A 265,561-nucleotide genomic window follows, 5' to 3' on the forward strand; every position below is an offset into this window, starting at 1 on the left:
GTTGTTTCAAAGATTCTGCCTCCAACATTGAACCTCACCTTGTCTTTCTGAATTCCCATCATTGAATTTCAGAATCCCATATGGGGTTTCGGAGCTGGGAGGCCAAGGAAAGGAGAAATTTTTGCAGGTATCCGGTACACCAGCCAGCGCCAATAGGAATGAGATACGTGTAATAATTTATTTTTAGCCTTTTAACTATTTGTACTACTAAAATATTATATTTAAATAGTATAGCCGATCGGCTATACACTTTGAATATATTTGAATATTTAAACAGTTTAGCCGGTCGGCTCTACTGCTTAAATATTATATTTAAATAATATAGTCGCGCGGCGATACACTGAATATATTCGAATATTTTAACAGTATAGCCGCGCGGCTATATGCAGTGAATGTATTTGATTTTTTTTTAAGCAGAGCCGCACGGCTGTCCTTCTTAAATATTATATTTAAATAGTATAGCCGTTCGGCTATACAGCGTGAATGTATTTGGCTATACTCTATGTATATATTCGAATATTTTAAAGGTATAACCACCCGGCTGTACATCTAAAATATTATATTTAAAGAGTATAGCCGCACGGCATTACGCTTTAAATATGGACATACGTTTTTAAAGTGCAGCCAGCTTTCTTTTGTTTCAATTCGAATCGGGAGTTTCTAAGGAAATTCGAAGTCTTTGGGAACTGGTTTTCATGATTTTTATGTTAATCGAAAACCCATTGATGGGATTTTGAATTTGAAGTTATTGGATTGGTGCTAAGGGCCTCTCATGGGGAGGGTTTCATTTTATTTCGCATGAGCCAGGAAATTATTTCTCATGCATGGACTTACTAAACATGAAAAGGAAATAATTTTCCATGAACCAAACACAACCTAAATGGTTAAGCATAGTTACCACTGCATCTGAGTTTGTGTGTTCAAAACCCCTTCTTCCAATATCGCTGCCTAAGATTTAAACTCCCTAATATCACCGCCTAAGATTTCGTAATTGTTAATGGAGTCAAGTCATGTTTCCTAAGGAAGTGGAAGAATTACTTAGTGATTCTTTCACCCGGTCGCCGCCTAAGATCTAAGCCCAAAACCTCCTTGATAGATAAATAAGAAGTTCCATGTCAACATTTTGAATGCAGAACAAGAAAAATGCAATTCCACATATGCACAATTGTCTAGTGGTTGCAACAATTTATTTATTTATGGTTCAATTTCGTTTTGTCTCAGACTAAACTTTGTGTTTCTTCAAGTTTTCGTACAATTTCTTCCATGTATGGCCTTTCCCGTTCACTTGGAGCTGTACATTTAACAGCTATGGACAATACGTTTCGAAATTCAGAGGAAACATAAGCCCCATTTAAACGCGGATCCGCCATGCCACTTATACTTGCTCCTTTTAGTATTGCATCCCTTGCCTGTACAAATTGCAACACATCAATTAGGCTAGCTACATTATTTCATCACAGATAGACTATATTTGGGATTTAGAGCAAACCTCCTCAACCACAGATTTTGACTTCTTTCCTGTCAAAACTTGAAGCAGAACAACCCCGAAATCGAAAACGTCGTTTTTTATGGTTTGTAGCCCTTTTGTTTCATTAGGCTTGTAGTTTGATAAGTTGGAGTCTAATATCTTGGCTTCAAGTTTCTCATTCAGAAATATGTTTGATAACTGAGCCATCAGCCAAGCAATGCAAGTGCAAGGTCATTGGTTAGTAATAACCTCTCAAACTCAAAAGATTAGGACCATATCATTTGAATATTAAGTACTAAATCAAATTAAATTACCTTTAAATCTCCATGAACCGTTTTAGCCAAGGCATTGGCATGGAGAAAACATAAACCCCGAGCAATGCCAATCGATATCTGCATTCGATGTTCCCATGTCAAGATTAGTGTACTCCCATTACCTGCTAGATAAAGTGACTGCATAAATGCACATAAATGGCACAAGAGTAGAATCATCAAATTATCAAGACAAGAGGCAATCATTTGATTGTAGGTTAAACCTTACCAAGAAGCCAGCCTGCTAGGTTACCGTTTACACAATACTCATAAACAAGACAGTGCTCTCCTGTATCACAATATCCCAAAGTGGTCACCACATTAGGATGCCTTATCTTGGCTTTCCTTATTACCTCTTCGCCGAAATTTTGAACTTTAATGATCCCCTGATTAAGTCTCTTAATTGTTGTTGGCATTCCACTAGGCATTATCCCAACATAGAATTTCCCTGAAAGAATCTGTGAGTTTCAGCTGTAACCCAATTTTGAGTGATCTAAATTAAATCATATATATTGATCAGTCAGCATCATATGGTTCATAATTCATACCAAGTGTTGCCTCTCCAATCAAGTTTGAATCATCAAAATGGTTGGTAGCTTTCAACACTTCATCTTGTGAGAATAGGTAAAGACCAGAGCAGTTAAAGAAACTCCTGGATTCTTCCTCTACTGTCTTCTTGGAGACTAAAACGGCAACAACAAATATATATGAGTCTTTCTTCTTAATTTTCGATCTTTGGAAGAGGCTAATTAAAAGAATGCTCACCGGATAGGATTTCGATATCTTTTTTGCTTGCATATTGCAGTTGCTTCCTGGTTATCTTATAAAGAATCGGAGTTATAATCACCAGTGCTGCCGCCAGGATTACTATGGCAAGAAGCTTCTTGGAACCCAAGATATGAGCTTTTATGCATTTGTTATTAGTAGTTGTGTTAGAACTAAATGGGATGACATGCAACTATAGAAACAAAAAGAACAACATTGAAGGAAACCTCTTTTATGCTACCTTTGTTTTGATTCTGTGTAGGGCCTATAGGCCATGGAGACTCTGCAGAAACACAAGAATAAAATTAACAATCTGTGAAACAAACATAATTAATGATTCACTTACCAGGATTTGGATCATATCTTACTTATTTCATTCCACAAACAAGAAAAAGTTCCGTGAACCAAGTTTGGGGATTGAGCATCTGAGCTAGCAAGACTAACAAGTAGAGCTTCAGCGCACCTGTTACCTGATCTATTTCTTTCTTTTAGAGCTTGCAATGACTGCCTATAAGAAACAACACAATCGAAACATGCTTCATCGCTATGATTACTGCTAGATAAGGCTTTACAATTAGACCGTAAAGAGTTGTACGTGTCAACCCCAAGAAGACCAATGACTGAATCAACATTGTTTGAGCACAAGTTTGGTGTTGGCAAAGAGATAAAATCTTGGAGATCACAGTTGTTAAGATTGGTCCTGTGGTGAAGCTTTTCGAATATGTTGGTGCAATTCTGAGCTTCAGCAAACTCAAGGAATATGGATCCAGATTGACTAGCTTTTATAGTCATTGTTTGGTATAGAGATTGAAGGGCAGAGCTGCAACATGACTGCATTACTAAAGGTGTGAAAGAACCTTCTGCTAGGTCAAAGCACTGGCTTTGGGCTTCATAAGGGAATCTGGTAAAATCCAATGTGCAAGTACCTGCTGAAAAAACAGAAAAGAGGAAAAAAAACTAAGTGATGTTAAGAAATTGTATATATCCCATGTATCTATGTTGTTCTTGGTATTGGTTTTGCATATGCTTACTTGAACTAATCATGTGGGGCTTGCAAAGAAGTATGAAGAAGAATAGGAAAATAAAGGGAGTGGCCATTGTGTTGTGATGTGAGCACTGCTTTGAGGTTTCTGGGCTGAACTTTTTTTGTACCACAAAAACTTGAGGGAAAATGATATTTAGAATCCTCGAGGAATTAATGTGATAAATATGACCCGTTGAATTGATGTTTGAAGTATATTGATTATATATCCTTTGAGGTGTAGACAAGTACTTTGACTCAGTCTAAGAATAAGAACCTTTGAGAATATCATTTTGTTTCTTGGAAGATGGTGTCCTTAGCCGGCTGGATGGGAGTAAGTTTGTAAGTGTGGCTGTGTGTGAGCTCATAAATTCTTCTTCGAAAGGGTTGAAAGGCTTCAGTCCAAACAAAAAGAAAAGAAAAGAGAATTGAAAATTTGAAAAGGTTTCTTAACCATTGACCAATCATGCAAAGAGAAAGATATAATCGATTTGTTACTTTCTTGTCAATATGTAATATGTCATCTGATTTTGTTCTTTGTTCTTGTATTAATTTGAAACAGTCAAACTCTAAGTAAAATATGAAATAAATCTCAATTATAATATGACTAAATAAACTAGTAACAATCCAAAATACCATCATAATCTTAATTATGTCCCATGTCGCCATCCAAAATACCATACGACGACAAGAAACCACTAGCAGGGCTTTTGAATCCGTTAAAGGCTTCCTTTCATGACATACATTGTCAACTAAGCCCAAGCTCTGATGTACATAAATAAGAAGGCCTAACATGTAAGTCCATTATCAACAAGTCTAAGAATGATTATTCTGAAATCATATCATTTAGAAGAAAAAGGTAATTAATTTCCTCGTAAAGGCAATGCTCCGAGTCATAGGACATATGAAAGTCGTTTACCATGTTTTCTCCTAGGCCCTAGGGACCTATAGAAGTAAGTTGGATTCGTTCAAAGTGTGGATGGATCCAATCCAATTATGAAAGTTGTGTGGTCTCACTATAACAACAATTATTCATTCATATCCACAAAATTGCGTGTAGGGTTTGACAAACTTAACATTAGTCCGAGTTTACTCCACTTTCTATATAGATTCTGGTGCCTCGTTCGGTGAATTGACTTGGAATGATTATGATGGATTTGGAAACATTTGATTGGGCTGGCTAGATTGGAGTCCAATCTTATTCATTTATGAACCAAATAACATACTAAAATCAACATTGTTTTAATAAATCAATATTTTATTTTATTATTAACAATAATCAGATGCAAAATTCCAACTTTTTGCCTCAGTGCCTTTTTTCTTTTTCTTTTTTCAAATATCTTTCTTCCTCTTTTTTCATTATATTTTTTTTCTAATCGAAATTTCTCTTTATCATATCAAATGCATTTTTTTTTGGCGAGGAAAAAGGGGTAAACCCCAACAACAGACAAACCAAGCAGCCCCAGTACCCACAAGACGAGCTCTACTAATACCAAGTAGATCATCCAACGTAGGCTGGATTTATATCCTAACCAGAAATTTAAGTCCTAGCCAGTGTTTAATATAATTAAGCCCACCAAACAATAGACCGAACTCATGTCCATTTTAATTGAAAAAGTTCCATCCAATCCAGCCCACCAAATAGAGCCTCTACGTTTTCACTTAAACTATCATTATTCCTAAGAAAACTCAACTCCAAAATCGAATGTAATTTAAAATAATTTTGTTTTTAAGTGTTAGGGTAAACTCATATCAATGATGGATTTAAATATATAACTGTTTCTGTATAGGAAAATTGACCTCTCATTTATTTATGTAACTTTTTTCTTCGTAGTTTTGTTTTGCGCTTACAACTTGACGAGAAGACGAGTAAAAACAACAAGCGGCTATGGTGAGTTGAGAAAATCTATCCACACGAGTGAGGCGGTCAGTGACAAAGTCTAAAAAATTCCAACACAGAAATAGAAATACAACACAAGGCAAGCGAGCGGCACGAGTAGTTGGCACTTCCTTTTTAAGACTATCCACCCCCCAAAAAGCCTATCTTTTTGACAATTCATTCAACAATCTCGAAGTTCAAAGCTTTTAAAGAGGTTCTGAAGTGGGGGTCCTTGCGAACTGGGATTTCTGCAATTTCTGCTCAAAAATGGCTTGCAGACTTGCAGATTCTAGGTTCCTCTCCATGGTAAGCGATGCCATTTGCTCTTCTATATCGTACCCAATTGCTTATTTTTTCTCATTTTGCTCTTCCTTTTTAAATTTTGAATGGTGGGTTGTGTTCTTAAATTCTTACTCTCTCTTCTTGGTCTGAGTTGCAGGGCCCCCATCAAAATCCAATTCGAAGCCAAAGAATTGGAACCCATTATTCTTCAGGTGTCATTTTTTAGACTGTCATCATTATTTGTGACATATTATCAATGTGAATGGCAACTTACAATGCTTATTGTGAGGTTCAGGAATCTGCTATTTGAAATGGGGCAGCCTTCCCCAAAAGGGCATCAAACGTCAACGGTTTTTACCTCGTAGAAATTGGACGACAGTTGCAAAAGCGGTTGCCATTCCAGTTGCACCATCTTCACCAGACAGTGCTGAGTATAGAAAACAATTATCTGAAAGTTATGGTTTCAAACAAATTGGAGAACCACTCCCAGATAATGTTACGCTGAAGCATGTCATTGATACCCTTCCGAAAAAGGTATTGTTTTTCATTCTCAGAGCCACACCGTCAATGCTACTTATTCTTATTGTTTGAATTCGTATCTGATGCATCTGTTTTTTATTGTTGACAATTCAGCTGGGGATCTGATTTTGAGTTAATAGTCTGTTCAATTGAGTAGATTTAGTAGGTTGAATTTCATCTGAGAAGCTTCATACTGCATTGTTGGAAATCTTTCTATTTTTCCTGGCTGGCATCATTGGAAGCTTCATTCTTTTACCTCTATTAAACATAAAAATAAAAATTCCTTTTTGAATAGTGCCTGGGGAAGATAAAATATAAGTGCTATGTAACTAATAATTCTGGCTTACAATACAGTTGAGAAATGTAAACAATCTCAAATGTAACTACTTTCTTTTTGTTTTTCTATTATAGGTATTTGAGATTGATGATGGGAAAGCATGGAAGTCAGTTCTAATATCTGCCACTTCCTATGCATTCGGGCTCTATATGATTTCAAAAGCCCCATGGTATCTACTTCCTCTGGCTTGGGCATGGACAGGGACTGCAGTTACTGGGGTTTGTTCAAAGCCCATCTCTTCATCTTATATTGGTTCTAGTAACTTACTTCGCTCTCCTTTTTTCATTTATTGTGGTATATATAAGCCAACTCATTCCTTTTTTTTCCTCCCCAATTGTGAAGTTTTTTGTTATAGGTCATGATTGTGCGCACAAATCATTCTCAAGAAACAAATTAGTAGAAGACATTGTTGGAACACTGGCCTTTTTGCCGTTGATATACCCATACGAACCATGGCGGTTTAAGCATGATCGACATCATGCAAAAACAAACATGTCTGTGTGGTTTCCCCGAAGCATATATTTATTTATTTTATGTTAATTAATTTATGTGTTTATTAATGGCTTCATTTTAGCACATCACATGTCTTGAAAAAGAATATATTCTATATTCAACTCATACTCTTCCCAATGGTGCAGCGTGATAACAAGGGCTGGAAAATATACAGAAACAATCATTCTAAAATTAAAGAGCGTTAGAATGAATGATCATGTTAGACTTTTAACTGAAAATAACGTTTGACTTGTGAATGAAAGCCATTAATATTACTGAATGTAGTCTTTGAAATATTTTTTTGTTGATTTTTCAATTATAGGCATACTACTTCCTTGGTTTAAGTATATTTCTAACTCATAACTTCTTGGCTTTTCCTTTTTACCTCATCATCTATATAGGTTGATTGAGGATACAGCTTGGCAGCCTATTGCTAAAGAAGAGTTTGATTCATCTCCTCTCTTTCGCCAGGCAATCATGTATGGATATGGCCCATTTCGGCCCTGGATGTCAATAGCTCATTGGTAGGTAACTATAAAAGAAGAATCACTCTCTGTTTTGTTTTGTGGCCGTTATATCAACAATGGTGATTTTTAGTCATGATTCTTAATGTGTGAATATCCAATAGACATAAATAAATATTACTTGGTATCCAAATAGGTTGCTAGTCCACTTCGATTTGAAGACGTTCAGACCAAGTGAAGTGAAAAGGGTGAAGATAAGTTTGGCTTGTGTTTTTGCGTTTATGGGGATTGGATGGCCATTGATTGTGTTCAAGACCGGGATCTTGGGATGGGTAAAGTTTTGGTTGATGCCATTTTTGGGCTATCACTTTTGGGTAATACTACTCCCTGGTCTCTATTTTGACTGCAGTACTTAACATGTATTGGTGAACATAGCCGACTTGCCTTTGGGAATTCTATAGTTGTAGAGCTTACTGTCAATTCTGTTTTTCAATTTTACATGAATCTGTAGATGAGTACATTCACGATGGTACACCATACGGCACCTCATATACCATTCAAATCTGCGGATGAGTGGAATGCTGCTCAGGCTCAACTTAATGGAACAGTTCATTGTGATTACCCTCAATGGTACTGTATCTTTGTGCTTTAGCTTTCTTCTATATTTTTTTTTCAGATGAAAGCAGTTATTGAAATCTGACCACTGTGCTGCTATTAAATTCACATATATGTAATATTTTAATGTTATTGACAAGTAATGATTAAGAATTGTTACTAGCATAAAATCATTCATATTGCCATAACTGCTTCACAAGAACCTAGCACTCTTTTCTTCTTCTTTGGGGTGTGTGTTTTTATACGTTGGAGGCATTATTTTCTCAACAGGATTGAGACCCTCTGCCATGATATCAATGTCCATATACCCCACCATATATCTCCCAGGATTCCGAGTTATAACCTACGAGCAGCTCACAAGTCGCTTCAAGAAAACTGGGGAAAGGTAGATATCTTCAGTATCTTCTACAATATTGTGATTAGTCTTGAGCTGCACATGTAAAATCAAAATATTCAAAAAAGACGTAAGAAAGAAAAAGGAGTTATTTTCGTTGTTTTTTTTCCATGTTATGAACAGTATCTGAACGAGGCTACATGGAATTGGCGTTTGATGAAGACGATACTGACAGTGTGCCACGTTTACGACAAGGAGCAGAATTACGTTGCCTTTGACCAACTTGCCCCTGGAGAGTCTCATCCAATCAAGTTCCTTAAAAAAGTGATGCCTGATTATGCTTGATCAACTTGTGTGCCTTGTGGTGGGGTCACAGCCATTTAGGTTCTTGTCTTTTACACACTTCTTTTTGGGTCAAGATAGGTATGCTATCCCATTTATTTTTACATGTTGATGTTGTTATTGCTTGTGTTTACACAACCTTTTTTCGAAGTTTTTGACTATAAATTGAGGGAATAATTGAGGGAAATTTCCTAGAAGTTCACAGTAAAAGATGGTTGATATTCATGCACCAGTAATCCTCTGGACTTTGAATCGTTCTTGGATGACCGAAACTTCCTTGAATTGTTCTCTATTCCCAACCAATGACCTTTTGCTACATACGTGATAACTTTTTCATATAATTAGTTAGAATAATAAAGTAGTGTTATGCCCGTGATATACAAGTTCATCTTTTACTATAACGTGTAGTTGCACTGAAATTGACGAGATGAGTCAGAACCCAGTGAACTCATGAATTAAACTAGATGGCGATAAGGGTAATGTTGGTTGGAATTAGTGTTGATCATTATTAAAAATGGCTGACAATGATTTCTCCTCGGAGGTGAGGTTAAACAATTTGTAAAAATTAAACAAAAACTGATCTGAAACTTAATCGAAGTCGTGTCAGTTACCTTATATCTTAATGAATTAGTTCAAAGACATTAAAATACAGCAACGAGGCACACACAACAAGAAAGTCAAATTGAATCAAGTAATCTATATCCCTACGCAGGGTTCTAGTAAAGTGGGATTTCTTCCTACTTCATGTTCGGGCATTTAGAACCAAACTCCAGAGCTGTTTAATTAGATTAATACTTGAAGGTTGAGCAGAAACAGAAGACGTCGTGTTCGATAAGCATCATAGAAGTATATGAATTGGAAAAGAAGAAAAAAACAACAGCAAACGAACTGGTCAAAGGTTCATAAAATGCAAAGGCTAAAAGGCAAGGTGAAGGGGGCCACAGTTGTTTGCTATTGTGGTTGTCACAGATTCAAAGTACTGATCATTTAGAAACGCAAAATGAAAACAAAGGCTGCACCAACCTAACCACTTTGTGCAAAGTTACTCATTCATAAATCTTGCAAAGAGTTGGCAGTTGGAACTGCTCACATGCCAAAGAGCATCTCTCTCCAAATCTGGAATCTTTGCCAAGGGTCTTAAGATGCATGGAAATTTGTGCAGGAGATCAACTTTGGCAAAGCAGAAAAAAAAAGTAAAAAAAAGCAAAAAAAAAGAAAGAATTCTCTGCGCAAAAGTGAAAATCAAAAGAGCCATTCCTTGTTGGCTGTTCAAAAATAAAAGATCGACAGAATTTGAACCACAGGACCAGTTCCCATGATTAATGGCTATGCAAAGGTACCAAATTTCTAGTTATAGTAGTTAAGCAATCGATTTCATTTTTATCTCTCCAGGCTTTATAGTAAGGCAAAGCAAACGGTTTCATTCTTCACAGTAGTGAGCCAACCCTGTGCAGTACAATCTTTAAAACTCTGTCTGAAGTATCTCTAAATTTCCTAAACCTAGATAGTATTGCTGCAACTCCATCTCCTAGGATCTAAAAAAGACAGGAAAACTATGTATCATGTATGTCAGAAATGAAAGAAAACACAATCTTAAAAAATAACCCAACCATAATCTGAAGAAGAATCATATAATTGGAGGAGGTGGAGTCTCCCATATATCAAACACATTTTCCTCGCTATGAAGAGCAAAAAGCCGATCTCCACCTATCGAAAAATCGCAGATTGAACCTCCATAACTTCGTCGAAGCCCGGACGTTAAAACCCAATCAGGACCACAGAACACTGAAATGGAATCATTCATGGATGAAAAGAGTTGCCCCTCATGCAATGCCAGTTTGGGGTAGCAAGGCTCATCAGGCATTTTTCCCTTCATCAGCCTGCTCCTTGAGCTCCATCTAACACTTCCACCAGAGCTCCTGAGATCAATAAAACCCAAATCTTCGTACTCATTTACCACACAAATGGAGTTACTCTCCTCCATTGCTATTGCATCTCTGACCCTCTTCTCATCCACAGTTATAGGAGCTCCAATATCAGACCAAGACCAGACCATTTTCTTCTCCCTCAAGTCCAACAAACTGATGTAACAGTTGTCTTTCCTAGGGAACAAGGTTGCAACTAACAGACAGTTACTCCCCTGCAACCATTGCAGCTTGTCAGCATCACCAAGTGACCAACCAGGTGGTTCATAGAAAAAATCAGTCTGCTTTCCTGTTATTTGGTCCCAAACACCAACGCCATACTCATTGCTCCTACCTTTGCAACTAGAGAATATCTTGTAATCTGACCCAAAACACAAAGCTCCAGCAGTAAAGCTCTTAACTTGATTCTCATGACTAACTTGAAATTTGTACCTGAGCTCCCCATTTGATGAGCTGAACAGCCCCATTCCTCCGTCTCCTCGGCCTAACCGCTCGCAAACGCTGATCACTATGTTCTCCGAATCAACCCAACCAACATCATTGACTCTCTGATAATCAAGATTGATTGGAGGATGCTCATCTAGCATCCAGTCGTAGACATGGACCATGCAACCATGAGCAACGCAGCAACCACCATCCGGGCCAGCACGAATTGCTGTGCCATCACCCGGAGCTTGGCCTGCTACTGTCCGCGAAAGCCACAACCTGTTGCCATCAAAGGGACCCCATTTGGCTGATCGAACGTGATCGAGAAGGCCATAATACAAGGCCTCTCTATAAAGAAGCTTTTCAGACATATTGGCTGGGATATGAAGCTCTTGGGTTCTTAGAAGATCAAGGAGGACCGCAAAGCAATCCGGGTTGCGATCAATGAAATATTCATTGGAATTATCGGATTGTAGATTCCAGTTCTCATCGAACATCGCTCCAAACATGGAATTACGGCCGGCATTGGCGAGAGTTGTGGCGGTTGTTTCAAAGATTCTGCCTCCAACATTGAACCTCACCCTGTCTTTCTGAATTCCCATGATTGAATTTCAGAATCCCAGATGGGGTTTTGGAGCTGGGAGGCCAAGGAAAGATATCAGTTTATGTCGTTGAAAGTTGAAGAAAATTATGGGATTGTTTGGATAATTTGAAATAAAATGAACAAAATTAAGGAACAATGATAATGAAGAAACAGAGTTCAGATTTCAGCGTTCAGAGAGAAAGAAAGTAAGCCAAACAAATTTGATAAATACCCGGTATTTGATCTGAGGGGTTTGAGATGGGATGCGTTCGTTGCAGGAGAGGAAACAGAACACCCTGAAGAACAGGGGAGTTTGATCAAGCTGATGGGAAATTTGATCAAACTCTGAGAAATGGAGATCTGGGTATTGAAGAATTCGAGGTTCAGAGGGTTGGGTTTTAGAATTTGTAGAATTAGGTGGAAGAGGAGTTGATGAATTGGAGCGGTTGGATTTCAAATATTGACTCTTTTCTTTTCCGGCTCTCTCCTCTGTCTTTCTTACTTTGCTTTGTCCATGTTTTTTTTCTCTCTCTCTCTCTCTCTCTGCCTTTCTTTGGTTTGCCTTTGGTCCGGACGCAGTTGAACTTTTCGTGAATTAAATACTCTATGGTGGGGTCAACTTTGGCTCTGGGCCATCCTTAGATCTCCACCGTTGGATGGTTATTTGAAATCCAATCATCATCAATGTTTTTTGGGCAAATGTTGGGGACATTTATGGTGGAAGAAATTTCCTTGCTGAATTAATAGTTTAAGGCTTTCGATTAAGTCAGCTCCAACCCAAAGAAACCGTGTCTTGTGGGCTGTGTTTTTAAATGTTCTCTTTGTTTTTTTGTAAATTTGAACAATTCCTCGTCCATTCAAAGGAAAATGACACAGAAATTGAGACTTTTATTTGATGAGAGAGTGGCTCCCTTCCTTTTCGACCTCTTCCAATCATGTAATTTATTGGTCCGTTCCCATCATATTTATAAATAAATTATGATGGAATTTATTTCCCTTTTCGATTATTTTTTTTTCTATGATGAATGATTGGATTTTTTAACCCCCTCTTAAATGGAAGAAATTAAGAGCAATTATTCTGCATCTGAAGTCGACCTGTGTCGAGACCCTCGGCTCCTAATTTAGTGGTGTTTTATAAGACCAGACATCAACCAAAACTGCAATTAGAGATTGCGGGTCATAGACGGCACATCATTACACTTTTGGTTTGTTTAAACTTTAAAGTAGTGAGATATATTCAACTGGGTGGGTAGCGTAGCAGTGCGTAATGAGCAGCTTGGGTGTTTCATGTTTTGCCATAGCCAACCTTCAAATCAAAGGGCAATCCACAAAGGTTTTTACTTTTTTTATTCTTTTGGGTTATATTGGGTAAGGGAGAGGATAATCTCCAAATGGTGGACCATGCAGCTAACTTCTACTCTACGTCTCCATATTATTACTCATAATATTTTATAAATAAATAAAAACAAATTTGCTATTAATAAATAATTTAGCACTATCTCTCAGGACAAGAAATAAAAAGATGAGAGCAGGTTGAAATTCAGTCATCATAAGAGAGTTTGAGTGGATTGTTAATGAGCTTGTCTTGGAGTTGGAGGAGACTTGTATGGAAGAAAACAAAACAAAATATCCAACTTTAAGTTGGGTCTTATTATCTTGTCTTGTGAGGACATTATTGGTTTACTTAGACTTAAAGAGACTTCTGATATTATTTGTTTTTCTCATCTTCTTTTGTATATTCCGCTTCCATCATCTTACTTTTTTTGGTGGCACAACACAAGTCATCTCACTTTTAGACGCTAGCTAGCTTTTAGTTCAAATGGGTCTTTCTGCTTGGGGTGAGTTGCGGGCGGGGAAGGGGTTGGTCATGTCGGGGGAGAAAAAAACATAGCGAGGATGGGAATAGGCTAGGGGTTTCTTTTTCTTTTTTTTTTAATGATTTAACAGAAAATTAGATTGAGTATTGAGAATTTAGACGGTAGTTGGGAAATTGGCTAAAAAGACAAGTTCATATTCTTAATTTTCTGAAGAAAAATATCATGGGGTAAATTGATAGTTACCTAAAGGTTCAAAGTGCAAATCAAAAGATTACCCAAAATTATTCCATTTAAGAAGGCAAACGAAAAAAAATAAAGAAGAATAAGAAGATCTTTTTCTTTGGTTTTGTGGAGTGAGGGTGATTTGATTATTTTAGTACTCTATTTTGTGACTCCAAATGGTGGATTGGAATGGTAGTGAAGCCCTAAGTTTGTGTTATCAAGTTTTAAATAGCATAAATAAATATGGGAGTTGATTTCCCGCTCTCCTTTTCTTTATTTACACTCCATTTTGCCTTTTAAAAATTTTATTATTATTTTTTGTTTTTTGTTTTTAAAATTTTCCTATTCTACCCTTACTCTACATTATTGTATTTTTACTTCACTTTTATATTATTTCTTTTTTTATATACATAATTTTCCAACTTGCATTCAATTTTCAATATTTTTTCCTTTAATCGAGTAATAAATAATTAACACTCTATATTTATCTAGGCAAAATTATATGGTTTGCCTACTGCAAAAACGTATGCCCCATGAATAAATCTTGCAACCATAGTTTTTTTTTTTAGGAAATAAATTTTAAGGCAAAAGACAATAAAACACATGGCCACTAATAAACATAAAACAAAGAAAGAGTAACTAGACTGAATACAATCCTCATATACTCAATACCAAAACTCAAATTAAAATCACAACTTCAACATCAGATACAAAAGAGGATTTAATTTAACCAAATTGTATCATTCCACTTAAACCATCACAATATGAGTTGTCAAAGTTGTACGACCTCTAGAGCCATTTCCATGGCTTCCAAGACCCCATGGTGGCTCCATCATTGCCCATTACCCAACACAGAAACTGACCCAAAGACAAAAACCAAAACATGATCATAAACTCTTAGGAAATTTCCCATTCATATATGACAACCGAAAGTTCCATTACTGCCTGGAAAAACGCCTATTAAGCATAATATCTTAGTAAGAAATTAAACGTACCATGCAAAATATATTGAGAATTAAAAGGATTACTCAACTCTGTCATTTCACTCAAATCACTGTTGCCCACCATATCTAAAATCCTATGTTGTTATTTTCTGTTAACTTTTCTTAATTTTATTTATCAAAACTTTAATGTAGGGTAAGGGTAGAATAAGATAGAGAAAGAACATAGAAAAAAATATTAAAAACAAAAAGGAGTGCAAATGAAGAAAAGGAGAGTGGGACAATCAACTCCCATAAATATATATATGATTATGAGTATCATAAAATCATAGGGGCATATACCCCCATAGCATACGTTTATTATCAGATACATGGTTGCATAATTCAAAGTTATGGGCTTATTATCCTTTCATTTATTTCTCTATTGTTCTTTACTAGCTCGTATGTGTTAATATGTTTTTATTTTGTATTTAACTCTTGTTTATATAGAATTATGGATTAAATACATTTTTGGTCATTGGATTTTATACAAAAAATCAATTTGGTTACTGAGAAATTTTTTTAGCCAAATTGGTAGCTGAGAATTTTTTTTTGCCAAATTAGTCACTGGTTTTTTCCAAAGTTTACAATTTATACAAATTTCATTATCTTTCATTAAGTGCAGTTTTTATTTTTAGTTTTTTTAGGAAGCATGTTCAATCTTGTTCCTCTATTATATTTTGGTGCAATCAAATTTCTATATTTTGGTGCTCTATATTGAAGCTTGAATTAATTAAGTGAAAACCGTATTGCGAGTTTAGATGACAAGGAGATTGTAATCAAGGTGATAAAGCACCAAAATATATTGATAAGTTGTTGATTTCATTTAATTTGGTTTAGCCTTTTGATTTTCCTTAGGAAGAAGATTGAAGGTGATTCCTAAAAAAATACAAATAAAAACTGCACTTAATGGAAGATAACAGAATGTCTATAAATTGTAAAATTTATGAAACATAGTGACCAATTTGGCTAAACTTTTTTCTCAATGATCAAATTGACAAAAAAAGTATTTAACCCTAGAACTATTGTTGAATTTGGACTTTTATCTATTATTTTACTTTTTAATTATCTATATTTTAATAAATTATTATTTTATGAATTTATATATATATTTTTATATCAATAATATTTGGGGAAGATTGAATCTAGCACCTCGAGTACAAGGATAATTGTTTTTGACTATGTTGTATTTATTAAGGTACGGGTATGTCGATATGATACGATACAATATGCTGATATAGCAAATCTCCAAAAACTAGAATATGAGTACGACATCGATACAGTGATTAAAATAATATATATATATATATATATATATAAATTGTAAATATATAAACATATATTACATATGTAAAATTAGCATTTTGCGTTTTTTTTTTCCTGGGTCCTTGTGCTACGCATCAGACATAAAATGGTATAAAATACTTTTTTTAAACATTGGCCACCTAACATGCAACTAAAACGGTGAGTATTGTAATCAGGTCACCTAACATCATCTTCTTCACTTAGCCGCCTCTTCTTCGCATAGCAATTGCAACTGAAGATTTGCAGTAGCTGCAAGCGTAAGTAGGTTATTTTCTTCTTCATTCTTCCTTCTTCTTCTTTTTTGGTTGCCGTCAAAATCACCTCAAAAATTTCAATATATTTTCACTTTTACCCTATGACGTATACAGTGCGTATAAATGGAGTATCGAAGCCTTTAGATACGTATTGATATTGTATCAATACGGTATCTGATACTCGCATATCCCAAAAAGTACCGTATCGGTGCAACAGAGGCTTTTTACCGCATAAATTACACCCATTTGTCTCTTTAAAATAAAGTATCTGTGCTTTTTACGCTTTTCATTTGTATGATAACTGATGACAAAGGGGGCCACTTCTTCTATTCGATTTCAATTTCTGTTCGTAAATAAAACATACCCCAAATTTACGCATAATTATTTAGATGGTTGCCTTTGGCTCGGTTTTTGAAGTGACTCTCTCAGAAAGAAAGAAAATTCAAAGGGGAGCTTACGCAACCAATATAGACTTTCGCCGAGAATGACTGCCTTCCCAATCACATTTTCACATTAATTCACAAAACCCAAATATTGCTTCCTATTTCTAATCTCCTCTATTGTCTTCTTCTCCAAAGTCCAAAGGCCATAGTTTCTCTTCACAACAAGCCCAGAACCTCCCTTTCTTTCTTTCTCTGAGCACCTGAGGTGATTTTCTCTACTGGGTCTTTTTTAATCTTCTGTCTTTTTATTTTCTGAATGATTTTTTCTGTTACCTTTTGATTTCTTGAAGTTGGGTTTGCCTGAATAAGTCTCTAATTTACATAGATGATGTTTTTTCTTTGTTAAACCTTTCTTAACTCTCCTGTTCACCTGTTTTATTTTGCTTTTGCATTTTGGTTAAAACTTTAATTATGTTAAAGTTGACACCTTTTTAGTAAACTGGTTAGATTTGGGTGTCTGAAATCAATTCCTAGATTTTCACCAAAAAAAAATCAATTCCTAGATATTTGGATGGAAATGTAACATAACCCCTAGTGCAAGTGGACGGAGAATTATACAGTGATACTGTACTGCCACTTGGCAGAAACAGCTGGTAGTAGGAAATAATTACAAAACGACACCTGGCGTAGCCAGCTCTTAAGGAGAGAAACTTTTGTTCACTTCACTCCCAACGTTAACTTACCGCCACGTGATCTCCTTGAACTTGTGAACTTTATTTGATTCTCCCAATTTCAATTTTTATTCGCCTTTCTGGTGTCTTTCTGCTTTGGAAGAACGAACGAACCCAACAATAGAGCGAAGCTAGCTTTCTCTCATCTTTTGGAGGATCAAATATTGTTGCTGGAATGTGGTTGGGTGTTTCCGTTTTCCACTAAGCCCTAGACACTACTTGGGTCCTCTGTGAGATCTCATCCTTAGTCTTCTTCAAATTTGAAAATCAAGGCTCCTTTCCATTTCGTAAGCTTTTCTCTTCAGTTTTCCTAGTGGAAGTCAACCCACAACCCACCTCTTTGTCGCTCCTGTGTGCTCTTCCTTTTTTAAAAATAATTTTTGGCTTCTTTTCTATTTTGCATTTTGGGTTTAATTCTTTTGTGGGTTTTCTTTTTGCAGGTTCCAATTTCTGGGGTATCGGTTTAGCACCTTGCTGCCTTTGTATTACTCTTTCTCTATTATTTATTTCTGGTAATTTTTTGGTTTAAGTTTCTTTAATTTTTAACGAATCTGAATCTTACTGCAATTTTTTGTTTTATCTTTCTGGCATGGATTGCTCCAATTTTGGGGTTTTTGGTTTTGTTTAAATTTTTTTAAAAAAATATGGATGTATGTTTTGAGTTCTGAGATGGAATGGGTTTGATTTAGGTTTGTTTCTTTTAGCATTCCCTGCAGGTTGCAAAATGATCTGGTATTATACTGTTACTATTGGGGTTTTATTTTTCTTGCATTTTCTTCTTGCAATTGATACATGTGGTTTTATTTTTTTCCTTTTCTTATAACTAATTGTTTTGGAAGCTTAGATTGTGGTATTTGCTCTGAACATGTAAGAACTTCTAACCTTGGACAACTGATAGTTTGAAACTTAATTATAATAAAAGGGCAAATCTCTCTTTACATGTATGCTAACTGTCCATATTACTCCTGATTGCTTAAGTGATCATAAGTTTCATTGGTCTTCTTATGTTCAAATATTCAATATTTCAGTATTATAATGATTCATTCGCATGTTCTTCCAATCTTCATGGACAAGTTGGCAAGCATGTGTTCAATGATGGGTTTTATTCAGGTGCTTGTATTGAGTTATTTCAGTTCAATTGGTTAGCAGGTTGTACTGAGGCTTTTTTGCATCTTCTTTGAAACAAAAAACCAAAGCTTGATTTGGAAAAGATGGGGTACATTGGGGCACATGGTGTGGCTGCTTTGCATAAATACAAGTATAGTGGTGTGGATCACTCGTACACTGCGAAATATGTATTGCAACCCTTTTGGAGTCGTTTCGTTAAAATATTTCCCCTTTGGATGCCGTAAGTTTCTTATTCTTTTATCTTTTATTAATTATGAGAGCTAGAGTAACTTTATTATCTTATTACATACTGTTCTCTTTGGGTTTAATTGGTTGGTAAGATCATTGTTTTATTAGTGTACATGTGCATGAGCATGTCTGTTTTTGAATTTTTGTGCTGAAGGTCTGTATGATTAGTTTGTGCTGGGTAAAATCTTGAATTAGGTTATTTGGTAGCCTACATCTGATACATTTATGTTAAGAAAACATCCAAATGGGTGGGATTTGTAGATTGCATGACTAGTTCTATATAGAACTACTTATTGTAAAGTTACAATGCCAAGACGCCAAGAACTTGTCTGTTTATCGCAAATGCAGCTATTAGCTAAGGAGATTGGTTAAGTATGCGCTTATTTGTTATTTTGAATTTACAAGAATGAAGAGTTTTAGTACTTTTCTTGAGATTTGTTTATATCTCGCTTTTATAACTTGCTTATGATTTAACAGTGCTGGTTTAGGGTTATTTTTCCTGCTGTTTACTAACTTTTTCTTTTTCTTTGGTCTATGTGCACGTTTGGGTTTCTGCGTTCTTTTTCAGGCCCAATATGGTATAATGACATTTACTCCCAACTATGTTTAATCATTTTGATACCGTTGCCTATTAATTGATGGTTTTGCTTTATTTTTGGCCAGATAACACTAACTGGATTCATATTCTTGCTCACATCTGCGCTGCTTGGATATGTGAGTGAATTTTTCTTATCATCTTTTTAGTTTTGTGTTTGTTAGTTTTCCTTTTTTTATTATTTTTAAAATGCTAATATTTTACTTTAACTTACACATTTATTTGTAATTTTTTTATGTATGTAAAAATATATCCAGTGGCTGTTTTGTGTATAATGCGTAAAGTAGAAATGTTGTTATTTAGTAAGCTCCCATTGAATTTGCTTTCTGATTTTTCCCCCAGATATATTCACCAAGATTAGATTCAGCTCCTCCTAGATGGGTTAATTTCGCTCATGGATTGCTACTTTTCTTATATCAGGTTGGCTTAAATACTATTTAAGCAGTGTTGCCTTTGATATATTTTTATTTCGTGGTGCCCCTCTTTACCGTTATGCATTCCTATTTTGTTTTCATTGGTATTTCCCATTTTCAATCACTTGCTTTTTTGACCTTTTCACAAATATCTTAGACCTTTGATGCTGTTGATGGGAAGCAAGCAAGACGGACAAATTCCTCAAGTCCACTGGGGGAACTTTTTGACCACGGTAATGCAACGTTATCATGTGTTTTTCTTCTATCCTATATGTAAAACAAGAGTTGATTATTGATGGATTATATTCTGGGCAATCTCAATGTATTGCAGGTTGTGATGCCCTTGCATGTGCGGTATGTGTCTTCATCTTTTCTGGTGATTTTGTAGCCCTGAAATTCAAATGATTTTTTCATGTTCCGTATGTGTTTATTTAGTTTGAAGGATTGGCTTTTGGGAGTACTGCAATGTGTGGAAGAACTACCTTCTGGTTTTGGGTGATTTCAGCTGTTCCTTTTTATTGTGCAACATGGGAGCAGTAAGTTGCCCAACCTAGTTTGATTTGTTATTAGTCATTATGTATGTCTGACCCTTGTAAGAGCAAGTCCACCCATGAAGGCTAAGGCAAGGCTAAGGCAAGGCAAGGGCTGCCACTATTCACGTGAATAGTGGCAGCCTTGCCTTAGTTGGTTCCACCCTTGGAAGGCTAGGGCAAGGGCAAGAAAAAGAAAAAGATTATGCAACAAAATATAAACAATTTAGAAAGTGAATAAAATTGTTATGTATTTATAGGGAAAACATCCATAATATTTTGGTTTTTTTTAAAAAAAAAATTTGAATTTTTTTAGATTTTTTTAAGAATTTTTTTGCTCGCTGACGTCAGCGCCTTCGGGCTTGAGCCCAGCCAAGATTTGCCTGTGGGCTTGCCCAGGCTGGTGGGTCCCATGCCTTGCCCGGGCTGGATCTCTCCCGCTGGACTCGTTTTTTGCTTGCTTGGGGGGCCTTTAGCCCTGTTTGGCTCTATGGCTGGACTTGCTCTAATACCCCCTCCCTCCCTCCTCCCTCCAAAAGAACAATCCATAATATGTACAAGGCTGTATATTTTGGACTCTGAAGTTGTAATGTTTCTGAAATTTTCCACTTTATAATTGGGGAGTGTTGATTCACAATGCTTGCATAGAGGGTTGTCCACTCTATGACCCTGCATAGAATACTTTATATGAAACTTGAATGTTTTGTTAGCAGCACTGATATATTACTTGATTGATCCAGTTACTTTACCAATACCCTGATCCTTCCTGCCTTTAATGGGCCCACAGAAGGTCTAATGCTGATATATTTCGCCCATTTTTTCACAGCTATTGTTGGTAAGCTCGTAATCTCCTCCTGCTATTCTTTGTATGTAGAGCTTGAAAGTTTATTTTTATACTGATACACTAATTTTTTTTTCTTTTGCTTGGGTTTTACTTTTTCTTTTCTCTAATTACATTTAAATTGATTTGAAATTGCTTAACTTTTTCAGGTTCTGAGTGGTGGGCTCAACCATTTGGAAAGTCTCTGCCTTTTCTTAGTTGGGTCCCATTTATTCATGGTAAGGCTATGCCTATTTTAGTTGAGCCTAAAAATTCTATTTGGCATTGAATCCATGTACAGAATCTACATTTTGCGAGACTTGATTGCGTGCTTTGATTTAAATACCCTTTTAAGAATACTTGGTAGTTGGCACACCTTCCATTACCTGGCTTATATTTTATATTGTTTTATTTATCCCAATGAGTTGCTATCGAGTTGGAAGTGTTGGTCGCTGCTGCTTCTTGTTCGCTTTATATGCAAGCTAATAGAATAAGCCTGCTAGACATTTTGCATATTTATTTCCAATACATCTTTATATATAGCTCAAAAGTCTCTTTAACATTTATGCATTCTTACTTCCTTGTTTTTATCAATTTCGGAACACTGCTCTTCCTTCCGCTGCTTCATGAGAAATTCCTACTTCCATTGCAATTGGTCTGAATTTAATTTCTTTCTGTTTTTGACTTCAGAAATTACAACATACAAAGCTGTGTTGTTTCTAATGGTAGCTTTTGCTGTTATCCCAACGCTCACGTTCAAGTATGTAATTCCTTGTTCCCTGAATTTTAAATTTGAGTAATCTCCCTTTATTTTGTGAGTGACTCAACATAGTTGGTCTCCTCCCCAAACAATTCACGTGATTTGGTGGACCTCATGTGTAAATAGTCAGTTGAATGGTAATGCTTTTATCTTTTGGATTTTTGTGTGCAGTGTGTGCAATGTTTATAAGGTTGTTCAGGCAAGGAAAGGAAGCATGCTATTGGCACTGGCAATGGTAATACTATTATCCTTTGGAGTTTTGCATGTTAATTCTCGATACTTAATCGGCCTAATGGGTGTTTCATATTGTTCCATCCCAGCTTTACCCTTTTGCTGTTCTTTTGGGAGGAGTTTTGGCATGGTATGTCTATATTCTTTGTGTCCACACTTAACTTTTTTCTTCTTTATGAAAGTAAAAAATCAAATTATTTATATGCAGGGGTTACTTGTCACCAGCTGACATTATGGGGAACTATCCACATTTAGTTGTAGTGGGAACTGGACTTGCTTTTGGGTACCTTGTGGTAGGATATCCGTGTTTCTTTATAACCAAATCTGTTAAAGTTTCTCAGTCGTCCATCTTGAATGTAATTGCTTGCTATTGGTTCTGTGAGTGTCCTAGATTTTGAACAATGTCATTTTAAGGGTCTGGTAGACAATCAAATTCTTCATTATACCATTGTTGAAGAAAGCTTTGTTTTGGCAGGGAAGAATGATTCTTGCGCACTTATGTGATGAGCCAAAGGGTTTGAAAACTGGAATGTGCATGGTATGTAACAATCCCAAAGCTATTGGAGTTTTACAGTCTGTTGAGGGTCTATTTTTTCGAAACATTTTAGTAGCAGCATGATACTTTTCTCCTGGGAAAGAAGGTTTCATTTACGAATTTTTAATTATGTGGTAGAATTGAATATTAAATTATTATCCAGTTATTATTATCAATAACTTTTGTATGAATTTTTTATTTATTAAAGACCAGATTAGATTACTAATTTCAATATTTATTATTTTGTACAGTCACTGTTGTATCTCCCATTTGCCATTGCAAATGCACTCACGGCTAGATTGAATGATGGGTATGTTATATTTGATATTACTTTTTGAGCTCTGAATATTATTCATCTGTTCTTGATAGTCCTGATGTTTCTCTTCTCTTGAACTTCCTGTGCACCTTTTGTTGCAGAGTTCCATTGGTCGACGAGAGCTTGGTTCTTCTTGGTTACTGTGCATTTACAGGTACTGTAATTTGTTCCTTTGGTGCACGTATTGGAAATACATGGCACAATTACCATTTTATCAAGACAGATTTTTAGTGCCTTTTTTGGCCTCCAGCTGCTTCCCGTTTCCAATTTATTCTTCTTTTGTTGAGAAACTTTTTAGTTTTTCGGAAAACATCGTAGGCAGTTGCAAATGCAGTCTTAATAGGGATTGAATATGTACTTAATAATCTCATTTCATGTTATAATGTCTTTTGGCTGATGTTTATCTTTCTCTGAACACAGCGACACTCTATCTTCACTTTGCAACTTCAGTTGTTCATGAAATCACGACAGCCTTGGGAATTTATTGCTTTAGGTGAGCATGTGGTATTACATTCAAAGCATATTAGCCACCAATTTTGCAGAATTTGGCATTTTGTTTGGCCTACTCGGTTCAAATAATTTTTAGACTAACTGTCTGAAATATAAATGAAGGTGGTATTATGTGTTCATTCTTTCACCCAGACGACAGTTTTCTTCCCTTCACGTACTTCTGTTCCATCTCATTGGCGAGTGCCAATTCATACTATGCTTGAGATCCTAACTTTCAGTTTCGTGTTGAATTACAGGATAACTAGGAAGGAAGCTTGAATTTTGCCGGTGTTTACTACTGGGTACCTTCTTTTTTACCCAGTGCATAATGCATCTTTTTGGTACTATGAGTAGAAGTATTCACTTTACATCCAATTTCTGAGTATTCAATTTATTTTTTCAGCCATGCTGGCAAGTTAAGAAAGATCGAGATTTTTCTTCAATATAAATTTTGTATAAGATGAGTTGTGTGAGTGATGAAGATCCAATTTAATTCATTCTCACCGTTGTGTTAGATTTTTTTTTTGTTGTTCCCACTTTGAGACGAGAGTAGAACTAGACCATTTAATGCATCATTTGAATTTTATAAAAATACAAGTGAGTTTGATTGAGCATTGCGTTGCTTGCGTTGTTTAGGGAAAAATCATGCCCTACAGAACCCAGTGATCCCTGCATATATTATACAATGAATTTTTTCCATCATTAAATTTTTAAAACTAGCTGGAGACAAGACAACCACTGCTTCAAACAGATTTAATGAATTCAAGGCACAAGGGAAAAAACACCACGATTGTGCACAGCAAATATTGAAAGACTCCATAAGTTAGGCTGACATGACTTTATAATATGAGATGAGAGATAGATAGGCGACATGTTAAAAAGGCTCCATAAGATACGTTAGCCTGACTTTTGGTTTCCCAGGTATCCCCGCGCGACTGCGGAGACTAAATCCCTCGAGGTACGGTCAAGCGTAAAGCGGGGACCTCTCCCAACAGAGTCTGCTCTATTCACAAGTGTCTGGGATCTGTTATGTTAGCCTGACTTTAAGATAGTAGACAAGAGATAAGCGATAAGAGAGATGCCAACTAGTTAAGGATCGGAATATGAATGGGAGGTATGCTAACACACGGTATCATAGCTACTCATGCTTTATTGGACAACATGCAACATGCTTGTATAATAACGGCTTTGAGTTTTTTCGGACAAAAAAAAAATTGCGTTTAGATTAAGGGATTCTCGGCTTATGCCAACGAGATCTAGTTTAGTGAAAAATGATAGTAACTTGCAATTGACATATTTCAATATTTTCTCATGTTGAGCTCACAATTATTTTAAAAGTATATTTAAATAATATGTTATTTGATATTTTAAGTACAGTTTAAATTATACAAAATATTAAAATTACCACATAAATCATCAAATCCAAATTTACATTGGGTAGATTTTAGATTTTATATCTCCGTATACTAAAGAAGAATAAAATCATGTAAATCCTTCCGTCAGTAATTTCGAGGATATAATCGCCTGCATCTCCCCCACCGTGGTCGGTGTAGGCCCACACTGAACCAAAAATCTTGGGGTGGTCTGTGTAGGGTTTAATACTGCCTCCATTGCCTCCATGTCTTCTCTCTTTCGCAGAAGCCTCAAAAAGCTATCTGCCTCTCCAAACCCACAAAAAATTGACGGATAAAAACCCTAATTCTTGAAAGAGAGAAACCAAAATACATCGAAGAAAACTCCTAGCTTTCCCCGCAAAATCCCAACTTTTTGGGCTTCCACAATGGCCGACGCTTTGATACAGAAAGCGGAGCTCCAAAGCCCATCGGATGGGTACTCGGATCTAATGCCCGAATCGGAAACTGGCTCATCTGTGCTTCAGAGGCGTATCGAGTTCCACCTAGCGAGGAAGCCCTTCAATGGCCTTAACAATGGCGGCGGCGACTTTCGGCTCGAGACACTGAACCCCGGAACCAGCAGCTCAGATTCCCGTAAACTCGTGACCTCAAATCAGGGTCAGTCGGGTTTGAGCGCGAAGAAAACGGATGGGTCCGAATTTTTGGAAAATGGGTTGGATCCGGAGCTCAGCTTTGGCATCACCTTTCGGAGAATTGTAAGCTAATGTTTTGCCTTTGAACGCTTTCTTCTCTCCCTCCACCCGAAAGTTTTGTATTCTTTATTTTTGGCTGGTCTTGAAGATTTTTTCTTTCTTTGCTTAGTTTAATTCAACGTTTCTCATTTTCAATTTGGCTTGTTCTATGTTTTTCCGAGTTTATCTTCACCGTGTTTCATTTTTTCAATGTGTCCCTTACTTTGTTTATTTTATTTTATTGTGATCATGTTTGGTTTTAGTCTTTTCATGGATTAGTTAGTAGGCGTGTTTAGTTTTCAAATGCATTAACCACTGCTGTGCGCTGCGTGTTTGCCTTTAGCATCATAGTTTTTATTAATTTTAAGTTGCTTGGATTTGATTTTGTTTCAAATGGAGTCATGTGCTTTTGAGTTCAATTGGACACACATACTCTTGTTTTTCTTTTCGATTTTTATCAATCATATTTGTGATTTTATGTGACTTCAGAGTTTTGTTGCTTGGCTTGATGTGTCCAATTAATTTGGCTGAATTGGCTTTTCCTTTAATTTTTCCCTAGTCAATCTTCTGTTATGTAATGCTTTTCTGGTATTTGCTCTCTGATTATTGTTCCCCAGTAGCTTGACAGTGAAAATGGTTTGGACAATTCTCAGGGTGCCGGTTTGATGAATATGGGGAATACTTGTTATCTCAATTCAGTGTTGCAGTGTCTGACATATACCGAGCCTTTAGCAGCATACCTGCAAAGTGGAAAGCATCGAAATTCTTGTGAGGACTCATCCCACAAACCTCCCCTGCCCCTTAGTGTGGATGTGCAGGCAACAAGTTAATATAAACAAAAAATTGGCATATAATATCAAGATCCATTTTTTTCCCCAGATTTTCAGCAGGTGCCCATGATGGTAGTTCCTCTAGCATCGCTAGCTTTTTTCAACATGTTTTGGCAACGCGAGTACGGTCTCCATCTGGGGCTGTTTGACGCAATCAGGGTTGATGAGCAACATTTAGATATTGAAAAACATTAAAGGGGTTTAAGAAATACAATTAGAAGTTCCCACTTTCAAGATTCAACTTATGTGGAAGTTTGTTTGACATACATTGAGGCATAGAAGTACATGGTTTTTTTGTTGTGTTTAGAGAATAATTTATGGATAAAATCACATGTCATTCTAAATGTTGTTTGGGTAATTTTCTGTTTACTAGTCTGCTTGTACCGCTTGGAAAGTGGGGTGAGCGTGTATGCATACATGTGCATGTATGAAGAATTTTGAACTTATGTGCATAGCTAATTTGATTGGTTTATTTTTCAAGGCCATATTGCTGGGTTTTGTGCTTTATGCGCCATCCAGAAGCACGTTAGTCTTGCGCTACAATCAACTGGGAGGAGTTTGGTACCAAAGGATCTTGTCATTAACTTACGGTGTATCCTTGAAATGTTTTATGGTGACATAAATGATTTCTTTATACTGTACAGTCAACTTTGTTCTTTTATAAGCAACAGCAAAACAATCTTATGGACCACCCAAATTATGTGTAGCAGTTCCATTAGTACAGATTCATAACTAGTTGCCTTTGTTATATTCATTTTCTCAATTTCTTTTTCTTGTATTTTTTTTTTGTAGTACTAGTAACCAGTAACAATTCTAATGGAGTTTGAAAAAAAAAAGGTTTTTTAATTTTTGCACGTGGTTCTGATTTGCATTTTGTTAAGTCTAATCAGTGGTCAGTTCTTGAGTGTTGTAGTTGGCTTGTTTTCTTGTGTTTCTATGCTTTGGATGTTGGAATCCCTGACAACATAATAAGGCATCTCTCGAAACTTCACTAAGTCTAGACAGGAGGATGCACATGAATACATGGTAAACTTGCTGGAATCCATGCATAAATGCTGTTTACCTTCTGGAGTGCCAAGCGAATCCTCTAGTGCCTATGAGAAGAGCTTGGTACACAAGATCTTTGGTGGTCGCCTTCGAAGTCAGGTAGATTTTTTGTTTTGTTCTGTTTCCTTTTTATCTTACTAAATTGTAAGTTATAATGGTAAACTTTCTGTGTTTGGAGATGCTTTACCGAATGAGTGTATGAATAGTCTAAATAGGCAAGGATTTGAAATATTTTTCTGATATTTTTTAATCCGGGTGTGTGTTATTTCTTCAGGTCAAATGTTTGCAATGCTCCTGTTGCTCCAACAAATTCGACCCATTCTTAGATTTGAGCCTTGAAATATTCAAGGCAGATTCCTTGCAAAAAGCACTTGGAAACTTTACTGCCGCAGAACAGTTAGATGGAGGGGAAAGGCAATATCAATGCCAACAGTGCAAGCAGAAAGTTCGGGCTCTCAAGCAGATGACTGTTCACAAGCCTCCTTATGTTCTTACCATCCATTTAAAGCGGTTTCGTGCACACGATCCTGGACGAAAAATTGACAGACATGTTAAATTTGGTCCTACCTTGGATTTGAGGCCCTTTGTTAGTGGTTCCTATGTAAGTATTCATTCTTTGTTAGTGGTTCCTATGCAAGCTTTAGTCCTAGATTTCTTCAATTCACAATTGAAGTAATCTAATTGAAATATGACTTGCGGCATTCGATTGTTCAAGTCTCTGATTCTGTTACTTATTATATTTCATATTTCATAATGTTGCCCAATACTGATTTTTAAACGGTATTTTATTTTGCATTTTCCTTGAAATGTAGTTCTGAGTGTAGTGCATGCAAAAAATGTAACAAGGGAATGAGGTTGAATGAGAAACATTGAGGTCGTAAGGCTAAACTGGGAGGCCACACAGCGGGAAAATTATAAGAAAAAAGTACAGTAGAAGCTGGCTTTCCCTTGAAATGTCTCCTAATGTCCTAATTAATTCAGCTTATACAGTACTTTTTTTTAATTTAGGACTCCTCTACGGTCCTTTTTTCACTATCTTTTTTCTGTAAAACAAAGTTTAAAATAGGAATTAAAATCTGGACCATTAGGTTTATGGCTGGCAGAACAAATTAGAGAAACCCACAATTCATTTGTAGCTGAATTGATTAGATTCCATGCTTGTACTTATTTCCACATCATGGTTTTGTATTCTAATCTGAGTCTATGTTCTATTTGGTAGGAGGGAGATTTGAAATATACTCTTTATGGGGTTTTAGTTCATTGCGGGGCTAGCACCTATTCTGGCCACTACTATTGTTATGTTCGCACATCAAGTGGCATGTGGTACTCCCTTGATGACAACCAGGTAAGTTAATAATTTAAGATCCCAGCGGCCTATATATAGTCTTCCTCATATTATCTCCTGATTGAGTATGGATAGCACTTTCAGATTTGGATGGATTGTCTTATCATAACCCGATAGTCGTTGTTGCGTAAGAGAAATTTAAGGATTTTAGACATGCCATGTTATATCAAACTTATTATCATCACTTGCCAATGAAAGTTCCCAAATCTTGTGTTTGGATGAGGTATTTGGAGGTAACAAAGAATTTTGAAATGGTGAGATTTGAAAAGATGAGATTGTGTCCCAAGAAATGTAAATTTACTTGTTTGGTCCTATCAAGTGTGAAGGGGTTCATTTGAGGAACTTTTACAACATGTTTGGCCAGTGAAGATCCAGGGTTTCAGGTTCTGAGCCTGGGCCTGACGTTCCGAGTGTGTGGTCTGGATTTTGGATCTGTAGTCCTGGTTCTCAGGTTTGGGTTCCCAGGCCCAGGGTCTTGGGTCTCAGATCACGGATCTCTCATCTCGGGCACCAGTTTTGGTAACCTGAGTCCTGAGTGTCCAGGTTTCTGGGCCCCAAGTTTGGATTTGGGTCTTAGGTCCCGAATCCAGTATGTCTGGAGTTCTGGGTCCTGGGTCTATGGTTCAGTGTTGGACTAAGTCCTCTTGTAATGGAATTTTGAAGTAATACATATTTAGGCGTACCTTAAAAGTGGGATTTTGGATTCTAAATTCTGATTTTCAAATCCCACACAAATTCCATTTCTATGGTTCCCGCACAAAGCACTTTTGTAAGATGGAATTGCAAATCCTACCTCCAAGTCACTCAGCCAAACACTCCCACTGAGTTTTATCTTTGAACGACCCCACTTGGATGGGCATGCATACTATGATACCCATAATACCAAATGAAGTTTTTAAACTTTTTATCAGTGGATTCCATATCAAATGAAGATATATAAAGGTTGCTTACAAGCTTGCTTTATGATGCAACAGGTATTCCAAGTTAGTGAGAGGATTGTTTTAGAGCAGAAGGCTTACATGTTGTTTTATGTTCGGGATAGAAGAAACATAATACCAAGGAAGCCTGTTGAAGTTGCTCGAAAAGAGAATTTCAATAGTGCTGGATTTAAAAATCGTTCCACTACCAACCAAGGTTCCAAAGAACTGGTTCAAAATGTTTCTGTTGAGGGAAGATCAAGTGGTTTAGCCTCTTCTGTTGTTGTGATACAAAAAGATGAATCAAATATTGTTCCACCTTTGGTGCCCCTTTTGAAGGAAGCATCAGTTAAAAGCCAGATTACGGCAGAAAATATGGTGCCTATGAAGGAATCTGTTTCAGAATCTATTCCAAAAGTGTCATTATCAAAGGACCCGCTGAAAGAACTTTCCCTTCCAAACCCAAAATTGGGAAAAGACATGCTACAATCATCTTCCTTTCCAAGCAGCAATGGTGGTGCTTCTGATCCTGAAAATGCCACTGCTGCAACAACTGATGCCAATAAAAATGATCTTAATAAGAGAGGAAGTTCAATTGAAAACAGTGGTGTTTCCACTGTCATAGCAACCAATGTCAAGGACCCTGAAAGCCTTGTGGCTGCTAAACCCGTTCCAGATGAGACCTCTCAGGATGTAAGTGGATGCTACATATCTTCCGTGCGCTTTAGTGTCTAGTTTCACCTCCTAAAGATTTTACTTTTGTTTTGTGCTTGGATTTTCTAAACTTGTTTTTGCATCCAGAATAATATTATTCCCTCTCTGGGAGATTCGCGTACGGGTTCATCTGGGGTTCGTAGTGGTAAGAAAATGGAGGGAATTCAGACTTTCAAATCTTCAGATCAACCAAGCTCGAAAATTAGTCAGGTATTCATTTGTGTTATTTGTGTATCCTTGCCTTTATGCTGGGTTGTGTTGTCATGATTTGACTCCCTTTCTATTCCAGATTGGAAGTCTTAACAATGAAGGTGCTGCTGGTCATTTCTTGGGTGAGAAGACAATTAGTTGTGGCCAAAAAGTGGTTGTTGATGAGTCAGTAAAATTGTCTGGCTCATCAATTGTGACAAATGGATTGTTACATGTGAAAGCTCCTGATTGCAAACGCCATAGAAAATTGAAAAAGAAGCAGATGAAGTCTAAGGTGGCATGCATGCATTTACGGGGAAGCCTACTCTCCAGAGCAGTCTTAAGTGTACAGAAGAAGAAGAAACACAAAAGGAGTAAGCACCCAACTTCAGATACCCAGACCCTTAGTAAGGAACACTTAATGGACAGTTCTCGCTTCTTATCTGATCTGGGGCCATCAACATCTGAGAAAACCCAATCAATTTCCTTGGTTTCTACCCTCTCTAAACGAAAGTCTAAGAGAAAGAGAACCAAATCTGGCTTGAAAAAGGATGCAGATGGAACTGCTGAAAATGGAGAGTGTAGGGAGGGTCATCATCAGAATGGTACAGTGCTTGCAAGTGATAAACGACTAGAAAATGGTTGTGGATCTAGCCCTTGCTCAATGGAAAACCAGCGGGAGACGGGGGGAACTGATAGCCCAAGCAATTGTAAAACAGACAAAATGCAAAATGGATGGACTGGTGCGCTGACCCGAGGTCTCCATGAGACAGTTGGTGAGTAGATTATCTAGCAACTCTTCCCTCCTGACCTTATATTTGGGCAGAGTGGATATTTTCTACATTAAGGCCATGGTTCTGATTGGCAAATTGAGCTTCACATTTGCCAGTTGGTCCGTTAGTCGTGAATGCTGGATAGAACTTGTAGTTTCCAAGTTCTTGGTTACTTTTCTTGTTTTTTGTTTTCCTTCTGTTTTATAAAATATGGAATTGAAGCCCATTGAAACTGACTATTGCTTACCTAACGTTATTATGGTTATAATTTGTTGATTGCAGTTGAACGTTGGGATGGAATAGAGTTGCCTCCTTCTCATGTTGTAGAATCAAGCCATGCAAAGAGTGTCAGCATCGGTTATATGCCAGATGATTGGTGAGTTTGGAATCCCTTTTTCTTTTCTTTGTGGGGTTATTTCCAAGGTACATTGGAAATGGCCTTGAATCTTGAGCTTTAGTTGAAAAGTAAATTGGAAATCATTAATTCTATTGCAGTAGAACAGGGGTTGGGTTAATAGTTTGCTAACCTTCATTATCTTCCCTACTGTGATTCTTTATTCCTTACCTGGATCATATAAACAGATAGGTTCAGCTTTACGAGTCTTGATTACCAATTACCGAAAATATTAATTTTTAAATAATACGTCAACAGGCTTGTAGAATTAGAAATGTTTGGCTGGCTCGCATTAGTTCAGTGAGTGCAACATGATCTTCTGTTTCGCATTAAAAAATAATGAACTTGTGATGATTTTTGAATTGTTTATTGAATCGAGCTTAGGACTGTGAAACTAATAACTATCAGTGATATCAGCATTACTTTCACTGGATAAATCACTACATATATAAAGTCTTCTGACGAGTTGTGGATTTCAATTTGATGCAGGGATGAAGAATATGATAGGGGAAAGAGAAAGAAGGTAAGGCAATCCAAGCTTCCCTCTGGAGGGCCAAATCCATTCCAAAGGATTGCAACCCAGAGATCACAGTTGAAGAAGGCAAGGATAGAGAGGTTTGATTCTGGAAATCACCCAGTCAGGATATGATTGAAGTAGACTACTTGTGCAGACAGATTCTTGGTCTGCCTGCTGTTTTGTTTTCTGTAGCAGTTGAGAGAAATTGTAAGCAAGAGCAGAGGGGGGGAGAGAGCGTTAGGATTATTTTATATGTTGTGTTTGGGTTATTTTTGTTGGAGAGGAAGAGAGCTCAGGGCAGGGGACTGTATCTTATTCCTGTGGGAGCATTTCTCATGGAAGGATAGTTGCTTCATTTGCTGAAGGCTCATGTGTTTCAGTCTTTCAGAGATACCAATAATCTTTTTTTTATTATTTTTTTTATAATGTTTTTGGTCTCCTACAATAGATAAGCAGGAGTACTTTTGGAATACTTATAAAAGAGTGTGTTGTGTTGGTACTGTTAGCGTATGAAATTTTGGTTATTAGTATGATAATAAAGCTTTGTCCACTTTTTTTCAGTGTTGAGCAAAACATTTCAATGTCTGATGATGCAGAAAAGATACTTAAATAAATTACATGGTTTTGACTTTTAACTTTATATTTACTTGGGAGTACATGAGGATGGATGAGGGTGCAACCTTCCTTGTCATGGACGTTTGTGAGCTGAGTTAATGAGTCCGTTTGATTTTGATTGATATTGTAGAATGGATATTTAAAAATGAAATAAAAATATTATCTGCCAAACGTAGATTTGATATAATTATTTTTTTTGGTGTGGTCAAAAGCATTAGATTTGATTGAACTTTGTCTAAGGAATGAGCTTGCAGCTGAAGGAAGGATGCATGATTATCTCCTTAAGCCCCCAATTAATACAAATCATTACGACTTGAAGCATCTTCCTCCACTTTCCATCTTGTCGGGTCTTGACAAAGGGAGACGCTTGCCAAGTTGCCCATGTGCAAACAAACACCATATCTCTATCAATCTATCTCTAGTATTTGTTTTAAATTTGGATTTTCTTTGTCCACTGCAACTTACAAGTTAGAACAAGGGTCGTCTATAATTGTCATGTGCCTTAAGTTTAATTATTTCTTTAATGCCTGCCAGGTGTCCAAATCAGGGGCATGACAAGATTATTAATCATGATGAACTTCCATGATGCAAGCACAAGTTCACAACCACAAAAGTGCATCATGGAAGGAGGTATGGAGAAACAGAGCCTGGATTTTTTCTCAATCATCAACTCCATTAGTCATTAGAGTAGCTTCAAATTCACATTATTATGCTCTCAACTTGCTTTGGACTGTGCTAATTACCTCTGTAGACTGTAGCTGTACAAATAAATAATTCCATTTTTGATTTATAATTATAATCTGTGATGGCTTCTCCTCAAATATACAAAAAAAAAAAAAAAACTGTGATGGCCCACCTAGACCCACCCACACCATGTACTAATGGTGAAATCACAGGTGGGTTAGTGGATAAATCATATTTCACTTGTCTAAGAAAATGGGTGGAACTTGCTTGGGAGAACCTTTTTCAACTGTTGAAGTCAACAAAACGCTACCCTCACCTTACCTGACCTCACACTAGCAATTCTAGGTTCTAGCTAATCCATTGAAAAACGCAGTCCCATTATCACTGTTGATTGAGAAAAATTGCCATCAACTGTATTGACAAAATGAGCAGCATGAACTCGTTTTGATTGTAATACTTCTCATCATTTAATCAACTGTAAACATCTTTAAGGGCCGGGCAGTACTAGAAATTCTTTCTTTTTTGGTAAATACTATGAGGTGTCCCCACACCCGAAGGGTGAGATTAATCTTCACTCGGGATTCGACTTGCTCCTGGCTACAAAGTGCTTCAAACGGATTTTGAACCCCTAACCGTTGAGGCACCAGATAGCTCGCCAACTAGAGGTGGCAGTTTGCCAACCGCACCACACCGTGTGAAATTATCTTTTACTAGAAAGAAAAAAAAAAGACAATCTCTTTTGATTTAAAAAATAACTAGAAATTCTTTTTAAAAAATTGTTATTTTGGGAGTGAGTCTGTCATTTTGCACCAAAATTTGAATCATAATCCTGTTTCGATATAAGTACTTTATCAAAACGGGAAAAGAATTAATACCCCCGGGGCTACATATGAATTAAAAGCTCCTTACTAAACCAGTCTCCTCCATCTGAACACTATATAAATTAATTGTATAATTAATTGGTAGGATTATATTTGATCTTTAAAAGACGGTGATTAGCATTTTGAATAACAAATTGCCAATTTCCAATTTGATTTCAATTCAATCGGAAGAAGAGAAAAAAAACCGACTTCCAATTATAGAAAAAGAATCAATTATCAACACACACTCAATGAAGAATCATTGAATTCCCCCACCAAGAAAAAGGTCACCAACCCAAATAGATATGTCCATTAAACCTTGCTCATTTATGAAGCCCAACCCCTGTCTACCCCGGTCTGGCCTCTTTGTTCTTTCCTTCCCAATATACCCCTCCTCTGTTAAATGCCTCTCTCACGGTCTTCTTGACACTCCCATTAGACAAAACCCCCCTCTGTTTTCATTTAGAATACATGACAGTTTTTTTATGTTTGTTTTTCAGAAAAAAAATATATGCAACAAAACTAGAGCTTCCCCTTCTCATATTCTACTTCTACACAGAGACAAAAGTGCTTCCTCTTTTGTGTTGTTTGTTTCTGTTGCTTTCATCGACCTGCAAAGCAAAGCCACACAAGATGAGCTCACATTCCATCTGAAAACACCAGAAATCCGTAGCTCTCGGGAACCCGTTTGTTATATGCATGTGCTGCTACACCTATTGATTATTTGCCGTCATTCAGTGTTGCGGTTTTCTTAGCAAGAAAAGGACCATAAACCAACCAATTCTGCATGTAACTTCTTGTTTTTGGAGAGTTTTAGCCTAACAATCATGTTTTCTTGAAACCCGAAACCAGATTTACACTGTGCGGTGGTGGTCGTGTGGGATTTAATGGAGCTGCAGAGGCCAAGCAAGTACTTCTGAGATGGACCCAAGACCATTTATGATACTACAATGCTGCTTTTGAAGCTCTGAGAGAGAGAGAGAGAGAGGGAGGGGGTTGTTTGAGGAGTTTAGTGCTGGTTTGGGTTAAACTTTGAAGCACCTTTTCCCCTGTTGTACTACTTTTTTTTTTCTTTTTCCAAATGGGTTTCGGTTTCTTTGTTTCCCTACTGGTGTTTTCACTTTTCTTGAAGCCTTTGGCTTGTCAACAACCCAATACAGATGGGTTCTTTGTCTCTCAGTTCGTGCAAAAGATGGGCTTGTCCTCTTCTCAGCTCTACAACTTCTCTGCTCCTGTTTGCTCATGGAAAGGAGTATTCTGTGATGCAAAAAAGGAATATGTTATTGGCTTAGATGTTTCTCGTTCGGAACTCTCTGGTTCTATCCCTGATACCACTATTGGAAAGCTCACCAAGCTCCAGACTTTGGCACTTAGCAACAACAAAATCACTGGTCTTCCTTCAGATTTGTGGAGTCTAGGCTCACTCAAGTACCTTAATCTCTCCCATAACCAGATTTCTGGGTCCTTGCCAAACAACATTGGCAACTTTGGTCTACTTGAAATCTTCGACCTTTCCAACAACAATTTCTCTGGTGAAATTCCTGCTGCTATAAGCTCCCTCGTCAGTCTGCGAGTTCTTAAACTCAGCCAAAACTGGTTTGAAAAGAGCATCCCATCAGGAATTGTGAGTTGCCAATCTTTGTTTTGGATTGATCTCTCATCGAATCGGTTAAATGGGTCTCTTCCAGATGGTTTTGTTGCTGCATTTCCTAAGCTCCAAATATTGAATCTTGCTGGAAATGAGATTTCTGGCAGGGACTCCGATTTCTCAGAGATGAAATCCATTACTTCTCTTAATATTTCCGGGAATATGTTTCAGGGTTCGGTAGTAGGTGTCTTTAACGAGCTGTTGGAGGTGGTTGACCTGAGCAGAAACCAGTTTCAAGGTCACATTTCTCAGGTACAATTCAATACTAGCTACAATTGGTCTCATTTGGTTTATTTAGACCTTTCTGAAAATCAGCTTGGCGGAGAAATTTTACATAATTGGAATCAAGCCCAGAATCTCAAACACCTTAACCTAGCAGACAATAGATTTTCAAGGCAGGAATTCCCAAGAAATATGGAAATGCTTTTGGGTTTGGAATACCTTAATTTGTCTAAAACTAGTCTTACGGGTCGCATTCCTGCTGAGGTTTCCAAATTGAGTAACTTGAATACACTTGATCTTTCTCAGAACCATCTTATAGACCACATTCCATTACTCAGTATAAGAAATCTCCAAGTTTTTGATGTTTCATTCAACAACTTGAGTGGAGAAATCCCTGCATCTCTCTTGGAGAAACTCCCTTGGATGGAGAGGTTCAACTTCTCTTACAATAATTTGACACTTTGTGCTTCTGAAATCTCCCCTGAAACCCTCCAAACATCTTTCTTTGGTTCATCAAACAGCTGCCCCATTGCAGCGAACCCGGTACTTTTAAGAAGACGAGCCACCAAGGACAAGCACAAGGGACTAAAGCTTGCTTTGGTTTTGACCTTCTCAATGGTATGCTTGCTTGCTGGTTTGCTATTTCTAGCATTTGGTTGCAGAAGGAAAACCAGAATGTGGGAAGTAAAACAACCCTCATACAAGGAAGAGCAAAATATATCAGGCCCCTTTTCATTCCAGACTGATTCAACTACATGGGTTGCGGATGTTAAGCAAGCAACTTTGGTCCATGTAGTAATTTTTGAGAAGCCATTGCTGAATTTCACATTCTCAGATCTCTTATCTGCAACTTCAAATTTTGACCGGGGAACCCTTTTGGCTGAAGGGAAATTTGGGCCTGTTTATAGAGGATTTCTTCCAGGTGGAATTCATGTAGCAGTGAAAGTTTTGGTCCATGGTTCTACATTGACAGACCAGGAAACTGCAAGAGAGTTTGAGTATCTTGGTCGAATCAAACACCCCAATCTTGTTCCATTGACTGGATATTGTTTAGCTGGGGACCAAAGGATTGCTATCTATGATTACATGGAGAATGGGAACCTTCAGAATTTGCTTTATGACTTGCCACTTGGGGTTCAGACAACAGAGGATTGGAGCACAGATACATGGGAAGAAGATGATAACAATGGCATTCAAAATGTTGGTTCTGAAGGGTTGTTAACAACTTGGAGATTCCGTCACAAAATTGCACTTGGCACTGCGAGAGCATTAGCATTTCTACACCATGGTTGCTCACCTCCAATTATTCATAGAGACGTTAAAGCTAGTAGTGTTTATCTGGATTATAACTTGGAGCCAAGATTATCTGATTTTGGACTGGCTAAGATTTTTGGCAATGGTTTAGATGAAGAGATCTCTCGAGGGTCACCGGGGTATCTGCCGCCTGAGTTTTCTCAGCCAGAATATGATACTCCAACACCAAAATCTGATGTATATTGCTTTGGAGTTGTTCTCTTTGAGCTGATTACTGGGAAAAAGCCAATTGGTGATGATTATCCTGAGGAGAAAGATGCAACTTTGGTGAGCTGGGTTAGAGGATTGGTTAAAAAGAACAGAGGAGCAAGCGCTATTGACCCAAAAATTCGTGATACAGGACCAGATGACCAAATGGAGGAGGCGCTCAAGATTGGATATCTGTGCACAGCTGACCTTCCCTTAAAGCGACCGAGCATGCATCAGATAGTCGGTCTTCTTAAAGATATGGAACAAACAGGTAACCAATGAAGAACAAATTAAGCTGAAAAAGGAAAATGTGGGAGTTTATTCTTTAGCTTTTCTTTCCTATTTGTTTTTGTTCTTGTTGGCTGTTATGGATTCTTTTTTTGCTTCCATGGGAAATTGTACAGTAGCCCTGGAAATTCAGTTTGGACTTTTGATGTCGGTTCTCTTTGTGTTGTCATTGTTTTGTGGCATTAAAGTTGGAATTTATCTATACAAAGGAGTTTGATTTGAGATGTAGTTTCTTTCTTAGAATCTCATTTACTTGGGTTCAATGAGAAGGCTGATCTAGTCTAAAAGCAAAACTAGTTCAATGTGTCAAATCTTCACTGGTACTGGTAGTTATATGATTTATGTTTCTCTCTGACCCGGACATGAATGCTATATGTGCTACTTACTTTGTAGATGCATTCTTTTCTTAGAGCATAAATTTGTGCAAATACGCATATGCATGCATAGTGGTGAGTCACAGAGGCTGAAGAGCTTTGGCATGACATTGATAAATGAAATGAAACCCATGTTCAGGAAAATTGGAGGCGTCCCCTCTCCCCTAGCTACTTCCTTCCATGCCAAAGTCCAACCTAGTGAATTTGTTACTGACAGCTGGCTAGCTGTTGTAAGTCTCTTTATTGTGTTGAGGCAAACTATTGATGAGTGGTATTCATTTCATATCAATGGTCCTTCCTGATGTAGAATGTGTATGGGGGTGGGGAGAGAGAGAGAGAGAGAGAGAGAGAGAGAGAGAGAGAGAGATTCCTGCATAATTGAAAATAACATGGGCCTAGATTGTTAATGTTGATTGCAATTTGCATGTTCACTATAATTTACAAAGGGGGTATGGACACTAGGAAGGAAGAAATGGAAGCAGCATGCCATGCATACCAACTTCACCGTTTAAAAGATATAGGCATACATGATATGATAACTTGCAAGCGCATGTTTCTTCTCAGAGTCAGAGTTTGATTAGTTGATGCGAGCCACGGTTTAATATTAATACTGATTAGGCTATATATGTTAATGAAGACGCATAACCTTTTCATAATAAATAACAATATATTGAAGAGCAGCATCATATCTAGCCGAATGGAAATTGGAATGGTCATAATCATACTTTTCAATATGGGTTATAATATATAATATAGTTGGTTTGGTTGTGAAGCATTTTCGAGTTTTTAAAGTTCAATCTGGCCAAGCGTAGAAAAACAATAGCCGAAAGAAAAAGTGAGCATATTGCGTACTTATGATGAGTATCAATGTGTGTGAGTGTGACCACCCAACCCAAATGTCAATGATTTCATGTTTTCATATATCTACTGCCTGCAGTATCTTTTGACATGCGCAAGAAAGAAGAAGACATTGTTGGTAGTGCACGTAGGTGTGTAGTGTAGATAACCTCCTCTTATTTGCATGCGAGCAAAAATTGAAGGCAAAAGTCTGTTGGGCTTTATGTTGTTGTCCTCACAGTCAGTCACTCCACATGGAGCATCAGTGTTATATTACCAGCAGCTTATTTAAGTACTGGTCCACAGAGAGAGAGAGAGAGAGAGAGAGAGAGAGAGAGAGCATTTTTGGATACATCACATTGATTATTGTCTTGTTTCTAAAACTAATTTCTTGGTTTTTTTGTTTTCAGCAAGCATATGCATATATGATTGCTTCAGCTTTTTGGTTTGGTGCCTGCCTGCCTGGTGGGTGAATCAATTTATGGGATGAACATGAAGCTGAGCTGAAGATTATCTCTATCTCTTCAGCTTTATGTCACTATTTTATTTTTCTGTTTATTTCACAATCTGTTTCACACATATATACCATGATTATTACAGCTTTATCATGTCTCAGCCAAATCTAATAATGTTTTGGTAATTTGTTAACCATAACTTTTACCCTTTGGATCATTTCCCTACTTTTACCTAGTGTGGGTATGGGGCAGCTCAAAGTATGATAGTTTTTCAGCCAACCACAAGAAGTGGAAGAATTCAGGATTCAGAATGATGGTGAAATTTTCCCTGTCCTCAAATTTGGGCTTGCTAGTTTCTTTAGCTCATGTTGTGTAGTGAAGTGAAATTATTTCTTCATTCAGTCGCAAGTTGTGGGTATGTAATGTCTGGGGCATATAAACAAAATTCTTCATCTAGTGTTGAATTTATAAGATGTAAGCAATAATATAAGCATTTTTGTATCCAAGAATTTGGCTTTGTTGCGGGAATAATTGGATGGGCCCATATAGCGTTTTGTATGCATCGGGCATCGGATTCTTTGGTTCGGTCCGGGTCCAATGCGGCATCTTTACAAGAGGCGAGGGGAGATGTGTGTTGTTCAAAGTGAGCTATGTGTAACAATTTTTTAAACATACCACGAATTTCTGGAATAATACAATTTAAAATCAGAAATAAATAAAAAAAGCTTTCTTTTCTCTATATTAAAAATGAGTCTTTAAAAATACTTATCGAAGTAAAATCAATGGTTTTTAGGCACATGATGATAATAAAAAATTGAAAATGATAGGGAAAAAAAAGAAGGGATGGATAATTCCCTTTCCTATTCTTTTTGGATAAGTATATAGAAGAGTGAATGAAGAGGGGCTAAACACTAACCATTGATCCAACGGTGGGGATTTAATCTCCTTAACTAGGGTTACGATATGACCTAGAAGGCTTTGAATATAGAGCCCGTCACACCCCTTGAACCAGAAGTCGTCCTCTTCGTTATTTTGGTAGTAAAGAAAAAGAAGAGGAACAGAGAAGCTTACTTAGCTCGACAGAGAGAGAGAAAGATGTCTGATGAGGAGCACCAGTTCGAATCCAAGGCCGATGCTGGGGCTTCCAAGACCTACCCTCAGCAGGCTGGTACCATTCGCAAGAATGGTTACATAGTCATCAAGGCCAGGCCTTGCAAGGTTTCTTCTATTCTCTCTCCTTTGTTTTTCGAATGATGCATGTTTTAGATTTTTTTTGGGTGAGGATTCATCTGGGTTTGTACGATTTCACCAGATCTCTACCGGGTTCCTTGATTTTAATTGAAATTTGCTGCTTTTACTGCTTTGTTTTTGGTGTTTACTTAACTTATTCGTGCTTGGAGGAAATTAATCTATCTTTGTTCGTTACAAGGTTGATATGTTTATTCTTGAGGATGATAACTACTTGGAGTTGTTAATGATGTTGTCAAAAGATTTGTCATGTGGGGTTGCTTACAGGATGAGAGTTTATTTGTTGGAAGTTATGTTTTAATATCTCCTTTTGTTGGTAATTACGGGGCTTTGCGGATGAGGTTTTGCTACTTAGCACACTGCATCCATATACAAATAGAACTGGGTATCACACTTTCCCTTACTCAATTCCTAGATGTTCTCATTAGGACTCGCTATGAAATCCATGACATTCCTGTGCCGGTGTAAACTTGGTTGTTACAGTGTGGGAATTAGGATCTAAATTTGTTCTGCTGTAAATCCACTCATTAACCATAAATTCCAATTTTCATCTTTCAAAACTTGATTAAACTGAAGTGTTATTGCTTCTCATCCTTATAAAATCAGTACAATGTGACTCAAGAAATTTCACAATACCGAGTTTCCATGACCTACCCAACTTATATTAACTGTACCCTGTAAATATGTATTTGTAAATACGTTTTCCCCCTTATGCCTAATTCATTTCGTTTTATAGATTAATTTCCTTATTTTGTTGTAGTTCTGCAGTCTCGAGTTAGTCATCCAATTTATTCGTTAATATCCTGTTTGCTCGCTTAACAGGTTGTTGAAGTCTCCACTTCAAAAACTGGCAAGCATGGTCATGCAAAGTGCCACTTTGTTGCAATTGATATTTTTAATGGAAAGAAACTTGAAGATATTGTTCCTTCATCCCACAACTGTGATGTAATGCTTTCTCTAAACTTGAATTTTGCTTCTCTGAGTTCTGTGTATGTGCTGTATTTCTTGGTTGCAAGTTAACTCATCTGTTCTTCTATATACTCATCGTTCAGGTTCCTCACGTCAACCGTACCGACTACCAGCTGATTGATATCTCTGAAGATGGTTTTGTAAGTCCTCTGACCAATTAGTACCAAAACATGGCATCATAAATTTTGATTGCTATGTGAATTTATGTCCATTTTGATGATAAGGATGATACCAAGGGAGACGAACTTGCGTTCATTTGCAATACGTGAGATGCATCTCTTGAGTTTTTGCAGCATGGATTTATGTTTTGTAGTTGAACAACATATTTTCCCCTGTTTGTGTTATGTTAAAAAATGTAATAAGTTTCTTGTAATATGCATTTACCTGTTTAATACGTACCGATAACAGATACACAATACACATATATGCAAAACTGGAAACTTGACTACCCAAAAGTTAAAACAGAAATTTCACCTGTGAGATGGACGGGCATGATGAGACAAATAGTTGCCTGCCTTCCATTTTATATAGACTAACTGGAGTTGGGTGTCTTGTAGGTGAGTCTTTTAACTGAAAATGGAAACACCAAGGATGATCTGAGGCTTCCCACCGATGAAAGTCTGCTTAGCCAGGTATGTCATTGAGAAAGTTTTCCTATAGTCAAAGTTGCTTTATTGTATCTGTTTTCTTTGTAGACTAAAATCTTTCTTTCATATTCTCCTTTACAGATTAAAGATGGGTTTGCTGATGGAAAGGATCTTGTGGTGACTGTCATGTCTGCAATGGGAGAGGAGCAGATCTGTGCCCTCAAGGATATTGGTCCTAAGAACTAAGTATGATGCTGTAGCAGTAGCTGTAGCTGATGGCAAGACTTTCTTCGTTTTTTATTTTTTCTTGTGGAACTGTTGCTAACAGGGAGGTTTATCAACCATATTTCTGTGCAATGAACTGTTATTTTAAATGGTATTTTAGCTTGCCAAGCTTGTAAAAGTGATGACGCAAATTTAAAGCTGCTGATCCCGTGCAAAGGGAGCTTGCTGCATATCTATTAAACTATTTTGGCGTTTTCCAGCAAAAGAAAAATATTTCTGTTTGATCTTTCAATTAATGCTCATTTTGTGATGTCGCATGTTTTGGGATCCTTACTGATGTTACTCATCATTCTTGTTAATGGCTTTACTTTTGTGTCACTTTGAATTAATACATGAATCTGTTGGTATTAGGTTTGATGGCGTTGCTGTGGTGTTTCTGGCCAGCATGTAATTTGCCCTCAAAAGGCCTTTTTGTGCGTTTAACCTAGATTCCATGTTCGTTTGCGATGATGTTGTCTGTGCTATATCCGCAAAAACCCTAAACGTTTACAAACACACTTGCACGCATGGGTGCACTTGGGAATTGCAGCTCTTTCCTTTTAAATAATAGAACAAATATTACATATATCTTGCTTATAATACATCTTGATATCTTGGGGAAGAAAAATGTCTGACAACGAAGAGCTCCAGTATAATAATAAGATATGATAAACGAAACATATAACCCCAAAAGATTGAAAACAAAGAGAAAGCAGACAAGAAAATATCACGAGGAATCTTTACTTGGAGAGGAACTGCCATAGATGTAGCAGCCAAAGCCCCAAAATGTGACGACCAGAGAGAGGATCTTCAAGCCGCTCATTGGGTCTTTTAACAAAATGACAGCTGCAATGCTTGTGAGGGGTACCCTTATTGCATTCAGGACACCCGCAAGAACAGTGGACGACAAAAAAAGCACAGCAACACTCCCTAATACCCCCAACTGGAAACTGATGGTGCTCCAAATGAGAACAAGGTAATAAGAAGATTTACCACCCTCGAAACTTCTGGCCTCATATTTCATTCCCTGAAAATCGTTGCTCACAATTACTCCAATCGTGGTAAATACAAACGCAAACAAAGAGACCATCACTTGCTGCTCCAACACAACATGGAAGGACCTTCTACCAACTAGCTTCACAAAAACTAGCTCCGAAAGAGCAAATATGAGTCCGTGGAGAGCAGACCCTAAAATATCCCATACAAAACCCCAAATGTATTGCTTATCAGTGACATTTCCATATCTGTCTGAATCTGAATCCAAAGCAATGATTGTCATAGCAGCAGTAATGACAACAACAGCGTTTACTATTGCGGCGTTTAGCTTGTTCTTCACAAGTAGATATCCAAACAATGCAGAAAATACTAGAGATGATGATGCGAGAAGAGAAGCAGTAGATGCTGGGAGGTAAGCATATGCATAAGCATACATGAGGTTGTCAGCAGCACTTAAGAGACCAAGCACAATATAAGAAAAAGTAAGTTTTAAAGTGAGGGGAGTAGGAGAGGTTTTGCAGACCAAGTATGTAGGGAACAAGATCAAAGCAGTCAGAGGCCACCCTGCAACTGCCACCCATGAAATGATCCACTTGCTAGTGCCACCATTGGCATAATAGACACGAGACAGAAGGCTTGATGCAGGGAACGCTATGAGCATTGCCGCACTGCTTAGAACAAGAAGAATCCAATGTGAGATTGGCTTTCTTTTGTATGCTTCCCTAGCCCTCGTCTCAAAGGCAGAAACCCGGCCCCATAACGAAACTGGGAGATTTGATGGTTCCTCCTCCATTCTTCCCCCTGACATGAATATATGATCATGAGAAAATATCAATATTAACAAGCCCATAAAATAGCAATCAATCTTATTCATCCTCTCCTTTTATCTCATTTCCTCAAAATTCAAATCTTACCCATTTAACTCCATTTAAACAGAATCCAACAGTTATTTTTCTCATCCTCTCGACGAAAAAAATTTAGATTTTTTTTCATTTTCTGAAGTTATCCACCACTCAATCAAGATAAATTCATTGAATTCTGGTTAAATGAGCTGAAAATGGATGATAATTGAGGGAAAGAAGGGAAAGGAGGGAAAGAAATCCAAACTAATTTTTTTTGGATCTTAGTACCCAGACTTAGATACCTGCCGTGCAAAATCATGGCTTCAAATTAACCACATTTTTCTTTTTCTTTTTCCCATGAAGAGGAAGAGTACTTGATGTGATAAATATAAGCAGTAAATGCACAATATTGAACCCACCATGAAACTATACTGATGTAGAACAAGAAGAGAATTAGAGTGGAGGGGAACATAGGATAGGAGAGGAGAGAAGAAGAACAAGACAGAGGCAAAATAGAAAAGAAGTAGGAACCAAACCAGAAGCAAACTACAGCTAACCAGCATCTCTACAGTAAAAGAAACCAAATACAATCCCTAAATCAAATCAAATCACTACACAAAACTTCAAAGGAAACTAACTAAAATCTACATGAATAAACCCAATTTCTAAGCTCATTTGGATGCATAAAATAACTGCAACTTCTCTTCTTCTATCCATCTCCTAATAGCTCTTTTAGTCTACTACAACTAGGGCAGTTTGCTGTATACAGAAGAAATCAGCTGAGGCCATAAAAGCTATTAAGCTTAAAGATTTGAACTTTGAAGAACAACATAACAAGCAAACAGAAAAAATGAAAAGTTAAAAAGAAAACAACTCAGTATCAGTACTGCTGCTGAAGAACAATGCATTGGACAAGCGAACCGAAAAAGTGAACAGTGCATACTTTTCAATTCCAATTTTCCATACAGAGACACAGATTATCCACCCAACACACACCAACAGGAATTTCGATTGTAATTTTCTCTCTCAAGCAACCAACCAAATAACTAATCAGCATCAAAATGAAAAGAAAAAGAAAAACAGAAATCAATAAAAAGAAGTGAAATTGAGTAAAGAAAAGGGTAACCTGACTCTAGCAGCGGCTGCATTAAATGAGGATGACAGCGAGAGCCTATAGGGTAGAGAATAGCTAGAGAGTATTTTGGAGGTGAAGACAAGACGTAAGCGAATGAAAGTGAAAAGGCTGCGTTTGCGTAAGCCGGAGCATGCAAGTACAAGTCACATAGTTTTTGTTTGGGGTTGGGTAGGTTGTGAATTCATTGATCTACTTGTATTAGTTGTAGTTGTTGCGAACGTGTTCTTTCTCAACTCCGACGGGGTTGGATTGGGTAGATTTGCGTGACTCTACTTTGCGGGATATCTGGATGGACTGGACTCTGTGTGAAGGAATGTTTATTTATTTATTTATTCAGGGCTCTGTATTCCCAAGTCTGGATGATGGTGATCAATTTTCAACCGTTTAAATATCTAAAAGGGCTCATTATAAATATGTATATATATAATATATCATTCTCGTCGTCCATGCGTATCGAAACTAAAACGTCGTTCGTAGAAACAAATACTACTAGATTAAAGACTAGTTAGCGACCTCAAGAAATGATTCTAAAAAAATAACTTTGTCTTCTGCTTTATATCTTGATTGGACAAAAAACGGCCACGTGCTCAGAGTCAGAGTTGTACCATCAGCGTTTGTGTTTCTGTTCTCGGTAGTCGTATAAAGAATCTCCCTTTAATGTTTTACAAAGAAAGCAGTTGAATTAGGAGCCTTCCAATCCATAACAAAAACGGCGAAGTGGTAAATGGCGTTCTGACTTACGAAAAGGAATTAATATTCTCAGTAAACTACGCTTTTTATTTTATTTTATAAGTAGATCATTGACCATTGACCATAGCCACAACTTAAATCCGAATACATTCTAATTTTGATATTCATGTTAATAAATAAAATATTGTCATAGCAATTGAGGTTAAAAATTAAAAGCAAAATTCGAGGTTGAACTCCTAAAGTGATGAGCCAATTAATAAAGGAAGAGAATGAGTACAATATCACTTTTTTAGGCTCAAATTACAGAAAATGGGTCACTATGTCCGAGTCCAAACGGCGGCCGAAAGGAAACCGTCAAGTCAACAAAACCAACGGTGATCCCCGCACCTGATGTAACGCAGATATTAACGGCTTCCGTTACACCGTCATAAAAACCACCTGAGTCAACGCCAGTCAAAGACACATATATCCCCCACAACATCTCTCACCCTCTCTCTCTCTCTCTCTCTTAATCTATAAACCGGTACACAGAATCCAAAACATTTTTCGGTTTCGGTCTCATTTTCGGGGTCGATTTTGGACACTATAAAAGTCACAGTACCAACAGTTGCGAAAAACTTTACTCTCTTAGAGTGACAATCGGCCATGGCTGAGCACGAGAGCTTCGATGCTCTCCAAGTAGAAAAGCTAAAGCCAAACGAACAAGAACAAGAAGAAGATGAAGAAGGCGATGAAGATGAAGACGAGGACGAAGAAGGAAAGCGACTCGGTGAAATTCAGCTGGGCGAGTTACAGAACTCTGCACCAGAGTCAAGAGAGACGCAATTAGAAACCCTAGCGGTGCCTTCTACGCTGGAATTATCAGAGAACGATCAGTGTGCAGGTAAGCTTTGTTCTTCGGAAACGGTGTGTTAGTTTTTGGAAGAAAAAAAATTGTTTTTTTGTTTTTATATTTTTATATAGCTTTAGTGCTTGGTGGGATTATAGTGAACGGGGTGATCTTGTGTGGTTGATCCCACAGGTTTTCAGGTTAACTCCACGTCACAGTCGATTGATGGAGCTCAATTACAGGTTAGAAGCTCATTCACATCCAATTTCTAAACTTTTGATCTTTGGCTAAATGAATTGTGAGCACTTTTATTTGCGTGATATTACTGATTCTTTTGTGAATTTCTGTTTGCTTGACTTTTGTTTTTTGGGCTGGGGTGAGGGGGTGAGGGGGGACATATAAATATATCACGAATTGGGAGAGAAGTCATGTGTGCAACGGTGCTGGTGGAAATGGTTTTGCATTCTTGCAGTTTTTTGTTCATGAATTTTCCTTGGAATTGAAATCTATGAGTGCCTTTTCATGGGGACAGAGCAAAAATGTTTGTTAAAGTTCTTGTTTGAGGGTTGAAATCATGAATCCGAAATCCTTGTGATTATAGCCTCGCAGTTTTTGTGAAGCCCTCTAGGTACTAAGTAGGGAGAGAGCCACAAGTGAAGAGGAGTGTCAGGTTGCAAAATAATTCTTAGCCTGTATCGCTTTTAGAGTAGTGATAACCAAAGTAAAATCTTTTCCTCTTTCCTTTTGAACTTATGTGTCAAAAAGGAAAAAAAATTAAAAAAACAAAGAGATATTATCTCACATACTGTTTGCTTTCTGGAGAGGTGGATTATATGTCAAAATGAAGAGAATGTTATAGTAATAGGAAAGAAAGTCATAGAAGAGACAATAAGATGAAGTATAAAATCTGCATTAATGAAAGCTAGTACTTAGCTATTAATCACTCAAAAGAGGCAACCTTGTCAGCTAAAGTGTCCATTTTGAAGGTTTCTGGTTCTTGGATCCAATAAAACGAGTCCAAAATGCAAAAAAATTCACTTTAATACAACACCCCAGTACCCTACATCATATGTGGGATGAGATCCTACGACAGGCAATTTTAAACTCAAACGCAACAATTCAAAAAGAGTATCATTTTTCAGAGGATTGGCTGGAAGTTAGAAAACTTGACCACTTAGTGATCAGATAATATCAGAAGACAAAATGATTGGATTTTATGACTGATGGAACAGGCCAATACATTTAACAATAAAAACTTTCAGTCTATATGTGTGAGGAACAGGCCAACTTAATTGACCTTACATCATATCATTTAGACCTCGTACAGTCTAACTTGAGGCATGGGTCTTCCTTACGACAAATTCTAGATGCACATTCATGCCAATCTAAATGGGTCTTGGATGCATCTTGTATCACGTAATTTGAATCATATGCAACTCCAGAATGTTATACCTCTCATTATCATAAGTCACATATCTGCTTCCTTGTGTTTCACTTGTATAATTATTTTCCTTGTTCTCTCTCAGGAGCAACTTGGGGTGAGCCACCGGGAAATTTTGGCAATTGTAACACACCAGGATGCTCAGATGCAGACACAAAGTCCGGTTCAGTTGGCTGTTTATCCAACTCCGTTGTCAGAACTATCACCAACTTCTGTTACACAATCCATTCAGACTCAGACACAAAGTCCGCTTCAGTTGACTGTTTATCCAACTCCGTTGTCAGAACTATCACCAACTTCTGTTACGCAATCCATTTCATCTGCTCCCAGCCCGATTCTGCTAGAACAAAAACTGCCATCAGAAAAGGTTAATACTTTATGTACACCAGAGGTGGACAAGCAAAATTCTTCTGACAATAAATTTATATCTTCTATTCCTCTTGTGAAGACATCTGCTTCTGATGGTTACAACTGGAGAAAATATGGTCAGAAGCAAGTGAAGAGCCCTCAAGGTTCTCGAAGTTATTATAGGTGCACATATTCTGAGTGTTATGCCAAGAAGATTGAATGCTGTGACCACTCGGGCTATGTAACAGAAATTGTTTACAAAAGCCAACATACTCATGAGCCCCCTCGAAAAAGTAACTGCACAAAGGAAAGTAAACTTGCATTATCTGCTGAGTGTGTAAGGAATAGTATTACAGAACATCCCTGCAGAACAGTTAATGATTCAGAGCTGTCCACATCCTCAAAAGAACGTATTCAAGAAACACCCTCAATTCCTGAAAGAAAGCGGCAAAGCCCAAATGACTCTGATGGTAATGGTGATGTTAAGATCAAGGAGGAGCATGGTGATGGTGATGAACCGGAACCCAAACGAAGGCAAGTTTACTCGTAGATTTTGTTTCCTTTTCTGTTGCTGTATTTTGTAACATACTTGTTCAAAGGAGTAGAAATTTACCTGGTTTTGGTATACTCTCTGCTTATTGATAACCAGAGTGAAGAAAAGCAACTTAGAGTATTCAACTTCTCTCCTAAAACCTGGCAAGAAACCTAAATTTGTTGTGCATGCGGCGGGGGATGTTGGAATATCAGGTGATGGATACAGATGGCGCAAATACGGACAGAAGATGGTGAAAGGAAATCCGCATCCCAGGTATGCCCATTTCCTTCATCTTTTTTCTTTGTAGCTTGATATATTGACCTAATTAATCAGCATCTGGGGTTCAGATTCAGTATTTTATGTTGTTGAAAGATGTTAGGCATATGTTCTCTTTACATAAACTTCATCTTGCCTTTGTGCAAGACCTATCTACTTTAAAACTTCATGGTGCGCTTAATTTTTGAAAGATGCAATTGGACGAACTGGAAATTTCAATGATGCAGAGGCTCAGTTATGAGTTTTCAAAAGAACAACTTAAATGTTCCAATTTGCTTTTGATTCTTAAGCAATGTTAACTGTTTCCATTTTCATTTATTTGCGCTTGCAAGATGCAAGCACAGCAGAAATGACATTGACCAAAGAATGCCTTTTACTCGTTTTGTATTTTGTCTGGTGGCATCTTTAATCAAATGAAGCTTTTGATATAATATCTGCCAGTTGTTTAGAGTATCAATTGACAAGAAATAGAAAGTGAATGGAATTTATGCAGAGTGTTAAGAGAGCGTTATTGTTTATTATTATTAATCATGACATATGAACCTCTCCCTTTGGTTGTAATTTGTCTCTATGTATCTGGGGATATGAATATTAAGCTATTTGTAGCTTTAAGTCAGTAAGTGTCTTTTCTCTACACAGTAATCTTGAGCTGCAGAATTGCCAGCTAAAAGGTTATCGACAGTTTCAAATGATGCAAATAATAGAGAATAATTGTTGGGTATGCTATGCATGCAGTTGCCTTTAGACTTAAAAGAGTTTGCATATTGCATAAATCTCCGTTGCTTATCATGTGAGCTGTTGAAACCCCACTTAGGAACTACTACATGTATTCCTTTCCTTATGTTTTGATAATTGTATTTAAATTTTTTAGGAACTACTACAGATGCACTTCTGCTGGGTGTCCAGTCCGGAAGCACATTGAAACAGCCATAGATAACACAAGTGCTGTGATTATAACATACAAGGGGATACATGACCATGACATGCCTGTTCCAAAGAAACGACATGGCCCTCCGAGTGCTCCTCTTGTTGCTGCCGCTGCTCCTGCTTCCATGAACAATTTGCATATCAAGAAGACCGATACACACCAAAACCAGATTTCTTCAACCCAGTGGTCAGTGGACACCGGGGGAGAATTGACTGGTGAGGCCTTGGACCTTGGAGGTGAGAAGGCAATGGAATCAGCTCGAACTCTTTTGAGCATTGGATTCGAAATCAAGCCTTGCTGAAAGTTCCTTAGCTGGCCCAAGTAGTGATAAAGACCATCATCGACGGGCCTTAGAAAAGCAAGCAGTGTATCTATATAAAATTTTATAAGTTATCACATTGGCAGGTTTGATTTTTTTATTTTGATTTTGTTGTGGGTCTCTTTCACCTTTCAGCTGTAGTCTTATAGTTCACAGTTGTGTAGATTTGGTATTTGTACACCCTTGCATATCTTGTGTTGAATAGGTTAATCGCAGTTAAACAGTATAGAAATGGGTGACATTTTTTTCCTCCTGATGTTTGCAGTTATTTCCTTAAGATCAAGTAGATCAAATAAAATTTAAATGGTCAATTTACTTCGGTTAGAAAACTTGAATAGATTAATTGAGAGAAGTTTCTCTTCTGGAAAAGTTGGAATTGTGCTGTTGCTAACAGTATACAAGTCTCCAAGACAATCCAACAGTCGTTTATCTCAATTAACCCACCTTGATAAGATTGGATAAAATAAAATGTTTGAGGCAGAAGGCAAAGGGTTTCCTAGATAATAGTCAGCAATTAAATTCGTACTTGAAAGAGTGGTGGCCCACATTTTTAGGTGAACTTGTTGAGGCAAGAGTGCAAACATGTCCATCAATCAATCAGCAGTTCCCCGTCGTCGGTCATATGGGGACAAAGACAAAGAGATATTGTGCTACACATCCTTCATTGTCAATTTGTCACCAAAATGACTCATCAGATGTAGTGTTGCAACTTGCAGCTGTCCAGTCCAGCACATTGCTTAAGGTATACCGTCTGGGATATCAACCAGCCCCACCCCACAATTGTCAGGCAAAAGCTGAACCTAGAATGAATCAGATAGAGAAGCATTGCACAGTATTTTTTCTTCTTTTTAATGCCCAAATCTGGTTCTAAAGAGATTCTAATTACTAATATCTTAACTGTACAAAAAATTGTATATTAGTTTTTCAAAAGCTCTCAAGACTAGGGAAGCCGCACCAACGGCACAATCACCAGTTTTCATTTTAATCCACTTCAGTAATCTACAAAGCGAGAATCCATAATGCTTCAGAATTCATTAATTACACACAAAACCCTCTTCACTACTACCCAATACAAGAGTAGCTCTGAATCAGTCAATGTGGCAAACTGATGATTGAAACCGGCTGACCAAGGCATTTTCTTTATAAGTCTGAGGAGAAACTCAATTCATCCATGGCAACAGATAAGTCCGATTCTATCCCATTTTCTGTTTTCTTTTCAGCCTCATCCTTGATTCCATACTCTTCCTTCCCTTCCGCTGCGTTTAGGCACTCCTGAAATCTGAAGCAACTAACGAGATGGTCATTTGTAATTCCAGCGACCTGCATGAAAGAATAAATAACAGTTGGCCCCACACTTCGAAATCCCCTTCTCACGAGGTCTTTGCTTATCACATCTGCTTTTGGAGTTTTTGCCGGAACCTGCCGAGGATACCGGAATCTGCTAACTATAGGCTTGTTATTCACAAAGCTCCAAATATACTTGTCAAATGATCCAAACTCTTCTATGACCTGGCATCAGCAAAACCTGCAAAAAGTTAGTGGCAACGATAATCATAGTAATTAAAAAATGTGCAATCATGGATACAGTAAAAGGGTTATTGGATAGTGGTTAATGGTTGGAACTTATCAAGTCAAATACGTGATTCAGGATTAAGTAATGAAGCAAGCTGGCATGTTGAAGAAAGGGAATAATTAGGTTGCAAAGAGCAATTCTTGAGGTAAGATAGAGGGTCAGGCTGCTGTATGGATGATAGAATTACAATTTGCCCTATATGTGTGATACAAATTACAGAGAGGTGAGGACCACCATTCAACTACTTTTTTCACCTAACCTACCTGATCAAATGATCACTAAGCACCCATTATATGCCATTTAATTGCTTGCACAAACAAAAGAAAACATGTGGTCCCCAGTTTATTTGTGTAAAATTGAGTGAATGAGGCTATTTTGTTTGTAGAAAGTGATGCATAAAATAATTCCACTAGTACAATTATACTAACAACATGCCACGTTAGTTTTGGCTAAAATTAGGTATCATTGAAAAAGTATATTATACTGGATGCTTACATGCATACGGTTTCTTAGTACTTCCCATATATGAGCTAGTAGTAATTTACTAAGTCTGCACATGTGTGCTTCTTCTGCTAGTCAATTTCATACCACTGGAGGAGGAAATGAACATTTACCTTGGTCATTTGACGTGCATTCTCAATGATAGCACGCAACTTTAGTTCAGACAATAGGGAACTTGCAGTGCTTCCGGGTGCTATTAGCTTCTTCTCATTCAACTTTGAGATGGCAACGGGATCAAAGTCTGCAAACACTTCCCTGCAAAAAGAAGCTTGTCAATTAATCACATAGAGTGGAAAGGCCATGCAACAGGGAAGGGGCCATCACTAAAATGCCCCAACCTCTTTATACAGAACATAGTTTAGGGTAAGTCGGTTACTATTTAAAAAAGAGAACCTGCACAGAAACAGTACCTAAAGATGTGCTTTTTGCTTAGAATGGCAGGCCATGAAAGTTCAGCCAAAGCACCAGATAAGACAAGAAGCTCAAACAGTTTCCTGTATGTGGTCAAGCAGATCAGGAAAATGACTGTGAAGTAGAGTTTTATAAAGTAATCTTCATTTCAATCAACATAGATGCAAATAGTGTTGCTATGACATACTTGTCATCGTGTACTGGAAGCCCCCATTCTTCATCATGAAAAGCAGCATAACATGGATCTGCTTACAACATATCAATCTCGATCAGAATATAAATCTATGAAAGAAGAATATCAAGCCATGTAGAAAACTATATTTGGTTCAACTATCCAAGATGTTTCTCTGGCTAAGATACATGTAGTTCTACTTCCACAAGACTTTGCATGGTTATAAGGCTAGCACCCATCAAGAGAAAGAAACCCCTCCACCCTCTCCCTAAATGGAAATGAAAATCTTTCAAATTGTTGCCTTCTGGAGTTATATATCTGTTTTCTATCATCCATGACCCAAACAAGTGTGCAATAAATTATTCATAACAAATTGACAATGAGACAAAATCAATATAATGGCGAAGGGCCGAGTGTAGAATTTCCTGCTTGGACATCAGAAGAACAGTACATTTATACTCATTTGTTAAATTATACAACAGCTTTGAGGAGAGTAAGTTTTAACCCAATTAAGCCTTAAACATGACTAGTTCCGTCAGCAGCGTACTTGAAATTGCCAGTTAAACCCTAACGAGAACCTTATTCTCCCTTAACTTGAAGCTCTTCACTCAAAGGTACAGAATTCTTTGATTTTGTTGGGGAAATATGAACTGCAATGCTAGTCATTTTGGTTTTGAACTGTCGTTAACTTCTGTCTTCATTGTCAAGTACAATATAGATTACGCGGGGCATGCGGTCTAAAAAATAATTTGCCTATACTCGGGTGAATTGTGAATTAAATCATGCCAGTCTACTGCTAGTCTGAAACGTGTCACAAGATAATCATATAACAATACCGGGAGGGGCATATATTCTACAAATCTTTATACTATTTATTACCAGCTAAGAATATATCATGAGAATAATTATAAGAAAGGCACATTACTAACTAGAAAGAAATAACCAATTGCTCCAGAAGCAAATATTTTCACCAGGATAAAAAAAAAAAAGAACGAACCAGTATTAGGCGTCACCCAAGCACACCTCTTCTTAGACTGCGAACCATCAGGGGGAGAATCCAATCCACCATCAGAAACAACACTTCTTGGCTTCGAAACATACTGCTTCCTCCTACTGCCGGCACTATTCGACCTAGTCAACCTACCAGTAGATGCTCTACTATGAAATGAATCCGTAGAGGCATCCGATGAACATGAAGCATTTAGTGAAAAATTTGAGTGCAATAACTGCTCGTGTCGACGAAGCACTGACGGAACACTGGGAGAATGCAGCTGAGGAGAGGTAGTTAGCATTGAAGATTGACGAGTTTTCTTCTCTTCAGCTGAGGCAACCTTCTCAGCCAATTTCTCAGCCTTTCTCAGTGGTTTTGAAACTGGTTTTCGTGCACTGAACGTCCCTGCCTTGTTCCCAGCAGGTCCAAGCACTGGCCTTGACTCTGAATCAGCCACATTGATAGACCTTACTCTTGGAGCTCCTGACATTAGTATCACTCCTTTGGCTTAACACCAAATTCTCCAAGGATCTCAGCCTTTTTCCCCACTCAGAATCAAAAGAAAAATAAAATACACACTTCGAATTCAACCAGAATATGGGTTTGCCCGAGCAGGTAATATGATCCAACAAACCCTCAAATCATCAAATACCCATCTAGAAAATTCACTAAAACCCAGATTCTTCTTTTACTTTCAAAAGCTCAGACAACCAGAAAGACCCCCAGAGACCCAAAAGCATATGGATTTGACACTTCCACTATGCACATTCATTGACCTTGCTCTTCAAGTTCCCAAAACAGATCTCAACTTTTCAACCACACGAGCCCCTCAAAGTTATACTCCTACCAACCCTTGGGTCCATTCACATTCAAAATTCACCAAGCCAATACTCAACCCCTTCGAAACACCACCTTGCAGAAACCACTAAAACCCCCATTTTTCCAATGCCCAGACTCCAACTTGCCCAAAACCCCTAAGAAAGTCAAGACCCACCCAGAATTCCACAGAAAATAAGTTAAAGAAAAATAGCGTAACCTTTAGGTACCAAAAAACTAGGGCTTTATATACACAGCTCGACTAATTCCCCAAAAAAGTTAAATGAGCTTTCAAAGAGCCTCGAAATCTAGAGATTCCCATTCTGCACTTTTGTGGAAAACAGAGCGACTGAAAATATCTAAAAGAGAGAAAAGCAGAGGTTTTTCAAACGAACTGTGTCGTTCGCTCACTACAGCACATGGGAAGAGTAAAGCTGACACAAAGGAAATGAACTCTTTGCAATTCCCATACTTTTTCCGAGAAAAATGAACCGAAGGAAAGTTTCCGAGAAAATGCGGGAAAGCGGGTTTTGTGAGGATTGAAGAGAAAATGGTTTCGATCTTAAGGAATTGAAATTTTTCTCCCTGAATTTGGACAGAGGGAGACAGAATGAGCAGAAGACAGAGAGAGAGAGTGAAAGGTTGTCCTGTTTTGTTTATCGTGGGGTGACCTAGAGAGCCGGTGTGAAGTTACATTTTTACCGGCTGTGGCCCGGTTATTTTTGATTGCCTGCCGCGCTGCACACCAAAGTAGAACATTTCAGCTCTAGTGATTTGAAGAAGAAGATTATGAAATTAAACCATTTCTTATATTAAATAAAACACTTGACATTCAAAACGTTGAGTTTTGAGCTGGATGAAAATGGATTGTTATTCTACCTAAAACTAATATTTATTAGAAGGAAGCAGTAAGCAAGCAAAGCAATCATTGAAGTTTTTTGGGTAAATATCACGAGGTGTCCCCACATCCAAAGGATAGGATTAATCTCCGTTCGGGGTTCGGCTTGACCCTGGCCACAAAGTACTTACACCGAGTTTCGAACTCCTGCCATTGAGGCACCTGGTGACTCGCCAGCTGGAGGTGGCAGTTTGCCAACCGCACCACACTTTGTGGTTACAATCATTGAGTTTTGAGCTGGATGAAAATGTATAAAGTCCATAACGCTATGACATATATGATAATGCTTTCACATAACATAACATTACTGGCTAGCTATAGCAAACTTATTACTATCCCCATTGCAACTAAGTTTTTATCCAAATTTGGGTACATTTTACACAACAGCCCGAGGCTTTTACTGTTTAACCTGATCACATCAATGGACGACTGCGACTCTTTTGGTAGCCTTTCATGTCTCATTTGGCATGCAAACGCACAAAGACAAAAAGGACCTTAATTACTGCACTCCCTTTGTCTCTCTGTCTTCCAAACGATCCCATCTCATATGCTAATATCAGGCACCTAGCTATGCCTCAGTTTAGTTACAAGCCTGCATTTCGTTGAGTCTCTTATATCATTTTGACGCCATAGATGGATTACCTTGTTCTGGAAGCATTGCTAGTTTAATACTTCGACCAAATATTTAAATTTTTTATAAAAAAGCAACTTGGTTAGCATTCGATTCAATCCACAAATATGGACTCGTTTAATAATGTCCACCAGACGGAGATCATCAGATCAGCTTCAGCTCCTGTGAAAGCTGTTTCGATTGACTAAACCTAAGGTGGTTACAACATAAATGTAGAAAACGAGAAACAACAGTGACATGGAAGCGCATTAGAACCAAATGTAGTCTTCAAGATTGAGATAGAAATCCCATGTGTGTCTCATCCAACATTCGCAAAAATAAAGCAAATAATCTCAGGATCTCAGTGTATTTATAATAAAGTGCCCTATGTTTTGAAATTTGACATTATCAAGAGCAACAACTAAACTGTCTTGACTTGAATCTTCTGGTGGCTTGTGAAGAACTGGAAAACCAACTGCTCACAGGATCCGGAAATGGCAACTGCAAGTACCCACATAAACCAGCAGTAAGTGGCATAAAATACTATGCACTGTTAAAAGATGGAAAAGAACAAAAGAGGTAGGTTGAGGATGTGTTATTTTGATTAGCACGGGAAGCTTTAGGCTGGGGTCAAAGGAAAACAGAATCTCGGACCATTTCTCACCAACCAAACTTGACAAACTATCTACCGTTTATATATTTTTTAAAGGTTTTCTATAATATAATTCTAGGTTGGATGTTAGACTCAGAAGAAAGATTAAGAGTAATTCAATGTAAGTTGACGAATAATGGCAATTTACTGCAAAAAGCTATCAAATATATATTCTGGGAAAAATCACGTTCTTCCTTTAAGCATATATCCATTGAATGATGGACATCACAGAAGTTTAAACTTATCCCTGGTATCTTATGACCCTCAAAGGCACGGTTGAGAAATTTTAACAAATGCCTAACAAAGGAATTATAACAATTAGTTAATTCATCAAAAAAGAAAAAGAAAAGAAATGAGTCATACCCCAGCAGACCCCTGCCTTGCCATGTTCTAGGTGTCACCGTTAAGTTGACTTGAGCACCTTGCCTTACAAGTATTACAGGTATCCCATGGCCCTGATTAGTTTGAGCCTCAGAAGCAAGTCTCTGCAGCAAATTATCACCAATTTCCACATTGCCGAATTTAACAATCTGATCTCCAAGCTGTAAACCATCTTCTCCTGCTGGCGATGCATCAGCTATCTCATCAACCAACGCAAAGGGTACTCTCACAATCACGTCCACATCCATGGCATTGGTAGAATCACTATGAACATTAGTTGAGGATGCAGATGCAACAACGTTGACAACTGATGCGCTTTGGTCATCTGACATCTCATCATTACCAGAAAAATTAGACAAAAATGCAGTTTTCACATATCTTGATACACAGTATAATCAATATTTAGCTACCAGCTCCAGCTTGTAATAATAAAATTTAAAGCTACACTTAAAAAATAAGAAATGTGTATGCATCACTGAACGCCAATGAATCCCAAACTTCTCACAATGCACAAGGACCCACACAGACACTCAATACATTTCAAATCCGACAACAGATAAAATCGTAGACAATTTTTCCTACCCGATTCTCCCAATAAATCTATAGGTATGATAATATGCATTGCAGGTTCCAACCACCTACCTGAATCTTTGAGGGATGATGATTTAGGAGCAAGCCTTGCTGAGTGCAGAACTTGTATATTTTCGTTCAGTTTCTCTGTAATCTCTTTGTGATCATTTCGCAATTCTGCAATTATAATAAAGACCACAAATAAAAATATGAATATGAATTGGACAACAACTAACAAATACCCACATCAGCACCATTAGAAGCAGTAAACAAAGCTCCACAATCAATACACAACTGAAACTGAGCAGGGGTATGCAAAGCTCCACAATCAACACTCAGTTTGTACCAATATTCGCAGTGAAAGAATGCATTATTTATTGCGAATAATTTAATAAATGCAACTCAAAGCAAATACACGAACAAAATATTCTAGTATACCAGCAAGACGACGCCTTTCCGCTCGCACAGTTGGGATGTCAATATCGTGACGGGGAAAACCCTACAGATTAGAAGAAGAAAAGGAAACACAAAAAACCCTAAATCCCCAATTTTCTTGATTAAAATAATGCCATATTAAAAAGGGAAAATAATAATATATAAAAAAGGTCGACCTCGGAGTCAAGGAGGTTGCCGGAGATTCCAGGGCCACCGGGTTGCGTAAGACGCTCGATGACGGCATTCATCTCCGCCTCTAGAGCACTCCTCTTCTCCATCAGACCCATCGTCTCCGCTTTCAGATTCGTCCCCACCATTATTCTTCTTTTTCTTTTCGTTTCTGTATTTTGGGTAATTTTACCAGCGCCTTCTTCTTTCTTCTTTTCTCACTAGTCACTACTGATACGAGACTGGAGGAGAGAGAAATCAGAAAGCAAAGCGATGCGGTTAAGGGTCGTTTTGGTAAAATCAAATTACGGTGCACGTGAAGCGCACGTGCATCATTCTGGACTACTACAAGATGAGGATTAGGCTGGAGGTTGGATAAACCCCATGGGCTTCAGGTAGGCCCATTGGGCTCGGTTACCTATCTGACCCAAATAATAAAATAAATAAATAAAGAAAATACCCTAAAAGTGAAAAAATTAAAATTAAAAACGCTGGCTCTGCTATTATTATCTAGACGCTGGCTCAATATAAATACGCAGGACTCGCACCACTGGAAAAATGGTGGCTATTGTTGTGTCCCTGGCGTCTACGCTTATTGCTGTTACTTCACCTTCATATTCTTCCTCGTTCTTGACGAAATTACGGTCTTCCCCAAGTCTGCGACTTTCTTTTGCAGTTACACCCCTGTGTTCTCGCAGAGGGAAGCTCATGGCTCACACTCTTGCTCGGGCCACTCTCGGCCTCACTTTCCCTTCTGGCCTTGACGCCCCAAAGGTCTATTTCTCTCGTCGCTTTTCTTCAAATTTCAGTGTATCTATGTTCTCCACTGGAAGATTGTCATTTTGATTGTTGTTTGGGGTTAGTTTATGAAAATTGATTTTTGGTATGTGAGTTCGTGACTACTTAGAGCTATTGATTGTTGTTCTTATTAGTTTTGATGAAATTTGATGGATTTGGTGGGCTTTTATATCTGTAAAGTTTCGATCTCTGTATATGCGGTGATTATATTTTTTGTTTACTTGATTGATTTTTGTTTTTGGATTTTGTTGTATGGATCAAGTAATTATTTGGCTGTTATGTTTTATAGATACATAATTCGTGTACAATTTGATTGATTATTATGGGTTAAATTGAGCAAGAACTTAAATTCTGTTGAACTGAAATATCACTTGTGTGTTTGTGTCAATTCCTGAAGATCTCTTTCGCTGCAAAAGACATCGATCTAACGGAATGGAAAGGAGACCTACTTGCAGTGGGCGTCACAGAGAAAGACTTGGCAAAAGATGAGAACTCCAAGTTTCAAAATTCAATCTTGAAGAATCTAGATTCCCGTTTGGGTGGTCTCTTGGCTGAAGCCTCTTCTGAGGAAGACTTCACAGGAAAGTCTGGCCAGTCAACAGTTGTAAGGCTTCCAGGTCTTGGGTCAAAGAGGATTGGCTTGTTTGGGCTTGGACAATCTGCTTCATCTACAGCAGCTTTCCGAGGTCTCGGGGAGGCTGCAGCAACTACAGCAAAGGCTACTCAAGCGAGTGACCTTGCTATTGTGCTTGCCTCTTCGGAGGAGCTTTCTGCAAAATCTAACACAGCTTCTGCAATAGCATCTGGTACTTTGATCCACTATTCTTTTATTCTTAATTGGTATTTAGTATTCTGATATGGTAATAGTTGTGCTAAACATGTTGAAATGGCTTTGACTTGTTGTAGGAACTTTGTTGGGGATTTATGAAGATAGTAGGTATAAATCAGAGTCAAAGAAATCAGCAATAAAATCTGTGGACATTCTTGGTCTTGGAACTGGACCTGAAGTAGAGAAGAAGCTCAAGTATGCTGAAGATGTTACTTCTGGAATAATTTTTGGGAAAGAACTAGTAAACTCACCCGCCAATGTTCTTACACCTGGTTTGTATGATCTAATTTCTTGCAGTTGTTATCCTTTAATGTCGCTGTTAGTTGTCAGGCACTTTCTGCATTTAGTTCATTAACCAACATAAAAAAATTCTGCATTCTCCTTAGTGTTGCCATTTTCCTGGCCTATACTTGCAGTTTCCCATTTTGTTTCATCAGTCCATGTTCATCGAGGTATTTCCTGTTGTTGACTGTAAGTGATGATTATTGTGTCTCAGGGAAACTTGCCGAAGAGGCCTCAAAGATTGCTTCCACGTACAGTGATGTTCTATCTGCAAAAATATTGAATGAAGAGCAATGCAAAGAACTGAAAATGGGTTCTTATTTAGCTGTTGCTGCAGCCTCAGCAAATCCTCCACATTTTATTCACTTGATTTACAAACCCCCGGGTGGACCTGCTAAGGTCAAATTAGGGTTGGTTGGTAAAGGGCTGACCTTTGACAGGTGATTGCAGATTATTTAGAATGAACTTCTTGTCTCTAGTTCTTTTCGCTCTTGCAAATATAGAACAGCTTTGCTTTAGATGCCTGTAAATTTTCGTGGTTACAATGTGTCTGTGGTAACGGGAGTAATGACTGAGTTTAATGGTTCATATCATGGTCGTATGATGTCTTGTAAGTATCCAAGAATAAAGTGTTAATCCAGTCTTTTGTACTCCTCTCACATTGCCTATACCATTTCTCTGAATGATTTATATTTCTCTCTTTCTTAATGCTATTGCTTCTCTCATTTCCATGTCACACTGATCGAAGTGAGTTGGTGTTTTTTTGAAATAAAAAATGACAATGCTCTTTTCTATATAGCAATGTGCTGACACTAGTCTTTTATGGTTATTGATTTTATCTTTTTATGTTATCAGTGGTGGCTACAACATCAAGACAGGGCCTGGCTGTTCAATTGAACTCATGAAATTTGATATGGGAGGTTCTGGAGCTGTATTAGGTGCAGCAAAAGCCATTGGTCAAATCAAACCTCCTGGTGTAGAGGTGAGCCATTGTGTTTTCCATGTTTTGTTGTGGAGAAAGATGCACGATTGACCCATTTGCGACTTTTTAATCCTCAGGCTTCAGTTTTTTAGTGATTGAATTGGTGATGTACACCAGGATGGATCAATAATAGATATTGTGTATGCAGGTTCATTTCATTGTTGCAGCTTGTGAGAACATGATAAGTGGAACAGGTATGAGGCCTGGAGACATTGTGACGGCATCAAATGGAAAGACAATTGAGGTATGGTTTTTGTGGTTGTTGGAAATGCACACCTTCTCAATGATGAGAGGTTAACTAACTAATTGGATCATAATTCTAAATGTGCTAAACATAGCATGAAGGAATATATTACACATTATCTTCAAGGTGAGTAAATATTTTTTCAATTGACGAGATGTCTAATAGGCTCATTGGATCTTAATTCTAAAAGTGCTCCATAACATTAAGGATCATACATATATAATTTTGTATACTAAGCTGTGCATCCATGTTCTTATAAACTAAAGTTCTATTTGCGTCAATTTCCGTCACAGGTCAATAACACTGATGCTGAAGGTAGACTTACTCTGGCCGATGCATTGGTATATGCTTGTAACCAAGGTGTTGAGAAGGTATTACTGTGGTGATGCATCTTGGCTATGCATTTTGTATCTGTAATGTAGGTGTTAATTGTATCTTGTGTTAATTGGATTTAAAATTGTGAAATTCTAGCCAAAGTTAATTTTTTTACACTTTCCTGATGTTTGATATTGGTGAGGTTCCTTAATGTGCTCATTTGGCTTTACATAGGAAAAAGAGTTTAGCTTTTCACTGATTTTTCTTGCTGCAAATTAGGTGAATAATCTAATTACTGACTAGGATTCACTATAGGGAAATGGTAGTTTTGTTATATTCCACATTTTTCATTTCATTCTGCCTTATATGTTGTATTTTGTATTTGCGGGCACGTTGAATTTTATGAAGAGCACATATGCACGCTGCTCTTTGTAATTAATTTATCATTAGAATTGTTTGATGCCTACATGCTGCTTAGATGTATAATACTGATTTCTGGTACTGCTAGTGCTAACACCATCATATTGTGCAGATTGTTGACCTGGCAACCTTAACTGGTGCCTGTGTAGTTGCTCTTGGACCCTCAATAGCAGGTATATGCATATTCTTTGAAGCAGTGTTATATTATTGAATGAATCAGGAAAATGTGATGATTTTTAGAGTGGGCTTCTAAGTGATGCTTATTGGAGTAAACTACACATTAAAATGAAGTTAAATTGATAAAATAAATAAGATTCACATTACTGGTTCTGCACATAACAAGGTTTAAGCATCGAAGATTATGTTTGCAATCTCTTGTATCATTGTCATGGGGGCCCTTTAATTTGTATTTAATATGTTAATACGCTTTGAAACTCTTCTACAACTTGACGGATTGCTAATTGTTTATGTGATGCTAAAACTTTTCCTTCTAGGTGTCTTTACACCTAGTGATGACCTGGCAAAAGAGGTATTTGCAGCTTCGGAGCTCAGTGGGGAGAAATTTTGGAGGTTGCCATTGGAGGAGAGTTATTGGGAGTCGATGAAATCGGGAATAGCTGATATGGTCAACACAGGTGGTCGTCCAGGTGGTTCAATAACTGCTGCTCTCTTCTTGAAACAGGTATATGATTTCATAATTTTATTGTCTCGGTTTGTGCCCGTTGTGTCACTTCCTTAGTTTGATCATGTTTGTGTTCTGTTGTGTCACTTCCTAATGATAACGTTTTCGACTATGCTTTTGCAGTTTGTTGATGAAAAGGTTGAGTGGATGCATATTGACATGGCTGGGCCTGTTTGGAATGACAAGAAGCCCACTGCTACAGGGTTTGGTGTTTCCACCCTGGTGGAGTGGGTTCTGAAGAACTCTGCTTAGGTGGAAGCCTGAAGCATCCATCGGGGGAAATATTACATCAGCATCACTAGCTGAGGGAACAGATGCATTTTGATGGGGTTCCTTGGTGCCACGACTTCCGTTCATGAATAAACTGTGCAGGAAAAGAAATATAAAGGTTATGGATCCAGGCATGATATTTTTCCAGTTTTACTGAGATGGGTTGCAACTCCTTGATATCTTTCTTGGAAGTGTCTATTTAATTTCACGGACTCTGTGTTTATTTATTTTCCTGTCCCTAGAACACCAAAAAAAGAAAAAGAAAAAAAAAAAAAAAAAAGCTTGGTGAGTAAAGATGTAGTTTATTTCCCGTCCCCTGGAATAAAAATGAAAAGAAGAGCTCTTGGTTACTTTTTGAAAGACAAGTTTTATTCCTGGGCCATGATATTTGGTATCGAAACAGATCTCAAGCTACTGCTAAAATAATGCATGGGGACGGAAGTGTTGTGGTGGATTCTCATCTTCCAAATGTCTCCCATCAACAACATATTGCTTTACAAAGTACAATGAAAATGAAATTATAGCGTTCTTATTTTTCTAAGCAAAGCCTAAAAAAGATGAGACTTAAAACTCTCGTCCTAATGTATGCAAGGTAAATTACTTGCTAAGTTGCCATTGAAATGAAACTTAGAAATTTTTGTTTTCCGAAACTTTATTAAAAGGAAAATTCCAGCGTTTATCAAACTTTGCTCAAATTCAAATCTGCCATAATTTTTTTTTTCCGAATATAATTATAAACCCATAAAAAAATTGGAAAAATAAATAATTACCATGACTTGCTACTGGTTTGCTAGTTACTGAGCTTTACACGTGGTAGCAGGCGTCGTGTTTTATGACATGGTTCCCAGCGGTCAAAACCCACTTTAAAACATTTGACAAAATCCTCACTCGGTTCGGACATAGTTGAGACTCTCTCTCTCTCTCTCTGCTTCTTCTTTTGCATTTTAATATTTGTGCTGCGTCATATCTTTCTCTGTTCGCAGAATCTGCTCCCTGAGCTTACAAGAATGGAATAGACCACCTAAACCTGCTAGCTTTCTTCTTTGTGGAAGTGGAAGTGGAACAATACTGTAGTGATCATGTAGGACACACAAGGGGCAGGCAGATATTTGCACCAGAAGGAACAAAATGAGTGTTTCTTTGACTGTGATGACCTTCAATCTTCATGAAGATCAGACGGAAGATAGTCCTTACTCATGGGAAAAGAGAAGGGATTTGTGTATAAGCGTCATTACTAGTTATTCTCCAATGATTCTATGTACCCAACAAGGTATCTTTGCCTCTGCTTTCATAGCTGCTGTTTGCGTATGGATCTTACTTTGTCGTTGTGATTTGCTTGGATTGGTCATCTGGGTCTCTTTTCATTTGTGTTTTGGAGGCGGGTTTTTGTTCTTTTAGGATTTAGCTTAGTTTCACAGTTGACACATGAGTTATCTTATCTGGGTTGAAGGCTTCTTAGTTTACTTGGTCATGTTCATTCTCGCAGGATGATTGAATTGGGGAATATAATTGGTGTCTTGGATTACATTTTTAATTGTTCAAAATGCCTGATTGTTATACTGTAATTTAGATGTTGATATAATATTTGGTATGTATCTTGCTTCTGAATTTTTTTTTGTATCGGTTTCTGTTTCAGGAGTTAAATCACAATTGGATTATCTTCACCAGTGTTTGCCAGGTAACTTGCTCTCCAATAAGTTAAATTTTCATTTCCTAGAGTTAGCATCGGTATTTTTTTTTCATATGGCTGTGGAACGGGGGGTTTAGCCCTGCGCTTTAATGCAGTGTTTTAAAATGACCAGATGACCGAACATTTTACTGCTGGCTTTCTTGAATGCATGCTTCAATTGATTGTTTCTTCTGGAGAGTGGTTCATAAGGCCTAAAGGTCATGTTTTTTTTTTGCTTAATTAGGAAAAAGATTGCAATTGAGTTGGTGAAGCTTCGCCTTATTTCACATATATATAATGATCTCTTTCTTGACAGTTTGACAAGAGAGCATTATTAATTATGTATTCTAATGCACACACATAACGGTGTCAGCCAGTTTGTTTACTTATAACTTAACCATGCATAAAATGAAAAATGCTCGTCATTGTTTCTTCTATATTGTGTTGTTCATGTTCTCACAAACAAGATTATTTCAGTGTTTCACACTGATCCATTTTCAAGAACGGTTTGCTGGCATCCATTTGTCATTATCCGATCTCTCCTCATCTTTATCCTAAGCCTGGATTTTCCACTTCTGATTGGACTATTGTATCTTATTCGATAGGTTATGATCAATTTGGAATATCAAGAAAAGGACCTGAAGACACTTCTGATGAACATTGCACCATCTTCTATGACAAGGAGAAGGTATAATTCCTTTTCTTGCGAGCTAGAATAACTTTCTACTGTTGTCATTTGTCAGAATAATTTGCAAAGTGGGACCTCTTTATGCCATTCCTTTATAAAATGAAGGTGGAGCTGCTTGAAGGTGGAACATTTTGGTTGTCTGAGTCACCTTCTGTGCCTGGAAGCATGTCATGGGGCTCCATAGTTCCATGTATTGCAACATGGGTGATATCCTTACCATATTACTTTCTCAAACTTTAATAATCTTCACTAACTGCTTTAACCTTTCTATGGAAGAATGCTATATCATTTGTTTTCTTGACATGATGTCCACACATTTCAACTGAAAGGAGTTGAGCCACCTGGGTTTTCATTCCAGATAGTAAATACAAACATGGATGAGTTCAGTCCTCGTGCCCGTAGGCGAAGTGCTTTGCTCACATGGCAGCACATCGCATCTTTACCACCTAGCCTGCCAGTTGTATATTGTGGAGGATTCAACACACAAAAGGAATCAACAGCTGGGCGATTCCTTTTGGGGAGATCAAGGTTCCATTAACATGAAAATATTCAACTGTTTTTATATGCACCAGCTGTTAATTCCATATTTATTACAAGTTGCCATTTAAAATAATGATAATAATAAGAGCCCATATGCATAGGAAACTGAAGAGTGTAAAGTAATAATATGAGCAACCATAAAAAATTAAAGGTTAGGGATTTTGGAAAACAGATATGACACTTTGATGCTTTTGTGAGCTGCCATAATTTTGAAAGGAGCATCCTTCATTTGCTACTCTAGTTAAAGTACTACTTCATCATGGCAGAAATCTTCGACACCTCATTCTATTGTCCTCTTTCTGATCCCCTCTTGCCGTTGCAAACCCGCTAGACCCGTTTTGTTTTTTACCACCGGCTTTTTGTTTGGTGGATAGGATTTTCATTAAGAATTGGTAGTACCGAATTCATCCTACTTAGATATATTGTGGGAAAAATTTATATGCTAGTCTCTTTCTGGTAGGAAACTCACCAGATAACTGGTGGCTTTTGTCTAAAATCTTTGTTCTTCTTTAGTAATTCTTTTCTCTTGGCTTGCCTGCAGAGAGCACGGTGCAGTTGGGGATATGAGGGATACATGGCCTAATGCCCGTGTGAGGAAAAATGTCTCTCTTATTCGCACTTTTCATGGATTTAAAGGTACCTACGCAACTACTACTCTCAATGCTGCTCATTGAGCATGACCTAACTCTATAGCACGTGACGCTATCAGGTGACAAACAAGGAGCTCTTGAATTCCTCAAGTTGATTTTCAGAGCCCTCTGCCTTTGTTGGGATCGCCAAACACAGGATCTGCACATAGATTGGATTCTTTTTAGAGGTAGATCTCTTATTCCTGTTCTGTGTGAAGTGGTGAATGATAACATTGATGGATATTATCCATCCTCCCACTATCCCATATTTGCTGAGTTTCTGCTTCCTCGTACTGTGAGAGTGCTTGACCCACCTGCTCGTGAAGAAATTTGATATGCATCTGTTTTGAACCACCACCTCCCTATTTGTCTGCTCTGAGCATCGAAGATCTTGTTCATAATTGATGGGATTTAAATAGTGTTATTCTGTGTACAATTTTTTCAACTTTTAATTGTTATACAGAGATCTTCAATTTCTTCTAAGGTGCATCAAAAGAGGTTGTGGATGCAATTTCATTTTCATTTTCAAGTGTATGACCTTACGTACTATTGCATTTACCCTCGAGTTTAATAGAATGGAATTTGATTTACTCCTAGTGGAGTCTTCTTTCTAGCCTTTGTAAATGCTCATTGAACATTTCTTTAGGAAATGCCCTTGTGCCGTACTATGAATTGTTTGGACAGTGAGAAAATTCCCCCTCTTCGTTTTCGTTTAATGAAAAAATCAAAGAGGTTTATTGCGGTGGGTCAAAATTAAGCAGGGTTAGTACCTGATATTTTACATTTCAAGCAAAGATTCTTGCTTTTGGCTTCATCAAATTACATTATCAAAAGTTAAAACACCATTGACAAAGCAATATGGAATTTTAGGTTTTCATACAGAAATTTATACGCTCTGTTTACAATAGAAGCAAAAATGAAAACTATAGAAGCTCCAAGGAGGTCAGAGTCTACTATTTAGGATTTATATTCGAAACATAGCGAATTATCAGTGAAATATGATAATAAAAATTAAACTTAAACAAAGTCCTTTTTGAACTGCCAATGATGTTAAAGAGTAGGGAATTAGACGCACAAGAAGTCAGTGCACAACGACTTGAGTTACAAGAACTCAAACCAATGATTTTTTTGCCAACACTCGAAGTGCATCGTTTTAATTCACAAGCAATATACAAAGAATAGAACTTCGACTAGGAGAGAGAGATAAGAATGTTGTTTATGAGAAAACTTGTAATCACCGTCAGTCCGTCAGTGAAGTCCAAGCCAATCTTCACCGCACATCAGAGCCACGCAAGAGATCCAACGGCGATAACGAGATTTCAAATGGTCAGCCTCGTCTTGTAAATCCCCCAATTCCCAACCCAACCATTTGGAGCGCTGTCTCGTTCTTCTCGTGTTTTATAAGCAACAGAGAACCAACCACTGGGTGATACATTGATACAATCACACCAACATACAGAGTCCCAGAGTTGGAGAGAGAGAGAGAGAGAGAGAAAGTGCAAGTGAATCTAGATCTTGTGCGAAGAAGCCATGGCGAGAGGACCTCTCGCTTTTCAGCTATGGATCTCTGTGTGTCTTTTGCTCTTCTTTCGTGCTCGCTGCTTCTATCTCCCTGGTGTTGCCCCTCAAGATTTTCAAAATGTCAGAATCTTTAACTCTCTGTATCTCTCTCTCTCTTTCTCTCTCTCTCTCTCTCTCTATATATATATAATGAACCTCTGTGTTTAATTAAATATATACCATGATGGTTTTTGGCGCTTGTTTCTTAGTTACACTCGGATCCGTGTGAAGTTTAACATTTGGGTGTTTACAATTTCGGGTCTTGTGGTGAAACTTTGTATAAATATGCGATTTTATGACGCTGTTCATTGAGATCTAAGTTCAATTTGCTGCTTTTCTGTATGTTTTTGGCTTGGAACGTTGTTAATCTCTGTTGGTTTCTTATATTGCGTGAACTTTAGATTGACATATATGTTTTCGATTACAGCAATGCCAATATATAGATGCACATTTATAAGTACAGTCCTAATTTGTCAAAAATTTATTTTTCTGATTCGTTTAGGAAGTCTAAGAGCTTGTCTTGTCGTCCAAATGATAAAGGATATGCAATATTTGAGGAAAAGAAAACGCTATGATGTGTTGAATAGCTTTGATAAACTGAAATATTTTATCAACTTTGCAATTGGGAAAGAAACGATAGGGTATGGATATTATTAAAGAACAAAAGCGTTTGAAAGGAATCATTCAATGGACTTCCTTTGTGTGATAGTAAGGAATTATGCTCACCTAGGATGACCACTGACTCTGGTGACCTGAAATTGTATGGATTATTTTAATCTACAATTGTATTCATGCTGTTCGGACCTTCATATGTGCAGGGAGATCCATTGAATCCGAAAGTGAACAAAGTAACCTCTACAAAAACTCAACTTCCTTATTCATACTATTCCCTCCCATACTGTCGTCCAGAGCATATAGTTGACAGTGCAGAGAATCTTGGGGAAGTTCTTCGTGGTGATCGTATTGAAAACTCTCCTTACGAGGTAAAGTAGCTTTTAAAGAGTATTACTGTTATGCTTGTGTTGTCCTTCACTTTGGTTATTGACCTGCTAAGAATTTTATTTTATTTCTTGTTGCAGTTCAAAATGAGAGAACCACAGATGTGCAATGTTGTATGTCATGTAACTCTTAATGAAAAATCTGCAAAGGAATTTAAGGAAAAGATAGATGATGAGTATCGGGTCAACATGTGAGGCACTAATTATGAAGATTATACATATGATGGTCCTCTGTGATGAAAAGTTGACTTCATTCTGATATTTTTTGTCAAATGACAGGATTCTGGATAATCTCCCTCTGGTTGTTCCTGTACCAAGGCCTGATCAGGAAAATTCCTTAGTGTATCAACATGGCTTTCATGTTGGTCTCAGAGGGCAATATGCTGGGGTAGCTGTTGGACCAATTAGCATTCTATATATGATCTTAATTCTTTTGGTGATGTTCTTATGGAAGAGTTCTGATTTTTCCTTTTTTTTCCTTAAAACATGTACAGAACAAGGATGAAAAGCATTTTATCAACAATCACTTAACATTTACAGTCAAGTATCATAAAGATCCAATGACAGAATCTGCCAGGATTGTGGGATTTGAGGTGAAACCATTCAGGTATGTATTTATGATTCTTTTCTATCATAGTCTAATTAGTTTTTTCTATTTTCTCTCTGCAATGCAAGTTCATACCTGTGTGATGTTAGTGAATATTGATGAATGCAGTGTTAAGCATGAATATGAAGGTGAGTGGAGTAAGAAGACACGATTAACAACTTGTGATCCCCATGCAAAGCGCACAGTTACCAGCTCTGAATCTCCTCAGGAGGTTGAAGATAAAAAGGAAATTATATTCACCTATGATGTTGAGTTCCAGGTTGGTGACCTTGCCCATCCCTAAGAAAAGACTTCTTTGTTTGCCTTTTTGAGTTGGGTTTCAGACATCGCCCCTCTTTGATATTTTTGCCTTTTATTTAACCTTGTAGGAGAGTGATGTGAAGTGGGCATCTCGGTGGGACACATATCTTCTGATGGCTGATGATCAAATCCACTGGTTCTCAATTGTTAATTCTTTGATGATTGTTCTTTTCCTATCGGGCATGGTGGCTATGATCATGTTGCGGACACTTTACCGGGATATTTCCAAGTACAACCAACTAGAGACCCAAGAAGAAGCCCAAGAGGAGACAGGATGGAAACTGGTTCATGGTGATGTATTCAGACCTCCATCAAACTCAGATCTACTGTGTGTGTATGTTGGGACAGGTGTGCAGTTCTTTGGGATGATTCTTGTCACCATGCTCTTTGCAGTCCTTGGATTTCTATCCCCCTCAAACCGAGGTGGGTTGATGACTGTCATGCTCCTCCTCTGGGTCTTTATGGGTCTCTTTGCTGGGTACTCTTCAGCCCGTCTCTATAAGATGTTTAAGGGAACAGAATGGAAGAAAATCACTCTCAAAACAGCTTTCATGTTTCCTGCAACTGTCTTTGCCATTTTCTTTGTCTTAAATGCTCTTATCTGGGGAGAGAAATCCTCTGGGGCAGTGCCATTTGGAACCATGTTTGCTCTGGTATTCTTGTGGTTTGGCATTTCAGTTCCACTTATATTCGTTGGTGCATATGTGGGATTTAGGAAGCCAGCAATTGAGGATCCTGTGAAAACCAACAAGATCCCTAGGCAGGTCCCGGAACAGGCATGGTACATGAATCCAGCCTTCTCTATCCTAATTGGAGGCATACTCCCATTTGGGGCCGTCTTTATTGAGCTCTTCTTCATCCTTACATCGATCTGGTTGCATCAATTCTATTACATATTTGGGTTCCTTTTCATCGTCTTCATTATACTCATCATCACTTGTGCTGAGATCACAATTGTGCTATGCTACTTCCAGCTATGCAGTGAAGACTACCTTTGGTGGTGGAGGTCATATTTGACCTCAGGCTCCTCCGCACTCTACCTTTTTCTCTACGCTGCCTTCTACTTCTTCACTAAGCTTGACATTAAGAAGCCAGTATCTGGAGCCTTATATTTCGGGTATATGCTGATTGCTTCTTATTCTTTCTTTGTGCTGACTGGTACTATTGGTTTCTATGCGTGCTTCTGGTTTACTAGGCTCATCTATTCATCAGTGAAGATCGACTGATTAGTAGTCCTACTATAAAGGAAACGGTTCATTTGTTCTGCACGAGTAAGCACGGAATTCACCTTGATGGTACTTGTAGAATGTCCTCGTGGAGCTACCAACTGGGTTCAATTTTGAATCTTGAGTCATAGAAATTCTTATTCTTAGCCTTTCTCTATACAGGTTCTTTGTCAGTTGTAGTTCTTTTTGTTTATTTGTTCTTATATCATGTCTTATTTCTGTTCCATACGATTAACACTTGAGAGAATTGTCAATCTTCCTGTCGTGAATGGCTCAATGCCTATTCTAGGAATGAAAATGGAAATTCCTGTTGTACCTAACACTGCTACTGCTTCATTTGTTATTCGTCTTGTCAAATATATCTTTGGAGATCTGAGGCCTACAGTGGCTAGTGGGTGCATGAAGGCTTTTCAGCCATTGATAGGGGCCCACGCTCATCAATGGTTGAGAATGCGCCACTGATGGCATTGGCACCATTCTCCTTAGAGATTTAGCTAATTTGTTTTGTGAAAAAAGAATAAAGTACAATTCCCTGACTAGTTTGGTTCGGTTCTTTAATATGAACATCGTAAACAACATACTGCAGAAAGAAAAAATTTGCAAGCAATTTCAGGCATTCTGTAGGGTTTTCAACGTATCTATGTCAAATGATAATAATAAGGTAACACATTTTTTTATAAAAAAAATCACTCAATGGAAAACAAGTGTGAAACATCACGTTTAACATTCTTCACGTTTCCAGCTGGAATTTGTGTATAATACATTGTTTCTGACCACCTAGAAAATAGAAACTAATCAGCTGAACGAGTCATGATATATTACAAATCAATCAGCACTTTCAGCACTAAAATCAGGTTCTGGAGGCTTTTGTAATTTGACCAATTCTCGAGCACTCTTTGCATTCCTATTTCGGTGAACACCACGAAGTGCATTGGCAGCAAACCTGGAAGCTAAAAACGTGGCACCAATACTATATGAACCTCCAGCATTGCTTCGTACACCTCCAAACGCTTCTGTTTCTCCTTCCTCTTCCTTCCGGCGAAGCTCCATGTTTTTCCTCTTGGAATAACGACGCCATGCTGCTTGAATAAAGCAAGCAGCCCATGTCCGCCACTGCTGCGAGTAGAAACGGAAGGTGTGCTGAACCTGCCTACTGTGAAGGCGCCTAAACTGACTGGCAACAAATTTCAACTCTTCAGCCACAAGGGCAAAAGCCTCAACCTCTGTCAAAGCCCTTACCGTCCTAGTAGATGATGGTAGGTTAGAACCAGATTTTGGATCCAGCGCCCAAGTTAGAAGCTCCTCCCCACAGAAATCACCTTCTTTCAGTAAACTGCGGTTAAAAAACCCACTCCTACCCCCATCTGTTGTTACACTCTCCAGGCGACCACGAATGATGAAAAGCATCTCGTCAACTGGATCTCCTTCCCGAACTATGTAAGTACTCTCTGTGAATAAACTTGGTTTCAGTCTCTCACAAATAGCATCAAGCAACCTCTCATCCATATTCTCAAACAGAGGAACCTGCAATAACCAGCAAAGTAAAAGGTCGATACGATAGAAGGGCAACTGAAATTAATTTACTAATAAGCAAAGCTAACTTCATCTAAAGGAGCAACCAACAAATATGCAAGCAATTACCACTAGAAATATACACAAATCATGAAAGAATTACTAATCATACCCTCCTCACTAACGCCAAACAGAGGTGCCGTTTAATATCTCTCCTAAGATCCTTTGGTAGACTCTGAACCAAACTCTGCTCGTCCACCCCACGAGTTTCCAACCACTTATATTGATCATATCGCCTAACACGTTCCCTTAGGTCTTGTGGGAGCAAGCGGTGATGCATCCACTGCTCTGAATCGCGTCTTTTGACCCTCATCTCCTCAAGTCGAATAGTAAGAGATTGAAGGTAGGTCTGTCACAATACCACAACAACCAGAATATTAGCACTATCAGATCATATTCTGCTTTTCATGCTGCATTATTTTTACAATGGTAAGATTTGAGCAACATGCATATATTTAGTAAAAATTGGAACCCAATTAAATCTAAAGATAAAAGAAAAGAATCACAAAAAAAATACACAACGGAAAGGTTCAATTTCCTATCTGTATCTTTGTCTCATTCTGACTCTTAAAGACTATGAAACCGAAGCAGCCAATATGACTTTAATATGAAACCGAACCAACCTCTTCAGATTTATTTCATCATTTAATCCAAAGAGCATCCAAAGCAAGAATAAGCCTGACCAAAATCAGGATTGCCACAATCTTATATCGTGTACCAAAATGAGTCACCACCAAAAGCTTCAAGAGTCTCCATCAGACAAAGGATTATACACAAAGGTGCTAAATGGATGTTATAAGCATAAACTGTTATTTGCAAGTTTACCTGCATGTTTCCTATCAGAAGTGCAAAGAGGATCAGTCCGAATATAGCTAGTGATATGGAAAATATAACCTCTCCAGGATAGGTACTGGTTGCAAGCCCCTGGCCAAGTGTACTGTACACAAAAGTCATAGAAAATGCTGTTAAAAGCTAAAACTTTCAAGCCCACAAGAGACAACGGATAGGAATAACTATAAGTGAAAATCATTGGAGATGCAAGAAGTTAGTTTGTGAAAGGAGTGTTAGAGTATGTTGGCATGCTATGCTAAACAAATAACCAAGAAGTAAAAAATATCTTTACACTGAGAAACTAAAGTTAACCAACAACAATTAATGTATTTTTTTATATTTTGTACTTCAAGTAAAACCACCACATAAAAGAAAATATCATTACCTTAAATTCTGTAGTCCCCACCATAAGCAGTAACAGTATTTGGGGAGGAACTTATTGGATGAAACAACACCAGATGATAAAGCTGATTTGTAGATTCCAAAATCGAAGTAGGTATTTGAGTCATCTGTTGAGCAATTTGACTTGATGTTTCCAGTAACATTGGACCAAATCCCAGGATCTAATATGTTTGGGTTCCCGCAGTACAAGAAATTTTTATTACATTGTTTTCCAATATCAGTACAAGCCTTCTGCCAGCATGTATCATTACGTTCTAAAGCTAATAAATACCAAAATGCCCCAACTATCTGCAAATATTCATCCAACAGATATTAATTGCCCAAAAGAAACGTATAACTCCCATGGTAATATATGAAGCTTAAAAGAAAAATTAAGTACTTGATAGAATTAGACATGACCATGAGTGAGAAGGAGGAGACATTTTTTACCAAGAAAACGTCCAGTATATTTGCAACTTATATGAGGATAATTATATATGTATTACAGACTGCATGTATCTACATAATGAAGAAACAGACAACTAGTTATAAAGGTAAAGATACAACTACATTTCAAAATTATTTTGCATGTGAAAAATATAAGGCCAAAAAGGTCTTAGGAAAAGTTTATGACAAATAACCTAACAGGGAGATTAGGAAAATTGAATAACATACAGCAAGTGAACAAGGCAAAAAACAATAAAGAGTAGATACCAAATAAGGTACTCACATGACTAGCAAGCATGTATAATAGCAAGTAACATGCAGCACCTGCCCAAGCAGTTTCAGCAAAGACGCCAGCTGTTCTTTTCAGTTCTGAAGTCAAAGGTAGGACTCGAACAAGTCTGGGAATATACTGAAGCAAAACTATGAAAAGCAAAGCCTGTTTTGTAGCAAGCACATCTGAACCTTTGGACCTCTGAAGAAACCTCCAAACTATAATCTGCACCAATTTACAGCCTTTTAGTTTTAAGCGCATAGGGCTAACACTTAGTTGATATTGGTTACATCCAGCTCAGTGTATCTTTTAGATATTCTACTACAAAATAAAAAATGCTAATTTAGAAACAAAAGGAAAGAAGCCAAAACTATAGGAAAGAGGTACAGTAATGCAGAATAATTTAAGGTAACACACTCTTACCTGTGGTAGGGGTAGCACAGCAAGAAAATCAATAATGAAATAACTCCGTAAGTATCGCTTGGCTATTCGTGCCGGATCAATCACCAGTTCACCTCGTCCAAAAACCCGAGATGATGGAGCAATGTAAGCTGTCCTAAACTGGAGAGCCATGTGAATAAGATAGAAAGCATCAACAATCATCCGCAATGTGGTCGCTATGATAGCCAACCTTCGATCTATACCAAGACAACTTGATGAATTATTGATGACTGGAAGATAGAAAAACAGAGGGTCCACAGACACTGCCAGAATACATGATATGACGAAAAGTCTATTCCACAACAGGAGAAATTTGTCCTGAGGATCAAATATCTTCTTGTCTGACCCTTTAAGATCTTCAGGGAACACTGCACGAGAAATCCCAAATCCAAGTGATCGACCGATCGACTTAAGTCCTTCAGACCCCTTTCTCATTCCTCTCTTAAAAGATGTATCCCTTGCAGGACCAGTTCGGCTTAGTCCCTCAATATTAAATCCACATCTTCTTGCCCCACTATCAGAAGGTGATGATAACCTAGAGTCCAAGTCATCGAGCCTGGAAAATAAATAAAAAGCGCCAATAAGCACGACATTCGATGCCGTTTTAGCAAATGACCCAAATCTAAATAAACAGGGCCAACAACCAGGAACTATAATATCTCAATCGATCAATACATGATGCAACATGAATCAAATATTAATATTTTGAAATAATTATAAAGAAAACAATCTAGAAGGTAAAACAGTTGCATAAACAATTTTCCAACCATAAATCACAACACATTTGCTAGTTAGGTAATTTGCTGTCTTTTTATTGGATATGGAAACATCAGAATCCTAAACTTTTAAGCAGGCATGATATCTCAACTAGTCATTCCAACATGTACAAATGTTGGTATGACTAGTTGACTAGTTGATCCAGATCTTCATATTGGGTAATGATGCCCCTTAAAAATTTGCAACCAAACAAAAGTTACATCTCATACCTGACAAACTTCTCTCTCTGCCCTCCCAAGTACTGTGACTTGTAACTGCAATCAAACATTTTACTCAATCAAACACATCAATGCCACCTGCATATAAAAAAGCATATCCAATTAAGTGCAAAGTAGTGGGCATCAAAGTCATCATATTCAGGTCTACGTGGCTGAGCTATCTCACATCTAACAAGATTGGCCTCATAAACACCAACCAACCACAAAGGAAGTACGAATCTAGAAATCCCTAAGTTCCAATGACAGTGCTTTACTCATAACTTAGAAATATAATAGCCTGATTTAAGTACACTAAATGTTTTTAACACTTTGATGTAACCAACGAAGGCTAATTTTACAGTGAACAAACTGGCATCTATTGCTATAACCTGAAATTATATAGCTCAGATCCCCAGGATAGTCAATAGTGCATACACAAAGCAGTCGAAACCATTGTGTTAGTGACCTGCTTTTGAGTTTTCATTTTTATTAACTTATTCACTAAGAACAACATCTAGCTAACCATTTCCGCAGTTCAGATACAAACTCTTCAATTTTCTCCACTCTTTTTTCTTTTTTTCTTTCCCATATTCTCTAATTGTACGGTATGATTTAGGCCTTTTTTGTCAACCATCGGATCTCCGAATAATGCTCATGTAAAGCCAATTCCTTTCATTTCTAGCATAATCCAAGACAACCATAAATTACCAGAACCGCTGTTTCCTGGCGTTGATCATCAATTTAAGAAACTCCTCAAAAAAAAAAAAAAAAAAAAAAAAAAAAGAAGAAGCAATGAACATGACTGAGTTCAAGGAAAAGCTGTGTGGTGGTAGATGAAGGGTAGAGTGGTTCAAACCACAAAAGCCCATAAATACATGCAATAAAATTACAGTAATTTCAATCTATGACAGATTTCCTGCAATTTACGGAAGAACCCATATTGTATAAATGCGTATCTGTGCAGAAATGATCAAGCACGCGGGATTGGAAAAGATAGATAAAAGAACTCACAGTAAAATCCGTAGGTCTTTAGATTCTTATTCCGTTCCTTGTGCCGACGGAGAGATTGTAGTTATACAACAGCTTGTCGAGAACAATCAAAGGAAAGGACGATGTCACGAGAGAGAATGAACGAATTCCGAAATAAATTGAGAAAGAAGAAAATAAGTCAATGGTTTCCGAAATGTTTACACAACACTGATGAGATGACAACAGAGTTCAACTTGCAAAAAGGCCTTTTTCTATTCCTTTGTTATCGCGTCTCTCTCACCACTATGTTATCTAGGATTATTGATTTTTTTGATAAGAGTTATTTACTCAAATGGTCATTAAACTTATACTTAAGTTACATTTTGGTCCCTCAATTAAATTATTCGTTCAAACAATCCACCAACTCTATATTAATTAGTGAATTGGACATACCATTACATTCTGTCAATGTTTCCGTTAAATATAAAGGCAAAACAGTCCAATTAAATAAAATACTAAATAAATTAAAAACTAAAAATCAAAAGAAAAAAAACCTCCCTCCCTCTCCCGCCTCATTGCCCGTAGCCCGAAAACCATCGCCCCATCTTCTCCTCCCTGCAACCCACCCTCTCTTCCCCTCCCTCATTGTCCCCACCTCCTCTCTCTTCCCCCTCTTCTCTCTTCAGACAAATGAAAATCCCTATAGGCGCATCCGTAGCCTCTCTCTATATTTAGGAAACTCAAAGCAGAGGGAAGAGAGAGGAAGAGAGGGACAAAGAGACAAAGAGGTTGGGAGAGAGATGTTCAGTGGGCCCCTTTTTTTTTGGGTTACTTTTTTTTGTTGTTGTTTTATTCTTTTATAGTTCTTACTTAATTTTTTATAAAAAAAATTTGTATTAATTTTTAATTGTATATTTTATTTTATTTTAGCTATTAAAAGTCTTATTTATCCCACAAATGTAGCATGTGCTGCTCACATGATTAAATTTAACACAAAATGAAACGGTTGGACCAATTCGTTGATTAATAAAGAGTTAGTGGACCATTTGAATAAATAATTTAGTTGAGAGACTAAAATGCAACTCGGGTATAAGTTTAAGGACCATTTGAGTAAATAACCTTTAGATAAATAGATTTATTCCAGAAGTTGTAACTTGTACGTGTAATTAACCATAATATCGGTTAATTATCAAATTAACTAGTCTAAACTTTGGTTGGCCGGATTAGATTTACAGGTGCAAATGACCCCTTCAATGTTTCAAAAATGATATGTGAAGAAAGACACTAATTTTATTTTTCCTTCCAAATTCCAATTCTAGTGTTAGCAGCATGCACGAAGCCTTCCCAAATTCAAAGAGATATACTATAATTTGATGGAAAATGAATCACCATTTTAAAATACAATCAATTAGTCATGGATCATGCGATTAAAAAGTCAAACCAGGATTGCTCAGTAAAATTTCATGGCCAAAGCTTAATGCGTATCGTAAATATTTGATTTGCTTAACGAGTAATTATCCATCGCAATATGAGATTGGATTTGAGACGTGGGGGCATATTTCTATTAAAAAATAATAAGAAAAACAAGGGTATAATCTTGGGGACAAAACATAAGGGCCTCCCCTTTTATTTATTATCTCTAAACATTGGAAGGCAACACTGGTCAAGACTCCAGGACCCGGGCCCTGCCAACCCTTGGCTTCTCTCTGTGGATATTGGGATGAAGACATTTACTTTATTAGGCCGCCGGGGCGCTTGCAAGTTTGTAAGTCTGGCACGGCCAAGGAGACGTTACAGATTCAGACAGACGTGACTCATTTGCTCTGTATCTGTATCAGCTATGATATGATCTATCCACAACCACAACCTAATAATAAGTGGCAAAACATGTTTAGTTACCTTCAGAGCGAACACGATTTATTTGCCAACTAATGCAGCAGCACATTTGTACAAGAGAAGAGACCAAACAAACATGTTCTCAATATATAAGCCTATACAGCATTCAGTTTAAAACCATTAAAACATTACTTTCAAAATGAACAAGAAGCAAATTAGAAGAAACTATCCGCCTAGGGAGGAGGAGGGAACCATCCACATGTTACAGTTTAACATTGTGATACACAACTTTATCTCTACTGCACCACAGCTACAAGTCTAAACAGGTGCATGATCGAGATTAGCATGAGCATATAGTTTCAAATAGCTCTTATAAACTTTAGCATGAGCAAAATTGGCAGCAATTAGTAAGCAGAGAGGAAATTCAACAAATGATTCATACCTTTCTGAACCTGTTTCGTCAATCCACAGCAAAGGATTTAAGTATGAAACCCTAGAAACCAATCAGAACATGTGGCAGTAGATATCTCAGCCTTGACGATTGAGTGCATCTGCGATTATGTTTCTACTTTCACTACACAGTACTTCTGTATCATTTCCTTGTATAGGCTTATGAATCACAACTTTCACAGATCCAGTATTCAAGATAGCCTCCCTTCCTGGAGGCATGATTTTTCCAGTTCCTATAAGGGTAATGGGCACAACTGGTACCTTGGTTTTTGCTGCAATACTGAAGGCACCTTTCTGCATGTCAACAACACAGTTCAGAAATTTCCTAATTATCTTTATTTAAAGAAAACTACACATAATCCGCAAACAAGGACAAAGAATAGAAAATATCTCACCTTGAAAGAGCCTAATTTTCCATCTTTACTGCGTGTTCCCTCAGGAAAGAAAAAGACAGAGGCCCCCTTCTTGATAAGATCTATGCAACGCTTAAGACACTCCTATATACAGAAGCCAACATATTTTAAAACCATAGTTTAGATAATGATTGCATTTATATACACGGAACAAAAGAAATGGAATACCAATTGACTTTTGCTGTCCATGCGCTTTAAAGGAATTACACCCATCAGAAACATGGCCCAACCAACAATGGGATAGAGAAATATGCTAGTCTTGCTGATAAACTTAAAGGGTCTCCCAATTGTGAGAAGAACATATATGTCTAAAAAGCTCTGGTGGTTGGAAACATATACAGCAGGAGCATCTGGAGGAGGCAAATTCTCCAGTCCCTCAAACTTGATCTTAACAAATGGTGTAACAGTGACAGTGGCCCAAACTTTGGCAATAAACATATGAGCTTTTCTTCTGTATCGATCCAACAACAGAACAAAAGGATGGGCTACCAGCATCAGCAGAAAGAGATAAATGGCATTGAAAGAAGTAATGGCGTAGAAGCCCATTCCCCTAAATTTTGAGACCGTATTTACTTCTGCACTTCAAAAAAATAACAACCGGTCAGTCAATTAGATTTATAAGGCTGCTAACAGAAGGAAGTAAAAACAGAATAACAGCAGTTAGAGAAACCTGGCAATGGATAGTCAGCACCAGCGGTCCCAGCTTCAGTAAGTCCAGATCGTCCAACTGCATACCTGGACAACCTATGCTGGCTGTGCAATCTAATATCATAATTTGGCCTTCCAAAATCCCCTTTTGCATCCATGTTGCACCATGATATGCCACCATGCTTCCTTTGAATGCATAAAACACTACGACAAGCAACTGAGGGGAAAAAAGAGGCATCATAACCAGATCTAAAAGACAGGACAAAAGAGTAAATGAATCTGCAAGGGAGGAGGAAGAAGCTCATATAGTCCATTCAAACATCCATCTCAAAACATGTGCCTTTAAATCCAGACATCAGCTATATATGCATGGTTTGATGTTGATACAATAGAATGAATAACAAAAATAAATAGATTTGTCACAAATATTAGCCATACAAGATGATTCCACAATCCACACACTATCTCATATTGTCTTGGATTTCTTTGAAATAGTTGTGTAGATCATACATAATCCTCATGGCTAATAGGCAAAAACCGAGAATTTTGCAAAGATTGTAAACGTAAATAACAAGACAGCACTCAATCATGCATGTATTTGGACTTGGAGCAAAAATCACGTGAGATACTAAGCTAAGAACGCATATACTTACATTTACTTAAATTTGCCAAAATGGGCCATCTGCATGGAGAGCACCCATTCGAGAGTCCCTTGTAAGTGAATGGCTGCATTATGAAGAAAATATCAAAGCAATTACACCAACAATGGACGGAAGAGGGCAGTGGGTTTGGTGCTTCTTCTACCAACGATGGTAGGCGAATGGATCAAATTAAAAAACATAAAGGGCTACTGCCACATAAATACACCAAAGCCTTTACCAAAGTTGTGATGATGCTAAGTGTGTGTAGCCTGCTGAATTGGTGTTCATTGCCCATAATTCAAAATGCATTATATCATATAGACATCAAACTACTAATTCCTCAACTTGATTAAAAATGAAAACTTTTCTTTTCCCGTAAGTCAAACAGATTTGAATCAAAGGAGGACAGCTAGAGAAAATGGGATAAATTATAAATAAATAAAAAAAGGTATAGAAGAACTACCAGCAACAAAGACGATGTTGAAGCAAACCTCGATTGCTTGTGACCTGATACGTTGAAGTAACCACAGAGAGTGTCAGCCCAAATTTTAATTCTTGTCCATAATTTTTTATTTTTTTTTAAAAGAAACGAAAAGAGAAAAGGATGATATATACAGAGTACAGCATGGGAAGGTTGAAAAGTGACTTCCATGGAGGTTCAAAGAAAAGAGTTTTGAGAATTGAGTCGGGGTGAATTGTACGGGGATTAGGGTTTATAGTCCTGGGATGGGAGCACATCAGTCACGTGCAGTGAGAAATTCAAGGCATATCCCTTATCCTTGATTAGTTTATTATTCTAATATTGGGTTTTTCTGGGTGTTCTTGTGCTTATGAATTTGCGAAACGAAAGTGATTGTCTTTGTTGGTGTTGGATGTATCGGGGTGGGGTGGGGCTGCTTGTGATAGGGTGAGACCGCCAAAGCCACAAGCTTCTTCTTTCCTTCTTTGCTCCTTTCCGCTCTAAATCTAATCTACTGCTAAAATTCAGTTAGACAGCTTAGACTTGGTGAAAAAAAAAGGAGGAATATTTACATTATGCCTCATGCGTTAACACGTTCCGGGAAAAATCAGTGGATACTTGAAAACTTGGGGTTTTTTCTTTTTTCTTTCACATTTCTGTTTTGCTTTTCGTTTTTATTATGCAATTTTGTATTTCTGGTTTGTTTTTATTTTCATTATGCAATTTTGTTTCCCAAATGCCTTGTTTCACAAACTTGTTCTCAGAATGAAATTATTATTTGCAGGGTGATGATTACTACAAATGGACTTGATGCCAGTAATTGCTCATGCACATGAATGCATTTGACAATCCTTTGTATATATATTGGAGACCAACAAGTTACAAGAGCATGACCAACATCTTATTTGCTCTTCAGCCAGTCATATAAAAGCATTACAAGTAAAAAGGGAACCCCAACACTTTTTCTTTTAAAATTAAAAAAATTATAAAAAATTATAAAAAAAACCTCCACAAATATAATGTAATAATGATATAAGGCATGACAATTTGTTCTTTTTGTTGTTAAAACAGAGTAAGCTGAAGTTGATATTTATGAAGTTAATTGGTAATCTATTTGCGGGGGTGAGTGTTTTCTGGATGGGAAAATCCGGTGACAACTTTGGCAACGTCTAAAGCAGATGCCTCCGGCTTCTTCTTGGTGTATAAGGTGAAATAACCAATGGTGACAATTACGGCAAAGCCACCAAGAGCCATTCTCATTGGGCAGAAAGACAGCTTTGACGTCTGATGGAGTACCTCCGTTGAATGCTGCGCCGGTGACGGACCCTTCATCCCCTGTGCGCCTGCAGCAGCCTTCACTTGTTGTGGTCCTGCCATTGCTTTGAATTCTCTCTGGCTTGAGTTTGCCTCTTGCAAAGTAAAACTACTTCCCTTGCTTTCTCTGTCTCTTCGTTTATCCGGACGTACGTCTTTTTCTTTTGCGGGTGTGTCTGTGTGCTGAGGCGGTTATGAACGCTTGTGGGCAGAATAAAGTGGGGGATCTGAGGTTGCTGAAAGAAATAGAATGCATACAAGTGTAAGAAGTTATGGCGTTAACCCATTAGGACTTTTTCCATGCAGCAGCAATAGGATTGCTCTATGCATGTGGCCTTAATTACCCAATAACCACTTTTTAAGGGTCAACAAATTGACCCTTCCAGCGAAACGAAAATGTTAAATATATCAAAATTTTCAATCCATATTTGGAGCTCAAAGGGGCAATGCTGCTTATCTGCATTCTCAGTTAGGTGCATTTTCCTAGCTTTTGATGCACCTCACCTATCAATTCATGTGGAAGAATCAAGGCCAATAGATTAATTGAACAGATAGTCCAATCCAAATGGCCTCCATGCCAACCTCTTGCGGTCTCATTTGAGTGTGAGCCAGAGGTTTAGAAAATTGAGCAGCGTGGAGTATGGCCTTCCCTGAAAGTAGGATAGCACACGAGTGTTGCACTTGCTGCATTATCCTGAAGGCTGTGAGTCATCTATACTCAAGGCGACCAAAGCACAGCGAAACACTAAACTAAGATCCAAAAGACAGAACAACACATAACAAAACCAAATTATAAAGAATAAAGTAACACATCAGCCATACATACGAGGAAACCAGAAAATGCCCCCGGATGGAGAGCGGCTGAGAGGAGCAGCATAAAATTATAAATAAATAAATAAAACCCCACAGGTATAGAAAAACACGCTGCAAGGGCACGGTATGCAGCAACCCAAGAGAACCGCGCACCCCAAAAAAATTGTAAAGCCAAACAGACAATCAAGCATAGCAAAACTCCACTCCATGAAAAACTGCAAGATTGAACTTTAACTGCAAAGACCTGATTCTAGCTTTTTGTTCAAGCGACATGGTAAGATAGTGATTGTTACATTTGATGAGATTTTTCCTCAGGTCAAAGAGGAAGGGTGACTGAATTACTCTTCTTTGGAGGTCTCAAAAAATGGTTAGGTGATAAAAGGATGTTTTAGATCAATTTGCATTGTTTTGGGATAGAAAAAAGCAAGGTAATATGTACAAACAAATTATCTGCAAGAATTTTTCCCAGCACTCAATTCCAATATTCTACATACAATTTACATTGTACTGAAAAGAAGAGGGGGCAAAGATCAACTCATCTCATCAAACTACCATTTCAGCTTCTTTAATGGTGGAGGGAATTCCAACATCCAACCTCATGGTTGGTCTGTATTCTTCTGGCACAGCAGCACCCGCCTGAATGCACATTTCAACAACAGCAGGGGCTTGCCCATAGAAGTTCCTGAGCTCCCTTTCCATTGGTGGTCCATTTACATCTGGAACATGCCACACATATCTTGGTGGTATCAAGTCATTGAGCACTGCCGCCTGCCAACCATGTTGTCCATTTCGTTGTTGGTGTTTGAAGGCTCCACAGTTCTGAGCCTTGTGCCCACTGGGACCCACATGAACCTCAGGGCAATACCCACAAACCCTCACCAGATACATCTTCATTAGCCTCTTGGCTCCTCTCCTCATCTGGTCCCATGCTCGTAGTGTTTCCTCAGCAAGCAAGGTTGTTTCTTCTTCATCTGATGGGGCTACTATCTCTGAATCGGGTATTTCAGTCAAGACGGGTCTCTTGGGTCCTTCAGTGTCAGTGTCTGGTAGCTCACTTTCATCTGCATCAACAAATTCACTTTTTGAAATGCGGATGATTGGCTTTCTTCTCCTTTTAGTGGGATATTCTGGGACATCAACCCCAGCTTGGATGCAAAGCTCAACTATTGCTGGAATTCTAGGAATTGAGAATCTCTCCTCATGAGGAATGCGTCTTCCAAGGCGATCATAGAGGTGGAAAGCTTCAACTGGTAAGAATAAGTCATCAACGGTCGCATTTGTTATCCACTCATGAACACCCTTACGAATGTTAGCATTTGCACCTTTACATGATTTGAACGGATGCCCAACAGGCCCCACATGAATTTCATTACAGAACCTGCACACAAGTTCAGTGATTAATGAAAGGAGCAAAATTTAATTTCCATTTAATTATGCGAGTTCCTTTCCAACAAAGTTCCTAAAGGTAACACCAACCTGCAAGCTTGCACAGGCACCACCTTTAAAAGCTTCTTCAAATTATTGATCAATGTAATTCTTGCATTGAAGACGTCATAGGCAACTGGGATAAGGGTCTTGACAAGCAAGCCATTCTTGGGAGGAGGAACTGGTGTTTTAGGCTTGCCCTTCCTGCTCTTAAGCCTCTCCCTGGCAGCCCGCCTCAAGTCCACAATGGGGACTGGAAAGGGCTTCTTCTCCTTTTTCGAATAGTATTTCGGAAAGTCAGAATTTTGAGGATGATCGCTCCTCACCACCAATGCTTGCGATTGGGAAGTTCTTGACTTCAATGAAAGCTTCAGTACATTGCAACCATGCTCCTACAAATAAATTTAATCAATTAAAATCACAATACTAAATTTGAGCAATCTTCAATTGAATAGTAGTGAGAATGAATGTCAGCATACCTGAAATCGAAAAGAATCAATGGAAGTAAGAGCAGGGTAAACGTGGAGATTCAGAAATTCTGATTTTCCATTGAAGGAAGCCTGCAAGGTCCCAACTTTGGGACGAAAGTCCATTCCTTTACCACAGAACAAAGCTATAGTGCCATGTGAGAAATAATGAGTGCTGCTATTCATCTCTGAGACTAAGTGCTTTCGCAGCAAAGATAACAGCCGAAGAGAGTGTTTCGACCATGTGCTTTTGCTTTGTTTGTGATATGGTTCCTTCCTCTTATGCAAGTCACCAACCAGAATAATGCGACACCGTTTCGTCAAAAAAGAAAACCATTTTGTACAGTGTAGCCGAACGGCTATACTATTAAATATTCGAATATATTTAAATAGTATAGCCACGCGGCTATACCTTTAAAATATTCGTATGCATTTACAGAGTATACTATTCGAATATATGCTATACCTTTAAAATATTCGTATGCATTTACAGAGTGTACTATTCGAATATATTTAAATATTATAGCAGCTCGGCTATATTATTAAAATATTCGTATATATTTAAAAAGTATAGCCAATCGGCTATACTCTTTAAAATTTACAGAGTACAACCGCCCGGCTAGACTCTTTAAATATTCAACTACTACAGTAACCGGAGAATGGTAGATAATGAAGAAGATGAACCAAATTCATAGGTGGACCGTGGATCAATAAGCAAAACAAAGTATTGGACCTTAACAATAATGATAATGGATTTGCTGCGTCCTTTCAAGACCAGGAAGGAAGTGGAAAGGGAAGGGAACAAAATCGCATCGTGAAAATAAAGAAAAATTAACTTTTTTACAGGACAAAAAGGAGTGATTTTTGCTAAACCCTTCTCTCTCTCTCTCTCTGCAGGTTCATTGCCTCCAAATCTAAACCTTTATCAGAGACACAGGACAGAACACAAAGGAGAGGCAGATAGAGAGGGAGAGAGAAGCCATGGAAAGGCTTCTGTCCTCTTCCTCCCCAACCCCTTTGAAACTCCATGTAAAACCCTCACCTTTTCTCCCTCCACTCGCTCGTATTGCCTCGGCCAAACTCAACTTTCCCGCTTCCCAACTGCCCAATCTCAGACGAGTCAGCTTGGTTTCCTGCAAACATCAAAACCCATCTCCAATTTTTTCTTCTTCTCCTTCTTCATCAGCGCCGTCCAACATTTTACCGGCTCTCTCGCCGAACCGGCCGGAGTTGCCAAATCCGCAGATTATCAAGAAGATTGCAAATGGGGCTTCTACCCAACGCAAGGTAATAGACATATCTTGTTTTAAATGACAGAAATTGATCAAATATATGACTTTGATTAGTTTTATGTTGTGGGGTTTCTTTGTTGTTATTGCTAGAATCATGTGTTGAAAATGTAAACAATTGGTTTGATGAGTGATGAAATGTTTGGTTATTTTCCACGGAGTACTTTCTGATCCGAAATGTTGTCGTTGTCTGATCCAAAATATAGTTATTTTTGCCCTCTAAAACTTGCATAGTTTTGTAGTTTAGAATATGCAGTTTATTCATACCAGATTGTAATGTCTCATCGTGGACTCTCTGTGTTAGCAACTGCTTGTCTACTTGGTAGCACCCTCAAAGGAGGTTTAGATCTAATCTTTAAAAGAGAACAGCGGAATGTTAACAGAGAGTCACTGTGGTAATCATGGATTGAAGTAGGAATATAGGTTATACTGTGTACACAAGTTTCCGTTATTTCCATCGAAGTTTTGTATTTGCTTCTTGACTACTATATCCACAACGACCATTATCAAAATGAGATAGATGGGGCGTCTGCAAATTCCCAGCTACAGTTTCACCTTTTATATGCGACCATTAATCCATTTGTTTTGACCAGATAACTTGTTATATTCTTTTGGTGATCAGGGCCTGATCACCACTGGGGCATTTGTTGTGCTTTCTGCCCTTGTTTTGATCTTAATACAACCAGCTTGTGCACCAGCGGCTTATGCATCCTTTCAAACTGCAACAAAGACGGGTAGCCCAGCTGCTGCTATGGGGGGAAGACTGATCCAGACTGAATTACTTAGTAGTGCATGGACTGGGTTCTTTGCCGGTTGCTTACACACATTATCAGGTCCTGACCACTTAGCTGCTTTGGCTCCACTCTCAATTGGACGCACCCGCATTGAAAGTGCTTTAGTTGGAGCCCTCTGGGGATGTGGCCATGACGCTGGCCAGGTTATCTTTGGCTTAATATTTCTACTACTAAAGGATCGGCTTCACATTGAAATTATCCGAACATGGGGCACAAGAGTTGTGGGCATTACTCTACTAGTTATTGGTGCCATGGGCATTAAGGAAGCTTCAGAAGTCTCAAGTCCTTGTGTTGCCTTGGAGAATGGAGAGTGTGATGTTAGTGTATATGAATCTCTAGAAAACCCTACCGTTGGGAAGAAGAAGATTGGTTTTGCTACTTTTGCCACTGGAATTGTCCATGGGCTGCAGCCAGATGCATTGATGATGGTCTTGCCCGCGCTTGCTTTGCCATCTCGCGTTGCTGGTGCCACATTTCTGGTTATGTTTTTAGTTGGGACCGTAGTTGCAATGGGAAGCTATACAGTCTTTCTAGGCTCATGTAGTCAGGCACTAAAGAATAGAGTTCCCAGAATAACAGAGAAACTGACATGGGCTTCTTCCCTGGTTGCAATTGCTCTTGGATCTGCCATAATCATCAGCCAATTATTCGGGTATAGCCTGTATTAGTATTTTTGAGCGAGTAAAGATTGACATTTTCAGGCTTCTCCACGAGTGTTGGATAAAAGATCTTAGAAGGATTATTCGATTTGTTTAGAGCAAAAGTTCATCTGCTCAGCACCTTTTCTCAGTGAGAGTACCATCTTCTTTTTTCTTTTCTTTTTTAATTGAAGCTTTTTACGGTTTTAATAGAGGGCAACCTTTCTAAAAATGTAATATTTTTACGGTACAAATCAAGAATGGTTTAACGATTTGCTTTATATTTCATGTTTAATCTTTATCCAGCCAAGTTGTTCTATGTTGTTGCACCAGCTGTTCATAGCAGTTATCAACCAGGGGAATGTAAATTCTGCATCGAAACTAGGCTGCTCCATGGTTGGAAGTGCTCAACCTTTTACCGATTTCCAAGTGTCTAACGTGGAATTTGTACTGATTTTTTCCCTTCAATATACAAACAAACGGATCGTGGAATGATACTTAACATGTGTGAACATTAAGAAACCACCATTTCAATTAGAAGTAAAATGAAAAGCTAAGAGAAGGAGAGAATCCAAATTCAAAAAGGTAACAATTTCCGGGGATGTATGCTTTAATATTGATGAGAGTCTTGTTGAATCCGATGTTTTCCGGCCACTAGTCAGTCGGTGCAACGTGCTGACAATGCGTATGAAAATTCAAATAATCATCTTTATCATTTCAATTGACATCTTTTGCGGGGTTTGGATTCACATCATACACAACTAACTAGAAGAAAGAAGCTCGGGAATTAGAGCATGCCCTTTTTTTTCTTTCTTCCTTTTAAGGTTAAGAAAAGATGTCAAAAGTGTCAAATTTTGTGCTATGGTTCACTCAAAAAAATTTAAATTTAAAATTAAATCAATGAAAGAAAAGGCATTAAAATTCTTTCTTCATTTTATGTCTCGCTAAAATAAAGCAATCCCACTCGCGGGTTACGCATTTGAACATGATGAACAGGGCAGCAAAGCTGAATGTTGAATGCACCTCAGGTCATAGAAGTTGATTTGCATTAGGGGCTCTGCTTTTTGTTGATATCATGAAGCACGCACACATCTGCTGCTGTCTTCAACTGAAATCATGAAATGAATTTCAAAACAATCCAGATAGGAAGATTTTTTTTTTCTTTGGTCGAACAGATAGGAAGAATTAGATGACTTAAACTTGAAAAAGTTGATTAGCTAGATTAAATTTAAAAGAACATTTGGACGACAAACTACCAAGAAAACTTGAGTAGGACTGACTAAAACTATCAATTTCTTTTAGGGGAACCTCAACTATTTGTCAACACAAAGTAATTCTTCATTTTCAGACAGTAAACAGATAGCCATGGTCATAAATGTACTATCTACCTGTATAAGATTGACTGCTTGCTTGACGGCCCATCCAAATAAACTCAAACCAACAAGAACAGAAAGAGGTGTAATATGCTTTGCAAGTCCAGTTAAAACCTGAAATAGGGAAATTCAGAAACAAAAATAATCTGGGAACTTCCTCTTTATATCTTAAAAAACAGCACTTACATCAATCAAGCTCTCGGTTTCGTTCTTTGCAAGAAGAAATAGAATTATATAAAGCACCTGCAGAGTAAATACTCAAATTTAGAGAAAAGTCGCAACTACCACTATTGAAAGATTTCCGTACGTAGATAGGCAAACCAATTTACACTTACCTCACAAGCTACACAACAGTAAGCCATAAACATCCGATTCCCGTAGTATGCTTTAAAAAGCCAATTAGTGCTGTCTTTCACATCCTTATGACTAGCCTTGCCTAACAGGAAAGTACTGCAAATAAATGAACTAAAGTGTTAACAAAAAAAAACTTTCTCAAGGAATAACCCAATTCATCCCATCCATAAATTAATTAAAAAGAAAAAGAAAATAACCTGTACATCTGCAGCCAGTGGCTGGCAATATCTAAGGCAAGCAATGAGAGGAAAACCAAGCCAGGCCTGCATTAAAATCCCACCACAAGCTATGACAAACATGCATGTATAGTTATAGCAACTTGAAGACTATAAATAAAGGGTGGTGATTTTCCCACTTCCCTTTTGTCCACTTACACTCCATTCTGTTTTTTAATACCTTTTACTATAACAAAAAAGGGAGTGTAAGTGAACAAAAGAGAGGGAACATACAATTTCCAACAAATGGAGTGTAAGTGGACAAAAGCAGACTGGAAAAATCAGATCCCTAAATAAAATGTCTTACCGGTATACTTGTGAAAGAACTACCAAGAGACACGCAGTGCTTATCCTGAGATACAAGACATTAATCAATACGGTGATTACCAATCTAGCTAAATCATTTCAGCAATACTATGTTTCTTGTGCACGTGCATGTGTGGGTGCGCATGCACATTTATCTTACTGTGGATTAGAGGACTGATGTAGGTTAACTCAGGCTATTCAATTTTGAGGATTGGTGTTGTCTGATGGAATGTTGGCACTGTTTGTCAATGTGGATCTATTGCAGATCCACTGAGATGTATTTTCAGTAACTGCTGTGTATAGTTTACATTATTGCAATAAAGTCATTATGAGAATACCTATCTGTCACCATGTCCAAAACAGCTCCAAAGGTTGAAACTGAGCCAGGAAGGGAAACAAATATGTATTAAGATAATTGAATCATATATGCAAACCACAAAATTCTTCATTACCTTCAACAATCAGGAAACTGAAAACAAAGAGAGCCCTTCAGTATTCGCTCACTACAATACGGAGGCTTCTACCAATACTATACTGCAATCTCTAAATAAGGAGTACACTAATAAATAATTCATGATGTTTGGAGATCAATTTTTTTTAAATGTATTTATACCTATATTATCTAGCTCTGCAGAAAGTATAACTTGAAAATAAATCAAGTCACACCCACTATGTACAGTGACAAAGTACAAGCGAAATCAGGAAATGTATCCACTTATATAACTGAAAGGAAAAGAGTTGGTGAAGACCAAATGATACTGATACATTTGTATCGAGTGGATTCTTTTAATGATAATCACTTTGACATTATACAAATCATACACTTGGTATCTGTACCGACTTACAAAAAATTGTTTCTATAAACGTATATATGCACAAAAAATGCAATCTTCCTATCAAAAAACAAAATTTCAAGCTACAGAAATTCTCATACCTTGATTGAATTTACGAGCACACCAACCATCTACACCATCGCAGACAAAGCTGGAACAGCAAACTTAATCATATATTATACCCAACATAGACATTGAAAAAGATACAGCGCAAAAACTAAGGTTTCATTCGGATTGCGTATTTGAAATGAGAGATTTAGATTTCAAGATTCAGTTTAAAGTTTATTTGCATCAAATGTTTAGTAAAGAAAAACTCAAAAAGAGAGAGTTGTCACACTTTTGGTTGTGGATTATTATTATTATTATTATTTAAGTGGTTAAGAGGTGAATACTCATATTTTCTTGAGCATTTGAAACCCACCCTACCCTATTTCAAGTATTCAAATTTACATGTCGACTCCATCAACCTTAAAATACACTTTTAAAATCTCATATAAAACGTTACAGTAAATGCAAATCTCTTCTTCTAAATCCACAAGTCCAAACAACATAAATGAATTCTTCAAAAGCATTAATTCTCACCTGACAAAATAGAGAATAGAGAAAAGCTGCTTGTTGGAGAAGCACTGAGCAAACGCAAAACAGTTCATAAGAACCCTTATGTACCCTGCATTCCCAGTAAACATACAATCATTTTGAATAAAACAAAGACATCTTTAGTTGACTGTAGTTCTAAAGTAACTTGCTTTAAGAACATATAACCAAAACAATAGAATACTCACCAATTATATTGGGTATGTATAGGTAGACATCAAGTTTTGTTAACCTTCGTTGTGTTACAGATTTCTTGGCCATTGAAACTTCCTTTATAAACTTGAAATTACATAAAATGCATTGAATTTGCCAATAAATGTTGCCCCTGCACACAAATGCAAATTTGTCTTGCTATAACCCATTACCCGTACTTTTGCATGTCTATACGAAGAAGCAACACTAAACAAAAATAAAACAAACAATAATCACACAAAATTAACTTAATGGAGGCATAAGATGGCAATTAGTGGAAAATAAGAACCAAATCTACCTTTTGGAGTCCTCCTTTCACCTCAACAGCGGAGATCGCAATGCAATCACTGCAGGCGCTAACCCTAATACTCTGATTCCCCTTTCTCTCTCTGCAAGCCCTGATTGGAAATGATGGAGCACGATGACTCAGATACGTAGCTTGTTTACATCAACTTAGCATAGGGTTATATTGCGAGGGAGATCGCAATGTAATCACCTTCTGTGTCTTAGGGTTACATTGCAAGCCCTAAAACCAGAGCTTTCATCGATTAGCATGAACTAGAGCTTTCAATCACATGTAACAAAAAGAGTACCAAAACAAATCAGATCATACCTCTTCCATAGATTGATCTTCAGCTCGTAGCCCAGTAAACCACCAGAACAGAGGCAATTGGTGACGAAAATGAAGTTAAATATCTGCACATTCGACACAAAATGGGTTAAATTGAACAAAAAATTAAAATATAAAAATATATATATAAACCTAATAATCTGCTAAATTAGGGCAAATCAATATTTTTTTTCTTCCTTTGAAAATTTGAATCAAAACCCATAAATAATCACCTCAGAAATGGAACAGGATTCGACGATTCGTGACAAAAACTGTAACAGAGAGTGGGAGAGATATCGGGACTGAGGGAGAGGAGAGATTATTCGAGGAAAATGGGATGAGAAAGGAGGGATTCAAGGTGTTAGAAGGAATCGGGTGTCTGAAGAAGAGAGAGATCGGCGGTGGTGATGGGCGGACGGAGAGAATCGCCGGCGTTTGGATGTTACGGTTCCGGACAAAGTGAGAGAAACGAGAACGATGGGAAGGGTGTCGAGTGTGGAGAGCCTGAGAGGTTGCGTGGAGAGATGTTAGGCCTAGTGAACCGTTCAGGTGTGGACAACCCTATGATAATACATGTATTCCAGCATATAATGAGCAGCACGTGTAATATTATCTGGGCACCAAACGCACTGAGAGCAAATCGATGGTGGATTAAGCTTAGATCTTGGCCGGCTCGAGGGTTTGATCACACTGTTTGGAAAGAACCTCTCTACGGCTTCATCCCAATTACTCCTTTGAGGCCTCTTTTTTTTTTTTTTTCATGCAAGTTTATATAGAAATCGAATTTAAGAACTCAAGTGTAACAGTAAATACTCTTAATAAATTGAGTTAGAACTCTTTATAATAGAAGTGGTTAGACAATTACGAGCCACATAACGAGAAATCAATTCCTTACTTGTCAAGCATGGAATGAAATGCAAGTAAAGCATATGTCTAGCACAAAGTTCTGGTTTTTCAATTTTGTTTTACCATACTTCGAAGACACAATAAACACAATCAAAATTTAAAATTTTAGAATCTTATCCTTATGCACAACTTGGGGGGAATGAAAGGCAATTCGATTTTTGTATTAACTTGCTCGTGAAATGAATTTAATCAATTATTAATATTATGTGTATGGATGCAGTGACCCTGGCTATTAGAGACACAAGGAGGACTTGGTTTTCTTCCAATTTGGCAAAGATCATCACAGATTTTTTTAATCTGTAAAATAAGGAAAAGAGGCCAAATTGATGTATGAGATATATTGTATATAGAAAGAAAAACATTTGAGGGTGGTCAAAATACTCCTCATCAAAAATTGAAATGCACACCACACCACTCATTGGGAAAGTGAATAGCCGTTTTAGATTTTTCCTTTAAATAAATTGATTTCTTCACATTTACAGCCCCAACTTCAAAATCAAAACCTGACAATGGGCATTTCACTGCTGAAACGTGGCGATCATGAATGGCTTCGGGTCCTCCAAACCCAAGGCCCAAACGGCTATATATAATAACCCTAGAGGAACCAAAACTCTACAACTACAACTATCTATCTCTTTCGTGTTTGAAAATTGAATCATAGGAGCATAGCAATGGCTTACTTGAGAATCAGCATTCTAGTCTTGTCCCTTGTCTTTCTGTCAGTTGCCTTCTCTGAAGCCAAAGAAGTTATCGTTGGAGGAAAATATATTTCTTGGAACGTTGATTCTTCCAAGACCCTGAATGAATGGATCCAGAGTAAACGTTTCAAAGTTGGCGATCAACTCAGTAATCATACCTTTCAATCCCCCTTTTGGCTTCTTTTAAATTTTTATGATTCATGACTCATCATAATTGTATAACATGTATTTTGCCCACACCTATGGATTGTTATTCTAGTTTTTATTAGATAGCAGAATCGGAACTTAGAACCTCGAGTATTGGGATTCTTAACCATTTATAAGTTTCTTACATTAGACCCCACTTGTTATGTTGTGTTTCCATTCTTTTGTTCATTTCATGTACATTTGTATTTTCAATTCACTTTTTCCATATTATTTTCTGATCCAAATCATATATATGTAACACTAATTAAGTTTACCACTTGTTATGTATTTATGTAATTTTAATTTTGGTACACAGAATGGAAATCGGACAAGTACAGTGACTCTGTGCTGCAAGTGACAAAGGAAGACTACGGGAGCTGCGAGACATCAAAGCCAATCAAAGCAAATGTGACGGAGATCACGTTGGACCAGGCAGGGCCATTCTACTTCATCAGTGGGGTCAAGGAGCATTGTGACAGAGGCCTCAAGCTCGTTGCGATTGCTAAGCCTCCCAAACATGTGTCTCCCTCACCAGCTCCGGCTACCGCTACAGGGCCAGCTGCACCACCATCCACCAATGCTGCAGCGGGCCCTGGGTTCGGTTTGAGTAATGGGATTTTGGGCTTTGCAATTGGACTAGTTGGGATGGCTTTGATTTGATTTGAGAGTGTGAGGGGAAGGGAGATGTAAACTTGGAATAGTATAATATTGGTAATTTTGAAGTTTCAATTGGCTATAGGGGTTTTCAATATGTATGCTCTCAAAGTACCTTTTATTTACATACCTATTTTTTTGCATTATAAAATTCCCTGATTTTTGAAGTTTTTCAAATTCGTCTCAATCTTTTAGTGTTGATGTTTATTTGTTGGATCAACTACATAAAATAAAATAAAATAAAAGCATTGGTCACTTTCCTAATCACCTTCTCTTGACAAAAGGGTTATGTGTCATCCACCTAGGATGCCAAGTCATCATTATTATCTTATTCCTAATGAGAGGTCCAAGAACTCCAAAGCATGACGATTGAAGAGCACAATGCAACACACCTGCACCTCTCAATTAAACACATTCTATCTCTATGTAGTCAATAGCTCCACTATATCACAAAGTCACCAGTATACTCCACCGCACCACATCATATCCATATCATCACAGTTAAACCAGAAATTTAAAGAGCTCTCTGCTTCTACAGTCAGCATTCTCTCAGTCAGCTGCTGACAAGCTTTCATGGTTCAGGTGTGGAACCCAAATGGGAAATACAGAGTTGTCAGCACAAAACCCATGCCTGGAACTCGCTGGATCAATCTCTTAATTGAACAAGACTGCAGAGTTGAAGTAATTCCCTTGTTCTTTCTCATCTTCTTTGATCTTTTTATTTTTGAGCCATTAGCTATGTGAGTTTGATGAGATAACGTTTAATTTTTGTGTTTAGATATGTACCCGGCAGAAAACAATTCTGTCTGTCGAGGATATCATTGCTCTGATTGGGGATAAGTGTGATGGAGTTATTGGACAGGCAATATGAGTTTGCTTTTCTTCTTCTTTTATTTATTTGTTGTTTATAATTTGGATTTTGGATTTAAAGTGGTTGAGTTGTGTTTATGTTTCGGTTTTTCAGTTGACTGAAGACTGGGGAGAGACTTTGTTCTCAGCACTGAGCAGAGCAGGTGGCAAAGCTTTCAGTAACATGGCTGTTGGCTATAACAATGTTGATGTCAATGCTGCTAACAAGTATGGGGTTGCTGTTGGAAACACTCCTGTAAGTGTTGCACTCTCTCTCTCCATTCTTCTTTTTTCTCTTTTCTTTTTAGTCTCATGGCATCAGTAGTTCAATGCATCTATCTACTAATTTCTGTATGGTACATGGAAAAAAAAAAAATACAGGATTCTAGTTTTCTTTTATTTTGGGAAAATAGGGCATATTGTAATGAATTTATTGCTCATATGGTTAGGGAGTACTTACAGAAACTACAGCAGAGCTGGCAGCTTCACTTTCTTTATCAGCTGCTCGAAGAATAGTTGAAGCAGATGAATTTATGAGGGCTGGCTTATATGACGGATGGCTTCCTAATCTGTATGACTATCATATTTACCATTACTATCAATTATAAATGTCATGTGTCGCCTGCAGCTTGATTTTTCTGTTTTAATGTGGCAGGTTTGTGGGAAACTTGCTCAAAGGGCAGACTGTTGGTGTGATTGGAGCTGGTCGTATTGGTTCTGCATATGCCAGAATGATGGTATTTTCCTTGTCCAAAATGTTAAAACTTAGGCTTGGTTCATCTGACCCTGGTTTCATGATAATGGCTTAGTCTAGTGATTGGTATGCATGGACTTGTTTGTTTGTTTGTTATATTCACCTTGAGGCTGAAATTACTCAAAACTAATGGACATATTTTAGAGAAATTTTAGTTGGAATTGGGTGATAACATAACTTACCAGGACCAAGAGGGAGCATAAGAAGATTTCATAAACAGTTGCTACCGGTCCAAATTGTACTGCAGTTTCCCCTTTTATAATGCAGGCTTGGACAGATGATTCATATACTTTCCATTGTATGACAGATTAGATATCCTAAATCAACTTCGTACTAAATCAGTTCCAATCACAGCACTATGCTTAACTGTTTTTGCACTTTTATTTATTTATTTAAACTTACCTGGTTCAGTTATTGCTCGTGATCTTAATTAGTGATTCATTCCAATTAGTGAGATACCGCTGATGGAGCTGAAATTACTGTTGATCTCTAACAGGTTGAAGGTTTCAAGATGAACCTGATTTACTATGACCTGTACCAGGCTACACGGCTAGAAAAGTTTGTTACAGGCATGTCAGTCAGTTTATTGCATAAATCTTTCCCAACCCTTTGCTGATACTTGTATATGTATGTTCCCATGTTCCAGCTTATGCTGAGTTCCTAAAAGCCAATGGTGAACAGCCCGTGACTTGGAAAAGAGCAGCAAGCATGGATGAGGTGCTCCGAGAAGCAGATGTCGTATGACTCTCACTTCCCTCAACCCCGCCTATTTTTCTTCCCAAGTTATCTTACTCTGTTTCTAATGGTGTGGTTATTGATTCTCCTTCCAGATAAGCCTTCACCCAATTCTGGATAAAACCACTTATCATCTGGTCAACAAAGAAAGACTGGCAATTATGAAGAAGGTGAAGTTCGAAAGAACATCTCTTATTTGTATAAATCTATGTGAAATATACACATGCGTATGTACATAGTGTATGCTTGTATTTACTAGTTGAACAAATATGCCATATATCTACAGGAAGCAATCCTTGTAAACTGTAGCAGAGGGCCTGTGATTGATGAAGTTGCTCTTGTAGAGCATTTGAAACAAAATCCTATGTTTCGAGTTGGTCTGGATGTGTTTGAGGTAAACAAACGCACCTTCCTGTCAAATTCCGATCTTCTTTCGGACCGAACATCTCTGACATTTGAGTGGTTCATGAATGGTGTTGTATGTATCAGGATGAGCCTTACATGAAACCTGGGCTTGCTGACTTGAAGAATGCTGTTGTGGTACCTCACATTGCTTCTGCTTCCAAGGTAAAATTTTTATTGTTTTTTTTTTAGTTTGAACAGTTTATTATAGAACCGAGCTTTCTGATTTGAAGAACATATAGAGTAACTGTGTCGCATAATGGTTTTATTATGCAGTGGACTCGTGAAGGAATGGCAACACTGGCTGCTCTCAATGTCCTGGTATGTCACTAAGCGCAACTAATATCATTCAAAAGAATATCTGCATGCAGCAGCTTTGGCACGACTGTACTGACAAACACCCTTTGCATTACTATGATATGAATCATGATTTAGGGAAAAATTAAAGGATATCCAGTTTGGTCAGATCCAAACCGGATAGAACCATTCCTCAACGAAAATGTTCCACCTCCAGCTGCCAGTCCTAGCATTGTTAATTCAAAAGCCTTGGGTATGTAATGATATCTTTCTTCTTTAAAACTATCTCAAGAATATCATTCTCTTTCTGGGCTGAAACTTGTGTTTCACTTTCACTGCAGGTTTACCTGTTTCAAAGCTGTGAGAGCATTGATGTGATGTGAATGGATACACATACCCTGGTACAGTTCTCAAGAGTACTAAGTTAACAAAAGTATTATATTTTAAGGAAGTATGCGGACAAACACGTATTTGTCTTGTCTTGTAAAACACTGGCTTCAAAATCCTGTTATATATATGAGATGAGAGGTTGTTTATTAAAGTTTTCATCTGCATGCACAATTTGGATTTGAACTTGGAGTTAGCTGCTCTTATCTATGTCTTTTTAAGACTCAAGCAACTTTGTTAGGTAGCCATCTGTTTAGAGAGACTGACTGAGCCCACTTTTTGTGTAATTTCAAAATCATTCCATTCTACTTGCGTTTGAATTGCCATTCAAGATCAGCATTTGTTTTTGGCTTTCTCTGAGTCTGGACTCTCAAAAACTCTGCTGGAGATCAGAATCTCCATGACTCAAATCACCCCTGTTCCTTCTTAGAATACGATAAGCTTGAGAATATAATCAGAAAAAGAAAGGGAGAGAAGAAATTTCAACAACGTCCAAGAAATTTGGTATTATAAACTACAGCCGAAAGGACAAGCATTCAACAGAGAGAGCACGATACTGATAATAGGAGGTCAAACGAGAGAATTCAACAAATTAAAGGCAGAGCAGCAAACAACATGGTTTGAACGATGAAATTAAGCAGGCTCATTTCAGGAGTGTTTTAACAATTGATTTGACATTCAGCTTCTTCAGGTCTGTGTATGATTGCCCACATCCAACAAACATGACCGGAGCTCCAGATATGTAAACCATCGAAAGCGCAGCTCCAACCTATATACATGCATGAATTCAATTATTCACCTAATCTTCTAATCCAATCAATAAAAGAAAAACAAAACCACAAATTTATACAATATTCAGAAGTATTTGCGGTTCAAAAGGTTTGTCTACCTTATCGTCAATAGTATCAAACTTAGTGAGCAATATCCCATCTATCAATCTCGGGTTAGACGAAGTTGAGAGGTCCGCTAATTTCTGCAGGAACAGGGAAGGTGGCTTAGAAACCAGCCATTGAGAGAATAATGATACAACAAACAAATACTAATTGGACAATACTAGAAAAAACCATGAATACGGAGCTCAAACCTGATTAAACTTTGAAAGCTGATCAACAGCATCATTTCCAACCAGTGCCTCTCCAACAAACAAGACAAGATCTGGATTGTTAAGATTGACCAGCTTTGACAGTGCCCTCATCAACGGTTCATTATCCTGAAAGGCATAATACAATATATTTTCACATTAGAAAGAAGGAAAAAAAAAACAGCAGCAAAACCAGGCTATATAACTTATAGGTCTCAATCCGCTGAAAAAGGAATTTTAACAAGTAAACAGCTTGATTATCCTTCTGTAATAGCAAAAGCAGTGGTAAGATTGAAACAAAAATTGCTAACTAACAGTAGCTTAGCATGTACATCATACAAACAGTAAATGTTTATGTCAACCATTCCGCTAAGAACTAGAAACACTGTACCTGCATTCGACCAGCTGTATCAACAAGAACCACATCAGAACCATTGTTCGTGGCCTCCTGGATTGCTTCCTTAGCCACAACTGCAGGATCTTTCTCATAGCCCTTCTCAAAAATAGGGATCTGACATCGAAGGTTGGTCACAAGTTAATTACTAATGTCCGCACAGAAAATAATTATTCTTATCCAATGAACCAGAAGGAAAATATAAATCCTACAATAATATACCTGGAGTCTACGTGCATGGGTACGCAGCTGCTCAACAGCTCCTGATCGAAATGTATCACAGGCAGCCATCATAACACTGACATTATGCTGCTGAAGCCAATAAGCAACCTGCAAGGTGAATTGGTAAATAAAACCACTAGGTAGAGAGGAATGCCCTAAAGTACAAGAAAAGGATTCAGCCCAACCTTAGCCAAATTGGTAGATTTCCCAACTCCATTGACACCAACAAAAACGACGACATACGGCTTCCTTTGTTCCTTGGCAGCATGCACATCCCTCAGTATATCAATAGATCGCCTAGGAGTTAAAATACGAACAAGAGCTTCTTCCATTGCCGCCTGCAGTAAGTTTTACATGCCTGGTATTAGTCTTGTAACATAACATGATTGAAAATTAATAATGGGAGGCCAAACTAATAGATAAATATTGGAGGAATGAAGAGGACTAAATTGACAAACCTGTACAGTAGAAGATATTCTTGTGAACGAGGCCAACTTTTTACCCTCAAGACTAGCTGCCACTGATTCACAAAGCTTCTCAGCTATCTCCTCAGCCTAGGCATGGAACAACACAAAATCATATTAGATGGCTCAATAAGATTAAAACAACGGTAGCACCAGAAGACAAATGCTGAAAAGTACCGTACCATCAATAGAAAGGATTGAATATTACTGATAAAATAAACTCCAGCATAATAATGGAAAAAGAAACGGTACAAGAGCATACCACATTCTTGGTCATGAGCCTATCCTTGAGAGCTTTCAAAGCTGGTTCCAGGTCAGACCTCTCCAAGTTTGCCTTTCCTGCAATACTGAATACAAGCAAAAAAAAAAAAAGGAATAAAAATGATGTAACAACCTGTCACTCTCAAGCAAGAAGATTGTTTCCAAAAGATCAAATTGGTACATCCAGACACCCGATGGAGTCCAACAGCATACAATCTCCTAAAATGCAAGCTACCTTCAATAACAAGTACAAAAGATGGTGACGAGTTAAGGTAAACAGATCTACCTCTGGAACATAGATGAAAACCATCCCTTCTTTTGCTTATCAGGCTTGCTTTCCTTCCCAACTTCCTCTTCCTCTTCCTCTTCAGCCTCACTTTCACTACTGAAATCCTCTTCTTTGTCCATCATACTTTCACCATGATCTGCTGCCACAACCTCAGTGTTGTTATCTCCATTCTCACCCACAGGATCTGTAAAATCCAGTTTTGACTCAGGAGGCGAATCGTCCCAAACCCTATTCTTCTTTGTTATCTTCTTTTTTGCCTCTGCCTTGGACCCGTTGCTATCAACAGTAACTGTTTTCTCTGTCTTCTTCCCACCCTTAGATCTAAGTTTCTGAAGCTTATTTACATCAAAAGCCCCAAGATTGGAACTCGTATTTTCTTTTCCATTAGCAGTACCAAACACATTAGATTCTTTAATATCCACATGATTACCATTGGAGTTCCCATTCTCCAATCTACGGCCTTTCATAGTATCACCATCCCCACCATCACTTGCCAAACCACCTTCATTCTTTTTCTTGTCTCCTCCAAGTCCAGCCTTCTGCACCTGACCTTGCTTCTTACTATTGTTCACAGGCTTACCCACCTGCTTTGACTTCTTTAATTCCTCAGCACGAGCCTCAGCCTCCTTCTTAAGTTGTCGAAACGTTTCGTCGAAATCAGAGTAGACTGTTCTTTTCGGATCATAAATCCCTGAGAATTCATGCTTTACCATTGCAAGCAGTTCGTCCACATACAATAGATGGAGGATCTTTTGATAAACAGCGACGAATACAAGGCCAAGCTCGTTATGGAAGGTCCATTTGAGGGTGTAAGCGGTCCCAGGGGCATTGTAATCGAAAGAAGCTGCACCAGACCGTTCCTCTAGAAGACAGGATCGGATCAAGGTGTCAATTGGAGATCCTTTAAGAGCATTTCCAAGCTCCTTGCATGTCCAAAGGATTAAACCTCCTCTAGTAAATATGAGTAATTGTTCTAACATCTTCAATTAACTCTAATGCCACTCTGCAATCAAATCCATGAAAAAATTCAACAACCGTAGGACTGAAACTTCCAAGTAGCAAATATTTAAAAGACATAAAAGAACGGTACAAATAGCCAAAACGTTAGAACTTAAAATCTCAGAACTTCATTGTTATGGATCCAAATACCAACTCCACATAAACAATAAGATCATAAAATCTAAGGCTTGCGCAAGAAAATTGTTATGATTCCCACATTTTCAATTCAGTTCCCATAGTTCCCCAACAATGAAACATATTGAACATATCTAGATTAAAATGAATTCAAGTACCGAAAACATTTATGGATGGAAGGAACAAAGATAGTTACAACCCATTTATTCATAATTCCAAAAACGAAATAAACAAAGATACAATTTAAAGTTTTGGATTGAATTCTAAGTTTATGAAAAACTTGTAAATTGTTTACAAAACTGTTTCTTGATTGATAGGATACAAACCAAATACAGAAAACACAGAACCTAAAATAAATAAATAATAAAATAATAAAGAACTCTCAAATCGAAGGGTAAATAATTGGGAAATTCGATCAGTAATACAATTCTCGACATCGAACAAACCCAAACCATGAAATCTGAAAGATCAAGGGATCTGTGAATCAGTAAAACCACGGAATGAGAGAGAAATGAAATCTAATAAAAAGAAGAGAAAACAAAAGTACAAACATACCTGTCTCTTCTTGGAACTCTGAAACACCCTATGTGAAGATAAATTAAATCTAAAATACAACAGATGAGGGAAAAAAAATTGAAAAAATGGATCGTAGAGAGAAGAGAATTAAATTAGGAATTTTGTGAAAGGTCCGGTTTATATATGGGCATCATAGAAAGCAAGGGTAATATCGGAAGTCGGGTGTTTTCAGGTTTTCAATTTTGACTTGCTTCTTGCCTTATTGGACTTTGACTTCTGAGTTGGGGACGGTAAAACGAGTAAACCACCATGCATGGAAAGGAACAATTTTGGACAATGCTGGCGATTTTTTAATGCATTTTTTTTTTTGGGAATATCAAATCTTGTTTTCCCTTTGTAGGAATAAAATCGTGCATACAAGCAATGCATGCAGTGATTTTCCGAATTTGATAACAAATCTTTTACAATCTTATAGTATTTATTTTTTGTCTTTTATTCCTATCCAAACAATTTAATGTATTATACAAAAATAAATAAATAATTGAATGCAAAATATGTACATCAGTTCGTTGAATTGAATTTTAAGAAATACGTTGCTGCTTTTAGTATTAGAACTTATAACAGTAAAACAATTGCTGCCCTTGATGATCATGCTAACCATTTTTCTCCAAGTCAATAGGCTACCCAACTTCTCATTTGCCAACAAGGAATGAACAAAATTTGGCTGTGACCGTAAACTTTGATACATAACTGTTTGGCCCTAAAATGGACAATAACAAAATGGCAACAACATAAGGTTGAAGGGCGATCAATGCAATTTATGATGGACAATAGCTTCCCATTAGCGGCTAATTAAATTTATTCCCTTATGTGGATGTTTGAGATGTTATTACGGTGCAGAAATCATTGTATACATGGAGGTAAGCAAGAATGGATAATAAAAAGCAAGCGAATCAAGCCATACTCTTTCCCAACTCCAAGCAAGCCGGCCAAGCACTACCATTATGAATTTATGATTATGGTGCATGCTTTGCTGGAAAATCAGGGCAGATTGCAGGCTTGGCCAGTCAATTGAGCGCACTGACATCGTGCTTTACTTTTCTAAATGGATTTGGGTGCTAAAGTGATCGTGTGTGACAAAGTCCATCGAATGGGAGGCCCAAATTATGGACCCATACACACGTTTTCCTTTGGATCCACTACAAAAGCAGACCCAACCACATCATGGGCAAAATACATGAGTGAAGGAAATTCCTTAAATATACTCATATGATTGATTAATATTGTCTCACTCCAAAATACCCTTTTGATCTATTTTCAAACCAACCTTGCACCAAATATGCTACCAGATCACCTAACACCAATCGCTTTGGATTTGGAATATCCCCGATGAATTTGATTTTTTGTAGGTGGGGGGGCCCTATTAGATTTATTAGGTCCCCTTATAAAAAAAAGAGTAGGTTATAGGCTATTCATTCATATTGTTAAGGCTTTTAAAGTCAAGCTTAGTTCCCAACCTTTCCGGTTCAAAGCGGTCATTGACCAGGACTGTATATTTATTTATATATAATGAAAAGAGTGTATGCAGGTGCAGCAAGCAAAGTGGCAGCTTCACGGAGACATGATGAGTGAATGGGAGCAGAATTTAAAACAAGGCAAGAGCATACAGGTTACAACTACCCAACTGCCCAACTGCTCATATTGAAATGATGCATGCCTCTTGGCCCTCTTCAGTCCATATGCTTATCTACTTATTGAATATGGACAAGAAGAAAAGGGAAAAAGTTAACTTGTATATATTTGGGTGGGTCAAATCCGGTGCCGTAGCCGTTGGGAGCTCAAGTTTGCATTGCATTGCATTTGCAAAGCTGGATCGATCCTGGATGGATCATGTATATATATATATATATATATATATATATATATATATATATATATGGATCCTTCATGAAATAAAATCCAATGGGTCGGTCACGTGCGGCCTTGAATCCAACTATCGGAAATCAAGGACAGCGCGATCTCATCATCTAAATATATAACAAGAAGAAATTCAACGACATATACAATACAACTAGGGTAAGGTAGAGCTAGCTGGGGGCGCCGAGGACTCTGACTCTGAGGAGTCGTATGACTGATATTATATACAGCTGGGGGCCTGGGGCCTTGGGATGTGACTTCCTATTTGATCAGCGACCAGATTGAATCCCCTCCCCTTGCTTGCTTTCCTTTGCTCCATGATCAAGTCAACTAACTATTATATATTGGTCAACAAGTGAAGTGTCGGCTGGGCCTTGGCAAGTTGGCAGTGGCACAGTACACACTATATATATATATATATACTATTATAATTGAGTGTTGAGGTCAATGTATGTATGATTAGCCTAATCATAAATGAAATGAGATTAATTATGAGAGCACCCCTTGTAATTTTCAATTGGGTTTCTCTCTCTAATAACATGAACTGAATACATATTATTCAGGGACGGTGCACGCCAATTCTCCTATCAATTTGTCTCAGTTCCTATCAATCCATGCACACAATTACACTAGTAATCAAAAGTTCACACACACAGGTACAGTGGAGTGGACCAATTACACAGGTGTCTGTATGTATATGTCTGTCTTTAGGCCTTACGAAAAGGAAAAAGGGAATATTATCTTTGTTGATGGCCAAGTGAATCCTAATATACATATTCTTCTTCGCCATTAACTAAAACAAGGTTCAAGTACAATGACAGCAGGTACTTTAGAGTTGAGCCTGCTTTATTCTCCAACTTTTTCAAGCATAAAAATAAAAGGCCTGCAGAGATTTGGCTATAAGTCAAATCTAACAATGAATTAAATTTGTTTGTATTTATGTAGTGGGTTTAGGAGGAGGAGGAGGATTTGGTGAACAAAAGTTTGACTATATTATCGCAAGGATATTAGCAAATCACCCAGATCAACTTTGACATCATTAATTCGAGGCCAGTTGAGTGATCAAAATGAAAGTAAGCATCCTGATATATTCTTTTTCTCATGAAAATGAAAATGAAAATGAATGTAAGGTGTTTTGACTTGCAGCTAGCTAGAGTGGTTTTAGGTCCAAGAGGATGAAGTAGAGAGAGAGAGAGAGAGAGAGAGAGAGAGGGCTAGGGACTTTTTGTGTTAGTTTGTGATGATGAGCTCAGGAAGATCTTTTTGGCTCCAAATTTCAGACCCACTTGTCGTATACCATATCCAACGAATCAAAGACGTATGCAGCCTGCAGGCCAATGTATACATATAATTTTAAATGTATATTATATTATATAGAAAATAGAGTTAGAGAGGTCACGAGAGCAGCAATGCAACCCCACATATATATATATATCTAGATCTATATTTTCGCATCTGTACAACGCTTGTATCTTTACTGTTTGGACATCGGAGGACCACACACTCGACTCTATCACGTTACTTCAGTCAAATAGCGGCTGCATTCGCTCGCTTAGCTTCAAACAAAACTCCCCATAAAACAAAAATTAAACTTGTATTAGTATTTGGCACACAACAGCCTGCCTGCAGCCTTCATTTCAATGACTCATGATTAACGACTTTATGTATATTTGAGAGTCATCACTGTATAGAGGAGCCCATTTCTCTATCTTTTAAGTCTCTATATTTTAGGAAGTGAATAAAGAGCATAATTGTAGTTGAGTGTTTTCAACTTTTCCCGAATTTTAGTGTCTAGAGAGGGAGCCCAAAGAAGATTAGTCGACTGGAGCTCAAGCGGCTTAAAGGCTAGCTCATCAAGTACAATTAATTATAAGTTTCTAAAAGAGCGAGACAGAGAGAGTCTTGTGATGCATTTATGATGGTGTTTCTAAGCCATTAACCAAGCACTGATCATCCAGGTTTCAATTGTCTTGTAGGACCAGCTAGCTAGCTGTTCTCTCTCTTCTCTCTAAAATCTGGACACACATGCCCGCACAGGGAGAGAGAGAGAGAGAGAGAGCTGGTCCACCATAGCTGGCCAAGTTGCAGTAGTTGTGTAGTAATGCAGCAAGCAACATATATATCATCATAGTGGAAGAGGCCACACGCATTGCAGGCTACTAGCATAATTGAAGGCTTCAATATCTGCACCTGCAGCAGCTGAGAGTTAGTTATATATATATATATAGAAAAGAAATCTATACTCTCTATCCACAGGCGGGCCTTTGGTTCTGTATGGTTATGCAAAGCTCAATGGCAATATTATTGCATAGCTTTATAGGAATTTTGTGCTTATTACTAGCTACTGTAGTTGCAACAATGGCAGTGCCAAAGCAGCAAGAGCTAGATCGAATCTCAGAACTACCGGGACAACCACCAGTGTCTTTCTCGCAGTTTTCTGGTTATGTGACGGTCAACGAGCATCATGGTCGAGCTCTCTTTTACTGGTTGACTGAAGCTGCTACTGTTTCTCCTCACAACAAGCCCCTCGTTCTTTGGCTCAACGGAGGTCAGTTTAATAAATTGTTTATTTAATTCCTATATTCAATATCTATCTATCTCAAGATCTCTGACTTCCTAATTAATTAATTAATTACCACGAGTGAATTACTCACATTGTATATCCTCTACTTTTTTTTTTGGTCTCCAGAGTCTCAGACCTATCATTTTTTTAATTTTTTTTTAATATTTGTACTGGAAAATTTGACAAACTGTCAGTCTATCAACTCCTCATTAAAGCATTTAATATTGTGTTTTCTTTTCCGTATCTGTGCATGCCGCAGACTTCCGTGCTTAAGAAACCAAAAAAGGAGGCCTGGATGTGTTAGTTAATTTATTAGAGAATAAATTGTGTCACTATTGAGTGTTATATGGGTTGGCCATTGATGCCAAAATGATGAGTAAACTATTTTTGCTTCTTAATAAATGACTGGAGACTCATAAATTTAAAGTCCACCAGCTCTTGCCACACATATTTGCCACAAAACAAACAAACAATAGCTTTCCCTTTACAACCAAGTTCTAATTAATAGGCTCGATAAGTTTTTGTACTCGTGTGAATTGGGGATAATGCTGTCAATCACGATATACCACGTGTCATAGCTTTTTTATTTAGCAGTTTGTAATTGATTAGGGATAGCCCCGTTTCACACAAGCGTTTCTGGAGAGCCATAGCTAGAGCGAGACGAACTGGGTAGCTATCTCATCCATTACATGAGAAAGAGCATCGCATTCGCATGCACCAAAAGAAAAGTCCACACCATACCCACATGGGTCCTTGTGATCTCTCACTGTCTCTATCCTTTTTAGAGTTTTATTCCTTTTCAAACTGAGCTTCATTCTCTCTTTGAAACAGTCCCATGGCCAGTAACTCAAAAAGCCTCCGCCTATGCAATCTTTTGTCGCTTTTCGTTCTTTGTCTTTCGTGTATAGTTGTTTGGGTAAGCACCATACACCAAACGCCACAACAAACCAAAGTGAACCAACCAACTTTTCCACTTAAAACTCTACGCACTACTCAAATTCCTGATTGTCCATTTGAGAAAGAATTGCATCTCTGTCTGACTCACTGTCTCTGTGTCTTTCACGCGTGCTCATGTCATGAGAAAGTGACGACGACTAATTATAATGATACGTGATGGTGGTGTTGTTGAGTTCTGCTGTTCTTAAACTTGGGCTTAATTTAAATAATACAAGCTCGAATTTAAATTGAAAAATAGTTAGTAAGTTTGGATTAACAAAGTATTGAAAATTAAATTGTTTTGAAATATCAATCATCAATCATATACTTGCCGTTCAGGACCAGGTTGCTCATCAGTGGCATATGGAGCATCAGAGGAACTTGGTCCATTTCGGATTAATACAACCGGCTCATCTCTTTATCTCAACCAGTATTCATGGAACAGAGGTACATACATGAGATACCCTGTTTTCTCTTTTCTTTCCTTTTCTTGTGTTGTGGGCAAATACTCTCTTCTTTAAATCAACCATACTCTGTTTCTTTGTGTTGTATGACGTATTATTTCGATACTGCTTGCCTCCTTTCTGCGAGTTTGACACATGATAAGTAGGGAAGTATTTTCCGACTTATTTGACCCCTTTTGTACAAATTTCCCTTGTTGTCATTGCAGAAGCGAATATTCTGTTTCTTGAATCACCTGCTGGTGTCGGTTTCTCATATACAAATACAAGCAGTGACCTTAAAGATTCTGGGGACAAAAGAACGGGTAAAAAGAATCACAACAGCACCGTTAATTACCCTATAATCAATTCAATATATACATTATATTTTAAATATCTGAATCATCACCTTCTTCTGCCATATATACTTTTGATACACAGCTCAGGATGCTCTAATATTTCTACTTAAGTGGCTGTCAAGGTTTCCTCAATACAAATATAGAGAATTCTACATTGCTGGGGAGAGCTATGCAGGTAGACAATGGAAGGGAAAGGGAATTCTTTCTTTACATCACCAATGTTAAATCCCCATTTCATTTTGTACAAAACTAAAGCTATAATTTACAACTTGACTAGTTTTACATGCACAGGCCATTATGTTCCTCAGTTGGCAAGGGAAATTGTCGCTTACAACCAAGGGAATTCCCATTCCATCATTAATCTCAAGGGGTTTATTGTAAGTTGACAACTAGAACACTAACGAAAATTCCAACTTTTAATCACAACTAGAATAATTATAATTTAATTATGTGACCGTTTGTGAATAATTTGAGCTTTTTTCATTCGCAACAACTGTGCAGGTGGGTAACGCTGTAACAGATAATTACTATGATAACATTGGAACTGTCACGTTTTGGTGGAGCCATGCCATGATCTCGGATCAAACGTACCGATCAATCCTCAACCATTGCAATTTCACAGCAGAAAGAACATCACAGCAATGTGATGATGCTGTAAATTATGCCATGAACCATGATTTTGGAGATATTGATCAGTACAGCATTTATACACCATTTTGCTTGACAATGCTCAACAAAACCAACAGGCATCTGAGACTCAAAAACACTCTTCTTCGCCGGCGTGTTTCCGGGTACGATCCATGCACTGAGAATTATGCAGAGAAATACTATAACCGGCTGGATGTGCAGAAGGCAATGCATGCAAACATTACTCGAATTCCTTACAAGTGGACTGCTTGCAGGTTTTTAAGTTCCCAATCCAATCTCAGTATGAAAAGTTGTTAAGAGCATCTGTCTGTCTGATACAAATTTTCTAATTAAATTTTGTTCGGGGGGGCAGTGATGTTCTTATCAAGAATTGGAAGGATTCTGAAGATTCCATGCTGCCAACATACAAGCAGCTTATTAAAGCTGGTATGAAAATCTGGGTTTTCAGGTAACTCTCAACTTCTTTGCATTCTCAATCAATTGCTTGCATAACAAGAGGAATAATATTTCTTAATTAATGAATAAACAGAAATACCAATTTATGCTATTGATTGTTTTGACCTTTTCATGCAGTGGGGACACAGATTCAGTCGTTCCAGTTACTGCCACTCGGTTTGCCCTCAATCATCTCAACCTTACTATCAAAACCCCGTGGTATCCTTGGTACACCGGAGGCCAGGTATTTTCAGCCATTTTATCCCATGAACTGTCACGCTAATCGAACTTAATCCCTTAAATTACTTAAACAATGACTTAGCAACATCCTCAACAATTTTTACAAACATTCTATTCTATTGTGCAGATTAAATTGTCAATAAAGGTTTTTATTTTTTCATAGGTAGGAGGATGGACAGAAGTGTACGATGGCTTGACCTTTGCAACTGTACGAGGAGCCGGACATGAGGTTCCCCTGTTTCAGCCTAACAGAGCTTTCGTTATTTTCAAATCATTTTTAGCAGGAAAAAAGTTGCCAAAACGTGACTGACAACTTAACCAGAAATATACATACATATATATTTGCCAAGTTCCCACACCACACAAACAAATCAAGGGTGGTGATCAGGGGGCAGCTAGATTAGGAAGCATTCATTCGAATTAGGGAGTATTCGTATTTTGATGGCAATGTAATTCATTTAACATCATGATATTTTGAACATGCTGCTGTTATATTACTTCAAAGTTCTACAATGCAAAGCGCAATAAAATCTAAGGTATTTTTTGGACAGCAGCATGCATAGCAGATTCTTAGAGGAATGCATTTTCATGTTGCCCATTGTTTGCAGTTTGCCACAGCTCAGGTGAAATTGAAACTTATGAACAACAGTTAAACAGATCACCATATTTTATCCTCCTCAGTCTCTATTTTCATTTTTTTGACTATAGAGGTGAGAGGAAGATAAACATCAGGTTGTTTAGTAAACAGCCAGCACAAAGGCCACAGATTCTAAAGCTTCACTTTAATTAGAATTTCATATGACGATAAACGAGCCTTTGTAAACAAAATTGTCCATCTTACACAACCAACTAGTATGCATATAAGTAACATCACTTAGATTCCTCACTGAGGAGTGAGTCCTTGCGGCAGTCCTAAACTCTGGGCAAGATTGCTTATCCTTTCCTTCATAGCCTGACGACAAAAGAAGAATTTCATTTCGGTATGCCCAAAAATGGATGAAGTGCTGCAACTTAGAGGAAAATAAACATACTAAAAAGAAAGGGTTTCTCACCTGGACACTCTTCTGGTGTGCATCCTTGTATGCCTCAGTAATTAAAAGCGAAAGTTTCTGCATTAAAATGAAAAGTTAAACATATAAATGTGTTCTTATCAAACATTCATATCAGTTTCGTGGGATCACTACAACCAAGCCGAAAAAATAGCATATGCAAACATTTCCCACCATTGGTTTCAAAATACGTACACACTCAAGGATGACCCCATACTTTCATAATAAACAGTTATTCAGACTCCAATTTACCCAGTTTTTAACTGATGCATCCTTCCATCACAAAAAAACAGATATCCAAATTTCCAACTTTCATCCCAATGTTCCCCAAAAGAGGCCATATTTCCAGTCAATTCAGCCACTTTTTCATACCCTAAAATTTTCATCTATCGAGCCAGGGATTCTCAAATCACACCTGATATCTTCCAAATTGTCAACAAGACAGTTATGTGTGGGTCATCAGATAAGGGCAGGATTATGGAAAATCAAGAGAAAATGCCGACAAAAATTTGTGTACATAAAAATTATGGAAATATTTAGTCTCAAAGTGAACTATAATTTTATCTGTCATAGATAAGAAGCATAGTTTTCATATCATCTGATCGAAGAAAGGCCATGGAGTTAAGTATTACTCACTTCTGGTCCTAATTCCACTGCAGCCTCAGTAAAGAGTAACCTAAAGAGTAACATCAGTTAGAAACTTTTGCAAAACTTAAGTTGGGAACTTATGCGACCCAAATAAAGTCTCGAGCAAATCATGAATCATTTTCTGTTATGATTAAATGAAAGAGCGGAATTTCAAGAGTTAGGTCAGAGCTGAAGAAACAAATATGCAATGAGATGTCCATGAACAATATAGTCATCCACTGGTAGCTTTAGTGAACCACTCTTTCCCCTTTTTAGCCACTCTCAAAAGCATTGTAGAAGAAAACTATCAGAGGAGAAATATCTTTTTCTTAAACCCAAAGTAAAGTGAAAATTCCATATTTGTATGCCATTTCATCAAGGCAAAGTTTTCATAAAGCTAATACAAATACTTGAGCTCGCTTAAAAGAATCTTCACCATTAAATACCCAAAGAGAGAGAGAGAGAGAGAGAGAGAGAGCGCTTTATTAACTCCCCTTCGCAGTAACCATCAAACTCTGCTCTGCATAACAGCACAACAAAATTGGGGAAAAAACTGAGGATTTCATACACAAGGAAAAATGAATGTTGACAGTGTATTTCATAATTAGTCATACACAGCAAGTTCTTTTTGCACCCGCACTGCTTCAACTTGGACAAGCATTTGTGCCTTCTTCACAGTCTCATATTCCAAGAACTCCTGCCTAAAATAAATTAGCATGATTAATGTTAATCTTTAATTAACAGATGACGGGAGTATGAAACTGGCATCATAATTACATACATATTTAGAATTACAGAAAATATAACCAAAATACTGGAACCAACTAACAGGAACACCCACATGTTACACTCACGTATAACTAGAGATGTTGATCGAATTAAACGCATAAAGTGCAGCCTTCTATGGGGTAAGATGATGCCTCAGAATCATAAGAAAACAGTGGCTGTTCTTTGCAGTTTACTCCATTTGTTCGGTAATCAACCTCCATGTATGCTTGGGGTTGAGAAAAGTTGGCTAAGTTGTAAGTTAAAATAGGAGGTTATGTTTAGTTAGTTGAGCTAAAAGGTTGCTACTAAAAAACCTTCCTTTATTTCAAATATAGTTTACTGACTATAAATACACAAAAAGCGAAGACTAACCTTTGAAGGCGCATCATCACTGTTCTCATTATTTTCTTTCTTTCCGCCAAAAAGACCATTAACAAGGACAGATCCCTGAATATGCCCAAAGTGTAGGTAAGCTCTGTAAATTTGTCTTTGAACTTAAGTTATCTGTAAAAGTTCCCAGGAGGAGAATGGTAAGAACCAACAGATGTAAGATCATAAACAAGTTACTAACAAGCAAACAACAGAACGAAGAAACACATGCCAAAATTCTCTAGGCCTATAATAATTACGATACCAACCAAAGCGATAGAGAGATAAAGTCGAGGTATTTCTTTGATGTGGCTTCACGACGAGAGTTGAACTGGTTTTGATGACGGTCCAGTGGAGGGAAAACACGTGTAGTGGGAGGGATTGGAGGGCTTTTTGCTTCTCTCTGATATTTTCTTTTTAACTTTTTAGATGTTACTTAAACAGTCTGATCCATTTCATCAACTGTTTCAATCTGCCATAAAAATATCTTACCATTAACTTTTCACGCAAACGAGCAGAAGCTTGTGAAGGAGATGACGATGTCAACGGGTGGTGGTGGCTTGACTTGTTCAAATCCAACCCAAAAAGTCCGTGGGCATGGTCATGTTTGAACGTTTTCGGCATTTTCCTCTTTAAATTTTTGTGGTTTCCTTCTTTCCTGCATAATAAAGTAAAGACTGTTTCTCAAATTTCTCTCCTTTATACTGTTTGTTTGTCATAAATCAATAACAAGCGATGCCATTTGATTCCTGTTTGGATTTCACACCTTGACCTTTTGGCTTTTGCAGCTAAACCCAAATGCAAGCAATTGCCACCAAATTACTCAAAAACCCTCAGATTAGACCTGCTGTATATTTATGTGTGTACAGTACAGAAAGTCTACCAGGACCAGGGCCTTTGAGCCCATGAAAAAGAAAGAAGAAGAAGAAGCAACAACGACAACAAAAAGTCCACATCCCATAACATCCGCCTGAATTAATTAATACGAGTAATGGGAAAAGCGGATCAAAAGGCAAAAACCCTCTCTCTCTCTTTCTCTAAACATAACAAACTGATAAATGCATCCAAAAAACTATCTTTATCCATGAAAATTCAATTTTTAAACAAAAGGGCAGGCAGGCCGACAAAGTTTGTTACTGTCTCAGGTCTTCTTCACTTCAATCCTCACCTCAGCTACCTTGCAAGCCAAAGGGCTCTCTGCACAAAAAAGAGCCAATCTTTAAGAGTAGGATTTGCAATTACCAAATGGTCCCCAGTCTGCCTTGAAGTTTCTGAGGGACAAAAGGGAAAATTGGTAGTTAGAAATAGAACTTCTGTGGCTCCATGAAGCAGTTCCATCAACTGTAGTGGCTAAATGGCTTTAGGGAGGTAGGCAGCTGCTGTTACACAAAAAGTCTCCAGAACGTAGGTCTCTAGTGTGATGGTGTAAATGGCATCTTTTACATTCATTGAAGACGTGATATTACCAATTTACCCTCGTACGGTATGAGAGAGTGTGTCTGCCGTTGAATAATCCCTTCCAATTAGAAAAAAAAGCCATTGATTGATAGAATTTTGATTTTTTGGCAACTTTGTTACTGGCTTGAAGCCAAAATTGGGTGGTGTTCTTCTTTTATCTGCAAGATCCTCAAAAAGCTTTGTTTGGGTAAAAACAGAAAGGATGAGATGAGAGAGAGAGACACAGAGCATCCTTTGAATCAAAGAGAACCAGAGGGGGTTTCTAGTAAATAAGCAGCAATTGACCAACCAGTATAAATTAAAATATTTGCAAAATGAAAAGCATCTCCTCCATTATTTCATACACACCACCATCACTACTACCCAAACCAACCTAATCCATAGCCTAAAAATAAGGTACTACCAATACCTACAACTGCAACAGCACATCAGAAAACAGCAACATCTCATTTATCTTCTGCCTTTTTTTTCATCATCAGCCCCATCTTCAATGCCTACTCTTTCTCTCTCTAAAAAACCAATCTTTCTCTCTTTATCTCTCTAAAAAACCAATCTTTCTCTCTCATCACAGAGAAAAACGCACATCCAAAGAAAGAAGGAACATTGAAGTTACACGCACACCCTTCCCCATCAAAAACAAAGAAGAGTCCACACCACACCCAACTCTCTCTCTCTCTTCAATGGCCCAGCTGGACCAAAATTTATGTAGAAGAAAAACAAAAAAGAAAGAAAGAAGGGGAAAGAAAAGAAAGAGAAGATAGATGTCTTCAAATGTCCTCCAACCAAACCCACCTCACAAACTCTCTCTCTTAAAACATGTTGCCAGAAATACCCTTCTGCAACCCCCCAAAAAATCCCATCTTCATCACTGTCTTTCAAAAGAACATTATTTTTCACCGAGTTATGTGGGCTCTTTTGGGTTTTTGTTGTCTTGGTCAGAGTTTCACAGAGAAAACAGGAAAGCAAGAAACTTCTCCTCCCTTCCCTTCACTCTCTCTCCTTTTCTTTTCTTCCTTGTCCTTCTTGTTTCTCTCTACCCTCTTTTTATTATTTCCTGTCCAACTATCTCTTTCTTTTTCATACCCATCTCCTTGTGTCCCTCTTTCTCTCCCCCTATAATTCTTGGTTTTTGGCTTGTGGGTTGTTATATCTCTTTGTGATCTGATGAAGAAGATGAAAGGGGTTCTTGCTATGGAGCCTTCTTCATATGCTGGTTACGAGGATCCAAGGACTAGATTCAAGCATCAGAGTCTCATGCAAGACTATGAAGAGCTGCAGAAGGTATGTATCTTCTGTGGGTTTTCATAATATGCCGAATTTCTTTTGTGGGTTTCATTAGATCTGGTGTGTTGTATTCAATTTTTATTTTATTTTTCGGGTTGTGGTTATGATTTCTGGTTTACCTAGCTTTGGATTATTTATGGTTATTTGGCTGCTGAGCGATTTGAGAATGAAAGGAGAAATCAAATATTTTGGATCTCATTCATGTGTATTATTTCTTTTGGGTTTCAGACCAGTAAGAATTGCTTAGCTAAATTTCAGTTTTTTTCTTATTGTCTCAGTAGGTTTCTGATCTCCCTTTGTTTCATTTCCTGCTGTCTATGTGACTTGCCAGAGAAAAATTGGAAAACGGAACAGGAAATGGAACTTTGTAATTATGTTTATGTTAACCTTTGTTTGCAGAATAATTAACAACCCTCCAAAACTAAGCTAATTAGTACTATTAGGCACATCTGAAAGAGTTTTTTTCACTCTTTACTTGGAGGGGGTTAGGTAGGCTTTTTAACTCGGTTGTTTTCCTACCTTTTGTTCTTTGTTTAAGATCATTTGGTGTTTTTCTCTAATTATAATTTTAGTCCTTCTGTTTAAGAGTAAGTAGGCTCCCTCCTTTTTGTTTGGGACTTGTATGTAGTGTATTTAACTTGTCTGAATTTCTTCCGCTTGGTGAGTCTTTAACTATCTTGTTGTCTAGGGTTCTACAATTATTTGGTATCCTTTTCTTCTTAATTTTGTGAAACTTTTCATAGCAGATACTACTTTGCTCTTCGCTTTTTCTTCTCTCTTGCTGATTGTGATGCTTTTGGCTTATGAGACATTGAGGTATTCAGAGCTGGATTTATGTAAGTTAAGCATCATTCCTTCTGCAGGATGCAGAGGCCATGAAGAAGAAATTGCAAATGATGAAACAGAAAAAGTTTACCCTCTTGGCCGAAGTAAGGTATACCATATTGTCCATGCCGTCGTACACTTGTGAGATGGCATAGATTATAGTAAAAGAGGAAAAAAGTTGACTTGGTAGTTGTTTATCTCTTGACTTTGCAGATTTTTGAGTAGAAGATACAAATACTTAATGGGGAACCAGTCCATGAACTCTCGACAGAAGCAAGATGTGGTGAAAACACACAATTTTGAAACCCAGCGCACCAACATTATGAAGGGAAGGAGTTACAGTAAGAAGGAATCTGCTTTGCGGATTAATCATGCATTAGACTTAAACCAAAAGGAACGGATTAATCATGGAATGGAAGACACCTTGCGAAAATCTGCTCCAAAATTTGACTTAAACCAGAAGGCGAGGACTCTTAGCGGGAAGGAAGCTACTTTGCAAAAACCAACTCCAAACTTTGACTTAAACCAGAAGGAAAGGATACAGATAGTGAAGGAATCATCGACAAAGCGAAAGAGTACTCCAGTTTTTGACTTGAACCAGATTTCGGTAATCAAATAGTAAATGTTCTAAGTAGTGTGATTTTGAGTCTTGGTGCTGCTTCTTTGCTGTGAGGTTTGATGTTTCCGTTGTTTCATTTTGTTACAGAGAGAGGAGGAGGAGGAATTCCAAGCTAATTGTGAGCCATTGAGGATAGAAGAGCCGAACAAAAGTTTACTTAGAGGGGGAAATGATGAGCAGCACAGTGATATGAAGTTGCTGGTTTGCAGGACGATTGGGAATGGGTCAAATCGATCAGGGAAGAGGAAGATTACTTGGCAAGATCAGGTGGCTTTAAGGGTTTGATTTCTTTCTTAGAGAATTACCATTGAAGATGATAGATGTTGGAGTGGGGTGGGTTGGAGAGTTCGCCACGATGTGGCAAAGATACAATTAAACTGCTATGCTTCTTTGATTTTCATCTTTGTAAAGTAATGAGAGACTGATGGTGATACATATCGAGTGTATACTATACAGATGAAATGATGGAATTAATTGTATCTTTGCTCTGTGTTGATGAATGTTGCAAGTTTGCTGAGGATATAGTAGGAATTCGCATATGTATTGCAATCATTGGGTTGTAAGATATTCCAAATCCCAAGTAGCCGGCTGTAGATGAATTCAAAGAGAAAAGGAGAAGCTGATGGTGAAAGATTAAAGCTTTTCTTTTCAGAATGCTTCATGGTTGGTTTGCCTTGTTAAATCAAGCAATGGTTGGTTGGAGAGGCGTGTTTAGCTATGGGGCTTATTTTAAGTTCTGTTTTACATAATTGTCCAGAGCATATTACTCATTTAGAGGTTTGCATGATGTGGCTTGAGACAGACCTCACAATGGTAAACTAGTTTTTAAGTCCCAAAATTTTTTGAAGTTTCAATCAATAATGACCTCTTTGGCTGTTTTTGTGTTGTGTTTTGTGTCTTCTGCATGGACAGATCGAGATCCCCTTTCTATTGATTTATTTCTTTTTTCGTTTGTTGGAATATTTCTCTCATGAGTCATGATGCCTGCCTGTACAGATTTTAGGCAGTCACTGTCAGCCCGTAATTTATAGCAATGGGCGGCTTCCTCTAATAGCAATGTAGGCCCAAATTCGATTTCTTCTTTTCCCTTTTCTGTGCCGTCTGTGCTGAAGAAGAGGATTTGTTTTGGTATAAACCAGATTCGTGGAGCCAAATATCAGAAAAAGAAAAAAGGATTGTTGATTGATCAACTTGTTTCTTAATCTAATAAGTTCCTCTGATTCACAAGCCTTCAATATCATCAAATCTATTTCCTGGAATCAGACATCCCCATAAATCTTTTTAAGCATCAATTAGATTGGTTTTCCAAATGATTAAATTGGTTTTGGCGGTACCTCATCAAATTATATATCACAACCATATGAACTATAAAGAAAGAATAATCTGTGCCGCTACAACCCGAATTTGGAATAAAACGCAGGAAGTTGACATACCAAACTCATCTCCAAATTTTGCCCGTCTCCAAGACTAGTTATTCACCATCGAATGTGCAGATAACCTATCTGAATCTGCAAAAACAATTAAGGCAGTGTTGTTTGCTTCTTTGGTAAGATCAGCATTTTCTGCCTTTCCATTGGCATTAGTCCCTGATGATGCAATAGCAGTTTCTGTTGGAATCTTCTCATGAGCTTCTTTGGCCGCACCAGCATCTTCTGCCTCCTTACTAGCCTCCACTGATGATGCCAGGGAACTTGCAATTGGAACATTACTTGGTGTAACCTCCTGACGCTTCGCGATGTGCTTCTTCCCTGTCATATGAGCTAACATCACGTTTGGAGAGTAAGCACCAACTTTACACCTTTCACACCAAAACTTAAATTTCTTCTTTCTCACTGCTTCTTTTCTCCCCGGTCCCTGCACCACTTCCACCTCATCTTTGATCTTTAAATTCTCTCGACACTGGTCGTTCTCCATTGGCAGTTCCTCTTTTTTCTCTTTTGAAGTGCATGCATCCTGCATTTTCTCGTCTAAACCATCACTGGGGTCAAGCGATTCCCTTATTTCTTCGGGCTCAGAAAACTTTGCAGTTTGCTTTGACAATGGTGCACTACTGGAGCTCTTGCCCAGTTTCTGAGCTCTCAGTCTCGCTTCATTGGCCTTGTGCTTCTTACCATTAAGGTGCTGATTGAAGACTTTCTGACTTCTTGCACTAACCTGGCACATAGCGCAACTCCATATCTCCTTGGGTTTCTTCTTCAACCCAGTTGGAGGCAGCTCACTAGCACCGGCTGTTGGTGGTGTTTTCCGCTTGACTCCAGAAAGATTTGGGTCAGGTTTAGCCTGCAACAGAATACTTACACGCAGTATATAAAAGAGTCTTGATATTAAATATCTGATTGATGGTAAAAACCTCAACAGTATTTCCAATGTGAACTGCACCAGCCTCTCTGCTGCTTTCACAAATATGGAATGAACAAAAGAAAACAACTTGTTGGGTAATCTTAAATAGAAAAAAAATCAAAGTCGCAATAAAGTGCAGTTTACGAAATCCGCAAGATGTCAACTGTCAATTTTGAAATAGATACATTGTTGTTGTTGCACAACTCAGCCAACATATGATAACAGGAGTCCCCAAATTTGTTGTGCAAGCACAAATACTCACTTTTGTTTTTGGCCAAAAGTAATCTTCAAGGTGTTGAGTTAATTGCAAAGGAATATAGGTTTCCCAAGTTTTGACAAAACCCAAAAAAAAAAAGAACAAGAGACATTGTAACTCACACAAGGCTTAGGCCACACTAGAACAAGGGAAGGGATTGCTGCAAATACATAATGATGGAAGGTAGGCTTCTCCAAGTGAACCGACAAATGAAAAATCAATTTGCAAGGATCAGCAGAGCCATTAATTGAGATTGTTGTGTACCTTGATCAATTTGATTGATGTGTGTCAACTATAACAAAAAGTCATAGTAAACTTATGGAGGAAAACACAATCTAAGTAATAAATGACTAAGATGCTCCATTGGAACTGACTTTTAAAGTGCCTATCCACAAGCAAAAGGACTACCAGACCTAGCAAACCGATATAAACCTTGTATTGTGTCTCAATATCCCACCACCAGAAAGAAATGCAGTGTAAATAGAGATTAAAATTAAAATAAATCCAAAAAAAAAAAGAACAAGTAGAAATGCGGCGACTGACACTGACCAGTGGGATTAAGTTGTGGTTGTTGATGAGAGAAGTTGCGAAGCGGTCATGATCCAAAGGGTGGTGGAGGAGTCGGGGGTGGTGATCAAAAGCGAGGCCGTCGGCGGCGGCAGCTCTTCGCATAGCGATGTCTCGCTCGACCATGAGCTCTCTTCTGACCTCGGCTTCGAGAAGTCGCCGTCTCTCGGCCGCCATGATCTCCTCCCTGATCTTCTCCTTCTCCAGCTGGCGCTCGATCATCGGAGCCGTTTGTGTTTGTTGTGTTGCTGTTGAGAGGTGGAGAAAAGTGAGGAGTAAATGGAATTGAATTGGGTTTGTAAGCAAAATAAGGACGAGAGAAAAGAAAAGAGGAGAAATTAGAATGAAGAATGTTTTCTTCTTCTTCTTGTTGTGGTTTCTGAGTCTGAGCAAGAAAGAAAACAGTGAACCTCGCAATGCGTGTGGATGTTGGGAGAAGTAGCCGAGGGTGGAAGGCAGCGGCGGAGGCGACCTTTTGTCGAGAGATCGGAAGTTGAATTCCATGGAAGGGAGGATGAGGAGGAGGAGGCTGTCAGTAGCCTAAAAAAGATTGAACTTTTTGGGCAAAAGCAAAAAAGCAAAAGCAAAAGGTGTAGCTGTGTGTTTGGTTTCCAGGAGAGTTTTGGGTTTGTCATTTATAGTAAGAGTACTGGATGAACCGGTTGTTCACTTAATGAATGGCCTCATTTCAACGACATGAAAATTGAAACGGTCTTTCCATCAATAGATAGATACATACGTTGTTGTTGTGTTTTAGACAGTCACTCATACCCCTTTCATTTGTGTATGTGTGTATATGTCTACTGACTACTGACTACTGACTACTGTTACATTCTGACGCTATTTCTTTATTTCACGGCAGCCTTTTCATGGAAACGCATCTTTGAGTATTCCCTATAATTTATAAATAGTGTTGCGGCATGCCAGTCATTCTGGTCTTAGATGAGGTCTGTCTCTAAATCGTTGCATCAAACTACCAAGCAACAATTTTGATGGGCTTTGGCCCTGAAAATATATAATATGGCCCAGTAGTTGAGGCCCAATATTATAGGCAGAACCCAGAGCCCAGAACCCAGAGCCCAGAGCCCAGAGGCCAGGCAAGTCAAGTCAAGACTCAAAGACTCACTCTGTTTGTGGTTTGTGGTGTTGTGTGGTTTGATTTGGTTTGGTTTTAGCAAACAAGAAGAAGAGGATAGAAGAAAGGAAGATGCCGAGTCGCTGTGAGATCTTCTGTGAAATTCTGATCGCCGTGTTGATCCCTCCCTTGGGGGTTTGTCTAAGACACGGTTGCTGCACTGTAAGCCTTTTTAACCCTCATCATCTTATCCTTGTTGCACATCATAAATTAAAGATAATAAAACACAAAGTGTATGTAAGAGAGACTGATTTGATATGAAATGGTAAATTCGGTTTGCTTGCAGATTGAGTTTTGCATATGTTTGCTGTTGACTTTGCTGGGTTACATTCCGGGAATCATCTACGCTCTCTATGCCATCGTGTTCGTGGATCGCGACGAGTACTTTGATGAATACCGCCGTCCCCTCTATGCCAACTCCGCTTAACTTGTTTCCGTTGTTCTTTTATTTTCCCTCCCTCTTACCTTAATTTTATTATTATTATTATTATTATTATTATTATTATTATTATGTCTTTGTCTTATGAATTGAACTCTGTTTTTATCAAAAGGGAGGGATCTTTGATTTGATATTTGGTAGCCTTCTTTGTTTACATTCATTCATTCATTGTGAGTAGATAGAGTAGTAGTCACTCAGAAATCTGAATTTGTTGGATACACACATAGACACACACAACATGATTCATTCATTCATTCATTATTTCTCAACTTTCTATGTAGAGGTAGATGTATGTTTGCTGGACTGATAATCCTAGCATTTTGTTTTGTGGGTCTTGAAAGGAATAAGTTAATCTCAACATCTTCCTTCAACATAAATTTATTGAGTTATCCAATTCAATCCAAATCTTAGGCATTAGACACACACCAAATGTGACCCTCCTAGACTAGACTAGACTAGAGTAGAGTAGAGTAGAGTAGAGTAGAGAGTACAACTTACGAGTGCATGATGACTGCAAATCATAGGCTCGAAATCGAAAGCTGCCTTGTTCAGGTCTTTATGTATGGTAATGGTATGGGTAAACTTACACATTAGATTACACTCAGTTGCTTGGTTGTTGCGAGCAAGCCAATCCCAATTTGGAGAGCAAGTAAGTAATTGTGTTTAGGGTTGAAGATGATATATATATATAGCCCATCCCAGAGATATTCATAATGTCTGTCCATCACAAGGGAGGAGAATTGTGAATTTAGATAGAAAACAAGCATCAAGCCCTTGTGTGGGTTTCTATTTGCAAATCACTTGTATTGTAGCTCTAGGACGAGGACGAGGACGAGGACGAGGAGGGAGGAGAGGCTCCAACAAATAGATATGATATATTGACCTACTCCTTGAATTTAATTCCAGACAACATCTACCCGTCTACCAGTCTACCAATCTACCAGTCTACCAGTCTACCAGTCTCACTTGGAAGAGAGTAACATGACTTGACTACCATGTGATGTGATGTGATGATGATGAGGCACTTTTTTTCTTTTGCTTGCTTTTTTGACACAACCAAATGAGAGCATCTCAACTTCTCCCTCTCCCTCTCTCTCTCTCTCTCTCTCTCTCTCTCCGCCCCTCTTGTTGTTCCAGGGTAGAGTTCATCAAGCAGCAGCCTTTTGTTGAGAGATGAATTGCAATCTGCATGCATCAAGTTCAAGTTGTTACTTCAGACCAAAAAAAAGTTCTAGTTGTTACTAGTGCTCCTCTTCCTCTTGTCTTGTCTTGGCAGCTGCAAATATGATTATACATGCGTTCGGTTAACTTAAGCACGCTTTACTTCAAGGGGAAAGGAAAGGAAATCAAATTATTTCTTCACACACCAAAGTTATATACAACCCTTCTTTTAATTATTATTTTCTAATCGAATGGAACAATTTTATATATAATTTCAATCTCTCTCTCTCTCTCTCTCTTCGCAAACTATTGTCCTTACATTTTTACACGAATGGAATCATCATGTGCTCATCAAAAAGTTTTCATCTGAAAAGACCAAAAAACAAGCGGATCATGATTCATGTTGAGGAGCCGCCCTTGATCCTGGGATAGGATAGGAATAGTTATCCAGACATCCAGACCCAAAAAAAAAAGGGGATAGGAATAGGCATAGGTAGGAGAGTAGTAGTTAGCCACAACAGCGACACGTGGTAAGTTTTGGAACTATCTTCGACGTAAAATGACATCTACACCCATACCCATAGTCCACATATACATAACTTGCCCGTCCGTATTCCTTCTTCTCGCCCAACCCATCCAACCGGCAAACGTAAACTAATGGACACAACCAACAAGGAAGAAACAATGCCCGAGTTGGGATCGGACTGGGCCGAGTTGACCCAGGAGTGCCTGATCAACATACTGGGTCGGGTCAGCCTGGAGCAGCGCTGGCGTGGGGCGATGCTGGTCTGCAAGTCATGGCTGCAGGCGTGCAAGGAGCCTTGCCTCAACTCCGTCTTCGACCTCCAGCCTCACTTCGAGTCCGCTCGCTGGTGGACCCCGGAGTTTGAGAGAAGGGTTGATTCCATTCTCCAATCTGTCGTTGATTGGAGCGCTGGCTCGCTTCGACACATTCGTACCACCCACTGCTCTAATCACTCTCTCTCTTTCGTCGCTCAAAGGTACCCTTACACCCTATATAAATATGTATATCATCATTTCTATAACCAGATGAAATTTATTTATCTATTTTGAATTAGACAAAGCTGGGTATTGTTGTTCAATTTTGGGTTTTGATTGTCTGTGGCCTGGAATTAGTTGGGTTGGGTGCTAAAACTTTTTTTTCTTCTTTCTTGGTTATGTGTTTTCAGCCTGAAGTTCTGCTCTTGATTGGTGTATGGTGAGCTTAAGGTTAGATGTAGAGTTTTTCGTCAGGAAGGTTTGGATTATGAATTATGATGACTAGCCTAAATTGATTAACAATGTTTTCAGCATCTTCGGTTGGTTTCAAATTTCTTTGTTTTAGAGTTAAAACTTAGAGACTGACTGGACGGTGAAATTGTGTTTTTGCCAAATATTGCATTTTGAAGCTTCGGTTCTTACTTTTTATTTGTTAATTTGATTCATGAAGTTTAGCGTGTTGCCATCTTAAACTTTCCATTGGTTGTTACTGGTTGGTTGTAATTTAAATTGCCAAATCGGTATGTGCTTTTAGGTGCCCGAACCTCGAGGTTCTTTCAATCAAGAGCTGCCCGAATGTAACTGATTCATCCATGGCTGACATAGCTTTTCGGTGCCCCATGATCCGGGAACTTGACATCAGCTATTGCCATGAAATATCTCATGAGTCTCTGGTGTTGATTGGGAGGAATTGCCCAAATCTCAAAATCTTGAAAAGGAATTTAATAAATTGGTTAGATCCTTCCGAGCACGCTGGGGTTGTTCCTGACGAGTACTTGAAAACTTGCCCTCAGGATGGAAATTCAGAAGCTGCTGCAATTGGCAAATCTATGCCCGATTTAGAGCACCTTGAACTTCGGTTCTCCAAGGTATCAGCTAAAGGGTTTGCTTTGATATCTGTAGGATGTCCAAATCTTGAGTACTTGGATTTGTTTGGGTGTGTGAACTTGACCAGTCGCGATATTGAGAATGCAACATCCAATCTGAAGAATTTGAAGGAGATTAAAAAGCCAAATTTTTACATCCCCAGGTCAGTGTTCCATACAGAGAGGTATGGCCATTGGAGGCTGTATGACGAGAGATTCCAGACAGATGTTTTCAGAATCTAAACTGCTAAGCTTGGAAATAAAATATGTATGACCAAGTCTATGGTGATCTGATCAATTGTGGGAAAACATATTGTATATGCTGGTGTGTGAAGCTCTTTAAAAAGGTTCTGTATCTATTTGACTTCTACTCATCTAAAATCTTGTCATGTTCAGATTTTATGGAATTTATGTATAAACAACCATCGAGTAATACGAATGCTTCCTCCTTGTAGTTAGTATCATACTTTTAATTTTGCAGACAAGTTGAAGAAATGTTAACCATGTTTCTGCCTTCTTTTTTAACATAGCCTTGTCACTTGCTTTTTTGTTTCTGTTTTTTCCGTAGTATTGATATGCACTTCGGTGAAGAAAGAAATGTCTTCCCTTCTTTCTTTGCTTTGCTTTGCATGAACAACAGGGAAAGAAGGAAGAAATTTCTGAGATAATTCTTCAATAAGTGATGTTCTAGGATGTAGATAGAAGCAGGTTAGGGCAATGGATTTAAAAAGAGGCCTTTAACATGAATGAGTTTTGTCACAAAACGTCCACATTGAGTCCTAAATCATGTTTGCGAAGTCACCCAAGCAATTAAAATTACTACAAAGAAAATATAAGCACGGCCAGTGCCGAGAGGAATAAAGCGAGGGTGGGTTTAACTGGTACAGAGCTTGCTGCATTATGGTTGGTACGGGGGCGCTTAAGGTCAGAGGCACCACCATAGATTGCCCTTGCTTTCTGGGAAGTCCTTAGATGATGAACTTGATGCATTCTCCCATATCGTCTTTCATGGATTTTTCTACTTGATCTTGTCGTCATTTCATGTATATCTGCAGAGCTTATAACGATATTAATTAGGGAAAAGAAGGACGGGATCAATTGAGCTATGAAGACAGAATTTTTATGCTTACCCTTAACCTTAAGTTGATCATGCTGCCTGAGAGGTCCAGAATCTCCAGTTGTAGGAGTGAAAGCGCTTTCACATGTAGACTGAGCCAGGAGGCACAGAATGGAAAAGGAGCATATGACTAATTCTCTCCTCCTCATGTTCTCTCAATTGGGTTCTAATTTGTAACTAAGTTCCACAGTTAGGAGCTGAGGAAGAGGGACACTTAAATAGACTTGTTACTCTCTCTGTTTAGAATTAAGCACTAACCAAAAACAGAAAGGAAAAGGAAAAGAAAATTAAAAAAGTTGAATGGGGTTTTCGTGGCCAGTGGGTAAAGACAGATTCTAAAATAAAACTGGCATAAGCGTGATCCATGTGTTGTTTTGCACTCTCCAGAGATTAAGTATTGATTCACAATGCGGGTGTAAAGCCATACAAGCACTCCTTTCTTAAAGGAATAAAACAGACCCTTTCTTTCTGAAAGCAAGATGAAGAAATCAATTTGAAAAATGTAAGCGAATGTGATGCCTTTGGAGAGGCCTCAACACAAAGAAAAGAGGAATGGCTTTTCTCAAGTCTGTAAAGTCAAAGTAATTCGATGGGTGGAAGGAAAGTATGTATACTATATAAACCAAGGAAGCTGGCTACCTCTGAAATTCCTCCGACCAAGTCTAAATATACAGTAAATAAATACTACCCGGAACTAATAATTAGTAATTAGGAGGGCGGCGGCGGTGGTCTGTGTATTAGAGCAACTCCACCCATTTGCCCCTTGCCATGGCAAGGGGGGGCTAGGGCAGCCACTATTCACGTGAATAGTGGTTGCCCTTGCAAATAGTATATTTTGTGTTTCCACCCGTTGCCATGGCTAAGGGCAATTACTATTCATTTTGTTGTTTTTTTACAAATTTTTTTACCTCAATAATTAATTTGGATAATATTTTCGGATAAGATTTTTGGTGTGGGAAGTGAAAAATATGACTAAGTATTTATTTTTTAAAAATCTGAATTTTTTTGTTTTTTTTCCCATTTTTTTTATAAAAAAATTGTTGCTGACGTCAGCAGCCCTCGTTTTGGACCTCAGGCTGAACTGGGCTTCGGGCCAGCCCGACTTGCTGGGACCCGCACCTTGCCCGGGCTTGGGCTGACCGCTGGAAGCTTCATTTTTGGTTTTTCTCCCCCCAGCCCAAGGCTAGGGGCTCCGCCGAACTTGCTCTTAAACTAATTGGTGTTGTTTGAAGAGATTGTCATGTTGTCCTCGAGGGTTTTAACAATCAGACTCAGTCTCAGTCTCAGAGGTCATAACTATTTGAACGACATACATGATACATGGATGGTGGATTAAGCTCCGACTCCATGTATGTATGTACCATTCATATTATTCTAAGAAAAAGAGATGTGACAATGACCTTTTCTTTCACAAAGGGATAAAAATATGCTAGTTGGGGCTGGAAATTTGATTCTCATCTTCGTGTTCAAGGAATTAAGAGCATGTTTACATAACCAGAATGGGTAGCATGGGAGTCATTCCCATTCTGAAGGGTGGGATTAATCCCCGCTCATGGTTCGGCTTGCCTTTGGCTACAAAGTGCTTCCAACGAGTTTCGAACCCCTGACATCGAGGCATTAGGTAGCTCGCTAGTTGGAGGTGGCAGTTTGCCAACTATACAACACCTTGTGGTTATTCCGGATGACTCCTTTGTTTACTTACATTGGCGAAATAAATAGTAACATGGGGCACACAACAAATTTGATTCTTGATTCCTGATATTAAAGAGATTTCATTTTGGAGAGGGGCGGTGGGATTGGAGAAGGGTGAAAGGGAATCAAGTTTTTCATGCCTAAAATACCCCTTACAATTTTATTTTTTTCATATGAAAATTTGTAGTAACCTTTGAAGAAAAAAAACATATTTTGTTTAAGGGCATTTTCTTAATCAAATTGTTTTTCATTTCGTTTCATGATGGATAGTAAACATTTTAATGGGAATGAACTCTATTTTCATTCTGATTCATGATAGTTGGTAAACAGCTTAAATGGAATGCATGACTCCAATTCTTGGTTAACCCAATTCCTACTTAACCCGATTCATAGTTACACTGATTCTTGATTAATAAACATGCCCTAATAAAAGGAGATTGATTATCGGGAATGGGTTAGGAATCGTAATTCAACTTTCTAATTGAAACAAACATTATATTTCAAGCTAATATTGATGATGATTGTTGTTGGAAACAAACATAATATTTCTAGCAGATATATATTATATCCAGCTCCTCCTATCCTATAACAGAAAGAAAGAAAGGAGGGATAATGAAGAAAGAAAACAAGCGACAGGAAGAGAAGGTGTCATCTGAGTTGGAATGGCGGATGATTTTTTGACACGAGGAACCTTTGGAACGCTACGGGTTATTTTCATGTGAACCCCAAGCTTAAGCTTCCGAGTTGTGTGAAGCAAAGTACTGACATGGTAATTTGTAGCTGGCAGTGGTGGCTGCTGCTGCTGCTGCTCCCCAACAACAACCGCCCTAGTAATAGTACTAGTAGTTGTTGTACCACCTCCATTTCCATCTCCATGGGCTGAACTTGGAAGCGATTGACAGAATATTAGAAGAAGAAGAAGAAGGAGCGAGAGACTGAGTACGCAGCGTGATTTCATCTCATTCAACATGCCTGCCTTCTTGCTTTGCCCTGGCCTGCTCTGCTGCTGCTGCTGCTGCCAAGCGCTAAGCAATATGCTAAATAAGTTCTACTAATTCACCAATGCTATATAACATATGGATATTATATATTAGACGCCAAAGTTGAACGGGCTGCATGAATAGGTCACTTCATGGGGGCAAAGGTGTCCAGTGTAATTCAGCCGAAAGCTTTGAATATCTTTGACAATTAATTAAACAAATAAATTTTAAGTGAATGCGGTTTTCATATAGGAGAAGAAAAGGAAGATGCCATGGGCCCATGCCACAAGGAAGGAAAGAATCCCAGTGAAGAAAAGGACTAGGCGCACAAGCGACGACAATGAACCATTTCTATCGACATATCAGTAATCTATATTATCTTCACTTCACCCATCAGTAAATTATGCGTGTCACCACGGCATCTATTATAGACAAGAAATGAAAGGAATTAGCATTATCATTTGTGATATCAGCTAAACGTCGCTCTTATCTTCTTTGAATTGCTTGCTAAAAAGATCCTCCTCAACCAAAAACAGTGTTTGCATTTGTGTTAAAAAATAGGATTTGGAAACCCAAAAAATATATGTACAAAAATTCGTTCAAATCGGAAATCTTGATTTGTTTGTTTTAGAGTGAGTCTCATACTAAAGAGTACAAGAAAGAAAGAAGAATTGGGGGCAGTCAGTGGTGGGACAACAGGCTATCAAGAGTTTCGCGTTTGAGCTTGTGCAGGGACATATTTAGGCCGACATCTCTTGCCAACTCACCTATGACTCGTTCCATGTATAACACATAGACCCCATTTCTGCTTTCCAAAATTTGTAATGCCTTGCGTGCGTGAACCATTGATGCTACCCATTCTTCAAAGACCACTGCAGTATCACCACAATCATCAAAATTATTTCTCCGGTCAGTCAATATGCCTATGCTTGATCTAAGACAATCTATCTAGTAAAAGAAAATGTTTTGCAATATGTCTGCAACGTAATCTGCATAGCTGCATTATATTTCCTTAAATTTCTTTGTACAAAAACGGGTGCTATGCATGCTTATGCTATGTCACAGGGGTTTGTGAAATTCTGTTTGGTTTGGAATGATCTTGGAATTGTTCAAATTCAATCTGGCGTGAGACCCAAAAACAAAAACAAAACCAAAAAGATTCTTAAAGCTTGTGAAATGCGTAGCAATTAAGAGAGTAACTCACTGGTGTCAAAACCTTCATCCTTTGACCATTCTGATAGGTAATCGGATACCAAAAACTCTGTAAGCTGGATCCTGTCATACGCATAAACAGATGAGAGAGGTTAATTTAAACTTATTACAAGAAAGTCATATCAGAAACTCATTTCACTGGGAAGAGATGTATGTGGTCACAGTTCAAGATTATTAAAACAAGTTCCCTACACCCTCTAGAGAAGTGTGGCCAATTAGATTGCATAAAAATTTCATGTGGTTTACCATCAGAAAATATAATTTTCCGCATAAGGTCCTAGCCACTCTATAACTTGGCAATAATAGTGGCTGGTAGAAGTTAGAACAATCCACTACAAAGATAATGCAGGTTAAAATTATGCAACTGACTCAGTAACCATCCACAATTTTGCAGACTCAATGGAAGAAAAGCGAAGAGGGTAGGATGCCTTCTTGTCTAGTGAACTAATGAATCTCTAACAGATTTTGGCCACTCAAAGGAGGAACCTGAACTTTCTATTGTGACGCCTTTCTATTCAAATATTGGGATTATAGATGCTCGAACTAGGTTTTGTACCCAAATTGTTGAGGAATATGAGGATGCTGGATTCAATTAATAGTTCTCATGTTTAAATGTTACTGAAAAGCAAGTTGGGTTTCAGGCCCTAGTGCATAAATTTTTTTACAAAACCAATGAAAAAATTGGAGAGATGATCAGTCAAGAATGTATTTTGTAGAATACTTACAGCATGAACATGCATTGATGCATGTTTGTAAAAGCATCATCAAATGGATCTGCGAAAAGGAAATTCTCTGCAAGAACAGAGATTCTCTGAGTTACTAAGAATAATGCACGTTGACCAATGTAGGGCTCACTTCCAAGCTTTCGGATCAAGTGCTGAACGAAAAACTGAGCATCAGGTTCAGAGTGTTTTGATGCTGGAACAAATGATTAGTAATATAATTAGAGAAATGATATATTAACAATCAAAGATAAAGCGTAAATGTAAGATCATATTATCCTTGAAAAAGGAAATTATAGCCAGCCATAATGCAATATGATGAATGGTGAATGCCATCATAGGGTGACAAAAATATACAATTTTAATTAATTTTAATATATGCAGGAATATAATGCTGAAAATATTAACAGAACCCAACCACAAACAACAGTTTACCGTTTCCTTGCAAGGGGCAACACATCCTTCTAACCAAACGTGTGATTAAGCTGCTGATAATTCCTTCTATGAGTTCCACATTCATTGCCACTGATAACAGGTTCTTCAATGAAGCTTCAAGAAATAGACATAATGCATTTAGAAAAATATATACAAGTAAAGGTGGCAGGTGATGGAAACACTGCAACCTGGAAAAGGCAAAGAGAAACTTAAGAGATAACAGGGCATTCCCACACTGCCCAAATTATTACCCACAATCACGGATGTTCCATGTGGTTATGCTAAACAAACCCAAAATGAAGCTCAATGTATCTTCCAGAATCTAAGCAAAAATTTCAGCAAGATTCTTGAGACCTTTATACTTAATTTGTAGTTTGTTTTCCTGCGTTTATAGTCAACCTATTATCTAGATATATCTTTTTATTTTGACTATGGAATAATTAAAAAAGTATAATCCCCTTCAGAAACACTCTTATCAGAATTAAAGAATACAACTAAACGAGGTTAAAAATTTGGATACATTAATTCAGTGAGTCTACTCTATAGATAGCATTAATTTGGAGAATTCTCAGAATGTAGATACCATTAAACTCAGATAATCAGAAGGAAGAAATAAAAAATTTGCTACCTAAAATAAAGTCTGCAGCTTGGTGCGACCAATTTGCAACATTGGCCTCCTCCACCTGAAATTCCAATAGATCAAAGTTAAAATGAAAAGGTATGATTACATAAACACCGCAATAAAAGTAAGATGTGGATCTAACAGGAGAATTAGTTTCACAAAGCTCCACAAGAAAATCGACTGAGGCCCTAAGCTGCTCCATTTCATCTTCACTGTTTATGTCTGCACTAGAAATTACTAAATGCATCAAACCAGATTATACAAAAGCAAATAAATTATATTTTTTAAAACCCTAAATTGCTAAGCTCCTATATATTCAGTCACAAAATGGATGAATTATATGCCAGAATAAGGGTAGGTATAACATATATTAGGATTATTAGCCAGAAAATTAAATTAAAGCCAAATAGGAGTATAATTTGAGTTACACAAGTTGATCATAATTATGTATTCACCTGCAAAATGGTGTCGCTGGGATGAACTACTTGTTCTTCTTCTCCTTTCCTTAAAACGTACTGTGATTTTATTTTATTTTTTGAAGAAAAGCAGTTGTTAGAATTAAAGAAGTGCATGCATTATGCAGAGTTGATCAGAATACGAGAAAGAGGATGCGTTGATGAGGACCAACCGTGTCTGAGAAATCTGCGTCGCAAGACATCATTGAATCTGCACTGAGAAGGATCTGGAAGCCGCTTATTAGGGCTTAGTCTCCCCAAATTATCAAAGAAATAACACTTGCAAGAAGCGCTTTGCGGGAACAAGTCACACTGCGAAGCATCTGAAACCGAAAAGACAGTACAAGCTTATGCATAAACCTGTTAATTAAGTATTAATCACGCATGAAGAAAATGAGATAGAGAGAGAGAGAGAGAGAGAGAGAGAGAGAGAGAGGCGTAAGCTAGGAGGAGGACCTTCAGCTTCTTTGAGATCTTGTCGGAGTCTCAAAAGCTCTTGCTTTCGCTCCTTAGCCTGAAGTACAACTCAGTTAATTAGGTTCCGAAAGCAATTTAACAAAAATTGTGATCGAATCGGAAGGTGTGTGCGTTGAAAGAGACGAGAGAGACCTTTCGCTTCCATCGGAGAGTGTCGGATTGATCAACAGGAGGAGGAGGAGGCTGCTTTTGCTGCTTTTGAAGAAGCTTTGATCGGAGAAGAGAAATGGCTACGGCTACCCTCAGCGACTGCTCCTCCGCCCCTGACTTTGTTGTTCGCTCTTGTTCGCTGCCTGACATTCTCTCTCACTCGGGCCAATCTCGCGGGAAAATTCGCTCTTATTTTACTTTCTATTTATATTTTTGGTTATTTATATTTTTGGTTTTTTATCACAAATGGTCCTTTGGGTTTACAAAATTATCACGAATCGTCCTTCAGGTTTTTTTGTGACACTAATAGTCCTTTAGGTTGTCATCCACCTGCTTTGTGAAATACTAATCTCATCATTCCACTCAACTTTCGACCAAACCCAACTGTCAGAACCCTTTCCCTCCATTTCCTCATGGTCCTTCCATTTTGGCGCCCCTGTAGAATATAACCAATCAAAAAAGTAAACTTCTGAAGAAATTGAAACAATCCAAGATCAAGAGAAAGACCAACAATGGAACTCCAGAGAAAGACCAAACTCATGGATCAATTGAAAAATAGAAGTCCTGCAAATTCATTATCCATGGCACATCAAATACAGAGTCCTCAAAAAACCATTGAACCACATCAGTACTCAAAAAACCAGTGCACCACATCGAAGACATCAATCTTGAGCAAGTCCTAACACAATATATCAAAACAAATTCCCAAATCCTAACACAATACATCGAAATGAACTTCCCATACAATACATCAAAATGAACTTCCAAGTCCTAACTCAAACTCTCCATGGTCTTCCTCTTTTTGCTGGAGACTTAAGTCTTTTTTGCTAGGTTTGTGGTGTCGTGCCTTGGTTTGTTGAAGAAGGTTGTGAAAGAGGAGGCTGTGAACCCACTTTTGGTACTGATGTTATATACTGCAGTTTAGAGCGCCAAAATGGAGGGAAAGGGTTCTGTCAGTTGGGTTTGGTCGAAGGTTGAGTGGAATGATGCGATTATTATTTCAAAAAGCAGGCTGACCATGTGAATTTAAGTTCAGTTTTGACAGAAACTAACAGAAGGACCATTTTGATGGGTGGATGACAACCTAAAGGACTATTAGTGTCACAAAAAAACCTAAAGGACGATTCGTGATAATTTTGTAAACCTGAAGGACCATTTGTGATAAAAAGCCTATATTTTTTAAAAGCCATTTGTTGAAAAGTCATGGTTTTACGAGGGATTTCTAAATAAAATGACATTCAAATCCAAACATTTACCGACTGGGCCCATATTCTTTTGTATTGTATAGGGCCATGCTTCTTTATGTTTTGTATTTGGATATCTTTACAGCATGTTTACTTACTATAAATTGAAACGTCGAACTTAAAGAGTAGGGAAGTAAGAGCTATTAGAGTCTAGGAGAAAGTGTCTTGACTTGTAGATTTGTGTTGCAATTTAAACTATCATTTATATTAAAAAAAGAGTAAAGAAATAAGAAATTAGAATCTAATAAGCTATTCTCTTAGTTAACTTAATTCCTAGATTTGAGGAGCATTTGATTACATATTGGAAAAAACTTGGCTCCTCATCCTTCTTTACTATCAATGTTGTTTTGATACTCTTTAAACCCTATTTAATTAAACTCCTCAATTTTAAGGAGCCAGATACTTGTCAAATTTCTTTAAACCCTATTTAATTAAACTCCTCAATTTTAAGGAGCCAAACAATGCTATTTTAAGTAGCGCTATTAGAAATGTCAGGCCTAAAATTAAAAAATAAAAAAAGTACCATGTGACTGTTTACGTGAATAGACCTTTTCAATTATTATTATTATTATTCTGGTTAATATGAATTTTTATTTAATCAATAATGGCTCTCCGTGGCACTTGAGACATTTAACTTTTTTATTGTTGGGCGAGCAGATTCAATGAGATCCAGTTACACAACATACGTCTACGAAAAAATTGAAAAGAGAGAAAAATTAGCATTGAAATCCAAACGAAATATGCTCGGAACCAATTTCCTTTGATAGTGGAATATAAAGACAAGGCATTTATGAGCTGGCCAAGTTTAACAATGAACTAAATTTAATTAGTCAAGAAGAGAACAAAAGGAGACGAAACAAAACTAGTCAAGTACAAAACAACTGGATCCTTTGAAGGGACACTCTCCACCTTGAGCAAATTTAAATATAACACGTGATTAGCCATCCACATCTCCAGAGCAAAATCCATGGCATTATGATTTGATTTCTTTCCTCAATAAACACACTACTATGACCTCGGGAAATATACAACTCAAATTAAAAAGAAAAAAAATACCTGTCCTGTCCTTGGCATCTCCACCTTATCACATCTATTGTAATACAAATCACTCACCCAAAAAAGAGAGGGTGCAGGGTAACGGCGTCGCAAAGAGGTGAAGCACAAGCACAAGCACATGGAGTTCGCACCCCTACAGAAACTCACGTGCTCATGCGAAGCTGTTCGAGGCTTTCTAAAATAGACTCCGGCAGGCATCAATATCAGACGCTTGAGAATCCAACACACCTTGCCCAGACGAACTAGAACTAACAACCTTCAGTCCTGCCTCTAATATAGCTCTCTGGAAGTAGTCGTCATCCACCTCCTTCAGGACCTCTTTCACCACCTTAAAATCCAAGCCTCCAACCAAAATTAATTTCCCTATAACTTCACCAAAGTTACTCGGTGCTTTTGGCAGATCAATGCCAACATCATTCAGGATAGATGCATACAATAAACATCCACTCCTTATGTCACTAGCTGTAAACACCTTCTTAGAAAACAAATACTCCAGAAGCTTCACAAGTGATTCAACACAGGGTCGACTTTTCTCTAGTGCAAGGGAGATAGCTTCCTTGACAACCTCAGGGTGGTACGCTGGAGATCTTAGCTCCTCCACACACAGTAATGCTTCATCTAAGAGTCCAACACTGAAATATTCCTCCAAAAGGGAGACTGTTTTTTTCTTAAGCTCGTCCTGTTTCAACTTTGGAGCTGGAGCTGAAGCTTGTGGCTTTTCAGTAAGTGGTGATATAGATGGAGCAACAACAGGTCTAGCAGACACAAGCGCTTGAGCTACAGGCTCTGCACCAAAAGCATAGTTGGATGGACGAGCAGGAGGGCCACCACTACCCTGCAATAAGGCACTAGGCCTATTACTGGTAAGGCCACCACTACCCTGAGGTAACAGTCTTGTGTTCGCTGATGTTGATTTTCCAATGAATGGCAACTGGCCACGTCCAGCAGCATCACCTCGTGGCATTGATCGATTCCTAGGGGCCTCCCAATCGTCATTATCTATTCCAGGCATCCCAGGCATCTTCCTTGTTCCTGGCATTCCAGGCATTCCAGGCATTCCAGGCATCATACCCCCTAAACCAGTTCGGTTGTTTGGGAAACCCCCAGGACTGGTATTCCCTTGAGCACCAGTAACGTTGTTACGACCACTTCTGATGCTTGCAGCAGCACCCGGACGCAATCCAAGATTTTTCTCTGCCTCCGTATGTATTTCAGAAATGGTTTTGGCTTTTACCTGTAACCAAAGTTCAAAATAAGATGATTAGTAGTTAAATAACACCACCTCTCCACATATATTACAAGAGTCAACTACACATGTATTTCAGCATGCCAGTCAAATACATATATTACAACAGCCTACCTCTTCACGCCTGGGAACCCAGTTGTTGGCCCGCAAATCAAGTACATCACGAACCATGAACCTCAACCTTGGAGCCAATTGAGGGTTTGTTGTCAGTTCCTTCAATCTGCTGAAGTACAAATCATTTATACGGCGTGATTTTGGGCTCTCGTCAAGCTGCTTACCAATAGTGTTAAAAAAATGACATATGGCCTCCACATTTTCCTCAGCAGGACAAGTTCTGTTATCAGCTCCTAAAAGTTCCTGTTTCACATAACAAATAACCATGAATAACATATTTAAGAAAAGTCGCTGATCAAGAAAGGGCTAGAAAAGAGGGAATACAAGACGAACCGCAACAATGTGATGTACAATCTTTTCAGGTACCATCTTCTGTTTCAGAAGCTCTCCAATTAAACGAATGTTTCCCAGTGTACGAATCTTGGCCAATCTTTCTTTATCCCTACGCTCCATCTCTTGTTCAGGGGCAGTCATCTGCCTCACTTCTTCCCTCAATTTGTCAGCACCATCAAAAGCCTCCTGGCAGTTATTCAAGAGGACACGCTTGAAAGTGATTTCTTTTCCATCTGGTTCATCTGAGGGGAACCGGGGAAGCTTTTCATTAAGATCAGAGCACAGAAGAGCATACATGGGACAAAATGTAGGTTCCAGCACAGCCTTATCAAATATCAGTGAAATAACCCCCTGGAATGCAAAGAAAACTGTGAGTACAGTTGACAGCAGTAACAAAACAGAACCGAAAGAGAACATTAGAAGGGCATATCAATAAAGAAATCAAAATCAACACCTTTAAGATATCAGCTGATGTAATGCCAGAGTCAATAAGTTGCCCTTTAAGGAGATCAAACTTCTCTGGGGTCAGCTTGTTCAGTATCCTACATAGATAAACATAAAGCAAGTGGGATTAAACACAATGTTTTGAGGACAACTCAGTCTACAGAAAAAAAGATAATCAAACCATGGCAACTTGGGAAGCAAAGGACCCCTAGACAGTCTTTATTGGGAGATAATGAGACAGAGAATAGTATTTTCATATTTCAGCATCCGTTATCATTTTCCGAGTTGCGTGTTTTAATCCCACGATCAAACAGATAACAAAAAGGCTTTCAAGGCTCAAGTTATCCAGGGAGCGAGAAAATAATGAAGATATAATACAATACAATGAACTGTCGTGATATATTACCCCTTCACAGTCTTCAACACACGGTCCTTATCAGATAGGGTACCCCTTCTAGCTGACCATGGCACCTCAGCTTTGGTTAGAGCAGGAGCAGGCCCTCCCTGAAATAATGAGGAAACAGCGCCATCAGAAATGAAGCACAGTCAACACTGTCCTTGTATGCAAGTACATTAGGTACACATACAAAACTGAGGACAGATATTAAATGTACAATTTATCACATGATTAATAAAGTAACAAAACAATCATGCCAAAATACATGTATAATTACACTGACCATATTTGAAACCCTAAACCCTAAACCCTTACCCCTTGGTTGGAAGAGTTCTGTGTCCTTGCAAATTGAGGTTGATTTGCTTCTTGTTGTCTGTAATCAAACCGATTACCAGACTCTTTATTCTCCCGAAGAGTCTCCCAAGATCGTTCCTCTCCAGAAGCAGGAACAGGCGCAGAGCGGCCACGCCAATCCCGACTGTCGGGCTCAGAATAACGACCTTGAGATTGAGGCGGAGTTGGCAGCTGAAGAGGAGAATAAATAAAAATTCTTATACGAAGCACACAATGAATATCATAGTATAATATGAAGATCAATTAGTTCTGTAAGGCAACATCACTAATCATTATAATCAGCAATAAGAACAAACATGATGAATTGCAATGAAACAAAAGATATTTGAAATTGATGATTTTGAACCCCTCCATCAACTTGAGCACTTAAAGCATTGAAATACAAGTTATTAGTTGGATAAACGCTCACATTGGTTTCTGCACGACCCCAACTCTGATCTTCACCAAGAAATTCAACTTCAATTTCTTGTTTCACTTTCAGAATTTCATCAGGGACCTCAACAGCCTATAAAGAAGAGATAAACAATCCGAAGTTCATTAAAGTTCATTTGAGAATATATAGTCTTTTCTAGTTTAAACAAAAAAGTTAAAGAATCATACAATCTTCTGACAATTCATATAAATAAAAAATACTACTACGTTTCAAAATCAATTGCATTAAAAAATGGAATACCTCTCTAAGCTGTAAGATCTGGTCTCTGGTGTACTTCACACGCTCACGACCCTCAAACCGTGAGTCCCCAGCCTGTCATGGAAAGAGTTTAGAGCGTTCGACCACATTCAATGGGAGCAAGAATGCAAAATAGGAACCAAAGCTTAAGAGATTATAAATCTCCTCCAACTAAATAATTTCAAATGTGAAGATAATAATCATAATTAAATAGATATCATCTGCCAAACACACACGAACAGAAGGGAAAAAAAGGTTTTGGCAATTTGGCACTTCGTAGGATATTTGGCATGGGTGAAACAAACTAACGATGGTAACACAACTACTAATACCGTGTGTGTGACCAAAAATATAAAAATGTACTACCATGATGAATTTATAAATAATCCCAGGCCCCTCCTCAATGAACTTCAGCCTTTAGTGCATACAAACATAAGATCCCTCTTGTAAAATAGCCAACTCCCAGGGATGCACCATGGTTGAATGGCTCATTTGACTGTGAACCCCAATGAATCCGATGTCTGTAGGTCCTTTATGGGCAATCAAAGACTCACTACTTGCCCACCTAAAGCCTACATATAGCTGTTTGTCCATATTTACAGTAGGTACACATATTAAGCGCCCCAACAAGAATTAGGACATTGACAATATTTAAAACACTACTCCTCCTTTTGATATAAACAAAGATTTCCATCAACTTAACAGTGGTTTTTCAGAGGTGGGTGGTGCAATAAACATTAACAGTTTGTTCAAATAACATTCAAAATTGGTAGGGAAACATCGAAACCGCGTATTAAAGCATTAAAGGAACAATTATGTCAGAGAAACTATCCTTGTTAGAACCTAATTCAATCCAAAAAACAAACTTATAGCTTTCTTATTATTCACCCAAGAGAAACAAAATAAAAATTACAAATTAAATCGAGAAGCAGAATAACAGCTAAGCAAAGCAACAACAAATCACATAGCTAGATAGATGCATACATAATACAAACAAGGGCGGAAAAAGGAAACCTAGATCCAAAGAAAGATGAGAGATTTGATAGGTATACCTTGATTGAGAAATTAGAGGGAGCACCGCCATGGGGACGCAAGAGAGGGAGATCAGAAGAAAAGGAGCCGAAAGCTAAAGAAGACGACGAGGAAGATGGGCCAGAAGAAGCGGAGGAGTCGAAGCGAGGACCAAGGAGTCTACCACGACCGCCACCAGGTCTCAAGCTCAACACCGTCTGATCACCCTGCTGCATACCTCGATCTTAATCTCCTGAAAGAATCTCCGCCGTCCGATCAAAGAACAAAGAGAGAGAGAGAGAGAGAGAGAGAGAGAGAGCAGAACAACAACGATAGACTCAGCGAAACAAGACGCTGAATCCTATTGAATTGGATTTATAGAGATAAGGTGATTCCGATTCCGATTCCGATTCCGAGTCTGGTTCAGTTTTTCTCTCTTCTAAGGGAAAGAGAGAGAGAGAGAAAAGAGGGGAAGCTCAGAAGAGAGAAAGAGAGAGGGGTCCGTGGGGCGGTGGAGAGGCTAAAAAACCCTTCCTTTCCTTGGTGAAGTGAGAGAGTGTGTCCGCGTTGGAATTGGATTTCCATTTTTCTTTTCTTTTTTTTTCCCTCATGATTTTCGGTTTGAGTTTTTTTTTTTTTGTTTGGTATGTCGGGTGAGTGTGATTACGTTGTTGTCCACTTGTCGTGTCGTTGGTAGGAGATGAGTTGTGTACACTTTTCTAATCTTTGAATTTGACGAATGTGCCCTTTGCCTTACTCTGAATTCTGTCCAAACTATGCTATCGTTTTTAGAATACTATGCTTATTTTTGTATAACCACCAAAATTACGCATAATTCACAAAAATTAAATAAAAACAAATTACTTAACAAAGCTCATACAAAATACTTAAAATATATTATTTTTATTTAATCTTGCCAATTATATGACGTTAGTTTCAGTCGTATTCCTTATACAAAAACCATGGTGGTGGTTTTATCTTTATTTTCAAGCATTGAATTTCAAGGAGAACAAAAGAACCGAGAACTTGACTGAGAACAAAAAAACTTTTTGTTAATCACCCTTTCAACGCACTTTCTGTCTAAATTTGTAATTTTGTCAAAATTTCTATAAAAATACATTAAGGGCTGGCTCATACCCACAAGATCAGATGAGCCCAGTACAACAAACCATAGAATAGCCCAAACACATACAGGACCGACAACTACAAAAGGCAAAATCTTACAAATTTGAGTTAGGACTCGTTTGGGAGTGCTTCTTCCTGAATCACTTATGCCAGTACCGCTTATGACATAAGTGCTTCTACAACGAAGCAGTTTGTCATTTGGACGTCACATTTAAAAGTGCTTTTACATCACAGAAAAACGCTTTTGATATTTTGTTGAGTGTTTGGTTTTCTTTGTTTGGATATCCTTCTCCTCACTATCTTTCTCTTTCTCTTTCCCTCAAATATAAAATCATTCATTTTATTATATCGTATCTATGGTCATGTGACATTGCAGCAAAGATTTTCTACGAACCCAACACACTGTTGGGCTTACTTGTTCTTCTGCTTCAAACTTAGAAGCCGATAACATTTCATATAAAATAGCAATCAACGTAAGCTAACCCATCTCTTGTTACGCTTGTTCATTCTGGTTCTTCACTGTTTTTCTTGGAAAGATTTGTCTTTCTTACATTGTTCTCTGTTCTGGTTGTCAAAGACTAATCTTGATGTATCCTTTTATTTTGATTTTCTGTAAGAGAGAGGTTTAGGCTCAAAATGATGCCATTGAATATAGTACATGATGGTAATGGATTGCCTAGAATCATACTCACGGAGCCAACTGGGTCTTCAACATAGGTTGGTTGGTTTCAATCAATTATTATGTTCTCTCTGTTTTGCTGCCCCTGCACTTGTAATTTTCCTTGTTCATTTTTGCAGATTATAGATATGATGGCCTAAAGTATAAATTTTTATCATTTGGTGCATGATATAGATGTAAAAGGGGTGTCAAATTAATGAACAAGAGTATTTTAATTGGGGTGTTTATCAGATATTCCCAGTTTAAATTTGGCATTTTAAAAAATTAAATATGAGTATTTTTGGCATTTTAAAAGTTTCATTAAAAGGAGCCAAGTGTTTCCCGTGTTTTTGTCCTGCAATGTTTTTAAGAAGAAGCACCTCTCAAGTGCTTCTTCCAAAACCACTCCAAGTGCTTTTGGATCTCACTCAAAGTGCTTTTGTAATTTTTGCCAAACACCATTTTTAAAAGAAAGCAGCGCTTTCACTTATTTAGAAGCGTTTTTCGTTACTCCAAAATCATTCCCAAACAAGTCCTTAATTTGCCAAACCACAACCTTTGTTAATATCATATGGCTCATGGTCAACCCCCAGAATTATATGAGCACATAAATTGATTATGTTCTTGCATGGAATTCTTTTCTCTTAGATTTATTAGCAATGGTCGAATCGAGGGGTGTGTCATTTTCAATTATATGTTAAGTATCTTAGTTAAGCATTTTTTTTCTTATCCTCGTCTTCATTCCTGTAATATTTAAATTGGGAATTCCTCATTCCTGCTTTTAGGCCCCACACATAGTTATGCGGGTTGGGCAATGGCGTAGGACCCACAAAAAATTGGGCCTTCTATAACACATTTTAGCCCAAGAAATGTAGTAGCAAAAAATGTCTTTTATGTGTGTACCAGATGCTTTTTTGGGTTTATTTCTTTACTTTTTATATAGTGAGCCTCTTTTATATAAACTAACAAACTTTTTATTTAAGTTTTGCTAAAATTAAGGTAAATATTGAACATAAAAGGCCTCAATTTTGATTTCTACCTAGGGCCTCTAAAATCAATGGACCGGCTCTTCCCACCTTCGTTAGAGAATGGATTCTCTAAACCACCCCATTATGAAAAAAAATGAATAAAAAATTACTTTGTAGAACAAGAAAAAAGCATTATGAGCACAACATATAATATGTATCAATTTAATTTTTATTAACTAAAAATCTAGACACTACATTTCCAAAACATGATCATTATTATAGAAGTAGCACCACAATCACACATCTTAATAACGTATTTATATAAAAATAAATTATATATATATATATATTCTAAATGGAACGGGTTAGAGTTAGGGATCATCCTAGCCCTTCCCCGAATCCGTCTCCATACCCCTTCCTTTGTATCTGACCAAGACTTTTACTGCAGAGAAAATTGGCATCCCTTGTGTAGAACCAACTTAAACCGGTCCACGTGTAATCAATCTGCCACCTCATCACCAGTCTACCCTTGGTTTTGCCCACGTCGATGCCCCACAGATTCTCGAAGAAACCCACCGTTCTGATGGAGAGAGACTTACCTGCACCGGGGATAGGGCTACAGTCCTATCCCCCTCCAATCGCAGCCCGCCACTTGTCCATTTTCTGACAAAATTGGACACGTGGCGGGCTGCGATTGGAGGGGGATAGGACTGTAGCCCTATCCCCGGTGCAGGCAAGTTTTTTTCGTTCTTGATGACACGACCAAAAAGTTCCTTCCCTTTCCAAACATACCATCATCCACTCTAATTTCATCCAACAAGACGATGGTACGGAAGTAATTTTCGTATAATTGAGGCCCAGCTTCACCTCCCAATCTTTCCTTCCCTCCCCGCGTCTAGAACCCAACTCAAACGTTCCAGAACTATCTGGCACAACCTCAAACCTCCTATATGTTTCTCACCGTCTATCCTTCACTTTTCTCGAATTATCTCTTACATCACTATAAATTTGGAGTCCCTGTACCAAACCCATCTCACATTTTGACATCACAAAGCTTTAAAACTTTCTTCCGAGCTTTCAAAACCAGCTTTGCTAAAATTTCTTAAGAATTCTGTGTGTGAATTTAGAGCGTCAAGCAGTTCAATGGCGACCAAGACTGAAGGCAAGGCCATAGGCATCGACCTTGGCACAACCTATAGCTGCGTCGGTGTGTGGCAAAACGACCGCGTTGAGATCATCGCCAACGACCAGGGCAACCGCACCACTCCCTCCTACGTGGCCTTCACAGACACCGAGCGGCTCATCGGCGATGCAGCCAAAAACCAAGTGGCCATGAATCCACAGAACACCGTCTTCGACGCCAAGCGTCTCATTGGCCGCCGATTCTCCGACCCTACAGTCCAAAGCGACATGAAGCTCTGGCCTTTCAAGGTCATCCCTGGTCCCGGCGACAAACCCATGATCGTCGTCAGGTACAAAGGCGAAGAAAAGACCTTCTCTGCGGAGGAGATATCTTCCATGGTGCTGACGAAGATGAGGGAGATAGCTGAGGCTTATTTGGGTCAGACCATAAAGAACGCTGTGGTGACTGTCCCTGCTTATTTCAATGACTCGCAGAGACAGGCCACCAAGGACGCCGGCGCTATTTCTGGGCTCAACGTCATGCGAATTATCAACGAGCCCACCGCCGCCGCTATAGCCTATGGGCTGGACAAGAAGGCCTCGAGAAAAGGTGAGCAGAACGTCCTTATTTTCGATCTCGGTGGAGGCACTTTTGATGTCTCGCTTTTGACTATTGAAGAGGGGATATTTGAGGTGAAGGCCACCGCCGGCGATACTCATCTGGGTGGTGAAGATTTTGATAATAGAATGGTGAATCACTTTGTGGCCGAGTTCAGGAGGAAGCATAAGAAGGATATCAGTGGAAATGCCAGAGCTTTGAGGAGGTTGAGGACGGCGTGTGAGAGGGCTAAGAGGACCCTGTCTTCGACCTCTCAGACCACAATTGAGATTGATTCTTTGTACGAAGGGATCGATTTCTATGCGACGATTACAAGGGCCAGGTTCGAGGAGTTGAATATGGATTTGTTCAGGAAGTGTATGGAGCCGGTTGAAAAGTGTCTGAGGGATGCTAAGATTGACAAGAGTCAGGTTCACGACGTGGTTCTGGTTGGTGGGTCGACTAGAATTCCCAAGGTTCAGCAACTTTTGCAGGATTTTTTCAATGGGAAAGAGCTGTGCAAGAGCATAAACCCTGACGAAGCGGTTGCCTATGGTGCTGCGGTTCAAGCTGCGATCTTGAGCGGCGAAGGAGATGAGAAAGTGCAGGACCTGTTGTTGCTCGATGTCACGCCTCTCAGTCTTGGGCTTGAGACTGCTGGTGGTGTTATGACTACTCTCATCCCGAGGAACACAACAATTCCAACCAAGAAGGAGCAGATTTTCTCTACTTACTCCGATAATCAGCCCGGGGTTTTGATCCAAGTCTACGAAGGAGAGCGCGCCCGAACCAAGGACAACAATTTATTGGGGAAGTTTGAGCTCACTGGGATTCCTCCTGCTCCTAGAGGCGTGCCCCAAATCAATGTGTGCTTTGACATTGATGCGAATGGCATTTTGAATGTGTCAGCGGAGGACAAGACTGCTGGAGTGAAGAACAAGATCACCATCACCAACGACAAGGGAAGGCTGAGCAAGGAAGAAATAGAGAAGATGGTGCAAGATGCAGAGAAGTACAAGGCAGAGGACGAGGAGGTGAAGAAGAAAGTGGACGCCAAGAATGCGTTGGAAAACTACGCATATAACATGAGGAACACGGTGAAGGACGACAAGTTTGCAGGGAAACTGGACCCTGCGGACAAGGAGAAGATCGAGAAGGCAGTGGAGGATGCCATTAATTGGCTGGAGGGGAACCAGTTGGCTGAGGTTGATGAGTTGGAGGATAAGTTGAAGGAGTTGGAGGGGTTATGCAATCCAATTATTGCTAAGATGTACCAGGGCGCTGGTGGTGCTGGAGGCATGCCGCCAATGGGGGATGATGACATGTCTGGTGGTCCTTCTACTGGCTCTGCGACTGGACCTGGCCCTAAGATTGAAGAAGTTGATTGAGTTAATTCAAGTGGAGCTCTGTTTTCGTTTTTAAGTTTATGTTCTGTTTTTGGTTAAGCTTGTAAACATGTGTTTTTTGAGTTTGTTTTTTTAAAAGTTCCTAAGCAAGCAGTGTATGTTTATATGTAATGGAGAGTCAGCCACCAATCTAATATAAGAAGTTGGTTTTACTTTTTTGGTTCATAGTGAGACTTGTCTTATCAAAAAATGATAACAAGAACAACAATGGAGAAGTTTCATGTTTGTGCAACCACAGTAGTTTAGTTCATCCTGGGAACCCAAATAAAAAATGCTTTCAAAATGTTTGTGGGAAATTGGTTGGCGATTCACTTGACATAGATGGCAAAATCAATCCACAAAAGAACGTAAAAGAAACTATGCCGTATTTGATGCTTACTCACCTTCAGACTTCGGTGAAATTTAAAATCAAACTAGTTGAATGGCTCCAAAAGTTGAAATGCAGGGAAGGTCAAAATCTTGAGCCGGGCCTTATTGAAATGAGCCTGGACAAGCCATGGCCCAATAACGAACGAAGCCCATCGCAGTCCAGTCAACTCGCATTCTTCTTCATCCAATTCAACATCCTAAAAATTATGGATAAGGAGGAGAAGGAAATTGCTGAGCGCAGTAGCTAGCTGTTGTTGAGTGTTTTGAGCCATGGCTGGGATCACCACCAGCTGCGCATCCAAAGCTATGCTATCCCGAACCACATATAAAACGACGCCGTCTCCACTCTCACTCTCACTCTCACTCTCCTCCGTGGAGTCCAAACTCTTCGGCCTTCGTTTTAATAACTCCTCCAGCTGTTTTAGCTGTCTCTCCTCAACCGTCAGCAGCCCAATAACCGCCCGTTTCGGCGGTGGGCCGCGTTTTCCCGGCAATGACCCCAGGCGCTCACGGAAGAGCGACTCCGATGAGGACGAGGCCCTTGATATCTCCTCTATCAGGTTAATCAATTTATTAGTTTATCGATAATTTATGCATGTGATCAATTTTCGTCAATCGAAATTGAATTTTTGAATTGGTGATTTGTTTTGAAATAGGTCAGATACCGTGAGGCTAATTGATGCGAAGCAGAACATGGTTTGCGTTTTCTTTTTCTTCTGTTATTTATTTTGTCTTAATTTTTCTTTAATTTATGTTAAACTGCTCAGTTTAGTTGCTGGTGAATTGTGGGGGGAAAAAATGAAAAATGCATTATCAAAGTCTTGAAGTTGTTTATTGTTGTTCTGCGTAGGTTGGAGTGGTCTCTAAAAGGGAGGCTATTCGACTGGCTGACGATGCTGAACTTGATTTGGTATACATTTTACCACTAATTTTTGTTTTTCCTTTTTGTGAAATATTATTTGAGCTTCTTATTTGAGTTAGAAATGATGCTTTTATAACATGGTTTTGAAGACTAATCTCTTCTGCATTGTTGCAGGTAATATTATCTCCAGAAGCAGATCCTCCAGTTCTCAGGATAATGGATTACAAGTATGATAGCTTTCATATGATTTTAGAACAAGTCCATAATTCTCTTCATTTCGACTGTTTCCTGTTCTTATTTGTGATAAATGCTCAAAATGTTCTTATTCAAATCGATCCTCTTACAGTTTTATGTTATTATAATGACTTAATTGTACATAGATAGCAAGAGGTGTAACTACTGATGCATTACTGATAAACTGTGTTAGCACATTGACCAGTTTGTTGAGTGGAAATGCAAAATTGGGATCTCAGTGTTTTTCCAATAAATCCTGTTTATTACAAATGTGTTTACAGGGAACCAATTGCCCTAAATATATGTTCTTTTCTTTTCAATCAGAGAACGGGTAGACCTAATTATCTATACCTTTTCTTTTTGTCAGTAAATATAGGTATGAACAACAAAAGAAGAAAAGAGGCCAGCAGAAGAAAAGTGCAGGTGAGTGTCTTCTCTGTCTTGAGACTGTTTCTTTTTCTTTCTAATTCATTCATAATCCTCCAATTTGAGAAGGACACTGACTGGAGTCTTGTCTTATATGTTAGCAAGCCGCATGGATTTGAAGGAGCTCAAAATGGGGTAAAGCACTGAATCATATATTTGGTTTTTTTTTGCATTCAGTCTTATTTCAAATCTCAGAATAATAACATGTTTGTTTGACGTGTAAATTCATTAATGGCTGATTAAATAGATATTGAAAAAAAAAGGTTGAATTACATAGATAGTTGCATATATAACTTTTATATTATGAAACAATATTTTTCTTTGATAGGCTTGCTATCTAATTTGTATCAGCAAATTGTAGAGTTAATATGGCTTCCACCAAAGAAAATGAGAGTATGTTACTTTGAAGTATGAAGCAAAAGTCGAACTCACTAATGGTTAATTTTCAAAAACATCAAACTAAGCACAAAAAAAGAAAGAAAAGGTTTTCAGATGTTTATGCATGTGACATTTACTTATATGTTCTAAATTCTATTATTTAATAAAGGGCCTTGATTCCTAATTTGAACTAGATGCTGTACTTTATTTGTATGTATAAATTTTTTGATAATTATTACTGTCTGTACAGTTACAACATTGACCAACATGATTACTCTGTGCGTTTGAGAGCTGCCCAGAAGTTTTTGAAAGATGGTGACAAGGTTGCTTAGATTTCTCAATAATGTCTGAATTTGCCTTCCTATATTAAAACTCCCTGTATTGTTCTTAAGTTTTTCTGTATTGAATTTTTGTAGGTCAAGGTTATTGTCCACTTGAAAGGCCGTGAAAATGATTTCCGAAATATTGCTATTGCACTTATCAAACGCTTCCAGAATGATGTTGGGGAGGTAATGATGTATTTTTGTGTTTTGAATCATAAACAGATAGTAAATACTAAGTGCTTGTTTTTCAAATGCCTGAAGTGCTTCAGATTGGTCTTTTTTTTTTTTTTTTTTTTTGGAGGGGGGTGGAAAGAGTTTACAATCTAGAGCTCTTTTAAGTTCTGGTTATTTTCATTAGGAGTAAGTCAGCTGTTCAGGTTTTTTTAATCTACAATTGTTTGCTTGTTTCCATGGGTTGCAGCTGGCAACAGAGGAAGCCAAAAGCTTCAGCGACAAGAACATGTTTATAGTTTTAGTTCCCAACAAGGCTATTCTACAGAAAGCTCAAGAACCGCCCCCGAAGAAGAAAGAAAACTCTGCACCTGCAGTGAATGAAATATCAGCTGGTGTCTGAGTGGACTTGAGTTTGAAGCAGGTTTTACATATAGGTAAATCATTTGGATTTTCATTTTGTTTGTCAACTAGGTTGGGAATCTCTGAGGTTGTGTATAGTAGTAGTGTAATAGTGTTGTACGAGAAGAACATGTATAATAGATTTTGATATCAAGACTGTCTTTTCAATTAACAAACTTGCAGAATTTTGTAGACTGTAATTTTCAAAATAAAAAATAACAAAAATGTAAAGCTTTCATATGAAGCAAACATTTCTGGTCCACACTAGATGAACATTTAACAGTTCCATAGCAACAATTAGTCTTGTAGGCAGTCTGATCAAACAATGTAGTGATTGTGTTTGATATATAAGCTCTTATTTCTAGTTGTTCTCTCGGGACACGTGCTTTCGAAGACAAGGAATATGGCCAGGGGAAAGTATATGCGATTGCATCATCAAATAGTCTCGATTGCTTATTTGGCCAGGTGCTGGATGATTGCTGTTGAAGCAGATTAAGTGATCAAACCTGGTTATGCATATTGTTATTCAAATGCTTATTATTATTATCCAACGTTCTTTTGCATATGTAAAGTAGGAGAGACTGGCATGATGTTAATTCGACCCCAGTGAAGCAAAGCGTCCAGAACATGTGCTAGTGAGTTGTAATAGGTTGCTGGTTAATTATATAGAAGTTGGGGTGTTTTGCTAATCTCTGACTCTGTGTGTGTGCCCAGATGGGGAGGCTTCAACTCACCTACCTAACGATTTGAACTTGGCTTAGCTTCTAAGTTCTTAGAACTCAAGTCTTCTCGTTTGCATATTTTTCTTATATATAACTGGGTAACTACTAAAGTTTTTTAAAGCAATGTTTTTGCACTAGTTTAAGTATTTTTCTGTTGGGGGATTTGTGTTTCTTATCAGATATGGGCCCACTGTGACCTAAGTATATCAATCAACAACAAACTTAACTGTATTTTCTTAAGAGCAAATGTGGTCTTGTGAAACATGTTATGTTGTAATGTGCAACCTGAATATCGTTTCTTACTTGGATTTATGAATAAATTGATGACAACGTAACCAAATTCCTTTTTTTTACAATGTCACGGTCTATGAAAGAAGTCAACTAAAGCGAATGATCCAAATGCCAATGATTTCTTGTAATACATCATCAACCATCCCGCTATCCCACCCACCAATGATAAACAAGTTATGAGCTCAAACGGAATAAAAGATTTTTTGGACCAGAAAATTGCAGATCGGAAAAAAGAAAAACAAAAAGGAACTTTGGGGTTCTACTGTGAATCTCAAACAGAATAATCTTCAAAGTGGGAAAAATGTCCTAATTGCCCAATTAATTACCTTCCCTGTTACATAATTCGTAGGTAATAAAAAATAAAAAAACAATTTTAGAGAAACAGTTTTTGTTGGGCTATTACATCAATGATTTAATAGCACTCAAAATAAATAAATGAAATGAAATTATAAGGGAAGGTGACAGTGAGGGTTGAAGAAAAAGGCGGGAGAGAAGGTGAGTATAGTTGAAGGTATGGAAGGAAGCTTAGGTTGAAGGCAATGGCAATGGGGACCCTGCAACAAACATCCATCTGGCCTTGAAACTTGTTTCAGAATATTAGGTGGTGAGGTGAGAGACCGACCGCACCAAATATCTCATGCCAACCTCTAAGCTTAGCTCGCTATCTTACTACTAGTACTACTACTACTACCCACACCTTCTTCATCATAAAAACGAAACCTCACCATCTAGACATCCTCATCCAAACACCATGGAAGCCAGCGCCGGACTTGTTGCCGGTTCTCACAACCGCAATGAACTCGTCGTCATTCATGGCCATGAAGAGGTAATTAATAAATCATGTAATTAATGAATGAACTACAAGTGTATGTGTTTGATGTTTTTCTGATGTTTTCTGATGTTTGATGCCTGCAGCACAAACCATTGAGGAACTTGGATGGGCAGGTGTGTGAGATATGCGGGGACGATGTGGGGTTGACGGTGGATGGAGATTTGTTTGTGGCGTGCAATGAGTGCGGGTTCCCAGTTTGCAGGCCTTGCTATGAGTACGAGCGCAGAGAAGGCTCCCAGAACTGCCCTCAGTGCAAAACCAGATACAAGCGTCTCAAAGGCAGCCCCCGCGTTGAAGGAGATGATGACGAAGAGGACGTGGATGACATTGAACATGAATTCAACATTAATAGTAACCATCATCCAGAAGATGATGATCAACTTAATAATGGCAACACCAGATCATCAACTTATAATAAGCACAATATTAATAATGAGCATCTGGCTGAAGCCATGCTCCATGGCAAGATGAGCTACGGCAGAGGCCCTGACGATCCTGATCAAGACTCCCAATTCCCATCTGTAATTTCCGGTGGCAGATCCCGCCCGGTATTTTCAATCAAACCCCACTAATTCATTTTCATACTGTGAATTAATTAACTCATGTGTACATATGCATTGATCTATGCATTCAGGTTAGCGGCGAGCTCACATTCTTATCTCATGGAGATCAGCATATGCCATCTTCTTCATTGCATAAGCGAGTGCATCCCTATCCAGTTTCTGAGCCCGGTATGATTTATATACTATATTCATTCATTCACTCATTTTATCTATCTATCTATCTATCTATCTTGTTAATTTTTGAAAGATGTATTAGTTTATGGATTAAACTCATTCCTAAAATAGTAATTCAAACTTCCATCACATATACGTTTTGCAATTTATACAGGAAGTGAAAGATGGGATGCTGAGAAGAAAGAGGGAGCTGGGTGGAAAGAAAGAATGGATGACTGGAAAATGCAGCATCAAGGCAACCTGGGGGGCCCTGATCAACCTGATGACTTGAATGATGCAGACATGTCCATGTTCGTACATATACATACAATAAGTCCTTAATTTCATTTATTTATGAACATCATACAATATAATATAATATAATATATGTTGCAAATTGGTACTGCCTGCAGGAGCGATGAAGCTAGGCAGCCACTCTCCAGGAAAGTACCAATTGCATCAAGCAAGATCAACCCTTATCGGATGATCATTGTGGCTCGCCTTTTTATTTTGGCCTTCTTCCTTCGGTATAGGCTTTTGAATCCAGTCTTTGATGCATTTGGTCTCTGGTTAGCCTCTGTCATCTGTGAAATATGGTTTGCGTTTTCGTGGATCCTTGATCAGTTCCCAAAGTGGTACCCCATTGATCGTGAGACCTACCTTGATCGCCTTTCACTCAGGTATACATACATATATATTATATATAAGCTCTGCTGACAATGGTTTACACACAATTTACTAATTAATATATAAAATATGTTACTGCAAGCAAACATAATTTCAGCTATGTCATCTGCCTACACAGGACAACTATCAAATGTTTGTTTTTACAAAAAATATTTTAAGGACTTGAAGCCTAATATTCTGCCTCTTTAGTCTCACATTTTGGCAGTAAATAATATGACATGACATAATGCTTGAGATGAAGTAATATGATGTCTGATGTATCTTAAACCTCTATAAAATCAATTCATGGATGCAGGTATGAGAGAGAGGGTGAACCAAATATGCTCTGCCCAGTAGATGTGTTTGTGAGTACTGTGGATCCGATGAAGGAACCTCCACTTAATACAGCCAATACAGTTCTTTCAATCTTGTCTATGGACTACCCTGTTGATAAAATCTCATGCTACATCTCTGATGATGGAGCTTCCATGCTCACCTTTGAAGCCTTGTCAGAAACTGCAGAATTTGCACGCAAATGGGTTCCTTTCTGCAAGAAATTTGCCATTGAGCCTCGAGCCCCCGAGATGTACTTCTCTGAGAAGATTGATTATCTCAAGGACAAAGTCCAGCCAACATTTGTGAAGGAGCGTCGAGCTATGAAGGTGTGTATATGTGCTATAGAATATTATCAATACTAGAACAGACCTGCTTACTTGATTAAGATGCATGATGAAGACTGATTAATTAAGTAGTTAGTTATAGATATATAAATTTTCTTTTGGTGAATGGCCAAATGCATGCAGAGAGAATATGAAGAATTCAAGGTTAGGGTAAATGCGCTTGTTGCCAAAGCCACAAAGGTTCCACCAGAAGGGTGGATTATGCAAGATGGGACACCATGGCCCGGAAACAATACAAAGGATCACCCTGGCATGATTCAAGTCTTTCTTGGTCACAGTGGAGGCCTTGATACTGAAGGAAATGAGCTTCCTCGTCTTGTCTACGTGTCTCGTGAAAAGAGGCCTGGTTTCCAACATCACAAGAAGGCCGGTGCCATGAATGCCCTGGTAATTATATGATATTTTAATTGAAGCGTTCCTTTTCTTCTGTTTGGTTTGGTTGGCCAATTAAAATTGTGCCATGAATCCTTGGTAACAACAGGTTCGTGTCTCTGGAGTGCTTACCAATGCTCCTTTCATGCTCAACTTGGATTGTGACCATTATGTGAACAACAGCAAGGCTGCGAGAGAGGCCATGTGTTTCTTGATGGACCCCCAAATTGGAAGGAAGGTTTGCTATGTCCAGTTCCCTCAAAGATTTGATGGCATTGACAGGAACGATCGTTATGCCAACAGAAATACAGTCTTCTTCGATGTAAGCATGAAACATATTAGATATTGTTTCTTTGAATAAACTGTGCCAGTATGAATTGAAATGATGTTCTCTTTCTCTTTGGTTTTCAGATTAACATGAAAGGTCTTGATGGAATTCAAGGTCCTGTGTATGTGGGCACAGGATGTGTGTTCAGAAGGCAAGCTTTGTATGGCTATGATCCTCCAAAGGGTCCTAAGCGCCCAAAGATGGTAAGCTGTGACTGCTGCCCATGTTTTGGACGCCGCAAGAAGCTTCCAAAGTATTCCAAGCATGCTGCAAATGGACAAGGTGCAAACCTACAAGGTGGGCATCAATAATCAAACGATTTTTTTGTTTCTTAACCAATTTGCTACCTTGCCTGAGTAAAAACTAAACCTGTATTCATATTGTGCAGGAGTGGATGATGACAAAGAGCTATTGATGTCCCAAATGAATTTCGAAAAGAAATTCGGACAGTCCGCAGTTTTTGTGACTTCAACTTTAATGGAACAAGGTGGTGTCCCTCCTTCCTCAAGCCCTGCGGCCATGCTTAAAGAAGCCATTCACGTAATCAGTTGCGGTTATGAAGACAAAACTGAATGGGGTTTAGAGGTAAAGTTTGTAACAATTCCTTTTTATTGGTCAAGTTAGAGTAGATTCTCTTGATTCATTATTGAATATATTGCTACTATTTCAAATGCAGCTGGGTTGGATTTACGGGTCTATCACAGAGGATATCCTAACAGGTTTCAAGATGCATTGCCGGGGTTGGAGGTCAATTTACTGTATGCCAGAGAGACCTGCATTCAAGGGAACAGCTCCCATTAACTTGTCAGATAGGCTCAACCAGGTGCTTCGTTGGGCACTTGGTTCCATTGAGATCTTTTTCAGTCGCCACAGTCCACTCTGGTATGGCTACAAGGGAGGGAAGCTCAAGTGGCTTGAGCGGTTCGCTTATGTCAACACTACTGTCTACCCTTTCACCTCCCTTCCTCTCCTTGCCTATTGTATCCTACCTGCTGTCTGCTTGCTCACCGATAAATTCATCATGCCATCGGTAACAATTTCTAGTTATCTTTTACATTACACTGGATGGTAGAAGATGATAAATAACAAATGATTAGACACAAACGCAAATGGAAATAATTCCACTTCTTCGTGCATTTACAGGCAAAGAAAGAGTACGTTGATAGTAATCATCACCTGAAAAACATAGAAAGAAGTTGAACCTTATGCTAGTTCTAACAGCTTTTCCCTGTGCTTCTTCCACAACGACTTTCAAATATATATACTTTTTCATCTGATATAAGTTGTTTGCTTTTTCTGAAACTCCAGATAAGCACTTTTGCAAGTCTCTTCTTCATAGCTCTGTTCCTCTCAATCTTTGCCACGGGCATTCTTGAGCTGCGATGGAGTGGAGTGAGCATCGAAGAATGGTGGAGAAATGAGCAATTCTGGGTGATTGGTGGTGTGTCAGCTCACCTCTTTGCTGTTATCCAAGGCCTTCTGAAGGTTTTGGCTGGAATTGACACCAACTTCACTGTGACTGCCAAGTCATCAGATGATGAGGATTTTGGAGAATTGTACGCCTTTAAATGGACAACCCTCCTAATCCCTCCAACCACTATCTTAGTCATTAACCTTGTTGGAGTAGTTGCTGGGATTTCAGACGCCATAAACAATGGGTACCAATCATGGGGACCTCTATTTGGAAAGCTCTTCTTTTCATTTTGGGTGATTATCCATCTCTATCCATTCCTTAAAGGTCTCATGGGGCGGCAGAACCGGACGCCAACTATTGTTGTCATTTGGTCAGTGCTCCTGGCTTCTATCTTCTCCTTACTCTGGGTCCGAATTGATCCATTTGTGTTAAAAACCAAGGGACCTGACACGAAGCAATGCGGAATCAATTGCTGAAAATACTTGTATCCCTTTTGTCCTTTTCAAATGTGCATCTCCAGAAGATATATGCTGCATTCTTGTCTTTACAGAGTATGATGTCTAAACAACAAAAAGGAGATGCAAGAATGAATAAAGGCAGACTACAAATTTTTGTGTAGCTTAAGTGCAATGTACCCAGTTTTGTAAGTGAATTGGAAAGTGTTGGTGTGATACTTTGTGCTAACTGACAAGGGATCTGAATTGATTCTCAGTTTATTATCATTTAAAACTGCAGATATATATATATATTTTTTGTATTGTGTACTTACGTTGCAGAACCTTCACATCCCGCTTATCAATAATGTAATATCTTGAAAATCATTGAGACTTGTATTGAATTGGATAGCCAGATGAATCAGAATACAGGTTGCAAAAAGGACTTGCTACAAGAGCTTGCCGGGTGTATATTAGGAGAAGAGTGTTGAAACACTAGTGTTTCCTGCAAGGCAGTTGGGAAACATAACATTAATGTTGTTATGGAATGCCATCCCATAGTATTAAACGGGCGTCCGCCTTTTAGTTTCCACGTAAACAGTACAAAATGGGTCAACTGGTGATTTGCCCCTGAACTTACATTACTTTCAATTTATCTCCTATATATATATATTTTTTTTTTTATAGAAAATTAAGAATATGAAAAAAAAAAATTGTTGCCAATTTTCCCCCTCCGTTTAAATCCACAACATTTTATTCAATTAGCCGTTAAATATGAGGGCAAAATGGTCATTTTGTATATTAAAAATAAATAATAAAAAAATTGAAATTCTCTCTCTCTCTCTCTCTCTCTCTCTCTCGCTCTCTCTTAATTGTTCTGGTTCTCACTGTGCAAATATTGGCCAAGACGTGGTTTCAAGCTGACCACACAACTTGCAAGACCATAGGCAATGGCAGCTGCTGTGGGCTCATAGATGATACGGAGGACATTGATTCCAGCAAAAAATTTCATATCCTTAATTTTCTTAAAAAAAGGATAGGGAGTTAATCGAAAGCTAGGTACAAGTTCAGGGGGCAAATCACTAGTTAACCCGTACAAAACTGCATACCGTGCTTGCATACCGTGTAGAAAATTGTGGTGTCACCAATAGTCTCCACAAGAACACGCACCATCTTTGAAATGATGGAATCTATTAGCATCCCTAACTACAATAACTCTTTCCGTGATCTTGGATATAAATTTAGTTGCATTATGGCAATCTAAACAAACCCGGAGATTCTTAAAGATTCTAATTTCTGTCCCAGGTGCAGTTTCGATAAGGGCAAAAGCAATGGCCAACTTCTCACTATGAACCTTCACCATTAATTCCTTCTCTTCCTCCTCCACATCATGCAAAACAGTGACAGTTTCAGTTTGAAATCCAGCCTCCATCATTTTTCCTGTTAGTTTGTCTAGCATCCTATAGATTTCTGTTGCTCGAGGATGAGATCGATCACCACATGTAAACACATGTGGGGTCTCACCAATCTCAACAAGAGTGCATCCAGGAGTCTTTGCCAAATTTCTGTTCTTGACTACCTGTCGTACTGAAGCAGCCTTTGGAAAGTTCCTGTCAGCTGAGTATATATTAGAGAGCAAGACATAATATCCTGTATTTTCTGGATCCAATTCAAATAGCCTTTCAGAAGCCACACGAGCCAGTTCTGTTTCTTTGTGAATCATGCAAGCACCAAGCAAGGCACCCCAAACAGCAGGACCTGGCTCAACCGGCATTTCTTTTATAAACTCCAAGGCCTTCTCTAACTTTCCAGCTCTGCCAAGGATGTCAACCATGCAGGCATAATGCTCAGCTAAGGGCTCAAAGCCATGGTTATGAACCATATAATGAAAAATTTCTTCACCTTCTCTCACCAGGCCAGCATGGCTGCAAGCATACAGAACAGAGAGAAAAGTAACCCCACTTGGTTGAATCCCAGAATGCAACATTTCAGTAAAGAGCTTCAGTGCTTCATGCCCGTCACCATGGAGACCATAAGCAGATATCATGGCATTCCAAGTAACCACATTTTTCTCTGTCATCAAGTCAAATAATTTCCGAGCTTCCACAATGCTCCCACACTTTGCATACATGTCAACTAGAGCAGTCAATACATAGATGTTAGACTCTAGATTTTTGCTCTTAATCAAACCATGGACCCATTTCCCAAGACTTACAGCTCCAAGCTGAGCACAGGCAGAAAGAATACTTGTAACTGTAACAGGGTTTGGACTAAATTCAGACATCATTTCTCTGAAAAGAGATATTGCAGCCTCTGTCAGCCCATTTTGGGTATAACCTGAGATCATGGCATTCCAAGATGCCAAAGTTTTCTCTGGAGACTCATCAAAAAGCTGCCATGCTAATTCAATTTCATTCAGTCTACAATAAACGGTAACAAAGGCAGTAGAGACTGAAGGATGCGAAACAATCCCAGATTTCACACAGAAAGTTTGAAGAGAACCAGTGAGTTGCAGATGACCAAAAGGAGAAGACACAGGAATCAACCCCACAATTGTGCTTGAGTTGACTTTCTCCCCAGAAGCAAGCAATTCCCTGAAAAGACTAACTGATGATACGGTCTCATTGTTGCAAGTATATCCAGCAATCATGGCATTATAACATATCAAATCCGGTTGAGTAATATGCCCAAATAATAACCTTGCCGTCTCTAGCTCCCTGCACTTTGAATACAACGAAACCAACCCAGTAAGCACATGAACATCTGAATGAAAGCCGACCTTCAGAGCCAAACAATGAATCCCCATCCCTGCTTTCAACTCCTGCAACTCGGCCAGTGCAGGCAGCTCGGTTGCCAATGTCGTCGAATCAAAAGCTGTCCCACCCACCACCATATCTCTAAAAATCCGCATTGAATCGGCATAGTAACAATTCCTCACCAACCCAGATATCATCGTATTCCACAAAACCGTGTCCTTTTCCGGCATTCCATCAAACACCTTCTGTGCTAACTCAACCCGAGAAAACTTGAAGTAAAAGTCAACAATAATGGATCCAACATATAAATTTGATCCTAACCCATCAATAATCGAATGCGCGTGCAACAAAAGACCATATTTTTCGTCCTTAAAACCCGAAGCGGCTGATATAGCAAATGCGTAAGTGAACTTGTCAGGGTTGAGACTAGTGTTTTTCCTCAAATGGGTATACAAAGAAAGCGAAGATAAAGGTGAGGCATTGCTGGCGAAGCCTCTGATGAGGACGTTGAAGAGGAAAAGGTCTGGTTTTGGGATGGAGAGGAAGAGGTCACGTGAGTGGCGTATGGCCTTGAGGTCGGAGAACTTGTGAGTGAGCTTGGTGACGGTGGCGAGGTCGTTTTGGTAGCCGTTGAGGATGATTTGGGCGTGGGTCTGGGTGAGGTGAGAGAGAGAGGTAGCCTTGCTGAGGAGGCTAAGGAAGAAGTTCCGATCACGTTGCGCATAGCAGCCGCTTATGTTTCTGCAAATCATATGTCTTGTGTTTTGTGCTTTGCTTTTCGGAGAGTCTGATGTTTTTTCATTTAGGTGGCACTCGTCGCAGTTATATTTAACTGTTTGGTTTGGTTCTTCCGAAAAATGGCGGGAATCCCTCTCTCCTTCTTAACAAATCATTGTAGGGAAACAACACGTGAAGTGAGAGCGTAGAAATTGAGGTTGTGTTTGGAGGTGGCTTTATTTTTCATCTTCTTCGTCTTTCTCAACTGCAACTAGAGAAAGTATCGACAACACAAGACATGGTTTGTTAAGAAGTACCCCTCCATCCAAAATATGCAAAACTCAAATCCAAGACAACATAGATGCAACATTGGTTACGAGTATTTTCCTATTTCATTTCCTGTGAAACTTTTGCTTCTACATGGAATTCAAATCCTTTGCTTCCTTTGCATTTTCTTTTCATCTGCGTAATACAAAAAAAATTACAGTGGGGAAGCACGGAGCCAAGGGCTCTTTGCTCAGAAAAGTAGGAAAAAATTGGAATGGAACAAGATGACATTCCAAGGCTAAAAAATCAATTTACATTCACAGAGAGAACCGAGGAGAGACATTTATCTCTCTCTGCCCAGGTATTTTAACCCTTCAGAATTGACAAAGCTGACTTATGATATTATTATTGCCTTAGAAACTAGTCAGGATCAAGAAGCTGTCTTGATTGCCAAAATTGGCCGCTCACGCTTCCCAAGTCTTGTTTCATTTGTATGAGATGGGTTCTGAGGCTGTATTCCTCTACCTGCTTTGACCCAACAGTAATCAAAAACTAAAACAATAAAACACTTCAAAGAAAAAAAATAACTTGAAAAGAAATCAGATTTCATCGATTTGCACTTTTCCTGATTACATTTTGTTCATTATAACTCATGGTCTCATTGTCTTACCTGCATAGCTGCTGCTGAAGCCAAAAGTGCTTCACACTCGTCAAGCATGACTTTCTCCTGTGCTGCTACAACAGCAAGTTCCGAAACCAAACTGTTCACGCCCTCCACCTACATCATATAAATATAAAGTTCTGCAAAATTAGGTACATCCTTTCAAAAGATAGCATCCTCAAAACACAAACTTTGCTTGCACAAGATATGCAACCTCTACATCATTGATCATTTTCTATATGTCATGAACAGTGCAGGAAACAGTAGGGGGATGAAAGCTATGACAACATGATCGGCATAAAACAATAGAAACATGAATCTCACCCTTGAGAGCAAAGAGCATATGGAGGATGCCATTGCCCGCATCACATCAACAGCTGAGCAGATAGCTACCTTCAGAGAATCAATATCTGCCTGTAAAAGCATAAACTTATAGTGATGCAAAAATCTCTCTTTCATAAATCAGATTTAATGATCTTTTACAAACCAACATACCCTTGCTCCTCCAGTCACTGGAAGACGGAGTGTGCTTGCCTCCAAATCTTCCATAGCCCCTGAGAAAGCAGCAATATGATCGCTTTCAAGTACAGCCCAGTCGTCAAGGTAGGCCATCTGAACAATCATTGTTCATGCAAGGACATTGAAACAGTATTATATAAGAATTGATATCACGGACAGTAAAGGTATGAGTTCAGAAATAATAGAGATGTAATATGGGAGACCACAAGTTAACAGGAAAGTTTGTGAACTAAGATATGCCCAACATGATTTATTATTTCCAACAAACGTCACTCTTAGCACAATTGTGCTTGGCTTCAATCAGTTTCTGACTGAACACGATTACAAACACAACATGATAATTATTTTGGCTTCCTTCATCATCAACTCCTCTTCTATTAGACAGATGGATGCTTAAAATATTTATTCCCTGATAACAAGGCCACTTAAGAGCTATTTCAAACAATTTCAAACAATTTCAAACGTTCACATGGAAAAAAATCTTATAATGCATCACGTCTTCCTGTTGCAGAATAATCTGAAGGCCACATTAATTCTTAGTCGACTTGGAGAAATCCTTAATGGATCAATGCAATCAATAAAAATATTGCCGATAAAATGATATCACTGTTGTGCAAAAGAGGCATTACTTGATCATTCAATACTGAGTTCAGCTTAAGCTCAAGGTTCAACTGCTGGAGAATGATTCTTTTCCTGATTACTGAATCCCACAAGCTCAGCGTAGTGTTCCATACATTCAATAGTGTTCTCTGCACCATCAATTAAATTTCCGATGTAATTTGACATGTACTGTGAAAAAATAGAAGATATATTCTTCACTGGGAATGCAGTATGCACAACCTCGACCATGCAACAAATCGAATATAATATATAAACCATTCAGTATTCTGTACAAAGTGGGCAATATACTATAATGCAATAATTATTTTTCAGTTTGTAACCTTAACTATCACTCATGAGCAACTAATAAGATATTCCTCCACTGCATCATGTAAAAAAAACCATAGTAGTTGAGAACTGCAAAGACCTCACTATGTGGTCAAATGCGTGGGTATGTATGTCCATTCCCGCTCTCAAGTCATCAGTACTTATTTAACTGAAATTAGTAACACAGGACATGATAAACAATACCAGGATATAGTTAAAGAAATTAGTAGGGCAGAGACATATGCCTAAAAGTTTGCTAGTTTTAAAGAGAACAAAAGCCCACCTCTGCAGTTACTTTCTGAATATAAAGTACAGCCTCAGCCCTGGCATTAGCAAATCGCCATTGTAAATATCTATTGTAAAGTAAGCGCAGATGATGAGCATCTTCAATGTAAATTGCACCCTTTTTCCCCTTAAAATCCGCAACGAAACTAAGCACAGAAGTTGAACTGCTTGATTGACTACAACTATTGGACGACCTTGTCTTAGATGGACTAACTCCTCTAGAAGGAGGAGTAGATGGTCTTGTTCGAGATGGACTAAGGCCTCTTGTAACAGAGGATGAAAACATTGAGCTCTTACTAGGTGAGGATGGTCGCGATGCAGTAGTAGGCAAAGATTGAGATCTGACTGCAGGAGTTGTTAATGATAACCTGTCTGATAAGCTACTAAAGACAAGCTTGTGAGGTCCAGATACATGCAGGGAATTATCATCAACTAAATTTGCTCGAAGTCCTGCTCTACCACTTTCATTAAGTGATAATAACGCGGCAGCATCACTAGAAGATTTTTGTAAATGTTTATTACCCAAAGCATCAGACGTGGGCAATCTCCTCAGCGTAGACAACCCGACTCCCGGAACCGGTGTAGCAAGCCTGACAATCTTAGCACCAAGATCCACACTTCTATTCAAGGAATTGGAAGATACTTTCCCACCTATTCTACTTGGCCATCGATGCTGATCTATCAATCGGGAATGCAAACCATCGACTGGTTTAGAATTCTCCGATTGATCAGCAGCATTTTTCCCTGTAAGAGGGCTCCTTTTTCTCTCTGGTGTAAGCTTTCGAGGAGCAGGTGTTTCGGCCTGTCTATGTGCCACATTCGAAGATGACCTCAGAGTGCGGTCGGACAGAGCACTAGTAACTGGTTTTTCCTTCTTACTGACAGGAATTGAAATGGTATCAGACTGGAAGGAGACGCTCAAACTTCTCATAGTGGAAGGCCATAAACTCTCCGGCGTCCGACCATTCCCTGTTCTTCTGGATGATAATTGCACATCTACAGAAGAATCCTGGACCGGCGTTGATGGACTTGGCGGGGAAGTGGGTGTGGAAGGACGTTTCCTATCCACAGATTGGGATCTCTTGGGCACCAATTGTGCGGATGGATGCGATGTTCTTGTAAGGTTTGGAGATGGGCAACGCCGAGTACCAGAAGGTGTTGAGGGAGGTGGAGTGGGTGACTTATACCTGGAACTAATTTCCCTCGTTCGAGGACGGCGAGTGGTGACTGCATTATTCTTTTCGGCCGGAACCAACGGTGGTCTTGGCTTCTTTAGTGCTGCTGGCTCTGATTCACGAGCATCCATCCACACTATCCAAATTAGACCACATTGATGGATTCTTTCATCTAAGCTAAATTTACATACTTGACAGCCTAGGCTTTCATTTAATCCCACATTCAATAATCAATGGAATACAACCTGTTGCTTGAAAAGAAGATACCTTTCTCTGCAATAAATCTGCCACAAACGCACAACCAAAAGTAAGAGGCAGCTGAGAGATGGCTAAGAAAAGCATAGAATAAACCCATAAAAAAGAAAAAGAACATTGAAAAGCATACATCTTTACAGAGACTCAGATCTAACTGAGAATGAATTTGAGAATTACAACAAACAATCTCAAAAGGGTATTGTGTTTTCATGGAAAGAGGCCCCAATCCAAGCAGATCAGGCCATGGCAATGAAATTAGGAAGGGGGTAAACAACATCTGGTGCAAATGGGGTCACAGAGAACTGCGGGAAGTGTCACAGCGTGCATAAACGGTTATGGTTAGAGGTTGGTTTTGAATTACCCACAAACTGAATGCAAGGTAGCCTGGTAGGGTAGGGTAGTGATCCCCTAAGAAAATATTGGAAAGATTGGGAGAGTAGACAGTGGGGATGAGGGTGTAGGATAAGAGAAAGGAAGGATGTGTGTGCTGGATGAAGTGTCCTTTTAATTTTCCTCTGGTCCCTCTCACGGGAGTGCCATGGTCGGTTGGGCTGGAAATGGGTCAACTCAACTCTCACAAAACCCCACTATGCACAGTTTGCTTTCTTCTCTCACAACTCTTTTTCATGAAAGGGAATTCAATGAAAGTGATCACAAAACTTGCAAAAAACCAAGCCAAGCTTTCTCTCGCTCTCCAACTTTTTCCAACAAAAAAAAAGGAAAAAAATCTAAAACACACATAGTTATCCTGAGATCAACTGCCACGCATTTACTTACTTTACTAAAATGTTTTATGGGTTTTTCATTTCTTACTCTCACTGTCCCACGCATAAATTTGCAAAAATAATACTAAAATCCTTTACTTCTGTGGATTTTGTTTGTATGCACAATATTTAAATCTTCAATTATTCGAAGGTTGAACTTGCAGGTGCTATTGTTCTTTGGGAAACGAAAAAAGACATGGAGGTCCACGTGGAAGAAGGATCATTGTCCATCCCCATGAATTTTTTGTGTAAAATATCAAAATACAAGACAACATTTAGAAGCAAATTTAGAAGCAAACAAGCATTAAAAGAAAATAGGTAATGCAAACACATCGTTATGTAGGAACTCGATAAAAATATGGGAATTCTTTCAAGATTTATAGAAACTAAAAAATCGATAAAATGCAGAAATGTTTTTTAAAAATTTAAAATTGGAAGAGAAAATGGAAAGCAACGAGGGATCCATGACATAAGTCTGTAGTCGACAGAGTCGTGTCCCTGATATGGAAGACACGTTCAGTGTTTCACTGCTCATGCAATCTCTCTCTCGCAACACCAAAGTTTCAGTCTTTCTGAACATGGAGAAAAGAGAGAGAGTTCAATGAATCTCATAGAACCCTCAATAAAATGAATCATAGAGTTATCAAACAAGCAAATATTCCCCTTTTCTTTTTTTATTTTCTGTTTCGTTTATTCAAACAATAAAAAATTTGGCATTAAGTTTCATAAAACTGAAAACGAGAAGAAAAAAAACGTAAAATTTTCAGATTAAAAGAAATTGCAAAACTTCCTCCAATTATCAAAACCCTAAATTGGCACTCCCAAGAAAAATCGGAAACTCACCAAATTTTGTTGATCTCTTTGAGAATTCGAATCGAAAGGCCGCGGTAGTGGCTGAGATGCGTCGCCGGAAACTGAGGAATTAGCCGGACGGTGATTGAGATTCAAAGTTTTCCGGCGGGAGGTCAGAGTTTGAAGCAAATACCGAGAAGGAGAGGGAGAAAAGATAGGTCTGTATTTGAGGAAATAATTAATAATATTATTTCTTTTTTTGTATTTAAAAAATGGGTTTTGGAATTTTTGAAAAAAATAAATTGCGAAGAGACGGTTATAGTTTGGAGGGAGGGACTGTGAGAGGTCGTTGATTTCGCGCCACCTACTTTGATAAGGCTTGTGGTTAAGTTTAAGCACTTATTATATTATATGGGGACCTATCTGCTGCGTGCAGTCCCACGTAATCATGCATGACTCAGGACCACATGGCGCAAATCAAAGAATTGCAGACGAGTTCTTTTCTTCTTATGTAAATGGTTTTTTAATCAAAATTTTGAGAGATAAATGTGTGTATTACTCCTTTTGGATATTTTATTTTTATTTTTAAATTCCAACAAAAGAATATGTATTGGCCCCAACTGTATTAATTAATTAATAGAACACTTGATAGAGGTCCGGGTCAAGATTGTGATGCTGTAACTGATTAGTTTTTCCTTTCATCGATGCTCTTATAATAAGAAATAAATTTGTACCCTAAGTAGTTTTATATCAACACTTCTGCCACGTAGCATGGCTAGGTAAGCAAATTAACCATTAATTTGAATGAAAATAAAAAAGCAAATTTTTAATAGCAAGTTAGCAACTCCTAATCTGTCTCACCAACACCAACTAATGTTTTTTTTTTTTTTATATTATATAAATAGGCAATATAATTTTATTAGATCAATAGGAATAACAGTACAAATGACACATACTGTAAGGGGAGTCATCCCAATAACAATATGGTAGACATGGGTAAAACTTCTCTAGTGACCTGAGCCAGCAGAAAAGCTAAAACGATCTGGAGAGAATCACTCTTGAAAATAACTTTTCTATAACCCCTCTCAACCACCATAATTTCCTTGAATCTAGTCTAATGACATTAAGGACAAAACTAACTGCTAATCAGGGCATGACTCTTCTAGAGAGACTAAGAACACCAAGCAAACTCAACTAAGTTTCTAGAATATTAAGAGAGAGAAAAACACATAAAACTCGTAGAGTTTCTGAACTTTATTGAACAAACTAAACTAAAATAAAAAACTAAAACAACGATAGCAAAAGGAAAACCAACCGCTGCTAATTTTCTTTTGGGAGATAACATAGAGAGCACTACCTAGTTATTCCAAGGCCTCAATGCACCAATGAGATAACCTTGTCTCCAGAAACTTATGAGCGAGTTATGCCAAGGGCAAATATGCAGACATTATTTATATGGTTAATGACAGTTTAATATCATGTAGTTACTCTTAAGACATGTTAGTCCCTATCTTCTCAATGTTTACAATTACTCACACCGACCTTTTAAATTTGTTACAATGTGGTTCCACCGTTAGGGTTTCTGTCAGATCTCCCCGTTAGTTACCTACGTAACACTATGAGTCCCACATTTCTATATAGCTAGAAATGGTCAAGGACTTATGTGAAGGAAAGATTAATTATTAGATATGGAAAAATGAAATGGAAGGAAGCCTTGTGGAATTAATTATATAAAGTAGATATTGATATATAGCTTGATTTAAGGTAACTCCTTTTGGAACCAGAGCTTAGTCTATTCATTCAGACCTTTAATCTATAGGTATTTCTGAATTTGCGGAGAGGATGGTTGAAGGTAGATTAAGATGTTTCATCTCTAAATTAAGCAATCGAAATATAATAAGCACTCAACTGCAAGTCTGCTACATGCGGTAGTAAACCAACAACTAGAAAAAGTGTTGCTATCTTGTATATTAAACACTAATGATATTTGTAAAAATTCATGGCCTAATTTGCTCCTCAATAAATATAATTTGGAAAAAAAGAAAAAGAAAAAAGAAAGCATGCCGTCCCATCTAATTTGGAAATGTACAAGGTTGTGCGAGACCGTAGCAGTTGAGCTGACCGTCCAGAACAAATCACTACGTAAATAAGACTTGGGACGGCCGTCTTCTGTGTCACCATCATTTATATGTATAGACCAAGAGCACAAGAATATTATTGTTATATTCTCTCCTCTGCTAATTTGTATGGATTAATACTTGGGTTTATCTTTGTAACCTACCAAAAGGCAAACTGGCAACAAGACGACTAGGACATTAGAGCTTCTAAGAGTCAAAATCAAGGATAACCTTCCATGCCAGAAATCAAGAAGAAGAAAAGGTTTCGATCTTAATTTCACTTTTAAAAATAGAAGAATTGACACCAAACCTAAAATAGAAAGATAATCATCTCTTTCTGTAGTGCAGCAGATGCATCAAGCATCAAGAAAAAGAAAAAAGGAAAAGGAAAAGGAAAAAGAAAAAGAGTGATGATGATGATGATGATTACAAGTTACAACAACTACCCTTATCTTTATTTTCCCTCCAGTTCAGAAAATTTGTATTAAAGGTAAAAGCAACTTCTGCTTGTCCTTCATTTTCTTCTTAATTTGCTTTTTGTGTTTCTTCTTAATTTGCTTTTTGCTTCTAAAGAAACCCAAGTCTACAAGCAAGCAGGGACCATGACATTGACAGCCGCAAGATCATTAAATTATGATATTGTTTTAACTAATAAGTCTAAGGTAAACACAAACCAGTATATGTATATATATATCTGCTGCTTTTAGCCGAAAGCTGGGACCTCCATTTACAGCTCAGAAGAACCACTTAAATCATTTCAAGCAGTGGAAGCTCATCATCTCCAGCACATATATATATATATATACTGGCCTGCATTTAAGGCCATTAAAAAATCAAAAGAAAATTTACCACCCTTGATTGAATACTGAAGCCACACTGTGACACTCACAAATGGCTTTGTGTTTAATTAATCTTCAACAGTAAGAGTACGACTAACCATTTGATCTGCAAAGCATAATGTATGACGTATCTATGAAAAAACAAAAACAATAAACTTGACAATTATGAAGTCTGAAGCAAAAGCACACAGAATTTTCTTGTGATAGCTGGGAGCCTGGGACGTGTGATGATTTGGACACATCATATGCTATGCAACACCATGTCTGCTAAAAAGTTAAAAACCATCAACATTTGTCCCATGTCTTTTTGGGTCTACCAATTTTCCTCCTTATTGTCGACTGTCTTCTTCTTGGCTCATTTTGCTTTAATTAGTTTCTTTTTTATTTTCTGAATTAATGAATATTAATTGTTCTCATCTTTTCCACCTCCAAATGAGAACAACCGGTCAGAAACAGAGACAATGTTTTGAGGAGGATACGTCCAAAGCAATAATTTCTTAACATGCATGCAGCTGCACAAGCAAGGCAATCCTATTCCTATTATTATCGAGCATGAAAATCAGAAAGAAATGATCTTGTTTTGTTTCGTTATGATTATTGGTTGATTTTCAGAAACAATTGCTTTGAAGGGAAACAGCATTAATTATGCATCGATTATGAGAACAAATTAATGGATATGTATATATATAATGCCATTTTTGATGAATTAATGAATACAATTTACAAAGACCAAACCAAATGATGGTTGCTCACTCTCATCATGATCATGATCATGTGGTGTTGTGTGGTGTGGTGGAATTATAATAATATAAAATCAAGGAGGAGAATCAAACCCATGATGATGATGATGATGATGATGCATAACATATGATATATTCCATTTCCATGCCCTTTTTCATGTCCTCCCCCTAGTGTAGTGTTGCTATGCGTCTAAGAAAAAGAAAAAGAAAAAGAAAAGTCTGCTAATTGAATATATTTGTGTTCCCATGTGATTAGAGTAGTAGTATTTATTTTATAATATGCGAGTAAAGGTTTATTATTTTGGAATATAAATAATTCAGATGGATGATTTTGTCGTTTCTCATTTTATTATATATTCACCGATTCTAGTTTTGTTTGGTTTCTTTCTGGTTCACATTGGATGCCTTGGCAGCAACAGTACTTGATACGGGAGCGAACACAATGCAATGCCTCTCAAGTTCAACTCATATTAATAAAATTCATAATTTTCTCCTCTCCTCCAACATGTTCCATGTTATAATGTCCTCCAGGCTCTATGCATGACGGAGTCAATTCAGACTGGTTGATTTCTTTTATTTGACATAGATACACCAAACTGAAATCTCTCTTTCATTCATTTGAACCACCTATTACAAATCGGAGAGTTTTTTTTCTTTTCTTGGCGAGCGAACAAATCGAAGAGTTAGATTTATGAAATCAAGCTCACACTGGAAGTACAAACAAGTTAATGTTGCTTGAAATGTTCTTATACCACCTTACACAGGGCTAGAGAACTACGTTCATGTCATGTTAGCAATCAACCTCCTCTTAGCTGCTTTTCTGTGACAACTCTTAAATCCCACTTCAGCTTTATATCAGATGCAAAAGATAGTAACCCATCATCATACACAAACCGGTCTCTGGCGGGCAGCAAAATTACATTTTTTCCATCACTGTTCTTCCAAATGCATCAACCAGCTTGCTCTACTACAGTACAGAATTTGAATCTTTGATGGAACAAGGAATCTTATCAAGCTGCTGCATACGCATAAGAACAGGAGGAAATATTAATATTAATCATCAATAACGTACTAATTCCTTCATGGCTTGTTTCTAAAGATGTAAGCACATACAAGCTCAAGTTTCTATAGAAGTCTGAGTTAATGCGAAACCAATGTTAATATCTACCTCAGCTCTTCGATGCAGATGATTGAGCCTCTTTTGCAGGGCACTTGGAACCAACTTTAAGAAACACCAAATATGTTTCTAGTACTCCAAATATCCAGCAGTCCGCGCCTTGCCCAAAATTGACTCTATGCCATCATTACACAGACCAAAATTCTTTGCCACTGCAAAACCAGCACACATGCCATCCACAGCTGCACTTACAATCCCTCCAGCATAACCCGCTCCTTCACCAACAGGGTAAAGACCTTTCAACGATGTGCTCTCATAAGTGTCAATTCCACGGGGAATCTGGATGGGAGAGCTAGTCCTAGTCTGGAAGCAGATTTAATGATTTTGTAATTGATTAAGATACTGACATCAATAACTATAATTCTTTGGTGGTGGTACAGACTATTTATTATGTTACATCCTGTTGACATAAAAAGAAACTAAAAGGGAAAATCAAATATAATTAACTGGGATTACCTCCACTCCATGAAGAAGGGCCTCTTTGGAGATAAAACCTGGTAACTGAAGGCTCCAAAGTCCGCAACAAGCCAAGTATAATATCAGTAATCATTTGTGCATTCATCACAAGTATTGAAGGTAGTTAACAATTACAAGAGAAGTAAAGTAAAACCTCTTTGTCAAACGCTGAGATTGAATGTTGCAAAGTCTCTGTTATATGAATGGGGAATATCTCGTGGAGATTTGCTGCCTTCACTCCTAGTCGATAACTTGAAGGTGGCACAGATGTCCCTGGAAAAAAAAAAACCAAAGAGCCAAGCTTAGCTTGCTGAACAATTGATGCAAAACTAATAAGAAATGGCATAGCAATCCTACCTGACAACTTATTGTGCAAAAAATCCGTAACTGTCTGCACAGGCACCACAAAATTTCCCCCTCCCATTCTAGCTGCTCTTTGCTCAAATTCCCTCTGAAAAAATTACAACATTAGAACATGTTATAATGCATTTCATCTGAAATTATGAATGTCCAACCAGGCCGAAAGACCCCTTTCTGCATGTTCTATGACATTAGCACAGCACTCAGAAGAGTTTGTTTCATATCATAGAGATGAAAAAAAAATTAGTCATAACAGCTGGTAGGTAAATAAAGGAATACAAAACTGCAGACAAAAGAACATCAGAAATACTAATGGTCCGTTTGGATGAGGGAAAATAACTTGCAATTTAACTAAAAGTCGGGAATTTAAGAGGAGAAATTGACAATTCCCTTGTTTGGAAACTTAAGCACGGAATTTACTAAATGACATGTGGAAAAAGTCGTGGAAATTGGGGCATCAAATTCCTGAGTTTAATTTCCACCAAAATAGGCGTCATTTCACAATTTTCATAGTGCCATTTACAAAATTCTGTCGTTTACAAAATTCGACATACATAAATCCAAACACTGAAATTTTCAATTGCCAGAAATTGGAATAATGGAAATCTAAATTCCGTCATTTTAGAATTCTATGTAATTTTCAATTCCTTCATCCAAACGGAGGGTAAGGGAAAAGTTACCTGAAACTCAACCCCTGCAAGAGGTCCATGGAGATTCAATGCATCAAAATCTTTCATTGAGACGGTTACAACAAGTGCAGCATTTGCCCACTTTGACGCACGTCTAGAAAATGACATGCCATTGATACAGATTTCAGATGGCTTTGTACCAGTGAGAACAACCTGCAAATACCATCTTAGTGACTCCTAGAGTAATATATATGATCATTCTTCACCAGACATTTGCAATGCAAATATGGTTCTGACCACCAGAAATTCAAAAACAGAAAAACATACCTGACCACCGGGACACATACAGAAGGAATAGCAACTACGACTTGTTGCCTGTAAAGGTTCATCCCCATCCTTTCCACTTGCATATTTGGCAACCTTGTAATCTGCCACTGGTACTTTACCACGTCCTCTCCGGACCTCAGTTGCCAGTCCAGAATACTGCATATTTGTTGTAAAAGGAAAAATCAATAAATAGTTACAAAGGGAAAAAGAATTTGCTTCACTTAATAACAATACATCCAAAAATTTCAAATGAAGCTGACAATGCAACCAACCTGTAAGCTGTTTATTACTTCTTGAGGATGCTCAATCCGCAAGCCAACCTGTTCAGCCAATTTAAGTTTTTATCAAGCTAACAAAATATTTTGAACCAAGCACTACACTTAATACCAAGGAAAGTGACTTCACACTAAAACATGCCAAATTAGCCACCAAAAGGATGCTGTACATAATTCCAAGAACAAATATGGAAAGATGACATCTCATTCTTCTGGCAGGAACACCATATCGAGAGGGCAAAAAAGCTTTCCTTTGTTGCATTTACTCCTCCAACTACACTATGTCAGTATCGGTATAAATGACCTTTCCCTCATGTTCGGCTATATTTAATGGATATAATTATGTCATCGACTTCCTTAATCCTACACTCTGATCTCATGTGATCTTTGGACACAATAGTAGTGCCAGAAACTTCTGGAAGACAAAGTATTGGATATAATTTAGGTTACAGTGGCCAGTTGATTTGGAGGATTCACGCATCCAATAGATTCATAAATAGATAAACAACAAAGTTTCTTTGAATAATCTCTATGAAAGGGGTTTTGACCAAAAATAAATAAAAATCTATATGAAAGGGGGAGAAAAGGAACTCACAGCAAAATCTTTTGGGACCAAGTCTATGTTATGAGATAGAAGAGTTTGATAGATATCACGTGCAGAATGCCCAACAGCTAGAACAACAGCATCATATCCCCATTTCTGGGTATTAGACTGTCTGTCAACCGAATCCGAAACTTTGACACCCACAACTTGTCCGTTATCTACAAGGAGATCATCTACCCTCATCCCAAATTTGATGGTAACCTGAGCATGCCAAAAAACAATTATTAAAAGTATAAGAAATGTAAGCCGTAAGCAACATAAATCTAATAATATGCATTTGATTCAGCTAGAAAAAAAAGTGTCACTAACACCCAGATTTTGTAGATGTTGCCGAAAATTGCGAAGTAATGGAATCAATCTATCTGTCCCCAAATGAGGCTTTCCATCAACCAAGATTCCCTCAGGAGCTCCGAAGTGAACTAAAGTTTCCATAACCTGAGAAGTAAATAAATCTGAATCAACCCACATAAAGGATGGGTAATGGCTTAGTGATACTAGTCACCTGAGAGAGAGAGAGCGAGAGAGAGAGAGAGAGAGAGAGAGAGAGAAAAGGCTACATTGTCTATTATCCATGCCTTGACAGCTCTATATTTCACCGTCCAAATTACATAAAGGGAAGACAATCAAAAGGAATTTTTTTTTTTTGTAGAAACAAGACAATCAAAAGGATAGAGAATGGTTCTGACCGCCAAAACACTGCCACTGTTTCTTCCAATCCTAGTCACCAGCTTTCCATCACTCCATGTACCTGCACCACCCTGCCATGAATAAGTCCTCGATAAATGACTCAATGGTAACCATGTGTATATGCGTGTCTGTGTGTGTAACATAAAGGCACATGTTTTTATCGAGGCAGGAAAACAAAGATAAGTAAGAGCACAAGGTGAATCAAGTTATAAGTATAACCTCCCCAAAGCAAAAATTGCTTTCCGTTTGCAACATTCGGCGGACAACCAGAGCACCAATGTCGCGGCCCCTTTGTTCAACGGGCTGACCTCTTTCTATTAACGTGACATCTGCACCAAATTCTGCAAGAACAAGGGAGGCAAACAACCCTGATGGTCCACTACCCACCACTGCAATTTTTGGTTTTCTAGCCGTCGGATGCGTGTATAATCCTTGGGACCCATTGTTCATGTTGTGCGCACTTTCTCTTGAAACTGTACCTTGATGTACATTTTTAAAGCCAAGTATGATACTGATCAAATCTCCAGATTTATTTGCTTCAGGCATGTGTTCTACCAGCCCAACTTTAGGCTGCAACTCAGAAATGAAATCCCAAGCCCGAGGCTCTAGACTCAGAAGTTTGTTGACATCCATTTCCACAACGTACACGAATTTGGGTTCTTTCAGCCTCTACATAAGAAATAATAAGAGGAAGAGAAAAGCGAATTACTTGATTGATGGGTAACCAAATTGAAACTAGACCAACTTTGCTTTTACCATTTAAAACAATTTCACAGACAGATAGGATGCAAATGGCCATTTCTGCAAGACTTTAACTTCCTAACATCAATCAAAAAAATTTCCATGACACGCAACATATCATACCTTCCTTGCATCAAAAGATTTCCGAACCACCGTGAACGCCTCTGTCGGCAGCATTGAAGCAACCTGAAATGAAAGAGTGGCAACAAGATATGATGAATGTAAAAAAAATGTAGCAACTTGCACAAATGCTTCTTCACATAGACAAAAGTGCTGCCCCAAATGCTTTTACCGGAAACTCGAGCACTTTGGCAATCTGTTCAAGCAGGCCCTCGGAGACGCCGAGAAAGTCCTTTCCAGGGTCCTTGTGGACGGGAACTCCGAGCTTGGAAAGCCTCCAAATACCCGCGAACTTGTTCTTCACGTCCCCTACGATTTCCTGGTGCTTCAATTTGAGCTCCTTCTTCTCTGATGGGTACCTCTGTTTGCCGGTCCTCTTGGCGCTGAGGACTCGGAGTGTTTGGCGACGATGATAAGGGAGTGCACGCATAGGGATATGGTTTGGAGGGTGGAGACACTGGACATGGAGGTGGACAGAGCCAAGCTTGGAGTTAGAGGGAAGGAGGGACATGGCTTCAGTTTACACAGAGCTCTGTGGAGACCGGAGAGTCTCGCGCTTCTGACTAATGAGCTTTGGTTTGGGATAAGGAATTAATACGACATGGCGTTTGTCCCACATGCCACACGTACAGTACGACCCACACGTGAGAAGTGATAAGACAACACAGCCGCGCGGCTATACTATTTATAAAAATAAAAATAAAAGGATCCACCTATCGCCTGGTGCGTGTTTTTGTGAAAAGAGCGGCTATACACTATAAATAGAATTTTGTATTCTGCTTTTTCATTGGTCTAGGAACTTTTGACTATCAAATTTTAATTTTAATTGATTTATTCTCCATCATTTAAAGTCATAATTTTTCTGTTTACCCCCAAAGAAAAAGTCAGATTTTTTCTTAATTGTTCATTTAAAGTAGGACTAACAACTTTTCTCTATTTATCTTATTTCCAATGAGCGGGATCAATTTTTTCTTGTATCATTGCAAATCTTCTTTTGTTATTTCATATAAATACTACTTCATGCTGTCAATTTCATGGATGAAATGTTTCATCTACAGACTTTTAACAGAACTCATTTTTGAAAATTATTGTCCCACAAATCCCAGCACGAGCAGGAAACAATATAAGCAGATGGACTATGGCGGCCATTGATAGGTTGCAGGCTTGCATTGCAGCTCGTGAGCTTTTTCCGGAGCAAGATTTCCGACTTCACCAATTGCCTGCATCTGCATCACGAGGTTGATAGAAGTCGTCTGCCCGTACAATGTTGATCTCTTCAAACTCATTGTCATCTGGAGGCAATAGAGAAAAGTTTTATTAGGCTGCTCCCAAGCAAACATAAGATAAAAGTCAAGACACAATCTGGTCTACCTAATATAGAAGTAGAGCAGTCGCTCCCATCAAACTTTCAAGCATAAAAACTAGTAGGGCGGATAATACAAATCAGTAACAAGTCGTCTAAAGACGTTGTAACTGTGTCTTATGAATAAATCCAAGCTCAAGCAATGATAGAACTATACAAAAATCGTATACAAATTAATCAAACTATAGCAAAGAAAAAAGAGAAAAGACTGCCTTGCCTACTCCCTTGTCATTTTCACACATCATCAATTGCCGTTCTCATACGATAATGATTGTATGAAAGCTTAATTAATTAGGAAAAGCCAACTTCATCAGAACTTAACAAAAACATGACTCAATCAAAATGATCCTCAAACAGTGTCTGAAATACTTCAGACCACAACCCGACTCTTAAGAAAGAGCACCCCCCTAAACTTTTTCCCATCAAAGTAGGCAACTCCTCAATCTTTGATGTCACATAACTCAACTCATGGTAAGATGCCTTCTGCCCATGAAACTAGGTAAAGTTATACTTTTCTTTTATATTAGATAATCCAACCTTCTAATCCTTGTTTTCAAAGACTAACTTAGATGAGCCAGCAGTGAGAATAATACAGGTAAGATGCATAAAACTAGAGGGACCAAAAAACCAAAAGGATAAGAGATTCAACCTTTTCTCAAGGTCAGTGCCACAACGGCGTCATTCTCAACCTGAAAAGACATGAACATATCATTGAAGACATCATCCACTTTTGGAGCTCAATGAACATAAAATTTTAGAACGTCAATGTGATGAAAATTGGCTGTAGTAGTGAATCTCTAAGTTCAAGTGAGTGAGAGAGAGAGAGAGAGAGAGAGAGAGAGAGAGAGAGAGGTGAACTGTACTTTTTGTTTCATACCTTCTGATCTGCCAATGACTTTGAATCCTCCAGTACTTCCCCAGTACTGACTAGGATCAAGCGCTGATCACTTACCGGTTGATCAATAAGATCATGCAACTTTTGCTTAATATCTAAACTTGTCTCAGTTGGTTCACACTGGATAAAGTAAGTTGTCTTACTACGCTTAACACGGATATACATGGCCTGGAAAAAAAAAAGAGACAAACAAATCAGCATACAGTTTTTTTCACTAATAATCAACGAAACATTGAAACCACTAATCTTTTCCTTTAGTCTTATATTCCATACAACTTTCTCTAAAATCAAACCAAAGTAATGGCCAAAATCAACAGCAATTTTAGTCCAAACGCAAGACTAACATTGCTTTACTTGTGAAATTACTTAAACGAAGACACATTGTATCATGTTCCACAAGTTGGCAGCATTTGCTTCCTCCAATAGGGGAAGACGTGGATCTGCTATAAAGTCAGACATGAAAGCCATATTTGAAGGTTGTTCACACGTTGTAATTGTTTTAACTTTGTATTTCAATACATTCCTACTCTATTATATATCATGTAACTTTGATCACCAATTGAATTTCAATTAGACGATCAAAACGATCCCCCAAGTTTTCTCTAAGCACAATCTCCTTACAGTATAATGATTTATTAGCAATTAAATAGATAAACAAAGTCCCTATCCCCTTAACTCACTTCAGGATTAATTTATCAATTATCTTATGTACCAACAATGTAACGAAATGAAAGGGATAAAGAGAATCATGTACACACCATTCTTCAACTCTGAACTGAATAGGGGCAGGAGGACTCAGGAAATCTCTCTTCAATACACTGCCAAGGAAATCCTGTTAAACAGAACTAAATATGACATGTTGATGTTATGCACCACAAAATTAATCACATAATTTAACAAGAAGATAACTATTTGATTTACTTCACTTGCAATTGTATGCAATTGTATCCTACTAACTTTTCCGATATTTTTTTAAGATGAAAAAAGAAAGGATAGTATTAATTAATTCCATCCCTTATACTTTTCCTTAATTTCTCATAATTAAACAAACATATACAACCTCTTACATAAGGAAGGGATGAAGGAACCGAAGCATGTACATTGTGAAAGGTAAATTTGTTGGGAACTGAATCATTTCCATAGATTACAGACACAAATTATTGCTTCAACTTGGTATTTTCAGGATGATACAGACCTCAAGAGCAATCAGCAAGCATACAAAATCAAACATTACTCTAGAGTCTAGAGTTGCCCAGTGCACAACAGATACAAACTTAAATCTGCAGTGTGGAGTGTGGACATGTCAAACTTCGAGTGAGAGTCAAACACCAATCAAGAGAAAGTAAAGGATTGAAGAAAATTCATGAAACAAAATCAAATTCAAACCACTATAGAAATCCAAAGAAACAAGGATTGTGGTAGTAGTGAATTCAGGCGAACACAATAACACAAAGCCGCATGTGTTTCAATTGTTGTTTTTGTACAACTTTTTCTCACTCTTACGCATAGTTGCTCTCTTCTGAAACATGGGGAAGCTTTTTGGAGCTTCCCGTCGAACATGTGGTGGGCAACTCTTTTGCATATGTTGCACTCTGCCGCATTTGTCTCTCGTTTTCTCACTCTTTCGCATATGTTTCACTCTGCTGCTGAAACATGGGGAAGCTCTTTGGAGCTTCCCGTCGAACAGCTGGTGGGCAAGTCCAAGGGGTCACACCAGCAGCACACCAGGACCTACACAGCCACTTTCATGGCTGCCAAGGGGTCGCTTGACCCCAGTGACCCCATGGTGGCTCTGCCACCAAAGTTCTATTTTTTATTGAATTGAAAGAAAAAAAAACTTGAACCATTAAAAAATAATCTGGGTATTTTGTATCCACTATGAACATAGAAAGAGAGAGACGAAAGGATCGATTTTGAGAAATATTAATCATTTTATTGTTTGCTAGTAATGAGTTAAGATTCTCCTACCTCGAAGCGGTGGCTTTGTTTTGCTGGCCAAAGTCTACGGTCAGAAATCAACTTCAGCCTCTTTCTTTCGCTGTCCCTGGCTGCACTCGAATCAGGTTCTCCTACGTCTGACGACTTTCCTGTGTTTGGCTGCTGACTCAGACTTATCCCTCCACCGGTCAGGTTGATTCTTCTCTGGTTTTTGAGTCTGGTAGAGGCAGCAGGCAGTTGTTATCTCAGACGCTAGAGAAAACACAAAAGGGTATATTTTTGGGAAATTCACTATTATACCAAATATAGGGGCTCAAATTATAAAAAATTCTACATGAAATGGACTTTAAAAACACACCAAAAACTCATTTACAATATAATAAATAGGCTTTTAACTTCTTGTAAATTATAAAACTGCCATCAATTTCTTAAAACAAATCTAACCCAAAAATCTCATAAAAATATCTAAAATACTCAATAAGGCATCAAAGTAATTTAATAATCAAAATTAAATTCAATTGGACCAGTTATTATTTTTTGAATTTGTTTATAGAAATTAAATAGTATAGAATTTATCTATGCTAATAAAGAATATATAATTAAATATTCACAGTCATACTGCAAATATTTATTATAGGATCCCTAATATCTTATTTATTATAGGAGCCGGCTTACCTTCCCTAATCTAAAACACCGGTTTCTCTTTAATTAATTGCTTTTAAGCAAATCTCCCATCTCTCTCTGTTGTGGGTATGATTTACTTGGTGTTTAGGTAGACAGTGAAAATATCAATCGGTGCCTGTTGTTTTCGGCTGGATTAAGTCTAAACTTGCATCCAAACAAGGCAGAGAAAACCAATAAACCACATTAACTCCATCACCGGTCAACCTGTGACCGGCCCGGCTGGCTGTTGTACCTTCAAAGGTGGCAGCGGCTTAACAAGCGCTTGTCTTGTCAGTTCAGCAGCTGCTCGTTAGGGCTTTCCACTCTGCTTTCAGTAGACTTCACCGCACCCAATCGCCTCTTCCTCTCTACCATGGGCAACACATCCTCGATGCTCACTCAGTACGACATCGAAGAAGTCCAGGACCACTGTAACCACACATGTAAGTTGCTAATCCATTCGCCAATTTCTTAGTTCCCCCTTGTGGATCAAGGAGCTTAGTATTTCTGAGCTGTCGGATTTAATTTAATTTGATTTGATTTGAAGTTTCGCAGCAGGAGATAGTTTCTCTGTATCAGAGGTTCTGTCAGCTCGATCGCAGTGGCGGAGGTTTCATCTCCGCCGATGAGTTCTTGTCCGTACCTGAATTCGCCGTCAATCCTCTTTCTCAGGTACAAACACATGAAGGATTAAAGGTTAAATCTTTTTATAATGTGACGTAGATCATTGGCTGAAAACTTGGGCAGTAGATTTCAAAGATTGATGCTTTATTTTGATAGAGCACACCATGTGATCATGTATTGGCGAACGATGCAAATCTTTTATATGACTAACTATGAAGTGCTGTAAATCTTTCAGAGATTGCTGAAGATGTTGTATGGATTGAACTTTAAGGAATTCGTAGCTTTCTTGTCAGCATTCAGTTCTCGTGCAACCTTGCAGCAAAAAATTGAGTGTAATATTTCTTTATTAATGTGTCACTTCAGAAGTATGTGGCTACTATGAGCTTTGCTTGCTTGCTTGCTTTGTTCTCTATTTCTGAGTTGCAGTTTGGGGTGTCTATCTGTTTTGCAGTTATTTTTAAGGTATATGATTCAGACTGCAATGGGAAAGTCGCATTCAGTGATATGTTGGATGTTTTACGGGATTTGACGGGGCAGTTCATATCTGAGCAACAGAGGGAGGTTGGTTTCTATCACAAATTTGCCTCCATATTTTATTTCTCTTATGCTCTGATTTGGGCTTGGTAACGAGGCTTGAGGCACTTGAGTTTATGCATCTAGGATTTGGGCTTTGTTTTAAAGTTATCCATCAAAAGTAGTCTGGTTTTCCATCTAGGATTCAGGTTTCATTTCAGAGATGATGTCACTCGGTTCTTGGGCAAAGTAGGGGAAAATTATTATAATCAGAAATCAGAAGACTGACTACCTTCATGAAAGTATCTTCTTTGAGACCTAGTTTCCAAATACAACATATTGGTTTTCTTAATACAAGAAAAAATAAGAAGTAACTGTTGAAAACATGACTTTCATCTTTCTTCATACAAGATTAATACATTTATACTGCTCTGAAACTTTTCATTACAAAGTCTGAGAAGGTGCCGATTTATGTGTTTGATATAGTGTTTATGCGTTTACATCTTTCTGCAGCAAGTGTTAACCCATGTCCTTGAGGAATCAGGCTATACAAAGGATTCTTTGTTAAGCATATCTGACTTTATGAAGGTACCACAACATTATAAGTTCTGTCTAGTAATTAATGCGCGTTATTGTAGATATATAACTAGTCCGGTCATTGTCTTGCATGACCTCACTTGTATGAGTTTCATTACTCCGCTTAGCTTGTTTCATCTTAATGATTGCGTTATGAATTTTGAATCGCTTGACTAGTATAACTCTGTTTGATGCTGCCCTTTCTAATCATGCCATAGAAGACAATGAGATGTGCTCTGATTAGTATAACTTGGGTTGCTTTTGGAAGCAATTTTTACAATGTTCATGGAATCATGGATTGAATAAAGGAAAGAGAACTTTGATTTCTCATTTCATTGCCATGCATGGAGTTCAAGGGTATGGGTATGGCATTAATCTGTCAGATTTTCATTAAGAATAGAAGTTATAGCTGCATTTACCTTTGCAACGGTCTTAGGTTATTCACACACAGAGAGATATCTCTATGTATGAGAAGGGCTGGGTTGCTGGGGATGGAGGTCCCTCTAAATTTTTTCTGAAGTTATTAAGTTATCCTCATTGAAGTCACACTATTGTTGGGTCTAGCATAAATGCGATAAAACTTAGTGTCATGCTAGAATGACTTGAAGGTTTATATCCCAAGAAGTTGAGATGTTTTTGTTTCCCCTCTGGTTTGCTTTTCTGTAAACATTTTTTTAACTTTTGTTGATATTCCTATGTGTTATGGTCTTGGAAGTACCAAAGAGTGTAAAGCAACTTAGTTTTCTATTTTTACCGTTTTCTTTTCTAATCAGACTAGTAAATACTTTTGGAAACATTATTTGAAGTATGCATCAGCTGATTTGTCATTTCCAATTCACATCTGAAGGGAATTTTCTTCATCTGTCTATGAAATGATTATACTTGCATTAAATTCCTATTTAAGCAATAAATTTTGTAGAAAGCATGTATATTAGCTGAAAATAAGTAAACAATGTAACAGTTTATTCCTCATTGTTTACAGACTCTTTGCAACTCTGATTTGAAGATGGAGGTTGAGGTTCCTGTGGATTGAAATGAGACTGACAAATCTCAAAGTTAAAGTTGGTCAGGGTTAAAAGCGAGAGGCACAACGTCCACTGTGTGTTCCTTGTGAGTCTGTAGAACAGTATAAGCACTTATGCGGGAGTGTGGCATTGCTCGTTTTACCAACTAGTTCGTAGAACAGTAGCACAATGTATTTTCATTACACAGCTTTGAGCCTTTAGAATTACGTAGCAGATGGCAAATGGTTGATTGCTAGTTCTTCTGCTTGTTGAATAACGTAATTTATGGACAGTTTTCTGCCGTTGGACTTAGGGACAAATGGTTCCTTAATTTTCAGATGCATCATGATGCATGGCATTGGCATTCAAATCCGTGTCCACCATTCAGATAAAGCTAACCATGCTGATTAGATATTCTTCTTCTTGAATCATTTCTGTTCGTGTATCCTTTTTCTTCCTTTCATAAGATTTGGCTTAAGCAAGGCTTAGCAAAGTGGTTAAGAGTCTGTGGTCCTGGGTTCGAGTCCCCCTCCCAATATCTCTTGTATAAAAAAAAAATTGTCTTTGGCTTAACGTCTCTCTCTTATACTAAATCCTAGTACTTTATCAGTGAGTGGGTTAAAGTAACTGTAAGACCAACTGGAATCTGGATCGGAATGAAGCCCGCCATAATGAATTTATTCTGGGCCATGCTTATTCTTGAATTATTATTGCCCTTTTTTCTTTATACTTTGTTGGCCATTAATGAAAATGTCAAGCACGCCTGTGCTTCTTTCTTTTCTTTGCTAATTACTTTTGCGTAAATTAAATATGAAAAAAGAGAGTATAATCCCATCCAGCCATCCTTAATGTAACATGTCCTACGTAATAAGAATAGCATGATGCAGGCAGGTATCATGGCTGTATCATGTGCATAACCAATAAAACTGAGAAGAAAGACAAAAAAAACGTACTGGACCACGTACAAGAAGCTATTTTTATCATTTATTTTCCCTGTATGGACTTAGACTAAACTTGAGATTTAAAATTTTAAGTGTCACATCACATGTACTAAAATTCCAGGGCGATAAAAGAATCGATACAATGTGAAATGAAGATCCAGGGTGTGTTTACTATTACCATCGTGCCCATTGGATTCTGATAAATCATGATTGTTAAAATAGCATAGTTGACCCCTCCATGATCCATCCAGATGGGAAGGGAGATAAGGATTTACCCAATAGGGGATACAATAAGAAAGAAAACTGAGTTTTTTTTTTTATACGGGAAAGAAAACTGAGTTGACCAACCTATTTAAGTAATCTATTTTTCGTATATATATATGTAACATATATGAGATGGTCGGTGTGTAGTCGCCAAAAGAAGAAGAAGAAGAAGAAGAAGACCTCCTGCCTCGCCTGCTGGCCCATGTATTCTAATTTGTAGCCGTTAAACTAGCTACTAACGACTTTTTGAAAAATCGAAAGGACCCTTTTAATGACGGTTGCGGGGCAAAAGCAAGAAGTGGGGGCCCACCTTGCTATGATTAATACAATTGGATTTTAGTCTATTGAGGAGACAGTGATTGATTGGTGGACAAATTGGAGCTCTAATCGGGCAGGATATGTTTTTATAGGGACAAAAAGGTAAGAACGACCTCGTTTCGATTGATCTCAGTATTTGGTTGGTAGAAAAGAGATTGTCTCTGGCAATGTCATGTATCAAGCATCCACCACCTTCGTGGTTACAAGGAGGCAAAGGGCAGTTTTGTTTCTTAACCTATTCATTCAATTCAATGCCTTTCTGTTTCAGATATTTCAAAATGAATGCTGCTGCTTTATAAGGAAGCCAAAACAAGCGCCAAGCTGTTGCTGGCAAACACGAACATTCATTTTTGGTATGTATACCTTAGCCTTTTCTGTATTTTCCATAAACAAAATTAAAAAATTAAAAAATGAATGAAGAATTTAAAACCTGGGAAGCTATAAGCACTCGCGATATTTCTTTGCTGCTTCCTATTTTGTCATTGAGTGCACATCAGAAAAAGTTGGATTTGTTTTTATGCCTCTTCCATAAGAGAAAAGCATGAATGGGTTTCATTCCATTTTGTAAACCATAGAATTGTCCATTTCTGGTATCTTCTTAATTCATTGTTCCGGAGAAACAAGTTTCATGTAATTTGTTTTCTAATTCTTTTTTATTTTCTTCTTCTTCTTCTTCTTCTTGTAGCAGAAAAAATAAAAACTTGACAGGTTTGATTCTTTCTGCAGTGATTTTTCTCAACTGCGTTTTGTTCTGAGGATCAAGTTTAGGCCTTCTTCTGCACAACCATCAGGTATTTTTTTTTTTTTTTTTTGTGAGTGGAAATCAGGTTCTTGGATTAGGAAAATTAACTGGAGTTGTATTCACTTTATCTAGGCACTAGTGTCTATCTCATTGTTCCTGTGGCATATGATTGATTCAATTTCACTATTTGCTACGTGAATCTTGAAGAAGATAATGGTAATTCTGAATAGCTGATGAATTTGCACTTGTTTTGTTCCTAGAATCCAGTCTGATTTCTCCTCTATTAACTGAGATGGCCGAGGGTAGTATGCCTGGGATGCCTGAAACTGATATAACAGCCCTAACTGAAGCTCTTTATGCTCAACAACAACTATTGCAAAAGCTTTACTCTGAACTGGATCAGGAAAGAGAAGCATCATCTACTGCAGCTGATGAAGCTCTATCCATGATACTGCGCCTGCAAGGAGAAAAGTCTGCCATGAAGATGGAAGCAAGTCAATATAAGAGATTGGCAGAGGAAAAGATATGTCATGCTGAGGAAGCTCTTGCGATATTTGAAGATCTCATTTATCAGAAAGAAATGGAAATTGCTTCTCTTGAGTTCCAACTTCAGGCTTATAGGTACAAACTTTTAAGCATGGGTTGCAGCACTGAATTAGGTGCCGGTGAAAATGTATATCCAGAGAATTTGTTGTTTCAAAGAAGTGATCTTGGCAATGCGGAAACAGGTGTTAGTGGGACTATAAGAAGAATCAACTCTCTGCCTCCACTTGAACTCAAGGAATTCCTCAACAAGAAAAGCACTATGGATAAAGAAAGAGACAGAGACAGAGACAGAGACAGAGACAGAGACAGAGAAAGAGAAAGAGAAAGAGAAAGAGAAAGAGACAGACCCATGATCCCTAAGCCAGAATGTGTTACAAAAAAAGCAGAGAAAAAGGTGGACCAGGAAGTCAATTTCCAGAGCTTAGATGTAGAGAAGAAATCAATAAATTATGCAGGTGGGAACATGAATACAATCTGGGAGCAGATTAAGAAGTTAGATGCACGAGTGAAAGAGATATCAGATTGTAAAGACTATGGTAGGGAGAAATCTTTACTCTTGAAGGGTCCGTCCAGGACTTGTTCATTACCCCCAGTTCCAAAAGTAAGCATAAACACATCGCGTAACCCAACAAGCGAAGAAATTATTGCCAGTTTGGATAAGCTTAAGCAAAGTGGGATTCTACAGGAAAGGGAGGCAATTGCTAGTCCTTCATGCTCCTCAAGCGTCCATGATGTTTTTGAAGTCCCACAAAGTTATGAGAATACTAAAGCTTGTGAAGGTGAGAAGAAAGAACTTAGTAAGTTGACTGTGGAAGTCGAGAACAGGCTGGGAAAGCCAGATTTGGTGTTGGATGAGACCAGTGAAATATATGCTAAAGATGAAACAGACAGGGTAAGGAAAATTTTGCATTGCAAGAAGCAAGAGAATAAAATATTTAAACCAAGAGATGGAATAAGTACTGCTGACTCTAATTTGAGGGAGAGATTGGCTGGGGTTACTGAATCTCAGCAAGCCAAATTTCAACAGCTTTGGAGGAGAATAGAGCAGCTTGAGGGAGAGAGAAATAATATAAGGCAAGAAATTAGTCATGCAGGAGAAGAGGAGTTGAAGCTGTTTCAGGAGATACATGAGCATCTTAATTTAATACAGTCTGAAATGCGTAGTTGGAAGCCTAAGAAACCCCCTCGGCAGGATGACGAGCCCTTGCACTCTGTTATGGAGGTATGACCTTCTTGTTTTTTCCTTAGGGTATTTACTCTCTCTCTCTCTCTCTCTCTCTCTCTCTCTCTCTCTCTCTGCTGTGGACTGTGATACACATGCACATACACTTTTAGTTGTGAGGGTCTTTGAGCATGGCTTGCAAAGTATAAGCTGGAATGTTGGTTCACCTTGAATGCAAAGTTTGATTACTTATTCCCAAATCTCAATTTTATGGAACAGGCAATGCTACACTTTTGGCTTTGACCAAGCAATTCAGTGTCGCTGATGAACTTCATGCATCATCAGTTTTAAAGGTGCTATGCAGAAAGGATTCCGTAAGATTATCTTTGACCTTTTCTTCTCCAGTGGGTGGTGTGAACTAATAAATTAGATTCTTTGATTTGATTTGTATAGCTCCTAATACATTGTAAAATTTTCAATCTGTACATTGAGTCTTACTACAGTACAAACAAATCTTTCTTCCGAATTAGGATTGTACAAGGAATGCTTTCATGTACATTTTATTATTTTGAAATTGAGATGCAGGTTGTAAGTGATATCAGGAGTTCTTTCTCAACATAGATACCATGTTTTACATTTTCCCTCCATAAAAAAAAGGTTACATGACACATTCAACTTTTGAGCATAACTGCAAGAAAGCTTCTGCATACATTCAACATTAGAGTATTGTCTTATTGTTTATAATCAGATCATAACGGAAATCAGTTGAGTGCCCTTGGTGTATCAGAATTTCCGGCAGAAATCTCCCTACCTCCTTTTGTTTTCTATACAATCTTCATGAGATTAAAACCAACTCTGCAATAGGGAGTGTTTCCATGAAAGAGTAATCATGTAATAGTGACCGCAATTAGGTCGTAGAAGACAGTGTCTCATTTTGAGCATACATAACCACTAGGTCAGATTTCAAGGCATGCCATGGCCTGGAGTATTTCCCAGGAAATCTAGTTGATGTTTAATTCCAGAAAACTGGAGTGATAAACTTTTAATAGTGGAAAGATATTAATAAAACGCGTGGGAATTTAGTATATTGGGAGAAATTTAATGCAAGAGGTGCTTTCCTATGAGGATCAAGAAGAACTCAGAAAAAGGAGGCTATTCCATAGTCTATTTGTTATCTCATTTCCTCCCAAATGATTAAGTATCTTGACGAAAATTCTAACTTAGAAGTTATGCCTTCAAGATCGTTGGGATCCTAGCACAGCAAGGATAGGATATAGAAGGGAGATAACCTAAATTGCAGATATGCCCATTCATTCATCTCTTTGCTCACATGGGCTAATGAAAGTGGATGATATGTTGGAGGAAGATAGTATAGACCAAGCAGAACTGCCCCAAGGAACATCATTTATTTTGCATGTTTTCATCTTGTCACCTTGTTTGATCATAAGAAGGATTTCACAGTGGTGAAAAGAACAATTACTAAAAAGTTTAAAAAGAAAACGTGAGACTTGTCTTTACAGGGTCCATGTTTATATTGCCAAAGTAGTTTGTGTTGGGACATTACACAAGTGATTGGACTAATTCTATTTTCAGTATTGTTGACCTTTATTGCAATGCTTTCTTAGGCATGTAGTCATATATAGATCTTTCATTTTAAAACTCCAGATTTCTTCACAACGTGCCAACCATCGATGAAGGGAAGTTGAAGTTGTGAAGGTTGCATATTGGATTTATGGATTTGTAAGTCTTAACTTGTTCGAATTCTTCGCATGGAACTGAATAACTTGTTACCAAAAAACTAACTTTTTTTCGCAAGCACTTTTATTAGGGCGGAACCACACTAAGTGCCAGTTTGGCATTGCTTATTTGGGGTAATAAGTGATTTTTTAAAAATTTTGGGAAGCCCAGCCCGTTTGGTAAACTATGAGAAAATCACTTATTGGTAAAAAGAGAGAAAGCTATAAGGGAAAGCAGCTAATGAAGTGCTTTCATTTTCTGATTATGCGGGAATTAGTTTCGAAGAGGCGCTAGGTTTAATGATTATGCGGGAATTATTTTCTGATTACGCAAGAATTATTACCAACAACACTCTTAACAAAAAGTTTACCAAACGCCAAACTGCTTTCTCTCACAGCTGATTTATCTCACAGCAAATTTGACAGCGATTATTTTCACAGCACAGCAATGCCAAACTGGCCCTAAGGGCTACAGTGGGGTGTAGCCTAGTGTGGTTTTTTAAGAAAAAAAAATATATTTATATATTTAACTTATTTTCAATATTTTCAATCTTTGTCATTTTACTTTTATTTATTTTTATATTACTCCATTGACTTAAGTTTACAATGTAAATAAGGAAGTACCCCACATTTGGATTCAAATAAAAATACTAGAAAATCAAATTCCCACCAAATCAAAATATGAAAAATCGGTTTTAGTGCAAAATACGATTTAGGCTAAAAATGATGGCTCATTAGGTCAATATATACTTCATACTAAAATCCCATAAAATCAAGTTTTCTTATTTGATGTGTGAGGAATAAAAGCCGCCAAAAATTATCTTGAGAAAATTATTATTCCGAAAACCCATTTTTCATGCTTAGTCAATATTTTTACATAAAACAATTTTTCATGTATGATATGAATGCATGAAGGAACTAAGGTCAATCTAGGTAAAAAGCTTTAGATGTTCAATCCACTATGATGTTAAACCCTATTTGGTTTATGTTAAAACTTATTGAAATTTAGTTTATGGAGCTATGAACTAGCGTGGTTTATATGGTTTAATGTTTACTTTTATTTCTAGAAAGACTACAGAAATTGTAAGTACCAAAAAAATTAATCATTAAATTTTAAGCTAATAATTTTAGCTAGCCCACCCGTTAAAAAATTCCTGGTTCCGCCCTTGCTTTTATATCAAGGACGTAAAATAGAGATTCTTCATTTGAGGATTACATCATTTGATTAACTTATTGAGGATTACATCATTTGATTAACTTTCACTGAAAGATTGCTGAGTTCCAAATGTTTAGATTATGCATTGCATATGTAAGTCAAGAATAAATTTTAATTTAAAATAAGAGTTTTGCAGTGATTCAAGAGTTAATTTATAATGAAGAGACAGGAGTTTCACTTGCATTGCACATAGTATTAGTGGGGTAGTTTTCTGTGGAGATCACCTAAAAACAGATGGATGCTTGAAGTAATATTTGCTTGTGGAGGTCACCATCTTGGAGCACCATGTCACATTGGCCTTCCCCTTTCATGCACAAAGAAGAGTTTGGCATGTAATTCTTTACTGCAAGTGGAACGAGCACTGTGTTTTATCATCGTTTGCACCTACCCACCCCTAAAGCTTCTTTTCATTTCTTTTAATATCTGACCAGCACATCGTTTATTTATAGTTAAACGAAAGTGCCTGAAGTTCTCACCTTCTGCAACAGTATCTGCAATCAAGTGAAGAGTTCCTGCAGTTCTACAAAAGTTCTGCATTTCTAACACGTATGAATAAGATGCAGAAATGCCAAGGAGGAGGAGAGGTACGTGATCCAATTGAAGAGGCTGCAAGTAGTGGATATCGAATCATCAGACTCAGTAAAGTTTTTAAATAAAATATTTGAACAGATGAAAGAAAGTATGAAAGCATTAGTAGTAGGGTAGGCCAAAAAGAGAACTAAATGCCTTTTTGGACTGTGGATATCAATCTTATTACATGAATTAGTTCTATTATTGAAGTACTGAGCAACAAAGTCTGTGTTTGGATGGTTCTGATATGAAGCAAGCACTAGTTTGTTGACTAGTGAAAGAAACTCTTCTTTATGCTTAGCTTAGTATAACTTTTTACTGAATTCTCATGTCAGCTCTCGGACAAAAGGTTACGAGAAGGCAGTGAAATGCAGTCTGAGTTGCATAATAATACGGTCGAATAAGTATAAGACATGGTTAAAAGTTAAAACAAGTAAGAAAACAATTGCCAATTGCTTTAACCAAAAATTGCAAATAAAAATCAAACAAATGAATTCAATTATCAGACATGAAGGTTCAAATTCAATGAAACTACTTCCATCACTATCCCAGAGACAGTGCATCAACTTTAAGGCCAACTTCTTCAATCAACAGTGATGAAGGATTGGAGATATATTCCTTCACCCGACCCATTTCATGAGCTACATCTTGCATACTTGGTCTCATTGAAGGATTGTACTGTGCGCACATAAGGCCAAGCTCAATCAACTCCAGAACAACATCCCACCATATTTTGTTATATTGCTTAGGCATTGAATCTGGGACACACCTATCTATCGCTTGTTGAACTATAGAATCAACCCTGCTGGGGTAGTGACTTTTTACCCATTCATGCAAGCTTGAACCTTCATGAAAAAGGACGTCGGTTGGTCGCCTTCCTGTAACAATTTCTAACAAAAGGACCCCAAAACTGAATACGTCTCCCTCAATAGAAGCGCATTTTCCCATCCCATACTCTGTATTTGGTCAAGTCATTGAAGGAAAATAGGTACATATTAGAAATGTAAAATCACCATTTTAGCAGTAACACTGACAGAAAACAAAAGTACATACCAGGAGCAATATAGCCAATGGATCCGCATAACAAGCCATCTGCTGAACTGAAGGATGTTGAGTCATTCGTTGGAATATTCTCATCACTGCCTTTCACTAATCTTGCAATTCCAAAATCAGTAACCAAAGCCGTCATGTCATCATCTAGTAGAATATTGCTTGGTTTGAGATCACAGTGTACAACTCTAACAGGAGAATGATGGTGTAAATAGGCCACTCCTTCAGCTACATCATTGCAGATGCTCACCAACTGAATCAAGTTCAACCCATGGCTCAATCCATGGCTTGAGTAAAGATGCCTCTCCAGGCTCCCGTTTGACATCAATGGCAGAACAAGAGCCTTAAAATCCGGCCTACTGCAAGCTGTGATGATTCTAATCAAATTTCTGTGCCTAGTCCTCTTCAGGACTTGGCATTCCCTTTTAAAGCTTCCTAAAATCTCTCCATCTGTCTTCAAGTCCAATACCTTCACAGCAATTACTGAGTTATCTTGAAGGACACCCTTATAGACATGCCCAAACCGGCCTGCACCAATCAGGCTTGAAGCACTGAAACCACCAGTGGCTTCAACGAGCTGCTCATATGAGATTCTTGGGTACTTGAGTTCTTTCTTCTCTTCTTCTTCATCATCCCGCAAATCCCCATGGTCAAAAATTGCCAAGTGCCTTTGGAATTTTGACCTGTGCATGAGGGGGTAACCGAATATGCAAAAGATGGGAGTGATAAGTAATGACAGGAGAATTGACAGAATAGCCAAATGATGAGCATGTTTTTTCCGGCAGTTTGGCAGGCCTTTTATTGATCCACAGAGACCAACATTTCCGAGGAAAGAGTCTATGGTGAGTGAAGAAAAGGCCCCCTTGCTTGACACATTCCCAGGGAAGTTGTTGAAAGAGAAGTTGACTTTCTTCAGAGTTAAAGAATCTTGCAGAGATTCTGGTATTTCTCCAATCAATTGGTTTGAAGATACATCAAGTTTTTGAAGATAAGGCAACTTTCCTATTGAAACCGGAAGAGGTCCTTCTAAGGAATTTACCGAAAGGTTGAGGTACTCAATGGCAATGCAGCTCCCAAGTTGTGATGGGATTGTGCCAGAAAGATTATTGGAAGATAGGTCAACTGCTAGCACCATGTCCATTTTGCTCAACTCCATTGGTAATGGTCCATGTAAGTGATTACTAGACAGGTTCAAGTATAATTTCAAGCTCCTCAGTCCTGCAACTTCACTAGGAATTACCCCTGAAATTTGATTGTGAGAAAGGTCTAGAATCTCTAAATTGATGCACTTTCCCAGACTTGGTGGTATGGTTCCTGAGAGTTGGTTCTCATAGAGCAAGAGCCTTCTTAACTGGGAAAGGTTTGCGAAACTATCTGGAATTGAACCAGAAAGCTTGTTTTTCGATAAATCTAGAAGGCCTAAATGAGGAATGTCGCCAAGAGCGGGTGGAATCTCACCAGAGAATGAATTGTTGGACAAATACACCCTTTCTAGCTTTGTCATTTGGCACAGTTTGGGTGGGATGGTTCCATTCAAAAGGTTACTAGACAAGTTTAGCAGGGTGAGATTGACAAGGTTTGAAATTTGAGGAGGAATTGAACCATAAAGAAGATTAGCATCTAAATGAATTTGTACAAGATTGGTAGAAAGATTACCAATAATAGGAGGTATCTCTCCCCCAAGATTATTTCCAGCTAATTCAAGCTCTTGAAAGTTAGAGGCATTAACTAAAGAAGTTAAAAAAGGTTCAAGGTTAGTGTTACCATTATGGCTCACAAAGCCGTTGTAGGACAAGTAGAGGTACTGTAATTGTGGCATTTTCTGTATAATCTCCAATGGCAACTTCCCACTAAGCATGTTAGACTCCAAATCAAGCCATTCCAGTCCTGAGGAGTTTGCAAGGGCTGCAGGAACCTGACCTACAAGATGATTGGACCACAGTAGAAGAAACCTCAACTGTTTAAGCTTACAGCCATCTGCTAAAGGGATTTTTCCGCTTAAAGAATTGTTAGAGAGGTCAATGTACTGCAAAGAAGAAGAAGAATGATTGCAGAAAAGTGTCCCTGGAATTTCACCCTCGAGCCGGTTGCTTCCCAAATCAAGATATACTAATTTGTGAAGAAAACCAAGTTCAGCAGCAATGTTTCCTTCAAGAAGATTGGAAGACAAGCTGAGCTGTCTAAGGTTAAACAGAGAGCCTATTTCTCCTGGAATGTGACCTTCAAATAAGTTTCTTGACAAGTCAAGAATGGACAAGGAAGAAAGATTAGCAAGAGCCGGAGAAATGGGGCCCCTGAGAGACCTTCCACTAAGATCAAGCTCTACAACTTGGTCTCTACCCTTGTTGCACCTGATGCCTGACCAATTACAAACATGAACACCCAAAGAATTCCAGTCCTCTAAAACATGCTGGGGGTCCGAAACAATCGCTGTCTTGAAAGAAAGCAACGATGCCTTATCTCTCATTGTTTGAGCATTTTCTTGGCCCAAAACCACAGCCAAGAAAATGATCAAACAGAGCAAATTAAACAAGGAAAACCTTTGAACACCAATCATGATCATATCAATCTTCTCCAAGCTAAATTTTTTGAAGAAATTGATGAAAACAAAGTGATCAGAAAAGAAAAAATATATATAAAAGAGTAGTTCTGGATGGCACAGGAGAAATGCATGCACCAGCTGCATGAGCTTGAGATTAAGATAATGAAAGCTTGGAGATGTCCAATGCCAATAAGTAAGCAAAGCAATGCTTGGAAAAATTTGAAAATCTTGTGCCTAACTGCCGTTTGATGGAGTGGATGTACGTTTGGCGCCTGTGATCTTTGACTTTAAATCCCACCAATAGCGTTCATACAATTGTGTGCGTGTAACATGCCAAGTAAGCAACGTTAATGCAGTCCATGTCAGCACTGGCAGGCCTAAACATTTTATTTTATACTTAGCTTTTGTTCATGAATTTATCTAATCGTATTAGTATTATGTTGTTGGTTTAGAGATGTGAGCGCAGAGATTAGTGGATGCTGTGCTGTGGGGAAAAGATAATATTGGTTAATAAGCACGCTTGAGGAAGCTGATGTGGCAAGTGGGTGTTTGGGTTTCGGTATATTTGTCGGCCCAGCGCCTCAGCTCATGCATTTACACATACGCTGTTCATTAATTGGTATTGTAGCACTAAGAAGGGTAATTAAGAAATGTACAGCAGCACAATTAACATACAACCAACATAAGCAAATAAAAAGTTTTGATTATAAATTCTAACGTGTTGCATGAGAAATAAATGAAACGTTTACATATTAGTTGGTCAGAATTAAGATACATTCTTTGAAGCATTTGTAGCAGAGGTTTTAGACAAGCTTGTAAACCCAAGTATCTCGAGATTGGACTGAATTGGAGTTAAGTGCCAACCCGTCTTAAAACTTATAAGAATATTAGATTGACGTTTGATGTAATAAGTTCCATCTGAATATTTATAAATTCATCAACAACGGTCAAGGTACTTACCTAATTTAATTGAAATAGTTCGAGAGCCACCAAATATGCCCAAAGTTCTATACTTAGCTGATCGGAGAGTAGCACCAATCATCAAATTTGTGCACACAAGTTCGGAAAATGGAGTTAGGTCTGGTTTTGGACAAAGCCAGATTTGATTAAGACATCAATTATTGAATAATCTTGTAGGAGCCGGTAGTTATCAGAAGATCATACGTCACATGTCAAGGCTAATCATTAAATTGTGGAAAAAAAACTTGAACTGATTTTGCTTTAAAGAAAAAGTAACAAAAGTTTGAACAGCTTCATATTCGTCTCGTCACAGACCTCGCAATCGTCCCCTCCTATTTTCACCAAACTAATAAGGAACTAGAGGAGGAGACGTTGGCGACGGCGGAGATGAGAACCAAACGTCATATTGGTGGCGGAGGGATATTTCGTTATTGTCAATGCATAATCAGATCCAGTCATCAAACTGACATGTTGCCTTCGTTACACGTGGCAGCATCTCATAGCAACGGGCCTTGAGACCAAGGTGGCCCAATATATGAGTGGGTCCTTAATCGACCTCGACGCCAACGAGGAAGCTAGAATGAGGGTATTAATCGTCATCCGATCTAGTACAGAGTTATTATTGGATTGTTGGATTAAAAATTCTCATTGTAACCCCTCAACATAGCCTCGTTAAAGAAGCTCGCCATGGATAGCAAGAAATAGATAATGTCGCGTCTACCCCAGCTAGCAAACAACGAAATCAGAAAGGACAACTTAGGTTTTTCAGATTTTATTTTGTTCAAAATGGGCTCAGTTTCACGAGAGTTTGCAAGTTTGCCCTTTCTCACTTCTCGCGTGTTAAGTACGGGCCTTCTATGTTGCGAATAGAAGTGGGCTTTATTAAAAGTAGGGGAGGCCTCTTTGTTTATTTATTTATTTATTTAAATTTTTCGCCCCAAAAGAAAAAAAATAATAACGTACATGGGAAAATATCTTCAAAATGGAAAACCAAAAAAGGTTTAAGCGAGGTTTCATCTCTTCTTCATTGAGTTGTGCCTCTCTCTGAAATGGCTTCCACAGCCTCATTCTCTCCGAGCCCTCAAGCTCAAACATACACATGCAGTTCCAGATGGAGTAAACCTCCGAAACTTAACCACAAGTTTCTCTTCAGCTCAACCTCCAACAGTCTCTTCTTCAAGTCCTCACACTCTTCCTCCACTCATTTCCCGCTAAGCCTTAAATACCCTCCAGAACCTGTTCATATCCCCCCGTTGAGAGACTCAATACAAGACAATATCGTCGAAAATTCGATGAATTTTCAGATACCCATGAGCGAATTTCATCTAATGACACCTCAGGAATCCGCCCCGAGGATTTTTATCCAAGACCCGCCATGGATTGCCTCACTCTTTTTGAAGGGTATTTACAAAAGAGCCAACCAAGAATTGAAATTGGAGTCCAAGGAAATTGAGAGGAGGAACTATAATTTACTTAGGAGGAGGCAGATAAAGGCCGAGACCGAGGCTTGGGAGAGAATGGTGGACGAATATAAGGATTTGGAAAAAGTAATGCGTGAGAAGAAGTTAGCTCCGAATTTGCCTTATGTAAAGGCCTTGTTTTTGGGTTGGTTTGAGCCGTTGAGGGAGGCGATAGCGAGGGAACAGAAGACGCAGCAAACGAAAAAACACAAGGCAGCGTTTGCCCCCCACATTGATTTGTTGCCGGCTGACAAGATGGCGCTTATTGTTATGCATAAGATGATGGGGTTGGTTATGGTGGGGAATCAAGATGGGTGTGTTCAAGTTGTTCAAGCTGCTGTTCATATTGGCATGGCCATAGAGCAGGAGGTGAGTTCTAAAGTCCTAATTTCATTTGTGTGTTTGGAGTTTTAGATAATTTGTTGCATATTGGTTTTGAAATGGACCTTTCATGGTTACTAAGTCAAAGCGACATGATGTGCATTATAAAAGCTACGGTTTAAGGAGATTTCATCCCTGATGGGGATTGTGTGTTAATTGGGAACTTCTAATTGGTATATGTATGTACTAGTTTCTAGTTTTAATCATTCTGGTCAGCTCATTTATTTTTATTTCGTTCTAAAGAGAATCATTTCGCTCTAGTTGGTGTATATATCATACTATCATACTAGTACTACTATAATATGAATTGTTATTTAGGAACTTTGATTTTTTTTTTTTTTAAATTTATAAAAGAGGAAAACTTTTCAGATTTGGGTGGATCATGATACTAAAGGCTTAATTTAGAAAGCAGTCCTTCATGGTGAATTTTGGAGTGAAGAATCAGGATCAAGCTTTTTTGTGCTGTAACACTTGCTTGAAATGATAATCCCAATGACCCCTTTACCACTTGAGTAGAGTGCATTAGACATGGTCCGACCAAAGCTTATTCATTAGCAACCTTGTTGATTGGACATCCTTATACTTATTTTTATTCATATGTTGTAATTTCCATACAATTCAAGCTTAACGTCAACATTTCCCTGTTTATACTCCATTTCAGCAGTATCACTTAATTGAAAATGAGAAATTATATATTGTTACCTCTCGATATTTCAGGTCAGGATCCATAGTTTCTTGGAGAAAACCAAAAATCTCCAGAAAAAGAAGACTGGTGTTGCTGATGAAGATGGTCTGAGCAAGGAGAAGGAGATACTCCGGAAACGTGTTAATGGTTTAATTAGAAGGAAAAGACTGAATGAGGTGCAAAAGCTATTGATAAAGGAAGAAATGAAGCCCTGGGGTCGTGATAAACAGGCTAAGGTTTGTTGCTTTGAGTATTTTGTATTCATTCAATATGGCAAAGTGTTTTTTTCTCTTTTCTGTTTTAGATTGTATTTATATAAAGGGCTTAATTGTTTTTTTTCTTCTTCTCATGTCATTTTATTTTGCAGCTGGGAAGTCGTCTGATAGAATTATTAACCGAAACAGCTTATGTACAACCTCCACTTAGCCAGTTGGCAGATAGTCCACCTGATGTTAGACCTGCATTTAGGCACAGATTTAAAGCTGTGGCAAAAAGTCCAGGGTAAGACTTTTAAACCATTTTTAGCCCCAAATTTCCTTCAGAAATTCACTGTTGGGAAAATAGATCGCAGTTTAATTGGCTTTTCTTAGGCAGGAGTTGTTTACTTTAGTTAGATATGTCAAGTTAGTTTATTCAATTATCCTGGTGTATCTCGCTCTACCTAATTGAAATATTTGGATTATAGAATATTTGAAGCGATTTGCAACCCTATATTTCATAGGTTTTTAAGGGATAGGCAATCATGTGCTTTGACTCTAGCATTTTTCCTTTGTGATAATATAATTTCTTTTGATCCTTATAGGCAGAAAATTGTGAAGAACTATGGAGTTATAGAATGCGATCCCTTGGTTCTTACTGGCCTTGATAAAACTGTAAGTTGAGATATCTCTTTCCTGTTTGAGTTTACCTGTTCAATACACTTGAAATTAGTTTGCATTGTGAATACAAATTCAAATCTGCTGTCAAGTTTCTGGGTTATGATATAAAAAGGAATGCATATCAATTCAAAGCTCACCTATTTGTTCCCCGTGATTAGACCTCATTATGTGTAATTTTAATGGCCACAAAATCTTGCTTTGCATTGTTCTCTGTGAACATCATGTCAAAAATGAAGAGACTTCAATTGTGGAGTCCTACCAGAAAGGGGTTTCTAGGGGTGAGGGGTGAAGGTTTTTTGTGGAATAATTCATTGTTCACTTTGTTTGTTTTTGCACTGCTTTCTTGTGTGGTTGTGATTGCTACTATCATTGGGTTACTGCTAAATTTACCAGGCCTTATAACTTATTGTATATGCCAAGTATGTTTTGTATGTTGTACATGTCTTTACTCTGATTGTGCTACTTAACGGTTATTTGATGTTCTTGTATCTTTACAGGCTAAACATATGTTGATTCCTTATGTGCCAATGTTGGTGCCTCCCAAAAGATGGAAAGGGTATGAGATACAATATGTGATATTTATGTAGCATTTTCTGCATCCCCCCTTTTCTTTTAAATACATGAAAGAAAAGTTGACAAATAAATGAGATCGTATTGAAGTTGGTCACTGACTAATAAATGTTGAATAAATTAGAAGTCTGCACTCAGTTTCCCATTTGTTATACTGTGCTACTTAATTTTGAAACATCTTTTTGAAAATCTTTCCAGGTATGACAAGGGTGGGCATTTGTTCTTACCTTCTTATGTCATGCGTACTCATGGATCTAGGAAGCAGGTAGATGCAATGAGGAACATTTCTAGAAACCAGATGCTGAAAGTATTTGAGGTACATTAATTAGAGTTCCATTTCATATTTTCCTTGTGACATAGATCAAGGCCAGAGCTTTCCACGTGGTGAGAGCACCGTTGTTGCTGCTCCTTCCCTTTCTGATAGAATAATCACTATGATTTTTCAAGATACAGTTATGAACAACAACAAAAACTATTAATCAAAAGTAGTTATAATTTGACTAGTATTTGTTCACTGCTGCTTAGAAACTATCATATTTTACTATAGATAGACTGTGATGGGATTTTAGATGATGAACTGAACTTTTTCTTATGCATAGAGGCATGCTTTGGTTCTAATTTCTAGATCTTCAGCATATATTTTGTTCCTTGTATCATGAAAATGTTTTGATATGGCATGTGTGCAGGCCCTTGATATGCTTGGAAGCACCAAATGGAGGGTGAATAAGAAAGTACTTAGCGTGGTGGAGAGCATCTGGGCTAGAGGTGGCAACATTGCGGGCCTGGTTAATCGTGAAGACGTGAGGACATAAAGATCTCTCACATTTAAAAAAAATTTGTTTATGTTCTACCTTTTTCTTACTTTCTCCGCAGATAGCTCTTAAGAGTAACTAAATTGAATGATCTCTACAACATTCTCCCAAATAACATATTACTCTTGAAATACCTGCCTCACGTTACAATGATGAAAATGCAAAATAGAAAGAAACTAGAGTATGGATAATTTAGTCAATTTCCTTTGTGGTGGGTTTTCTTTTACAGCTAACTATTTTAGGTTGTTAACATTATTATGTTCACCTTTTGCTTGTAAAAATCATGTGGCCTGAATATTCTCATGGGCTTGTAGGTTCCTGTACCAGATAAATCACCATTTGAGGATTTAAAAGAAATTCAGGAATGGAAATGGAGTGTCAGAAAAGCAAAGAAGATTAACCAAGAGAGGCATTCTCAACGATGTGACACTGAACTTAAGCTCTCTGTAAGGTCTCCTTCTGTTTATATAATATTTATTTTGTAATGTTGCAATTTTTTAGTACCCTGTTAATTTGCAGTGCTGTTTGATCCAGTCATTGAACTAGTCAAGAGTAATGTTCTTGTGACTCTTGCCTAGTATTTGTGCACTAGTGAACAAAAGATATATAGGTTCAATTAGATATTAGTGAACCACCAGGTCGTACATATGTTTAATAACTTTGACGGGTCTTTTGGTTTCTGAAACTATAACCACAGTAATGACATTTGACAATATATCACCTCCGGACGATCTCTGGAACATATATATGTTCACCACCTTTAGATTTCACTATGTGAGAAATAATATCGAGTGAACTGATTTTAATATAGGTTGCTCGCAAAATGAAAGATGAGGAAGGCTTTTATTATCCCCACAATCTTGATTTCCGAGGCCGAGCATACCCAATGCATCCACATTTGAATCATTTGAGTTCTGATCTCTGTCGAGGAGTCCTTGAATTTGCTGAAGGACGACCATTAGGGAAGTCTGGATTACGTTGGCTGAAGATTCATTTAGCAAACCTGTATGCTGGCGGTGTTGAAAAGCTTTCATATGAGGGGCGACTAGCATTTGTGGATAATCACATTGATGATATATTTGATTCAGCAACAAACCCTGTTAATGGAAACCGTTGGTGGTTAACAGCTGAAGATCCTTTACAGTGCCTAGCTGCTTGTATCAATCTCTCAGAAGCGTTAAATAGCCCATCACCACATACTGTCATTTCTCATTTGCCCATCCATCAGGTAAATTAATTATTCAAGCTTTTTAGGATTGTTCTTTTATTTAATATTCAAACTCATATATATATGATGCATGATGATGATCTGTTACTCATTTTTATATTGTTCTCCTTTCATTGGCCATCTTTAAATTTCCATGAGCATAATTCCTAACTCTTGCCTTGTCCATGTTTATCTTACTATTGAGCTTAATCTTTTTAGGATGGTTCATGCAATGGCTTACAGCACTATGCAGCCTTGGGAAGAGATAGCGTACGTGGGTTTGTGCATGTTAATGTCATTGCACTTTAAATTTGACTATTTTTTCAATGTTTCTGGAATAGTAGTTCAAGAACTTATCATGTTGTTATAGTTGTATTAGAAAATTTTATAATCTCTGCCAATATTAGTGCTTTGGTTGGCAGTGGCCAGTGGGGAAATTTTTATTTTGGTTACCCTCAACATTAACTGTTTGAGGGAAAATATTATTTCTGATCAAGAACTCTCTGTTATATGTTTTGCTTATTATAGCACTTTCGATCTATATGGCTTGTTACGAGCTGACGTTCTTAAATTTTCCTAACATTCTTTTTGTTCCCGTAGTAAAAAAATTCAACGTGTTTTGTTATATTTCAAAGTTCCCCTTATTTCTTATTATGATGTAAATGTCTTGCCCTGCTGATTGATTTGAATTGCTGTTATGTTCTCAGTTGGAAGCAGCTGCAGTCAACTTAGTTGATGGAGATAAACCTGCTGATGTTTACTCAGAAATTGCTGCGAGGTATATTAAAAAGAAAAATTATGTCATCTTCTATTGTGGGATTGAAACTGATGAAATATTTAATCTGATGACTCATTTTAATGTAGTACTGTGTCATATGAACTGTATTTGATTGCATTTTACTCCTTTGTTTACATTAACTTGTTTTCATTGTTAAGAATTTAATTACTAAGATTTGAAAGCATGTACAAATATCTTTCAGATTGAGTGCATAACAGAATTAAGATGCAAAAATAACATTGAATCAAGCAATGATTGTACACAGAAATGTTAATTCAGAAAAAATGAAAAGGAGAAACATGTTTTGAAGATTTTCAATACATACAATTCATTCAATATTAACATTGAATATGGTTCTTGGGAAGCCAATTTATAATCCATGGGTCCAATTTCTAAAGCAGCAACTTCATGTAAAAGTACTGAAATAAGAACATTTCAGTACTTTTACATGAAGTACAAAGTTTTAACAAAAGACCATTTCTTACAAGCCAAGGTATAAAAAAGGTGAGAAAGATGCACCTGGTACTAAACTCTTGCATGCATGTGCCTCACTAGTTCTGCACACGATGTATGAACTGCACAGTGATTTTATAATTTCTTTGCTAGAGATGCATATAGTGCACTCCATCCATACAACTGCTTCGTTCCTGATCTGTTTATTAGTCTTTTCTTCTGCGAGCTCCTCTTACTCAGGCTTATCTTCTCTATGCATATGTTGTCAGGGTACATGAGATTATGAAAAGAGACAGCAATAAAGACCCAACTACGAGTCCAAACGCTTTATTAGCCAGAATCTTAGTCAATCAGGTTGATCTTCCTGGATTCTTCTCGAGTTCAGAGTTGCAATATACTATAAAATGGACTTTTACTTGTCAACTATGGATACTTAAAACTTCACGTACAAGTATGTATGCATTCATGCATGTACATATAGACACACACGCATACAAACATACACATAGACAACAAAAATTAAATATAGGTAATATTTGTAGATAAATAAGTCCATATTGCATACGTATATCTAACAATGTATCGTTTTGGAATCTTTCAGATTGATAGAAAATTGGTGAAGCAGACTGTAATGACTTCAGTATATGGTGTTACTTATGTTGGGGCACGTGAACAAATAAAAAAAAGATTAGAAGAGAAGGGTCTTATTACCGATGACAGACTACTGTTCACTGCAGCTTGCTATGCTGCTAAAGTAAGTGAACAACCTCCAAAGTGTTCCAGCCACCAAATTTCATCCTTATATATGTGAATCAAGAATTAACTACAGAAATGTCTTGGTTTTATCATTTGGATTATTAGCTAAAATTAAAAAACGTCCTTCAACATTTGTTATTAAATCTTGATTATCTTTACTAAATTTCATCTTTGCCACAGGTTACTCTGGCTGCCCTCGGAGAGATATTCCAAGCTGCGCGTGGCATAATGAGCTGGCTTGGTGATTGTGCTAAGGTATGTAATTTTTTGGTCATGTTTCAGACACTAAATGATAGGCTGGACTGCCTGGTAGATCTGAGAGTTAAGTTGTGTTATGAAACTTACAGGTAATTGCTTCAGAAAATCAACCTGTGCGTTGGACTACTCCTCTAGGTCTTCCTGTTGTGCAACCTTATTGTAAAAGTGAAAGGCATCTTGTAAGTTTGACAGCTTAGTTAAAGATTAATTTCCATTGACACACAAACCCGCATTTGGCTGAATTCCCTCTCAGATGAAATTGTTTAGTACACGATATCCGGATAGGTTGCATCTGGTCTTTGTATTCTTGTCTCTAATGGGTTCATGTCCTTCTTTTTTATTAACTATTCTTCCCCTGGAGTTGCAGATAAGAACATCCCTTCAGGTTTTAGCCTTGCAACGGGAGAGTAACTCAGTAAGCTTACAAATCTTCTCTTGCCTTATCTTTTATGAATTGCTATAGATCTGATATATTCTCCAACTCCAGGTAGATATTAGAAAACAGAGAACTGCATTTCCTCCAAATTTTGTACACTCACTTGACGGTTCACACATGATGATGACAGCTCTTGCCTGCAGGGACGCTGGCCTACGTTTTGCAGGTTTGTCTCAGTAGTGTAGTCTGTAACTCTACATTAGACTTGGCTTGAAATATACTGTTGGTCATTGATGTAAAATACATGCTCAAAACCAAACTTTCAGTGTAATGGTTTTCAAATATGAGAATAAGACACTGACCCAAAAAAAAAAATTGCAAGAAGACAATTTTTCCTAAACTATTGAACTTTTGTCATAAGATATTGGAACTTACATCCTGCTGAAATGCTCTGTTCTAGAGGATTAGAGGGCATAGATTCATCAAAATAAAGTCTCTTTTTTATATTGGTTTAAGTTCTCACTTACATATTGAAGTATGTTTGAAGTCTCACATTTGTGTTAAAATGTGCTTGCAGGGGTGCATGATTCCTTCTGGACTCATCCATGTGATGTGGACCAAATGAACAAGATACTTCGGGAAAAATTTGTGGAGCTTTATAGCATGCCAATACTTGAAAGTGTAAGTGAACTATGTCCTGTTTCTCTTCATGAAATTAGGTCTCATAAATTCAAATCTTTCTCTGGCTTGTTTAAAAGTGACTTGGGTGGAATGACTTGTATTTGACACAATGATTTCTCAAGGCTACTTAAGTTCGTTTTGATGTCTCCTCACAAGGTTTCAAGATGAATTTTAAGAAGTTAGGAAGGCGTCTTCATTGTAGAAAACTTGTGCATTGAAAGACTCTTTTCAGCTTCTCCCTAATTTTTACTTTATGATATAATGAAATGGTCAAACTGCTTCTAATTGTTTGTGAACTTGCACTTAGAAAGTTGCTTTACACACATTTTATATGTAGACCTGAATTAAACTGTTTGTTTATTTCCATTGATTTCCTGATAACTCTGCCTCTTCCCAGTTGCTTGAAAGTTTCCAAGCATCATATCCAGCATTGACTTTTCCTCCACTCCCAGAAAGAGGCGACTTTGACTTGCAACAGGTTCTAGAATCTCCATACTTTTTCAACTGAATTTCCAGTCATGAGCAGCGATGATAACAATATGTGGAAAGCATTGTCACTTGTATCATATGCAACCCCAAATTGACCAAGAAGCTTTATTAAGAGTACATTTGGATACACCCAAATTGACCAAGAAGCTTTGTTAAAAGTTCATTTGGATAGGGGCAGCAAGTTGAACTGGGAAACAGAAGCCTAAGGTTCCTTTTTTGAAAAGTGAAAGGACAAATTCTTATTCCCATGATCAGCAAGTCTGTGATTCTGATGGGGTGGTGATCATCGTAAATGTTAATGATCTGGCTCTATTTTAGAAGCAACCCATGTACAGTAAAGGAGACGCTTCTACTGAAATTCAAAGCTGTTTAGAAGTTCTCTAATGTGGAACAATTTTTTTGGAGGCAAGAGAGGCAGACACAAAGCGGGAAGTGCGTCCTGGCTGTTGGAGCTAATTTTGTGGAGTTCATCTTAATGGTGCAAAAATCATGTTTTGTTTCCTTTCTATGTATTGCGATGCATTACATATGTTGTATCTATAGAAGGGGGGAAAGGTCACTCTCTAAATACATGTAAAATTGTGAGTTAAAAGTTCTTGCAAATTTTTGGGCAAGAACTGTAAAGAAATGAAGGAACTTCATTGATGGTTCTATCCAAATGTTGTGAATCACTTTAAATGTACTCATTCATTCCGAACATCTCGGGCTAGTATATGAGCATGGGCACCCTTTCCTTGCAAGCTTCCTTTGCAAGGGCAAGCTTCGAAGCCAGCTCAGGCCAGAAAAATATGTAATAGTTTAGCCGGGCGGCTATACTTGGCTCCTTTGAAAAAAAATTAGTAGAGCCGAGCGGTTATACTTGCCCCTTTTTTCTTCATCATAAACAGTACAGCCGCTCGACTATACTGGGCTCTTTTTTTTTTAAACAAATAGTACAGCCGCGCTTTTTAAAAAAATTAATCGTATAGCCGACCGGCTATACCTGTGTCTTTTTTTTTTCAAATAAATAGTATCACCAAGCGGCTATACTTGGCTCTTTTTATAAAAATAAATCGTATAGCCGTGCTGCTATACATGGGCCCGTCCTCTTTAAAAAAATAGTATCGCCGATCGGCTGTACTTGGGTCCTTTTTTTAACAACAAAACGTATAGCCGAGGGGTTGTACATGGGTCCTTTTTAAAAAATAAATAGTATAGCCGAACGGCCATACTGGGCTCATTTTTTTAAATCAGTAGTACAGCCGAACGGCTATACTTGGCTCCTTTTATAAAAAATAAATCGTATAGCCGCCCTTTTTTAAAAAAATAAACAGTATAGCCGATCGGCTAGACTTCACTCCTATTTTTTTAAAATAAATAGTATAGCCGCCCGGCTATACGGGGCCCCTTTTTTTTTTTCCCCCAATAAATAGTTTACCCGGCCGGCGATACTTGGCACCTTCTATTTTCAAATAAATAGTATAGCCGCTCTCGGCTATACATGGATCCTATTTTTTAAGAAAAAATTAAATAGTATAGCCTAGCGGCTTTACTGGGCTCCTTTTTTAAATAAATAGTATATCCACGCAGCTATGCTTGGCTCCTTTTTTAAAAAAATAAATTATATCGCTGCTCGGCTATATTTGTTTCCTTTTTTTATTTTTATTTAAATGGTATAGCCAACCGGCCATACTTGGCTCCTATTTTTAAAAAATAAATAGTATAGCCGATCGGCGATACTTGTTTCCTTTAATTTTGAGTCGGCTATACATGGCACCTCTTTCTATAAATAAATAGTATAGCCGGGCGGTCGGCTATACTTGGCTCCTTTTTTATATAAATCGTATAGCCGCTCAGCTATACTTGGCTCCTTTTTTATATAAATAGTATGGCCGGTCCGCTATACTTGGCTCCTTTTATTTTTGGCTTTTTATCACAAAACATCCCTCGCGTTTGCGAAACTATCAGATTGCATCTTTAAAGTTTTTTTGTATCATTCATGGTCCCTAACGTTAATATAGGTGCTCTTAAATAGTCCCTCTGTCAAATAAACTGTTAAATCCAGGGATATAATCGTAAAATCAATTCAAAATATTAATATATATATATATATATATATATAAATTTCTCTCTCCCCTCTTTCTTTTCTATTTTCTTTCCTTCTCTCTCTCTCTCTTTTCTTCTTTCTTCCTCTACCCGAGTTCAGAACTGCAGCGGCGAAGAAGAGGATTAGGAGGGAGATCAAGCTTCTCTTTCTTGGGGTTGGGTTGGGATATTGGTGGGGATTGGGACGGGGATCGCCTTTTCAATGTTCTCCTGGGCTTGGGACTGGAATTGGGAGATTTGAAGATACTGCTGTTGTCAAGGCAGAGCATGGACAAGTGTTTGCCAACCACCGCTGCGTATTCTTCTTCTTCTTCTTCTTCTTCTGGTTGTGGGTTCTTAATGTTCTGGTCACTGCATTCAACCATTAATTCTTCTTGAACAAATTCTTATCTCTGAAATTAATTGATTCTTCTTCTTCTTCTGGTAGGGAGGGACAGATTGTTGAGATTCTTGAATATTTTATTTTAATAATTGGATGCAGAGTTGCGAATGAAATGCCTCCTCTCTCTTATATAAATACAGCAATATATATATATTTAACGGCCTGCGAGAGTCTTTTCAACTTTCAACTTTGATAGTTGATGAAAGAAAGAGGAGAGAGAAGACTGAACTCGGGGAGAGGAAGAAAGAGAGAGAAGAGAGAAGGAAAGGAAATAGAAAAGAAAGAGGGGAGAGAGAAATTTATATATATTTTTTATAATTTTAAATTGATTTTACAATTATATCCTTGGATTTAACAGTTTTTTTGACAGATGGACTATTTAAGAGCACCTATATTAACGTTAGGGACCATGAGTGATACAAAAAAACTTTAAGGATGCAATCTGATAGTTTCGCAAACGTAAGGGACGTTTTGTGATAAAAAGCCTTTATTTTTTGAATAAATCGAGTATAGCCGATCGGCTTTACGTGGCTCCTTTTTTTTTTTTAATACATGTTATAGCCGTTCGGCTGTACTGGGCTATTATTTTTTAATAAATAGTATAGCCGACCGGCTTGACGTGGCTCCTTTTTTAAATAAATAGTATAGGCGCCCAGCTATACGTGTTTCCTTTTTAAAAAACAAATAGTATAGCCGCGCGGCGATACGTGGGTCATTTTTTAAATAAATAATATAGCCGCCCGGCTAAACCTGGCTCATTTCATTTTTTGAATAAATAGAGTGTGCCGCGCGGCTATACTTGGCGCCTATTTTTTTTTAATACATAGTATAGCCGCCCGGCTATACGCGGCTCCTATTTTTAAATAAATAGTATAGCCGCTCGGCTATACAGGGCACCTCTTTTTTAATAAATAGTCTCCCTAATTTTTACTTTATGATATAATGATATGGTCAAACTGCTTCTAATTGTTTGAAAACTTTCATTTAGACAGTTGCTTTACACATTTTATATGTAGACCTGAATTAAATTATTTGTTTATTTCCATTGATTTCCTGATAACTCAGCCTCTTCCCATTTGCTTGAAAGTTGCCAAGCATCATTATCGAAATGTTGTGAATCACTTTAAAATCTACTCATTCATTCAGAACATCTTGGGCTAGTATATGAGCATGGGCACCCTTTCCTTCCAAGCTTGTTTTGCAAGGGCAAGTTTGGAAGACAGCTCAGGCCAGAAAAATACATAATCAAGGGACAGTGGTTTCGGACTGCGTAACTTAATTCAAGAATGACATATATTGTAAGAGAAGGCACGATGGCTAGCTCAACTAGCGAATAAATAAGCAAATCAAAACGGATTTTATTTATTTATAAGACCACAAAGCCATGTCTTATCCGTATTATTGGGAGGCATAAAAGGAAAATTGCCGTAAATTGTATACAAGAGCAATGAGCAATGTAAACTTTACAACCCCATCTGCTTCATCCACAGGGACCACTTTACAGCCTCCAAATATTCATCATTTTTTCGCAGTGCACTAATGAGATTGATGTAGGTTATCTTATCAGGCTGTATACCATTTTCTCTCATTTCCTTGACCAAATGAACAGCATCTTCGACCATTCCTGCAATTCCATATGCCTTAATCAACGTGTTATAGCTGCACAGATCAGGTCCGAGTCCACATTCTTTCAACTCAGTCAGCACGTCAGCAACTTCATCAATCCATCCTTGCTCTCCATAGATATTGATCATAATGTTGTACGTGTAGTGATCTGAAGCACAGCTTGTTTCCTTCATTCTCTGCAAAACGCTTCTAAATCTCTCCATTTGGCTCTCTTTCCCATAAGCATCCAACATAGTATTGTATGCTTCAAGGGAAACTGAAAATCCTTTAAACTGCATCTCTCCAAATGTCGAAGACATGTTTCTTAAGTCTTTATTCCGCCCATAAGCAGCTATAATAGTATTGTAAGAGATCATATCAACCAAACCCCACTTTTGGGCCATCCAGAACAACTTCCTAGCCTTCTTCAGAAGCTTTGCTTTCCCATATACATCGAGCATGACATTGAAGGTGATGGTATTAGGAACAAACCCACGTTGAAGCATCTCATCAAAAATCTCTGAGATCTCATCAACTGGCAAAGCACGAGAACAGCAGTTTATGACACAATTGTACATTTCCTGATCCCAAGTCACTCCACTTTTCAAGAGTTTGTAGTAGAGATCTTTCAACTTATCAAGCCTGCCACGTCGCTGATAAATACGAAGCATATCTCGGAACATATAAATGTCTGGAACAATGCCCTCCTGTTTGTCCATTGTGTCTAGAACAGAGCAAGCATCTTTCAAAGCACCAGCTTTTACATACATTCTTACAGCAATGCTATAGGCAATCATGTCCAAGGCGACTCCAGAAGATTTCAACTCGACATAAATTTTCTCTGCTTCAGTGAATAGACCCATGATGATATAGATGTCAATCATTGTGCACATGATGTGCATGTTTGGCTTGTCATCATATCTGGCCATTTGCTTGTATATTTTAACAGCATTCTCAAGATGACCCAACTCTTTACACGAGCAAATTAACAAATGATACAAGTTATCTTCGAAAGGTGGATCCTTCCACAGTTTCTCCCTCAACACTTTCATAGTATCATCCACTAAGCAGTGTTTCACATAAGCCATGACAAGAATGGAACAAGAAGTCTGGCTGACAAGAATGTGTTGATAAAAAGAACCTCTCAAAAGGCGAGGCACTTTATCAACCCTTCCAGCCTTCTCATATGCTTGCAGAAGAGTACCAAGAATTGAGGAATATTGGCACCCCATTGTCAGCATATCATCAAGCGTCCGTATGGCCCCCTCTTCATCCTCATGTTTGGCTTGCAAGTTTATTAGTGTGTATAGGTTAGACGAATTAGGCTTGTACCCTAACCGCTTGAGCTCTTTATAATACCATTCTGCTTCCTTATAATTGTCAGCTCGACCCCAACCTTCAATCATGGAACGGTAAGTTGTTTCATCGGGCTCTAATCCGGCATTCTTTATGCCCTGAAATAGGTGATCAGCAGCATCCATTTTAGATGCCTTCCCATATCCAGTTATCAATGTATTGTATGCAATAATGTTTGGAGAAAACCCTGCTTCTTGCATGGAGACCAATACTAGTTCAGCATCATCTACTTTACCCTGCTGACAATAAGCATTAATCATTACCAACCAATTATCCAGATTCAGTCTCACTTTATCTTCTTTCAATAAGCCAATGATCTCTTCTGCTTTTTCATATAAATTCAAGCGGGTGTAAATTGTGATCATTGACGAGTACGCAGATTGACATAAAATTCCAAAGTTCCTCATTTGAGAAAAAGTAAACTCGGCCTCCTCAACATTCCATCCCTTCTGGTAAAGTCCCATTAGCATACCAAATGTTGCAATGTTCGGCTGGACCTCATGTTCCAGCATCATTCGAAACCACTTTCCTCCCAACTCAACTCGCCCCAGTTTACAACATGCATAAATAAGCGTGTTGAAAACCTGATAATTCAGTTCACATCCCAAATCAGCAATCACTTCCTGAACCAATTTTTCAGCTCCATCCCAATCTTCTCTCCGACCCATTACTCGCAAAACTAAATTGAAAGCACTCACATTGCGTTCTAATTTCCCATTGCTTCTCATCCACTCAAAGAATCTGAGAGTTTTGACATCACTACACCTCTCGAGCCGTTTCAAAATATCATTGCAATGCTCCAAGCTCAAGTCAGACCCAATAACAGAGTAATCAACATCAAGTTCCCCATCATTCACAAACAAATTCTCCAATTCCCGTACCCACCTACTCCTTCTTGAACTATACTTCAAACCCTTTTCTCTTTTGACCTCATTCTTTGGGCCGCGAGACCCCTTAACACTTGCTGGTCTAAAATCCAGGTTTTGTTCAGCCAAACTCTCATCTACTCTATTTTTATTCGAGGACATAGACAGAGTGGTTTCTTCACTCATTTGATTCAGTTCCGAAATGCTCGACAATTCAAATTTGAACCCAGAGACCTTAATACGATCGACTCTATTCGAAGAATTGACTACTGAAGCTCTACTAACATGACTGTAGCAAAGAGAATTGACTGCAGAGAAATTGAACTTCTTTGAAGAATCAAATGTCTCCAGAGAAACAGAAAACCTCAGTGAGGTCATGATACAAAAGCAAGTTCAATGCATCAATTACTCACCCGAATGAATAGTCGGTGCAGAAGAAGTGTAATTTCAGTTTAAGAAGTGCGGTGGGAGAAAGAAATGAGAAACCCAAATACCCAAATGCCCAAATGTCGGAGTGGGTGAAAAGGTGAAGCAGTAGAGTTGGAGATAATGGAGTTTGAAGCAGTGGAGGAAAGGAAAGTTAGCGCTCTTAGGATTTTATTGGTCGGTGATTCTTAACGGTCCTACACCCGTGTTATTCTTTTTCTTTTTTTTGGTCGGACCCCTGTTATTCTTTGTTAGCTAGCAAGTGCATTGGCCTGTTTTTCGTTTTCCCGTTGAAATTTTTTTTTTCTCCTCAGAGCCCTTTTGGGGTGGTTATGCCATAGAGAAAATTTTAGGTGGATAAACTTTAAAAAGCTAAAATATACAAGAATAAGATAGAAAATACAAAAGTATTTTAAGATGAGAAAGCATCTACTTCATTAATTTATGGGAGATTCACTATTATACTCAATATATGAGTCCAAATTATATAAAAAACCCTATATGAAATGGACTTTAAAAATACACCCAAAAATTATTTACAACATAACAAAAAGGCTTTTAGCTTCTTTTAAATTCCAAAACTACCATTGATTTCTTAAAACAAACTCAATCTCAAAACCTCATAAAAAAGCCCAAAACACTTAATAGAGCATCAACGTAATTTAATAATCAAAATTAAATTCAATAGGACCAGCTATCATTTTTTGGGTTTTTTTTTTGTTTGTTTATAGAAATTAAATGGTGTAGGGTTCATTTATAGTTTTAGTGCTAAAAATGGGTTTATGACTAAATATCTCTTAATTTTGTAGAACCTCAAAAATACATGAACATCCAAAAATATAATTACTTATAGAACTCAGCCAAAAATCTGGTTTTTGTACTAATACATAATATCTTTATCCTCATTTGTTATCCCTCACCCCGCAGCCAACAATCTGAAACTTCTTTTAGATATAAGAAAGAACACAGGTCGCTGCTCTTACATGAAAGGCCATGTATTACATTACAGACTTTAATAACACTATGATCCTACGAAACCCAAATGCTACTGAAGGCTTCTTCAAGTGCCCTCTTCCTGCTTATCTCTACACTCCACCCTCCTGCCCTACCACCTCTCTCTGCTCGGAGCTTCATCATTTCTTCATCGTCAACAGCATATCCATGCATATCATGCCCCCCTCCAAGTGGTAGTGGTTGTGGACCCATGCCAGTTGGTCGTGGTTGTCCTGCAACTGTAGGGGCATACTGCCCCTGTGTACCAGTACCAAATCCTGCTTGAGAGCCTTGGCTCAGAGCCTGTCAATAAACACATAAAATCAGTTTAAAAAATTATGTACTTCCCTTTGGGCTGGAAAATTGGCACAATTTGGAAAAATAAACTCATAAAAAAAATGAAACATCTATTGAAAATAGCTTATCAGTACAATCATTACATTTGGAAATTATACAACTGAACAATCAATAGCATAAGTGTGGTTTTTCTTCGGTGCTTCACTGCACTGTGTGTGCTTGAAGTGGTAGTGTTGGTGCTTGGAGTGGTCGTGTACCAGATTCAAGTGTTGTGCACCAGACTCAAGTGTTTGTGCTTGGAGTGGTCGTGTACCAGATTCAAGTGTTGTACACCAGACTCAAGTGTTGGTGCTTGCAGCACAATTACGAACTCAGAAGCAAATGATGATACATGAAATAACTCCATTCTTACCGCATCAGTATCATTCTGTGCAGGATGTCCCTTGCTCGCTGCTAGAGCTGCAGCAAGCTCTTCAGCCTATTCAATTAATAACACTAGCATCAGAACCTTGGCACAGATTTTGCAGAAATATATTAAATCGTTCACTATTGCCAGCATTGGGAGCTTCTTCTTTTTTTTCAAGTAATGTGAAGGCAGCATTACGACTTAAATCTCATAAAGCAAAGCCAGCAGGTTAGGAACCCAAAAAAGAAAGGAAAGGATAAAACACTGTGATTTTATTTTGAAGTACCTTACGGGCTCTATTAATCATTATTTGTTCAGCATTTTCTTCCTGATACTTTGCAATTTTTGCTTCAATAGCAGGGACATCTATTCCATCGATCAAGTTAAATGCTACCAGAGAATGATTTTTTTTTGTCAGCCTAACTTTTTTCATCAAGAATATAAGAAACACCTAAGCTGAAAAACTTACTCATGTCCTCCACTTCCTCCAAGTAATCATTGTATTCTTTCAAGGACGGAAAATCCTCTTCCCGTTTATTGAATCTAGACAGTGAACCATCTCCATCAGAGATACATAATAGAACTGCTATGCATATATTGGCTAAGAGAGAAGCAAATAGCATAACTAACAGTACATATTACTGAATATACCACTTTATGCCAAAAAGAAAAACAGTGCTTAAAAATTACAGTTCAATAAATGAGCACTAACAATCACTTCCAACACTTAATACACCAAAAGATTCTATACTTTCTTAATCCTTAAGCTTGAATGCCTTTTAAAAGCAGACTCATTGTTTTCACTCATTCATACAAACTACAAAGTAAACAACCACCACACTACAAATTTTTCTCCAATAAGTATTTAAGTTAAGGATTGGTTTCATACTTCTAATCTTGGCTGTTGAATTGCATCTAAGAAGCTACAAACACATTTAATGAATGCAATCCAACGGCCAAGATTAGAAGTATGTAACCAATCCTTAACATAAAATACTTATTTGAGATTCTCCAATAAGTATTTTATGTTAAGGATTGGTTACATACTTCTAATCTTGGCCGTTGGATTGCATTCATTAAATGTGTTTGTAGCTTCTTAGATGCAATTCAACAGCCAAGATATATATATATATATATATATATATATATAGAGAGAGAGAGAGAGAGAGAGAGAGAGAGAGAGAGATACATGCTCGCAATCCTCTTCCTGACAACAATCTCCTTGTTGTGGGGATTAGAACTGGTAACCACCATTTTTGTTGCCCCTCAGCCCTTTTCCCCTTTTGTTCCTGCAACATCAATGGTATCTTAAGTCCCATTCTGTGTTTTAAGTTTTAACTGCAATAAGATGAAGTTATATATACACTGGAACAAATTCTTGGAAAAGTTTACACTGACCTCTATTTGGTGCCCTTTTCGGGAAAAAAAAAAGCTCTTAAATATGAGCCCTCAATGTTCAATCATCAAAGGTAACATATCTGGGCAATGAAAGATTAAGTCAATTAGGCAGCCCAGGTTACAGTAACATGAAGCGCAATCACTTTGCACCACTCATAGAGGAATTGGATTCTACATCCTTAAGATGAAAACAGACTTAAATATGGAACTGTAATATTAAAATATAACATCAAACTGTGATACAAACATACACCGAACTCCATATGCCTACCAGAATCTATAACAAAGCTTGTAACCTAAAAAGAGAAAGAAATTACCGATCCCTACTTATTTACTGATAACATAATCCTGCTGGCCTACCATACCTCAGAATGACGACATAGTAATCTTTAACACAAAGCATACAACTTTTTGAGCTTTACTTGGCGAAAATTTTCATCATCTAAACGATGGGGTGTTCTTAGTGCATTTAACGATTCACTTTTTCAGTTTCACTCCCTGAAGACGTAAATTGTAAATGCACTAAGAACACCACATCCCCAAAAGAAAATAAAGATAGAACCTTTTTATAATATTTAGGCACTTTGATTCCAATATGAAACATTCCGTACGAGAATTATCGAACAGGTAATGAGCATTACTAAAAGTTTAGTAAGTAGAGTTAATTGAGCATGCAGTTTGTTTAAATAAGATGAAGGCATTCAATTTAACAAAGAAGAAGAAGATTGGTTAGACTTAATGACCATGTTGGTCGGACCCATGAACATATGCGTACCAATCCAGCTTGATCAGAACCTGGGTCATGCAGGAATTGCACAAATCGACAATTTAGAGAGAGAGAGAGAGAGAGAGAGAGAGAGAGAGAGAGATGCATACCTAGCGTGGTTAGGATGAGTAAACTCCCAGCACCATTGGTATTGAAAAGAGGAGGAGTGGAGGAGGTACCGTTTTACATAGGAGGAGATAGTTGAGGTGAAATACAGAGAGAGAGCCGACAAGAAGGGAAGCATTGGAAAGCCTTGGGTAGGGCTGATGATGACAAACCAATGAATGCTCATTCTAATTTTGGCCCAAACTTGTAGACTGTGATTAAATAATGGGCTTTTCCAATTCGTAGGCCCAATTAACCTCTGTGATTGTTTTTTCGTACGTATCTGCAGCTAATTTCCTGTTTTTTCAACTCTTTATTAATTTCCTCTTGGTAAGAGCATTCACCCCCCCTTCAGTATTCAAATCTCCCGCCCCCAATATCACTCACTCATGTTGTTCATCAATTCAAGGTCCATTAGGATAAGTTAAGAATTAGTATTTTTCTTGGTTCTTGATGAACTTATTCACTTCATAAACTCGTGTTCAAGAAAAATAAAGATTTGTGGAAATCTCGTAGTGACATGTCGTCTTAAAGACAGGGTAAAATCTTGCATAGCAGTACATGATTATTGAATGGCAAAGCCTGTTCTAACTTCAAAATGACAGCCACTCTCAAGTTCCTTTTTTTTTTTCTTCTTAAATTACAACGTAAAACAATGTGACCACTTCCGCAGTAATACATACTAAGTAACCAAGCATTACACTGCATGAATTTTTCCTGCCAATTCAAGCACCAATTGCGAAAAGAAACCTTCAAGAGTCACTGAAAAGTTCTGAAGAAGGCATTGAAGATCCTGACAAGAAAGCTTTGATGAGTGTAAGCGCTTGCTTGGGTTTGTGCAAAGGGACTTCATGGCCTGCTCCCCTCACCGACACAAATGTCAGCCCAGCATATTCTTGTGTCCATCCTCCAACCTGTTAACGAGGCCTAATTGTATTAATGCCTACTTCCATAAGTTGGGAAAATTTCAAAGAAATACTTGTATAATTGACAAGACTTGGAACAAGAACTGTATCCCATTTCAGTATTCTGTTTATAATGAGTAGAGATATGGGAAGAAAATAGTTCCCAGAAGCTGCTTTACCTGCCCATCATCATACCAGGGACGCCAGGGCTTGACAGTTGGAAGCTTAAGAGCGTCTATACTGTATCGGGTAGATGTAACTGGGATCACGGAATCTGTATCACCACTGCCATAGACGCAAAAATAGCAAAAGTAGGATGATTTCCAACATGTTAGTTATATGAAAATGGCTCCTGTAAATGACACAATGACACAAACTACTCATATAAAGACAATGGTAAAGAAAAGTATTGAGTGAATATTTTGGTCTACCAGATGAAATTCATATATGTAATCATTTAATTAGAATCTAAAACTGTGATGTGACTAATCAAAAAGTTTAAACAAGTAATCATCAAATCTATATCTGCAAGATGTTGAGATGGACCTGAACATCCATATACGAAGTCCTGAATGTATCAGCTCCTCGTAGACGTCCAGCACTGTCCTCGGAGAATCCTGCCAAGTGGTGTATACCACATCACTGCAAAACAACAAAAAAATGGATAAACATAATATGTCAACTTTTCCACTCAGTGCCTTGTCAATCAAGGTCATCACTTTTAAAAGCAAAAACACTCTCACATGACATGCTTATATAAGCAGGTGAAATAAAATTTTGATATGTGGTTTAAATTTTAGGACAATATATCCCAGTTCCAGGCAAGGCACATTTGACCAGCTTCGGCTCCCCAACCCGGAGATGGAGACAAAAATAGTGATTGACCAAAACTTCAATGAATTTTTCATCTCCTAACCATTAGTTTAAAGCAAAGTCCATATTTATCACAGACAAATATGGTTTCTTGCTCTTGCAAACCAGAACTGGTAGTATTGTACAGGTGTAGCAATTCAGTAGGGATGAATTTCCAGATAGCCAAAGCAATCTTGAGCTAGCGATGGACTAGCTCATTTGAAACCATAACTTCTAAAGCAAACAAAAGCTTTGAAGCACTCTTTTCATTGGTTTATACCTGCAGGTTGCCCACTTAGATGGTGCATGATTTGGATTAACATGGAGAGCCTTTTGAACCTCAGGTAGATTGAAGTATACAACTGAGTGTGCCTCTGTGCAAGGATCATACTTCTCACTGATGCGGCCCACCTTCTATCAAATGGCATCACATTCCATCATCAGTATGACAATAAGTCAACTATCATTGAAAGATTTGAGACCTCAGTTTGAGGTAAATACAGTCATTCACAAGGCTAAATAAATTCATAAGTTCATGATAATGAAACCCCCCCCTCCTCCCCCTTCTGATCCCATTAAGAAACAATGAAGAAAAAACAGGAAACTTAAGCACAAAGAGAGAGTGAAATCATTTTGGGATTGTTCTTACAAACATATATTTTGAAAAAGAACCTTTTGAAGAATTGGCAGGTGATAAATCAAGAAACCCCAGCTAGTTACCAATCTGATCCACAACTTTCCATTAAACTGAACCATATTAAACAAACTTCGAAAAGAGAGTAGAAGTAAAAGAGACCATAGTATTATGTAAACCATTTTCACCTGGTTGGCAATTTGAAACATTTAGAATGTGCTATTCGTCTTACATTTTTTCTTTGGTGGGGAAGGGGGAGGGGGAAGAAAAGAAATTTAAAGTAAAAAATAGCTCAGATGGAACGTAGTAGACAATTTATTGTGGACTCACATGCATTCGTTTCAGCAGCCGATTTGACTGGCTAACATTAGCAGGGCATGCAGGAGTGTAGATGCTGTAAGGGTCAATGTTTCCAAGTTCTGCACTAGCAATGTCTAGAATATTGTCACATGAATTTGAGGTGTGTATAAATGACTGGAAGTCACAAAGAAGGTTCAGCGACTTGTATGTTTGATCAGAAATCAAACCAGCCGACCACATAAACTGGAAAACCCCCAAATGATCATGATAATCATCAGTCAGAGCATTGCCCACCTGCATAACACATACTTTGTTATTTTAATGTGTTTACACAATGTACAATATCCCCACACCTTTGTGATAGAAAATCACCAAGTCTATACCATATAACCCTTCAGATTAATTGCTTTTTCCTTAGTTTCCAAGTTGTGCTTCACAATTGCTTGGCTTAGCTGAGGAACATAATGTCCTGGTACACAAGTTTTGGGTGGTTAAAACTAGAATACAGAACCAAGTCGTACAAAATATACCAAAATACAGCACAAGAAATTCGAACATGTTATGCATGAATAAGATAAATAAAGGTAGAGCTGCTACTCATTTTGCATATGTTTTGTTAGGCTACTATCTCAAACCCCATTCCTCTTGTCCTGAAACCACTAACTGAAGTCACTTTCTGTTTGTTACAATATCCAGACTGAAAAAGCTACAATTCTGTAATTAGTTTTCTTTTTTAATGGTGGGAAGGAAGCCCTGATGAGGTTGCTTTAGTCAACCAATGTTCCGAGTGAACATGATATACTGCATCCCAAAGCAATAAGTATACTAAGAGAACCAAAGGATGGGAGGTAATAATGTACCACTCCCCTACCTCCCCAACATACTAAGAAATCAAAATAGAATAAAATATAAAATGGAACGAAGTACTCCTTTTACAACACACACGCAAAGACATGAGAATAGAGATATATTGCATTTATTTGAAGTTTTACATGTTTACTATTGGAAGGGAAAAAGGTGAATGACATGATGTAAAAGAAAACAAGCAAAGAAGTTCTGTCTACCTCCATAGCTCTCTCCAGTGATATAAAAGTCTCTTCCCTTGTACTGGGGAAAGCGCTCAAACCATTTCAATAGAAATGCTAGAGAGTCTTTAGCTGCAAAACAACATAATTATAATCTAATGTGCATAATAAGCTAACAACATAAATTGCTCAAAGCATGAAAATGAGACATGGAAAAGTACCCGTTCTTTTATCTCCATTGGATAGCAAATCAGAGGAAGTGTTTGAATAAGAAAAACCAACTCCAACAGGTGAATCAAGAAATAGAATGTTAGCAACTGCAAAAAGGTAAAAGCAATTAGACATTTTGTAAAGAACTACTAAGATGTGGTTTTATCAGTCTAAAAATATATTCTACAGTCACTGTAAGTACCACGCTTGATGCAGTGGAATAAAGCAACTTCAAGCATAAAGTAAGAGATAAACAAGAGACACACAAAGAAAAAGGTGCATGCACGCTTGCTCAACAATCATGTGCTTACTGAGAGGAATGCATATGCTCATTTGCGAACAACCTATCTGAAGCACTATATCCGAGTAAAATGATGCTAAGACCTATAATTCGCATCAAGTTTTTTTTTTTTTTAATACAGGGGGTATTGGGGGAGGGGGATTTCAAACACGGGACCTCGGGTGCAGGGGTAATGGCTCTTAACCACTTGAGCTCCAGGCCCCTTACATCCGCAGCAAGTATTATAAAGGGGAACTCACATATATAATTGATAATACACATCTTGAAATATTTCTCACACATAAAACAACCTGTAACCTCTGGCTGGTATCTTTTTATATCTGTTAAGTTTTGGCTGACATAATTCATTAAGATAATTAAAACGAAAAAATCCTAATAACCTCCTCTAACAAGTTATGAGCAGCTTCTCACCTTGATTCCAAGAGTAAGGATTCAAATATAGGGTCTTCCCGTCTGCCATAATATGAAACGGACCAACTTCCTCTGCCTCCCCGTAAGCAATTGATGAACATCCAGGTCCTAAGGAGGTGAGAAACCATTCAGAAAGAAAAAAATTATATATCAATAAAATACCAAATTGGGAAACAAAACAGTAATAGCCAAAGAGCACTCGAAAGATAAATACAAAGCTTTCATAATACGAAGCAACCATTAATAAACGAATAGGAAATTAAGCAAGTTTCTACCCAACAAGTTTATTCGATCACTAGAAAGATTTCTGGCCGCCTTCAAAAATGATTTTTTTTTCCAGAAATGTACTCCAAATATTACAGAACATAACACAAATAGTAAACAAAATGGACGGACGTACAAAATTTAACAGCAAGAGAAGTCAAACCAGCACTATCACAAAGATAAATGAGAAGCTTATGCAAAAATTTGAAGCTCAACCTCCATTTAGCCAGAGAACAACAGGCTTAGAACCAGGGTCCTCAGCAGCCTCAACAAGCCAGTAGAAGAGAGCCCTCCCAGAATCTTCATTGACAGTGGCATACCCAGCATAGTGTGCAAAGCTCAGGTTGAAGGTCTGACCAGGGAGCTTAAGAACTTTGTCCAATTCCTGTTGGGCAAGTGGGTCTGCGGGAATAGTTGCAAAAACACTGCCCAGATGAAGGTTGAGGAAGATGATGAAGTAGGTGATAACAAATGCCCAACTGGGTTTGACCATTTTTGCGGTTGAGAGAGACGGAGGAGGAGGGGGAGGGGGTCAATAAAATAGTGCTCCTGAAAACGCTGGTTTTGCTAGTTTAGCTGAGAAAAAACAGGAAGCCTGTGGTGGTTTTGCAGATAAACCATCATGGAATGTCTCTGTCTATCTCTGCAAGTCTGACCTGGGCAATAACAGTCTTAAAGGCAACAACTGATATTAGAAAAGGCTACCAAAAATGGTATACCAAAATTATTTCTAGCTATATATGTCATTTCCAAATACCTTTCTGTTTCGACCAAAAGAAAAAGGAAACCTTTCTGTTTCTGAGTCTTCCTGTCTCTAATCAAAACCTTTCCTATAATAGATATTTATAAAAATACCCAATCCTAGACATGTATTTATAAAAATACCCAGCACTATTTAAACATAGAAACATACCCAAAATGAGTTTTGGGTATGTGTGTAATGATGGGTTTTGGGTATGTTTATAAATGGGTTTTGAGTGTGTGTAATGATGAGTTTTGGGTATGTTTATAAAGTGTTTTGGGTGTTGGGTATTTTTATAATTTCAGCCCCCATTTTTGGTATTTTAGTGAAACTCCCTTCTTATAATTCTAATTTAACTCTCAGGGAAAAAAGTACCTAACCAGATCAAATTTTATTGAATTAGAGTATCCACAAACAATGATGCTCTCTACTTCTTAGCTAAAATTTAGCTAAAAATATAAGAAAGCTATTTTAGGAGCTCTCTAAAAAATTTCAACTCCAACCATACTCCCTAATTTGGAGTCATAAATGCTATAATTCTTTTTTGATTGGTCCTTCTCTATTAAAAAATAAAATAAAAAATAGTTAGCATTAAATAAAGGTTTGAAATACTCATTAAATAAAGCAGCATTAAAGTATAGAGAGTCACTAGGAGTCCTTTCTCTCTCCTCAGATTTAGGAGCTCCTAGAGAACTCCCTATTTTAGGAGGTGGATAGGGAGCATGGTTGGAGTTGTATTTTTATAATTCCTCCCTAAAATTTGTCTAAGGAGGTGGTTTAGGAAGTCCATTGTAGATGCTCTTAGTCTTTGAAATTATGATGTATTGAAAGTGATGGCATGTTTCGTTCTCCAAAAAGATAAAACAAAACAAAACATGATTTGTTATTTGTGAAAGCTCTTATTTTTATCTATCATATAAAAGAAAAAAGTTTTATTGGTTGGGAGTCGGGAAACCGGTTTTGAAAGAGAAGTGAACAACATCCTTATTCTTAGAAGTTTTACTGGTTGGTTTGTCTCCAATAGAATTAGCGGGTAAAGATTAAAATGGAGGTCTTCTGAAGCTCTGCCGGTGTTGGAGAGTTGCCTTGTAAACGGATGAAACTTGAGAGACCCAACTTGCCTGGTTGGCTTTTGAATTTTTGTATTGGTTTTTGGTCCGTCAGTCTCCCTTACTAAACAAGCATCTTTATTCTTATAGTACGTACGGTTTACAGTTTACTTTTAATCGAATACGGAAGGAAAAAAAAATTGAAAAATTTATATCTCATCGGAAAATCTATGACAATGTTGTTGGTTAGCATTTGTTGATTGGCGTGGCGTGTAATGAGTCACCTGAGAATAACTTCAAGCTTTTAAGTTTTCAAGTTGAAATGAGTCTTACTATAACCATATATTGACTGCTACCAAAATCTGTACATGACGACGGCTTCCCCTATATATCCATGTTGGTGCTTGTTTGTTGGCATCAACTGAAAATTGAATAATTGTTTTATGCAAGATGCACAAAACTCACTTAAGTTCATTAGGATGAAACATAACGACCGTGCTATAATTCTGCACAAAAGGCCAATCACCATATAGTGCATCTTCTTAGAGAATCATCAGTTAATTAACTCAACCTTCATTCACTGCTAATACAGCTCAGATCACATTTCAAGCTACAGCATGAGGCTCTAATTGAAGGAGTGCCTACTGCAAGAAAATATCAACCTTTGTTCTCTGTTGGCTGCTGAAATATCAACCTTATGCTTCGGAGAGATCTACACTGTCATTGACCGGAATTGTTGATTCAGGAGATGACTCTCGGATACCATCAGTATCAGACGGTTGAGATTCATGCTTTGCAGCAGCCTGCAATACCCGGTTTTTAACATCTGAGGATGAAGGAGATGTTGGTAGTCCAATGCCGTTTGATTCCAATTTTCCAGCAGCCCACGAAAATGCCTGGGCTCCAACTCTAACAGGCGCAAGCAGCAGCCTTCAGGGAACATAGAGACCACAATCAGACCACATTTTGAATCAACAAAATTTATATTAAGCAGCATTTGGCTGTTGATAGGACTCCAACAGCACTGTGAAAGGCGCAATATAGTGTTAAGAGGACAATCTGTCACATCATTTCTTCTGAACAAGACATTAAATTCACATTAAAAAGAATGTTAAATTTTGTGGTTTTACCTCACATCTTGCTTAAAATCTTCAGCATTCTCATAAGTTGCCACCCGTCGGTAAATGGTCTGGTGTAGTCAATGAAAAGAGCAATGAGAAAGGGGGAAGAACCAGAGACTATATGAATTTCTTAAATGTAAGTTTCTTATCAGTATTCAATTTTTTTGGCACAAATGCCCACCCATATGTAGCTATGTGAACTTGAATAGAATTCAGCAACTAATCTAGACTTTTTATCATTTGACATCTACCATAGGATAGTTAGATTTCTGAACAACAAACAACAGGGGACGGAAACAAAACAGGCATTCCAAAAATTTTAGGAACATGTTGAAAATTTGATTCAACATAAACTGAGATATGGAAGTAAATACTTCGACTTAAGCACTCATTCTAGGAAGATTATAATACCTGACCAAGGCCAACAACGCCAATCAATTGCAATGTCTTCTCCCACTCTGAAATAGGATGGATCATGCTTAATTAGGAAAGAAGAAGAAACCCCAAACCAAAAACAAGGAAATGAATACGATAAAATTTTATTGCCACTCCCGACGTTTTGAAACCACCCTCTTTCAACAAAAAAATCCCCTAAAATGCCAACTTTACTCTCCACTAAAATAAAATATAAAACAAAAAAACAAAAAACTAACTGAAAAATAACACCCAGCCCCAATCCCCAACCACCCAACAGCCACCCATCCCATCACCTCCATCGTCGGCGACTACCCTTTCCTCTCTCTCTCTCTCTCTTGCCAGATCTGTGAGGTTCTGAACATTAAATATTTCCCAAATGCTGAAAAAGAAGTTGCAGAGTATTTGTACATATAATCTAATAATATATCTTGGGCTTTGCCAATTTGACTTTGATTCATGTGCTTTACATCTTAATCTCTCAATTCTAAATCTAACATGGGCTTTCTCTCACTTGGTCACAGAAGCCAAAGATTGGTCAGAAAGCACTCGGAGAAAAGGACATTGGGAGAGGAACCATAACGAGAGAGAGAGAGAGAGAGAGAGAGAGAGAGAGAGAGAGAGGTGGCCAGTGAAAGGGGAGTTGCCGGCGTGGGCTGATGTCGGCAACGGAGATGATGGGGGTGAGGTGGCTATCAGGTGGTGAGTTGGGGTTGGGATTTTTCTTATTGGGGAAGTGGGATAAAGCTGGAATGTTATAGAATAATTTTAAAGAACATAACATATATACTCGCCTAAAAGTGCATACGATGCCGCAATCAGTCCCTGTACAGAAAGTAATTGCATTTATTAGTACAGAATTGCACTTGAAATTGCCTGGGAATCAAACATTTTTATAACATACAGAAACCCCAAGAGATCAGATAACCATTAGCCTCTATGAAATCCCACTCATCATCAATCTATCCTGATGTGTTTCATAGATCATTCTGAAGATATTTTGATTAAGTTGGAATTTAAGGTACCATGCAGGCAATTTATCTTACCACACCATACCCAAGAACTTGAGCTCGAGAAGGATTGATATTCTCCAGAATTGCCTCAGCTTCCTGAAATGATACAATTTTTGCAACTGTGCTCAAGTGAAAAGCTCAAACTTGGTATCATGAAAAGAGAAAGAAGGAGAAAACACCATTAGAACTTAAAAGAAGAAGCAGCATCCAAGTGATAAATACCTCATTGAGTATGGTAAGTGTCGTCTCGGGTTTGAGTTCCTTAATACGAAGACCATGTTTCACCCAAGACTGAAAGCCACCTTGCACCAAGTAAGGTTTCTGTAATTTTAAACATCACCAGGTTATTAGTATCTAAGAAGTTGCTTACCAATTCCAGAATACCAAAAATTATCATGCATTTGAGTGGTTCTATTAATATTTGGAACATACTAATTTCCATAAGAAAAGTCCTAATAACTTTATATAATGAGAATATGAATCTTTATCTTGCATTACATACTTCAGAGTCCTAATTTACAAACCAGTTACTCAACCATCCACATTTGCTAAATCATCATGTTGAGCCCTACTAATGGTTGTGAAAAAACTAACGTACCTATTATTTAACTTTGTATGAATAAACATTTACTTATTATCTTCTCAGTAAAAAATATATATGTGCTATCTTTTCTTATGAACAATAATGTATCTACGTTAGTTCCAATGTATCCAGGATGACCATAGGTCTTTCAGTATAGAGAAAAAAAACTAATAGATATATAGTTCACTCCTCAGGCTTTTCATTTCCACGTCTTCTATACGTCTATCATTAAAGAATCATCAAAGACTTGCTACTTGCCTTAAGCCCAAGCTTTCTCAAGGATCTTGCAATTCCTTTGGAACGAGTACCATCACCATCCATAATAATGACCTTGGACCTGTCCTACACAGAGTAGAAAACAATATAGACCTCATTATTCATTACTCAAGCCAATCAGGGAAAAATCATAAGATGGTGCAAGATATAGGGATCCTGGAGAACCATTATTCATTATGAAATCATCATATTTTCCCATGGTTTTAGGCAACAGATCCTGTTGTTGGATATGAAGTTTTTAAGCACATGACAAACCAACCAAGTCCTTGGACAAATATGGTAATAGATCTAAAGTCACCAGGTCAGTGCTAAGAACTTGAATATGAATGTTCTTTATCATTAGCATTTTCTTTCTCGCATAATCGTGGGCCAAGAAAATCAAATAGGGATTGAAGTTCTTGAGATGGAGAAGATTGCAGGATACTTTCAGGTCTCCTTGGTGACCAATTATGGTACTAACACCAAAGCATGGAGAGTTGCTAGGTCCCAGTCCAAGATCTTCCTTTGAACTTTTAGCTTGGTATAGTTTTAAGCGATATAAAGCCTAAAACTAGTTACCTGTACAATCTTCAAGTTCCGAATAACAGCAGCAGTTAAGGTATCATCAAGATCTTTTCCACTCTTCAATAACTTCCATAAAGAGCCATCAACCTGAAAAATCATTAAATAATATTGAAAACAAAATTGCAGATAGTGCATGGAGCTAAGCTCCAGAGTACATCATTACAACTGTTTTAGCATAACCCCAAATCATTAGTACGATATGACTTCTTTCACCCTGTAAAAGTTATGATACAATTGTAATTCATATTGTCAAATAACATGCTAGTAATAAGCCAACCTCAGGTAGAGTCACGCTTGCATAACGAAAGCGAGCTGCTCGTCGAAGATCAGGAATACCCTCTTTTTCTCTCATAACCTTCACAAAGGAAATTCCAAGAACCAATCATTGGCAAATTTGAGAAGCAAACACTTACAAAGAATATTTCATTATAAGTCTTATAAAGGAAATACTTTAGAAGATTTCCTTTATAGAGGTACAAGGGTCATGAATTTGAACACTGGAGGTTGTGTCTTTGGGCAATTAAAAGAATTTTGGTTGTTTTAGCCTCTGTTAGGCAAAGATTTTATAACATTATCAGCTCAGCCAAATATAAAGGCCAACAAATATGCAATATCTTGCCTCAGGTCGGACATCAATGAGCACAGCATTCTCCTTCCCTGTCAAGAGCTCCAATGTCGATTGAGGAGATAAATCTCCAGCATAACCACTGAATGTCCGCACCAGATAAATGACCCTGCAGCATATCTGATAGGAAATATAAATTTCTCACACGGCAGGATACTTGTATTCCTATATGTATAAATAGAAAAGGAAAAACAACCTTCAAAGAACAAAAGGATATCCATACCATAAAGTGGCTGAGGTGCCAAGGAATATAACAAATGGAATTATTGGATCATTTGGATCCAAGCCAAGATTTTCCTCCAACCCCTCAATAGCAATATAAACCTGCTTTCAACATGTTTAGATTCAGTTTACAGAATATTATTCAGAAAATTGTCATTGTAATAGCAAAAAACTCAGCATATACATGATTGAATAGATAATCTAAGCTTATAATGAAAAGTTTACTTTCTAATGTAATCTGTCAAACAGAAAATTCAGGACCACTATAACAAAAATGGGGCTGATGTCTTGACAAAAAAAGCATCCATTCACAAATTAACTAACCAGTTTTTTTATGTAACGAGTTTCAAAGTTACGAAATATTATGAATTGTTTAGAATAACTCTGAAAATCTGGAAACCACAATCTTTTTTTTTCCCTCTGAAGAGTACTATCAACTCTGGAATCATTCAAAAGCATTAAGCCATGAAAGGGAAGTGTATACCAAAGTTTAAAATACCTGTTGAAAAGCACTCTTGGCTGGCCCCAGGAACTCTGCTGCTCTCTTTTCAGACAAATTTAGTGCATCACTAACGTCAGGAGGAAGAAAGTCCTTGGCAGACTGGTAAGAACTAACAACAAAGGAAGCCCCATTTGATAGAGAATCCTCCACCACAACAACTGTACGTCTCAAAACATCAATAGCAGTAACAGTTCCTTTACTTGTGGCTTCCTTCAAGTCACTTGAAAATTTTGCCATTTTACTGTTACCTAATTGTCCCGTTTGATCGATTGTTGAAAACATTCCGCCAACAGCATTATCCACTGCTTCATTAGCACTTTTAACAACAGATGATACTGATGAAGTGATTGCGTCTAGTGAGCTTTTAACAGAACTTTCTCCCTTATTGACTGAAGCGCTGAAAGACTTACCAAGCCCGTCAATAAAATCCTCAATACTAGTTTTCACACTGGATAATTGATCACTATCAATGTCTATGGGGTCAGATGCAGAGGTGTCATTTTCTGGTGTTAAATCAGCAGCTGAAATGGATTCAGGTTCTACGGGTCCTGATAAAATACTTGCATTCTCAGTCGACTGATTAGTAAAGTCCATGAGTCCCTCATCAGTGGCCAATAGGCTAGAGCTTTCTACATATTTCAGTTCCACCATTCCCAACGGATGTTGTTTATATATAGTTCCAGTAGAAGAACTCCACATATCTGAATACTTGCAATTAAGATAGTCTGATTCATTTGAGCAGGAACTCCTATTAACAAAATCCATGGAGACTGATTGTTCTGTGCTTTTCACAAAGTTAGAATACAAAGACTTTGTAGCATGTGCTTTGAAGGAATCTCTTTGGAAATGCATTGCAAATGACAAGCCTAGAGAGCCCCTGCATTCCGCAATGTATCTGGCCTCAAAATCCTTCTGGAATGGGGAACTGGCATGCAATCCTCCATGTAAGGAAGTCTGTAAGATCCATTTATATACATGTAAATTTGAAATTGGAAATTTCATAATTAATATTGACCCAAATGATGACATGATGCAAAACAAAATTAGTTGTTTTTTAATTCTCAAAAAATAATGTGGTCATATGCCAGCAAGCTGATGTTCACGTGCTTATGAGGAAAAAAACCCAATAATAACTTTACTTGTGGCTCTACAGATTAGAATTATACAAATCATGAAACACAAATAACTCGCTAAGATGATATGAGGAGAGAAAACAACTGCAACCACTTACTATTTTCTGTGAAAAGTAGCTAGACGTTTTCATTGTTCTTTCAACGGTTTTTAATTTTGATTAGCTATTTATGTCCAAAGGATAGTAGCCAAGTTTTCTAATGAGACCCATTGATTCATGGAATTAATTAATAAAACTTGGATGAACAATTAGCAACTTCATAAATTGTTCAGACTTCATAAGAACGATAGATACAATTAATATATGGGAACTTAAAAGGTTTCTTTGCACAGAAATTAACAGTATATATTAGAATTTAGAAGCAAAATAACATTGAAGGATCACAACTCAGCATGTAAGATCTTACCTGGGAATGAGAAGAACAGCTTGAGGTGGCTGAGCAAACAGGCAACATTGTCATGTGATGTCAACCCGCCTAACAAAACTCGATTGCTCAAGAAGAAATACTATCAAGTTCCACCAACACTTAGCTAAAATAATCCAACCTATCAAATGGGATTTTACCAATTCAACAAGTTACGAACCATTGCATCAAAATGGGAGTTTTTCAAATAAAATTACTTCTGTAGCTTCTCCTCAGTGAGATCTACAGTACCCTGAAAATGGGTTTCAATTTTGTCTCACAATAATATAGATATGATGATATGACAAGGAAAATCGTGTGGCTTGCAGTATCCGGTATCTTCATCGCCTTTGGCACTCCAGCCTCTTCTTTGCCTCTCGTTTTTCGGTGGGGACGTGCTTGTCTTTGGAAATCTTGTGTTGTTTTGGCGCAATGTCCCTGTACTTTTCTGTATTCATTTCCATCCCCCCAAGTTTGTCGGGAAGGACCTACCTGGCGAATCTTTGACGGGAACCTATGGTGTCAGGATAGACCTCTCCTTGCGAAAATTTGTCAGGATAGACCTACCCAGCAAAAGTTATAACCGGATAGACTTTTAATATTATGTTGGGATAGACCTATCTCGGCTATCCCGATGAATATATTGTCAGGAAAAGTCTACTCGACATTGGCCGACATAAAGCTCGCCGGATAGATTAATCCCGACATAATGTGGCCAGCAAACGTCAATCCCGTCAAACTTTCGCCGGAAAAGGTCTATCCCGGACACACACAAAATTGTTGGGAAAGGTATGTTATTTATCATTTTTTTTAATTCCTAAAATTTCAACAAAAAAATCCCTAAATTATTTTATAATATATTATTCCTATAATTTTTTTACTCAAGGTAATAAAGTAGAGGCGTACTCAATTAACTACGGTTAGGTCCGGTTATGTTATACTAACTGTATATTGAAATCAAAATCCTAGGTCAAGTTACGAGAGTATCCAAGCCTAATCGAGTTATAAGTGCCCTAAAGTAGGCTTATAGTTAGGGTTAGAGCAGGGATGGCAACGGGCCAGGTAAGGGCCGAGTATGGTAATACTATCTCCGTCCCTACTCCTCATCCCCGCCCCCGCCCCCATCCCCGTCTAATCCCTGATAAGAAATTTTCGGGGAATCCCTATCCCCATCCCCGTCATCGGGGGACTATCTCCCAAACCGCCACAATCCCCCTTTTTTTTCTTCAAATTTTGATTGATGTTCATTTGCATATTTTAAGCTTGAGATTGGCATGTAAAAGTTCAACCAAAATCTCACCTATTACTCAAGCCAATAAGCACAGTAGTGTTCTTACATTAATATCATATTTTCCTCAGTATCCCAATAATAAACCATTGAAAAAGAAAAAAAAAAAAAACCATCGTAAAACAATCTAAAATGGGTCTTTTGTTTTTTGGGTAAAATGAGGCTTTTTCAAAAATTAAATTCAAACCCAAAAGCCCAGTTGGAGAAAAGAAACAAAACCAAAAGCTGAAACATGAGACTTTATTGTTATGTCAAATGCAACAAAAAAGCCGTCTCGGTGAGACAGAGAAGAAACAATCAAAACCCAAATCTTGACCAAAATCAAGGCATCAAAACCAAAACTCATTAGAGCCTAGAAATTCCAGAGTGTAGAAGAAGAAAAAGAAGAGAAGACAAAGACAGAATCTATGAGTGATAAACAGAGAGAAGAAGTAGGAGATAAGAAGAGGTATATTATATAATGTATTTACCAATTTTAAAATTAATATACGATATCGGGCCAAGGTCAAGGATGAAGATACAAGTATCATCCCCAGCCAATACTCGTCGAGGATTTTTAAAATTCGAGGATTCCCGTACAAGATCCCCCTTTTGACCAAAATTTCCACTGTTAGGGTCCGAGACCAGACCCAACGAGGATTTTTGCCATTCCTAGGTTCAAGGCTCGAGAAAGATTTTGGAATAAGTTCGGAAGCTAGAGATTTTGGTTCGAGACGTGAATTTAGGGTTTGGAGGCTAAATTCCATTTTTGGAATACTAAAATAATTTTCTATGATTATGAAATAATTGAAACTATTTTTAAAATATATTCAGAAATTAAAAATAATTTTAAGATCCACAAAATTATTTAAGATAAATAAATATAATTAACTAGTATTTATTAACTAATTAATGAAATTAATTAAAATACTTAAATACTAATTATTTACTAAATAATAATAATTAAAATATAAATACTAATTAATATAATAAATTAGTTTGTTTAGTGTAATATTTGTAATTAAGTAATATCGTAGTCGTATGTAAATACTTTAATTAGTAATTATGTTTTAATTATTATTTATATAGTGAATATTTAGTATTTTAATATTTTAATTATTTTCATAAATTACTTAATAATTAATAATTAATTATATTAACTTATCTTAAATAATTTTAAAGATATAATTAAGGTACTTAAATAAGGCTAAGATATTAGATAATTACAAATATTAAACTAAAGAAACTAATTTCTTTTTTAAAACAAAATTAAAAAATTGGTGACTTTTCCCAACGAAATTCATTGGGAGAGGTATTGCCCGACGCATTTTGCCGGGATAGATCTTCCCCAACACATTTCGTCGGGCACATCTATCTTGCAAAATGCGTCGTGATATACTTTTCCCCAAGAATACTGCCGGGAAAGGTCACTAAATTATTATTTTTTTATTTATACAAAACTAGTTTGTTTAGTTTAATATTTTTAATTAAGTAATATCTTAGCCTTATTTAATTACTTTAATTAATATATATTTAGTGAATAATTAGTATTAATATATTTAAATTAATTTCATCAATTACTTAATAAAGAGTAACTAATTATTTAAAATTCTTTTGTGGATTACATTTTTTTTATAACAAATTTGTTTGTTTAGTTCCGTGAAACAAAGGCGGGGCATTGCCCATCTTTTTGGATCCAAGGCCGGCCTTGCGTCGGCTGATCCGGGCGGATAACATTGTTAGGTGAGGAGTTTGGCTGGGGCGACATATCTGTTAAAAGATAACGCAGATGTCCTAAGATGAGCTCAATGAGAACAAAAATCTCGTGGAGAACAAAAATCTCGTGTGGAACAAAAGGGTAAAAGCTCGTTTGATTTTGATTTCCAGTACGAATACAAACCGTGAAAGCGTGGCCTATCGATCCTTTAGACCTTTGGAATTTGAAGCTAGAGATGTCAGAAAAGTTACCACAGGTATAACTCGCTTATGGCAGCCAAGTGTTCATAGCGACGTTGCTTTTTGATCCTTCAATGTCGGCTCTTCCTATCATTGTGAAGCAAAATTTACCAAGTGTTGGATTGTTCACCCACTAATAGGGAACATGAGCTGGGTTTAGACCGTTATGAGACATGTTAGTTTTACCCTACTAATGACAGTGTCGCAATAGTAATTCAACCTAGTACGAGAGGAACCGTTGATTCGTACAATTGGTCATCGTGCTTGGTTGAAAAGTCAGTAGCGCGAAGCTACCGTGCACTGGATTATGACTAAACACCTCTAAGTCAGAATCTAGGCTAGAAGCGACACAAGGGCCCGCCGCCCGTTTGCCGACCCTCAGTAGGGGACCTGCGCCCCCAAAGGTACTTGTCGTTGGTGAAGCCCTTGCGTCAGACGAGCTGCGAAGGCCGCCTTAAATTACAATTTTTATTGAGCGGTGGGTAGAATCCTTTGCAAACGACTTAAATATGCGATGGGGTATTGTAAGTGGCAGTCGCTTCGATTCGTCCCTTCCCTTCCTTTTTCATTCAACTTTCCCCCAAAACTTGGCGAGGCTATTGATCCGACACTTTGTATTTTTACGTACTTGCCTTTATTTAATTACTTTAATTAATAATTATTTAGTGTATAAGTAGTATTTTAATATTTTAATTAATTTCATAAATTACTTTATAAATAGTAATTAATTATATTTAAGTATCTCAAATAATTTTTTGCACTTTTGAAATTATTTTAAACAAAGTTTAAATTACTGAAAATTTCTATAAAATTATTTTAGTCTTCCAAACACTAAATCCAAGTCTCGAATCAAAAACCGTTCGCAAGGCTTGAACCCTAACCCTAAACCTACTTTAGGGCACTGAGGACTCGATTAGGCTTAGGAACTCACGCAACTCGACCTAGAGTTTTACGATTAAGTTTTCGATCTTAATCATGGGTTAGTACAACATAACCTATAAACCCTAACTTGTCTTGATGAATTTTCGTTGGGATAGAAATATCTCGGCGAATTTTGTTGGGGTAGACTTTCCCCGTCGAACTTTTGTATCCTTGCAAACTTTGACGTGATAGACCTATCCTAGCGATTATGTGTCACGATAGATCTTTCCCTGCGAAATTTTATTGGAATTCTAAGAACAAACCACTTTTTAGAATCTACCTTTATAATTAGTAATTAATTATATTTAATTATCTCAAATAATTTTTTGGACTTTAAAATTACGTTTAATTTCCTAAATTATTTTAAACAGAGTTTCAATTATTTAAAAATTCTACAAAATTATTTTAGTCGTCGAAACACTAAATCCAAGTCTCGAACCAAAAATCATTTGCAAGCCTCGAACCCTAACCCTAACCCTACATTAGGGCACTTAGGACTCAATTAGGCTTGAATACTCACGACTCGACCTATGGCTTTACGATTAAGTTTTCAATCTCAATCATGGATTAGTACGACATAACCGGACCTAACCTTGACCTGTCCCAACGAATTTTTTTTGGGATAGAAACGTTTTGTCAAAAGATATATATGTCGACAAATTTCATCAGCAGAGGTCTAATCCTGTAAATTGTCACCGACATAAGTCTATGCCGATGAAATTTCGCGGGGAGAGGGAGAGGGATTTATTTTTTCTTTTTTTTAAATTACGAAATTATAAAATTAGTTAATTTAAATCAAAATTTATTTAAAAATTCTAGAAAATTAGTTTAAGTACACAAAAATGTTTATATAAAAAAAAAATAGTATTGCAAAAATAGATTTTAGCCTTCAAATCCTAAATCCAAGTCACAACGTGATTTGATAATATCAAGTACTTGGTGGAGTTTGAATGAATTACATGAACTTGAGTCCCACATTGGAAAAGAAGAGAAAGTCTCATCTCCTTGTAAGTGTGAGTCTTCCCACACGTACTATATGGAAGGTAGGCCTAGTGGAGTGGAACTTGAGCCTCACCTTTGGATTAGGCTTGGATTATATATACATAATAATTAGTATTTAATAATCATAGATTAGGCATTTGGTTAGTACGATGTAACCAAACCTAGATAATTTGTCGGGATAGGTTTTTATTTATTTTCTAGGGTTTACTAAATAAATTATAATTAAAACATAATTTGGTATTACCATTCTCTTAAAAAAATTCCACCTAAGGTTTTCTAAACTTTTATTCCACTGAGGTTATGAAGCTTTATTTAATATATATACAAGAGCATAAATTCTCCTATGCGGATGTCCGTGTGTTATTATCATGTGGACGCCCCTTCCTGCTTCTCTCCTAGTTTACAATGACATCCGCACAGTAATAATATGCGAACATTCGGATGAGAGAATAACTGTATACAAGAGACTATAGAATAGTTACTTAATTGTGTGAAAAAGAAGCTGAGTAATGAAATCTTATATATAAAGACTAGAAAATAAATAAATAAACTCATACACCTACCCATAAAACTTATTGTAAGAATAAACTGCATAATGCAAGAAAAAAAAAATTGTTTGATTTATGACAACAACAAAAAAACAGTTGATAAGTCATACTTTCAAAAAAAATTATAAGAACCTTTCTAATTGTTAAACTTACACGCACTGCACCGATGCTAAGAACATTGTGGATCATTTGCAATAAGTTTATACTTTTATTTTATGTGTAGTCAATTGCTCAATTTTCTCGTCATTAATATACCGCTGGTTAATTACCAAAAAATAGTTATTTTCTCGATCTGGAAAAAAAAAGTTTCCTCTATCCTTTTGTTCAACACGGAAAAGAAAAAATTAAATAAATAAAAACAAGTCATCGTTTATATCTTGCTCTCTATGTTGCTCTGCGCATCTGACCCAAAAAAAAGAAGTTGCTCTGCGCATAGCGACTTGATTTTTCTGATGACATTTAGTAAGACAGGAGAAGTGATGAGTTCTGCAGAGCTGGCCGCATCCAAATAACGCTCTCCACTCTCTAATGGTTGAAATTCTGCGGTGCGTTCAATAATCATTTCTCTCTCTCCATCGGATCGAATTCCTCCAGCATCGCGCAGTAACAAAGGAGATCTCATGGAATCAGCTGGTCACCTACTTCAGTCTTCAATAATCTTTGATGTGATTTATCGCTTTTCAATTTTGAATGTGATCTTGATTATTTATTTTGATTTTCAACTTGCATATTCTTCTCGATTATATATGCATCTCCATGTATATGTAGTGGTGTTGCAAGATTATATACTCTTAGTTTTCATTCTTGCTTACAAGCGTTGCATTTCATCTTCCTGTGTTTGGGCCATTTCAAATCGGAAAATACTTCAGCCTGATACACACACATATATATGTAAACTTGAACATCTCAATACTCTGAATCTTGTATTTTAAATTGAAATTGAAATCTGATTTTTGGTCTTGCATAAGCCATAAATGCGAATAGTTGTTTTTCACTTTTTAGAAAATATCCGGGTGTGGATAAATATCATATACACACACTTATATGTTCTCTTTCTTTACAAGATTGCTTATGTTTCTGTTTTTATTTTCAATGCTTATTCTTATGGTGTTTCTTTCAGGTGGTGGTACAAGGGGGACATCTGTTATTGTTGTGACATTGGATACTGGTGAAGTGTATATAATTGCGAGCTTGTCTTCTAGGCTTGACACTCAGGTCATACATGTTGATCCCACAACTGGTGCACTTCGCTACAATGCGAAGCCAGGATTCGATGTCTTCAAATCCGAAAAGGAAGCTTTGGATTACATTACAAATGGGTCGCACTGGTTGCGTAAGAGTACGACTTATGCTCATGCAATATTGGGTTATGCTGCTTTGGGCAGCTTTGGGATGCTTCTTGTGGCTACCAAGTTGACTGCTAGTGTTCCAAATTTGCCGGGTGGAGGGTGTGTGTATACGGTGACTGAGAGCCAATGGATCAAGATTTCACTTCAGAATCCACAACCACAAGGGAAAGGAGAAGTAAAGAATGTTAATGAATTGACTGATCTTGATGTTGATGGGAAACACTACTTTTGTGATGCAAGGGACATCACTAGGCCATTTCCTAGCCGTATGTGCTTGCAAGAGCCTGATGATGAATTTGTTTGGAATGCCTGGTTCTCGATGCCTTTCAAAAACATTGGGCTGCCACAGCATTGTGTGACACTTCTGCAGGTTTTGCTTCATTCTTGGTATCTTCAAATTGATGCTCATGTGACTTTTATCTTCTTTCACCTGAAGTTTATTTTTTAACCATCTGATTTCTAAGCCTACTGCCTCAAGTTATTGATGCTGATTTGTTCAAGTCTATGCATTATATGCTCATTATAGCCAATTGTTTCCACTCTGCTTTCACATATACTTATATTCTATGCAGCTCTTTGAGTATATATTATTACTACTGATTTTTGTTAGTTTGGTTAGGAGTTTTTGTTGTTTTACCCAAATTTCTTTTTATTACAGTTTTCTTCCTGATTTCCAATCACAGTTTCATACCAGCACTACAATTATAAGAAATTAAATTGTGGTTAAGATCTTAAGATAGCATATGGAATTATGTGGTTAGATGTAAAGTTAACCTGTTCATACTGTTCTCTTACTTGGTATTAATGTGTAGGGTTTTGCAGAATGTCGAAGTTTTGGAACCTTAGGGAAACTAGAAGGGATTGTCGCTCTCATAGCTCGTCGTAGCAGGCTGCATCCTGGTACTCGATACTTGGCTAGGGGATTAAATTCATGTTTTAGCACAGGTAACATGACACTTTGAAGTTATTAACAAATCTCAAATTTTTCTTCTTCGAAACATACCCATGGTTGTGGCATTTTGTCATTAACTACAGCATAGTTTCTCAAAATATTGAGAACAGAAAGTAACATAGAAAAAACAACATATGAATTTTTTTGTTTATGCAAATTTTTGATCCATGTTATTTCGTTTTCATTTGGTTTGTATACTTTTGTTTTTGTTTTGCTTATTTAGTCGTAAGAATGTACTTTCTGAATACAGATTATTCTCCTCTTACTTCTTTAGGTTTTAATTGAATTTTTCATACTTACGAAGAATGTGAGTCTGACAGGAAATGAAGTGGAGTGTGAGCAAATTGTGTGGGTCCCTAGAAGGGCTGGTCAAACTGTTCCTTTTAACACATACGTATGGCGACGGGGCACAATTCCAATCTGGTGGGGTGCAGAGTTAAAGATAACTGCTGCAGAAGCAGAAATATACGTTTCAGATCGCCATCCTTATAAAGGGAGTTCAGAGTACTACCAGAGGTTGAGTAAACGGTATGATGCACGAAATTTAGATGTAGCTGTTGGCGGGGGTCAGAATAGAAAAGCGTTGGTTCCAATTGTCTGCATCAACTTGCTTAGGAATGGAGAAGGAAAATCGGAATGCATTTTAGTTCAGCATTTTGAAGAATCTGTAAACTACGTCAGGTCAACAGGAAAACTTCCTTATACCCGAATTCTTTTAATAAATTATGATTGGCATGCCAGTATAAAGTTAAAAGGTGAACAGCAAACCATCGAAGGATTATGGAAACATTTAAAAGCACCCACTGTTTCTATAGGCATTTCTGAAGGAGATTTTTTGCCTTCACGAGAAAGAATTAAGGACTGCAGAGGAGAAATTATCTGCAATGATGACTTTAAAGGTGCCTTCTGCTTAAGATCACATCAAAATGGTGTAATACGTTTCAACTGTGCTGATTCTTTGGATAGGACAAATGCTGCAAGTTATTTTGGCTCCCTCCAGGTTTTTGTGGAGCAGTGCAGGCGGCTTGGTATATCACTTGATAGTGATTTGGCATATGGTTATCAGTCAATGACTAATTATGGTGGCTATATTGCTCCTTTGCCACCAGGCTGGGAGAAGAGATCTGATGCAGTAACAGGGAAAACATTTTTTATTGATCACAATACTAGGACCACAACATGGATGCATCCGTGTCCTGATAAGCCTTGGAAGAGATTTGATATGGCGTTTGAGGAGTTCAAGAGGACAACAATTTTACCACCAGTATCCCAGCTTGCTGATCTTTTTCTGCTTGCGGGTGATATTCATGCAACACTTTATACTGGTTCTAAAGCTATGCATAGCCAAATCCTCAGCATTTTCAACGAAGATGCAGGAAAGTTTAAACAATTTTCTGCAGCACAGAATATGAAAATCACTTTGCAGAGGAGGTATAAAAATGCAGTTGTAGACAGCTCTCGTCAAAAGCAACTGGAAATGTTTCTTGGAATGAGACTATTCAAGCATCTTCCATCAGTTTCTTTTCACCCTCTGAATGTATGTTATTCTGAGACTTGTCTGGATAAATTGTAGTGATAATAATTTCATTTATATCTCTATGCTTCTTTTTGAGCTTGGCACATCTAGCAAGTTGCAACTACAGCTCTTAACTTGCATAGATTAACTGGCAAGTTTTTTGATTCTAAGTTTGCATAACTCTTTAAGGATTGTCACATGGTACGGAGTCACCAGCTGCATATCGAAAGGCCTTTTTGTTACTTGTAACACTCAGAAGAGGATTTTTATCTGTTTAGGAAACACTCCAATGATTCCAGTTTTGGCATTGGATTTAAACTGCAGACTGATGACTGTTCACAAAGTGTTGGCTTTCCCTGGAAAGTTCCTTTCAGTCTTGGTTTTAGATCTGATCATATTTAATATTTAACTTGACCTTTGCATTTTGAATTTCAGTTTTCATTTGTTTTCCTGTATACTATCATAGCATTAGGTCTCTCAACTTAGCATTATGCATGCTGATATTGCAGGTAGTCTCTCGACCATCCGGTTTCTTTCTTAAGCCAGTTGCTAACATGTTTCCAAGTTCCAATGGTGGAGCCAGTCTTCTGAGTTTCAAGAGAAAGGATCTAGTCTGGGTACTTTTCTTTTCAGTTTTCATTGCATGGAACATTGGACTGTACCATAATGGTCTTTTGTGGTGAATCCTTTTATGTTTCTTCATTTAAATTATTTTCCATGAATGTACCAATTCTTATTTGGAATGGTTTTTATGACACAGGTTTGCCCACAGGCTGCAGACGTGATTGAACTTTTTATCTATCTAGGTGAACCTTGCCATGTTTGTCAGCTTCTTCTCACGATATCCCATGGTGCAGATGATTCAACCTATCCATCAACAGTTGATGTAAGGACGGGACGCTCTTTAGATAGGCTAAAACTGGTCTTGGAGGTCTGTAATCTTTCTTCCACTTCACCCACAACTTTAATTTTCTCTGAACTTGATTTTAATGTAGAATTGATGGTCCCAGGTATCTAGCTAAAATAGGATGAGGATCCTTTTAGTTCCTATTTAATGTAATGACTAACAACTAGATTAAGCCATGAATTGCAAGGGCATCACCTAGTTCCTAAAACTAAACTATGTAAAATAAAAAAGAAATTCATGGCTCTGTTAGGGTATTTTTTTTAGTTTCTTGTACTGTTGTGCATAACGGGGGAATCTACTTGTGGGAAGTTAATATAATTTCTCCTATAGTTTCTAATCTTTTATTGGATTTTGATGACAGGGTGCGTCAATACCTCAGTGTGTAAATGGAACAAACCTTTTGATACCCTTACCAGGGCTAATTAGTCTAGAGGATATGGCTGTAACTGGAGCTGGTGCACGCCTTCATGCTCAAGATACATCTACCCTTCCATTACTGTATGATTTTGAAGAACTGGAAGGAGAACTTGACTTCCTTACTCGTGTAGTTGCCCTTACATTTTATCCTGCTGTCTCTGGAAGAAGCCCTATCACTCTTGGTGAGGTAGAAAGCAACTTTTGGAATTATTAATTGATATGTCATTGTCATTGTCTTTGGTTCACGACCGTTCCATTAGTTATTTAAGCTCTGAATGGTAGCTCTAGCTTGGTTGAAGCTTAGGCCATTTGGTTTTTTTGGCACATGATATAGTAGAGGATCCATGAATGTTGCAAATTTGCAATTAAAATCTATTCTCTATATGCGTGCATGTATTATCTTATGTTCTGTTTCTGGTTGACTTTTGCTCAATCTCAGATTTATTAGGTTTGATCCTTGTATTCAGTCTTGTGGCAAATATTCTTAGTCCATAACTTTTCAAAACTCTGATGTTGAAGAGAGTCTACTAATTTATCTTAGTCCAGTAATGGGATGTGGTTTTGCAAAAACTGCTAGTGGATGATAATTCTTTTGTGAATTTGTTTGTAGATAGAAGTCCTTGGAGTTTCTCTTCCTTGGAGGGGTGTATTTACTAACGAAGGCCCTGGTGCAACATTACCTGAACATACTAAAAAAATTCAGAAAGAAACCAATCCTTTCTCCTCTGGGTTAGATACGAATCCATTTTCCGGTGCTTCTTCTAATGAAAATGTGCCACCACCAGTGCAACCAACTGCATCTGGCAACAATTTGGTTGACCTATTGACTGGAGAGGTCATGCTTTCAGAACACGTTGCTCAGCCAGTGATAGGAAATACTGAGGACAAGGGAGGTGACTTGCTTGATTTCTTGGACCAAGCTATTGTTGAATGTCATGGTGCTGAAACTGATCATAAATTCCCTTCATCGCATGATGGAAGGTCTTCAGATAGCAGTTCCCAGAAGTATATTGATTGTTTGAAATCCTGTGCTGGGCCACGTATGGTATGATACTAACTCTTCTGTTATTTCCTTGAACCACTATGCTATATCGTGCTTTATCCTTATAAATTATGTTCAAGGAAGTCATTTGAAATCCTTCTCTTCAAAAGCATTTAATCAATTTAATTTTTAAAATCTCATATACGATGTTGCCATGTCTTGACTCAATCTCTTTGTTGAGGTTATTGTGTTTCAATGTCGGTATCCGATCACTTTTTTTCATTTGAAATTTATTTCTTTCACTTCTGGCTTTACATCCTAATTTTTAAGTCTTTGCATTTTAATTTTTAAGTCTTTGCATTTGTTGGCAGTATAGATATCAAGTAAGCTTTTTATGACACTCTGCACCCTTTCTCCATCTCACTCCAATGCCACTTCAGCTAAAGCTCGTAAGCTTGACCACTGTGCATATCTATCTCCAATCCCCCCCCCCCCCCCCCCCCCTTCTCTCAGGATAACCCTCACTTTTTCCGACCGCTCCAAGTAGCTAAGCCTCTTGAAGTGTGACTTTATATTATTTCAATGCATTGGCCAAGCTTGTTGACCAAAACATCCCTAAAGGTCAAACAAGGTTCCTACTTTGATGGATTAGGTCAGCCCAAGCCAGCCTGTTGACGACCTCTATTGTTTGCAGGAAAGAAAACTAGACTTCACGGGAGCTATGAAACTTGAAATTGAACGCCTCCGGCTGAACATTTCTGCTGCTGAAAGGGATAGAGCTCTATTATCAATAGGAACTGATGCTGCTACTATAAACCCTAATGTTTTACTTGATGAACGATACATGGGAAGATTGTGCAGAGTTGCAAACTCCCTTGCACTGCTTGGACATGCTTCCTTGGAAGACAAAATTACATCTGCTGTTGCTCTTGAGACTACTGATGATAATGTGATAGATTTCTGGAATATAACCAGATTTGGGGAGTGCTGTTATGGTGGCACGTGTGAGGTGCGCGCTGAAACTAATGCACCTACACGCGCCTCCTTTATGGAATCATCAACGGGAGTTCCTCCGTGTGTCTTGTTATGTTCCCAATGTGAAAGGAAAGTTTGTAAAGTTTGTTGTGCTGGGAGAGGGGCCCTTCTGGTTGCAGGCTATGGCTCAAGGGAGGCCAATGATGTGGTAAATCAGGGGGGATCAAGCCATGGTTTCCAGGTTGATGTATCCACAAATCGTTCGGTAGTGCTGGATAGTGTTATTTGCAAAAGATGCTGCAATGATATTGTGCTTGATGCGTTGATCTTGGACTACATCAGGGTCTTGATTAGCATGAGGAGAAGTGCCCGTGCAGATTCTGCTGCGCATGAGGCCTTGAACCAGGTGATTGGATTTTCGTTAAAGAATTCTCTTTCTGAAAGGAAGCATTCTTCTGATAGACAGGGAGCTATTAAAGTTCAGCAACAATTACTTGACAGAGAGGAATCCCTAGCTGAGTTTCCGTTCGCCAGCTTTTTACACTCGGTAATGTTTTGGCATATATTACGCTCTTGTTTCAGGCTTCGCACATTTGTGTCTTATTGCTATGTCTATATGCTCTCCGGATTATATATTGTTGTTACCACTGTAGGTTGAAACGGCGGCCGATTCAGCACCTTTCTTGTCATTGCTTGCTCCTCTTGATTGTGGACCACGACATTCATACTGGAAAGCTCCTCCTAGTGCTACCTCTGTTGAATTTATTATTGTTCTTGGTAGCCTTTCTGATGTTAGTGGGGTTGTTTTGCTTATTAGTCCATGTGGTTATTCTGAGGCTGATGCTCCCACCGTAAGTTGTCCTCTATACCCTCTCTTATCTATTGAAATTTGGTAAATGAAAAGTCATCAGTTTTTGATATGTTTCCTTTATAGTAGGCTTACTGTGACTTAATAGCGAATAAAAGAATCCTCTTAAAATAATTTTGAAATGCCAAATGTGTCAGAAATCTTGCTTTGTAGTAGATTGTTGCTTTTGCTCCTAAATTTATTTAGCAACAACAGATTGTTAAATTTTGTAACTTTTTATGCTGCACCTTCATTGCTTTCTGTACATTCCGTTTTGACTAATTCACACCTGTTGTTAGTACAGGTTCAGATCTGGGCCAGCAATAAAATACACAAGGAAGAAAGGTCATGCATGGGAAAATGGGATGTGCCGTCCCAGATCATGTCTTCCTCTGACCATTATGGACCAGAAAAGTTGGTTAGAGAAGATGAAGTACCTAGGCATGTGAAGTTTGAATTCAGGAATCCAGTTCGATGCCGCATTATTTGGATAACATTACGTCTTCAGCGACCTGGTTCTAGTTCTCTTAATTTGGGGAACTTGAATCTGTTGTCTCTTGACGAAAATCCATTTGCAGAAGTAACTCGGCGTGCCTCTTTTGGAGGAGAAGTTGACAGAGACCCCTGTATTCATGCCAGAAGGATACTGGTAGTAGGAAGCCCAGTAAATAAAGAGGTGGCAGATACATCAGCACAAGGCTCAGATCAGATGAATTTGACAGGCTGGCTGGAGAGAGCTCCGCCACTAAATAGATTTAGGGTAACATATCATGCTTAGCTGCTTTATTCAATCAAAACTCTTGCTTCCTTATTGAATTTGTATCATGGGCAAATTCATTTTTTTGTCATTTTTTGTTTTTTCCAGGTTCCGATTGAGGCTGAGAGGCTGTTGGACAATGATATTGTTTTGGAACAATATTTATCTCCTGCTTCACCTTCGCTTGCTGGATTTCGTCTTGATGCTTTCGGTGCAATAAAGCCTCTGGTTACCCATTCACCCTCTTCAAATGCGCATATCTGGGATATGTCAGCAAGACTTTTAGATGAGAGACACATCTCTCCAGCCGTGCTTTATATACAAGTATCTGTTGTCCAGGTACTCACTAGACCTGCTTTATTGTTATGCTATTGGTGAGGGTGAAGGGGGGTTAGGTAGGGTATTTCCATGTGGCTCAATTAGCCCAATGGGTATGAAGACGTTAAAATGCACATCCACATCAGTTTAGCTAAATTTGTATCATATATCATATTGGAAAATCAATATTGTATATGATAAGTTTCTTTCTGTGATAACTTGGGTGAATTTCAAAGTCCATTTGAACTTATTGGAGACATTAATTATTACAGGAACCCCACGGCTTGCTAACGATTGCTGAATATCGGTTGCCAGAGGCTAAGGCTGGAACACCTATGTACTTTGATTTCCCCCGAGAGATACAAACCCGTAGAATCACATTTAAACTTCTTGGAGATATTACAGCATTTACAGACGACCCAACAGAACAGGATGATCCCAGTTCTAGAGTTCTACCAGTGGCAGCAGGCTTGTCACTGTCCAATAGAATCAAGTTGTATTACTATGCTGATCCATACGAACTTGGAAAATGGGCAAGCCTCTCAGCAGTTTGAATTATAGTGTTGCTGTAACAGGGGGGAGGGGGGCAAAGAAAGGGGCTTTGGGCCTTGAGGATTGATTTTTGATCGATTTTGTGGCTGTGTATTCTTCTTCAATTTTTTTTCATTTTTTCCTTCTTGTAATGTTATTATATTATCATTCATTGATGTAATAATATCAGTAGTGTTGTTTATCTTTTTCGTTGAGATAAGATCATCGGTAGTGTTAGGGAATCAGAAACACGTCTGTCTCTGTCGTGCAAGTCTGGTGAGATTATGTTATGTTGTTCAAAACCTTAGTCTTTAGTGTGTATTTGGAGCCAAAGAACTTTGTAAACTGACTTGTTTGGTTGAGCTAATTAGTTGATGGGATTCGATTGTGGCATTTTCTAATGTTTTTCTTTTCTTTCCATTTTTAATCAAATCTTGAATGAAAGATAAAAGGTATCGGATGCAAACGACATTTTAACAGGCGATGAAGAACAAACTTGTTGATTTCCGTTAGGCCGTAAGGGATGAGTGAATTTGTGACACTCAGCGCGGGGCTTCTTCTAGCATTGTCAATCCCAATGATTTCATGGATGGATGTCAGTGGGGGTGGCATTGTAGTAGCTGGCCAAGGTCCCCTTGCCCTTGTTCTTCATCTTCACTTTCCGGCCATCAACTCTTGTAAAGGCTTAAGTGCATGGATTACATGTATTTGGAAATTGGAGACAACTTGATCCAGGCTTCAATTCCTCCTCCTCCTCTTTCCTTGGAGATTTAAGTCTATGAGAAGAATCTTGTTTTCAGTTTGCTTACCTATGTATGTTCTGATTAATTATGTTATTATCTATTCCTATTATAAAGTAAGACTGGACGGACACACAATAATTGTAGCAGCAGCAGCTTCGTCATGAATCATGAGCACCAAATATGGTGCCAGATACTTATAGATGAGATATTCAACAAGAACACATATATAAACAAGAAGAAAAGATGATACCATCATTTGATCAACAACATGTAAGTAATACAAAGGTACAACAAATACAACCAGTGACAGTCGACAGGGAGGGTTCACACTTCATTGGTGTTGTTTCATTTATTTAACTACTTTAAAATATATAGATGTCAGGCAAGCTTGCACAGTCTTGCCTAATCAATAATAATATAATTGAAATCAAAGACCACAGAAGTTGTTAACACAAACCCTGTAGTTTTGACCGAGCTGTGAGGCCAGATATTGAAGATGGTTCAATGGCTTATATCGTAAAGGGTGTTGATCATCGATGAGCTCCGCCGGCACACTTATGGTTCCACTGTGAAATGTCGACAGCAACACCGAGTATCTCACTTCCTTGTCGCTCATCATCACTCGATGCACGCAAGGTTTTATTCTGTCATTGCTCCACACCTGGAAGCCATCGCCGGTCATGAATATAAACGAATTAGGCGATACATCAAAAGGAACCCATTGACCGTTTGAAATCTTCACCTCCAAGCCATTGACATGATTTTGATGAATTATGGTGGTGAGGTTCATGTCGGTGTGCTCCGGAAGCGCCATGTGCTCCTCACCTGCTGCTCCTGCTCCATCATATTTGTGCAGTCGCAGTACATAATCAGTTGCTCCAATATGACTCTCGCACCGTTTGTTGTCCACGCCATAGTGTTCAAATATCATTCTCGTCACAGTCTCATCCAGCCTCACCACCACTTTCGCATACCCATCAGCACTTTCGCTGCGTATATTATTAATTCATTAATTAACTAAACCAAGATTAACATGCATGTATGTAATTAATGCTCTAATTCCAACTACTTACGAGAAGTTAGGATGATTTCCATTGGGCCAAAAGAGGTTGGCGAAGTTGTGAATTGCTTGAGGGTTTGTTGGATCATCGATCCCCAAGCCTTCATGGACGTCATTAGGGGAATGGTAGCCGCGGAAAGGCTTGTCATAAGTGTTTTGCAGTTTGATTTCTTTTGGGAAACCAAACAGCTCGTCTAAGCTCCCAAAGATTTTGTTGTACTCATCAGCATCAGCATCACCATCTGACAGTGTTGCTACAAAACAGCCGTACTCTTCCAGTGCCTGGCAGACTTGCGCGCACGCTTCCACCCAACAACTACTACCAGTATTGTTGATTATCTTGGAAAAATCTACAACCGGAATCTTTGCCTCCTGTGTATTTCTCCCGGTAACACCCATATTTCCTGTACTAGCTGATTGATCGATCAATTTCCCTAATTTAATTTCTCATCACTCCGTCTACTCTTCTTCAATTAAGGCCGCCCAGACTAGCCACCACATTTGACTTCAATTATTAAATAGGGTATAATGCCGAAATGCCCCTTGAACTTGTACCTAATTATCAATTTACCCCCTGACCTTTTTTTTTAGCAAATTAAGGGCTCGAATTAAATTTTATTATCAATATTCCCTCTGCCGTCTAAATCATTAACATTTCATCCAATAATCCATCAAATCATTAAAAAAAATATTTAAAAAAAAAATTAAAGAAAAAAATATATTTTTGAAAAAATTAAAGAAAAAAAAGAAAAAAAAATCCTATGGACCCATCCACCCCACCCCCTGCGTCTTCTTCTCCAACCTATCCTCCCTTGACCTGCAACAAAATCCCACCATTTTTTTTTCTTGCCAAACCAGTTTCTCAAGCTCATCTTTCTCTCTCTCTCTCTCTCTCTCTCTCTCTCTCTCTCTCTTCCCCTCCCTTTCCCATTCGAGCTCCCCCCATCCCCCATCATAGACCCACCCCACAATGAACCCAGAACCCACAAACCCACCCCCTAAACGAACCCAAATTTTTTTCACCCACAGCCCCCCCCCCCAACGAACCCATAACCACTGCAAACCCATTTGCGTGCCTTTCCCCTTTGATTTTTTCCCCACAGCCTTAAAGGTCCAGACCTCTTCACCTCACAAGTTCATTGCCCCTTCTCCCAAAGTCTCAACTCTAAATCACACAACTCATCAATGGATTCAAGATCTGAATAAAATGGGGATGTTTGGAGGGTGGGGGCTGATGGGTTTGGTTGCATGAAGAGAGAGAGAGAGAGAGAGAGAGAGAGAGAGAGAGAGAGAGAGAGAGGGGCAGAGTCGCAAAGAGAGGGTGTTTGAAGAAAGGGTTTGGTGTTTGGTTTTTGTGTTTGGTTGCAGAGAGGAGAAAGTTGCAGAGAGAGAGGGAGTCGTAGGGAGAGAGGGAAGAAAGGGTTTGGTGTTTGGTTGCAGAGAGGAGAGAGTTGCAGAGAGAGAGGGAGTCGTAGGGAGAGAGGCAGAGAGGAAGAAGAAAGGGTGGGTGGGTCCCAACCCTCTGTTTATTAAAATGATTTTTTTTTTCATTTTATATGTCATACTATTGTATTTTACAGTGTTTAATTATTTTTAACATATGAAATGACCAATTTGCCCTCATTTTTAACGGCAAATTGGATGAAATGTTCGAATTTTGACGGTGGGGGGAACATTGATAATAAAATTTAATTCGAGCCTGTAATTGGCTAAAAAAAAGGTCAGGGGGTAAATTGAGAGTTATGTACAAGTTCAGGGGGCAATTCAGCAGTATACCCTTATTAAATATTAAAGCCCAGCGTTGATTATAGCCTTGTTTTGGGGAGAGCTTCTCTAATAGCATTTGTCAGAAAAGTCTAGAAAAGCGCCATGCTTTTCGTATGGGCATATGATGAAGTGAATAAATTATTGTACGTATTGAAATACAGCTCAATTAAGATTTCTTATTTTTAGGATTTAATATGAGTGCTACTATTTCCACCCACCTGTCCTATTTCCCCACCCACCTTATCTTTAAAATTTAAATACAAATTTATCCATTTGTAAAATGACTTTTAAGAACTTTAGATTAAAAAAAACACATATTCTCCTTCATCCTTGTCAAACCTCAACCCCTCCCTCTCTCCCTCATCCCGACCAAACCCAAATCAAAATTCCAATAAAGCTTCAAAATTTCCAGCTGGGTCCAATCCAATTCCATCAAATTTCTCCTCAGTTTCTGAACCCAAGAGCACACACTTTTTGTTCCATTTGCTCAGTTTGCTCTTCGTCTTCTTTCTAATTCTAGCATTTCTCTCCATTATTGTTTTCGTTCGATGGAGAGACGATGAACATTGAGAGCGATTTTTTTTATTTTTAATAATACTTTACAGAGGATCCCACGTGTTTTGATTGACAGGGGTTGAAGGTTTGAAGCATGCTTTGAATGAAAGTAAGGAGAATTTGCTTGAATTAATAATTAAAAGGTATTTTAGGAATAATAGTGGGTGTAAAAATAGGATTATGTTTTTTCAAATTTATATGGTGGGTGGGAAGATAAGGTGGGTGGGGAAATAGGACTGGAGGTGGAAATAGTAGCACTTTTTAATATATATATATATATATATATAACATTATAATTACTCTCATTAAATTTAATTAATTATTATTTTCGTATGGGGGTCGTTTTGTCCTTTTCTTTTTATTATTTTTTTAATTAATGAAGGGAAAAAGAAACTAAAGTTTTTTTTATATCCAATTGGGCCACGGGCTCATATGCCCACACGAAAATATTAAGTTTCAGCCAGAGACTAACCCAAATTGATATGGCCTCTTTCTCTGCCAGAGGCCTAATGTAATGTGTCTGTGACCCAAAACATTGTTTGGTCCCCGAACTAGCGGTCCAACTTAAAAGATTCAAATGAGTGAAATGAATGAAATGCCCCCTACATACTTTTCTGTAAAGACCAAAAAACCTTAAACGACTCATCTAATCGCACCCGTCCATCACACCACAAAACCCTACTAAACCACACATCAGTCCACAGCCGTTGATCCTAAAATCCATCAGGGAAGCTCACTATATAAAACGCCAGCCTGTTAAGTCCAAACCCTAGCCGAGTCTCTCTCTCACTTCCCCTTGTTTCGTTCGGCAGCTGATCCTCTGCAATGGTGAGTTTTCTCGCATGTGCTGTGAATCCTCCATCTCAAATACACACTCTGTACCTGTTCATTTCGTTTTGGTTTGAAATCTTAATAGTAATTATTTGATGTACGGCTACTCTGGAATTTGGCTAAATAGGTGCATTTTGCAATCTATGAACGGCGCTGGGCTTTAGTTCATTTTAGCGAATGATATGCGTTTCTTATTTCCTTTTGGTTCAGTTGAATTCTGGGCTTTAATATTTGATTCTTCATTCCATCGCTGTATACAATGTGGGCATATGTTGTGTCTTTCAGTTTCAACTTGTGTATACATTTTTATGATTAATTTATACATAAACTATTTTTTTTTAATTATGGGCATAATTTCTTGTTGTTACCTTTGGTAGGTACTGCTTTTTTCTATCTCAGTCAATTAGTTATGTCTGCATTGTAGAATCATTTACTTAAAAACACTGTGATTTGGGTCGGCTATGACCTGATGTTTATACATTATTTTCAAGGGAATTAAAAAGTTTGTTCAATTATTCATTGTAGGCCTTCGTCAAAGCTCAAAAGTCCAAGGCCTACTACAAGCGGTTTCAAGTCAAGTACAAGAGAAGGCGAGGTATTTGTTTCGTGTTTCATGGTAAATGGTCTTGACATTTTTGTCATATTTTGTGCGCATGATAATTTTATTTTCTATTATTGTCCGCAGAGGGAAAGACTGATTACCGAGCCAGAATTAGGCTCATTAACCAAGACAAAAACAAGTACAACACACCCAAGTATCGTTTTGTTGTGAGATTTGTATCCTGAAAATTGTCTGCCAACTTATGCGCTTTTGGGTCTTGTTTTTCATTTTATATTTGTCTTTTCTAGGTACCTTCTCCAGGTACCGAGTTAAATTTTAAATGGGCATTTGTTTAATTATTGTTTATTGGTGATCTTAATATTTTTTCCGTTATCTATGTTTTCAAACTTAACTTGGTTGTTAGACCAACAAGGATATTGTTGCCCAAATTGTATCTGCCAGCATTGCTGGCGATTTGGTTCTTGCTGCAGCCTATGCCCATGAGCTGCCAAGCTATGGACTTGAAGTCGGCCTCACAAACTATGCGGCAGGTATTTTGACCGTTGTCTTTTACTAGATTTATCCATTCTGGCTCCTTGCTTGAGTTCAGCTTGTGGGGGTAGTAACGGTATATTTTATGATCAGCTTACTGCACTGGCCTTCTCTTGGCTCGTCGTGTCTTGAAGAAGCTTGAGATGGATGATGAATACGAGGGCAATGTTGAGGTAGTATGAATTGGTTGTCATCATCTCTGTTGCCTTATCTCAAAGGGAATCCCTTCATTTCCCTATTGCTTATGTGGTTGTATTTTTAAAATTTATGTGGTATTCCAGGCTACCGGTGAGGACTATTCTGTAGAGCCAGCTGAGAGCAGAAGGCCATTCCGTGCTCTTCTTGATGTTGGCTTGATTAGGACAACCACTGGAAACCGTGTGTTTGGTGCCTTGAAGGTAAGGTAGCAGATTATGATGTCAGGTTCTGAGCTGTTTTTGTGATGATGAGATCAAGTTTTTGTTTTTTTGTTTTTTTTTTGTCTATATTTATTATAATGTATGAGGTTTGCATAATTCTGTTGTGTTCATGGTGTGCCCTCTTGCTTATGCTTTTCTGGTGGTACCAAGGGGCTTAATTTTTTTAATAACCAAATACAGGGTGCATTGGATGGTGGGTTGGATATCCCACACAGTGAGAAGAGATTTGCTGGTTTCTCCAAGGATAGCAAGCAGCTTGACCCTGAGGTGCATCGCAAGTATATCTATGGCGGTCATGTTGCTGCATACATGAGGGTGAGAGTTGAAAGTTGAAAGTTCATGTCATGAATGCCCATTTCTCTTTTCTGGTGAAAAGCATTGATATTTTCGGCTCAAATTCTTAAGTATTTGTTTTCTAGACCTTGATTGAGAATGAGTTGAGGAAAAGAGTTGAGAAGTCAGGTTATGCATGCCCATTTTACTTTACTGGCCATAGGACATCATAATTTGCTTGCTTAAACTTATATTTGTCTGTTCTTTAGACTTTGATGGAGGATGAGCCCGAGAAATATCAGACTCACTTCAGTGACTATATCAAGAAAGGAATTGAAGCAGATAACATTGAGGCTGTGTACAAGAAAGTTCATGCTGCCATCCGTGCTGATCCTACATTAAAGAAGATTGAAAAGCAACCTCCCAAAGAACACAAGAGGTAAAAATGGATTTTGTTTAATGTTTCACAGTTATGGATGTGTTTATATGGATCATAGTTTCAGTGTCTGCATGGTTGATTATGCGTTCAAATTTATTAATCATTTGAAGGATTGAATATTGGAAAGTTGCTTGCCCTTGTTTACTTTATTTTTCTGTACTACAATGGTACAGATATATATCACCAATACAAAATCATTATAGGTGTTGGTGAGCTATACTGTGTCAAATCATTTTAGTTATTGGTAGGCTATACAGTGTTGAATCATTTTGGGTCTTTATTTTTTGTGTTTAAATAAAGTGTGTTTGAAACTGGTTCTATCACATCCAACCAAATTTGCTTTTTTGGGTAACAGGTACAACCTCAAGAAGCTTACATATGAGGAAAGGAAGAACAAGTTGATTGAGCGATTGAATGCCTTCAACTCAGCTGCTCAAGACCACGACGATGATGAGTGAAACTATTAATTGGGATGCGAGATCTAGTTTGTTTCCCCTTAGGACATCTTTTTGAAGTATCGGCTATTATATCTATATTCTCTTTATATATTTTAAACGTTTGGATATTATTCTTGTTTGGAGGTTCAAGCCAGAAATCTGACTAAAGTTTTGACGATGTTATTTAAGTTTTCGTGTTGGCTGCTACCTGGAGTATTATTCTTGTGTTGGTTTGGTTATTTTCAAACAGTAGTTTTCCTAATAGGAAGTGGCCATTAGGTTAACGGGAATAAAAAAAATAGGGGAATGAAGTTATGATGGGCTCCGAAGGAATAAGCGTTGACCCTATTTTGTAAGGTCAATCCAACTTGCTGGTGGTTGCTGTCTTGAAAGGGGGGGCCTCCACTAATTCTATCTAATTTCATTTGTTTTGGACCCAATGAAATTACAAGACGAAAAGGTTATGAAGTCAAAGTAAAACGAAATCTGTCCGTAATTTCATTAGAAGGGAATATGATATCCAAATTTTGGCATCAGCATTCAGCAGCAATTGGGGGGAATGGCATATGCAATTGATGCTTTTGTAAGTCCGTCGTAGCTTAAAAAAAGGACATACGGTAGATTGATGAAAGAACGGTGTGTTTGTGTGTGGACACTTGAAGGGCAAAAATAAATCATCAGCCACCTTAGCTTAGAGACAGAGTTGGAGGGGAGGAGGAGGAAGGGGGTCCACAACAAAGAAAACCTTATCTAGTGCCAGCCAATAAACTTGTATACTAAAAGCTTGAAAATCCAAACAAGTCTACTCGCAACCCACGCTCCCAATTGGATCTCTTCAAAAATTCGAGTACCCTGACCTGACCTGACCTGAGTGAGCACCCAAAGTGAGATAGAGATAGAGATAGAGATAGAGATAGAGAGGCTATGGCTCATTCACTAGCCTCACCACGGCCACAACCACCACCCTCTACCGCAACAACAACTAAGAACAACTCCTTTTTCCAATCTTGTGTGGGTTTCCAGAAAGTCAGGGCTTGCTATCATCAAGTATCAGACGGTGCCAATGCCCATGACCGCAATAACAGACTTGTTATCAATAGCCGCAGGTTGGTTGGTTACTATTTGATTCATTATTCTCTCCATTAAATTATGTTTATGTATGTGTTTATTATGTGAGGTGATGACATGAAATGCTGCAACTAGGAAACTTGAAACACACGATGATGGTGTGTGTGTGTGTCTGTGTGTGCAGGAGTTTGGGATTGGGTTTGGCTGGTGCACTTATCAGCTTCAATGTGAGTGACCCAAGTCCGATTGCAAATGCGGCAGCCAGACGGCCTCCACCGCCTCCAGCAGAGGAGAAGGAGAAAAAGGACCCCAATGTGAGTGGAGTTATAGCCAAAGTACTGGCCAGCAAAAAGAGGAAGGAAGCCATGAAAGATTCCGTGGCAAAGCTAAGAGAAAAGGGGAAGCTCATTGAACAACCATCCCAATCCCAACCCTAGTTTCTTTCTTTCTCTCTCTCTCTCTTCTTTTTCAAGGACCGAAGGAATGAAGAAGAGGGTTTTGTCCCTTCATTGTTGTGTATGCTCTTCCAGTATTATTATTGGACAGGCTTTCATTCGCATTTTTGTCTTGTCTTGTCTTGTTAGTGCCACTGCCAGCCAAACCAACTTGATGCTGCTGCTGGTATATATTATGACATATGTAATCTAATCAGGGTCTTTTTCATTCATCAAATTGGATCATCTTACCATCTCCAATACATTTGTTTATTGGCCAGTTGTAGTTGACAAGATTTTCCAATACCTTCAGAATTCCCCAAGCAAATTCAACACTAGTCTAGTTCCAATTTCCGAACTCTGAGAGAGAGAGAGAAAACAGTTTTTCCTTGGTTACACCGGCTGCTTAACCAAGGAAGGAAAAAATAATTGGAACAATTGAATATTTCCTTAAATTTTACAGATTGGTGTTGATCGGAACGATCTTGAGAAGGTGTTCATACAGCTTACACTCGAGTTTCTGACAAAGCAGGTATATGGGCGGCTGGCAATTTTATGTACAATACATTTTCTCATTCCACCCAATATCTCTTTTGCATTTAGTAAAGTAAACAATAATTGGTTAAATAATTAATATCATTAAGGAAAAAAATTTATTGCTTTTGATTTGTTAAGCAAAGGCCCTCGTTGGGTGTTTGGGTATCAAGAAAAAAAAACCACTTGGACACGTCTTCATTTCAGTCTAAAACATCAAGGATAAGAACGTCTTTTTACCACGGTAAAAGGACTATAACTATCGGGACCCGCCTTGGGCCATTCATAAGGCCGACTCCGTGGCCTCATTCTCTTATCTATTGTGGTTCTCCAATCTAGGCCGAGGGGCTAGGGTTTCTTCAGACAATCAGGGCCCAAGGTTAAGATTTCTCTAGAAATTCAAGGCTCGAGTTTATGATTTGCTAGAGAAAATTTTGCTTCTGTCTTGTTCTAGGAATTCATTTTTACATTCGCAACTATGTCGACGATGCTAGCTTCCTGAGAATTACTAGCACAGTTTGGGTTTAGGGCTTTTCGATGGCCAATCGGCTTCGCAGGCCACCGTCAATGGAGACAATACACTCACGAGATCTACGATGTCGTCCATTGGGGTGAGCGTCGTTACCCTATCTTTTTGTTCGCACATTTTTCCTGTATTAATTCTAGGGTTTTGTATTTAGATCGGAAGAGGATGTGTTTTTGCTTAGGGAAACACATCGAGAATGTACGAGATCCCGATGGTGCCGTCCGAGGGTTCCTCATTCTTGGCGTGATGATAGACTTGTGTTAATAAGGGTGAGCATCTTTGCCCTATTCTTTTGTTCACACCTTTTTCTTGTATTAATTCTAGGGTTCCTTTGCATGATAGAAGAACGCTTACGCGGTGATACCTGATTGGCTTTAAATCTAATAGTTGTAGAAATAATAGCATTTAAACAATAAATGAAGTTTATGAAGTGGAGTCGAATTAGGGTTTTTCAATGTAGGTGTGCATCAGACGCATTTTTTATAGATTTGGGATCGGAGAGAGCAGAGAGCGTTATTTTGACCACCAACTTCATATCCTCCCTTATTTTGAGGACAAGAAATTGGTGGTGAAAAGGGTGAGCACTAATGCGTTTTCCTTTTCTATTTTTCTGTTTATATTTCCAACTTTATCTCGATCAAGAGTGAAAAAAATGGGAAAAAGGAGAAAAACCTTTTTTTCATTATCTACATCTCAAGTGTAGTTAAATTTCTGCTGAGTCCAAATTTAAGTTTCTTTGAGCCCATTGTACAAACTATGTATTTTTTAAAGAGGTTTTGATTTTGCATTTTCTTTTGTAACTTGTGTTTGAAAAAACGTATGAATCTGGACGTTTCAAGGAAATTCACTTTCTAAATCCTTTATTGCAAAGGATGCTCCAATAAATTTCTCATACAGGCACGTTTATTTTATACTACCACCACTTGTTCCTGTTTCCTTACAATTTGTAGAATGATCTTATGTCTGCTCTTTAAGCCTTATGATAGTTTCTTATGTCTTAAACTTTAAAGCATAACAAGATGTGGTACTTCTGTAGAATTTTGTGACAAGCCCGTGGGAAGGAAGAGAGAAGCCATAGTAAAAGGACCTTCATCCTTCCATTCATATTTTTCCCCTCTCTCTCTCTCTCTCTCTCTCTCTCTCTCACACACACACACACACACACACACACACACACATGCAGACAGTGACATTTCAATACATATAGGACTTTGTAAAAATATTCAATTTATCATTTAAGATTAAATCATACCATTATTTATATAGGATATTAACCCTGCTTTCCTTAAGCATTTCATTCAACTTCCTAGAGTTTGTTAGGGGCAACTGAAGAACCTCTGGGTTTGAGTTATTCAAATAGATCCTATCTTATGTGGCGCCAATGGGTAACCCATTGCCCTACCTGCTTTACAAGTGGTGCCACAACACAGGGACAAGTATGATTTGATGGAAGTGTAATTTCCAAAATTCATATGAATGACAAAAAAAAAAACGATGATCTCTTTGCATTGCAGGCTCCCTAATATAGCAAGGAATTCTTCATGGGTTATTGGACACACCCAATCTGCAATCTGGGTTTGATTTACTTTTAATGACCTTGAACTTTCTCCTATCACAAATTACGTTAAACCTTCTATATGATAGAATTTTACCACTCATCTTTAGGGCTGTAGTACTAAATGGACAGTGCTGACTTTCATGATTTGCTGAGATATGTATCTGTGGTCTTCTCCTTTTGTGTGTCCGTGTGTGAATGCTCAAACATCCGGTTTCATATGTGAAGCATATCAAACCTTAGTTGATTGCTTAACATGAATTTATAATAATATATATTTTTAATTTCCTAACATGATTTTCATAAGTCATGGGTGATGAGAAGACTGTCTTTTGCAGCACTGGATTAGTTCTTAATGATGTCAAAATAGACTGTTTTCTAACTAACTGTGGGTTATCCCTTTTCCTTTATTATGCCCTTTTTTAACATCTTTAGACTTCTAAACTGACTTTGCCATTGCAGTGATATTATGTGAGTTGCAGAATCATGGTCATATTCTCATCAGTGGAACATTAGTATGTTACAGTGTATTCCTCAGTTTGGCTATTTTTGATAAAAACTCCTCCAAACGAGATGTTAAATCCAACGTGGAAGTCAAATCAGCAGAAAAATATTAGAAAACCCACTCAACCGAATAGCTTTAAGCCTACATGGATTGGCGTTCTTGTTCTGAAAGGAAAAAATGACGCCCCATGCTTGAGATGCCTTTTTCATACTTAATGTAAGCTCATGAGTTGTTTTATGGCCATAAAACCCCATCCTTATATATGATCGGAAAAAAAAAAGGGGGACACAGAGAGAGACAGAGAGACATTGGATTAACTTGGCATGGGCGAAAACTGTTAAAAAATGGGTTTTATCGCGAATTATGAGCTTTGGACTTACAGATCTGGCGAGAGAGACAGAGAATTGGGCCAACAAATGAGCCATAAACGATCAAAAAGGCCTTTTAGAAAACCCATACAAGATAAAAAGGCCCAATGAAGGGCCAATAAACTACAAAATTGGCCCGACGAATGGCCGCTAAACGACAAAGTAGTCCCAATGAAGGGCTACTGAACGACAAAGTAAGCCCAAAGAAGAGCCACTAGATGACATAAAAGGCCACGTAAATCACTAAAAGACAAAATAGGCCCAATGACCCCAAATAAACGACAAAAAGCCCAATCAATACCGCTAAACGACAAAAATTGGCCCAATAAAGGTACGGTAAAAGACAAAATAGGCCCCAATAAAGGATGACTAAACGACAAAAATTGGCCCAATGAAGGACCGCTAAAGACAAAATTGGCCCAATGATAGCACTAAACGACAAAAATTGGCCCAATAAAGCACCACTAAAAGACAAAATTGGCCCAAAAGTGAGCACTAAACGACAAAATTGGCCCAAAGGAAGACAAACTAAAAGATAAAATAGGCCCAATGACGGCCAATAAACGACAAAATAGGCCCAGGAGGGGATCACTAAACGACAAAATAGGCCCAGGAGATGATCACTAAACGACGAAATAGGCCCATTAAATCCTAGAAAACGACAAAATAGGATGCTGAGTTGGGCCTGTTTTGTCGTTTAGTAGATTTTATTTGGGCCTATTTTGTCTTTTAGTGGTCCTTCATTGGGCTCTTTTTGTCGTTTAGTGGCCTTATTGGGCCTATTTTGTCTTTTTATGTTCCTTCCTTGTGCCTATTTTTGTCGTTTAGTACTCCTTTGATGGCTTATTTTGTCTTTTAGCGGTGCCTCATTGGGCCTATTTTTGTCGTTTAGTAGCCATCAGTGTGCCTATTTTGTCTTTTAGCGATCCTTAATTGGGCCCATTTTTGTCGTTTAGTGCTCCTTTCTGGGCCTATTTTGTCTTTTAGCGGTGCCTCATTGGGCCTATTTTTGTCGTTTAGTAGCCATCAGTGAGCCTATTTTATCTTTTAGCGGTCCTTCATTGGGCCTATTTTGCCTTTTAGCGGTCCTTAATTGGGCCAATTTTTGTCGTTTAGTGCTCCTTTCTGGGCCTATTTGTCGTTTATTTACCGTCATGGCCTATTTTGTCGTTTAGTGATTTACATGGCCTATTTTGTCATCCAGTGACTCTTCTTTGGGCTAACTTTGTCGTTCAGTGGCCCTTTATTGGGACTACTTTGTCGTTTGGTGGCCATTCATCGGGCCGATTTTGTAGTTTATTGGGCATATTTACCTTGTATGGGTTTTCCAGTGGGCCTTTCTGTTCGTTCATGGCTCATTCATTGCCCCAATTTTGTGTTGCATGGGCCTTTAGGTGGTCCTATTTGGACGTTTATAATAAACCTTAAACTTGACGACGCCCAATTCAGTATTGCGGGTCCGAAGAATCGATCCAGGTAATAACTACAATCCGCAGCAATCAAATAAAAGAATTGATATTATACAGACTTGTTTTGATTGAAATTAGATCAAATTAGTTATAAAAAAAAAAAAAAAAAACGGAAATTTGAGGCGAAATCCTGGTAGCCTCAGGTTTTAGATATGCTGGGAGAAAAAACAGTTAAACAATTAATAAAATAATATTAAGACTCAAAAGTTGAGACAAAATTAAACAATTAGAACCATCAGAAATAATAACAATTGGAATAAAGACTGAAATAAACCAGATGGCCAGTGTGCAAAATAATAAGTTGAACCGAGGCAGAACTACTGAATGTGCAAGTGTACGACACAACAAACAAACATAAGAAAGCGTCGCACTAACGAACTAACTGACAAAAAACATCATTGCATGTCTCTAGAAGAAACATCAATCCTCAAAAATTACCTACAAAATGAAAAGCTAACAGTAACATACTCCAGCGCTGGCATTTCAGGAACGATAATGTCTTTAAAATGTGGACAAACTTGAAAGGTAGTAATATAAAAGCATATAAAAAATACCATAGAATAAAAAAATTAAAGTTCAAATGTAACAAGTGGGAATGATAGGAAGAACAGTTTGTTATGTCAATAACAAAAAAGAACATAGAACAACAGGTTCTTTTATTTAAAATGCAAGATGCTGCAACTCATAGGAAGAACTTTGGTGTGGGATAACCACTGAATGTTAAAGATCGCAAACCAGAACACAACATCCTGAAGAAACATTTTAAAATACTCTATTACGACATTTGTACATTAATAACCATTTTACTACCAAAAAGAATACCTGCCAACACACGGAAAACAATTAAAACAGAAATTATATATGTTTTATATCTTCCAGCTTGTATACAATCAAAAGGTATTGTCAATAGATAACAAAATATGAATGATAAACAGCTACAATGAGAAATTATATCAAATTAAGATTGATATGTACCATCTACAACTAGGAAATATAACAGAAGGACAGAGAGAGAAAGTGAATAGACTTCTAAATTTATAACTGCCAATCTATCCTCGGTATATATTTGACAATGTGGGCAGATAAATTTTAGTTCTATGAAATTTACTGCTTCAAATTTTATTTCCATGGTAATAACCTATAAACATTGCTTGGGTGCATAGATGCAAAAGCAAATACTGAGAACTTCTGGGACTCCTTGCATTCGAATCCTTACTTGAAAAGTTGAGAAGCAGAGAGTCTAATTAAAACACTCAGATTACTGACATTGCATAGAACATTGTGTGCGACAATATTTGAATAATGCACTAACCCATTTATGATTTTTCACGTTCTAATGTCTTCCACGTCATGTTACATTGAAAGTTCGAGAAACCCCATCATTTTTTGTCAGAACATCAAGTTGCCGAACAGTCTATTAGACCATCCGATATTGCTACAAATGATTACTTTTAAATTCACCACACCACCGTGTATCACTGATGTAATGTCACAATGTTCCCGATTCCATATGTAAGATACCGTCCCCCACTCCCTCATATCAGAATACATCATTCAACAAAAATATGCTATGTCAAAGCGCTCCCATAATGTGTGCCAATTTTGTTTTTGTCACATATATCGTTCAAGTTTTCAACAATACTATGCTATTTGCCTCTGGAAACTTATTTTTGTTCATTTTGTTACCATTTAAAAACAAAAAATGAAATTTTACAAAAGAAAAACATACATCCACATGCTTGAACGAGTAAGGAGTAAAACCTTAAAGATATGGAAGGCCCGCTGTCAGTGCCTCTATCAATCCACATCGCGCCCGATCGCATCTTGAGCAAGCAGACAGGGAGTGTACCTGGAATGGAAGCAAACAGCGAACGCATTAATGCATTGAATTAAAGACCGACCTACTAATTAATTCCTCAGGCATGTCGCTCCATCAAATAAAAAACAATGATCTCAGTAATAAACCCTAAATTTCAAAATCAACTTTGACGGGTCCTGGAAACCCCATACCTAACCCCATCAGATCTCTGGTCTTGGTGTTAATTACTACGCGATGTCAACGGTGAGCTCTTGAACGGATCCGATCGTGGATCAATGGTGGTCATCGAGGCGTTAAACCTCGCAAAACAAGAATCGCATTGGAGGAGCTTTTCTTCATGCCCCGTCGTCTCTCTCTTTCTTCACGCTCATGTCTCTGATCTACAACGAAGGCTCCGATCACAGAGACAATGCCATTGTTAGGGTTTCTAGACCCTCTCTGTGTTTCACATCTCTCATTTTCTCAGATCTGCTCTCACTCGCGTTTGGGACTCCGAGGGTTAAGGTTTTATCATTTGCGAGATCAGGCGCCTTTTTGGATACGAAGGTTTTCTTCTTCATACGATGTCGTTTTTATAATTCATAGCGTTAGTGGACTGGACTGGTTTGCTTAATTGCCTCGACCCTGGACTTGGCCGCGTGTCCTCACTTTCAATTCGCATTGGCCCATCCTTTGTTTTTTTTAGAAATTGGGCCATCCTCTTGTATTAGTCCAAAAAATGTCTGCCCACTCTGTCAAATGTCTGCATATATTCCTTACTTGAAACAAAATAAAATGTAATGAATTTGAAATACCTGCAATGACAACCCTTTCTTGTTATTTTCTCGCACCAAATTGTTTGCCCACTCTATCAAATGTGAATTTATTTTGGCTGTCTCAGTTTGACGTTCATGGAACCACTTTTGAAGTATATTCATTCTTAAATACTCTATAAAATTGGTAATTTGTAGTTTACGAGCATCTCTAGTGATTGAGTTGAGTCATTCGGCAATATTTGTTGTCATTAGGTTGTACAAGCCCACTTTTCATATCCAGCTGCATTAAGATAATCACTCACTTTAGAATCAACATTAAATATTTGCACCATAAGACGATCAAATTCATGAACAAGATATGCATCAACACAACCAACTTCAAATCTTTCTTTATTGGATCTCTTCACTTTGAACTCATAATTTTTCGTTATAGCATCAATACCCAACTTTGTTTTTATATCCTCTTTAGTCTCATACACTTAACCTACATTTATATCTCCACTTGCATTGCATAGCTATGTGATGTCTGATCCATTTACATTATTTTTATCCTTGTTCCGAGCATTTGGTTTGTTGGGGTTGGGTTCATCAGAGTGCACATTGATAGCTGAAACATCATCACATCCCATGTTTTCACGAGGCAAGTCATTGAATTCAACATTATCTTGGAACACATAATCAACCTCTACATGTGGCATATCCTCAAATGGCGTGTTATCACAAAGCAACTCATCTAGCTGTGTTGTAGTGTTTTCCTCTTCGTATTTTGAGTCCTCAATTTCTGCATTTCCCAAGTCATTTTCTGAATCATGGTACTGATCTTTATCTTCTAAATCATCTTTAGTACCCAAATTGAGGCCTATTGGCATTGGTTGATTGCTTCCACTTCCATAAGAAAATATTTTACGCTTCAATGTAATGCACAATGGAATCTTGTAAATCCTTGAAAGACTTTAAAAAATAAAAGTTCTCATGTCATCATCATAAACTATTTCTGCAAGCCATGCACTTTTCATTGCATCGTATATGACTTTGATATTTATTTCATACTCATTTCGGTCCACATTTACAATGTCATATACCTTATTCTGAAGCTCCTCTATCGTAATTTTATCTTAAACAAATAGTCTTTTAGTTTTGCAATTTTTATACATTGAGTTAACCCGTTGTTAATCAAAATTGTCAAATTAAACATTATCTTGAAAGGTAAGCCAACATTTTATATAATACATTACACATTGAGAAAACAATGTCTAGACCCTAATTATTATTTTTTGGTTAGAATAGCAAATATCAATTGTGCATTAATGTTATTCAGTAAGTTAGAATGTAACAGTATTAATTAATCAACCACAACATTAGTAAATGACTCGTTTTTATATTTTCCAGTTACAAATAAAAAGAAGTACAAATAAGACCATAAAAGTTATTGGTCTACACAAGTGCAATACAAATAAGCCTACAAATGTGGAGAATCAAAAGTAAGCGTTTCATCAACAATTATTAAAATCTTAAAATGCTAAAAACAAAAACCTCATGACTAAATAGAGTTATGCATTTGATCTATAGTATAGTGTATGTAAAAGCTTTTACACTATTATCCATGGGATCAGTCCCAAGTTTGTGTAGTGTTCAAATTCGTGGGACTTTCTTCTACTATAATAGGCTTACTTCTTCTTGAATACCAAGCCAAAGAAATGAAGAAACAATTAAAAGAAAGAAGCAATCACACGAATAAGCACAAAATATGCAAAAAGAAAAAGAAGAACATCACTCACCAATAGTTCGACCAAGGCTACAGACGTGCAATTCCAAACTTCGTATAGTAGGATTTTGCTTTTTAGGTTTATGTGGGTTTCAATTTTTAAGAGCATTTGTGTATATTTAGGTGAGTTTTTGACAATATTTGAAATTTTGGCTTTGTTTATATAAAAACTCTATTTTATTCGTATTTTTCACCAACTTCTCACGCTCTTATCACGCGTGTTTAAGTAAATATCAATCAAGCACACTTACCAAACCAACCGCACACACAGACAGAACACAAGTGACAGAACAACAAGACGAAGAAGAAGAAGAAGAAGATGATGCCTAGATGCTCTGTTCAATCGAATGATGTTCAGCTCTTCCAGAGCTTAACTGGGCTTCAACAGCTTTCCGAAACCCACCGTTTCAAGGTTCGCACTTCGCATTACCACCCAATTTCGCTTTCTTAGGAACATTTATTTAATTAAGAGAAGAAAATAAAAAGACAAGAATTTTCACTAGAAAGAGAAACAAGCTGGGTCGTTAGTCCAATCTCTCTGTTTTCATTTACTCTGATTATTCATTTTTCATTAAAAATTCAGATTTGCAAAGAAAACGAGTCTGAAAGCCTTTTGTCCTAGCTTGATCCAAGTCTTATACATAATTAAGCTGCCTGACTTAATGTAGTTTCAAGATGATTGTTTTATGAACTTGAACTGACTTCATAAGTTTTCTAAATCTTTAAATTACACATATTCATGTCTGGTGATGTTTGTGGTGCAGGCCTGGTTCTTAGATCAGTTTGGAGTCCTCCATGACGGGAAGCAGCCTTATCCTGGTGCAATCACAACATGTATGTTTTCATCTGTTAGTTTTGGCATTTGGGTAAGCTTTTGTTTTAGTTGATACCCCATAAGTCTTTCTATTTTCAATTAGCAATGCGGCGGTGCTTATTTCTATAACCTTGTTCTTGTTTAACAGTAAAAAACCTAGCAAGTAGTGGTGCAAAGATGGTAATTATAAGTAATTCCTCAAGACGCTCGTCTACAACCATGGAGAAATTGAGAAGCCTAGGGTTTGATCCTTCTCTCTTTGTTGGAGCCATCACGAGTGGAGAATTAACACATCAGAACTTGCAAAGGTTGGCCACCGTGTATTCTTTGAAAATTGTTAAAATCATCTGAGGTAGATTATGCATTCGGTTTTCTTCCTCCGATGATGGACAGGCCAGACTAGTTCACAGTTTGCCTTTGATGTAATATTATCAACTTAATATCTGCTAGTTTCTCTGCTTAAAACTTTTTGACTAGCATGTAGGTATTCCAAATGTATGGTAACAATAGTGCTGATTTGCATTGATATCACCATGAACTGTTTCATTTCTGAAGTTTGAGCTCAGTATCATCCAGAAAGTGAACTTTTTTTTTCCTTCCAAATTTCCTATATGCGAAAGAGTCCAACTTTTAGGATTAGAAGTTTATGAAACTGATGTTTCTAAAATTGTTTCTAAATTTGTACTGCCTCTGCTTTATATGTTAAATTGTGGAGCCATGGTTGTGCAGATTTTCATGATAAAAATATTAGTTCGAACATTTTGTTTAAAATGTTAATTTGCATAACTGTTAGTCTGTCATCATTTACTTATTTCTATGCCACCTCTATCTGCTTTTCGGTTTATTCATTTATTTATTTATTCAATCTTTCTGTCCAGCCTTTCTCTTTCATAGCAATATGCTCTACATGCCTCTATTGAACAGAGAAGTGGAATGCTATGTGTTCCAAGAACACTTTTTTTTTATCTTATTGATGTATCTACTAGGATTCTTGTAACTTCTACTGTATGTTGTTATGAAAAAGGAGAGATGATGCTTGGTTTGCAGCACTGGGAAAATCTTGCATTCATATGACTTGGAGTGCTCGTGGTGCCATATCTCTTGAGGTACAGCCATTGTTAACTTTAGAGACCCTTTTTCTCCATTCCTCCAGTTAATCCCACTATCTTGAAGGAGTATCTGGGAACTCTCTTTCTCCCCTGCCTCCTCCCCTAGCACATTAAGATCCTATTTGAATGTTGAGGCGTAGTGACTTTACTTTTCATAAAGGCAGGGGATGATCATCATTAAGGTCATTGGTTTTAAGAAAGAAAACCTTTACAGGCAAATATGATTTGTAGAAGATTCAAGCTTGAAATAATTTTTTCCTTTACTTATTTTCTTATGTTATTTGATCCAGTTTTAACTGTAAAACTGGCTTTATCAATCTCTTGTAGGGCCTGGGATTACAAGTTGTGGAGAATGTTCAGGATGCTGAATTTATTTTGGTCCATGGTACTGAAGCCTTGGGGCTTCCTTCTGGTGATGCGCTTCCCATGAAACTTGAGGAACTGGAAAGTATATTGGAACAATGTGCTGCTAAACACATCCCTATGGTGGTAGCCAATCCAGATTTTGTGACTGTTGAGGCTAGAGCCTTGCGTGTAATGCCTGGTAAAACTTCTATTTTAGCTAAACACAACACCCATATATATGGATATTTTCACGATATTTAGAATGGCATATATGACTTACTAGGCTGGTCTTATATTTCCCTAAAGCCAAAAGCAACATCATGTGAAACTTAATCAATTAACTTTGAACTCAGATCAAATGATTTTATTACTTTTGTGTTACACATGATGTTAATTCTAATATTGTTTGCTTACATGAGCCTCATGTAAATAAATTTCCTATTAGGGACTCTGGCTGCCAGGTATGAAAAGCTGGGGGGTGAAGTGAAATGGATGGGCAAGCCTGATAAGGTGATCTAATGACATTGTTCTCTGGTTACCGTTGTCAACATCATTATATGAATAACTTTACCCTTAATATATATTGCTTTACAAACTATACTCACATTCTTGCTCTAGGTTGCATTGCATCCAAGTATGTAAATATGCTCAAGATATATATATATATATATATATATATATATATATATATATATATGGTGCTCCCTAGCATAAAATTTTCCATTCACCGCTGCTTGCAATGCACAGTTTCTCATATTGTAGTTTCCTAAGCTTGTAGAATCTTTATTATTTTTGCATTTTTGCTTATCAGTGCTATGCAAGTAAGATGCATTGAGTTATTTAATGGTTTTAATATGTTACAGAGTTAGCAAAGTTTTAGATTGACCAGTTTACACCTTTGTGGCATTTTACACAGGTCATCTATAAATCAGCAATGGCGTTAGCTGGTGTAGACCCTGCTGATTCTATAGCAGTGGGTGATTCTCTTCACCATGACATTAAGGGTGCAAATGCAGCTGTAATCCAATCAGTTTTTATCACAGCTGGGATCCATGCAACTGAACTTGGACTCA

The 265,561-nt window shown here is 37.9% G+C and overlaps 50 protein-coding genes, 2 long non-coding RNA genes, 1 other non-coding gene and 1 pseudogene across 82 annotated transcripts in view; 28 read left to right on the forward strand and 26 right to left on the reverse strand.

Annotated features, from left to right (window-relative positions):
- Positions 1–1,181: 1,181 nt before the first annotated feature.
- On the reverse strand, positions 1,182–3,711 carry LOC110756894 (proline-rich receptor-like protein kinase PERK9). Its single transcript, XM_088244810.1, has 9 exons — positions 3,576–3,711; positions 2,913–3,473; positions 2,786–2,827; positions 2,545–2,682; positions 2,328–2,462; positions 2,009–2,227; positions 1,783–1,904; positions 1,490–1,666; positions 1,182–1,409 (listed from the first exon to the last, which is right to left on the reverse strand). The coding sequence occupies exons 1-9, from the start codon at positions 3,640–3,642 to the stop codon at positions 1,218–1,220; spliced, it is 1,653 nt and encodes a 550-aa protein (XP_088100936.1). The 5' UTR covers positions 3,643–3,711; the 3' UTR covers positions 1,182–1,217.
- Positions 3,712–5,553: 1,842 nt separating this feature from the next.
- FAD6 (fatty acid desaturase 6) lies at positions 5,554–9,039 on the forward strand. Its single transcript, XM_021958419.2, has 10 exons — positions 5,554–5,750; positions 5,884–5,938; positions 6,022–6,260; positions 6,657–6,800; positions 6,925–7,076; positions 7,476–7,598; positions 7,735–7,912; positions 8,050–8,168; positions 8,424–8,538; positions 8,671–9,039. Exons 1-10 carry the CDS (start codon positions 5,712–5,714, stop codon positions 8,830–8,832), a joined length of 1,326 nt encoding a protein of 441 aa, XP_021814111.2. The 5' UTR covers positions 5,554–5,711; the 3' UTR covers positions 8,833–9,039.
- A 1,184-nt stretch (positions 9,040–10,223) lies between these two features.
- On the reverse strand, positions 10,224–12,387 carry LOC110756816 (BTB/POZ domain with WD40/YVTN repeat-like protein). The gene is made up of 2 exons (XM_021958279.2): positions 11,996–12,387; positions 10,224–11,817 (listed from the first exon to the last, which is right to left on the reverse strand). The coding sequence occupies exon 2, from the start codon at positions 11,780–11,782 to the stop codon at positions 10,457–10,459; it is 1,326 nt and encodes a 441-aa protein (XP_021813971.1). The 5' UTR covers positions 11,783–11,817; positions 11,996–12,387; the 3' UTR covers positions 10,224–10,456.
- A 5,060-nt stretch (positions 12,388–17,447) lies between these two features.
- On the forward strand, positions 17,448–25,239 carry LOC110756912 (choline/ethanolaminephosphotransferase 1). Of its 3 annotated transcripts, XM_088244746.1 has the most exons (20): positions 17,448–17,742; positions 17,896–17,967; positions 18,602–18,803; positions 19,380–19,389; positions 19,475–19,525; positions 19,749–19,826; positions 19,977–20,052; positions 20,151–20,173; positions 20,255–20,355; positions 21,090–21,184; positions 21,340–21,408; positions 21,860–21,929; positions 22,101–22,164; positions 22,250–22,290; positions 22,369–22,453; positions 22,636–22,698; positions 22,947–23,005; positions 23,113–23,165; positions 23,432–23,504; positions 23,758–24,114. In XM_088244746.1, exons 3-20 carry the CDS (start codon positions 18,667–18,669, stop codon positions 23,777–23,779), a joined length of 1,170 nt encoding a protein of 389 aa, XP_088100872.1. In that variant the 5' UTR covers positions 17,448–17,742; positions 17,896–17,967; positions 18,602–18,666; the 3' UTR covers positions 23,780–24,114. The 3 variants fall into 3 exon arrangements, with proteins under 3 accessions (XP_088100872.1, XP_088100871.1, XP_088100870.1); XM_088244745.1 differs by lacking the exons at positions 17,448–17,742; positions 17,896–17,967; positions 18,602–18,803 and adding an exon at positions 24,422–25,239 and having other exon boundaries at positions 19,283–19,389; positions 23,758–23,802; XM_088244744.1 differs by lacking the exons at positions 17,448–17,742; positions 17,896–17,967; positions 18,602–18,803 and having other exon boundaries at positions 19,283–19,389; positions 23,758–23,802; positions 23,904–24,114.
- On the forward strand, positions 25,128–32,872 carry UBP23 (ubiquitin-specific protease 23). The gene is made up of 11 exons (XM_021958448.2): positions 25,128–25,610; positions 26,240–26,354; positions 26,898–27,008; positions 27,390–27,562; positions 27,738–28,064; positions 28,683–28,808; positions 29,783–30,418; positions 30,527–30,649; positions 30,729–31,404; positions 31,684–31,777; positions 32,285–32,872. The coding sequence occupies exons 1-11, from the start codon at positions 25,281–25,283 to the stop codon at positions 32,442–32,444; spliced, it is 2,871 nt and encodes a 956-aa protein (XP_021814140.2). The 5' UTR covers positions 25,128–25,280; the 3' UTR covers positions 32,445–32,872.
- A 1,938-nt stretch (positions 32,873–34,810) lies between these two features.
- LOC110756910 (Leucine-rich repeat protein kinase family protein) lies at positions 34,811–38,360 on the forward strand. Its single transcript, XM_021958399.2, has one exon. The coding sequence runs from the start codon at positions 35,553–35,555 to the stop codon at positions 38,124–38,126; it is 2,574 nt and encodes an 857-aa protein (XP_021814091.1). The 5' UTR covers positions 34,811–35,552; the 3' UTR covers positions 38,127–38,360.
- A 2,439-nt stretch (positions 38,361–40,799) lies between these two features.
- LOC110756818 (eukaryotic translation initiation factor 5A-2) lies at positions 40,800–43,119 on the forward strand. The gene is made up of 5 exons (XM_021958283.2): positions 40,800–41,016; positions 41,869–41,991; positions 42,099–42,155; positions 42,573–42,647; positions 42,744–43,119. Exons 1-5 carry the CDS (start codon positions 40,894–40,896, stop codon positions 42,846–42,848), a joined length of 483 nt encoding a protein of 160 aa, XP_021813975.1. The 5' UTR covers positions 40,800–40,893; the 3' UTR covers positions 42,849–43,119.
- A 279-nt stretch (positions 43,120–43,398) lies between these two features.
- PUP5 (purine permease 5) lies at positions 43,399–46,220 on the reverse strand. 2 transcript variants are annotated; one of them, XM_021958280.2, is made up of 2 exons: positions 45,831–46,220; positions 43,399–44,663 (listed from the first exon to the last, which is right to left on the reverse strand). In XM_021958280.2, exons 1-2 carry the CDS (start codon positions 45,850–45,852, stop codon positions 43,594–43,596), a joined length of 1,092 nt encoding a protein of 363 aa, XP_021813972.1. In that variant the 5' UTR covers positions 45,853–46,220; the 3' UTR covers positions 43,399–43,593. The 2 variants fall into 2 exon arrangements, with proteins under 2 accessions (XP_021813972.1, XP_021813973.1); XM_021958281.2 differs by lacking the exon at positions 45,831–46,220 and adding an exon at positions 45,648–45,797.
- An 827-nt stretch (positions 46,221–47,047) lies between these two features.
- WRKY32 (WRKY DNA-binding protein 32) lies at positions 47,048–51,455 on the forward strand. Of its 3 annotated transcripts, XM_021958355.2 has the most exons (6): positions 47,053–47,412; positions 47,551–47,600; positions 48,885–49,166; positions 49,248–49,681; positions 49,797–49,955; positions 50,830–51,455. In XM_021958355.2, exons 1-6 carry the CDS (start codon positions 47,175–47,177, stop codon positions 51,185–51,187), a joined length of 1,521 nt encoding a protein of 506 aa, XP_021814047.1. In that variant the 5' UTR covers positions 47,053–47,174; the 3' UTR covers positions 51,188–51,455. The 3 variants fall into 3 exon arrangements, with proteins under 3 accessions (XP_021814046.1, XP_021814047.1, XP_021814045.1); XM_021958354.2 differs by having other exon boundaries at positions 47,048–47,412; positions 48,885–49,681; positions 50,842–51,455; XM_021958353.2 differs by having other exon boundaries at positions 48,885–49,681.
- A 687-nt stretch (positions 51,456–52,142) lies between these two features.
- Positions 52,143–56,310, reverse strand: LOC110756909 (DNA glycosylase superfamily protein). The gene is made up of 5 exons (XM_021958398.2): positions 54,860–56,310; positions 53,878–53,935; positions 53,690–53,773; positions 53,393–53,534; positions 52,143–52,714 (listed from the first exon to the last, which is right to left on the reverse strand). Exons 1-5 carry the CDS (start codon positions 55,341–55,343, stop codon positions 52,346–52,348), a joined length of 1,137 nt encoding a protein of 378 aa, XP_021814090.1. The 5' UTR covers positions 55,344–56,310; the 3' UTR covers positions 52,143–52,345.
- Positions 56,311–57,446: 1,136 nt separating this feature from the next.
- LOC110756923 (26S proteasome regulatory subunit) lies at positions 57,447–59,626 on the reverse strand. Its single transcript, XM_021958416.2, has 5 exons — positions 59,392–59,626; positions 59,219–59,279; positions 58,853–58,957; positions 58,193–58,535; positions 57,447–57,678 (listed from the first exon to the last, which is right to left on the reverse strand). The coding sequence occupies exons 1-5, from the start codon at positions 59,530–59,532 to the stop codon at positions 57,657–57,659; spliced, it is 672 nt and encodes a 223-aa protein (XP_021814108.1). The 5' UTR covers positions 59,533–59,626; the 3' UTR covers positions 57,447–57,656.
- Positions 59,627–59,906: 280 nt separating this feature from the next.
- On the forward strand, positions 59,907–64,570 carry LOC110756922 (leucine aminopeptidase 1). The gene is made up of 10 exons (XM_021958414.2): positions 59,907–60,157; positions 60,579–60,987; positions 61,088–61,282; positions 61,507–61,732; positions 62,148–62,274; positions 62,423–62,518; positions 62,812–62,889; positions 63,366–63,426; positions 63,748–63,935; positions 64,059–64,570. The coding sequence occupies exons 1-10, from the start codon at positions 59,942–59,944 to the stop codon at positions 64,185–64,187; spliced, it is 1,725 nt and encodes a 574-aa protein (XP_021814106.2). The 5' UTR covers positions 59,907–59,941; the 3' UTR covers positions 64,188–64,570.
- Positions 64,571–65,113: 543 nt separating this feature from the next.
- LOC110756921 (DNAse I-like superfamily protein) lies at positions 65,114–68,327 on the forward strand. Its single transcript, XM_021958412.2, has 7 exons — positions 65,114–65,475; positions 65,842–65,883; positions 66,480–66,562; positions 66,668–66,769; positions 66,876–67,090; positions 67,644–67,738; positions 67,812–68,327. The coding sequence occupies exons 1-7, from the start codon at positions 65,334–65,336 to the stop codon at positions 68,063–68,065; spliced, it is 933 nt and encodes a 310-aa protein (XP_021814104.2). The 5' UTR covers positions 65,114–65,333; the 3' UTR covers positions 68,066–68,327.
- Positions 68,328–68,890: 563 nt separating this feature from the next.
- Positions 68,891–72,742, forward strand: LOC110756920 (Endomembrane protein 70 protein family). The gene is made up of 7 exons (XM_021958411.2): positions 68,891–69,372; positions 70,110–70,274; positions 70,371–70,480; positions 70,569–70,677; positions 70,784–70,896; positions 71,005–71,155; positions 71,265–72,742. Exons 1-7 carry the CDS (start codon positions 69,262–69,264, stop codon positions 72,420–72,422), a joined length of 1,917 nt encoding a protein of 638 aa, XP_021814103.1. The 5' UTR covers positions 68,891–69,261; the 3' UTR covers positions 72,423–72,742.
- Positions 72,743–73,079: 337 nt separating this feature from the next.
- LOC110756918 (putative cyclic nucleotide-gated ion channel 5) lies at positions 73,080–78,602 on the reverse strand. 2 transcript variants are annotated; one of them, XM_021958410.2, is made up of 8 exons: positions 78,351–78,602; positions 77,352–77,396; positions 76,348–76,921; positions 75,937–76,149; positions 75,211–75,515; positions 74,820–74,931; positions 74,107–74,343; positions 73,080–73,946 (listed from the first exon to the last, which is right to left on the reverse strand). In XM_021958410.2, exons 3-8 carry the CDS (start codon positions 76,798–76,800, stop codon positions 73,248–73,250), a joined length of 2,019 nt encoding a protein of 672 aa, XP_021814102.2. In that variant the 5' UTR covers positions 76,801–76,921; positions 77,352–77,396; positions 78,351–78,602; the 3' UTR covers positions 73,080–73,247. The 2 variants fall into 2 exon arrangements, with proteins under 2 accessions (XP_021814102.2, XP_021814101.2); XM_021958409.2 differs by having other exon boundaries at positions 77,352–77,438.
- A 1,240-nt stretch (positions 78,603–79,842) lies between these two features.
- On the reverse strand, positions 79,843–83,318 carry ATS2 (Phospholipid/glycerol acyltransferase family protein). Of its 2 annotated transcripts, none has more exons than XM_021958272.2 (8): positions 82,912–83,318; positions 82,760–82,803; positions 82,309–82,381; positions 81,678–81,872; positions 81,176–81,582; positions 80,990–81,091; positions 80,587–80,888; positions 79,843–80,175 (listed from the first exon to the last, which is right to left on the reverse strand). In XM_021958272.2, exons 1-7 carry the CDS (start codon positions 82,946–82,948, stop codon positions 80,673–80,675), a joined length of 1,074 nt encoding a protein of 357 aa, XP_021813964.1. In that variant the 5' UTR covers positions 82,949–83,318; the 3' UTR covers positions 79,843–80,175; positions 80,587–80,672. The 2 variants fall into 2 exon arrangements, with proteins under 2 accessions (XP_021813964.1, XP_021813965.1); XM_021958273.2 differs by lacking the exon at positions 79,843–80,175 and adding an exon at positions 80,199–80,462.
- A 1,938-nt stretch (positions 83,319–85,256) lies between these two features.
- Positions 85,257–87,026, reverse strand: APO2 (APO RNA-binding protein (DUF794)). Its single transcript, XM_021958306.2, has 3 exons — positions 86,788–87,026; positions 86,360–86,700; positions 85,257–86,261 (listed from the first exon to the last, which is right to left on the reverse strand). The coding sequence occupies exons 1-3, from the start codon at positions 86,959–86,961 to the stop codon at positions 85,427–85,429; spliced, it is 1,350 nt and encodes a 449-aa protein (XP_021813998.1). The 5' UTR covers positions 86,962–87,026; the 3' UTR covers positions 85,257–85,426.
- Positions 87,027–87,514: 488 nt separating this feature from the next.
- Positions 87,515–89,777, forward strand: LOC110756832 (chloroplast protein FOR GROWTH AND FERTILITY 2-like). The gene is made up of 2 exons (XM_088244319.1): positions 87,515–88,062; positions 88,687–89,777. Exons 1-2 carry the CDS (start codon positions 87,757–87,759, stop codon positions 89,524–89,526), a joined length of 1,146 nt encoding a protein of 381 aa, XP_088100445.1. The 5' UTR covers positions 87,515–87,756; the 3' UTR covers positions 89,527–89,777.
- A 407-nt stretch (positions 89,778–90,184) lies between these two features.
- LOC110756833 (CDP-diacylglycerol--inositol 3-phosphatidyltransferase 1) lies at positions 90,185–94,652 on the reverse strand. Of its 2 annotated transcripts, none has more exons than XM_021958305.2 (13): positions 94,207–94,652; positions 93,977–94,059; positions 93,662–93,761; positions 93,360–93,496; positions 93,160–93,244; positions 92,679–92,728; positions 92,083–92,122; positions 91,746–91,790; positions 91,421–91,486; positions 91,205–91,319; positions 91,056–91,112; positions 90,885–90,983; positions 90,185–90,604 (listed from the first exon to the last, which is right to left on the reverse strand). In XM_021958305.2, exons 4-13 carry the CDS (start codon positions 93,430–93,432, stop codon positions 90,545–90,547), a joined length of 690 nt encoding a protein of 229 aa, XP_021813997.1. In that variant the 5' UTR covers positions 93,433–93,496; positions 93,662–93,761; positions 93,977–94,059; positions 94,207–94,652; the 3' UTR covers positions 90,185–90,544. The 2 variants fall into 2 exon arrangements, with proteins under 2 accessions (XP_021813997.1, XP_021813996.1); XM_021958304.2 differs by having other exon boundaries at positions 93,662–93,889.
- An 860-nt stretch (positions 94,653–95,512) lies between these two features.
- LOC110756831 (early nodulin-like protein 14) lies at positions 95,513–96,568 on the forward strand. Its single transcript, XM_021958300.2, has 2 exons — positions 95,513–95,725; positions 96,080–96,568. Exons 1-2 carry the CDS (start codon positions 95,551–95,553, stop codon positions 96,421–96,423), a joined length of 519 nt encoding a protein of 172 aa, XP_021813992.2. The 5' UTR covers positions 95,513–95,550; the 3' UTR covers positions 96,424–96,568.
- A 231-nt stretch (positions 96,569–96,799) lies between these two features.
- LOC110756830 (glycerate dehydrogenase-like) lies at positions 96,800–99,995 on the forward strand. Its single transcript, XM_021958299.2, has 13 exons — positions 96,800–97,098; positions 97,196–97,279; positions 97,382–97,522; positions 97,716–97,837; positions 97,922–98,003; positions 98,517–98,589; positions 98,667–98,758; positions 98,851–98,925; positions 99,042–99,149; positions 99,245–99,322; positions 99,434–99,478; positions 99,593–99,707; positions 99,796–99,995. Exons 1-13 carry the CDS (start codon positions 96,991–96,993, stop codon positions 99,816–99,818), a joined length of 1,146 nt encoding a protein of 381 aa, XP_021813991.2. The 5' UTR covers positions 96,800–96,990; the 3' UTR covers positions 99,819–99,995.
- A 326-nt stretch (positions 99,996–100,321) lies between these two features.
- On the reverse strand, positions 100,322–104,402 carry LOC110756829 (signal recognition particle receptor alpha subunit family protein). Its single transcript, XM_021958298.2, has 10 exons — positions 104,242–104,402; positions 102,550–103,555; positions 102,265–102,349; positions 101,997–102,092; positions 101,724–101,876; positions 101,539–101,646; positions 101,314–101,433; positions 100,926–101,051; positions 100,731–100,814; positions 100,322–100,610 (listed from the first exon to the last, which is right to left on the reverse strand). Exons 2-10 carry the CDS (start codon positions 103,530–103,532, stop codon positions 100,485–100,487), a joined length of 1,881 nt encoding a protein of 626 aa, XP_021813990.1. The 5' UTR covers positions 103,533–103,555; positions 104,242–104,402; the 3' UTR covers positions 100,322–100,484.
- A 3,426-nt stretch (positions 104,403–107,828) lies between these two features.
- BRS1 (alpha/beta-Hydrolases superfamily protein) lies at positions 107,829–112,253 on the forward strand. Its single transcript, XM_021958313.2, has 9 exons — positions 107,829–108,667; positions 109,958–110,065; positions 110,289–110,384; positions 110,500–110,592; positions 110,709–110,794; positions 110,919–111,319; positions 111,418–111,513; positions 111,639–111,744; positions 111,904–112,253. The coding sequence occupies exons 1-9, from the start codon at positions 108,394–108,396 to the stop codon at positions 112,048–112,050; spliced, it is 1,407 nt and encodes a 468-aa protein (XP_021814005.2). The 5' UTR covers positions 107,829–108,393; the 3' UTR covers positions 112,051–112,253.
- Positions 112,254–112,505: 252 nt separating this feature from the next.
- Positions 112,506–115,261, reverse strand: LOC110756848 (Putative BCR, YbaB family COG0718). Of its 6 annotated transcripts, none has more exons than XM_088243876.1 (6): positions 114,823–115,261; positions 114,557–114,688; positions 114,031–114,117; positions 113,426–113,465; positions 112,793–112,849; positions 112,506–112,692 (listed from the first exon to the last, which is right to left on the reverse strand). In XM_088243876.1, exons 2-6 carry the CDS (start codon positions 114,613–114,615, stop codon positions 112,624–112,626), a joined length of 312 nt encoding a protein of 103 aa, XP_088100002.1. In that variant the 5' UTR covers positions 114,616–114,688; positions 114,823–115,261; the 3' UTR covers positions 112,506–112,623. The 6 variants fall into 6 exon arrangements, 3 of the variants coding, with proteins under 3 accessions (XP_088100002.1, XP_088100003.1, XP_088100001.1); XM_088243877.1 differs by lacking the exon at positions 114,823–115,261 and adding an exon at positions 114,258–114,431 and having other exon boundaries at positions 114,557–114,815; XR_015825596.1 differs by lacking the exon at positions 114,823–115,261 and adding an exon at positions 113,853–113,931 and having other exon boundaries at positions 112,793–113,465; positions 114,557–114,815.
- Positions 115,262–116,340: 1,079 nt separating this feature from the next.
- Positions 116,341–119,239, forward strand: LOC110756845 (uncharacterized). Its single transcript, XM_021958320.2, has 4 exons — positions 116,341–117,292; positions 118,159–118,229; positions 118,334–118,727; positions 118,827–119,239. Exons 1-4 carry the CDS (start codon positions 117,176–117,178, stop codon positions 119,022–119,024), a joined length of 780 nt encoding a protein of 259 aa, XP_021814012.1. The 5' UTR covers positions 116,341–117,175; the 3' UTR covers positions 119,025–119,239.
- Positions 119,240–120,082: 843 nt separating this feature from the next.
- LOC110756842 (zinc ion binding / nucleic acid binding protein) lies at positions 120,083–124,337 on the reverse strand. 3 transcript variants are annotated; one of them, XM_021958316.2, is made up of 3 exons: positions 123,975–124,337; positions 121,885–122,150; positions 120,083–121,019 (listed from the first exon to the last, which is right to left on the reverse strand). In XM_021958316.2, the coding sequence occupies exons 2-3, from the start codon at positions 122,122–122,124 to the stop codon at positions 120,207–120,209; spliced, it is 1,053 nt and encodes a 350-aa protein (XP_021814008.2). In that variant the 5' UTR covers positions 122,125–122,150; positions 123,975–124,337; the 3' UTR covers positions 120,083–120,206. The 3 variants fall into 3 exon arrangements, with proteins under 3 accessions (XP_021814008.2, XP_021814007.2, XP_021814006.2); XM_021958315.2 differs by lacking the exon at positions 123,975–124,337 and adding an exon at positions 122,313–122,881; XM_021958314.2 differs by lacking the exon at positions 123,975–124,337 and having other exon boundaries at positions 121,885–122,881.
- Positions 123,028–123,609, forward strand: LOC110756847 (PMP3 family protein At4g30660). The gene is made up of 2 exons (XM_021958321.2): positions 123,028–123,199; positions 123,324–123,609. Exons 1-2 carry the CDS (start codon positions 123,110–123,112, stop codon positions 123,462–123,464), a joined length of 231 nt encoding a protein of 76 aa, XP_021814013.1. The 5' UTR covers positions 123,028–123,109; the 3' UTR covers positions 123,465–123,609.
- Positions 124,338–124,692: 355 nt separating the features above from the next.
- On the forward strand, positions 124,693–126,960 carry LOC110756844 (F-box protein SKIP1). The gene is made up of 2 exons (XM_021958319.2): positions 124,693–125,638; positions 126,172–126,960. Exons 1-2 carry the CDS (start codon positions 125,295–125,297, stop codon positions 126,743–126,745), a joined length of 918 nt encoding a protein of 305 aa, XP_021814011.1. The 5' UTR covers positions 124,693–125,294; the 3' UTR covers positions 126,746–126,960.
- Positions 126,961–130,776: 3,816 nt separating this feature from the next.
- On the reverse strand, positions 130,777–134,783 carry MPS1 (multipolar spindle 1). The gene is made up of 10 exons (XM_088256113.1): positions 134,347–134,783; positions 134,194–134,251; positions 133,911–134,060; positions 133,738–133,797; positions 133,425–133,504; positions 133,289–133,343; positions 132,661–132,774; positions 132,229–132,421; positions 131,496–131,566; positions 130,777–131,163 (listed from the first exon to the last, which is right to left on the reverse strand). Exons 1-10 carry the CDS (start codon positions 134,512–134,514, stop codon positions 130,973–130,975), a joined length of 1,140 nt encoding a protein of 379 aa, XP_088112239.1. The 5' UTR covers positions 134,515–134,783; the 3' UTR covers positions 130,777–130,972.
- Positions 134,784–136,385: 1,602 nt separating this feature from the next.
- EIFISO4G1 (MIF4G domain-containing protein / MA3 domain-containing protein) lies at positions 136,386–141,814 on the reverse strand. The gene is made up of 9 exons (XM_021958464.2): positions 141,275–141,814; positions 140,226–140,297; positions 139,962–140,057; positions 139,514–139,723; positions 139,208–139,305; positions 138,812–138,899; positions 138,358–138,708; positions 138,025–138,267; positions 136,386–137,898 (listed from the first exon to the last, which is right to left on the reverse strand). Exons 1-9 carry the CDS (start codon positions 141,467–141,469, stop codon positions 136,840–136,842), a joined length of 2,412 nt encoding a protein of 803 aa, XP_021814156.2. The 5' UTR covers positions 141,470–141,814; the 3' UTR covers positions 136,386–136,839.
- On the reverse strand, positions 140,738–140,842 carry LOC148293427 (small nucleolar RNA snoR103). The gene has a single exon (XR_015825985.1). It is a non-coding gene; the product is annotated as a small nucleolar RNA snoR103 (small nucleolar RNA).
- A 3,006-nt stretch (positions 141,815–144,820) lies between the features above and the next one.
- LOC110756901 (heat shock 70 kDa protein) lies at positions 144,821–147,275 on the forward strand. The gene has a single exon (XM_021958386.2). The coding sequence runs from the start codon at positions 145,128–145,130 to the stop codon at positions 147,090–147,092; it is 1,965 nt and encodes a 654-aa protein (XP_021814078.1). The 5' UTR covers positions 144,821–145,127; the 3' UTR covers positions 147,093–147,275.
- Positions 147,276–147,671: 396 nt separating this feature from the next.
- Positions 147,672–150,964, forward strand: LOC110756931 (Translation initiation factor 3 protein). Of its 2 annotated transcripts, XM_021958423.2 has the most exons (10): positions 147,672–148,039; positions 148,136–148,175; positions 148,330–148,389; positions 148,516–148,568; positions 148,943–148,998; positions 149,103–149,136; positions 149,630–149,702; positions 149,796–149,888; positions 150,124–150,310; positions 150,641–150,964. In XM_021958423.2, exons 1-9 carry the CDS (start codon positions 147,750–147,752, stop codon positions 150,274–150,276), a joined length of 852 nt encoding a protein of 283 aa, XP_021814115.1. In that variant the 5' UTR covers positions 147,672–147,749; the 3' UTR covers positions 150,277–150,310; positions 150,641–150,964. The 2 variants fall into 2 exon arrangements, with proteins under 2 accessions (XP_021814115.1, XP_021814114.1); XM_021958422.2 differs by lacking the exon at positions 150,641–150,964 and having other exon boundaries at positions 147,673–148,039; positions 150,124–150,537.
- Positions 150,965–151,903: 939 nt separating this feature from the next.
- Positions 151,904–157,060, forward strand: IRX3 (Cellulose synthase family protein). Its single transcript, XM_021958435.2, has 12 exons — positions 151,904–152,114; positions 152,204–152,668; positions 152,755–152,851; positions 153,012–153,147; positions 153,250–153,516; positions 153,819–154,164; positions 154,306–154,569; positions 154,664–154,876; positions 154,966–155,179; positions 155,271–155,467; positions 155,559–155,912; positions 156,191–157,060. The coding sequence occupies exons 1-12, from the start codon at positions 152,040–152,042 to the stop codon at positions 156,770–156,772; spliced, it is 3,210 nt and encodes a 1,069-aa protein (XP_021814127.1). The 5' UTR covers positions 151,904–152,039; the 3' UTR covers positions 156,773–157,060.
- Positions 157,061–157,083: 23 nt separating this feature from the next.
- On the reverse strand, positions 157,084–160,499 carry MEF29 (Pentatricopeptide repeat (PPR) superfamily protein). The gene is made up of 2 exons (XM_021958346.2): positions 157,853–160,499; positions 157,084–157,235 (listed from the first exon to the last, which is right to left on the reverse strand). The coding sequence occupies exon 1, from the start codon at positions 160,236–160,238 to the stop codon at positions 157,872–157,874; it is 2,367 nt and encodes a 788-aa protein (XP_021814038.1). The 5' UTR covers positions 160,239–160,499; the 3' UTR covers positions 157,084–157,235; positions 157,853–157,871.
- A 127-nt stretch (positions 160,500–160,626) lies between these two features.
- LOC110756872 (QWRF motif protein) lies at positions 160,627–166,041 on the reverse strand. 2 transcript variants are annotated; one of them, XM_088256051.1, is made up of 7 exons: positions 165,900–166,041; positions 162,861–164,321; positions 162,280–162,399; positions 161,627–161,743; positions 161,456–161,545; positions 161,141–161,248; positions 160,627–160,995 (listed from the first exon to the last, which is right to left on the reverse strand). In XM_088256051.1, the coding sequence occupies exons 2-7, from the start codon at positions 164,166–164,168 to the stop codon at positions 160,891–160,893; spliced, it is 1,848 nt and encodes a 615-aa protein (XP_088112177.1). In that variant the 5' UTR covers positions 164,169–164,321; positions 165,900–166,041; the 3' UTR covers positions 160,627–160,890. The 2 variants fall into 2 exon arrangements, with proteins under 2 accessions (XP_088112177.1, XP_021814039.1); XM_021958347.2 differs by lacking the exon at positions 165,900–166,041 and adding an exon at positions 164,423–164,947.
- A 4,090-nt stretch (positions 166,042–170,131) lies between these two features.
- On the reverse strand, positions 170,132–175,479 carry PDE327 (FAD/NAD(P)-binding oxidoreductase family protein). Of its 3 annotated transcripts, none has more exons than XM_021958368.2 (14): positions 175,093–175,479; positions 174,924–174,986; positions 174,279–174,728; positions 174,059–174,130; positions 173,682–173,807; positions 173,364–173,573; positions 172,766–172,813; positions 172,494–172,649; positions 172,218–172,379; positions 171,535–171,628; positions 171,332–171,450; positions 171,178–171,222; positions 170,713–171,024; positions 170,132–170,559 (listed from the first exon to the last, which is right to left on the reverse strand). In XM_021958368.2, the coding sequence occupies exons 1-13, from the start codon at positions 175,429–175,431 to the stop codon at positions 170,791–170,793; spliced, it is 2,118 nt and encodes a 705-aa protein (XP_021814060.1). In that variant the 5' UTR covers positions 175,432–175,479; the 3' UTR covers positions 170,132–170,559; positions 170,713–170,790. The 3 variants fall into 3 exon arrangements, with proteins under 3 accessions (XP_021814060.1, XP_021814059.1, XP_021814061.1); XM_021958367.2 differs by having other exon boundaries at positions 170,132–170,562; XM_021958369.2 differs by lacking the exon at positions 170,132–170,559 and having other exon boundaries at positions 170,886–171,024; positions 171,178–171,238.
- A 494-nt stretch (positions 175,480–175,973) lies between these two features.
- Positions 175,974–179,384, reverse strand: LOC110756888 (Ubiquitin-like superfamily protein). Of its 3 annotated transcripts, none has more exons than XM_021958371.2 (5): positions 179,147–179,384; positions 177,937–178,010; positions 177,161–177,346; positions 176,933–176,972; positions 175,974–176,212 (listed from the first exon to the last, which is right to left on the reverse strand). In XM_021958371.2, the coding sequence occupies exons 2-5, from the start codon at positions 177,937–177,939 to the stop codon at positions 176,130–176,132; spliced, it is 312 nt and encodes a 103-aa protein (XP_021814063.1). In that variant the 5' UTR covers positions 177,940–178,010; positions 179,147–179,384; the 3' UTR covers positions 175,974–176,129. The 3 variants fall into 3 exon arrangements, with proteins under 3 accessions (XP_021814063.1, XP_021814064.1, XP_021814062.1); XM_021958372.2 differs by having other exon boundaries at positions 177,937–178,023; XM_021958370.2 differs by having other exon boundaries at positions 177,937–177,996; positions 179,147–179,383.
- A 399-nt stretch (positions 179,385–179,783) lies between these two features.
- On the forward strand, positions 179,784–182,866 carry LOC110756946 (uncharacterized). The gene is made up of 6 exons (XM_021958446.2): positions 179,784–180,222; positions 180,327–180,451; positions 180,639–180,735; positions 180,855–180,964; positions 181,430–181,504; positions 182,475–182,866. Exons 1-6 carry the CDS (start codon positions 180,153–180,155, stop codon positions 182,523–182,525), a joined length of 528 nt encoding a protein of 175 aa, XP_021814138.1. The 5' UTR covers positions 179,784–180,152; the 3' UTR covers positions 182,526–182,866.
- Positions 182,867–184,160: 1,294 nt separating this feature from the next.
- Positions 184,161–187,065, forward strand: LOC110756913 (uncharacterized). Of its 4 annotated transcripts, none has more exons than XM_021958402.2 (4): positions 184,204–184,372; positions 184,746–184,810; positions 185,022–186,529; positions 186,749–187,065. In XM_021958402.2, exons 1-4 carry the CDS (start codon positions 184,302–184,304, stop codon positions 186,770–186,772), a joined length of 1,668 nt encoding a protein of 555 aa, XP_021814094.2. In that variant the 5' UTR covers positions 184,204–184,301; the 3' UTR covers positions 186,773–187,065. The 4 variants fall into 4 exon arrangements, with proteins under 4 accessions (XP_088112209.1, XP_021814094.2, XP_088112211.1 ...); XM_088256085.1 differs by lacking the exon at positions 184,204–184,372 and adding an exon at positions 184,502–184,649 and having other exon boundaries at positions 185,029–186,529; XM_088256084.1 differs by lacking the exon at positions 184,204–184,372 and adding an exon at positions 184,503–184,649.
- A 3,395-nt stretch (positions 187,066–190,460) lies between these two features.
- On the reverse strand, positions 190,461–193,604 carry LOC110756893 (Leucine-rich receptor-like protein kinase family protein). The gene is made up of 2 exons (XM_021958378.2): positions 191,045–193,604; positions 190,461–190,947 (listed from the first exon to the last, which is right to left on the reverse strand). The coding sequence occupies exons 1-2, from the start codon at positions 193,602–193,604 to the stop codon at positions 190,535–190,537; spliced, it is 2,973 nt and encodes a 990-aa protein (XP_021814070.2). The 3' UTR covers positions 190,461–190,534.
- A 1,914-nt stretch (positions 193,605–195,518) lies between these two features.
- On the forward strand, positions 195,519–204,978 carry SCA3 (DNA/RNA polymerases superfamily protein). 2 transcript variants are annotated; one of them, XM_021958421.2, is made up of 19 exons: positions 195,520–196,372; positions 197,102–197,305; positions 197,437–197,570; positions 197,872–197,941; positions 198,445–198,503; positions 198,716–198,833; positions 199,204–199,317; positions 199,644–199,775; positions 200,141–200,557; positions 200,756–200,806; positions 201,244–201,314; positions 202,037–202,121; positions 202,369–202,521; positions 202,704–202,778; positions 202,871–202,960; positions 203,149–203,196; positions 203,269–203,383; positions 203,735–203,838; positions 204,236–204,978. In XM_021958421.2, exons 1-19 carry the CDS (start codon positions 195,593–195,595, stop codon positions 204,344–204,346), a joined length of 2,931 nt encoding a protein of 976 aa, XP_021814113.1. In that variant the 5' UTR covers positions 195,520–195,592; the 3' UTR covers positions 204,347–204,978. The 2 variants fall into 2 exon arrangements, with proteins under 2 accessions (XP_088100393.1, XP_021814113.1); XM_088244267.1 differs by lacking the exon at positions 200,756–200,806 and having other exon boundaries at positions 195,519–196,372.
- Positions 204,979–208,132: 3,154 nt separating this feature from the next.
- Positions 208,133–211,240, reverse strand: LOC110756809 (Tetratricopeptide repeat (TPR)-like superfamily protein). The gene has a single exon (XM_021958270.2). The coding sequence runs from the start codon at positions 210,997–210,999 to the stop codon at positions 208,258–208,260; it is 2,742 nt and encodes a 913-aa protein (XP_021813962.2). The 5' UTR covers positions 211,000–211,240; the 3' UTR covers positions 208,133–208,257.
- A 627-nt stretch (positions 211,241–211,867) lies between these two features.
- LOC110756952 (cyclin-dependent kinase-activating kinase assembly factor-related / CDK-activating kinase assembly factor-like protein) lies at positions 211,868–215,169 on the reverse strand. 2 transcript variants are annotated; one of them, XM_021958454.2, is made up of 8 exons: positions 215,018–215,129; positions 214,885–214,936; positions 214,142–214,221; positions 213,933–214,032; positions 213,213–213,286; positions 213,030–213,133; positions 212,750–212,815; positions 211,868–212,343 (listed from the first exon to the last, which is right to left on the reverse strand). In XM_021958454.2, exons 4-8 carry the CDS (start codon positions 213,995–213,997, stop codon positions 212,077–212,079), a joined length of 576 nt encoding a protein of 191 aa, XP_021814146.1. In that variant the 5' UTR covers positions 213,998–214,032; positions 214,142–214,221; positions 214,885–214,936; positions 215,018–215,129; the 3' UTR covers positions 211,868–212,076. The 2 variants fall into 2 exon arrangements, with proteins under 2 accessions (XP_021814146.1, XP_021814145.1); XM_021958453.2 differs by lacking the exon at positions 214,885–214,936 and having other exon boundaries at positions 215,018–215,169.
- Positions 215,170–215,493: 324 nt separating this feature from the next.
- SCPL29 (serine carboxypeptidase-like 29) lies at positions 215,494–220,672 on the reverse strand. The gene is made up of 10 exons (XM_021958277.2): positions 220,131–220,672; positions 219,651–219,758; positions 218,950–219,045; positions 218,768–218,860; positions 218,087–218,172; positions 217,734–217,997; positions 217,050–217,183; positions 216,464–216,559; positions 216,097–216,202; positions 215,494–215,926 (listed from the first exon to the last, which is right to left on the reverse strand). The coding sequence occupies exons 1-10, from the start codon at positions 220,405–220,407 to the stop codon at positions 215,765–215,767; spliced, it is 1,422 nt and encodes a 473-aa protein (XP_021813969.2). The 5' UTR covers positions 220,408–220,672; the 3' UTR covers positions 215,494–215,764.
- Positions 220,673–222,127: 1,455 nt separating this feature from the next.
- Positions 222,128–229,310, reverse strand: LOC110756902 (Rhodanese/Cell cycle control phosphatase superfamily protein). Its single transcript, XM_021958387.2, has 13 exons — positions 228,564–229,310; positions 227,023–227,979; positions 226,525–226,625; positions 226,296–226,410; positions 225,954–226,031; positions 225,671–225,763; positions 225,095–225,178; positions 224,476–224,574; positions 224,287–224,349; positions 224,035–224,065; positions 223,238–223,284; positions 222,836–222,894; positions 222,128–222,635 (listed from the first exon to the last, which is right to left on the reverse strand). The coding sequence occupies exons 1-13, from the start codon at positions 228,615–228,617 to the stop codon at positions 222,401–222,403; spliced, it is 2,016 nt and encodes a 671-aa protein (XP_021814079.2). The 5' UTR covers positions 228,618–229,310; the 3' UTR covers positions 222,128–222,400.
- A 2,106-nt stretch (positions 229,311–231,416) lies between these two features.
- On the forward strand, positions 231,417–232,350 carry LOC148293428 (25S ribosomal RNA; annotated as a pseudogene; the record flags this gene model as incomplete).
- A 2,262-nt stretch (positions 232,351–234,612) lies between these two features.
- SAC9 (sacI homology domain-containing protein / WW domain-containing protein) lies at positions 234,613–244,198 on the forward strand. Of its 2 annotated transcripts, none has more exons than XM_021958440.2 (13): positions 234,613–234,887; positions 235,375–235,973; positions 236,416–236,548; positions 236,876–238,092; positions 238,581–238,688; positions 238,832–239,002; positions 239,340–239,582; positions 240,006–240,440; positions 241,072–241,899; positions 242,006–242,203; positions 242,504–242,959; positions 243,065–243,295; positions 243,547–244,198. In XM_021958440.2, exons 1-13 carry the CDS (start codon positions 234,875–234,877, stop codon positions 243,826–243,828), a joined length of 4,914 nt encoding a protein of 1,637 aa, XP_021814132.1. In that variant the 5' UTR covers positions 234,613–234,874; the 3' UTR covers positions 243,829–244,198. The 2 variants fall into 2 exon arrangements, with proteins under 2 accessions (XP_021814132.1, XP_021814133.1); XM_021958441.2 differs by having other exon boundaries at positions 234,614–234,919.
- Positions 244,199–244,775: 577 nt separating this feature from the next.
- Positions 244,776–246,104, reverse strand: LOC110756932 (putative 2-oxoglutarate-dependent dioxygenase AOP1). 2 transcript variants are annotated; one of them, XM_021958425.2, is made up of 3 exons: positions 245,622–246,104; positions 245,291–245,537; positions 244,776–245,209 (listed from the first exon to the last, which is right to left on the reverse strand). In XM_021958425.2, the coding sequence occupies exons 1-3, from the start codon at positions 246,005–246,007 to the stop codon at positions 244,976–244,978; spliced, it is 867 nt and encodes a 288-aa protein (XP_021814117.2). In that variant the 5' UTR covers positions 246,008–246,104; the 3' UTR covers positions 244,776–244,975. The 2 variants fall into 2 exon arrangements, with proteins under 2 accessions (XP_021814117.2, XP_021814116.2); XM_021958424.2 differs by having other exon boundaries at positions 244,776–245,537; positions 245,622–246,103.
- A 2,501-nt stretch (positions 246,105–248,605) lies between these two features.
- Positions 248,606–251,629, forward strand: LOC110756880 (large ribosomal subunit protein uL18). The gene is made up of 9 exons (XM_021958358.2): positions 248,606–248,758; positions 249,287–249,356; positions 249,447–249,538; positions 249,727–249,853; positions 249,948–250,027; positions 250,136–250,252; positions 250,454–250,588; positions 250,816–250,985; positions 251,341–251,629. The coding sequence occupies exons 1-9, from the start codon at positions 248,756–248,758 to the stop codon at positions 251,441–251,443; spliced, it is 897 nt and encodes a 298-aa protein (XP_021814050.1). The 5' UTR covers positions 248,606–248,755; the 3' UTR covers positions 251,444–251,629.
- Positions 251,630–251,776: 147 nt separating this feature from the next.
- Positions 251,777–253,162, forward strand: LOC110756881 (uncharacterized). The gene is made up of 2 exons (XM_021958359.2): positions 251,777–252,528; positions 252,675–253,162. The coding sequence occupies exons 1-2, from the start codon at positions 252,347–252,349 to the stop codon at positions 252,925–252,927; spliced, it is 435 nt and encodes a 144-aa protein (XP_021814051.1). The 5' UTR covers positions 251,777–252,346; the 3' UTR covers positions 252,928–253,162.
- A 532-nt stretch (positions 253,163–253,694) lies between these two features.
- LOC110756953 (uncharacterized) lies at positions 253,695–255,497 on the forward strand. The gene is made up of 2 exons (XR_002526747.2): positions 253,695–254,069; positions 254,139–255,497. It is a non-coding gene; the product is annotated as an uncharacterized LOC110756953 (long non-coding RNA).
- A 3,976-nt stretch (positions 255,498–259,473) lies between these two features.
- On the reverse strand, positions 259,474–260,229 carry LOC110756819 (uncharacterized). The gene is made up of 2 exons (XR_002526720.2): positions 259,892–260,229; positions 259,474–259,730 (listed from the first exon to the last, which is right to left on the reverse strand). It is a non-coding gene; the product is annotated as an uncharacterized LOC110756819 (long non-coding RNA).
- A 2,187-nt stretch (positions 260,230–262,416) lies between these two features.
- The window catches only part of LOC110756821 (Haloacid dehalogenase-like hydrolase (HAD) superfamily protein), a 3,425-nt gene continuing 280 nt past the window's right edge, over positions 262,417–265,561 (forward strand). The window contains exons 1-7 of one of the 2 annotated variants that reach the window (XM_021958290.2): positions 262,417–262,632; positions 262,985–263,054; positions 263,183–263,342; positions 264,062–264,140; positions 264,471–264,687; positions 264,934–264,998; positions 265,405–265,561. The exon at positions 265,405–265,561 is cut by the window's right edge and continues 280 nt beyond it. In XM_021958290.2, the coding sequence (XP_021813982.1) occupies positions 262,540–262,632; positions 262,985–263,054; positions 263,183–263,342; positions 264,062–264,140; positions 264,471–264,687; positions 264,934–264,998; positions 265,405–265,561 (841 nt within the window). In that variant the 5' untranslated portion in view covers positions 262,417–262,539. Of the gene's footprint in view, positions 262,633–262,984; positions 263,055–263,182; positions 263,343–264,058; positions 264,141–264,470; positions 264,688–264,933; positions 264,999–265,404 lie in introns of both variants that reach the window. The other variant, XM_021958288.2, reaches the window with a different exon arrangement.

Source organism: Prunus avium, chromosome 7 (genome assembly GCF_965620075.1).
Source record: "Prunus avium chromosome 7, drPruAviu1.hap1.1, whole genome shotgun sequence".
Lineage (NCBI taxonomy): Eukaryota > Viridiplantae > Streptophyta > Magnoliopsida > Rosales > Rosaceae > Prunus > Prunus avium.

Coding starts and splice junctions, on each gene's coding strand:
- LOC110756894 (XM_088244810.1), bottom strand. CDS start 3,642: ATGGCCACTCCCTTTATTTTCCTATTCTTCTTCATACTTCTTTGCAAG. Junction 2,228..2,327: donor GATTGGAGAGGCAACACTTG/GTATGAATTATG, acceptor AGATTCTTTCAG/GGAAATTCTATGTTGGGATA. Junction 1,667..1,782: donor CGGTTCATGGAGATTTAAAG/GTAATTTAATTT, acceptor CTGATGGCTCAG/TTATCAAACATATTTCTGAA.
- FAD6 (XM_021958419.2), top strand. CDS start 5,712: ATGGCTTGCAGACTTGCAGATTCTAGGTTCCTCTCCATG. Junction 6,261..6,656: donor TTGATACCCTTCCGAAAAAG/GTATTGTTTTTC, acceptor TTTCTATTATAG/GTATTTGAGATTGATGATGG. Junction 7,077..7,475: donor CATCATGCAAAAACAAACAT/GTCTGTGTGGTT, acceptor TCATCTATATAG/GTTGATTGAGGATACAGCTT.
- LOC110756816 (XM_021958279.2), bottom strand. CDS start 11,782: ATGGGAATTCAGAAAGACAGGGTGAGGTTCAATGTTGGAGGCAGAATC.
- LOC110756912 (XM_088244746.1), top strand. CDS start 18,667: ATGGGGTACATTGGGGCACATGGTGTGGCTGCTTTGCATAAATACAAG. Junction 23,166..23,431: donor TGGTTACTGTGCATTTACAG/GTACTGTAATTT, acceptor CTCTGAACACAG/CGACACTCTATCTTCACTTT. Junction 23,505..23,757: donor TTGGGAATTTATTGCTTTAG/GTGAGCATGTGG, acceptor GTTGAATTACAG/GATAACTAGGAAGGAAGCTT.
- UBP23 (XM_021958448.2), top strand. CDS start 25,281: ATGGCCGACGCTTTGATACAGAAAGCGGAGCTCCAAAGCCCATCGGAT. Junction 27,009..27,389: donor TCTTGTCATTAACTTACGGT/GTATCCTTGAAA, acceptor CAACATAATAAG/GCATCTCTCGAAACTTCACT. Junction 30,650..30,728: donor CAAGCTCGAAAATTAGTCAG/GTATTCATTTGT, acceptor TTTCTATTCCAG/ATTGGAAGTCTTAACAATGA.
- LOC110756910 (XM_021958399.2), top strand. CDS start 35,553: ATGGGTTTCGGTTTCTTTGTTTCCCTACTGGTGTTTTCACTTTTCTTG.
- LOC110756818 (XM_021958283.2), top strand. CDS start 40,894: ATGTCTGATGAGGAGCACCAGTTCGAATCCAAGGCCGATGCTGGGGCT. Junction 42,156..42,572: donor ATATCTCTGAAGATGGTTTT/GTAAGTCCTCTG, acceptor GGTGTCTTGTAG/GTGAGTCTTTTAACTGAAAA. Junction 42,648..42,743: donor ATGAAAGTCTGCTTAGCCAG/GTATGTCATTGA, acceptor TCTCCTTTACAG/ATTAAAGATGGGTTTGCTGA.
- PUP5 (XM_021958280.2), bottom strand. CDS start 45,852: ATGCAGCCGCTGCTAGAGTCAG. Junction 44,664..45,830: donor GCAGCCGCTGCTAGAGTCAG/GTTACCCTTTTC, acceptor TATTCATGTCAG/GGGGAAGAATGGAGGAGGAA.
- WRKY32 (XM_021958353.2), top strand. CDS start 47,175: ATGGCTGAGCACGAGAGCTTCGATGCTCTCCAAGTAGAAAAGCTAAAG. Junction 47,413..47,550: donor AGAGAACGATCAGTGTGCAG/GTAAGCTTTGTT, acceptor TTGATCCCACAG/GTTTTCAGGTTAACTCCACG. Junction 47,601..48,884: donor TTGATGGAGCTCAATTACAG/GTTAGAAGCTCA, acceptor GTTCTCTCTCAG/GAGCAACTTGGGGTGAGCCA.
- LOC110756909 (XM_021958398.2), bottom strand. CDS start 55,343: ATGTCAGGAGCTCCAAGAGTAAGGTCTATCAATGTGGCTGATTCAGAG. Junction 53,535..53,689: donor AGCAAAAAGCACATCTTTAG/GTACTGTTTCTG, acceptor TTCTTTTTGCAG/GGAAGTGTTTGCAGACTTTG. Junction 52,715..53,392: donor ATGCACGTCAAATGACCAAG/GTAAATGTTCAT, acceptor TGCTGATGCCAG/GTCATAGAAGAGTTTGGATC.
- LOC110756923 (XM_021958416.2), bottom strand. CDS start 59,532: ATGGTGGGGACGAATCTGAAAGCGGAGACGATGGGTCTGATGGAGAAG. Junction 58,536..58,852: donor ATCATCCCTCAAAGATTCAG/GTAGGTGGTTGG, acceptor ATGAGATGTCAG/ATGACCAAAGCGCATCAGTT. Junction 57,679..58,192: donor CAAGGCAGGGGTCTGCTGGG/GTATGACTCATT, acceptor GGGTACTTGCAG/TTGCCATTTCCGGATCCTGT.
- LOC110756922 (XM_021958414.2), top strand. CDS start 59,942: ATGGTGGCTATTGTTGTGTCCCTGGCGTCTACGCTTATTGCTGTTACT. Junction 60,158..60,578: donor CTGGCCTTGACGCCCCAAAG/GTCTATTTCTCT, acceptor CAATTCCTGAAG/ATCTCTTTCGCTGCAAAAGA. Junction 62,519..62,811: donor CAAATGGAAAGACAATTGAG/GTATGGTTTTTG, acceptor TTTCCGTCACAG/GTCAATAACACTGATGCTGA.
- LOC110756921 (XM_021958412.2), top strand. CDS start 65,334: ATGAGTGTTTCTTTGACTGTGATGACCTTCAATCTTCATGAAGATCAG. Junction 66,563..66,667: donor TCTTCTATGACAAGGAGAAG/GTATAATTCCTT, acceptor TATAAAATGAAG/GTGGAGCTGCTTGAAGGTGG. Junction 67,091..67,643: donor TTCCTTTTGGGGAGATCAAG/GTTCCATTAACA, acceptor GCTTGCCTGCAG/AGAGCACGGTGCAGTTGGGG.
- LOC110756920 (XM_021958411.2), top strand. CDS start 69,262: ATGGCGAGAGGACCTCTCGCTTTTCAGCTATGGATCTCTGTGTGTCTT. Junction 69,373..70,109: donor CCCCTCAAGATTTTCAAAAT/GTCAGAATCTTT, acceptor TCATATGTGCAG/GGAGATCCATTGAATCCGAA. Junction 70,897..71,004: donor TTTGAGGTGAAACCATTCAG/GTATGTATTTAT, acceptor TGATGAATGCAG/TGTTAAGCATGAATATGAAG.
- LOC110756918 (XM_021958409.2), bottom strand. CDS start 77,410: ATGTTTGATTGCAGTTACAAGTCACAGTACTTGGGAGGGCAGAGAGAG. Junction 76,922..77,351: donor CAGAGAGAGAAGTTTGTCAG/GTATGAGATGTA, acceptor TTTATTTTCCAG/GCTCGATGACTTGGACTCTA. Junction 76,150..76,347: donor CTGTGCTACCCCTACCACAG/GTAAGAGTGTGT, acceptor AAATTGGTGCAG/ATTATAGTTTGGAGGTTTCT.
- ATS2 (XM_021958272.2), bottom strand. CDS start 82,948: ATGGAAGTCACTTTTCAACCTTCCCATGCTGTACTCT. Junction 82,382..82,759: donor CAACATCGTCTTTGTTGCTG/GTAGTTCTTCTA, acceptor TTCATAATGCAG/CCATTCACTTACAAGGGACT. Junction 80,889..80,989: donor GAAAATTAGGCTCTTTCAAG/GTGAGATATTTT, acceptor GTTGACATGCAG/AAAGGTGCCTTCAGTATTGC.
- APO2 (XM_021958306.2), bottom strand. CDS start 86,961: ATGAATAGCAGCACTCATTATTTCTCACATGGCACTATAGCTTTGTTC. Junction 86,701..86,787: donor TTGATTCTTTTCGATTTCAG/GTATGCTGACAT, acceptor ATTTATTTGTAG/GAGCATGGTTGCAATGTACT. Junction 86,262..86,359: donor GTGCCTGTGCAAGCTTGCAG/GTTGGTGTTACC, acceptor ACTTGTGTGCAG/GTTCTGTAATGAAATTCATG.
- LOC110756832 (XM_088244319.1), top strand. CDS start 87,757: ATGGAAAGGCTTCTGTCCTCTTCCTCCCCAACCCCTTTGAAACTCCAT. Junction 88,063..88,686: donor GGGCTTCTACCCAACGCAAG/GTAATAGACATA, acceptor TTTGGTGATCAG/GGCCTGATCACCACTGGGGC.
- LOC110756833 (XM_021958305.2), bottom strand. CDS start 93,432: ATGGCCAAGAAATCTGTAACACAACGAAGGTTAACAAAACTTGATGTC. Junction 91,487..91,745: donor GTTCTTTCACAAGTATACCG/GTAAGACATTTT, acceptor ATTTTAATGCAG/GCCTGGCTTGGTTTTCCTCT. Junction 90,605..90,884: donor AAGCAGTCAATCTTATACAG/GTAGATAGTACA, acceptor TCATGATTTCAG/TTGAAGACAGCAGCAGATGT.
- LOC110756831 (XM_021958300.2), top strand. CDS start 95,551: ATGGCTTACTTGAGAATCAGCATTCTAGTCTTGTCCCTTGTCTTTCTG. Junction 95,726..96,079: donor CAAAGTTGGCGATCAACTCA/GTAATCATACCT, acceptor TTTGGTACACAG/AATGGAAATCGGACAAGTAC.
- LOC110756830 (XM_021958299.2), top strand. CDS start 96,991: ATGGTTCAGGTGTGGAACCCAAATGGGAAATACAGAGTTGTCAGCACA. Junction 97,280..97,381: donor GTGATGGAGTTATTGGACAG/GCAATATGAGTT, acceptor TCGGTTTTTCAG/TTGACTGAAGACTGGGGAGA. Junction 99,708..99,795: donor TGTTAATTCAAAAGCCTTGG/GTATGTAATGAT, acceptor CTTTCACTGCAG/GTTTACCTGTTTCAAAGCTG.
- LOC110756829 (XM_021958298.2), bottom strand. CDS start 103,532: ATGTTAGAACAATTACTCATATTTACTAGAGGAGGTTTAATCCTTTGG. Junction 102,350..102,549: donor TTTTCATCTATGTTCCAGAG/GTAGATCTGTTT, acceptor GCTTGTATTCAG/TATTGCAGGAAAGGCAAACT. Junction 101,647..101,723: donor AATCTACCAATTTGGCTAAG/GTTGGGCTGAAT, acceptor TTCACCTTGCAG/GTTGCTTATTGGCTTCAGCA.
- BRS1 (XM_021958313.2), top strand. CDS start 108,394: ATGGTTATGCAAAGCTCAATGGCAATATTATTGCATAGCTTTATAGGA. Junction 110,593..110,708: donor TGCTGGGGAGAGCTATGCAG/GTAGACAATGGA, acceptor TTACATGCACAG/GCCATTATGTTCCTCAGTTG. Junction 111,745..111,903: donor CTTGGTACACCGGAGGCCAG/GTATTTTCAGCC, acceptor ATTTTTTCATAG/GTAGGAGGATGGACAGAAGT.
- LOC110756848 (XM_088243876.1), bottom strand. CDS start 114,615: ATGGTCTTTTTGGCGGAAAGAAAGAAAATAATGAGAACAGTGATGATG. Junction 114,118..114,556: donor GTGATGATGCGCCTTCAAAG/GTTAGTCTTCGC, acceptor AATTTATTTTAG/GCAGGAGTTCTTGGAATATG. Junction 113,466..114,030: donor GTGCAAAAAGAACTTGCTGT/GTATGACTAATT, acceptor GTTACTCTTTAG/GTTACTCTTTACTGAGGCTG.
- LOC110756845 (XM_021958320.2), top strand. CDS start 117,176: ATGAAGAAGATGAAAGGGGTTCTTGCTATGGAGCCTTCTTCATATGCT. Junction 117,293..118,158: donor ACTATGAAGAGCTGCAGAAG/GTATGTATCTTC, acceptor TTCCTTCTGCAG/GATGCAGAGGCCATGAAGAA. Junction 118,728..118,826: donor TTGACTTGAACCAGATTTCG/GTAATCAAATAG, acceptor ATTTTGTTACAG/AGAGAGGAGGAGGAGGAATT.
- LOC110756842 (XM_021958314.2), bottom strand. CDS start 122,406: ATGGAATTCAACTTCCGATCTCTCGACAAAAGGTCGCCTCCGCCGCTG. Junction 121,020..121,884: donor ACCACAACTTAATCCCACTG/GTCAGTGTCAGT, acceptor ATTCTGTTGCAG/GCTAAACCTGACCCAAATCT.
- LOC110756847 (XM_021958321.2), top strand. CDS start 123,110: ATGCCGAGTCGCTGTGAGATCTTCTGTGAAATTCTGATCGCCGTGTTG. Junction 123,200..123,323: donor TAAGACACGGTTGCTGCACT/GTAAGCCTTTTT, acceptor GTTTGCTTGCAG/ATTGAGTTTTGCATATGTTT.
- LOC110756844 (XM_021958319.2), top strand. CDS start 125,295: ATGGACACAACCAACAAGGAAGAAACAATGCCCGAGTTGGGATCGGAC. Junction 125,639..126,171: donor CTCTCTTTCGTCGCTCAAAG/GTACCCTTACAC, acceptor ATGTGCTTTTAG/GTGCCCGAACCTCGAGGTTC.
- MPS1 (XM_088256113.1), bottom strand. CDS start 134,514: ATGTCAGGCAGCGAACAAGAGCGAACAACAAAGTCAGGGGCGGAGGAG. Junction 133,798..133,910: donor ACGCAGATTTCTCAGACACG/GTTGGTCCTCAT, acceptor ATAAAATCACAG/TACGTTTTAAGGAAAGGAGA. Junction 131,567..132,228: donor CATCAATGCATGTTCATGCT/GTAAGTATTCTA, acceptor TGCGTATGACAG/GATCCAGCTTACAGAGTTTT.
- EIFISO4G1 (XM_021958464.2), bottom strand. CDS start 141,469: ATGCAGCAGGGTGATCAGACGGTGTTGAGCTTGAGACCTGGTGGCGGT. Junction 139,724..139,961: donor GGGGTCGTGCAGAAACCAAT/GTGAGCGTTTAT, acceptor TCTCCTCTTCAG/CTGCCAACTCCGCCTCAATC. Junction 139,306..139,513: donor AGAACTCTTCCAACCAAGGG/GTAAGGGTTTAG, acceptor TCATTATTTCAG/GGAGGGCCTGCTCCTGCTCT.
- LOC110756901 (XM_021958386.2), top strand. CDS start 145,128: ATGGCGACCAAGACTGAAGGCAAGGCCATAGGCATCGACCTTGGCACA.
- LOC110756931 (XM_021958423.2), top strand. CDS start 147,750: ATGGCTGGGATCACCACCAGCTGCGCATCCAAAGCTATGCTATCCCGA. Junction 148,176..148,329: donor TTGATGCGAAGCAGAACATG/GTTTGCGTTTTC, acceptor TGTTCTGCGTAG/GTTGGAGTGGTCTCTAAAAG. Junction 148,390..148,515: donor ACGATGCTGAACTTGATTTG/GTATACATTTTA, acceptor GCATTGTTGCAG/GTAATATTATCTCCAGAAGC.
- IRX3 (XM_021958435.2), top strand. CDS start 152,040: ATGGAAGCCAGCGCCGGACTTGTTGCCGGTTCTCACAACCGCAATGAA. Junction 152,115..152,203: donor TCATTCATGGCCATGAAGAG/GTAATTAATAAA, acceptor TGATGCCTGCAG/CACAAACCATTGAGGAACTT. Junction 154,877..154,965: donor GAAATACAGTCTTCTTCGAT/GTAAGCATGAAA, acceptor TTTGGTTTTCAG/ATTAACATGAAAGGTCTTGA.
- MEF29 (XM_021958346.2), bottom strand. CDS start 160,238: ATGATTTGCAGAAACATAAGCGGCTGCTATGCGCAACGTGATCGGAAC.
- LOC110756872 (XM_088256051.1), bottom strand. CDS start 164,168: ATGGATGCTCGTGAATCAGAGCCAGCAGCACTAAAGAAGCCAAGACCA. Junction 161,249..161,455: donor TATGCTCTTTGCTCTCAAGG/GTGAGATTCATG, acceptor TATATGATGTAG/GTGGAGGGCGTGAACAGTTT. Junction 160,996..161,140: donor CTTCAGCAGCAGCTATGCAG/GTAAGACAATGA, acceptor GGGTCAAAGCAG/GTAGAGGAATACAGCCTCAG.
- PDE327 (XM_021958368.2), bottom strand. CDS start 175,431: ATGTCCCTCCTTCCCTCTAACTCCAAGCTTGGCTCTGTCCACCTCCAT. Junction 174,729..174,923: donor AATCTTTTGATGCAAGGAAG/GTATGATATGTT, acceptor TTTCTTATGTAG/AGGCTGAAAGAACCCAAATT. Junction 173,808..174,058: donor ACAGTGGCAGTGTTTTGGCG/GTCAGAACCATT, acceptor TTTACTTCTCAG/GTTATGGAAACTTTAGTTCA.
- LOC110756888 (XM_021958371.2), bottom strand. Junction 176,973..177,160: donor AGTCATTGGCAGATCAGAAG/GTATGAAACAAA, acceptor ATGTCTTTTCAG/GTTGAGAATGACGCCGTTGT. Junction 176,213..176,932: donor GGCACTGACCTTGAGAAAAG/GTTGAATCTCTT, acceptor TATTGCCTCCAG/ATGACAATGAGTTTGAAGAG.
- LOC110756946 (XM_021958446.2), top strand. CDS start 180,153: ATGGGCAACACATCCTCGATGCTCACTCAGTACGACATCGAAGAAGTC. Junction 180,223..180,326: donor GGACCACTGTAACCACACAT/GTAAGTTGCTAA, acceptor TTTGATTTGAAG/TTTCGCAGCAGGAGATAGTT. Junction 180,452..180,638: donor CCGTCAATCCTCTTTCTCAG/GTACAAACACAT, acceptor TAAATCTTTCAG/AGATTGCTGAAGATGTTGTA.
- LOC110756913 (XM_088256083.1), top strand. CDS start 184,192: ATGTATCAAGCATCCACCACCTTCGTGGTTACAAGGAGGCAAAGGGCA. Junction 184,373..185,021: donor AACACGAACATTCATTTTTG/GTATGTATACCT, acceptor TTTTGTTCCTAG/AATCCAGTCTGATTTCTCCT. Junction 186,530..186,748: donor CCTTGCACTCTGTTATGGAG/GTATGACCTTCT, acceptor TTTATGGAACAG/GCAATGCTACACTTTTGGCT.
- LOC110756893 (XM_021958378.2), bottom strand. CDS start 193,604: ATGATCATGATTGGTGTTCAAAGGTTTTCCTTGTTTAATTTGCTCTGT. Junction 190,948..191,044: donor CATTGGCTATATTGCTCCTG/GTATGTACTTTT, acceptor GACCAAATACAG/AGTATGGGATGGGAAAATGC.
- SCA3 (XM_021958421.2), top strand. CDS start 195,593: ATGGCTTCCACAGCCTCATTCTCTCCGAGCCCTCAAGCTCAAACATAC. Junction 202,522..202,703: donor CAGCTTGCTATGCTGCTAAA/GTAAGTGAACAA, acceptor TCTTTGCCACAG/GTTACTCTGGCTGCCCTCGG. Junction 203,839..204,235: donor GCATGCCAATACTTGAAAGT/GTAAGTGAACTA, acceptor GCCTCTTCCCAG/TTGCTTGAAAGTTTCCAAGC.
- LOC110756809 (XM_021958270.2), bottom strand. CDS start 210,999: ATGACCTCACTGAGGTTTTCTGTTTCTCTGGAGACATTTGATTCTTCA.
- LOC110756952 (XM_021958453.2), bottom strand. CDS start 213,997: ATGGTGGTTACCAGTTCTAATCCCCACAACAAGGAGATTGTTGTCAGG. Junction 213,134..213,212: donor GGAGGAAGTGGAGGACATGA/GTAAGTTTTTCA, acceptor ATTCTCTGGTAG/CATTTAACTTGATCGATGGA. Junction 212,344..212,749: donor CACAGAATGATACTGATGCG/GTAAGAATGGAG, acceptor GTTTATTGACAG/GCTCTGAGCCAAGGCTCTCA.
- SCPL29 (XM_021958277.2), bottom strand. CDS start 220,407: ATGGTCAAACCCAGTTGGGCATTTGTTATCACCTACTTCATCATCTTC. Junction 219,759..220,130: donor TGTTCTCTGGCTAAATGGAG/GTTGAGCTTCAA, acceptor TCACCTCCTTAG/GACCTGGATGTTCATCAATT. Junction 217,998..218,086: donor TTAATCTGAAGGGTTATATG/GTATAGACTTGG, acceptor TGTGTTATGCAG/GTGGGCAATGCTCTGACTGA.
- LOC110756902 (XM_021958387.2), bottom strand. CDS start 228,617: ATGACAATGTTGCCTGTTTGCTCAGCCACCTCAAGCTGTTCTTCTCAT. Junction 226,411..226,524: donor GGCACCTCAGCCACTTTATG/GTATGGATATCC, acceptor GATATGCTGCAG/GGTCATTTATCTGGTGCGGA. Junction 224,575..225,094: donor TGAGAAAGCTTGGGCTTAAG/GCAAGTAGCAAG, acceptor TTAAAATTACAG/AAACCTTACTTGGTGCAAGG.
- SAC9 (XM_021958440.2), top strand. Junction 238,093..238,580: donor TTTCTTTTCACCCTCTGAAT/GTATGTTATTCT, acceptor CTGATATTGCAG/GTAGTCTCTCGACCATCCGG. Junction 243,296..243,546: donor TACAAGTATCTGTTGTCCAG/GTACTCACTAGA, acceptor TAATTATTACAG/GAACCCCACGGCTTGCTAAC.
- LOC110756932 (XM_021958424.2), bottom strand. CDS start 246,007: ATGGGTGTTACCGGGAGAAATACACAGGAGGCAAAGATTCCGGTTGTA. Junction 245,538..245,621: donor GGAAATCATCCTAACTTCTC/GTAAGTAGTTGG, acceptor TAATATACGCAG/CGAAAGTGCTGATGGGTATG.
- LOC110756880 (XM_021958358.2), top strand. Junction 250,253..250,453: donor GTGTGTTTGGTGCCTTGAAG/GTAAGGTAGCAG, acceptor AACCAAATACAG/GGTGCATTGGATGGTGGGTT. Junction 250,589..250,815: donor ATGTTGCTGCATACATGAGG/GTGAGAGTTGAA, acceptor TCTGTTCTTTAG/ACTTTGATGGAGGATGAGCC.
- LOC110756881 (XM_021958359.2), top strand. CDS start 252,347: ATGGCTCATTCACTAGCCTCACCACGGCCACAACCACCACCCTCTACC. Junction 252,529..252,674: donor CTTGTTATCAATAGCCGCAG/GTTGGTTGGTTA, acceptor CTGTGTGTGCAG/GAGTTTGGGATTGGGTTTGG.